Source organism: Heloderma suspectum, chromosome 1, assembly GCF_057233095.1.
Source record: "Heloderma suspectum isolate Gila_16-S chromosome 1, 16-S_ref, whole genome shotgun sequence".
Lineage (NCBI taxonomy): Eukaryota > Metazoa > Chordata > Lepidosauria > Squamata > Helodermatidae > Heloderma > Heloderma suspectum.
This window is the reverse complement of record NC_139458.1, coordinates 402,442,727-402,669,667: the sequence shown is the minus strand read 5'-3', so window position 1 is coordinate 402,669,667 and position 226,941 is coordinate 402,442,727. Positions and strand designations below refer to the sequence as shown.

General features: G+C 44.5%; 5 protein-coding genes across 17 annotated transcripts; 2 read left to right on the top strand and 3 right to left on the bottom strand.

Annotated features, from left to right (window-relative positions):
- Nucleotides 1–70,946: 70,946 nt before the first annotated feature.
- On the top strand, nt 70,947–91,276 carry ATF3 (activating transcription factor 3). 4 transcript variants are annotated; one of them, XM_084828844.1, is made up of 4 exons: nt 70,947–71,189; nt 81,698–81,941; nt 83,032–83,139; nt 85,105–91,276. In XM_084828844.1, the coding sequence occupies exons 2-4, from the start codon at nt 81,702–81,704 to the stop codon at nt 85,300–85,302; spliced, it is 546 nt and encodes a 181-aa protein (XP_084684970.1). In that variant the 5' UTR covers nt 70,947–71,189; nt 81,698–81,701; the 3' UTR covers nt 85,303–91,276. The 4 variants fall into 4 exon arrangements, with proteins under 4 accessions (XP_084684970.1, XP_084684969.1, XP_084684971.1 ...); XM_084828843.1 differs by having other exon boundaries at nt 70,947–71,287; XM_084828845.1 differs by having other exon boundaries at nt 70,947–71,292.
- Nucleotides 91,277–131,372: 40,096 nt separating this feature from the next.
- On the bottom strand, nt 131,373–150,685 carry BATF3 (basic leucine zipper ATF-like transcription factor 3). The gene is made up of 3 exons (XM_084828842.1): nt 150,396–150,685; nt 139,075–139,179; nt 131,373–133,430 (listed from the first exon to the last, which is right to left on the bottom strand). Exons 1-3 carry the CDS (start codon nt 150,465–150,467, stop codon nt 133,245–133,247), a joined length of 363 nt encoding a protein of 120 aa, XP_084684968.1. The 5' UTR covers nt 150,468–150,685; the 3' UTR covers nt 131,373–133,244.
- Nucleotides 150,686–155,429: 4,744 nt separating this feature from the next.
- On the bottom strand, nt 155,430–177,685 carry NSL1 (NSL1 component of MIS12 kinetochore complex). The gene is made up of 6 exons (XM_084828841.1): nt 177,442–177,685; nt 176,094–176,172; nt 170,313–170,443; nt 168,227–168,281; nt 161,449–161,516; nt 155,430–159,699 (listed from the first exon to the last, which is right to left on the bottom strand). Exons 1-6 carry the CDS (start codon nt 177,616–177,618, stop codon nt 159,424–159,426), a joined length of 786 nt encoding a protein of 261 aa, XP_084684967.1. The 5' UTR covers nt 177,619–177,685; the 3' UTR covers nt 155,430–159,423.
- Nucleotides 177,686–177,789: 104 nt separating this feature from the next.
- TATDN3 (TatD DNase domain containing 3) lies at nt 177,790–199,668 on the top strand. Of its 10 annotated transcripts, none has more exons than XM_084828835.1 (10): nt 177,790–177,850; nt 178,699–178,731; nt 179,680–179,753; nt 182,788–182,872; nt 182,980–183,042; nt 184,543–184,652; nt 189,284–189,339; nt 192,824–192,936; nt 195,817–195,897; nt 197,348–199,668. In XM_084828835.1, exons 1-10 carry the CDS (start codon nt 177,800–177,802, stop codon nt 197,489–197,491), a joined length of 810 nt encoding a protein of 269 aa, XP_084684961.1. In that variant the 5' UTR covers nt 177,790–177,799; the 3' UTR covers nt 197,492–199,668. The 10 variants fall into 10 exon arrangements, with proteins under 10 accessions (XP_084684961.1, XP_084684957.1, XP_084684958.1 ...); XM_084828831.1 differs by having other exon boundaries at nt 179,656–179,753; XM_084828832.1 differs by having other exon boundaries at nt 179,656–179,753; nt 195,820–195,897; nt 197,348–198,904.
- Nucleotides 199,669–215,402: 15,734 nt separating this feature from the next.
- Nucleotides 215,403–219,567, bottom strand: SPATA45 (spermatogenesis associated 45). The gene is made up of 2 exons (XM_084832704.1): nt 219,327–219,567; nt 215,403–215,422 (listed from the first exon to the last, which is right to left on the bottom strand). Exons 1-2 carry the CDS (start codon nt 219,565–219,567, stop codon nt 215,403–215,405), a joined length of 261 nt encoding a protein of 86 aa, XP_084688830.1.
- Nucleotides 219,568–226,941: the final 7,374 nt, after the last annotated feature.

The window sequence follows — 226,941 nt, the reverse complement described above, 5'->3', positions numbered from 1 at the left end:
AGACAACTATTCCCAAACAACAATAAAATAACAACTAAAACAATAAGTACAGCAAAGGGGATATCAAATGGTTAAAACATTTTACATCCTTAACAATATTAACGAGCCAGCTTAATCATCAGAGTACCAGATTCGAAATTACATGCCTGCTGGAAGAGGAAGGTCTTAACTGGCATCTAGACGTATACAGTGAAAACGCCAGGCAGATCTCCGTGGGAAGGTTATTGAGCCTTCTCTGTAGTGGCCCCTTGTCTGTGCATTCCATAGACAGGGGGCCACTATAGAGAAGACTCTCTTGTAGTCACCTGTCACACCATTGTGGGTGGCAGCACCCAGAGAAGAGCATCCGCAGATGATCTTAACATATGGGCAGGAACATATGGGAGAAGGTGCTCCTCCAATATGGTTCTCCATTCGTCTATAGAGCCAGTACAGTTTATCCCATTGGGAAGCCCAGGAACCTTAATTTGCAAAATGAGCATTCAGATCAAAAAGCAATGGTGGCTGAAGCCCTGCCAAAGTTACATAAGGCTATTCTTCTGCGTTCTTACACTGTAAACAAACTATGATTATGATTAGATTGTGTATTGCCATTATATCTGGGGAAAAATAACAAATGCATCACTAGGAACAGCATTGACCATGATGATAAATGACAAGCGAAAATTGGCTAAAAAGCCCATGTTGTTCCTTTCCTATTGTGTATTGGATGGATTTCAATTGCACCTGGCAATTGTATATCCAGCTCGTAACCCTCAGATTATTTTTTGTGTTTTTCTCGCCAAGATCTATTTTATACTTCCTGGTTATTCATCAAGATGTCATCAGCTCCCCTTCGGATTACAGCAGGGTGTACCTGGGCAGGGGGCCGTCCGCTCTGAGGAAACTCTCAGCTGATTCAGAATGCAGCCCAGGAAGGCTTCCTCTCAGTTTGGTTACATGTTAAAAGTTTGTGCGTGTTTTTTAATTAGACATACACACTGTACATGCTGCCCTCAGGATCATGCTACTGCTTATAGTGGAGGTGACGTTCAGTGGTTGAGCACATGCTTTCTTTGCTTGTACAAGGTCCCAGGTTTGATCCCCAGCATCTCTAGGTAGGGCTGGAAAAACCTTTGCCTCCTGAAACTCTGGAGAGTTGTTGCCATTTAGTGTCAGCAATTCTGGGCTAAATGGAGCAAATGGTCTGACTCAGTATAAGGCAGCTTCCGATGTTCCTACAAGATCATGTGTTTGCTAAGAGGTTAAAGAGCAGCAGGCAGGGACAATTGGTACATGAATCTGCCTGCCCCATGCATTCATCAATAAAGGCCTTGTTCTGTGCATTACCACCAGCTAGAGATATAATTGACTGAGATATGCAAGAGGGCCTTTTCAGTTGTGGCACCCAGGGCCTTTTTAGGATACTGAGAGGCTCAGGACAGAATGTTCATTTGAGGGGCCCTCAAATACAAGGCATGCTGATAGGTCTCTGTGAGTGCACTGGTGTCTGTATACACTGTGTTGAGGACCTCATAGTGTATGTCTGACTATGGTTGGGCTGGGTTGCTGCTATTAGCTCTGCCTGTGGCTGTATCCATCTTGCTCATGGTGTCAGGACAAAAGGACACCACCACCAGTAGAGTTTGTTTTGTGGTTTTTTTCACATTAGGTTTATGGAGATCAAGTTAGTGGGATTCTGGAAAATAGGGTTTGGCAACAATGCAGCAATGTCAGTGTTGATGTGGCCCCTTCCATGTGTAAGCCCCCCTCCTCATATGTGAGGCCTAGGGCAATTGCTCCCTGTGCCTCCTCCTCTTTAAAAAGGGCCTGGTGGCATCCTGAGTCTGGAACTCCTTCCCAGTTGGCTCCTTCATTCATTTTATTTAGGCAGGCTGTTATAAGTTCCTTATTCTGCCCAGCTCTTAACAGCTTTACATGGTTTCGATTTTTCACTCTGTTCTGTTTTTTAGTTCTTGCAACTGTATGATTTGAACAGTTTCTGCTGCCTTGGGAGTCCTTTAGATGGCTAAAAGGCGGGATATCATTAATGTTATAAAATTATTAGTATTACTGTTATCCAGATCTATTTATTTGTTGTATCAGGAAACATAAGATGTTTAAGACGAAAGGCCAATCTAGTCCAGCATACTGATATTTCCCACATCATTATTATTTAATAGCTTTATATACCACATATATATTTAAAAATATCTCTGAGTCTATGAAAAGTCTACAAGCAAGGCACAAGGGCATTAGCCCTCTCCCACTGATAAGGTGGCCACGTATTCATCATCAAAAATAGGAGGAAACACATCACAAAGAGGTCAAAACATGGCTCCGATTGGCATAAATTTGCATATGCTGATTTTTATGTATAGATGCAAAGTTAGAAATACTTACTATACTTTAAACAGAAATACAGTACATCTCACCATAGTGGGGAAGACTGACCAGGTGATTAGTATACCTGCTCGGTCTGTGGTTAAGATGCTAACTGTTGATGGGCAACTTCTAGGCCCCTCTGGTTCTCCCGTCTTATGTGTTTTTTTTTTCTTAAACTTTAAACTGGACTTGGACTGGACTGCCCTCCAAACAGAGGACACCTTCAAATAGAGGACTATCCTCAGACAGCCCTTCAAACAGAGGACTGTTCTCTGTAAAGTAGGACACAGGGCCAACCTACCCACTGACATTCTACAGCAACTGTATTTAGAGATATGATGCTTCCTGGAGGTAGCATATAGCCTTATGACTAACAGCCGTCAGTAGCTTTATCCTCTACAAATGTGTCTAATCTCCTTTAAAACCATCTAAATCGGTGGCCATCACCACATCTTGCGCAAGCAAATTCCATCGTGGAACTGTGTGCTGTGTGAAGAAGGACTTCTTTTGTCTGTCCTGAGTCTCCCACTGTTCAGCTCCACTGGTGACCCTGGTCTTAGGATGATGAAAGAGGGAGAAAAACTCAGTGCATTCACTTGCCTTTGTAACTGTAGGGTGTTTGCAGAAGTGCCATATGCCAGGGGTGGGCAAAAGGGTGATCTGAATCTTCTGGTAGATCTCTGGGTGATTTACAGTAGATTAACAAAAAATGCTGGCTCCCACAAAATGACTCCCTCCCCCCTCTAAATTCGATGGCCAAAATGAAGAAAGCTCGGTGTAACCAGGAGTGGAATTTTGTGTGGAAGGACTGTGAGCTCCATTGAGTTCCGGTACTCAGAACAAATTCCTGGACTCAGGATTCTTTAATTCAAAGTGTATGCCTTTTGCACCAGGCTCTGCTCAGTGGATCTTGGGCTTCTAGTAAAAAAGCAACAAAACCCTAAGTAGATCTTGCAAGCCTGAAGTCTGTCCACCTCTACCGTAGGCATCTGTTAGATTTAGGAACAGTGGAGGCTGGTGAGTCTGATGTCAGTGGGGTGGTGAATCCACTCCTGGTTTCAGTCACAGCCAGTCAGAACTTTAAAGGAGCTATCCAAGGTGCAAAGCACCTTGCACCTTGGATAACTCCTTTAGAGTTCTGACCGGGTCTGACTGAAACCTGAAGCGGATTCACCGCCCCACTGACATCAAACTCACCAGCCTCCACAGTTTAGGACCAAACTAGACATTTAGTGACCCCTTCATGGATCACTGCCTTGTTGTGGCGAAGGGGCTTGCGTAACTCAGTGAAGCCATAAGCTATGCCGTGCAGGGCCACCCAAGACGGACAGGTCATGGCAGAGAGTTCTGACAAAATGTGGTCCACTGGAGAAGGAAATGGCAACCCACTCCAGTATTCTTGCCAAGAAAACCCCATGGAACGTATCACAAGGCTAAAAGAGATGACGCCGGAAGATGAGCCCCTCAGGTCGGAAGGTGTCCAATATACTACTGGGGAAGAGCAGAGGGTATTTCCAAGTAGCGCCAGAAAGAGTGAAGCGGCTGGGCCAAACCCGAAAGGACACTCAGCTGTGGATGTGTCTGGTGGTGAAAAGAAAATCCGATGCTGTAAAGAACAATATTGTTTAGGAACCTGGAATGTCAGATCAATGAATCAAGGTAAGCTGGAGGTGGTCAAACATGAGATGGCAAGATTGAACATCGACATCTTGGGAATCAGCGAACTAAAATGGACAGGCATGGGCGAATTTAATTCAGGTGACCATCATATCTACTATTGTGGGCAAGAATCCCTTAGAAGAAATGGAGTAGCACTCATAGTCAACAAAAGGGTGGGAAAAGCAGTATTGGGGTACAATCTTAAAAATGATAGAATGATCTCAGTACGAATCCAAGGCAAACCATTCAACATCACAGTAATTCAAGTCTATGCCCCAACCACTGAGGCCGAAGAAGCTGAGGTTGATCGGTTCTATGAAGACTTACAACACCTTCTAGAACTAACACCAAAAAAAGATGTCCTCTTCATCATAGGGGATTGGAATGCTAAAGTAGGAAGTCAAGAAATCACCGGGATAACAGGCAGGCATGGCCTTGGTGTACAAAATGAAGCAGGACAAAAGCTAATAGAGTTTTGCCAAGAGAACATGCTGATCATAGCAAACACTCTTTTCCAACAGCACAGGAGGCGACTCTACACATGGACGTCACCAGATGGTCAATATCGAAATCAGATTGATTATGTCCTTTGCAGCCAAAGATGGAGAAGCTCCATACAGTCAGTAAAAACAAGAGCTGGAGCTGACTGTGGCTCAGATCATGAGCTGCTTCTTGCAAAATTTCGGCTTAAATTGAAGAACGTCGGGGAAAACCACTAAACCGTTCAGGTATGACCTAAATCATATCCCTGATGAATATACAGTGGAGGTGAGGAATAGATTTCAGGGATTAGACCTGATAGACAGAGTGCCTGAGGAACTATGGACGGAGGTCCGTAACATTGTTCAGGAGGCAGCAACGAAATCCATCCCAAAGAAAAAAAAAATGCAAGAAAGCAAAGTGGCTGTCTGATGAGGCTTTACAAGTAGCTCACGAAAGAAGGGAAGCGAAAAGCAAGGGAGAAAGGGGAAGATATACCCAACTGAATGCAGAGTTCCAGAGAATAGCAAGGAGAGACAAGAAGGCCTTCTTAAATGAACAATGCAAAGAAATCGAGGAAAACAACAGAATGGGAAAGACTAGAGATCTCTTCAAGAAAATCGGAGATCTCAAGGGAACGTTTTGTGCAAAGACGGGCATGATAAAGGACAAAGAAGGCAGGGACCTAACAGAAGCAGATGAGATTAAGAAGAGGTGGCAAGAATACACAGAAGAACTATACAGGAAAGATCTGAATGTCCCTGATAGCCATGATAGTGCGGTCACTGAACTTGAGCCGGACATCCTCGAGAGTGAAGTCAAGTGGGCCTTAGGAAGCATTAGTAACAACAAAGCTAGCGGAGATGACAGTATTCCAGCCGAGCTATTTAAAATTCTAAAAGATGATGCTGTTAAAGTGCTGCATTCAATATGCCAACAAATCTGGAACACTCAACAGTGGCCACAAGACTGGAAAAGGTCAGTTTACATTCCAATTCCAAAGAAGGGCAACGCCAAAGAGTGTTCAAACTACCGCACAATTGCGCTCATTTCACATGCCAGCAAGGTGATGCTCAAAATCCTACAAGCTAGGCTTCAGCAGTATGCGAACCAAGAACTACCGGAAGTACAAGCTGGGTTTAGAAGAGGCAGAGGAACTAGAGATCAAATCGCCAACATTCGCTGCATCATGGAGAAAGCAAGAGAATTCCAGAAAAACGTCTATTTCTGCTTCATTGACTACGCTAAAGCCTTTGATTGTGTGGATCACAACAAACTGTGGCAAATTCTTAAAGTGATGGGAGTACCAGACCACCTTACCTGTCTCCTGAGAAACCTGTACGAGGGTCAAGAAGCAACAGTCAGAACCAGACATGGAACAACCAATTGGTTCAAAATTGGGAAAGGAGTACAACAAGGCTGCATATTGTCACCCTGCTTATTTAACTTATATGCAGAGTACATCATGAGAAATGCCGGGTTGGATGAATCAGAGGTCGGAATTAAGATTGCTGGGAGAATCATCAACAACCTCTGATATGCAGACGATACCACCCTAATGGCAGAAAGCGAAGAGGATCTAAAGAGCCTCTTGTTGAGGGTGAAAGAGGAGAGTACAAAAGCTGGTTTGAAACTCAACATTAAAAAAACGAAGATCATGGCATCTGGCCCCATCACTTCCTGGCATATAGAAGGGGAAGAAATGGAAGCAGTGACAGATTTTACTTTCTTGGGCTCCAAGATCACCGCAGACGGTGACTGTAGCCATGAAATTAAAAGACGCTTGCTCCTTGGGAGGAAAGCTATGGCCAACCTAGACAGCATAGTAAGAAGCAGAGACATCACCTTGCTGACAAAGGTCCGTCTAATCAAAGCTATGTTTTTCCCAGTAGTAATGTATGGCTGTGAGAGCTGGACTATAAGGAAGGCTGAGCGCCGAAGAATTGATGCTTTCGAACTGTGGTGCTGGAGAAGACTCTTACGAGTCCCCTGGACTGCAAGGAGGTCAAATCAGTCCATCCTAAAGGAAATCAACCCTGAGTGCTCATTGGAAGGACAGATAATGAGGCTGAAGCTCCAATATTTTGGCTACCTAATGCGAAGAGAAAACTCCCTGGAAAAGACCCTGATGCTGGGAAAGACTGAAGGCAAAAGGAGAAGGGGACGGCAGAGGATGAGATGGCTAGATAGCATCACGGATGCAATGAATATGAACTTGAGCACGCTCCGGGAGAGAGTGCAGGACAGGAAGGCCTGGCGTGCTATGGTCCATGGGGTCACGAAGAGTCGGACACAACTGAACGACTGAACAACAACAACAGACATTTAGTGAAGATCTGGCTCAGGGACCCACAGGGGCCATTGGGCAGCTGCAAAGGATGGCACAATTGTAGCCTGCCTGTTGCTTTCCCTCTGCAGCCCCCTTCCTCCAGATCCTTTTCCCCACAACGTGGCAAACGTGTCCAGAATCCCAGCACACAGTAGGAAAGGACTGTCAAGGGGCCATGTGGCACATTATGCAAACCCAACTTAGCACCAAATGCCAAATCCATACCAGATTGCTGCAGCCAATCACTGCTCACTGATGAGAATACCTGCATGATGCACCTATTTGCAAACACATGCTTGTCATACTCACACTTTCAATTTTACATGCTCAAATAAAGCATCTCAAGGCCATATTACAAGTTATGCAGAACAGGAGTGGGCAGGAGGTAGATCTCCATATGTTTTGGACTTCAACTCTCAGCATTCCTGACCATTGGCCATGCTGGTAGGGGCTTCTGGGATCCCCAGGAAGTAAAGGGTGGACCTGACCCTTGGGGTGTCTTTGTCCTAGTCCACCCCACCATGAGTCAGCCTCCCCTCTTTTTCATAGAAAAATCCCCCCCCCCTTTTGCTTCTGTTAGGAGGTGGAAATCGGATGGCGCACACTTTTCTATTAAAAAAGAGGGGATGCCGACTTGGGGAAGTGTGGATTATGAGGAGAAACCCACCCGGCGTCAGGTCCACCCTTTAAATCCTGGCCATCCCCGTGTGAAGTTGGTAATGTGAAGTGCTTTTCCCTTAAAAAAAAAAAATCTTCATGGTGCTATAACGCTATTCTGATGGAGTGACTGACAGCTGCTAAGGACAGCATGTTCCTGTTCGATTCTCCCTACATTGTACTGCTCATACATGATGTTTTCACTGCGTTCCCCATTCTATCAATGTGTTGGTCAGTTTTCTTCCCTACTCTCATTGGCTGCTTCCCCCTGCCCTTTATGCTATAGCGCTCTTCTGCTATAGCGCTATTGCAAAAGACAGACCAATTTTTTTTTTTTTTTTAAGCCAGTGACTGAGAAGAGGTAGTGATCGGAGAGGGGAGTGGGTCGGGATGGGCAGACAAGATAGGTTCTGCTATGCAAGACCCTAGGATATTGGATGGAGGACCAAGGGGGAAGGAGGGAGGAAACAAGTCATGGCAAGCCCAATACTGTGTCAGGCACACAAATCACGCACTATGAGTTGTTTGTGGAACAGCCCACAGTACATAGCTGATCACTCATGATGGGCTAGCGTGTCATGCAAATGCACTCAGAGTCTACCTGGAGTGGCAGCAGCTCTGCAGGGTCTCAGGCAGAGTGGGGTCTTTCCATCACCTGCTACCCGATCCAGTGAATTGGAAATGCCGGGGATTAAACCTGGTACCTTCTGCATGCAAACTGTGTGCTCTGCCACTGAGCTACAGTCCCTCCCTGCCTTTTCTCCTCCCTCCATCAGGCCATGGCAGACATAGGATTTCATTTAAAGTTTTCTAATATTTCAGACCATTCGCTTTCTGTGGCCAACTTTATGTATTTGAGTCTCTGTTTCTCCAGATGTCAATGGTTTTGCAATCTAAACAGGTTCCTCTCTCCGGTTTAGATAGTGGTTATCTGAGAACGCACTTCAGTCTCAGTGCTGTCACACAAATACAGATAAGAACACTTTATTGCCCTTAAGCCTTACAAGAAATTGTAAGCGAAAACGAGACTGATGAGCCACAAGAGAGATGACGGAGTGCTGTGTCATTGTGCAAAGCAGGGAGGCCGGGGCCATTATGAGCTCCTGTTACCAGCACTAGAAATTCTGCTTTCGATCTCCAAGCAGAAGGAAAGTGGCTCCTCTTTCCCTTTGCCTGGCACTCTAACTCTACAGCGTGGAAATGTAAAATAGCATCAGCATTCGGTTTGCAGTTTGACAAGGCTATTCAAATATGAATTCATTTCCTTATGCAAACCCCAGGAGATGGGAAGCACAGAGTTTGCCCTCAACGGCATGCCCTTTCCAAAACTGCCAGTGTCGAAAGCCATCGGCTTTTTCCCAGACAAGAAATCTGTATGTCTGAGAGCCCAACTGGATGCGATTGCTTGCTTAAAAAACAAACACATACACTGCACGCCTATATACCAGCCTTCCCAAACTGGGTGCCTTCCAGATGCCTTGGACCATATCTCCCACCAACCACAGCCAACTGGTGGGGGATGATGGGAGTTGTAGTCTGACACATCTAGAGGAGGCCAGGCTAAGGAAGGCTGCTATACATGAGTATCTGGGAGTTATTCCCATTGAACTCCATGGGACTTACTTCCTAGTAGGCGTGCATAGGACTGCACTGTTACTTGCAGTAATGTAGGCCCACAAATCCAGTTAGGGGGAGGGGGTTAATCCTTTCCCTCAGGTTGTTTCCCCAGTAAACCCCCTCCAAGCTGCTACTTGCCTCGTGGAAGAAAAATTTTGCTCTGTGGGGCAAATAGTAGCTTTGAAGTGGGGGAGGGAGCTTAATGGGAAAAGAGCACAGGCTGATGGACTAGCCCTTCTCTCCCTTCTTATTATGGTTATTTAAACTAAACTTGGACCGGAGAGCTTTTCAAACAGAGGATGGCTTCAAACAGAGGGCTGTCCTCTGTAAAGTAGGACACCCGGCCTCCCCTAGTGTGTATCTGTGTGTGCTTGGTGCCTCCCTACAGGGAACTTGGGTTGCTTGGTAGAGTGTGCATCCTGTTTGCCTCTGACTGTGCTCCACTTGTATATTTATAAAGAAATCAAATATTTTAAAAATGGTATACATCTCCAGCACTCTCTCCTCCAAACGAGGCCAAACCCAGGAAGCGCTGTCCCTAGAACCTCCCACCAATGGAGGCATGTGACAATATGAAGCTGCCTCATACTAAGTCAGGCATTAGTCCATCTAGTCCAATACTGCCCACTTTGACTGGCAAGAGTTCTCCCGGCTTTCTGGTAGAAGCTTCTCCCCTTACCTGCTCCCTCCTCCTTTTAACTAGCAATGCCAGGGGTCAGACCTTGAGATTTTCTGCAGCCTGGGAGTGGGGCTGTTCACACAATACACTAACCCACACTCAGGGGTTGAGTGTGGGTTGTTGTTGAGCCATGGGTTGTTTGTGGAACCGTGGGTTAGTGTGTTGTCTGAACCCAGGACATTTTCCACAGGGTGGATTGTTAACCACCCTGATCAACCCAACAACAAAACATGGGTTCTTGAGGTGGCTTGTTCGAGAAAAATAAGCTACACTGCACGATTAACAAGCCACCCTTTGGAAAATGTCCTGGGTTCAAACGAATGCTAACCCATGGTTCAACAACTACCCACACTCAACCACTGAGTGCGAATCCAGTCAATGTATTTTCTACCAGAGAGCTATATAAGTTGATAAACTGAAAAACAGTTCCTCAACTTCCAACTCTACGATTCTATCACTGTGTTGTGTATAGCCCCATATCTCATCTGTCAGCTCACAGAATCTGGAAAATTGGGGGCGGTTCCAAAGCAAAATAAAATAAGATACATATTGGGGCCATTCTAATTTACTGAGCTTGCATATCCTCATAACGGTTACCAGAATGTGGTTTTACTAGGAATGTTGCAGGAGTCCAGCGGACTCCCCACTGCTCAGCCTCTCCAAACCTGTTCACTGAGCTGCCGCCACTTACTGGACCCATTTGCTGAGCACCTACATGGTCCACAAGTGCCCGGTGCCTGCCTGTCTCCTTAGTGAGCTGCCATTTTGTGTAAAAATGGCAGCTCAGGGTTTCCCAGATATGTAGTATTATGTAAATGCCGGCCATAAAGAGGCCCATTTATGCCTGTAACGTTGCGTAAATGACCGCTTTACAGCTGCCATTTACATTATATTACATACCTGGAACACCCTGAGCCGCCAGTTTTTCGTAAAATGGCAGCTCACTAAGCAGACAGGCGGCCCTGCAGCACTTGCCAGGTGTTTCAGCAGCTCGCACAGCAAGCAGGTTGTAGCTCATCAAGCACCCAGCACAAACAGACAGAGGTGAGTCTGTCCATCCACAGGTTTTACTGATGGGTAGTAAAATGATAATTGTTGACAATCAGATGCCACAGAAACTCCAAGCTTACTTTCAAAGTTGACCCATGAAGAGCGTTTGCAGGTTTAGATGGTAGAGCAGTCTTCCCTAGCATGAAGCCCTTCAAAGACTTTGGACTACACTTCCCATCATCCCTAGGCAGGGATAACAGGAGTTGTAGTCCAACACATCTGGAGGGCATCGGGTTGGTGAAGGCTGCTGTGGAGTATTTCACCTCTCATAGACATGCTCACCGTAGCTCAACCTCCCCCAACTTGGTGCCCTCCAGTTGTTTTGGACTATGACTCCAAGAATTCCTGACTATTAGCCACGCAGGCTAGGGCTGACAGGAGCTGAAGTCCAAACATCTGGAGGGCACCAGGTTGGGGAAGGTTGCTTTAGCTCCTTTCTGGAAGATGAATTGTTATTGATTGGTTCACATCACACTTGCAATTCCGCAGCAGTATTAGATGCTGGCCTATAAAACATCCTCTCATGAATCTTTCACTGGCCAGGCTGTGGCCAGCGTGATCCGAGAAGCCGCCAGCAATCACTCCACACTTGCTGCCTAGGATGATGCCACTGCAGAGAGCTCCCTCATTGGATCAGAGCTATTAATCTGCTTACAATACAGATCCTGAGAGCCTTATCAAATTCCCTCCCAGGTACAAGCAGGCTTACGAAAGAGTCATGTGCTGCATGTTTGGTGAGGACATCTCAGTATTATTCTCCAGTGTAGTATAGTAAACTGAAATCATTTCCAATTAAGCACATGACTTGCAATTCCAAGATAAGCCACTGTCATCCTCACTTACGGCATGCTAACCTTTTTACAGAAAAGCTAGGCACACATAAACAAGAGGGTTCTAAGAAGGATAATTTCCAGTAAAATCCCCAATAAATCTTAAGAAAGATTTATTGGTTAAGAAGGAGGTGGGGATATTAAAGTAAAAATCCAGATCAGTGGATTGCAAACCTAGATCCAGTGTGATGTAGTGGTTAGAGGGTTGGACTGGGACTTGGGAGACCTGGGTTCAAGTCCCACTCAGCCCATGAAACTCACTGGGAGACTTTGGGCCAGTCACTGACTCTCAGCCTAACCTACCTTATCGGGTTGTTGTGAGGATAAAATGAAGAGGGTCATGTATCCTGCCTAGGGCTCCTCGGGGGAAAGGTGGGATATAAATGTAAACATTAAATATATAAAATAAACAGTGTACCCATATATAAAATAAACAGTGCAACCATGCACAGCCTAATATTCTCTGCATGTGAGCAGACAGGGGCCTTTTGCTATTTATGTGGCTTTTCAAGCAGAGTTGTGCCATTTTTCTTGGTGGCCGTCATGGGGAGGTTCTTGTGGTGCCTACGGTTCTGTAAGGCCAGGGTTCCGAGTGCTGCTGATCTGCCCTGGCTCCATGGGGCTGTCAACGGACTAGAAGCGTATCTGCTAGCATGTGTGCCCTTTGGCAGCAGCTCGGTTTACAGCAAATCTTGTGCAAACCAGCGGCCCCCTTGGCCTTCTTTTTTGGTGATACATGTCCTTTTGTTTCGGCAATAAGCACGATTTATGCTGGATCAATTGCAGCAGTGGACGTGGACTTCCCTGCCTGCTCCTTCCCAAGGCAGCCCCTCCATCCCCCTGAAAATGCTACACAGAAGGCACGTTTGCACGATCAGGGAGGGAAAATAAGCCATGGGGGGCCATGGCTTCTTTTAGGGTTACAGGGTGGTTTGTGAACCACCCCAGCCACCCAACCTTGCTGGGTTCCGATGTCATTACAACCCACACCCACCAAGGGTAATTATGCTAATTAGGCGGCTTGTGACTGGCATGTGCAGAGAGGGGAAATAAACCACTGTGGCTTATTTTCCCTCCCTGATCATGCAAACCAGGTCAGAGAGTCAGGAGGAGACCGTGCTGAGTGCTGTGCTGTGGCACAGGTTTGGGAAAGCTGCCTTAGGTAGGTATATACAGGAGGGGAAGGCTGCCTTAGGCAGGCATATATAGGAGAAAACGCTCCTCCAAGTAGCCTGGCCCCAAGCCATTTAGGGCTTTAAATGAAATATTTGCAAATGTATTGCCTATGGGCAATGCCTTATAAGTTTCGGTGCCTATGAGTTAGCACCCCTATTCCTTTCTTGTAAAGAATTCCCAGCCTGTGAAGTGACAGTGCTTCTTTTGGGAGGTGGGGAGGAAGTCACTGCTTAGTGTCTATTTTCATGATTATGTGCTGATGGAAACCTGGTTACATAAATACAGCAAAGCACTGCCTTTGTGAGGTAGTGTAACAGAAAGGTGTTATAAAGGCTTTCGTTGAAACTGGTGACTTCCACCATTTATTAATAAACTATTAATTGGCATGTGGGTGGTGTGGGAAAGAGGAACTGGTTTTTGTTTAGGAAAAGAGAATAGCATGACAGTGCTACTTTCCAGTTTACATATCTCTCACTGTCTTCCCCCATCCGGGTCACAAAAGTTACAGGCAGGACTCACTTGCTGCAGCCCAGCAGGATGAAATATACTGTGCGAGGCCTAACAGGCCTTCTCATCTTTCCATAGCAAATAGTTGGAGGGTGTTAAATCCTGTTTATGGGCCAGCCAGTGTAAAGGAGTCCTGAAACCCGCAGGATCAAATTACCAATCTGCATTTCTGGATAATTTCCCTGCCTTGTTTGAAACACCAGACATTATATCCCCAAGCAGGGAAGAGCCCCACAAGACTGTTAGGTAACAGGCACACAGTAGAGGAGGGATTTAACAGATTAACATGCATACCTTGCACCTATTAATGAAATAGACTTAGGCTGAAATATGCACAGGCCTTTCACACCATGCCAGCCATGCGAGAAGCAAGGCGGGCCAGTTCCGCAAGCAGGCACCACGCCCTTGGACCTCAAGCAGGTGAATTATGTATGAATCCACCCTCTCCTAGAGAGTGCCCACACATTCGTGCTTCAACAGCCCCTCTCGTACAAGGCTTTCTTCCAACTGCAGTGCAAAAGAAAGTACAAATGTGTGGGGATAGCTTCAAGCGGGAAGGTCGAACCTCTTTCAGCCTGAGAGGGCAGAATTTAATTTTGGAGAAGCTCTCTGGGCCCACATTCCAGTGGTGGGCAGAGCCAAAGGCAAAAGGGTTGAGCCCAAATGCCAAAAATACCAGCATCTTGTACCTTAAAGCTTTTACTGCCAGGAACTAAGCCTTAGGAGAGGCATTTTAATCTTTTAGAGTGGGGAAAAACTGCATGTTTACTTATTCAAGGATGATCCAGATGCCCTACTGTAGATCAGGGGTGGGGAAACTGTGACCTTCCAGGTGTTGCTTTACTACAGGTCCCATCATCTCTGACCATTGGCCATGCTGCTGGAGCTGCTGGGCATTACAGCCTAACAACAAGTGGAGAGCCACAATCTTCTCCATCCCTGTCGTAGAGGTTTACCTGTTGCCATCAAGCATGCCCAAATATTTTCCTGACTTTTTTCCAGGAAGAAGCACCAGCAACAGCAACAGACAGTGTTATTGTGAAACAAAGCTGTTGATTCTAGGTTTAGGGAGAAATTCCGTGTCAGTGGGGTTGGACAAGAATTAAGGAAGGGAGACGGTGGTTTATAAATATGGCTGAAATAAAGCAGGGCTGGCAACACACAGCCCACTGGTCATATACAGCCCCCATGGCCATTTTTGCAGGGGAGGGGGCCCTGCCTACTGCTGCACTGGTGGTGGCAAAAGCAGTGGTTTTGCAAGAAAACAAGGCTTGTGGAGAGCACATGCCTTGTTTGGAAGTGGAATCGCACTCATGGAAGCCTCTTGGAAGTGCGATTCCCCATGTAAGCAAGGCACATCCTCTCCCTGAGCCTTGCTTGCTTGCAAAATCACTTGGGGGTTTTTGGGCCACTGTGGCATATTTGGCAGTGGTGGAGGTGGCAATTGCAGAGGACAATGTGGCCCTCCGGCCCCTGGAACATACCCACCCCTGGAATAAATTCCTTCCTGCATCAGAAGGAAACTTTGTAACAGGGGGCAGAAAGAACATGTTAAAAAGCCCTGGAATAGGATCCCCACCCCACCCCCACTGCCGCCTTCCAGGTGCTTTTAAATTGGATTAGTTTTTAATTGTGTCTTAAGCTGTAAAGGAGAATGGGGTGGGCAAGAGGTCATGTGCATTGCTCGGGGAGATGTTATTAGAATGCCTTAATACTTTGTGATAAGGTAGGTTACACATTTACATGAGTAGCATTTGTTTGCCGCCAACCGTTCGCCAAGTACCATGCAGAACACAAGGTGACACAAACCTTTTCCACTGGATCCGTGCCCCACTTCAACTGAAGCCAACTGAGAGAGCAGATTCCCAGTGGGGGTGCAGTTGCTGCCAGGAAGCAGCACTGTGTGGACACTAGCTGGCACTTAGCTGCTGCTTGCAGGAGGTGGGGAAAGGATGAACACAACGTGATGTCACAGTGATGTCACTATCTCCTTTCACTAAGTTACTGTGGGAATGCAGGTAGGTTGCAGCCAAGGTGGCCAGGTGTCAGAGGGCGGTCCTCTATTTTGGGCAGCTGGCAGAGGACAGCCTTCTATTTGAAAGTCTCTTCTTTTTGAGGGGCTGTTCCATCCACATCCAGTTTAAAGAACAAGAACCATAAGAAGGAGAGAGCAGAGGCCTTGAAGTTGCCCATCACACATAACACTTGGACAGTAGACTGAGCACCTGGTCACCTACTCAGTCTTCTTCACTATGGTGAGATGTCTTGCATTTCTATTAAAATAATAAGTTATTATTTCTAAATTTGCATATGCAAATGTTATGCAAATTGGTGTCCCTTTGTCCTCTTTTTTGGTGATGTATTTCCTCTTTTTTAGGAAATGTGTGAGTGGCCATCCTATTGCAGCCACATGCGTGGCCCATAACACTAGTTTGGGCCTAAAACAGATAGGAAAAGGGGGAAAGGGCAGAACTGGGTTGAAGCAGTAGCAGGTTTGATGGGAAGAGGTTTTACTGGCAGCAGAAAGTACAAAAGGGATCCATCTCTGGTACTGAGGAAAGACTTTGAGGAAGCAGGATTTCAACATTTGTAATGTGTCATTACAGAACACACAACATATGTTTCTATATATGGTTGAAAGGTATTCCTGGAACTTCTGACACAGCACATTTTCAGTTGTTTCATATTCGAGAGACCAGGAAAGCAAAAGATATCACCAAGTGTGTTGGACTTTGTATTTAGTTTCTCTTCAAATGAAATTAGTAAGGCTGCCTACATGCATTGTGTATGTTAAGCAATTAGCAGATCCATGTACTTTCTGACTGATTTTTTTTTAAGGGGATTAAATTTCTCAAGAGTGAGTACTGTAAAACCCCAGTATTTCCTTGCTTTCTAAAATTAACTTCCTAGAACACAAAGGCATAAATATTAAAGATGGAGTACTATGGTTATGTATTGCTTATACAGTATAGTACCATCATGTACAGTGTACTTAATGGAGTCATTTTTGCTAAAAAAGAAAAAGAAAAAAAAAGACCAGTCCTTTTTAAAATCTAAAAATTGACAATGGGGGAGGCAATGGGGGAGGCAATGGGGGAAGAAGGCAAAGGAAACGGGATGTGCAAAAGCAATCACATCTGCTTAGGCTTGGTTTCAGTTTTGTTTTGGATAAAGAGGGTAGCTCAGTGCTAAAACATATGCTTTGTATGCAAAAGGTCCTGGGTTCAATCTCTGGCATCTTCATTAAAAAAAAAAAAAAGATGGATCGGGGTGCGGATGATGGGAAGCTCCTCTGCCGGAGACCCTGAAGAGCTGCTGCAAGTCATAGTAGAATACACAGAGCCAGCTAGGCAGGTAGCCTGACCTGGTGTAAGGCAGCTTCCAGTGTTCAGCTGGAAGTGAAGGCTAAGGAGTCACAGCAGGGGCAGGCAACCTGGGGCCCTCCAGATGTTTTGGACTACAACTCCCATCAGTCACCATTGGCACGGGCATGATGGGGGCTGTAGTCCAAAACATCTGGAGGGCCCCAGTTTCCTAAACCTGAGCTAAGCTGAAGGGTTCATGGAAACAGTGGGTTGGGTTTGCAGGAGGGATTTGGGAAGGAGAGTAGGGTGGCCATGTGCCCTACTTTACAGAGGACAGTCCTTGATTTGAAGGCTTTCTCTATTTGAAGGGCTGTTCAGTCCCAGTCCAGTTCAAAAGACAGAGAACCCTCAAAAGGGAGAACCAGGGGCCTTGAAGTTGCCCATCAACAGTTTGCAGCTGGACAGCAGACTGAGCAGGCAGTTAGGTTCACCTGCACAGTCTTTTATTGTAGTTCTGTTTAAATTATAGTAAGTATTTCTACATTTGTACTTCTGCATATAAATTAACACATGCAAATCTATGTCCTCTTTTGCCCTCTTTATTGATGATACATAAGTGGGAGGGACAAAATAAGAGAGAAGAGTGGGGTCATTCAGGAGATTAGGAGACTTTTGGGCAGTGGAGGATGGTAGAGTTGGAGATCATGGACAGGGGAGAAGAACTAAAGGTGGAAATGGGTCCTGGTGACTATGGTGATGCTTGTGCTGGATGTGAAAGGAGAGGGGGAATGATGATAGGGATTTGGGAAGGGGCCATCACAAGGTATGAGTGATGGGATGAATCATTTTGGCAGAAGAATTTTGGAAAGAGATGAAAGTACTGAGAGGTGACAAGGGAAAGCCAGAGAGGAAAAGGTGGCAGGACTGGAAACTGAGGGTGACCAGATGAACTCTGTGCTCCCTCTGTGCTCTTCCATGACTGCTGGGCTATATTCAGCTTGGCAGAGCACAGCTCATGCAGTCAGTCCTGTAACAGTTTATGCCAGTGGTTCCCAATGCGGCACCCACAGGTGCCATGATGCCCACCCAGCCCTTCACTCCCTTCCAGAAAAAAGTTTTAATAAAAAAATGAAAAAGTTTCAATAAAAACTTTTTTAATTAAACTTTTTTTTAATTAAAAGTTTTAATAAAAAAAAATGAAAAAGCTTAGGGTGCCAGGCTCAATGTCCTGTTCCTGAACCTGCTGCTGAACAGCTATTCAGTGGGCAAGAAGAGAAGGCAAGGCCAAGGAGTAGAGGGGAGAGAGTGAGGCTAGAGGCTGGGAGATGGGAGAAACAGTGAGGTAAAGAGGTGTGTGTGGGGGGAGATAAATAGCGAGGCTGGGGGTGGCGAGAAATAGCAAGATAAAGGGGTGAGCGGAAGAGAAAGAGCAAGGCTAGGGACAGGGAGAGAAAGAAGGCTAGGGACAGGGAAGAGAGAGAGAGAGAGTGAAAGGGAAAGGTCTTGTGTGGACAGAAGAAGATTGGATGGGCCCGAAACCATTTTCCATTTCCCCCCTCACCCCCCCCACCTCTTGACTAGCCAGACCCCATGGCAGCCATTATGTGACTAGCTACATCCTCCATGGGAGCCATTTTGGGGTGGCGCCCACAGCAGTTTCTCAAATTCCCAAATGTGCCCATACAGGTCCAAAAGGTTTGAGGACCTCTGGTTTATGCATTGCTTATTAGGCTTGGTGTGTGTGTGTGTGTTTTAATTTGCAGTCGGATTGTATTGTTTACCAACTTTACCACTGTATTTAGGGTTGGATCCAGGTTCTACCTACTGTGGGTGGCACAACTCCACTCACAGAAGGTTCCTCTGCCTGATTTGTGGGGATTCTCCCTGCCCCACAGCTCACCTCATTCAGCAGGGTTCCTCCACCCTCTGTGTAGCATTTTCAGAGGGCTGGCGGGTTGTCATGGGAGGAGGGAGCAGGAAAGCCTGATTCTACCAGCCCAGTTGCACATGCCAAAATCTGGATCCGACCCACATTGTTGTAATCCAGTGGTATAGACCCCTTTGGGGGGCTACTTTGTTTGGCGGGAAAGCGGCATAAAAATTGTGCAATGAAAGAAAATAATTAAATAATTAACCAACACAGGATTGTTTTTATCAGTAGAATCAGCCATTTGCATCAGCGGGCAGGAAAACTGGTTTTTCATCCAATTATATATGCCTTTACCACGTCAGAGACTTTACTGGGATGATGGGCTGTATACTCCATGAAAATGACATATTTGAATAGAACTTGTGAAATCTCTGCTCAAGGAGCTTCAGACAATCTAGAGTGTCAAAAATACATTTTCTTCCCTTTGAAACCATAAAACATAAAGGGAGTTGTAAATGAAACAATACAAAATACTTCAGAACCAGTTTTTATTGACCTTGGTCAGAAAAAGGACATCCAATTGCCAGTCTGAGGTAAGTTTAAGTAAACCACCAGAGGCCATGGCAAATACTATCAAGATATGGTGAAATCCTTTACAGGTGGGAGGAAAAGGAAAATATATTCAAGTTGTAAGGAATAGATATGTGCTACGATTTAACATTACACCTCTCTATTGCATTTTGTATGCAAGATGTAAATAAAAGAATATAATGCAAATATTTCTGTGTGATGCTATGCCTGAGCATGGGTATGCTCTGTAACTGGAATCCTTATTCTACATTGAATTTAAAGCCTGCCCTTCTATCAAATTATCAGGGCAGCTTGATGGTGTCACTGTCATTATAGTGCCTGACAACTGAGTCATGAAGGGGTCCACTTGTGCGACAAACATTACTTCTGGTCCCTGGACTGTTGTGTAGAACATCCCCTGAACATGCAGACATTGGCCCTCCCTGGCTTACAGTGCAATCCTATGCACATCTCCTTGGAAATAAGTCCCACTGAGTTCAATTGGCCTTACTCCCAGGTAAGAGTGTATAGGATTGCACAGGTAGTGTCAGGGCTAGTGGTTAGAAGGCCAGCCAGCTGACAACTCAAGGGTTCGAACAGGGCTCTAGACTAGGATTTGGGTGGTGAGAGGAAAGAGCTGCTCAGAATGAGCAGCCAGGCCTGAGTCAGCAGTTACAGAAGAGGAGAGGGAAACTTACTGGCTCCTCAGATCACCTGAGCCATGCTGGACTGAAAAAAGCTGCAGCATCTGCCCCGCCCACTGCTTTGTGGGGCCACAGAGTTCAAGCCAGCAGTTTCCTCCTTTTGCAAGCTGCCCTGGTAGCACACAGAACAAGACCCCTGCTGCCCTTATTCCCAATTCAAGACCCCAACCCCATACACCCAAGTTTTTAATTGATTGTCAAATCAATTGTCAGATACTTTAAACAAACAAACAAACAAACAAACAGGAACCTTGCCTCCCTCCAATCTCCCCAAAGCTGAGGATGAGGTATATGCATGAGCCCGAACATGGATAACAGAATAGTGCACAGATGCATCCACAGCTCCTACAGCTGGGAATTAGGTTGAAGGGCTCCTACGGTTCTTCCAGGGCTTGGCTCTTGGAAAGTCATCATCAACAACAACAACTAAGGAATAAATGAGGTTGCTGAGCAAATTTGAAGCATAATTGTAGAAAATGTAGAGGGGATTAACTGCCTATTTATCTCAAAGATCTCCTGGAAAGTGATCAAAAGGCTATCACACAAACTTTAAAAGAAACAATCCTAGATATCTGGAGGCTTGCAGTGGTGATGCAGTTAGGAAGGTTTTTGGAGCAGTCCATGGCCCAGGTCGTACGTTGCTGGAGAAATAAGCCACGGTGGCTTCTTTCTCCTGCCGCATTTGTCAGAGGAGACAACTATAATTACCCTCAGCAGTACAGCTTGTCATGCTGTGCAAACCTGGTGAGGGTGGCTTGTTGTGGTGGTTAACATGCCACCCCAGAACACTACAAGCCCATGGGTTCTGGGTGGCTTGCTAACCACAGCAACAAACCACCTTAACCAGGTTCATGCAATATGACAAGCCATGCTGCTGAGGGTAATAATATTAATCCCCCGGCACACAACCAGCACACGCAGGATGGTTAACTACACTGAAATCATGCAAACTAGGTCTGTGACTTGTAAGCTGCTGATTTAAGGGATCAAATCCCTCCAGCCCTAGTCCAACACTCTAACCCAACTTTCCCCAACCCTGTTCCCTCCAGATATTTGGACTACAGTTCCCATCAGCCCAGCCAGCATGGCTGTTGGTGGGAGTTTGTGGGAGTTGTAGTCCAAAGCATCTGGACAGCACCAAGTTGGGAGAGCCTGCTCCGACCACTATGCCACCCTGGCTTCATGATAACATTCCCATTATGGAAGCTGCAAAGAAGACTACAGGAATCAAAGGAGTCTTGCCAAGAATGAATGCAAAGTGCAACTTGACAGAGGTACAGTGGAAGACTGTGGGAGTCCAACTGGGCTGTACCTGTTTTCAGTTTTTCAATTACTGGAAGATTGTTTCATTATTATATTGTGATGCATGGCATCAGCACTAGTCTGAGCAAAAGTCCAACACCTCTTGTAGCCCTTGAAATAGTGATTGTGGGCAGGAGGAGCTTACTTGCACTCACTGTATCTATGAGACTGGGGGAGGTTCGTTTGATGCTTCTTCTGTGCTTCAATTTGCCTTCAAATAAGATTCAGTATAGGATGCTTAATGTTTAAGCTGAGACCCTATTCCTATAGCATAATATAGATGTGTTTGGAGTTCTTTGAGATAAGTGGGCAATACATATATATCACCTTGATCTATGCTACTACAGTCAAGTATCATGCAAATTCACTTCCCTCAAAGGTTTGTCCTTTATGCCACACTTAAAGAAACAATAAACTCTCCCCATGACTACATGACAGCATGACTAAATGTTGTCAAAATCTGGTTAATAACAACAAGCAAGAAAATCAGGAGAAAGAAACCTAATAACCAACAATGCTAAAGGCAACATAAAAACAAATAATTAAAATTTACTATTTTGTTTGAGGTTTAGTCTTTTTGGAAGGCAACACAAAGAAGAATGCACTCCCCTGAAGGAGCAGGTTCATAGCTTGGGGGTTCTCCTGGAGTTGTCATTGTCATTTGAGGCTCAGGTGGCCTCAATGGCATGGAGTGCCTTCTACCAGCTTTGGCTAGTGGCCACCTACGCCCCTATTTGGGCAAGGATAATCTGTCTTTGGTAGTCTATGCTATGGTAACCTCCAAATTAGATTATTGCAAAGTGCTCTGTATGGTCTGCCTCTGAGGACAGTTTGGCAGCTACAGCTTGGGCAAAATGCAGTGGCCAGACTGATAGCAGGGACCAGAAGGTCTGAGCATATAACACCATTTCTGGCCTGTATGTTTCCGAGTCCACTTCAAGGTGCTGGTTTTGACTATAAAGCCTCACATGCCTCAGGACTGAAATACCTGGCATTCTGCCTCTCCTGGTACAGACCTACCCATACACTACCATCAACATCTGAGGCCCTCCTCTGAATGCCTTCTCTGAGGGAGGTTCAGAGGATGGCAACAAAGAAGAGGGCCTTTCCCAGTTGTGGAATGCCCTCCCCAGCGAGGCCTGCCTGGCACTAACATTGCCATCTTTTCAACACCAGGTTAAGACTTTCCTCTTCTCCAGCAGCACCTCAATTTGACCCATGCCACCTCTTGGGTTCCACAAGGGGCAGGGCTTAGGCTCCAAGCCCCACCCCCTGGAGGAATCCCCTCAGAGGGCATGCCCACTGCTATCTCCAGTCTGAAATCTTAGACAACAGTGGGGTTTCCCCTGCTGATGTGTGCCAGCAGCAGAACCCTCACTGTTATCTCTGATCTCGGGGACGGGTTGGGCCTCAGCCATGCGCAGAGACGAACAGCGGCTCTTTCTCCTGTGTGGGTGAGTCCCAAACCCTGCCGCCAACAAAGAAAAAGGGGGTGACATCGTGGTGGGCCACACCTCCCGATGTCATCCAACCCGTGCAGTGAGGGGCAATCTGGCCCCCATTCCCAAACAGTCCTGCACCCCTGCTCTATTCCCAGGCATTTGATGGCATATGATGGGGCTTTTTAATGTTAATTTTTTATCGGGTCCTGGTAGTTTTATTGCTAATTGTGTTTAACTGTTTCAAACTGCGTAAGAAAAAAATGTGTTTTAAGTTTTATATTATGTTGTAACATGTTGTGAACCGCCCAGAGAGATTTGGCTATTGGGCAGTATAGAAATGTAATAAGTGCATGAATATAGAAATAGTTGGACAGTAAAGTGAAGACCTATTTAGAACTTCAAGAACTTGTATTGCTATAACCCTGAAACCAGCACCATGAAACAACTTCAAACTAATGAATATTTTCAGTTCATCATACATATTACATCACAATGGCAACATTGTTGTTTTTACTACTTGCTCAATGAACCATCATTCACACGAGTGATAAACATACATGGAATGTAATGAAAGCATGTAAATCTTGGGTGCATAGCAGCATCTGTTCTTTGTGCCACTGGCAAACTAATTCGGCAGCCATCTCAATTATTTCATTTGCTCAAGGATTGTTTCACATCATGTTAAAATATAAAATGTATTGAAAAATGGGTGGGCCATGCTTTGTGGTTAATTTAAGAAACGGAAGTTCTATAACAGAGCTATTCACTAAATTCACTCTATCAGATTTTTGTTGTCAGTGCTAATATATGTAACTGAATAACAATATCTTCCGAGAAAGCTATGTCAGCCTTCTCCAACTTGCTGTGTTCGGCTACAGCTCCCATCAGTGGCCATGCTGGTAGGGGATTATGGGAGTTGTAATTCAATATGGTGGCACCAGGTTGGGGAATGCTGATCTATGTGTGTGGAAACACCTATAGTGTACCAGTTCAGGCTGTTGACTCATCTAGCTGAGTTCTGTCTATTCTGTTTTGCAGTGGTGCCAGGTGCTAAGACCTTTTTCATCAGAGATGGTGAGGCAAGCCAGTGTTCAGTTTAAAAATCAGCTTCCCATGAACAATAAATGAATGAGGACATGACACATGTAACTTCCATCTCTCCCTCCAGTGAACCTACACAGAAAACTGGCCTAGGGAGAATTTGGGGAGAAAACCTTCTGTGGCAACTTCCAGTAGCTCCCCAGGAAGCCACTTTATGTTTTGCAAAGCATTGATCTAGGGTTTTCCATATTTACTTGGCATATGAATTCAAAGGCCAAGCAGACAAAAATATTAAAGTCATATGATGTGTGTATTTTACAGAGAAAAGAAAGCATTTTCTATGGCTCACTTATTTTTAGGAAATTCTCAGAAAGGGTCCTATGTTAATGCTCATAAGCTCTGGTTGTTGATAACCAAGAGGAAGCAGAACAAAAATAATTGAATGCCACTTTCAGACAAACGCTGAGTCACCGTTCCTTTTCACTATGTCACACACTGCTCTTTGTGTTCCCCTACCTACCAGAAGCAGGAACCTTCAGTAGTCAACAAGTTAACAGTCATGCTCAAAAGACTGGCAATTAGATGACCTAAGCATCTCCCTTTTAACATGGGTCACATGGATTTGTGGTCATGATTGGAGGGAAAATTCTAAGTGTAGAAAACATTGTTTTAACCAGTCATCTTGAGATGGAAGCCTGTCTTTGTTCTTTACCGTAATATAGATGTGAATATTTCCACAGAAAAAAAATAATTAAGGAAAAAAGGTTTGTTGGAAGCTGAGTAATGGTGGTTAAAATGACTAATTATGCTCTTTTTGTATGTTTGGTGGCGGGGGGGGGGGGATAACCCGCCTGATGCAATGTAGAATAGTCACTTAACTTAAAACTGAAGTAAAAAAAGCTTGGATCCTAAGAAAAATTCATGGAAGGAAGTTCCCAGAAATACAGTTTCTATCTTTTCCTTGCCCACCCTGCAGCCACCTGTACACCCCCCCCCCCAAGCCTCTATAGAGGATCCCAAACAATGTGGTGTGGGCATGGAGGGCTACTGGGGTTGGAGGAAAACCAACCAAAACCAGAAAGCTTCTACCCAATTTTAGGTGATTTCCCCATCCCCAGCATGCACATACATGAACACACCCACCCACCCAGATGCTATGTAATGCTCAAAGGAAGCAACTTTGAGCACAGGGTGAATGGCGAGATGGCTGGATGCAGGAAGCAAGGAACAGGAATTCAGTATTAACAGCCTTCCCCAACCCTGTAGTATAAGATAGCAGCTTTCCAAAGGGCAGGTTAGAGCAGCCTTTCCCAACATGGTGCCCTCCAGATGTGTCGGACTACAACTCCCATCATGCCAACCATGACTGTGCTGGGTGGGGATGATGAGAGTTGTACTCCAATGCATGTAGAGGGTGCCATGTTGGGAAAGGCTTGGTTAGAGTAAGGTTCTGCAGGACTTGGGAGAACTCCCAAAGTTGGCCAATGTTCCTCTGACAAAGCCCAATGGAGCCCCCATATTCCTAGTGCCCCCTTAGATGAAGTTGTAATGAGTTAAAGAGGCAGTACTCAGGCTTTGGCTGAAATCACAGGTGCATTGTCAAGCACTTTAATGATTACTGGGCAATCTCTTCCTGCTTTAATTAATGCAGATTACCACCTTTTACAAGCTACGATTCCTCCTTCTCACCTTTGCCCATACTGTCCCTGCAAATGTACTCAGAATGATAGATGTGGCTGGACATAGTCTGACAATGTAACCTACCCTTTTGGCATTTGTTGCCTGCCCCTCCCACCATTTCCTTCACTCCACCCCCATGTGTCTCTGGAGAAACTGAGGAGGTTAGCGAGGATGTCTTGTCAATTTCACCAACATCAATTTCTTTTACCCTTCCTCTCTAGAGCCTAGTGAAACAGACAAGGTCAAAGGAAATCCTTATCAATTTCATCAGTACATTCATTGGTGGCTTTTTGAAATGTAGTATTACTAAGAGTGCTAGTGCAGATAGACATACATACCCTTCTGAAGGGAAAAAAACCCCGAACGAACACCTTCAAGCTGGTAACATTATCCAGAATTGGTGGGGCTTTTCCCCACCTTGTCAGTTTTACCACAGACCAGAGTGGTAGTGGTGAAGGAAATGGCTGTAATGCAGACACCCACATTCATGAAAAAGGAGAAGGAAAAGGGTAAGGATGCCACATTTCTTAACAGTGACCAAAGAAAACTTCTTTACAGGAAGATGTTCAAATGTGAAAAAGTAATTACCAAATGATAGAACACACCACTTCAGAGGTGACATAAAAATGCAACGAGACTGAAATGCAATTTTAAATCCACCTCCCGGCATGTTGTTGTTGTTCAGTCATTAAGTCGTGTCCGACTCGTGACCCCATGGACCATAGCACACCAGGCCTTCCTGTCCTCCGCTCTCTCCTGGAGTGACCTCTCTCCCGGCATGACCACCAAACAATTAAAAAACCTGAAATGGGCACATTTTAAATGTCTTTCATGCATGCACACCAACATCAGAGGAAAGGCTCAAAATTTAATGGGAATGTGAAATTTGTTAAGATTCATGTGCTACAGTACCACTGAATAGCTTCAAGTTGTGCCTTTTGCTTTTTTTCATTGGGGAATTCTGGGAAAACTGGCTTACTCAAAAGGCAGGAACTGCCAGTCTCACATTCCCAGTCTGCCAATGCATTATTCTTAATCAGGTCTGCAGGGAGTTCTTCTTTTGGGCTTTACTTCCACCAGGTTGTAGGACTTTGGGACCTCTCATACAAACTCTGGCTTGAGGTCAGTACTAGAGAGGATCTGGAAAGATATTTTGCAAGCTTCTTAGGTCATGTGTTTCACAGTTCTCCTGATTATAGTTGAGCTTCTTTCCCCACCCCTGCCCCATTTTAACATAAATCTAGTTTTCTATAATTTACCTACATGCCAGGAAATTCTAAACAGAAGTGGGGTGTTAATCCACAGGAACAACAAAGAGTTACCATTACCCACTACAGCTGTGCCCTCTGCTTATTGTTTTTACATGAAATATATTCAGCTGCAGGACCCCACACTTCATAGTTGGTGTGGAGCTGGTTTTGTGAAGGCACCACAACACATTCAGATTTTTTTAAGGAAACCTCTTATAATATTCCAAGGTATCTAAAGTGGTGGCAATTTGGTTTCAGCAATGGTTGTTGTGCTGTCCTTCACCTTATATCACATGAGCAAGTACTGGAATAAAAACATTCTAGGTAGATTTTGGCAGACTTACATTTTGTCTGAAGTGGAAAAGGACTGGTCTGCAAGATACAAGTTAATGTTCAACTTTAACTCCTGATAATTGGGTATGTGGGGCTTCAGCCTTCTGCTCTTGGAAATTAAGAAATGTGAGACTCGTGTGAAAGTCCCAGAGATCTCTTACCAGTTCTGCCTTTGGTTACATAATTGAGAAATCAGACTAAAATTAGAAGAATCATGGATGACCCAAATGTCTGCTCTATTTATATAACCAGGAACAGGAAAAAGGCAATTATATCAGCTCCTAGAACAAGGAACCCAAGAATACTATATGTGGGAAGATGGTTGTCCTTGTCCTCCTCCAGTCTCCAACCCACAGGCACATGAAGAAAATGAATGAAAGAAAGATCTTCTGTACTCTTGAAAGCAGAAGAGAAAGAATAGCTCAAAATGTTGAATAGAAAGGGATTCCTTAAGGATGGCTACATACTATTTAAGGGGTTTGATAGTACAGCAGCTTTTGACCTGAATGTACCACCTTTGCAGAGGCTGCATTTATGATTTCATAGATTCATAGATTCATAGAATAGTAGGGTTGGAAGGGGCCTACAAGGCCATCGAGTCCAACCCCCTGCTCAATGCAGGAATCCAAGTCAGAGCATCCCTGACAACTGGCTGTCCAGCCTCATCTTGAAGGCCTCCAGTGTGGGAGAGCCCACCACCTCCCCAGGTAATATGTTCCATTGTCATATTGCTCTTACAGTCAGGATGTTTTTCCTGATGTTCAGCCGGAATCTGGCTTCCTGTAACTTGAGCCCATTATTCCGTGTCCTGCACTCTGGGATGATCAAGAAGAGATCCTGGCCTTCTTCTCTGTGACAACCTTTCAAGTACTTGAAGAGTGCTATCATATCTCCCCTCAGTCTTCTCTTCTCAAGGCTAAACGTGCCCAGTTCTTTCAGTCTCTCTTCATAGGGCTTTGTTTCCAGTCCCCTGATCATCTTTGTTGCCCTCCTCTGAACCCTCTCCAGTTTGCATCCTTCTTAAAGTGTGGTGCCCAGAACTGGACACAGTACTCCAGATGAGGCCTAACCAGTGCTGAGTAGAGGGGAAATAGTACTTCCCGGGATTTGGAAGCTATGCTTCTATGAATGCAGCCCAAAAGAGCATTTGCCTTTTTTGCAGCCACATCACATTGTTGGCTCATATTCAGCTTGTGATCGACAACAATTCCAAGATCCTTCTCGCTCATAGTGTGGTTGAGCCACGTATCCCCCATCTTGTAACTGTGCATTTGGTTTCTTTTTCTTAGGTGCAGAACTTGGCATTTGTCCCTATTAAATGTCATTCTGTTGTTTTCTGCCCAGCGCTCCAGTCTATCCAGATCACTTTGAATTTTGTTTCTGTCTTCCAAAGTATTAGCTATCCCGCCCAATTTTGTGTCATCTGCAAATTTGATCAGCATTCCCTGCACCTCCTCCTCCAAGTCATTAATAAAAATGTTGAAGAGCACTGGGCCCAGGACCAAGCCCTGCGGTACCCCACTTGTTACCTCTCCCCAGTTTGAGAAGGTCCCATTGATAAGCACTCTTTGAGTCCGATTCTGTAGCCAACTGTGGATCCACCGGATCGTTGTTTCATCTAGCCCACTTTGAGCTAGTTTGCTCATCAGGATATCATGGGGTACTTTGTCGAAAGCTTTGCTGAAGTCGAGGTATATGATGTCTACAGCATTCCCACGGTCTACAAGGGAGGTTACTTGATCAAAAAATGAGATCAGATTTGTCTGGCAGGATTTGTTTTTGACAAATCCATGTTGGCTTCGAGTAATCACGGCATTGTTGTCAAGGTGCTTCCAGATGGATTGCTTTATGATCTGCTCCAGAATTTTCCCAGGGATTGATGTCAGACTGACTGGTCTGTAGTTCCCAGGTTCCTCCTTTTTACCCTTTTTGAAGATAGGGACAACGTTAGCCCTCCTCCAGTCATCTGGCACTTCCCCGTCCTCCATGATTTCTCAAAGAGAATAGACAGTGGTTCTGAGAGTTCTTCTGCCAGTTCCTTTATGACTCTAGGATGCAGTTCATCTGGCCCTGGAGATTTGAACTCATTCAAAGTAATGAGGTGTTCCTTGACCATATGCCTGTCGATCTCAAGCTGCAATCCTGCCCCTTCAGCCTGTACTTCGCCTTTGCCAGGGGGGTCATAGACCCTCTTTTGGGAGAAGACTGAGCCAAAGTAGGAATTGAGCACCTCTGCCTTTTCTTTGTCATCTGTTATTGTTTTGCCATCCTTATTTAATAGCTGAACCACCATTTCTTTCCTCTGCCTTTTACTATGCATGTAGCTGAAGAAAGCCTTTTTGTTGTTTTTAACATCCCTTGCTAACCTCAGCTCGTTCTCAGCTTTAGCCTTCCTGACACCATCCCTGCAATTCTGTGCAACCTGCCTGTACACTTCCTTTGTTACTTGGCCTTCTTTCCACTTCCTATATGTGTCCTTTTTTGTTTTCAGGTCATCCCTAAGCTTTTTGTGAAGCCACATTGGCTTCTTCTGTTGTCTTCCACCTTTTCTTCTTGTTGGAATTGCTTGTGATTGTTCCTTGAGAATTTCCTTTTTTAAAAGCTCCCACCCATCTTGGACTCCTTTTCTCGCTAGCATCGCTTGCCATGGGACCCTACTGATCATTGTTCTGAGTTTATGAAAATCAGCTTTCCTAAAATCCAGGGTACGCGTTTGACTACACTCAGCTTTTGCTTCCCTTAGAACCAAGAACTCAAATACAACATGGTCGCTTTCCCCCAGAGTTCCTGTAACTGCTACTTTATCCACTAAGTCATCTCTGTTGGTTAGGATCAAGTCAAGGATAGCCGATCCTCTAACTCCTTCCTCTACTTTCTGTAGGAGGAAGTTATCCTCCACACAAGTCAGGAATTTCCTGGAGGGGCCATGTTTTGCAGAATTTGTCTCCTAACAAATATCGGGGAAATTGAAGTCCCCCATTACTACTACATCATACTTCCTTAAAACATTGGCTATTTGCTTTTCAAAAGTTTCATCCTTGTCTTCTCCTTGATTGGGTGGCCGGTAGTAGACTCCGACCACCAGGTTCCTTTTATTCTTTGCTCCGTTTATTTCAACCCAGATGCTCTCGATGGGGCTACCAAGCTCCTCCTCCTGTATTTCTGTGCAGAGATATGTATTTTTCACATACAGTGCAACCCCACCTCCCTTTCTGTTCCTCCTGTTCTTTTTGAACAAGTGATATCCTTCAATTGCTGTATTCCAGTCATGAGAGTCATCCCACCAAGTCTCAGTTATACCTATCAGGTCATAATTTCCCTCTTGTATTAAGAGTTCAAGTTCGTTCTGTTTGTTTCCCATACTCTGGGCATTAGTATATAGACATCGAAGACCATGTGCTTCATAGTCTGGCTTTCTTCCTACATGTGTCTGAAGACTATGATTGGGCGCTATCAGAGCTGTTCTCTCCTTTGCAGTGCATGCACCTATGTCCATTGTTACCCCCAACATTACATCTCCCTTCCCCGTAGGATTCAGTTTAAAGCCCTCCTGATGAAGTTCTTCATGCTGTGGCCAAACACATTCTTCCCATCCTTTGTGAGGTGCAACCCATCCCTAGCCAACAGCCCATCTTCCAGGAAATATAGCCCGTGGTCCCAGAATCCAAATCTCTCTTGTCGGCACCACCTTCGTAGCCAGTCATTCACCCAGAGTATTTTTCTTTCCCTTTCTATCCCTCTTCTAACTACTGGAAGGATGGATGAGAAAACTATCTGGGCCCCAAAGTTCTTGAGTTTCCTTCCCAAACCTTCAAAGTCTGACGTGATCTCTTCGTAGCTCCGCTTGGCGGTATCATTTGTTCCCACATGGATGAGAAGAAAGGGATACCTGTCAGTGGGCTTTATGAGTGCAGGCAACCTTTCAGTCACGTCTCAAATCTGTCCTCCCGGGAGACAACATACCTGGTGAGTCCATGGGTCTTCGCGACATACTTGGGTCTCGATCCCATGCAGCAAGGAGTCTCCCACTACTACCACTCTTCTCTTCTTCTTCTTGTAGGCCTGGGTTTCATCGCCTCTGTTTGACTGACCTTTAGCCTCTTGCTCACTCTCATGCAGGTTCCCCTGTGATTCTTCCTCTGCAGGCTGTCCTCCAGTCTCATCCGCAAGTACCTGGAATCGGTTCCACAGCTCCACTGCTTCCACTGGTGCAGAGTGGCGTCTAGTTCTTCTTCTCCTAACTGTCACCCTTTTCCAAGGAGTATCCTCTATTCCATTTTTCTTCACCTCAGCAGTTCCCACTGCCTCATCTTGCTGTTGCTCTTCAAGCTTCTGGTCTGCCCTTTGCTGCTGTAGTTCCCCCATTCTGTCCAAGAACTCTTCGTGTTCTCTTATTCCCCTGAGGGTCGACAGTCGCCGCTCCAGTCCACTTACTTTTTCCTCCAGCAGCGTGATCAACTTGCACTTGTTGCAGGTGTAGGCCATGTTGTTCTCAGGCAAGAAAACAAACATTGCACACACCTTGCAGGTCACCACCACTGGAGAGTCTTGTCCTTCCATAGCCTCTTTTCCCTTTTTGTGTCTAGCTTTGTGATTGTTCTAGACTAGCCTGTGCCTGCTCCTCTACTCAGTAGAGGTTAAAAGCAGAGTCCCACTGGTGTGAAAGTGTGTGTTACAAGACAAATAAATGGAAAAAAGTTAGTTAAAATAAAAAATAAAAATAATTTAAAAAAAATGTTAGGGGCCTCCCCCTTGACCTCCCCTGCCGAACTCCCCTGGCCAACTCCTGTTTGCTCCCCCTGTTCACTCGCTCTGGTCACCCGCTCTCTGGGAGCTTGCCTGCTTCTGTAGTCCCTGGACCCGCTGGAGCAGCTTGCTCTGCTCTGCTCTGCTCATCTGGGAGGTGGGAAACAGACTGAAGCTTCCTGCCCAGTCAGCTGCTGGGAGTACTCAGGCCACACCCCTCCAATTCAGTTGGAGCTCTCAGAAGCACCTGGTGAGCTCACAGCCAATCAGAAGGATAAAGGGCAGCCCCCTGGGCTTTCTGCAGCCCACTTACCTCTTAGCCTCTGTCTCCTTTGTCTCCTTTGTCTCTTCAACCCCTGCAACTCCCCTGGCCAACTCCTGTTTGCTCCCCCTGTTCGCTCGCTCTGTTCGCTCGCTCTCTGGGAGCTTGCCTGCTTCTGTAGTCCCTGGACCAGCTGGAGCAGCTTGGTCTGCTCTGCTCTGCTCAGCTGGGAGGCGGGAAACAGACTGAATTTGGGAATACACAATATTTGGGAATATTGTGCTGCCAGTATTTGGGAATACTGGCAGCACAATCCTATATATGTTTACTCAGAAGTAAGTCTCACAATGTTCAATGGCACTTACTCCCTAGCACATGCATTTAGGATTGCAACCCTAATTCTGTGACTTATCTTGTCATTTTCAGGTATTCAATGCACTTATTCATCACAACCAAGACTCACGAGTCATAAGAAGCCAGCCAGAAGATATTCAGTATATGCTCTGTATCTCTTTGGTTTACTCTGTCCATCACCTACTCTTTTGTTATAGCATGGAGAAGAGGTGTAGCTCAGTGGTAGAGCTTTGTATGTAGAAGGTCCCAGGTTCAATCCCCAGCATCTCAAGGTAGGGCTGGGAAAGACTCTCTGAAGCACTAGAGAGCCACCACTAGCCAGCACAGATGATGCTGAGCTACATGGACAGATTGGAGTTCTCTATGTTCATAATATAAGGCATTTCTGCATTAGTATTGAGCTATTTTGTAGATTTGTCAACAACTTGTCAATGCTTTTGTAAAAAATAAAAAAGAACAAAATATATAAGGAACTAGGAACAACCTCCCTAATTATGTGCAGAGGAGTCACAGTCCAGAGATGTGCAGGAGAAACCCCAGGTCCCATGTTCTTTCCCCAGGCTACTTCCTGCCCTTTGGGATGTATACTGAACCATATGTACTTGAGATGATCAGCAAAAGAACAAGGCTTCTTAAGCACCTTAGGTGAAACATTCTGTGTGAAAAAACAAGTTCCATTAGAGTAGCCTTCCTTAACCTGGTGCCCTCCAGATGTACTGGACTACAGTTTCCATCATCCCAGCCAGCATGGTATTTGGGCATGCTGGCTGGGAATGACAGGAGTTGTAGTCCAGGACATCTGGAGGGCACAAGTTGGGGGAGGCTGCATTACAGAGTACACAAACATGAAACAAGGAAACTTAGGGTGCAATCCTATGCACCTCTAGGCTGGGGAATGCTGAGAGTTTTAGGACTTTCTTCTGTCTAAATGTGCATAGGATTGCGCCCTTATGTTCTTAAGGTTCCTGACCATGAATGAATGTCCTTCTTGAGAGGTGTTGTGACAGAATGCATAAGAAAAATGCCTTGTATCCATTGCCAAAATCAAAATAACTGATTTGTGAGGGGTTCATTTGCCTTTTAGCATTAGAGGTTTTTATTGTCAAATAAAGGCCTCACAAAGAGGAGCATGTAGTCATTTGATGTCAGAAGCAAAATAAACAGCCCTTAACTGAGAAGCCTTATTCTTCTTCTGATGTACAGTTTTAAATTCGACTCCTGTGCTCTTAATACTTCTGATTTAAAGAAATGGCCATAAACAAAGCGCTATTGGAGCTTAATATATCAACCAAAATTAGCAACCACATCAAGAAAAAACTACTGCAGAAACTGGAAAACTAGCTGTGCCAAGGCTTTTTTCTTTACTTTTAAAACCTTTGTATCAATCTTTTCAAAATAGTTGGGAATGCTCCTAGTTTACGTGGTACATTTATAACTCATCCTGGGAATTAACAGAAGAAATTGGAGTTGCAAGCTTTTACTTGGTTTACATAGTTGATTACTCAGTCTCTAAATGTTGAAGGATTCAATTGGCTCAACTGGAAAGACATCAACAGAGCCTGTTTGTAGGCTACCAGAACAGAAATGTCCCACTTCACAGGAATCAATATTAAGACTCCTTTCTTGTCTTCTACAAAAACAATGGCAAATGAACCTCCACTGTCACAAGTACTCATACATGAATTTGACATTACATGTTCTCCCCTTACTCTAAAGGCGTTGTGAGGCTATCCAGACTCAATCATCGATTTAACTGCCTTACCCTTTTAGAGTGTCACTAGAGGTGAACAATACTCCCTGTGAAATAAGCAACAGAATCCGAATGCCAAGGCTGCACGATAGATTCTACTGGCTCCCACAACACTGACAGTGCTTGAGGGCTGACCCTGAACAGAACAGTGGGGAAGCCTACAGGGGAAAAATAACACAGACAAATTAAGTTTCTGTTTATTTATATAGACCATGGCTTCCGCATCTACAGTCAGGCCAGAAATATTGGAAGAAGGATAACTGTTTTGGCAGTTGGCCTCTGTACACCACCACATCAAAGTTGAAAAGAAACACACCCAGATGGGAGCGAAGTCAGGACTTTCAGCTGTAATTCAAGGGGGCTGACAAAAGTGGGGCACTAACCATTCAGGAAGTACAGCCAGTGGCATATACACACACCCGTCGTTGGTGGCTCATAAGTAATGGAACAAACCAACATCATTTCAAACTTAAGGATCGCCTTTAATATCTGGATGAAAATCCTTTGCAGTCAATGACTGCCTGAAGTCTGGAAGTCATGGACATGCCCAAATGCTGAGTTTCCTCCCTCGAGATGCTTTGCCAGGCCTTTACTGCAGCTGCCTTCAGCTGCTGCTTGTTTGTGGGTCTTTCTGCCTTCTGTCTTGTCTTCAGTAAGTGAGAAGCATGCTCTATTGGGTTGAGATCAGGTGACTGACTTGGCCATTGAAGAACATCCCACTTCTTTGCCTTGAGAAACTCTGGGGTAGCTTTTGCTGTATGTTTTGGGTCATTATCCATCTGCAGTATGAAGCGGCGTCCTATCAGTTTGGCAGCATTTGGCTGAATCTGAGCAGAAAGTATAGCCCTATACACTTCAGAATTCATCCTGCTGCTTTTCTCAGCAGTCAGGTCATCAATAAACACCAGTGACCCGGTTCCATTGGCAGCCATACATGCCCATGCCATAACACTGCCTCCACCATGTTTGACAGATGATGTGGTATGCTTTGGATCATGAGCTGTTCTTTTCCTTCTCCATACTTTTCTCTTCCCATTATTCTGGTACAAGTTAATCTTGGTTTCATCAGTCCAAAGAATCTTATTCCAGAACTGGGTAGGCTTTTTTAGGTGTTTGCTGGCAAAGGCTAATCTGGCCTGTCTGTTCTTGAGCATTACCAGTGGTTTGCACCTTGTTGTGAAGCCTTTGTATTTACATTCATAAGGCCATTTCTTGACTGTAGATGTTGACAATGACATGCCTACCTCCTCAAGAGCGTTCTTGACCTGGCTAGATGTTGTGAAAGGGTTCCTCTTCACCATGAGCAGAATTCTGCGGTCATACACTTTAGTTGTTTTCCGTGGTCTTCCAGGCCTTTTGCTGTTGCTGAGCTTGCCACTCAATTCCTTCTTTTTCAGGATGTTCCAAACTGTTGTGTTGGCCACTCCCACTGTTTTTGCTATCTCTCTGATGGGTTTGTTTCCTCAGCCTAATGATGGCCTCCTTCACTCGCATGGACACGTCTTTGGACCTCACATTGGGAGTTCCAGTGAACAGCTACCAAATGCAAATGTAACACTCAGAACCACCTCCAGACCTTTTATCTGCTTGATTGGTCATGGGGTACCCAGGAAATAGGCCACACCTGGCCATGCAGCTGCTTGTCAGCCATTCATTCCATTACTTATGAGCCACCAATGATGGGGTGTGTGTGTGTATGCCACTGGCTGTACTTCCTGCATGGTTAGTGCCCCACTTTTGTCAAACCCCTTGAATTACAGCTGAAAGTCCTGACTTTGCTCCCATCTCGGTGTGTTTCCTTTCAACTTCAATGTGGTGGTGTATGGAGGCCAACTGCCAAAACAGTTATCCTTGTTCTAATATTTCTGGCCCTGACTGTATGTATAGCTCCCTTTCTCTCTTGAATTTCACACATTGGTGTGAGCCACAGACCTCTTTTATTTTACAGCACTTCTTCTGAATTACAGACATAGCTAAAGAACCAAGGTTCATTCCCCTCAGACTCCACCTTCTGGCCCTTTTCTGTGGCCTGTGTCTCTCCTCCAGTCCTCCTCTGACTGCTCCTTCCCTTGGCCTACTATCTCATCAGACATTTACATCCTTTCCTAGCCACTCTGCTTCCAGTGCCCCTTTCCCTAGTTCCTCAGCTTCTATGTCTAATGTCCCACCTTCCTACCAGTCTGTCTTTTTCTTTTAAAGCATGCACTGATTAAATAAGTTTTATTTTATTAATCATCTGCCTTCTAATAAATAGATAAAATCTCATATTGTACTGGGATTCCAGCTCAAACATTCACTACATGGTACAGCCAACCCTATGCTGAGTTCCATTGTGTGTTAAGAACATAAGAGCACAATCCTATGGCCACTAGACAGTGGCTGGATGGCCATACGATTATTTGGTTTTCGGGACCCGACCTCAGAGCTTGCGCTCCAAGGTCGGTTCCCAGAAAACTGTGCTCCTGCTGCCTCCCCCGCCTCATGGTTAGTGTGGATCATCCCCAGCTCCGTGCTCGTAAGAGCAGCGGGAGTGGGAGGAAAGGGGCGTTCCTGGGGCCAGTGACCTTGGAAGGGCCAGTACAACACTTCCTATACATCGTCCAACTGCTCCCCCCACTCTGAAGTGCTGCAGCTAGACAGCCAAAACTGGCCATCTACCCACAAATGCAGGGCAGCTGGAGCACAGAGGAGAAGATCTCCTCTGCACTCCACCTGCCCTGCATTGGATAGGCAGCTGCCTCCAAGTTTGGAGGCGGCTGCCTATCCCCATAGGATTGCTCCCTAAGAATTTATTTATTTATTTATTGCATTTATACCCCGCCTTTTTTCCTCTTGCAAGGAACCTAAGGCGGCTTACATTATCCTCCTCCTCTCCGTTTTATCCTCACAACAACAACCCTGTGAGGTGGGTTGGACTGAGAAGAGCCATGCTGGATCAGACCAAGGGTCCATCTAGTCTAGCATTCTGTTCACACAGCAGCCAACAAGCTGTTGCTCAGGAACTCACAAGCAGGGCATGAGTGCAACAGCACCCTCCCGCCTATGTTCCCCAGCAACTGGGGTACACAGGCATACTACCTCTGGTACTGGAGGTAGCACATAGCCATCAAGCCCAGTAGCCAAAGATAGCCTTTTCCTCCAAGAATTGTGTTGAAGCCCATATGAAGTAGGCCATTGTGTTGTCTTACCATAAGGCAAAGCTCAGTTCCAGGGGGAAAAAAAGTTGTATTCGTTTTTTAAATCATATCAAAATCCATTAATAACAGTGTTAGTATTTCTCAAAGATAACATAGTAAACATATTAAAAAGGCAAATCAGAAGCTACTGCATTTTAGACAAGAAAACAGTTAAAACATTGCCTCAAACCAACATAAAAAGTAACCACACTTCATGAAATACCTTCCAAGAAATTTAAATATTTCAGTACATCATCATCCCTACCCAACAATATGATCCTCTTTAATCATACTTCCTCAAAACAAATAACTAAAAATCCCAGGGCTCATTTATGGAATACACATTGTGATAAAGATGCTTTGGGGCATGCATAAAAAACCTTTCAGCATCTACCCACCCCTCCCTGATGGACTCATTGGATTAGCAGGCAAGCAGAGCTTTTAGTCAAACATGAGCCCTGACCCTAAAAATAAAATAAAGTTAACACTGGAGCAAAAAATCCCAACTTCAAATATAGCCTGATCGGATCAGAGCTAACGGTGACCAACAAAGAGATCTTGGGGTTGTGGTGGACAGCTCGATGAAAAAGTCAACCCAGTGTGCAGCTGCTGTAAAAAGTCAAACTCCATGTTAGGCATAATCAGGAAAGAATAAAACTGCCAAAATCATACTGCCCTTATACAAATCTATGGTGCGACCACATTTAGAATACTATGTACAGTTCTGGTCACTGCACCTAAAAAAGATATTGTAAAGCTGGAAAAAGTGCAGAAAAGGGCAAATAAAATGATCAAGGGGCTGGAGCCCTATGAGGGAAGGCTGAAACAGCTGGAATTGTTTAGCTAGGGAAAAAGGCAAGTAAGGGGAGACACGACAGAGGTGTACAAAATGATGCATGGTGTGGAGAATGTGGATTGTTGTTGTTCAGTCGTGTCCAACTCTTCGTGACCCCATGGACCATAGCATGCCAGGCCTTCCTGTCCTCCGCTCTCTCCCGGAGTGTGCTCAAGTCCATATTCAATGCATCAGTGATGCTATCTAGCCATCTCATCCTCTGCCGTCCCCTTCTCCTTTTGCCTTCAATCTTTCCCAGCATCACGGTCTTTTCCCTTCGCATTAGGTGGCCAAAATATTTGAGCTTCAGCTTCAGTATCTGTCCTTCCAATGAGCACTCAGGGTTGATTTCCTTTAGGATGGACTGATTTGACCTCCTTGCAATCCAGGGGACTCATAAGAGTCTTCTCCAGCACCACAGTTCGAAAGCATCAATTCTTCGGCGCTCAGCCTTCCTTATAGTCCAGCTCTCACAGCCATACGTTGCTACTGGGAAAACCATAGCTTTGATTATACGAACCTTTGTCGGCAAGGTGATATCTCTGCTTCTTACTATGCTGTCTAGGTTTGCCATAGCTTTCCTCCCAAGGAGCAAGCATCTTTTAATTTCATGGCTACAGTCACCATCTGTGATGAACTTGGAGCCCAAGAAAATAATATCTGTCACTGCTACCATTTCTTCCCCTTCTATATGCCAGGAAGTGATGGGGCCAGATGCCATGATTTTAGTTTTTTTAATGTTGAGTTTCAAACCAGCTTTTGCACTCTCCACTTTCACCCTCAACAAGAGGCTCTTTAGATCCTCTTCACTTTCTGCCATTAGGTTGGTATCGTCTGCGTATCTGAGGTTGTTGATAATTCTCCCGGCAATCTTAATTCCGACCTGTGATTCATCCAACCCGGCGTTTCTCATATGTACTCTGCATATAAATTAAATAAGCAGGGCAACAATATACAGCCTTGTCGTACCCCTTTCCCAATTTTGAACCAATCAGTTGTTCCATGTCCGGTTCTTACTGTTGCTTCTTGACCCTCGTACAGGTTTCTCAGGAGACAGGTAAGGTGGTCTGGTACTCCCATCTCTTTAAGAATTTGCCACAGTTTGTTGTGATCCACACAATCAAAGGCTTTAGCATAGTCAATGAAGCAGACATAGACGTTTTTCTGGAATTCTCTTGCTTTCTCCATGATGCAGCGAATGTTGGCGATTTGATCTCTAGTTCCTCTGCCTCTTCTAAACCCAGCTTGTACTTCCGGTAGTTCTCGGTTCACGTACTGCTGAAGCCTAGCTTGTAGGATTTTGAGCATCACCTTGCTGGCATGTGAAATGAGCGCAATTGTATGGTAGTTTGAACCCTCTTTGGCATTGCCCTTCTTTGGAATTGGAATGTAAACTGACCTTTTCCAGTCTTGTGGCCACTGCTGAGTGTTCCAAATTCGTTGGCATATTGAGTGCAGCACTTTAACAGCATCGTCTTTTAGGATTTTAAATAGCTCAGCTGGAATACTGTCATCTCCGCTAGCTTTGTTGTTACTAATGCTTCCTAAGGCCCACTTGACTTCACTCTCGACGATGTCCGGCTCTAGTTCAGTGACCACACTATCATGGCTATCAGGGACATTAAGATCTTTCCTGTATAGTTCTTCTGTGTATTCTTTCCACCTCTTCTTAATCTCACCTGCTTCTGTTAGGTCCCTGCCTTCTTTGTCCTTTATCATGCCTGTCTTTGCACAAAACGTTCCCTTGAGATCTCCGATTTTCTTGAAGAGATCTCTAGTCTTTCCCATTCTATTGTTTTCTTCGATTTCTTTGCATTGTTCATTTAAGAAGGCCTTCTTGTCTCTCCTTGCTATTCTCTAGAACTCTGCATTCAGTTGGATATAACTTCCCCTTTCTCCCTTGCTTTTCGCTTCCCTTCTTTCCTCAGCTACTTGTAAAGCCTCATCAGACAGCCACTTTGCTTTCTGGCATTTCTTTTTCTTTGGGATGGATTTCGTTGCTGCCTCCTGAACAATGTTACGGACCTCCGTCCATAGTTCCTCAGGCACTCTGTCTATCAGGTCTAAGCCCTTAAATCTATTCGTCACCTCCACTGTATATTCATAAGGGATATGATTTAGGTCATACCTGAATGGTTTAGTGGCTCCCCTACGTTCTTCAATTTAAGCCGAAATTCTGCAGTAAGAAGCTCATGATCTGAGCCACAGTCAGCTCCAGGTCTTGTTTTTACTGACTGTATAGAGCTTCTCCATCTTTGGCTGCAAAGGACAGCATCAATCTGATTTGACCATCTGGTGATGTCCATGTGTAGAGTCGCCTCTTGTGCTGTTGGAAACGAGTGTTTGCTATGATCAGCGTGTTCTCTTGGCAAAACTCTATTAGCCTTTGTCCTGCTTCATTTTGTACACCAAGGCCATGCTTGCCTGTTATCCCAGTGATTTCTTAACTTCCTACTTTAGCATTCCAATCCCCTATGATGAAGAGGACATCTTTTTTTGGTGTTAGTTCTAGAAGGTGTTGTAGGTCTTCATAGAACTGATCAACCTCAGCTTCTTCGGCATCAGTAGTTGGGGCATAGACTTGAATTACTGTGATGTTGAATGGTTTGCCTTGGATTCGTACTGAGATCATTCTGTCGTTTTTGAGATTGTACCCCAGTACTGCTTTTCCCACCCTTTTGTTGACTATGAGTTCTACTCCATTTCTTCTAAGGGATTCTTGCCCACAGTAGTAAATATAATGGTCACCTGAATTAAATTTGCCCACGCGTGTCCATTTTAGTTCGCTGATTCCCAAGATGTCGATGTTCAATCTTGCCATCTCATGTTTGACCACCTCCAGCTTACCTTGATTCATTTATCTTACGTTCCAGGTTCCTAAACAATATTGTTCTTTACAGCATCGGATTTTCTTTTCACCACCAGACACATCCAGAGCTGAGTGTCCTTTCGGCTTTGGCCCAGCCGCTTCACTCTTTCTGGCGCTACTTGGAAATACCCTCTGCTCTTCCCCAGTAGTATATTGGACACCTTCCGACCTGAGGGGCTCATCTTCCGGCGTCATCTCTTTTAGCCCTGTGATACGTTCCATGGGGTTTTCTTGGCCAGAATACCGGAGTGGGTTGCCAGAGACATTATTCTCCTTCTCTCATAATACTAGAACTTGGGGCCATCCCATGAAGCTGATTGGTGGGATATTCAAGACACATTAAAGGAAGTACTTCTTCACACAGTGCATAGTCAAACTATGGAATTCATTACCACAAGATGTGGTGATGGCCACCATTGTGGACGGCTTTAAAAGGGAGTTAGACAAATTCCTGGGGAAGGTGATCAATGGCTAGTAGTCCTGATGGCTATATGCTCCCTTTCGTATCAGAGACAGTATACTCATGTATGCCTGGGGAACATGGGCGGGAAGGTGCTGTTCCACTCGTCCTGGTTGTGGGTTTCCCACAGGGGCCGATCAGTCAGGGTGAACAGAATGCTGGACTAGATAGACCCTTGATCTGATTCAGCATGGCTCTTCTTACATTCTTATTAACCACGCTGCCAGCTGTGCATAGCTAGTGAGGTGGAATAATCCTGTGGCTATCCCAGATTGCAGCTCTCTGCCACTTCTCAATTTAGAGTAGAGAACAACCTGATGTTCTCGCTGTTTTGGACTACAACTCCCATCGACCTGATAGCATAGCCAATGGTCAGGAATTATGGGAGCTGTAGTCCAAATCCTCTGGAAGGCACCAGTTTGCCTATTTTTGACTTAGAGGGGTCCCCTGTTTTATCGTAATAGATGTATTTTATGTTGTTTTCAGTTTGTTTGTTCTTTAATTGTTGTAGCTTATTCTCTTTACAGTTCTGTTGTAAATTGCCTCACTCATTGAATAGAGGAGCGACTAAAAAAAACAACCACTTTATTCTTTCCCGCTTCCCTTCCCCTTTTCCTTGTGTGTTATGTCTTTCTAAACTGTAAGCCTGCGGGCAGGGGCTGTCATGTTTTACTGACTGCACGTTCAAACGAGTCCGAGAGCCTTTCTGGCTAAGCAGGGGGATAAAAACACCTTAAATAAATAAATAACCCTAAATAAAAGTAGTCCTTCCTTGATAAGGTGTATCCTCTCCTTCCAACCTCCTTGTCTGTCTCCCCTCTCTCAGTCAAGTCCGCTCTACGCGGCCTGGCTGCGTTGCTAGGTAACCTACAGGCCTCCCTCCGCTCAGTAAACAGCACCGGGGTGCTAGGCAACGCGCGGGGCGAGGCCGCGCGGGCAAAGCTCCAAATCTCGGCCGCTGCCCAACCGCCGCCCGCATGATATCATTCACCCTCGTTTGGAAGGCTATAAATAGACAGGGCTACTGCGCGTGCGTACAGGCTTCCGCGGTCACCGATGAGTCATAGCGGGAGAGAGAGAAACAGGAGTCTTCAGCCACGCCCCCTTATGAGTCATCACCCGACAGCGAACCTGCGCGCTCTGAGCCGAAGATGGATGGATAGATGGATGGAAGGAAGGGGAGGGGGTGACGCTGTTCGCTCTGCTAGCATGGAAAATACTCGGCCCGTCCGACGAAGCTTCGAGCACCCTCTTTTCGACGACAATGGTCTTATTTTATTTTTTTTCTTTGTTTCGAGTCGCCACCCACCCGCCGTCAAGGACGGATGACGCCACCCGCTTCCCAGAATGCCGATGACGCGTCTGCGTTAAGGAGGGACGGAGAAAGCCTGGAATGTTCATTGGAGTACCGAACCCTTAAAGGGGCAGCGACCCTTTGTCCTGCACTGTGGATTCTAAAAGTGCAGAAGAAAGTGGTAGTTAAGAGCCTGTGAGTTAAAGGGGACTACAAGTTCAAGGTTGTTGTTGTTTTTCATTTAAATGTTAATATTGATAATAAACAGAAAGCAGGTTAAAAGCCCCTTAGAATGTCCCTCTTAAAAATATTACAAAATATTTGTATTGAAACATATCACAAAAGAGAAAAAACAGAAACTATCATAACCATCTCCTTAAACCCCTCACTCACCCACTCTGGTCACTTTTCCACAGTCTGAACCCCAGTCCATAGCTGCCAGTCAACACACGTTTAAAAAAGAAAAGATGCAGTGAAGTAAACATGGCCCAGGAATATAATCCTTTATGTCTCCGGAGAGCTTCAAAACACCTGACCAAAAGTTAAGAAGCCTTGCAGCATTTAAAAAATGAATAACAGCCCGCTGCTGTGCATGTTTACTCATAAATAAATCCCACTGTGTTCAGCAGGGCTTACTGCCAGGAAAATGAACAGCATAAATTATGGCATAAGCAGCTGTGGATAAAAGCCCACTTCATCATATGTGAGAGCCAGTGTGGTGTAGTGGTTAGAGTGTTGGACTAGGACTCAGGAGATCCAGGTTCTAGTCCCCACTTGGCCATGAAGCTCACCAGGTGACTTTGGGCCAGTCACTGCCTCTCATCATAACCTACCTCACAGGGTTGTTGTGAGGATAACAATGGAGAGGAGGAGGCTCATGTAAACCACCTTGGGTCCCTTGGAGGAAACAAGGCCGGATATAAATACAACAGTAATAAGTGTGTTGTAGTGGTTATAGCAGCCTTACCCAACCTGGTGCTCTCAAGATGTGTTGGACTACAACACCCATCATTCCTAGCAAGCATCATGAAGGCACCAGGTTGGGGAAGGCTGCGTTAGAGTGTTGGACTAGGGCTGGAGAGTCCCAGGTTTTAACCCCCTTTCAGCCATGAAGTTCACTTTACAACCTTGGCCCAGTTGCATTCTCTCAGCCTAACCAACCTCACATGGTGGTTGTGAGTACAAAATCAGGAGCGTGGTCAAACTATGAATGTTAAGCACTGGGTGGAAGGGTGAGATATAAATGTAATGAATGCATGAAAGGTTATGCCACAGTAAATTTGTGAGCCTTTAAGGCAGCCCTGCAAATATTTTGGTTGACAGTGCCCAGCATTCCTGACCATTGGTCATGCTGGCTGGGGCTGATGGGAGCTGAAGTCCAAACCATCTGGAGGCCATCCTATTGGGGAAGGCTGCTTTAAGGTGCTACAGTACTGCTGTTTTGCTGCCACAGCCTAACAGCTACCACTCTGTACTCTGCATAAAACTTAGCACTACCATTCCATCTGTTAAATATTATTTTTTTAACAGCTAGAACCAATAATTCTTCTAACGAAGTTCCAATATGGGTACAACATTCTAATCCAAGCCAGCATCTGTGCAACCTAAAATGAATGTCATAATTTGAGCCCCTGGTACATTGAACATAAGAAGTGACTTGCTGGATCAGACCAAAGCCCTGTATAGTCTACTGTTCTGTTTCCAACTGTGGCCAGCCAGATTCTTCAGAGAAACTTAACAAGCAGGACATTGAGGCAAAAGAAACCTTCCCCACTACTTGTCTATAGAATTTGGTAGATATACTGTCTCTGTACATAGAGGTTCCATTTAGCTTTTATGGCTAAAAGATGTTGATAGACCTGTCCTCAATGAATTTGTCCAGCAGAGCAATCCAACAGGTGGGGGAGGGAGGATTTGTGGCAGATGAAGTGCTACTTCTTATGACCTGCCTGGCTCACACCAGTAGAGTGAGAGGAGTGGGGTGGGTTTTCTTCCTCCCCACTGGCCACTTCCCCCATCATTGGTCGTTGTTGATACTAACTGGCAGCAGACTGGCTCTCCAGGGTTCCAGATAGGGTTTTTTTCTGCCCTATGTGGAGATGCTGGGGATCGAACCTTGTGCTCTACCACTAAGCTACAGTGCCGTTGTCATTCATTCTGCGGGCATGTTTAGGGAATGGGAGGGCTTTGGATCCAGTGGATACAAAGTCTTCCTGATCTGCCCACAGCACACTCCCAGAATATCTCCTTTTTGGCCTTTCTGCCACTGGTCCATTGGTAGCAATGGCAGACGACCTTGCAACTGCCACTATGGGGAAGTGTCCAAGGGCAGACCTGTCTCTACCTGTGGAGAGAGAGATCAGCTGTATCCTATGGCCCTTGTTCCCTCCATTATACACTAACTTTTTTTTAAAGTCCTTGAAACTAATGGCAATCAACGTAGCATCAAATGCTTTCACCTTTCCTCATAGGGTTTCCCAATTGTGTACATTTTCCAGTGGTGTGATACAATTTTTGAGATGAGGCGACCCGAGCTTTACATAGTATGATGTGGCCACAGCATAGGTCTATATCAACTAAGGTACTGCGATACTTGCTATCTTATTTTCAATCTCTTTCCTAACAATTTCTGACAAAGAATTTGCCTTTTTTGCTGCTGCTGCTGCACACTCAGTTTATATTTTCAGTGACCTGCCCATCATAACCCCAAGGCTTCTCTTCTGAATTGACTCCATTAGTGAATATGTGAAGTTAAGGACTTTATGCCTTAAAATGTACATCATTTTATATTTATTTATATTGATTTGCCCACTCATGCTGTTTGTAAAGAATCCTAAACAGAATTTTCCAGTCTGCTTGAGATTTCACCATCCTGACTCATTCGCTGTCATCTGCTAACTTGGCTGCTGCACTGCTCACCCCTGACTCCAGGTCATCTATGACTGTTAAACAGCATTAGCCTAATAGCATGAGTTCAGAGCTTCCACTATTTATGTCCCTCCATTTGTGGGAACTCTGTATTTACACCCTCTGATCTCTGGTCTTTTGCTCTCCACATCCCTCGGAAGGGGGAACTGCTCCCCAGTTGAATGAGGACTGAGCATGCTCAGTGACCATGGAGCAGAAAAAAGGGGGAACAGAAACAGAATGGCTGAAAGCTTGAACAATATCACGCCACACTGCAACGTTTTGTTGCAGATCCACTTGTTGCAAGGCCTCCTTATCCTAATTCACAACTATAACCAAGTTTAACTACATGTACTTGCATTGGCTGACATTTATCCTTCGCCTGCATGCTATTTTCTGACATTTTGGTTGGCCTAAAAAAGTTATTGCCCTAATATGGAGCTTTTCTTATGGTCAACATGGCTACCTTTGCTTTTGTATGACTTGGAGAATATGGAATTTAGCCATTCAACAGTGGGATCCTGCAGTGGAGGAAGAAGATTTGATACCATCTGAAGATAGAGAGCCAGTGTGGTGTAGTGGCTAAAGTGTTGGACTGGGAGCCGGGAGATCCGGGTTCTAGTCCCCACTCAGTCTTGGAAGCTTACTGTGTGACTTTGGGCCAGTCACAAACTCTCAGCCCAACCCACCTCACAGGGTTGTTGTGAGGATAAAATGGAGGAGGAAGACTATGTATGTCACCTTGAGTTCCTTAAGGAGGAAAAAGGCAGGGATATTTATATAATTAAAAGAAATAAATAAAGATAGGACTTTATTTTCTGAGGATACATCCTGTTCAACTAGACAAAACTAACCAATTTGGCTTCTATTGACTTTATTTACCTAGGACACCAACTAATATTATCTCAAGCTTTGTTAAAATAAAATATAATAAAAATTATTGAGTTTCTCTCTACTTCTGTTTTCCACTTACCAGGGATGGAGACAGATTCAGCTAACAGCTGGATTTTACACTGTTACACATCTGCCCCCCACTTCTGAGCGGCAAGAAGTTCCAGGGGTTACAGCACTTACTCGGGGCTCAATTTTCTTAGAAGGAGGTCACTAGAAACTTACGGTGTTTCTGTGATATATGGTTTATTTACACATATATACATGTTGAGCATAAGTTGAAGGTCCACAGGATTAATAGTCCAACAGATTCCTGTTCCCCCATCAGTTGCCTAGAAGAACCCTAGTCCCACAGGATTTCCTGCAGAGAGCAAAGTCATCTCTCTGCCTCTTTTCCAGTTCCCTGTTCCAGGCACAGACTAACCGCTACACACACAGCTTGCTTCTATTGTTCTCTGAGACCTCTGAATTAACACATTCCTTAGAGAGGGGGGAGATAAAGGTAAGCCTCCTTCCAGAACAGTCTACCTATGGCCATCTTGGAGGATAGCCACCCATCAGCTGATCTCCATAGCAGCGGAGAATCTGCTAGGCTAAACTTGCCCAACCATTCTAACAATCTCTTTTCGCAATCAGGCCCACAGGGCACGTTTGTAAGACAAGCCAACCAACAATGGGTGATAAGCTACATGCTGTTGTTTAGTGAACAACCAATGGTGCGTGGTTGCTCGCCAGACGATTCAACCAACTCTGCATAGTTTTTTCACCCTTCCTTCCCCCTCCTTCCCCTCTAGTCCTCCTGCCTACTTGGAACATATCCCAGCTGCCTTCGCAGTAGAGTCTGCGAAGTCCTTCATGCTTTCATAATGTCAGCTTCTTCTGAATTCGCCCAGTCCCTGCCCCCAATCCTGCTTTCTGCCCAAGTTGGTGGGATCCTTGAGAGGTCACTCAGACTAACCTCAACACAATAACAATATTTTTTTTTCCAAAAAGGGATAAACCATAGTTTGTTTCTTAGTCCCAGCACTTCTGTGGAGAGTGCTGGGTGTAACCTCCTCCCACATTTCATCTTAAGACTGTAACTAAACACAGACTCCATGGCTTCAACCTCAGCCAGTTCCCAGTTCTCCCAGCTTTGCTTACCATCTAACCTGATGTAGAATCCTAGAGAACTCAAAAGCTTGCACACTCTTCTTTGACAATGTGGTTGGCCTAAGAAAGGCATTACCCTAATACGGATTTTGGATCATTTATTTATATATTTTAAAGATGTATACCATGGCCTTTCTATCTTTTGAGGGCCATTTCAATTAAAGTGTTATTTGTGCACATACCCGCATTGAAAAATAGAGGTGCATGAGGACAAAATACAGCCCAGCGTTGATGAAGCTGATAACAGTCAGCCCATAGTACTCTACGTATAGTTGGAACAATGGCGTCAACATATTTGTCATGTTGGGTTATGTGTGTAAAACCACTCCAAGCTTGTTCATGTGCTATGGTTTGAAGTCCAATGTGCCACAGTTCTCTGTAATAGAGAATCTATGGGGCACCCGAGTCCATGCTACTCTTGTGTAATGGTTAGTGTGTCAGACTACAACTGGGAAGACACAGGATCAAATCTTCATTCAGCCATGAAACTCACTGGGTGACTTTGAACCAATCACTCCCTATCTCTCAGCCTAATTTCCCTCAGATGGTTGTTATAAAGATAAAACGGGGAGGGGAGAAGTACCATGTATGCCCTGAGTTCCTTGGAGGAAGGGCAACATGTGAATATAATAAACATGTTGTGGCTTTGTTCTATATGAGTAGGAATCCCACATGCCTCTATGGCCATACTCAGAGGAGTCTTTATTGTGTTTATCTGCCTCTGTAAGAGAAAAAAATCCTGCAGTGCATAATTTATGGTATTTGCTACCACACCATGTGGTTCTGGACATTGGCTTGGAGCGCTTTAAAAGAAAGGCTAGATAAATATATTGAGAGGTCTATCAATGGCATGTAGTCATGATAGCTACATGCGACGTCCTGGTTCAGAGGCAGTATGCCGCACTGAATACCAGATCCCCTGATTTTGGGCTTCTTGGGGGCATCTGGTTGATCACTGTGAGAAACAGGATGCTAGTCTAGGGTACTAGAACCTGGGGTCATCCCATGAAGCTGACTGGTGGGAGTTTCAGGACAGATAAAAGGAAGTACTTCTTCACACAGTACATAGTTAAACTATGGAATTCGTTACCACAACATGTAGTGATGGCCACCAACTTGGATGGCTTTAAAAGGGGGCTAGACAAATGAATGGAGAAAGCTATCAATGGCTACCAGTCATGATGGGTATATATTACCTCCAATATTGGAGGCAGTATACCTCTGTATACCAGTTGCTCAGGAACACAGGTGTGTGTGTGTGTGCGTGCGCTGTTGCACTCATGTCCTGCTTATGGGCTTCCCACAGGCAGCTGGTTGGCCACCGTGTGGACACAATGCCAGACTAGATAAACCTCTGGTCTGATCTAGCATGGCTCTTCTTATATCCTTATGGGATTGAGTTCCTCTTACACCAAGATGCCTTTTCCTCATCCCACCTGTGTTGGCAACAAACCGTAAGCCAGGCCTAGCTGCTCAACAACAGTGGTTGGTGAGTTATAAAAAGGTAAAGATGTCCCCAGCCAGTTGTGTCCGACTCTAGGGTGCGGTGCCCATCCCCGTTTCTAAGCCGAAGGGCCAGCGCTGTCCGAAGACGCTTCCGTGGTCATGTGGCCGGCATGACTGAACACCGAGGTGCACGGAACGCTGTTATCTTTCCCGCCAAGGCGGTACCTATTTATCTACTTGCAATTTCTTGCTTTTTAAATTGTTGGCTAGCATTGTAAAATTCCCATTTATATGCTGGATTAAGACCTGCCCCATTCCTGAATATACATCATCAACATCATCATCATCCATCGTTAAATTTATTACATTTCTATACTGCCCAATAGCCAAAGCTCTTTGAGCAGTTCACAACAATTACTAGTAATAATAACATTCCCTGCCTTACAGAGCTTTCAGTGTATATATTTAAGATCAGAATTTTATTTATTAACTTATGACATTTTTATTCTATTCTTCCTTCAAGACGTTCAGAGAGGCATGCCTGGTTCTCCCACATTCTTATCACAACAACCCTGCAAGGTAGGTTAGGCTGAGTGATAGTGACTTGTCCAAGGTTATGTGGAGTGCTTCATGGCTGTGAGGATTTGAACCCATGTCTCTCAGTTCCTAGTCCCAACACTGTAACCATTACATCACATTGATTCTCATAACTCACTGTTACAAATAACTCTCTTATAATTAATTTATAATTAAATATTCCATTGTTTTTCTTTTTTAAACGTAGGTGTGTGGGTTTTTTAAAACTCTTTTGAAATGTCTTTGGATTGTATAGAAGGAACTACTTGCAGTACAGTTCCATATACTAAAAAGCAGAAAATGACTTAGGTAGAGGAGTAATGGATCATGGAAAAATATTTATAACTCTGTTGCTCTAGCTGGTTTCAAACTACAGATGTTGTCCTCAGTAGGTTATCTTTGGAACAAGGGGTATTACTCTGAAATACAGCCCCTCACTCACTTTAAGGTCGAGATGATGCTGTTACTTCATATTTAGATCATGGCTAGTGAAGAATTATAGGGCGCGTATTAGTCACCTCTGATATGACTTCGTATTCCCACCTAATTTAGTAACAGCAGTTGGTTTCTTGGGGGCTGTGAGGGGCAAAGGAGATTGAGGTTATTAACAGAGGTTCTGGGATAAGTGAGCAGATGGGGAGGTTTGAAAGAGAGACGAGAAGTCAGGATAAGAAAGAAGTATGGAGCTTTCAAAGAGATGGGAGGCTGCTTCAAATCCTGAATGGCTCATCTCTCAACTTCCTCAGGTAGTATCATATTCATTGATGTGAACTGTGTTCTGTTTGTTAAAGTGAATGTCAAATGCTGCTCATCCCGGATGAATTTTGTGAATGCCTGAAAAGAAGAGAGACATTCCTCCACTTTTCAGAAATACGCAAAATACGCAAGCGAACATTGACAGTTACATTTAGCTGACAAGCAATATTCACTAGTGTATCCCTTGAGTTTGGGGGACACTCACTAAAATTCATCTGGGCTTGTCACCAATAAGTTGTGAATATCAATATTCGCCACATTTCAGGAACTCACTTTAACATATCTGTTTGAAGTTCCTTAATAATTTATGTTTTTAATATTGGTTGGTGTCACACTGTAAAATGTTTTTGCTGAGGGATTTTGAGAGAGACTTCCCAAATTGGTGAGGGTTTTGGACTGGCAAGTTGCTATATATTTATTGCTGAACATATTATTGCTATTATTTATTATTATTTATTTCCTTTCTGTACTTGCCCTATAGCCAAAGCTCTTTGAGCGGTTTACAACAATTCAATATATATGCAGTTCTTTCACAAAAAAAATACCAAAGAATCAATATTTGAAGGTGGGGAGGGAAGGAGTCACAGTTTAGAGCTGGGATTTCCAGTATGTCATTAAGGGCGCAATCCTATGCATATTTAGACAGAAAAAAGTCCTACATGCGGGCAGGGGAATTCTGGGAGTTGTACTTTTTTCTGTCTAAACATGCATAGGATTGTGCCCTAAGGAAATCTGTGAAAAGTTAAAACACTTAAAAAAAAAATCCCACTGATTTCAGTCGTAAAGAGATACGCACATACTTAAAATTTGTTCCATTGTAACAAATGAGACTTTAAAATGCTTGTGCTCACACATAGATCAAAAACTTTGGGACTGAGTGAGATTTAAAAGTACAAGACATAAAAGAAACAATATGTTATATACATTGCATCCTTGATTAAAAGTGTAGACTATATTGTAGGCTATTATATAATAATGGCCTGCTAGGATACCTGAATCTCTGTGTGTGTGGTTGGTGGAGGGAGGGGGACATGATTGTGATTGGTCTAAGAAACTATTTGCCTTGAAGGAACTGATACTGTATAAAGTGAATAAGTGAACGGCTCAGAACAAGCTTGGTATGTTGGATCAACTTATTTAAATAATATGACTTCATGCTCACCACTTCCCAAACAGAGCAGCTATACACAATCATTTTCCTTGTGCAAGGAGAGAGTCATGGGGAGGCGATGTCTTTGGTCTTCTCCACACGGGGCTTTTATCCTGCAATCAAGATTGGTTACTCATGGAAGTTTGCAGGGCCTTTACATGACCTCATCAAGCTCCAGGCCTCCCCTGTGCTTTCTGACCTTTATCCCATTTTTTTTAAAGATGGCAGATAATGAGCTATTTAAATATAGCAAGTTGCATTTCTCCATGAAAAGAGGAAGTGGTATTATAGCACAGCACCATCTAGTGGCTGTATAATGAAACGTATAGAGCTTGCAGATTAAAGGAACTCCCTGGGGAAAAAAGTGGAAGTGTGTGAAAAGGGCGGATCTTAATCCCGCAAAGAATATGGAAGGTAGAAGCCCCAGTAAAGTTGTGGGATAAAAATCCTCTGTGTAGTGAAGCCCTTTGTAATATCTGCAGTTTGGGGGGAAATTCACAGGTTGAGCAAATAGGAAGCAAATAGGTACTCAAGCAGATATACACATAGTATCAGACTAACCCAGCCTTCCCCAATATGGTGCCCATTGGATGATTTGGACTAGTGTCCCCATCAGCCCCAGCCAGCATGACCAATAGTTATGGATGATGGTAATTATAGTCCAAAACATGGGGAAGGCACCACATTGGGAAAGGCTGGTCTAGCACCCAAAGATCTTCAAAAGCTTCTTTCCCAGCCATCTTCAAAACTCAGACTGCTTTCTCTCTTTGGGGCAAAATTCAAGATGGCCTTACCATGAAAGTTAGTATGGCTGCAGATACCTTCCTGATAGTCCAGTCATGTCCATAAAACAAACACCTATCCTTTGCAATTAATTTTGCAAGCTAGATAAAACCTCTCCTAGAAAGAGAAGAGAGACATCTTTGCCACAAAATGTTTCATGTTTAAATGAATACGTTAATTAAACGTGAAAATCAGTGTCAATAGCTGATTATGAAGAACAGCCTATAGCAGGGGTAGGCAACCTTTTGGGCTGTGGGTGCATTTGGCAATTTGATAAACCATCCTGGGCACCCCCACAAAATGGTTGCCATTGGAGGCATGGCAAAGGACAAGAAGCCTGCCCCAAAGATTTGAGTACAAAGCAGAGGTGGGGCCTGATCCCCAAAGCACTAAAGTCCTTTGAACCCAATTTTCAGCAGCAACAGAAACCTCCTTCACAGCTGCCAGTAAGAAAACATGTTTATTAAAGAGAAAAACAAAGTGGGACAGGTAGGGGGGTGCCAAGAAAGATGTCCAGGGGTGCATTGGAGCCCGCAGTTGCCTATACCAGGTCTATAGCCACAATCCATTCCAGAGTTAGACATGTGTACACTCACTGAAACCAACAGGTTTAAGCATACTTAACCCTGTGCTGGCTGTAGACTCCCCATCTGCCAAGATTGCATGGAGGAGTGGGGAGAAGAGACAAGACTAAACTTTCCATACTGTTTAATTGTACTTTCTCTACTGCAAATAGTCACATGGATTACTTTCCAAACAATAATTCTAGTGAACTTCAATTAAAAACAACCTCCCTTCTGAGCCATGGTTTGTAATTTAATGTCACTCCAGCTTCCCAGCAATTTAGTTGCTTACCTCCTACCCCCTCCTCTTGTGTATAGGAGTTCACTGTATTCAAAAACTAACACAGAGCCCAAGTCTGATCTACAAAGCTTTCTGTTTCTCTGTGACTCATTTGACATTAACATAATTATGTTATAGGAGTCAAAGTGATTTTCAAACTATGAGTAATGCACAAATGAGAGAGAGACAGTGTTTGTGTACGTACAAGAGACTAGGCATATCAGCTGGCTGAAGTAATCACCACCTGCTGATAGCAGCTGAAGAATGGAAGTCTTAATGTAAAACTATCTGTGTTCGAAACTTGCATAAAGAACTGAAGCCTAGAGTGCAATCAGAAAGGGAACTAGGAAGCAGAGGATCTTGGGACCTCCAAAGTTATCCCATTTCCTTCTCAGGATAGTAGAACTGGTGTACCCATCGGCTCCCTTATTTATGAATTTTCCGGTTCTCTCAATCTACAAGGTATAAAATTTCTCCTTCTGTTCTCTCTCTCACTGTGCTTCCAGAAGTGACTTTTATCGTGCAACCACACTGCCTCATTCACAGAATTTTACTCGGGGTCCAAATGTTGTCATCTTCAATTTGTAGCCCACCTAGAGATGTGAAGGCCTGGGAAAACCCCCCAGAAAAATGTGGGGCGGGGGGAACCAGAACAACTAGAGAGAAAATTTTTTTTTAAATTTTCCCCAGGATTTCTTGGGAAAAGGTTTTTTGGGGGGTACCCAGTTCCCTCCCCCAAATGTTTCTGTTTCAAGGTTTTCCCCTGAGCCTTCCCATCACTAAACCTACCACTTCTGTCTTTTTTTCTTATCAGAAAAAAAATCTGTTTAAGAAGAAAAGATGGAATACCTGCTCAATGCCTTTTTGATTGCTAACACTTGGAGCCATCCGTCTGGAAGCACCGCCCCCTCCCCCACTCCCTCTCCCCTCTCATATATATACACATGGATTTACAGTATACAAGAGAACACGTCCCTGCCCCAGGGAGTTTATAATCTAAAACTCAACATGGGAAACAATGGAGGAAGAAGGGGAAGAGGAGGCAGGGGTAAACAGGGAAAGAATATGCAACTATTTCAGTTACACATACTGGTTTGGTTAGAGGCTTACTTGCAGTAGGTCCTATCATGGGAACTAAGAAGTAAGTAAGAGAGGTGGCATCACGCAGATGTTCTGGGAAGCAGCTCCAAGCATAAAAAGTAGCAAGGGAACAGGAGACCTTTTGACAATGGAGAGTGGGGGAGTGAAGATCAACAGGCTGGTATGAATCCAGATAAAAGAGTGGAGAGTTAAGGAGGAGAAAGGCTATGGGGTAATGGAGGGCTTTGAAAGTATGGTCAGCCTATGCTGGACTCAGGGGCAGACTGGAAAACGGGGTGTTAGGGTGCTTCCTGATGAAGCTTTTGTCATGCCGTCACTCTCATTCATAGAATTTTATGAGGGGTCTAGATGATGTTGCCTTCTGCTTATAACCCCCCCCCCCCATTTTTCTCACTGTTTCTCCCATCTTTTTCCTTACTGGAGAAAATCTGTTAAGAAAGGACAGAATACATGCCAAGTGCCTTCTGATTAGTAGCACTAGGAGCCCTCTATCTGGAAGCACCCTTTATGATGATGATGATGATGATGATGATGATGTGGAAGAGTTATAGTTGATGGGCTCATTGTATTGATAGAGGCATCATGGAGGGAAGGAGAGAGAAAAATGAACATTGTTGGGAACAGATGAATATGATTTGCGTGGGGCGGGGGGATTGACACCACAGAAATGGGGCCAAGCTACACATTACACTAAGTGAGCATTTATAGAAGAGAGCTTATAACCACACAACACTTCCTCCCCCCCACCCTTTTTTTAGTAAACCATTTTATGGCACCCCAGTCTAGTTGGGACTGCAGCATATAGGGAAGGTATTTTTTTGTGCTATTGTTATTGTTCCAAGTGGAATAGCCTGGGATTTTGGAGTATTTTTGACCATGGGATTCAGAAATCACGGCCAAATCAGTTTTGAGAGCTTCAAGCAGCACAGGAAAAAAACGCTGAAACTAGCTTTGCTAGCCACTGAAACAGTTGTGTGTATAGCTCTTATTTGGAGCTATTTGATAGTGCCTATGACATCTCTGGTGATAAGTAACTCATTTCTCCCCGCTCCCAATGAGAATAGCCCCCCCCCCAGATTTGATTGTGTTATATATCATTTTTTTCTTTTTAAAATGTTTTTATTATTATTATCAACAGTTCAAACAATATAGAATATAATCAAATTAATCAACAAAACCAGGAAATACCACAAAGTTCCCAATAACACAAAAGGCTGTACATTCTCTTGATTCTTATTACATCAATACATTACAAATAATGACCACTTTTCTATAAATTTATTATTTTGCTGTCTTCTTTCTCTGACCCTTACTATATTAGTTAACTTAACCATATATATTATTTCCCATACTTTGATAATCCAGTCATCAACTGTAGGGGCTTTCGGTTTTTTCCAGTTTGCCGATACCAGCATTCTGGCGGCTGTTAATAAATGCACTATCATCTCTATGTCATCAGATAAAACAACTTCCTTAACATAACCAAAAAGAATAATTATTGGATCCAAAGGTAGTCTATATCCTGATATAATTTCAATTTCATCTCTTATCTTTAACCAATAGGCCTTAATCATTGGGCAAAACCAAAAAACATGGGCCATATCTGCGTTAGACATTTTACATCTCCAGCACCTGTTATAACCCTTATGATAAATGCAATTAAGCCTTACAGGTGTTAAATACCAGCGGAATATAAATTAAAAAAAAATTCTTTCAGGTTTGTGCTAATGGTCTGCTGTGATATATTGTTCCATATCCAAGTCCAAGTACCTACTGGAATCAGACAAATTAGTTCTCTTTCCCAGCTTTTCTGATAGTTATTAATTGTAAGATCTATAGTTATTAATTGTAAGATCTAAACCTAATAGAACTTTATAAAGCTTACTTAATAGAGTTTCCTGACTATATATCATCAAATTTTCAAAGGTGGTTTTTCCCTGAAGAGCTCCGGATTTCCTTAATAACCTTAAGGCTATACTTCTAAGCTGTAAATACTGAAAAAATAAAGGTTGGGAATATTGCATTTCGTTCCATAGTTGTTCATATGATTTAAATGTTCCCTTATCTATAAGTGTGGTTATTTCTATTAGCCCATGATTATACCATAAAGATAGATTACCTAGCTGTGTTCCATCTATCATCTCATCATTATACGTAATAGCTGATGAGATAAACCTGGACTTAATACTCTTTTAAGTTTCAACCAGTTGTTAAACAGGGTTTTGGTACATGGGTTCATTCTTAATATATTTCTGTCAAATTTGTTACAGAACCACAAATTATTTTTCAACTTTTTTGAAACATTATACTGTTCTAATTCAGTTGCTCTATCTGGATTAAACCATGTCTTCAAATGCATAAGCATAGCCACATAGTAATTTTTTATGGATGGGAAGGCTAATTCACCATTCCTTGTTGGTTTTATTAAAGTTTTTTTTCCTACTCTTGGTTTTTTCCCATTCCAAACAAAATTTAAGAACATCATTTGCCAGTCTCCAAGTTTCTTTTGTGGGACCTTTAATGGTATGTTTAAGAACAAAAATAATTTTTTTGGAAGTACCACCATCCTACCCATTCACGAAATATGAAGCTAGTTCCAGTGAGCTAAGTCATCTTTTACTTCAAACATGACCTTACGATGATTATATTCTGTTAAAATATCAAGATTTTGTGTAATCCATACCCCTAAATACCTAACTGGAATATCTTTCCAAGGGATTTTATATTCTTTGGTAATCTTAGTTTTTGTAGAATTATCCATATTGAATCCAATCCACTCTGATTTTGTAATATTAATTTTATATCCTGATACTTGACCATATTCCTGGAACAAAAATAAAAGTTTATTATAAGTGTTCATAGGATCATATAAATAAATAACTATATCGTCAACATAGAGACTAATTTTGAACTCTTCCCTACCAATCTTTACCCCCTTTAATATATTTTCCATTCTAATAGCTTGAGCAAGAGGCTCAATTGATAATGCAAATAACAAAGGAGATAAAGGGCAACCTTGTCTAGTGCCCCTCCTCAGATAGAATTTGTCTGAATCGATACCATTCACAGAAACACAAGCGCTGGGGTTTGTATAGATCATTTTAACCCATTCAGCAAATGGGCCGCCTAAACCAAGTTTATCCAAAATCTGTAACAAGAACCATTTCTTTAAAGACAAAACTTTCCCACAGTTTTTTTTGCTACCACATTCTCATATTAGCCCTAAAGTTGGTGTTTTTACTTTTAACAAGACCTGTTGTATTATTTAGGAAAACTATTTTAGCAGAATAAAACTTTTTCCCCCCATTCAAAACTTCCAAAATTACTTTTTCTACTGCAGTCCAAAAATAGTTGTTTTATCTGCACTGCCACAAAATATGTATAAAGTCTGCAGAGTTTGCAGGTTGTTTAAACCACAATTTCTCATAATCTTAGGTGCAAAATAACAACACTACAACATTATTACTATTGTAAAAAAAAATCTTAATAGCTATATTCAGTAATATTGTAGATTCTGATAAGCCAAACACACAAAAGCCTACCTTTTATATTTAAAAAATGGCAGAAGATTATGATTTCTTTGTCATAATAGCCCTGGGTCCAACCTAAAATCTTTTAAAGGTGCAATCCTATGCATGTTTAGACAGAAAAAAGTCCTACAACCCCCAAGCAGTGCTGGCTGGAGAATTCTGGTAGTTGTAGGACTTTTTTCTGTCTAAACATACATAAGATTGCGCCCTAAGTCTGCATAACACCTCTTGTGCTCTATCTTAACTTTGTTACTAACCACAGCTGTTGGGGCTTTTCCCTCATGCATCTTCCCACCCCCATTGTTGTTGCTTAACACAGAGGCTGAAGAAGAGTTCTGTAGAATTCAAAAGCTTGCTCACTATTTTGTAGGTCTTAATACTACCATTTTGTGGCTTTGGGATTCCCTCCCCCCTTTCTAATGGATCATCACGGCTACCTAGAAAAACAACAAAGAGTGTTATGGAACCTTAAAGGCCACCAGATTTGTTGCAGTGTAATAAGCTTTTGCAAACTACAGTCTACTTCATCAAACGCATGAAGCATTATGCTCAGTTGGGAGGCAGGGGGGCAGGCATGTGTACACACACACACACACACACATAGAAACAACATGCACACATGTATTAAGAGGAAGGGCAACAGTGAGACCCAGTAGCTATGAAATGGTATACTTTGTGACAAGTCAGCATAAGGCTTACATGTATAATTCACACTTGCTTGATCTACTTTATTTTTTTATTTTTACCAACACCCTAAAATCCACTGAACGGAGCCAGGTGCAAAATAGTGACTCATGCCAAGGATTAAGGAACAGGGTGCTCAGCCCAGGAATTTGTGATCAGTACCAGAACCAAGCTCACAACTCCTGTCACATGAAAATCCATTTCTGGTTTTTCAGCAACCTAATGTTGGGGCCGGGGGAGATAAAGTTTTTAAATGGTTGCTGTTGTTAGAAAACTGAGCATCAGAAACCCTTGCCTATCTACTGCAGATAATCCAGAGATCTACTGGTAGATTCAGAACTACCTTCTGCCCATCTGTAGTATACAAGTTAAGCAGAGTAACTATTCACAACATCAGCAGTTGGTGATAACACATTCATCCTAGCTTTGCTATGTTAGACTTCATGGAGTCTCCCTTTGACGTTCCTTCATTGAAGAATGCAACTTTCAGATTAGCGGTGGAATCTGGGCTTGCTGGAGGCTCTAGCCCCTGTGTTTTTGTCTCTGCTGTATGGCGAACTAAATTCTTCCTGCATTTGTGGCACATAACAAGAGTCCCAAACCCAGGGACCAGAGTGGCAACAAACCCATTTGCCAACTCTGTCTCCACCAGGGACTCACTAACCTGCTCATCCCTGAAGGTGATACATGCTTAATTAGAACTTGTCAGGAAGTTTGATTCTATTCATTTAGGCCTGACACAAGACAATGGTTACCATGACAAACTTACATCCCATTCATTTCAATGGGGCTTCTCTAAGTAAGACTAACATTAGATGCAACCCACTGTTACCTACATACATGTAATGCCTGCTAACAGCAAATAAGGCTTTGTACATCCAATTAAGTGGAGTCTAGTCTATGAAAGTGTACATCGCAATTTATCTGTTAGTGTTTAGGGTGCCACAAGCCTATTTTTTGTTTTTGCAACGGGACAAATAAAGCCACCCCTCTGGAAATGGCTAGCTATAATTTATGCATAAATAATATGATCATGTAGCAGGAAAACTTGCCTACTGATCTGATTCTCTCAAATGCTTCTGGGTATGCATAAAATACAACACACAGCACCGGTGTTCACATTTCACTAAAAACTCTTAACATTACCAAATGTTTGCTATTAAACATTCCAAGGATTATATAGTTATAAAAAAAATTATGGACTGAATACAATGCAGATGTATTGCATTGGGGAATGCTGGGAGTTGTAGGACCTTTTTCTGTCTAAACATGCATAGGATTCCACCCTTAATCCTCTTTTCAGCCAGTTTCATCTTCATGTTTAAGCTAAAGAAGAAAAGACATGGCATCAGATTTCAAATATGTTAACTGTACTTGGCGACCATTCCACTTATTATTTTGTAATGAATTTGAACATGTCTATTGCGCTTTTAGTTTGTAAAGAGTTTGCATAACATTTCCTAACCTTGTTCTTCTAGATTTAATTGCTTGCACATTGAACAAAAATGTAATATAAAACGTGTATGCTTGTAATTAAACCAAGCTGAAGATAAGGAAGGTTGAAAAGCTCCCTGTAAATTACAAGTGCCAGACAAATGACTGATAATAATCATAATTAATAATAATAGCTGGCAAATATACAACAGACTGTGGTAAGTAGGATGGTCACCAGCTTGCTTTTTAAATATAGGGGACAACATGATGGGGATTAATGCTGCAATCCTAAACACACTTAGGAGGGAGCCAGTCCCATTAGACACAGCAGGATTTACTTCCAAGTAAACATGCACAGCTAGGCAAGCCAAAAGGGTTATTTATGCCAATTGGGATATTTATACTATTTTTCCTGTAACAAAAGACAGAAATGCCATTATTTCAATACAAACAGGTTTTGAAACTCCATTCAGTTTTAAAAGCAGTTTGCCCCAAACTCCCTTGGGGGCACAGAGCTGTGTGAATGCATCTTTGGATCCCAGTGGAAAACATAAACGTATGGCTTGAAGCATATGGCTTGAAGCATGGCATATGGCTTCAAACATATGGCTTGAAGCAGGGAATGGGGAACCTGTGGCCCTCCAGATGTTGTTGGAATTTACCTCCCATCAGCCCCAGCCATCATGGCCAATGGGTGGGGATAATGGGAGTTGTAGTCCAACAAGTTCTGGAGGATCACACGTTCAGAACCATATTTCTTTTTAAACATTTGCATGGAAAAAAAGGGAACACCTTGTATGATTTCCCCCATATTCTTGACGTGAGTAGTGTTCTGTCCTAAAGGGGCCAGATCATGATGCAAAGGCGGAGGGAGCTTCCCTACCCACATATAAAAGGCATAGCTTGCCACACAAGGGGAAGAAAAGAGACAGCTGCTGAAACACTTTTTTTTCACAACTCTTAGACTGCCGCCAGATGTGTTGTGGGAAATTCATGGCCAAGATCTCTTTTAAAAAAGTAATAGCTGGGGTGGGGGTGGGTGGAGTAGACCAGGACCATGGCACTAGAGGAGAGGGGTTTAGCCCAGGGGTAGGCAACCTTCTGGGGCTGTGGGCACCTTTGGCAATTTGAGAAATTGTCTTGGGTGCCATCACAAAATGGCCACCATGGTTGGTGGGGCAAAGATCAAGTAACCGGCCTAAAAGACTAAGTACAAGGCTGTTGTTTAGTGTGTTGGGGGCTGAGTTCCAACACACTAAACAACTCCTTTGAACCCAGAGTTTTCAGCAGTGACAGAAATCTATTTCACAGCAATCCCTGCTGCTGGTATGAAAATGTGTTAATTTTTCTTTGAAAGTGGGAGGGGTAGAGCACTTTGGCAGATGATAAGAAAAGTGTCCGGGGGGTGCATGTTGCCTACCCCTGGTTTAGCCTGTCCCTTTCCCCCACATCATTTCCCCAATTAAAATCCCCCCACCTGCTCTGTGGAGCAGGATGTACAGGTGGCTTCACCCTCTGTTGTTGCTTCAGGGCTGTCGAAGAGCCAAGAGGTTTACCTCTAGGCTATGATCTGGCAACCCTGTTGAATCCCAACTTTAAGGAGAAGGTTGTACCTGACACAGAAGTGCTGTACAAGGGCACTTTTGGGGGTGGGGTAGGGAAAAAGGCTGGCAATATACCACACACCCCAAGGATGATCACTGAATGCCTGACCTATTCCTCTTGAGGCAATGCATGGTTGGCTAGGAGAAAATCTTCCGCTCTCTGCTTCATCAGTTCTTTCTGTTCAGATTGAACATGCATTTGCCCTGGAAGAAGATATAGTCTCACCTTTAAAAAAAAAGCAAAACCCTTGCCATTCAACCTTTGATCTTTAACAGTGGGTTCCAACTCTCTTTGTTTCATTTTCCAAACACTGTTCTTTCATTAACATGTCTGGACATGTCAAAGGCAAAGCCAGCAAACCTAGGAAACTGAAATTTAAAGGCTCAGCCCTTTCCCCCTTCCAGACTTGCAGTTGGGAGGAAAAGGCCCCAGTCTGATCTAAATGAAATTGCAAGACAGGCTCAATCTTAAATTTCCAGCGGTGTTTTAAAAGTTCTGCACCAGATCTTCAATGAACCACTAATGACATCTCCCCTGCCCCCACCACCAAGTCCCCTTGTATCGATAACATTACTACAGTTATTTATGAAGAATAAAAAAGAAAATTGTCATAACAAATGCTCTTGAAAGATACCCTCCTTTAACATTTAACACTGACTTATCCAGGAGCTAGCTGGACTGTGCTGAATCTTATGCCACTTTGAAATTGGTTACATCCATTTATAGAAATCGGAAATGGTGCACTCTCCTCTAACTAAGACTAGAATACCCTATACCAGCCTTTCCCAACTGGGCACCCTGCAGATGTGTTGGACTATTGTTCCCATCATCCTTATCTAGTATGGGGGTTGTAGTCCAACACATCTGGACAGAATCAGGTTGGGGAAGGCTGCCCTATACCAAGACCATCCATGTAAGTATATTTTGGTTTATACATATGGAACATACCTATGTATACTTATTTGGACTGTTAACTACCCTAATCAGTCATCTGCTTTTGAACTAATTACTAATCTAACAAATTTAAATAACTAAATATTTAGATTTAAATATTTAAATATTAGTAAATTTAAATGTTACCAAAATATAGCAGAGTTTTTGAGATACTGAATTAAGTATACTCACTTATCTGGACTTCCTTGTGAGTAGGCACGCATATGACTACACTGTAAGGCTGCAGTTCTGTACACTCTTATCTGGGAATAAGCCCCATTAAACCCAATTGTGCTGCAAGATTCACTCCTATGCAAACTTAACTGAAGTAAACTCCATTGAGGAACATCCATAGACTGATCAGCACAGACTGATAAAAACTTGCAGCTCTAGTATTTTTGATTCCCAATGCAGGTAAAATGCTATTTATTCTTCATATGTCTTTAATAGGTATAATTAATATCAATAAAATCTGTATTATTCATATACATGACCTAACCTACATGATGCTGCTTGTTCATGGGCTCATTAGCCTTTCTTTATGGATAATGTTTTCAGTATTTACCAGATAGGTTAAAAAGAAAAAAGAAAACAACAACATGAAGCAATATGCCAAATACTTGACCCACTCATTGCACATGGGGCGTTAAGAAGGAAAGGTTTGCTTCCCTTATAGCACAACTCTACACATGTCTACTCAGAAGTAAATCCCATCGCGTTCAGTGGGACTTGCTCCCAGGAAAATGCATATTGAACTGCAGCCTATATATATTATCACCCAGCCTTCCTCAAACTTGGTGTCTCCAGATGTTGTGGACCACAACTCCTATAATTCCCAGCTATCTGGAGGGTAACAGGTTGGGGAAGGGCAGTATAGACTCTTCTTACATATCACACCCTGAAACTCCCGGAGGTTTGCATTATAACATTTTTGGTATCGTTGACAGGATGAAGGAATAGTTCACAACAGCTTCAAAGTTGTAATCGCAGTCTATTATACTAATCCTATTGCTATGTAGGTGTACAAAGTCCATGTGATAAAAAAAAGTCTCTGGAAAGTTTCAGGAAAAGAGTGAGCTGGCTCAATTTGCTGCCTTCTCTTGAAACCTAGAAAAGCTCTTTCACAAACCCAGAGCATGCACATAAGATAACAGGCCAACATTAACCTGTCTTTCTTATTTATTTTTCTGCAATCGCATCTTGATTAATGATGATCCTGCGCACGTACATTCAGAAATAAGTCATGCTGTGTATGGGTGTATTTTTCTTTGTACCATATAAATAAATAGACATGCATTTGTTTCCCATTAGTTACACATAGCCCACATCTCTTTCTACAAGAATAGTACCTTTTATTATGGGGTTGTTATTGCATTTTCTTCTGAGCACTGAAAGTGAATGACCTTGTACATGGGAAAATGTGATGCTTCTCGCAGATAGAGCATTAATTACTATTATGATGGTGCAGGTGACATTTTGTACAAATGGGATAAGAGCCTATGGGATAAGAGCCTGTACACGGCCCCACACAGGGCAAATCCTTCTTTCCACTAGCAGCAACGAAAGAGAGATCTGTATCAGGATCGCTGGAATGTCTGCACATATGTATGTGCATGAGTGCACATGCATATGTGTGTGCGTGTGTGTGCACATGTGTGCATGCATGTCTTTGCCCCCCTAGCCAGCATCATGTGCGGCCCTTGGGACTAAAAAGCTTGTGCACCCCTGATCTAGGCCAGTACTGTTTACCTTGATTTGAATCCCCTTTTTAGGGTCTTGGGCAGATAAACTTTCCAGTCCCTTGATCATTTAATCGGAGATGCCAGTGACCGAACCTAGGACCTCATACATGCCAATTATGCTCCACTGCTGAGCTACGAACATGAACTTAAGAAGCTGCCTTGTACTGTGTCAAATAATTGGTCCATCTAGCCCAGCATGGCTTGCTCTGGATGGCAGCAGCTCTCCAGGGGCACAGGCAAGGGTATTTCTCAATGCCTGGTACCTGTTTCTTTTAATGCAAGATACCAGGAATTGGACATTGGACAGTCTTCATGCGTAGCATATGCTCTGCCACTGAGCTATTTTATTTATATTTATTCTTCGATACATTTATATTCCGCTTTTCAGAGATATACCCCCACAAAAAAGTGGCTGACAAATAATGTTGGTGTTGGACACACTACCACATATATACATACACAAGTAGCACTATCAGAATTGAGGAACTTAAACCAAGCTTGAGGCTGCTGAGCGCAGAATACGTGTTTTTTAATGACCTACTCAGGAAAGGTCAGTTTGAGCAAACATGTTTTTAAAGTTTTCTTAAAAACTTGCACCAAAGATGTAAGGGACAAAACAGGAGGAAGGCAGTTCCATAACTGAGGGGCCACCACCGAGAAGGCCCTGCCCCTTGTACTCAGGGGTCTGCCGTTTCTGCCATTGGTTGCCTGCCAGGGCAAGGGCACATTTTAAACTCCTTGTCTTGACTTTTAAGGCCCTGCATCTTTCCCTTCCCATTTCTTTGGCAGAGCTGGTTGTGTTGCATGCTCCTCTTAGGAGAAGTCGGTCCGCAGTTTCCAGATTCTTGGTGGTTCCTTGGACTAAGGTGGCAAACTCTAGGCTCTGGGCATTTCTCATCTTGCCCCATGATTCTGGGATTATCTCCCTTTATACCTCCGTATGGAACCAGAGTTGGACAAATTTAAATGAGGCTTGAAAACTTATTTGTTTGAATGAGGAACAGTTTGTAATTAGGTTTCAAATTTGGTTGTTTTAGTTGATGGGTTGTAAGTAGTTAAAATTTTGATTAGTAGTTTATTTAATGTGTAATTATTGATTTCATTGATATTATTGTGTTGTATTTTGGGGGTTAATTGGAATGGGCTCTGGTATAGAGTGCAATATAAATTTGTATTATTATTATTATTTTATTATAAAATACAACTCCTATCATCCCTCACCATTGGCTGTGCTGGCTAGGACTGATGGGAACTGTAGGCCAAAACATATGGAGTGCCACAACTTGCCCACGCCTGCTGTAGTCAGTGTTTTTTTCTCCCTGGTAAGCATATTTTGGAGTGTAGCCTTAGGAGTTCTTCTGGGATCATTTTTGGAATTTTTTAGAAAAACAACCCTGCGGCATTTTAATTACTAATTATCCTGAAAAATAGGTTAAAGATTTTAATTTTCAGTGTTGCTCATGGTGTATTTCTGTTGCATCCCCATCACATTTATTTCATTATACATTCCCAGTATTTAAGAAACTGTGGATCATCTCCCTATAGGTGCCTCTTGTACTCTGTGTTACCCCCATGAGACCACGTTGGTATTTAGAGCAGGGGGAGGCAACCTGGTACCCTCTGGATGCTTTGGTCTGCAACTCCCAAAAGCCTCAGCCAGCGTGGCTAATGCTCAAGCGTGGCTAATGCTCAAAACATCGGAGGGCACCAGGTTGTCTATCCCTGATTTAGAGCAACTACAAACAAATGTTTCCACCATCACCAGGTTTTTATATGCATCTTTGGAGCTGGATATTTCCATATTTGGCATTTTACCTCTAGGAAGGTATGTGTTGGTTGTGTCTTATTTTTATTTATTTTATTACATTTCTATTCCACCCAATAGCTGAAGCTCCCTGGGCAGATCACAGTAATTAAAACCATAAAATACAAGATGATAAAATACAATATAAACATTTAAAATTACAGTATAAAAATTAAAATAATAACCAAATAAAACCTAGCTGCGGTGCAAAAATGTAAAAGACAATACCAGATTTAAAGCAGAAACTGAAAAACTAAAATGCCAGAGAAAATAAAAAAGTCTTCACTTGGTGCTGAAAAGAGCGTGGTGTAGATGCCAGGTGAGCCTAAACTATTTAAAACAGGGATGGCCAATTTTCTGGATTCTCTGGGGCCAAATGTCTATTCCTTGGGAGCTGAAGAACAATACTCAGGGATGACGGTCAGGCTCTACCATAAGTTTGGCATCACCCAGCTGTAAGAGCTTCACCAGTATGGAGGACACGAGGCTGTCATTTCCAGTGGGAGGCCATGGACTGAACATACTTCTTGAAAAATCCCTTTAGGAGGCAGATTGGCCGTGGTCTTTTGCCATTTCAGATTCTACAGTGCTGTTGCAGTAGCAGTCCAATGGAAAAAAGACCACAGACAAAAGCAACCTTTTTTATTGTTTTTGGAACCACCTCTTGGGCGGGGGGATTCCACCATAGCTCAGTGATACGGCTCACATTTTGCAAGCAGAAAGTACCAGGTTCAATTCCCAGCATTTCCAGGTAGAGCAGAGAAAGACCCCGTCTGAAACATTGAAGAGCCACTGTCAGTCCAGGTAGACAGTCTTGAGCTAGATGGACCAACATACATTAACCAACAGAAGTTGATGAAATAAAAAGCATCCTATGAAGCCACCAGAGCATCTAGATCAGCCTTCCCAATGTGATGCCCTCCAGGTGTGCTGGACTGCAACTCCCATCATTCTGAGCCAGCATGGTCATGCTGGCTGTGGACAATGGAAGTTGTAATCCAATACACTTCGGGGGGGGCACCAGGTTGGGAAAGGCTGATCCAGTCCACTACTTTCAACTGGTGCCCTTCAGATGATTTGGGCTACAACTCCCAGCAGGGCCAATGGTCAGGGGTGATGGGAATTCAATTCCCAGATGTTCAAAACATCTGGAGGGCACTGGGTTTGCCTACCCCGTGACAGCAATCCAAGATCACAAAGAGATCTTTCCTGGTGCTTCTGTCCGTTAACCTACTCTCTACCTATTATATGGCTTGAGACAAATTTCTCCAGCTGCTTGGGTTTGTGGTCTGAGAAATAGATCTCAACTTCATTCTCACATATTTTATTTAATTTATTTTGTCTAAGCAGAGATTGGTATCTATAATAAATTAGTTAAGGGCTTTTAAATGGACTGTGTGGTGGTTCGGAGAAAGAACAGATGCTTTGCATGACTGAGCTTTTAGTAACATATTTTTGCAGGTTGATCCTATATGTCTTTACTCAAGCATAAGTCTCATTCAGTTTAGTGGGAATTGTTTCTTAGAAAGAATGCTTAGGATTGCAGCCTCGGGCAGTACATTTATTTGCATGTAAGTTCTGTGAAAATCAATCGGCATCACTTGCAAATAAATCAAGGTTGGGATCATGAGTGTTTTTCAGTGGGATAAATAGAATGATTCAAGTGTAGGATTACAGTATCAGTCTAGATACAGTATATAAGAAGTAATATCTTCTATTGGTTAACTTTCTCTTAATACACAAGTGTGCAGACTGTCTAATTATGCAGAACACATCAAACACACAAAATGGAAGCTAACCTATTCTTAGCTACATATGAAGCAAAACTGGATACAAATTAAATTATTTTAAATTACTTTAGATAGATTATAGCCCAAAACCTGCTGGCTAAAGTACTAAAGGTGTTAGAAGTGCTATCTAGCTTTCCATTCTGCCTGATGAAGAAAGTTCTCATAGTCTCATACCAACACAACATTTGATGAGTAAGATACCATCTTTCCTGTTTTATATTATCTTCATGTTTTATATTGTTTTCTAGGACCAACTTGACAACAAAAAGACGAAATTACTTTTAAGCTACAGTATTATTGAAGAAAGGAACTTCCAGTGTTTCAAAACTAAAGGTGCAGTGATGCAAGATATAAAATAAAAATGCCCAAACCCTGTTATTAGATTATGGGAGCTGTAATCAGCCATCAGACAAAGAACAGGCAGATCACACAGAGACAATTCTGTTGTGACTGTCTCTCTCCACCCCATGTCCTCTTCAGTTCTAGCTAATCTCTCATTATGAATATATCACCACCATATCCATGGTGCCTATTTTTTAATGGAAAATGCAGAACCATTTTAAGAGTCTTTTGTAAAAATGGCCTAAGATTTGAAGATTGGTTTGTATGTGGCTCATCCATGCAATGCTGCTCTAGAGCCAGTTGTTAAAGCAACTCTCTGAGTCACTTTAGGACACCCCCCCCCCCCGCACCATGATACTTAAAGCTCTTTTTGAACCTCATTCTGCATATGCACATGTGACTGTTGTTAGGGGAGGGTACAAAGCAACCATTTTAAAAATTAATTTTTTAAATTCTAAATGATGGAGAGTTCCCATTCTCATTACACAAAGGCATGACAAGCCAAAAAGTGTACTCCTGTATGCCGAAAGCTCAGGGGTTCTCATAGGATTTACTTGCACATAATACATTGGTTGGATACAGATTTAAATAAGGGTGCAGTCGTATGCATGTTTAGACAGAAAAAAGTCCTACAACTCCCAGCATTCCCACCACTGCTGGCTGGGTAATGCTGGAAATTGTAGGACTTTTTTCTGTCTAAACATGCATAGGATTGTGGCTTACCTGAGTTTTAAGTAAGTCATGGCTAACTTGTCTCACACATTTCTGTGCGTCTCCTCCACGCATTACTAAGTCTGTATCCAACCCAATGTGTTTAAGGGACATTCGCCTGTGCTCCTAAACACATTCACATGGCAATATGTATGGAAATAGATGTATTTAAATCGAATGTGTGGTATCCAGCCACTCTTAAACATACACTGCAGTGTAGGGAAATGACTATAATCCTTTTGGTGTGAAGGCTAAGCTCCTAGGCAGGCTTACTCGGAGCTAAATTGCATTGCAGTCAACGGATCTTACTTGCAAGCAAATGAGTAGAGGGGGAAAGAGACTAGAGCATTTCTCCATCGCTCTCTTCAATCTTGGCGCGCCAGCAGATACGGACAGGTTGTTGTTGCTTTTTACTGGGCGGTGGTGTGTTTGCAACAGGGGTGCGTTATACGTCTGCACGTGCGCAGACGAGACAGTCACTTCCACATGTATTCATACGGATCAGTCCCTTTTCAAGCATCCTCCCAAATCAAAAGATTCCCCGCTTCCCAAACGTCTGAAAAGAATCGCTTATCATTTGAAATGGCCGTAGAGGAAGGGAGCGAAATTTGACGAGAATTATTATTATTATTATTATTATTATTACTCTACAACAAAATCGTGAAAATAGCTTTTCCTTTTGAAAATGGTGCGCCTAGACTTGGGCTGCAGTCCTCGGCACACTTGCTTGGGAGTAAGCTCCGTTAAAGTATGTGCGATTTCTGAGTAAATACAGAGGGGATCAAGCGGCCCCCACGCCCCTAAAAGCAGGTTTATTTGGCTTTGGACGTTAAGCCTAGTTGATTTCAAATAGAACAACTTTCAGGGCTTTCTTTGCCAGCCGCAGATGAGAGCAAATTATATTTAAATAAATAAGCAAATATATCAAAAGGTTTATGGCGGGCGGCAGCGGAATAATCCTTGTAATGTGGTAAGATAAAGAAACAATCGACGCAAGTAGAAAGCGCCTCGGGAAGAACTGAGGAAGGCGACAGGACTGACTGGCTGCCTTTTCTCTGGGAGATGTTCTAAGGTTTGCTGCCTTCTCAGCACTTGGGCAACACATTGCGGGCGGGAGGATGTGCGCGCGCGGCGACCTGTTCGACTGAAAGAAAGAAAAAGAATGGTCTCCTTCGCGCTCGGTTGTCCCCCTGGCGGGTTCTCCGGCCTTTCGTGCGGTTTTGCTACAAAAAGCCCTTTTGCAGCGGGAGCTGCTGTCATGGGAAAGCGTGGCTGGATTGAAAGGATCCCGGGGCCGCGTCCTGCACTGAAGGACAACACCCCCACACACACACACGCACACACACGAGTGCCGGGGACTCTCTCTCTCTCTCTCTCTCTCTCTCTCTCAGTAAAGGGAATCACGGATGTGACAGAAGTAAAAAGAACTTTCTCTCCCCTGTGATCGTACACAAGCGCGCGGGGGAGGGGAGCCGCATCGGCGGGTCTCCGGGAGTCAGATAGGGGTCCCCCGCTCCGCCAACCCCACAGCCGCACCCTTCAGTCACAGAGGGAGAGCGGGAGCGAGCGAGCCGCGGCCTGGACACAGATCCAAAAGGAGGGAGGGACGCCCCGTCTCCGCCCCCCAGTTCTTCAAATAGCGCCACAGAAGCGCAGCGCCTCGTCTCCGGGGGCCCCGTCCCGTCGCCCAGTTTTTTTAGGAGGCAGCCGCTCCCCCTCTCCCCGCTCGTCCTTCCGTGCCCCGTCCCCGGCCGCGTCTCCTGCGCCCGCCCGCCGGCGCTCTGCAGTCATGCGCTGGCTCGGGCACCATTGGCCCTTGGAGCGGTCGCGCCGCTGCCGTCCAAAGGGTGCTCGCAGCTGGCCGCCGGCCCAGCCAGCCAGCCAGCCAGCCAGCCAGCCGAGCGCTCCACTGGCCGGCAGCGCGGCCGGCCTCTGATGGAACGTGAGCCGCGCGCGACGCGTCTCCGGCGGCCGCCCTCGCCCAGAGGAGGGGGGCGCGGGCCTTGCATCACCCGGACGCCCCGCCCCCAGGAGCCGTGGCCACGCCCCCGCCCCCGCCCCCCCTTTCTCCGTGAAGGGTCTATTAATAGCATGACATCAACCCGGGACTCGCGGCCAGAGCAAATACCAGCGCTGCCTGCTGGGCTATATAAGGGGGGTGATGCAACCGCGAGGGGAGCCAGAGGCGCGGAGAGGCGCCCAGAGCGAGGGCGACGCGGAGGCCGCCGCCGGCCAGCACCGGGGAGCCGCGACAGCCGTCCTGCTGCGACGCGCGCCCAGGGAAGAGCTCCGTCTCCCCCCGCAGTTTTCGCAAACTCCCGTCCCGAGGACACTTTTGCGCGTTGGTTCTTTCGCCTTGTAACTCTCCGAGCGCTGGGAGGGGAAAAGAAGAGCGGAAGAGGAGGAGGAGACGATCAGGTAAGGCAGCGAGACCCAGCCCAGCAGGACGAGCAGGGGAGGAGGAGAGAGGCGCGAAAGGGGCCTCGGCCCGTGTCCCAGCTCTTGTCTTCGATGGGGTGAGGTGTGTGATGGGGGAGTCGCGTGTAGGGAGCCGCGCGTGCCCTCCTAGGTCCGCGCGTGCCGGTCCTTCCGTCTTGTCGGGCCGAATAACTTTTAAAAGCAGTGTCGGGCGCTTTTTTTCTTCTTTGGGCGGGGGGTAGAGGGGGAGCGAACTTCTGTTTAAATAGACGAGATTTCGGCTTCGGTGGAGTTGATGAGCTGGGCAAGTGGTAAATCAAATTGTCTTTAAAATCAAAACAAAACACACACAGCCGACTAACTGAAAGTAAAAGTTCATTCATCCGAATAGAGTTTTGAGCGATCGCTAAGAGACACACCTAAGCAATAGAAACTACCGTTTCGTTTCCTCCTTTTAGGAGTTTCCCTGGCGCTTTGATCGTGGCCTCCTTACAGTTTTGGCGATCGCAGGTTTTTTATGAGGTGTGTGTGTGTGTGTGAGATTTTCCTTCACCTCAAAAGAGAGAAGCGGAGAAGCAAGGGGTAAAATCCAACATAAGCCCTACTTAAAATAGACCCACTGAAATGACTGGGATTTGAGTTAGTCTTGACTAACTTAAGTCCCATTCATTTCAATGGGTCTACTCTAAGTAGGACTTATGTTGGATTTTACCCAAGAGAAGTAGTTAAGTTTTAAATCCCAAGATCGTATCATTAGAAGTAGGTCAAAAGCGAGGTGTAGAAGTTCTTGCGATTGTTTCCCCCATCAGGTCATCGCCAAGATGTCGTTTCCCACGGCTTTTTCGAGAATATCTAATTAGTGATAATAATCAATGGTTATATCACTTACGGTAAGTTTGACGGAAAGACTCACGGCTTAACTTTTTTTAGGAGGTGGTCATGCCTCCGGCCGCCGGTGGGTGGCGCGCTACGTGATCGCGAGGACGCCGCCGCTTCGTCGGATGCTTCCAACTCGACCTGTCACTTTTTGTTTTGCAACGCAGCGTAAAAGCGAGGCAGCAATACAACCCATTTAAGACAGAGCAGGCCTACAGGCGATCGATAGGATTATTTTAGGACTTCGGTATGTGGAGAGATATTTGGGACTTCGGAGTCTTAGACTTCGGGACTGTTAGGGGGGAGGTGAATCAAAAGTTTACATGAAGAATAATGGTTAAAGTATGAAAAGGTTGTTTTAAATGAGGGAATCTTCACCTGGAGAGAAGGAGAACAAAGAGATCTTTAGCTTTTATTTCCATGAAGGTGACTCGTGATGAGCCAGGGTAAATCCTGTGCATGTTGACATGGAACTAGATCTCACTAAGTTAAATGGGATTCACTCCCAAAGTAAGTTTGTGTAGCATTGCTGCTGTTTGTTGTTGTTGTTGTTGTTACATGTCTAGACTGCCCTGTAGCCCAAGTGCTCTGGGTGGTTTGCAACAATTAAAGCCATACAATACAGCATGATAAAAATATAAAACTTTTTAAAGTTTAAAATTACCATATAAAACCAAAGTAAAAAAACAGCAGGAGTGTAAAGATTTTTTAAAAAGCAATAACAGATTTAAAGACAACAGAAAATGAACCACTAAAATGCCTGGGAAAATAAGGTCTTCACCTGATGCTGAAAAGATCACAATGTAGGTGCCAGGCATCCTCTCTGGGGAGGGCAACCAGGGTACCACAACTGAAAAGGCCCTCTCCTTAGTAGTCACCCACCTCACTTCATTTGGTGGTGGCACCTGCAGAACCGTTCCTGAATACCTTAGGGTCTGGGCAGGTATATATGGGAGGAGACAATCCTTCAGGTACTTGGAAAGTTTCACTTAACTTACTCCCAGGAAAGTGTTCATAGGATTGCAGCATTACAGCACAATTGCTATGCATGTTTATTCTAAAGTAGGTACCATTGTGTTCAATGTAAATGCAATTAGGTTTGCCGCCTTGCTTTATTTCCCACAGCATAGATGTACAGCATGATCCCTGCGAAGCACTTTTACTCAGAAGTAAGACCCACTGAGTTCAATAGGACTTTCTCTCTGGTGTGTGTGTGTGTATGTGTGGATTGTGGCTCAAATCACTTAAGAGGTTATTGGTGGTAAGGGTTGGATCCAGGGTTAGTCATGCTTAGAGCAGACCCATTGAAATTAATGGGACTTTTGCTGGTCATGACTACCGGATGTCCCATTGAGTTCAATGGGTCTTCTGTATCTAAATCTGGATCCAGCCCAAATTGATTGTGTATATATAAAAAGGTAAAGGTGTCCCCAACCAGTCGTGTCCGACTCTAGGGTGCGCTGCTCATCCCCGTTTCTAAGCCGAAGAGCCAGCGCTGTCCGAAGACGCTTCCGTGGTCATGTGGCCAGCATGACTGAACACCGAGGTGCACGGAACGCTGTTACCTTTCCCGCCGAGGCGGTACCTATTTATCTACTTGCAATTTCTTGCTTTCGAACTGCTAGGTTGGCAGAAGCTGGGAATGAAGACGGGAGCTCACTCCGTCACGCAGCACTCGGGTCTCGAACTGCTGACCTGCCGACCTTCCAGTCTGCAGTTCAGCGTCTTAACCACTAAGCCACCGCAGCCCTCCATGTGTATATATATTTGTTGTTGTTCAGTCGTGTCTGACTCTTCGTGACCCCATGGACCATAGCACGCCAGGCCTTCCTGTCCTGAGCTCTCTCCCGGAGCGTGCTCAAGTTCATATTCATTGCATCCGTGATGCTATCTAGCCATCTCATCCTCTGCCGTCCCCTTCTCCTTTTGCCTTCAGTCTTTCCCAGCATCAGGGTCTTTTCCAGGGAGTTTTCTCTTCGCATTAGGTGGCCAAAATATTGGAGCTTCAGCTTCAGTATCTGTCCTTCCAATGAGCACTCAGGGTTGATTTCCTTTAGGATGGACTGATTTGACCTCCTTGCAGTCCAGGGGACTCGTAAGAGTCTTCTCCAGCACCACAGTTCGAAAGCATCAATTCTTCGGCGCTCAGCCTTCCTTATAGTCCAGCTCTCACAGCCATACATTACTACTGGGAAAACCATAGCTTTGATTAGACGGACCTTTGTCGGCAAGGTGATGTCTCTGCTTCTTACCATGCTGTCTAGGTTGTCCATAGCTTTCCTCCCAAGGAGCAAGCGTCTTTTAATTTCATGGCTACAGTCACCGTCTGCGGTGATCTTGGAGCCCAAGAAAGTAAAATCTGTCACTGCTTCCATTTCTTCCCCTTCTATATGCCAGGAAGTGATGGGGCCAGATGCCATGATCTTAGTTTTTTTAATGTTGAGTTTCAAACCAGCTTTTGCACTCTCCTCTTTCACCCTCAACAAGAGGCTCTTTAGATCCTCTTCGCTTTCTGCCATTAGGGTGGTATCATATAATTTATTGCAGTCAACAGAGCAGGATAAATGAATTAAATATTGGTGATCAGTGTCGCTGTGAATTACCTTAGCTATTTGACACATTATAAGATCAATTTGAAGCAGCAGCAGTAGATCAGTCTTTCACAGCCTGGCGCCCTCCAGATGTGTTGGACCGTAACTCGCATTGCGAGTTACGGTCCAACACATCTGGAGGGCACCAGGTTCAGGAGGCTGAGGCAGATAAGCACACTTCCCCAACTTGCCAATGAAGCAAGGTTTAGTGAGGACACTAGAAAATGAATGACAGGCAGCAATTTCCAGTGCCATATTGATTTGCTTCATCATATCAACAGCTGGCAATTTCGAAAGCAGCAACTAAATTTGGCCAAATCACAAGGTCAAAATCCTGAAAGGTCAAGTTCAGTTCAGGGTGGTGGTGAACTTGAATTGCTTTTAAAGTTGTAGGAGATTAACTTCTGTGGTTTAACAGGTCTTATTGCATCAGCAGGGAGTTGTGGGGGGTGGGGGAGATAAATATTCAGGAAAACACAAAAGCAAACTGGTAAGACACAAACGACTTTTCATTTTGGACAAAACAACAACAGTCTGAACCAAAAGGCATGTGAAGTGTCAGGTCAGGGTGCCTTGTTCTATTTTTAATGAGGCGAAACTCTTGTTGCCAACTGAGTTAGCTGAATGTGATCCAGCTTTTCAAAAAATGTAGCCTTTGACACATCACCAAGTCTACTCAAAGCCTCTGAGAGTGTTCCAGAAAAAGTGGTTTGGGGGATTATAATCCAAAATGTTCCAGGAGAAAGTGCAGGACAGGAAGGCCTGGCGTGCTATGGTCCATGAGGTCACGAAGAGTCGGACACGACTGAACGACTGAACAACAATCCAAAATGTGAGCTATGAATGGTAAAATATAACACATATGGGACCTGCAGCAGAATGTCACTCCTCTTCAGGGTTCCAGCAAGCCAGCCATAACCACTTCCTGGATATTCTGTTCCATCTCCCTGCCCTCCCCAACAGGCAGCCAGTATTCTGTAGCCATGGAGCATACCTAGTTCTCATTGCACTGTTTGGATCCCCCCTACTTAGGTGTTGTTGTTGTTTTTAATTATTTGGATATACCTCTCCATATCTGAAACAGATTCCAGAGCAGTGAACATAAGAGGTAAAATAGTAAAAAGATAAAAAGAATTAAAACACCATATTAAAAGTATTCTTTTAAAAAAACAGAATGCCAATAAAAACTGTGGCAGGTCAGTTAAGGAACGCTTCCTGGAATGGAGCTGTTTTCCGGACAGAAGGTGCCAGAAGCAACACAGCGTTGGTGCCTGCCTGACCTCCAGGGGCAGGGAGTTCCAAAGAAAGGGGGCCACCACACTGAAGGCTCTTCTCCTGGTGGACTCCAATCAGGCCATAGGTCCATGTGGAACCACCAGGAACATGCCCTCAGATGACCTCAGTGATCAGGCAGGTTGGTAAGGGAGAAGGCACTCTCTCAGGTATCCTGGTCCCAAGTTGTTCAAGGCTTTGTACACTAGTATCAAAACTGTAAACCTGGCTTGGTAGCAAATAGGCAGCCAGTGCAGTTTCCTCAGCAAAGGAGTTGCATGCTGAAAAGGGGCAGCTCCTGACAACAGCTGAGCTCCTGCATCCTGCACTAGCTTCAGCTTCTGGAGCAGCTTTAAGGGTAGCCACATAGTGAATGCCACTACAACACATAGAACACATTGCAGTAATCCAGCCTTAAGGTTACTAGTACCTGTAATTCTACAAATATTGGGGGTTTCCTTGAACCTGCTGTTAACCCCCCTCTTGTGTGTGGATGGTGCTGTTCTGGCTACATAAGGATCCATACCCAGACAATGTGTTTGCTCTTAATATGTGCACTGGAGTATTGGACAGTAATTCTAAAACACAGATCAAAAATATAAGGAATGTGCAAAACAGAGTGTTTATTTTGTCTATGAATGCCTGCATGTGTGTCTCAGTCCATAGTGAAGTGGGCGGGCCTCTGAAGAAACTCAGTAAAACACCCTTCTTTTGCATTGTGTGGGCAAACTGGCACAGGTTGAAAGAACTGAGAACATTTTGGATTCTCTACTGTGGCTTGGACTCAAGCTATAAACAGCCAACAATCCCACAGTAAAGATCAATGTATAAAAATACATGAAGCATAGGGTGTGGGTGGTCGTAGTGCAGGGATATGGTGGAGCAAATCTCTTGTATGTTTAAGGTCCGAGGGATCAATCTCTTGGTATTTCTGATTAAAAGAAGTCAGGGAGTAGGGCTGGAAAAACCCCTCCCACTTGGCATCTTGAATAGCTACATAGAACAGCCTTCCCCAGCTTGGTGCCCACAAGCTGTGTCTGTCTACAGCTCCCATCAACCCCAGCTAGCACCCAATTCTGACTGGGAATGATAGGAGTTGTAGTCCAACACATCTGGAGGTCACCAGGTTGGGGAAGACTGGAACAGACAATACTGGACTAGATGGAGCAATGATTTGTGTTTTAAATTTTTTTGTAAATATGTGTCTCATTTAAGCACTCACAATAATGAAAAGGATATTAATACTGATGTTGAACTTATTTGGTATAATGCAGCTATATATGTATAAGCGTGGCTCGTGTTAGTATTGGCTTATTGGATTGTGACATGTGTTCTTGATTATGGAGACAGCTTGAGGAAAGGTCCCCCCCCCTTTTTTTTTTTTGCTGTTATCCTGTTTAAAAAGGAGATAATTAAGAAAGAGATGGGGAACTTTTGGTATTAGAAAGCAACATAGGGAGGGTATGTTAGATCTTGTATTTTCAGTCATTTGGATACTCAGTATTTGATAATGGCTGTGGAATCTTTCCCTTTGGCTCCATGTAATATTGTGGATATAGGAGTGTCACTAAATGATTACAGGATGAGTATGTGTGGTTGCAACTATCCTGCATCAGGAGAGGTCCAGCTTCCTAGATGTTATAAGGCAGGGAAACATGAAGCCCTCCAGATATTGTTCAACTCTAACTCCCATCAGCCCCAGCCAGCTAATTTAATGGTTTGTGGTAATGGGAATTGTAGTCCAGCAACATCTGGAGGGCCACAGGTTTCCCACCTATGTTACGTGGTGTTCAGCATCTTTCTGCATAAGTGACTTTGACAGACGGTTATGGAGCTCCGCATTCTACATAGTTACATGGACCATATGCGATGGTTCGTTTAAATAGAGACAGTACCAGTGAAGAGTATCTAGTCCAGTGGATAGATTGTGGGAGATGCTGTGGAAAGAATGTTGGGCTTAGATGCAAGAAACATAGATTCCCGCTCCTGTTCAGTCAGTTATGATGCTCAGTGGGTATCATCAGACAAAACACTCCTCTCAGCTCCTCACAGGAGGAAGGATGGGATAATAGTGTGACATACAATCAAGTGGTTATGTTAGGGTAACTAAACTACTGACATTCATGGTGCACGTCAACATGCAGGGCTCAAGTCTTGTTGAAATCCCATCCTTGGACTTGGAACACACTCTGCCTAATTTGAGATTTGTGACAGGCTGGTTGTAGTTACTTGGTGGTGAGAGAATGCCGCTTGACTCAGTCCTTTGTCTGAAACACAGCTGAGATTGTTCATCAGTAGCGATGTGGTTGTTAGGATAGGATTACTACAGCTTGAAGCTGTAGTAATTCTCTCCAAAATCCCATTTTGCTGCCAGCATTCTCAGCAGTTTCTTTGCCAGAGGATTGGTGTGATGAGACTTTGGCCATTTCCCAAACCCTCCGAATTTTGTGTTTACAGCACAACGGCAGCGCCAATGCAAGGAATGGGACTCCAAGAATGGGACTCCAAGAATTGGCATGAGGTGCCTATGGGCCATGGTTATAAATGGGCCCTGTGTGTGTGTGCCTCCTCTGCATATAATTACATATTGAATCCGCATCATAACAATCCCAGTTTTCTGTGTCTTTTTTTAAAAAGCAAGTTCCTAGCCCTTCTGGCTCTGAAGATAAGCCTGGAAAATGCAGGGTGTGTGGGGGGGAAGCTTGGTACCCCATGTAGAATTAAGTGATTTCCATCAGCAATTTAAAGAAGTCAGTTAATGCAGTGAAGAGTCTGTTAATGGTTGTGAATTTAATACTTGGATTGACTGTGTATTAATATTTTTGGCCATACCACTGAGCTGAAAAATGATAAACCTGACAATAGTAGGCCTTTTGTTGACTTGGTTTGAGTGGGCTATCTTCTACCTTTTGAAAGACTGAAGGATATCAGCATTTTGAGCTGTGACTCATGACTTGGGGGATTTCTGAGCAAAATTGCATAAGTTTTCCAAGGTCTATGGAAATAACAAACAATTCCAGGAAAGCTTCTCACTGATAAATCAAGAGGTCAAGAACTCTTTGGTTTTCTGCTTTTATTGTCTGAGGTTAGCTCATAAAATACTTACATGAAAAATAATTAATACAATTCTTACATGGAAAATACTTCTCTGCAGGAATTAATATAAAATGCCTTGTCTAGATTGCCAAATGCTTACATTTTGCTGTCACAATTGGCCATGGGGTTTCCTGTGTATGTACACTGTGGGTTGTATTGAATGTTAGTCCTACATAGAGTAGAGCCATTGAAATGACTGGGACTAAAGTTAAAATAATATTGGACGCAACCTTGCGTATGTGATCAAGAAAAATGACTATCTATATCCAGGTTTTGTATTTATTCCTGTTAGAAGTACTTTCTGTGTAAGATATTTGTCATGAGAGCCAGCATGGTGTAGTGGCTAGAGTGCTGGACTGGGAGTTGGGAGATCCGGGTTCTAGTCCCCACTCGGCCATGGAAGCTCACTGGGTGACTTTGGGCCAGTCACATACTCTCAGCCCAACCTACCTCACAGGGTTGTTGTTGTGAGGATAAAATGGAGAGGAGGAGGATTATGTACGCCACCTTGAGTTCCTTGGAGGAAAAAAGGTGGGATATAAATGTAATAAATAAATAAATAAATGTATATTTTGAAGAGATAAGGCAGAAAGAAGTCATTTTTGAACAAGGGTGTTCTAGACTGGGAACACAGTGTCTTCAAATCTTTATTTTCTTTCATAAGTAAATTTGGACTTGCCTTTTCTCTCCACTGTATCAGGGTAAATGTTTTCCAGAGGGGTAGCTGTGTTAGTCTGTTGCAGCAAAGAAAACAGTTTTGTGGCACCTGAAAGATAAAGAAATGTATTCTGGCATAAACTTCTGTGGACTACAGCCCGAGATGCTTAAGTGTTATCTTGAGTTACACATGGTTGGGGGTGGGTGGGGATGTCAACAATGAGGTCAGATGGAACTGAAATGTTAATAAGGTAATTATCACTGTTTGCACTTTCTGTGTTTCAGTTCCCTGCAGCTTCACCTCACTTAGCCATGTACATATACTTGTAAGTCGATATGATACTTCCTGCATCTGATGAAGTGAGCTGTAGCCCACAAAAACTTCTGCCATAATAAATTCGCTAGTCTTTCAGGTGACACATGACTTGTTCTTTTCAGTGTTAAAGGGTGCAACTCATGCTGGTGTGGCCAACCATAATTAGGCTTGTGTAGCTAAGCATTACCCAAAGCTGTCATTACAAAAGATCCAGCATCAATAAAATTTTGCATGACAGCATGATGGCTTCATTTATGTATGTGAATGCCCTAGGGCAGCAATTGCTTTATCTATTGCAATGCTAATTGGAAGAGAGTTTGCTATAATAAGATTCTGCAGACTTTTATTGCTTCTTCTAATAAAATGGAGCATCTCAAGATCTACTCTAAGAACCAAATTCCGTGTTCATTTGAACACAGAGTCAATTATCTCCGAAAGAAAGAAAGAAAGAAAGAAAGAAAGAGGAAGCTGATTGATTTCAGTGTGACAGTATGAAGAAGACACATTTAATTACACATATTGCATGGATCTGATTCACACAACACAGCTTTGAGAAAAGGGATGGCTCTTGCAAAATATGTTTATGGTTGTGGGGTATATGTGCAGCAGTGGGTGTGAATGAGTCTCATTGTTTCTAGATTGGAGGTGGGGGGTAGGAAACCTCTTTCAGCCTGAGGACCAAATTTAGTTTTGGTGATGCTCTTCAAATTCCAGTTATGGGTGGGGGCCCGAAGGCAAAAGGGGCAGGGCCAAAAATACAAATACCAGCATGTTGTAGCTTCAAGCTCTTCCTGCCATTAACTAAGCCTTAGGCGAGGCATTTCAACATTTTTGAATGTGTGTGTGGGGGAAACCTGGGGAAAAGCCAGGAAACCACAAACAATTGGTGGTCAGGGGACAGAGGTAGTGCCAGGGAAAGGGGATGTGGCCATCTGTGGAACCCTAGAGGGCTGGACTGGGGCCTCTGGAGGTCTGGGTTTGGCCCCCAATCCTGAGGTCCCCACCCAAATTATAGATGATTCACTTCTTGAGGGTCAGGTGCATGGATTTAACATGTGTGACATTTGCAAGCTACACAAGTACTGGCCCTTTCCACTGAAGCTCCTTAGGAGCCTAAGGGCACAATCCTCTGCATGTTTAGACAGCAAAATGTCCTACAATTCCATGCTGGTTGGGGAATGCTGGGAGTTGTAGGACTTTTTGCTGTTTAGGGCACAATCCTATGCATATTTAAACATAAAATTGGGAGATGAATGAATCAGTACAGGTGGCCCAGTTCAAATTCTGATGGGATTATTTCACAAAATCCCATGCAATCTTGTATTACCTCTTTTGATGTACTACTGTTCACACTTCCTGTTTGGTAGTAAGTCACACAACCAGCAGTGTTGCCATATGTACACAATATGATAAGCTAGGTTTGCTTCCTGGTGACCTTGTGAACTAAATCTTCAGTTTCTAGTTGCATTAAGCTGAACATCTAGGGTATTGTGTGTGTGTGTGTGTGTGTGCAACCATTCTATCAATATGTTACCATGTGTATTCAGTCATGGACCAGAGTTGCTGGAATGATTTCATGTCCAAAGGTCGTATTTTCTGTATTGGGTCTTAGTTGAGAATAATTAACTGTCTTCCGGCAAATATTGTTGTCTCGTTAAACTTCAGCAAGACTATTTCTTGTTCTCCTCTTCCCCTTTCAGCAAAATGATGCTCCAACACCCAGGCCAGATGTCTGCCTCAGAGGTCAGTGCCTCTGCAATTGTCCCATGCTTGTCTCCACCGGTATCACTGGGTTTTGAAGACTTCACAAATCTAACTCCATTGGTGAAAGAAGAATTAAGATTTGCCATCCAGAATAAGCGCCTGTCCCACAGGATGCCCTCTACTTTGGACACTGTCATGGTTTCTGATAGACCTGGTGAAATGTCTATTTTAAAAGCAGAGGTACTCCATTTTTATGTTTTTGTTTTTTTAAAAAAATCTTGTTCAATAAGAACATTCTGTGTGTTTTTTAAAATAACAAGTGCCAACCCCAGACTCTAAAAAACACACCATTTCTGGGTCTGTGATGAGCTCTGGATTTCTCCAGAGTTATGAATTGGCCCTGGTGATGCTCTGTTCATCAGGCAACCTACACATGGCAAAATCAAGGATTATAGGAAGCCACCATATACCAAGTCAGGCCATTCGTCGCTCTAACCCAGCATTGCCCACTAAAGCAATTTCTGTGTTCTAAAGCAGGGCTGAGAAACGCATGTACAGTGGGCCACATGTGCCCCTGGAGGTTTTTGCGCCCCCGTCTCTTCCCCTGCCACTGCTGAATTTGTTGCTGAAATTGTGGTGGAGGCAGCAGCCAAAATTGTGGCAATTTTCTGTTGAAACAAGGCATGCAGCATATGCATCCCTTTGTGCGCAAGCACAATCATGCTTCCGGGAGGCTTCCAGAATTATCCAGGAAGTGTGGTTGTGCTTGTACGCAAGGCTCACATACCCTGCACGCCTTGTTTCAATGGAAACCACAGTGGTGGCACAGTTTTGGCTACCACTGTGGCAAATTTGGTAGCAGCCTGGTGCAGCCCACAGCATCAGACTGCTTCTGGTGTGCACCACCCCAGAAGTTTCCCACCCCTGCTCCAGCCTGATCCTGTTCATTTTTGCTCAGAAGTAAATCCCACTGATTTCAACACTACCTACTCCCCAAAAAGTGTGCACAGGATTGCAGCCTTAGAGCACAATCCTATACGTGTCTACTCAGAAGTAAATCCCATTGAGTTGAATGGGACTTAGATTGTAATCCTATACCTACTTATCTGAGGCTAACTGCAAGAGGCTTAATGTGCCAGATGACCTCCATGCTAATCATACCAGATGTAATGGTTATTAATCCAGAACTAACCAGCTAGTCAGTTTTGTTGGCAGTGGACAAATCTAGACCAGCACAACTGTATTATTAGCAGTTTCATTTGTAGGGGATATATAGAGAAAAGTCTCTGTCTTTTACTGACAATCTGCATCTGTCTTTGGATTCTGCTAGTGTGCACCTGAAGAAGATGAAAGGAAAAAACGACGGAGGGAAAGAAACAAGATTGCAGCAGCAAAGTGTCGAAACAAAAAGAAGGAAAAAACGGAATGTCTGCAGAAAGTAAGCTAACTTGATAGCTTTCCTTTGGTATTTGGGCAAGAAAGACAAGATAATGGAGGGTGAAATGGTCCTTTAGTCAAAACTGCCTCCATAAATGGCTCTGACATTTTCTGAGTTGTACTATTTATTAAGTATAATCTTGGTTGAGTTACTGAACGCAGATTCTTTTGTGTTGTAACCGTTGTTTAAGATAGCCATGTTTTTTCACTTTCAGTGTGTGAGTTAGGTGTGCTTGAATGCTTATTATCAACCCCATCACTTGTTTGGAGAGAAAATGTTGAATGAAAAAGTCAAATCTTACAGGAAAAGCTTTTGAAATTGTACTGCTTAAGTCAGGGGTGTTGAATTGCAGACATGGAGTTCCCATCCAGCTCTCTGGCATTCTCCAGAGGGTCACACCCCTCTTCCCGACGGCTATTGCTTTGGTGGTTTCCGGGCATTTGCAGTTTTTCGCCTGCCCCATTCTAAAAGGTTGAAATGCCTCTCCTAAGGCTCAGTTACTGGCAGTAGGTGCTTTAAGCTACAATATTCTGGTATTTTTCGCCTGCCCCTTTTGCCTTTTGTCACTTTTGCTGGTATGTCTGGTATTTTGGTCCAGCCCGTTTTGCCTTCAGCCACAGCCACCGCTGGAATGTGGCTCCCCAGAGCTTCTCTAAAATTAAATTTAGCCCTTGGGCGAAAAGAGGTTCAGCCCCCCCCAGCTTAACTGATTAAAGCTTGGAGGTCAAATAATATATTTTAGTCTTTTCTCTTAAAATATGAATAACTTTCTCAAAATGATCAGTCACTTATTATTATGGCATAAATAGAAATCAGTCACTTATTATTAATGGCATAAATAGAAAAGGCAGGTCCCTGCCCCAAGGAGTCGACACTTTAAAATCTGCTAGTGGGGGGGAGAACAGAGGGAGGAGTGGGTTGAGCGAGGCAGTGATAACGGTGGATGTGTACACGTCAACAAATGTGGTGTTGCGATTCCCTTGCAATTGTGGATGAAGATGAGGGGTGGGGTGGGCTTGAGCAGTATTTTTCAAGAAATGGAGGGGCTTTGATGTGGATTTGAAGAAAGAGGTGGTATCACATCCACATTCTCAAAGGGAGGAGCAGCAGTACGTTAGGAGGAGGCCTGGGAGTTGTGGAGCTGGAGCGGCAGGGCCGGCCTTCCTATGAGATGGGGTGAATCCCCCACCTCAGGCAGCGGATCTAGAAGGGTGTAAGATGCCACCTACCCCACTGCTGGGACGTCCGTGGGCCCTGCTGCTCTATGCCTCTGAAAGTAAAGCACAGGGTGGGTGGCTGCTTGGGAGAGCCCCGCCAGCCACTCTTCTACTCTGGCATATGCTGCTGCATGAAGCAGCCATTGCAGTTCCCCGGAGCAGCTGTCACTCATTCTGAGTAAGGCGTAGGTGGGCTGCTGTCCTGCTGTGGCAAGTGCCACCAGAAGAGAGCACCCAGCATGGCACTCCAGAGTGGTGGGCTGACCCCTTGCTCTGAGAGATCCTCTGGCAGCAGGCCAGTTTAGGGGGTGCAGGAACGGCTGTACGGCATACGCTGATCTGCCCTCCAAGAGAGGGGAGTGCCAATGCTACCTCTCATCATCGGCTACCTGAGGCAGTGGGATATACTGGCGGGGCTGGCATCAAGAGCAGGCACGGTCAGGCGCTTGCTGAGCACCCACAGCCCGGCAGGCACCCACTGACAAGAGCCTTGCAGTATTGCTCCTCCTCTTCACCATTGCAGCCTGCTTGTTCACCTGCCTCTCATTCATAGATGATAACTTGGATTCCCACAACCCATTTCCTGGCACACTCAGACAAGTTGTGTGAATCATCCCCAAGCAACAGATTAAGTTCTTTCTCTTTCTCTTTCTCTCTCTCTCTCTCTTTCTCTTTCTCTTTCTTTCTCTCTTTCTCTTTACTGTTTCAAAACTTATTCTTTTGTGTTGCACTCTCCTCCTGTGACTAGGAATCAGAAAAACTGGAAACCATCAATGCAGAGCTGAAGGCTCAGATTGAGGAGCTGAAGAATGAGAAGCAGCACTTGATCTACATGCTCAATCTCCACAGGCCCACATGCATCGTCCGGGCCCAGAACGGTCGGACGCCGGAGGATGAGCGGAACCTCTTCATTCAGCAGATCAAAGAAGGAACCTTGCAAGGCTAAGTGATAATGTGAAGGTGCCCTAAACTAGGGCCTGCCTTTCAACACCCAAACAAAAACCTACCCAAAGCCAGAAGCGCTAGAGAAGCTGTCTTGGTATTTGTGGTCTCCTGTTAGTCGAGAAAAGGCAGACGAGGTGACGTGGCTCAGAAGAGAAGGCTGCTGTTAGCTTAGCTGCGGTTCTCCATGCTGAAAAAAGACTCAGCTGGGCTGAAGTCCCTGCCCTTGCTTCAGGTCTAAGTATCTGCCATACTTGCTATTCCTAGAAGCCGTACTCACGACAGCTACAGACTTGTTAAGCCCCAGCTGACATGCGGTACTTGCACTTTGAGTTATTTCTAGTAGAACACTATGACTCTCAATGATGCACATCTTAGGGCCAACCAGGCTGAATGGAGCTCAGCCATCCTTGGGACGGGTAGGCAACATGGATGGAGTGGCTTGTTTTCGTTTGCTTGTTCGTTTGTTTTGCCCTGTCCTTTCAAAAGAAAGAGGATTGCAGCTTCCAGAAATAGTGCTTTCAATTCCAAAAGGCATTGCAATATAACGGGAATTACTGTGTTTTGACAATGTTTTAAAGCGAGCATTGTACTCCCTTTTTAAAATTGTTGTTGTTTTCACAGAAGCCCTTCCATGGGTTTTTTGATGACTCATGTTAGAGGGAAATTGTGGGATGATATGGCAGGCAACAGCTTCTTGCAGAACTGCTCATTCAACTAAGTCTGAATTTACCAAGCTGGAGCATTAGCCTTCCTCCACACCTGCCTTGGCTTTTTTTTTTTAAAAGAAAAGAAAGGGAAATTCCCCTCTGAGAACCCAGTACGTGAGTCATACACGCAGTATTCAAAGAACATTACAATATACAAAACAGTGATACACTAATACCAGACTTGAAATGAATGACCCCCTCAGATTTGCAGTTCACCATATCTCAGCTTGAAAATCTTTCTTTGGCTCCCGCTTTTTCTGAGCAAAAACTGTTATTTCAGCTGTCAGTTTGCAGACATTAATGAATGGGTATGTGTTCACTGCAGGTAAATGCAAAATGTGCCCATGACTAACTTTATGGCTGTGCTAGGAAAAGAGATTGAAAACCTGACCAGGTAGGACTATCAGCTCCTTGGGGCATGATCCTATGCATGTTTAGATAGAAAAAAGTCCTACAACTCCCAGCATTTGCCAGCCAGCCAGAAAAAAACACGCTGGCTGAGGAATGCTGGGAGTCCGACCTTTTTTTGCTGCCTAAATATGCAAAGGATTGCTCCCTTTAAAACTTCATGACAGGCCTGGGAAGTATTCGAGCTAGATGTATAATGGCTTCTTTACGCTACTTATGGGACTGGGATTTTGGGCAAACTGCAAAACTAGATCTAAAGATTGGGAGCCATAACAAGGTAGGTCAGCAACTCCTACAAAAAGCCTTTAAATCTTCACACATGTGAGTTCTCTTTCATTCTCACAAGCAGTCAATGGGCTTAACTTGATGAGTATCTGCAGGATCCCTTACTGTCATTCCACCAGGTTTAGTTCCTGGTAAATGATGTACATAAGGGAAAGGTTTCCACTTGCTTTTGTCTCTATTCAGAGCTGGCCCTACCGTTAGGCAGAGTGAGGCAACTTCCTCAGGTGGCAGATGCTGTGGGGGCGGGGACAGTAGTGGCAGTATCTTGGCTGTCCCTCATGAATTATCTGCCTGTCCCCCTATTTTGGAGGACAGAACTGTTTACACCACACAACCTGTCCTGGGCCCTCTAAAGTAGCCTGCTGCCTCAGGTGTAGTGGAGGCTATCCCATTTCCAGAGCTGAGATAAGAGTCAACTGCCAATCTGCTCAGCTTCTGTATGTTGACTGGGGAGGGGATGCCATCTTGTTTTTTGTCTCGGGTAGCAAAGTGGCTTGGGCTGGCCCTGTCTTTACACACTAATGGTAGCGGCAGTTGGGTCTAAATTTTATGGCAGATGTTTAAAACATCTAGCAACTTGCTTCTGTGATGAACTACACATGAACCTAGCAGATTTTAACACTGCCACATTTTGAAAGTTGAAATTCTAGAGTTCAAATATTGGCAGCTAAAGAAAAAAAAATGGTTTGTTTTCAAAACCCAATTTCTTTGATTCAAACTCTAGCTGTGTGCTAACAACAAATGCCTCCCCCGAGAAGCTCAATTTGCCCTCTGCAGCAAGCTCTACCCTGAATTCAAACATCAGATTTTGAAACCTGGATGGTAACACTCAGGATTTTAATTTTGCGAATGAGATTTCTGCAGGCAAATTCACATTTTAATAAGAATTCCCCTGCTGTTTCTCAATGCTTTTCAGTTCTGTTATGATGTATTTTTATTTTTCATCTGTGAGGTCTGTCTCCTTAAATGTAATGACACAATCAGTGCAGTAGACAAAGGAGCTTACAGTACAAAATACTTTATCCAACCATATTTACAGTGGTAAACACACACACACACACACACACACACACGATACCTCAGAACAGTAGTGTCTAAAATTTAGACCCTCAATCTCTGACTAGTACACTTGAATCTGCTGCCTGTTCAATTTTGCTTTGATTTTTTATATTCTGCAACAGAACTACTTAATGAGCTTTTTGCAATCTGGATATATTGTAATGTCCAATGCTGTGTTTCAAATGTATTTTTCATGTAACAAAAATGGAAGGAAACGGGCCAAATTCTGTCTCATTAGAGAATGATTTTTTTCTTCCTGCAAAGTAAATCCACTTTGCCATCTTTTGAGCTGTCCCTCATGTCACGTTGGATGATGGATCCCAGTAATGGCCTCTGCATCAACTGTGCAATTACAAGGGGTGTGAGAGAGATAATTTGCTATATAGTTATGTGCAATTTGCTAACAAGAACCTTGTTGAAAAGTTTTTAATTGGGTTTCTGTAATGATGAATATATTATGCTGCCATTTATTGTGAATACTATGGGTTGGATCCAAAGAAATCTGAGTCGAAGGACAGTAGCTCTTAGCGCTGTTCTGCAAACACCAGCAGAAGGGTTTTCACAGTACTGTCGTAGGTTCCATGCCTAGGGTGGCCATGTGTCCTACTTTACAGAGGACAGTCCTCTGTTTGAAGGGCTGTCTAGTCCAAGTCCAGTTTAAAGATGAATAACCACAAGAAAGGAGAGCAGGGGCCTTGAAGGTGCCCATCACTAATTAGCACCAGGGCCAGCATGTCACGGACATCCGCACTATGGGGAGATGTATCATATTTCTATTTAAATTACGGTCATTATTATTTCCAAGTTTGCATTGTTACGTATAAAGTAGTGCGTGCAATTCTGTGCCATCTTCTCTCCTCTTTTTTTGTGGGTGTTGGTGATATATCCCTTCCCTGTTTCTTGGAGATGCACAACTGGCCACCCAGTCAGTCGCTGTTGTCCTGCTGGTGTCAGCAAGTGGCAGACTGCCGCTGGACGTAGCTTCACTTTGCTCCTGGAATGCACTGGTGAGCTGTGGACCAGGCCTCCCACGAGCCAAAGGCACCTTCCTCATGTGAAAGGGCTGCTCTGGGTCCAACCCCACGTCTGTTGGCATAAGGGGCTGTCAACACTAGCCGGATACAGCACCTACAAAGCCCCTCTGCTGTATCCAAGCCCCCTGCTTTGTCCGTGTATTTCAAATGTTTCCAAAAGCAACCCAAACAAATAAAAATTAAACACTGGGCTGTGATGCTGTTATATGTATCATACAGACAGTCTTTGTTAAGTCTCACCACAGAACTGATGTTTCTCCTTGAGAGATTCTTTTATATTGCTGTTCTCTATAGCCTATTAAAAATGACGCGGGCGTCATGCTGCTGCTGCTGCTTCACGTTAAACTGACTTGTTAACTAGCATGCCAAATGTTTACTACAGCACCGCTAATTTTGTCAAAGATAATCTTTGTTTGGCTGCGGCTGCTTCCTGAGCGTGTGTTTGGGTGTGACTGTGTGTGAGTGTGCGTGTATCTCCAGGTGGTAAGACAATATATATTTGCACTGCTTGAGAGTAGCAATGGACGGAGAGGCTGGATGCAGGACTTCTGGTTCTTGCTCTGGTCTCGATGACCCCTGTGCTCTGACAGCTCTGTGGAAGGGAGAATTTCCATGGCTGAAACCTCACCTGTCTGCAGTGACAGGAGGTAGCAGCAGAATTTCCACCTGCTATACAGGGCACAGGGAAACCCCTTTAAGACTGGCTGTTTGGCCTTGAAACTGGTTGGGAGACCTGCTGAATGGGAGACCTGCATGGATTTATTATGTAACTGGGTTTTTTTCCCCTGAACATTTAATAATGCAGTAGAGGCAATTTGTTTTCTATTCTTGAGTTTTACGTTTTGATACTTTAATAATAAAAAAGACTAATATATGTTTTCTCCTGTGTGACTTAATTCACCTTGTCTGGAAGTCTGATGCTCACTCAAAACCCCTAGGTCAGGGGTAGGCAACTTGTAGTCCTCCAGATGTAGTTGGACAGCAACTTCCATCAGCCTGAGCCGGCATGGCCAATAATGAAGGATGATGGGGTTTGCATGCCAACAACAGCTGGAGGGCCACAAGTTGCCCATCCCTGCCCATGGTAGTGTTTCTAAATATGTCCTAACAGTCTGTTATCCAGATTCACTGCATGGACCCTCATCCTCTTGCCAGTGTTAATGCCAGCATCATGTCATCACTTCTCACACTGTGCTCCAATCATCATCCCTCAGCTGATCTGTTGCCTTTACCCATGATGTTGCTACAAGGTGTGCCCTGCACCTGGGACAAATAACCCATCTGTCCAACTACCCCATGCTTTTTTAAAATAATTTTTGTATATATAACATCCTTAGCTGATAGGTCGGGAACCATGTCTATTACTATGTTACGATCTGTTGGAATTTTCATGACAAATACTCTCAGCTGAGTCCTCTAGACATCATACTAGTGAGGGACAAATCTCAGTTTTGGTTTCTCATTTTTCCAGTTTTAAGTTCGATATGTCTCAAACTGTGTGAATTTCTCCAGTCTTAAGTTCAGTTCATCCTGAACTTTGGGAACTGGTTTTTTTCCAAGTCAGCACAAAAATTCATAAGCGTTTTTGTGCACAGTTCTCCCAATGCATACATTTTTCTATGCATTTTTGCCTAATATATACATCTTTCCTAATATAATGGATTTCAATGGTATTTTCCCTATTATACATATTTTTGCACACATTTTTTTGATTTGGGAACTCCATTGCAAAATTCAGAGAAGTGAAAGTTTTGAAGGACAATTGAGTTTTGGTTCACCTGGTGGTTCAATCATGTGATATTAGACAAATTCACATAAAAATGTGAACTGAACAAATTTCTCCCCAACCCAACATCATACAATTACACTTGCTTGTACTAGAGCAGATATAAATCACTGGCTCACAAAGAGTGAGGCAGGCTTCCATAGCACACATAATAGTGGAGGCATAACCATCTCTTTTCTGATATAAACCGAGCCATGGTTTTGAACAACGAATCCACCTCCTTGCTACATCCTCTAAGGATAACTGTGAAATTCTTGAGTTTATCCTCGGGATGGATGAATCTGTCAAGTTTGATTTTGCACACTTTCTCATTTTAAGAACATAAGAACAACCATGGATCAGGGGTCCATCTAGGCCAGCATTCTGTTCACATAGATTCATAGAATAGTAGGGTTGGAAGGGGCCTACAAGGCCATCGAGTCCAACCCCCTGCTCAATGAGAGCCAGTGTAGTGTAGTGGTGAGAGTGACGGACTGGGAGCCGGGAGATCCGAGTTCTAGTCCCCACTTGGCCATGGAAGCTCACTGGGTGACTTTGGGCCAGTCACAGACTCTCAGCCCAACCTACCTCACAGGGTTGTTGTTGTGAGGATACAACGGTGAGGAGGAGGATAATGTAAGCCGCCTTGAGTTCCTTGCGAGAGGGAGAAAGGTGGGGTATAAATGCAATAAAATAAATAAATAAATAAATAAATAAATAAATGCAGGAATCCAAGTCAGAGCATCCCTGACAAATGGCTGTCCAGCCTCATCTTGAAGGCTTCCAGTGTGGGAGAGCCCACCACCTCCCCAGGTAATTGGTTCCATTGTCGTATTGCTCTTACAGTCAGGAAGTTTTTCCTGATGTTCAGCCGGAATCTGGCTTCAGGAAAAACGTCCTGACTGTAAGAGCAATACGACAATGGAACCAATTACCTGGGGTGGCCAGGTGGCCAGCTACCTGCCCACAGGAAACCCTCAAGCAGGACATGAGTGCAACAGCACCCTCCCAGCCATGTTTCCCAGCAACTGGTGTAGATAGGCATACTGCCTCTGGAGGCAGTATTATACTGGAGGTAGCATATAGCTGTCAGGACTAGTAGCCATTGATAGCCTTCTCCAAGAATTTATATACCCCCCTTTTAAAGCCATCCAAATTGGAGGTCACCACCACAGCTTGTGGTAGTGAATTCCATAGTTTAACTATGCGCTGTGTGAACAAGTACTTCTTTTTATCTGTCCTGAAAGGCCCACCAATCAGCTTCATGGGATGACCCCCGGGTTCTAGTATTATGAGAAAGGGAGAAAAATGTCTCCCTATCCACTTTCTCCACACCATGAATAATTTTGTACACCTCTATCATGTCTCCCCTTACTCGCCTCTTTTCTAAGCTAAACAATCCCAGCTGTTGTAACCTTCTCTCACAGGGGAGATGCTCCAGCCCCTTGATAATTTTGGTTGCCCTTTTCTGCACTTTTTCCAGCTCTACAATATCTTTAAGGTGCAGTGACCAGAACTGTCCACAGTATTCTAAGTGTGGTCGCACCATAGATTTGTGTAAGGGCAGTATGAAATTGGCAGTTTTATTTTCAATTCCTTTTCTAATTATACCTAACATGGAAATTGAGTTTTTCGTAGCTGCCACATACCGGGTCAACATTTTCATTGAGCTGTCCACTACAACCCCAAGATCTCTTTCTTGGTCAGTCACCACTAGCTCAGATCCCATCAGCATATATGTGAAGTTGGGATCTTTTTGCCACAACGCACTACACTTGCTTACATTGAACTGCATTTGCCATTTTTGTGCCCATTCTTCCAATTTGGAGAAATCCTTTTGGAGCTCTTCGCAGTCCCTTTTTGTTTTAACCACCCTAAATAATTTGGTGTCATCAACAAATCTAGGCACCTCACTGCTCACTCCTAATTCCACATCATTTATGAAGAAGTTGAAAAGCATTGGTCCCAATACAGATCCCTGTGGGACCCCACAGCTTAAATTCCTCCATTGGAGGAATTTACCATTTATTCCTACTCTCTGCTTTCTGTTCTTTAGCTAGTTACTGATCCATAAGAGGACCTCACCTCTTAATCCATGACTGCTAAGTTTCTCAGGAGTCTTTGGTGAAGAGCTTTATCAAAACCCTTTTGGAAATCCAAGTAAATAATGTCTACCGAATCATCCCTGTCCACTCTCAAAGAACTCTGAAAGGTTAGTGAGACAGGACTTACCTTTGTGGAAGCCATATTGACTCTTTATCGGTAGGGCCTGTCCTTCTATATGCCTACTAATTTTATCTTTAATAATGCTCTCAACCAATTTATCCAGAACAGACATTAAACTAACTGGCTTGTAATTTCCTGGATCCTCTGTGGATCCCTTTTTAAAAATTGGCATTACATTGGCCATTCTCCAGACCTCTGGTACAGAGACTGATGTCAGGGACACGTTACATATATTTGCTAGAAGTTCTGCAATTTCACATTTGAGTTCTTTAAGAACTCTAGGATGGATACCATCTGGGCCTGGTGATTTATTAACTTTCAGTTTGTCAGTAAGGTTGAGAACTTCATTTTTGTCACCACTATTTGCCTCAGTTCCTCAGACTCCCTTCCTGAAAACATCAGTTCAGGCACAGGTATCTGTCCTACATCTTCTGCAGTGAAGACAGATGAAAAGAATTCATTCAGCTTCTCTGCAATCTCCTTATCCTCCTTTAGTTCTCCTTTAACTTTAGAGTCATCCAGCAGTCCAACTGCCTCCCTAGCTGGTTTCCTGCTTCTGATATATTTAAAGAATTCTTTACTGTTGGCGTAATATGCTCCTCAAAATGCTTTTTTGCATGTCTTATTGTCTGCTTGCATCTCCTTTGTGCAAGTTTGTTCTCTCTTTTGTTTTCATTTGGGCAAGATTTCCATTTTCTGAAGGAAGACTAATAACTTTCTAATAGCTTCCTTGACACTGCTCTTTAACCACACTGTAAATGTACATATTGCATACAAATCCAGAAGACCATTGCAGTGTGGAAAACCTCTTTCTCTTAAAACTTGGAAACATTTTTCTTTTCTACTGGTGAAAGCTACAGGCAAACTCGTTACAATGCTTTGATTAAAATTTGATAGGGTTGTTGGGAGCCATGTACAATTTCCCGAAGGGCAGGCTCTAGCCCCGAAGGTTGTCAATTAGCCTTCCCTGTCTCAGATGATAAGCAAGGCCATTTCCAAGATGAAAATGGCATCATTTTTGTTAACCTTGTTTCAATGGGGCATATTATATATGGTTTTTAAATTGACCTACCCCAGGTTTTAGCATGGGAAATATAAATAAGAGTGGAACTGCCATATTATGAGAAATAGGGGGATGAAACTGAAAACAGTATCTCTGTGTTGAGTTCTACCCTCTTTGTAGCATATGGAGCCCCATCTCCCATCATCACATTTTTAAACAAGAAAATTTAAGGTGGCTAACAACAAATGACTAAAAATATCCATAGTACATATGTACACACAGGGCAACAACAGAAACCACAGCAGCACTAACAAATTCATAAGTAGTTATTAGTTTGCACCAAGGGTAAGCAACCTTGTGCCCCCCAGAAGTTTTGGACTAAACCCCCCATAATCCCTGACCATTATCCATGCTGGCTGGGGCTGATGGGTGCTATAGTCCAAGATATCTGGAGGGGCACTGTTGGCTAACTCCTGGTTTACACCATCACCAAAAGCCTGTCAAATAAGCTGTAGGTTGGATCTAGCCCTCATCATGCTTAGAGGACCCATCAAAATCAATGGGACAAGTTAGTAATAACTAATTTAAATCCCATTGATTTCAGTGGCTCTAAGCATTACTAAGTCTGGATTCAACCCCTTGTGTTCACCAATTGACAAAAAGTAAATAGTAATGGTGGGGCCAGGCAGGCTTCCCTGTGAAGGGTATTCCACAACAAAGGTCCCATGACTAAAAAGGCCCCGTCTCTTGTCCCTCCTCATCTGCCAAAGCTCAGATGGGGCAGTGGGGGAGATGGAACAGGACCTCTGATGTGCATTTTCACACCCATCCTCCACATGATTGGTGCTGCTGGCAGGGAAATGCACAACATGACAACATCAAATCATGGGGTAAGATATTTTTGCCACACATTACAGGGGAAGAAGTTGACATGGGGACATTGTTTTTGGCAGCAACATCTTGTGATGTTTAGTTGTGTCCTAACTGAAGAACTAAATGGAGAAGCAGATGCAGCTTTGCATTTCTGCTGACACCACGAGTGACATTTATTGCTCCAGACAAATATTGTCAGCTTCAAAAAGCAAAGAAAAAGAACCAATCCTTTTAGGATTCACACAAGGCAGTTCTGTGGGTATTACTTTGAGGGATGGCAGCTTCTTTGACACTGTGCTCTGTCTGGCATCTGGAACTGATATCTGAGGAGAAGGGGAGGGAAGAGTGGGATAAGTGAATGCTTTTACTTCCGGGATTGTAGGAACAGGTCCCTAGAGCAATCATCTTTTAAGTTATAAATGACATTCGATACTTGTAACGAGCAACATACTCGGCTCACACTGTCCCATTATGACTGTAGCACAAATGCATGGAATGCACCTTGATTGGCTTGTGAAAAATCCTTTGTACCTTTGAGCAGTGTTGTTGCTGAAGCGGTTCCTTTTTTTGGCATGATTAGAGAATATAAGAACTGCCTAGCTGGAGTAGACCAAAGGGCCACTGTTGTTCCTGCAGATGCTTTGAAGAAGCTTTAAAAAGAAAAGGGTGAGGGGAGTCCAATGGAAATCACCAGCCCCAGTTTTATTTTTCTCCCTAACATCTGGTAGCCGGAAGAAAATGGTGCTTAAGTAAATGTCTGCCTTAAGAAGCACACAACATGAAGAAACGTAGATGTGGTTTTACAAGTGGAACCTGTAACAAAATGTTGCCACGTGGAGTGCTCTTGGTCAACTGTGCCCTCTTCGAGCATACATATCATGTTGGAGAAGCCTGAAATAGGGAGATCGAAACCCTGGGTGATCTACTGTAAATCATCCAGTGATCTACCAGTAGATCCTGATCCACCTTCTGCCCACCCTTTACTACACAGGCCTATTCAGACGTAAGTCCCATGGAATTCATATTATTACATTCCCACTAGCACAGTTTTTCTCAAGTAGCACTGTGCTGCTATAAGACCTGGAAAGTAGTTGACAGACCACTTATACTAGCTTTCCTGAACCTGGCACCTTCCAGAGGTGATGGACTACAACTCCCATCAACCTCAAGTAGCAATCATCATACTGGCTGGGATGATGGGATTAGAAGTGCAAGGTTGGTGAAGGCTGTACTAAAGTAACAGTGCAATCATATACATGTCTGCTCAGACATATGCTCCGCTTAATGCAATGGAATTATCCCTAGGTAAGTGGGTATATTACAACCTAAATTCATTTATCTGCACAACTTCACATCAATGTACCTAGACTATAAATCACTCCTGAGTGCAAAAACACATAGTATTTTGGCTATTGTTAAGAGAAGAGTAGGTAACTGTAAAAATCAAAGGTCCTAGAGAAGACATTTCTCTCCTCAAAGGACTCAATTAATGTTATTAGGTCATCCTAGTGATACTGCTAAGGTTACCATGGTGATAACCTATATAGGAAGATAGATTGCCCTCAGTTTATGGGGTGGGGGAAAAGGCAGTTCAGTTTCTCTGACTCATGGCAATAAAAATCCACATTTGTGGAATAAAATGGGATGCTCACCATCCTGTCAGCTAAATGATGTCAAGTTAATCGAAAGTTCAATATCTGCCAATTGTAAAAAAGAAACGCCATGTTTTGATTCATAATTCTCAAGGGACAAAATGTTCTTTGCAATTAATGCAGAATTATTGCCAGAGGTATAAAATACCAAATCATGAAACTTTTAAAGAGGTACCGCTGCTCAACCTGCATAAACTATCCATTCAAGATGTTAAATAATTAAAAATATAATACTGCCAGCACTGTAAGTTGGTGGTTTTCAAAGGAAAATAGTGAAAGAAAGAAAAGTGGCTTCTAGCCCTGCAGTGTAGGCTAAACCAGTATGCTGGATTTCATATTTTTTATATGTAAACATAGGCTTCTGTTTGAGAACAGAATGCTGGATTAGATAGGCTTTTGGTCTGATCCAGCACAGTTCTTTTGATGCCTTCATATGTGGCACTTCACAAAAATTCACTTGCCCAAAAAGACAGGTCCATGCCCTCAAGGAGAGTATAAGGGCATTTCTACACCAGCCTAAAATTCTGCATTTAAAATGCGTCTTTCTGCTTCCATTTTAAATGCAGATCACCACTTACTCCCCTTACATGCATTCACCCCCTTCTCCCCGTATTGGAGTCTTCCATGATCTTTCATTGATTTCGCTCCTCTTCTTGCCCCTCTTTAAGTCTTTTCATGGAGGAAACTGAAGCGGAACACAACCGGGTAATTTGATAGCTTATTTTCTATGATCTATTTAAAAATGGAACAAAGGGCATTTACTGCAGGAGACGCCTTGAACAATCATGGCGTCATGTAAAGAACCCACAAACTTCCATGAAGGAGCAATCTCAATTGCAGGATAGAAGTTCTGTGTGATGAAGCCCTAAAAATTTTGACACTGGGGAAGATAACTGAGAAAGAGAGACGAGGATAACCAAAAGTGTGTGGGGGAGGTGCTCTGTGGGCGATGGAGCTGAAAACAAGGCATTCCAGAGGTGTTGTTGTTGAGGGTGTGTCAGGGGAGCCCCAAATCCCTATGTTCCTTTGATATGCGACCAGGAAGGCAGGAAAAGTATGTCTTGTCTCTTTGTCAAGAGAAACTAGAAAAGACAATAGAAAAGACATCTTTAAAAATCTTGAAAGTACAAGTTCACATCTCCTGAAAAGAACCATGGCGCAACTTGTTGTTGTTGTTCAGTCGTTCAGTCGTGTCCGACTCTTCGTGACCCCATGGACCATAGCACGTCAGGCCTTCCTGTCCTGCGCTCTCTCCCGGAGTGCGCTCAAGTTCATATTCATTGCATCGGTGATGCTATCTAGCCATCTCATCCTCTGTCGTCCCCTTCTCCTTTTGCCCTCAGTCTTTCCCAGCATCAGGGTCTTTTCCAGAGAGTTTTCTCTTCGCATTAGGTGGCCAAAATATTTGAGCTTCAGCTTCAGTATCTGTCCTTCCAATGAGCACTCAGGGTTGATTTCCTTTAGGATGGACTGATTTGACCTCCTTGCAGTCCAGGGGACTCATAAGAGTCTTCTCCAGCACCACAGTTCGAAAGCATCAATTCTTCGGCGCTCAGCCTTCCCTATAGTCCAGCTCTCACAGCCATACATTGCTACTGGGAAAACCATAGCTTTGATTAGACGGACCTTTGTTGGCAAGGTGATGTTCCTGCTTCTTACCATGCTATCTAGGTTTGCCATAGCTTTCCTCCCAAGGAGCAAGCATCTTTTAATTTCATGGCTACAGTCACCATCTGCGGTGATCTTGGAGCCCAAGAAAGTAAAATCTGTCACTGCTTCCATTTCTTCCCCTGTCACTGCTTCCATTTCTATATGGAAGATATATATATCCCCTTCTATATGCCAGGAAGTGATGGGGCCAGATGCCATGATCTTAGTTTTTTTAATGTTGAGTTTCAAACCAGCTTTTGCACTCTCCTCTTTCACCCTCAACAAGAGGCTCTTGAGATCCTCTTCACTTTCTGCCATTAGGGTGGTATCGTCTGCATATCGGAGGTTGTTGATAATTCTCCCGGCAATCTTAATTCCGACCTGTGATTCATCCAACCCGGCATTTCTCATGATGTACTCTGCATATAAGTTAAATAAGCAGGGTGACAATATGCAGCCTTGTCGTACTCCTTTCCCAATTTTGAACCACTCGGTTGTTCCATGTCTGGTTCTTACTGTTGCTTCTTGACCCTCGTACAGGTTTCTCAGGAGACAGGTAAGGTGGTCTGGTACTCCCATCACTTTAAGAATTTGCCACAGTTTGTTGTGATCCACACAATCAAAGGCTTTAGTGTAGTTAATGAAGCAGAAAGAGATGTTTTTCTGGAATTCTCTTGCTTTCTCCATGATCAAGCGAACGTTGGCGATTTGATCTCTAGTTCCCCTGCCTCTTCGAAACCCGGCTTGTACTTCCGGTAGTTCTCGGTTCGCATACTGCTGAAGCCTAGCTTGTATGATTTTGAGCATCACCTTGCTGGCATGTGAAATGAGCGCAATTGTACGGTAGTTTGAACACTCTTTGGCGTTGCCCTTCTTTGGAATTGGAATGTAAACTGACCTTTTCCAGTCTTGTGGCCACTGTTGAATGTTCCAGATTTGTTGGCATATTGAGTGCAGCACTTTAGCATTTAATATTGAGTGCAGCACTTTAATATTACTTAACATTTAATATTGAGTGTAGCACTTTAACGCAACTACACAACAACAATTTCTATACACCATAATAAACTGTATCAAACTATTTTTATTTCTATTTCCCTGTTAGATAAGGTGACTCACAAAAAATAAAAAAGGTTCCACCATTATAAGCCTCAACATTCTACTGCTTATAAAAATGACACCTGTTGAATTAATAACTTGAATCTTGGCGTCCATGATCTATCTGTTGAGGTCTACAATTGTGCTAAGTTTCAAACTGATCTGATACAAATTGCCACAGTTACAGCAAGTTAAAAAGTGCTGAAAATTGACACATTTTCCCACTTACTCCAAACTGCAGCTCGACAAATCATATATTTCTTTCAAATTTTGCTGAAATCTACTAATGTATGTTATTTCGGTTTGTCAAGGCAGTGTGCCTTTTATTGTTTGGAAATTTTGATTGGACGTTTTGAGCAGCAGTTCAAAAGTTATTAAGGTTTTTTAGAGTGCAATCCTATGCATGTTTAGACAGAAAAAAGCCCTACAACTCCCAGCATTCACCAGCCAGCCATGCTGGCAGGGAAATGGGCATCTCTTTGTTGCTTATTTGGTCAGTCGCTTCCGACTCTTCGTGACTTCATGGACCAACTCACGCCAGAGCTTCCTGTTGGCTGTCACCACCCCCAGTTCCTCCAAGGTCGAGTCCGTCACCTCCAGAATATCATCCATCCATCTTGCCCTTGGTCGGCCCCTCTTCCTTTTGCCTTCCACTTTTCCTAGCATCAGCATCTTCTCCAGGGTATCCTGTCTTCTCATTATGTGGCCAAAGTACTTCAGTTTTGCCTTTAATATCATTCCCTCAAGTGAGCAGTCTGGCTTCATTTCCTGGAGTATGGACTGGTTTATCTTCTTGCAGTCCAAGGCACTCTCAGAATTTTCCTCCAGCACCACAGTTCAAAAGCATCTATCTTCCTTCGCTCAGACTTCCTTATGGTCCAGCTCTCGCAGCCATAGGTTACTATGGGGAATACCATTGCTTTCACTATGCGGACCTTTGTTGTCAGTGTGATGTCTGTGCTCTTCACTATTTTATCAAGATTTGTCATTGCTGTCCTCCCAAGAAGTAAACGTCTTCTGATTTCCTGGCTGCAGTCAGCATCTGCAGTAATCTTTGCACCTAGAAAGACAAAGTCTGTCACTGCCTCCACGTTTTCTCCCTCTGTTTGCCAGTTATCAATCAAGCTGGTTGCCATAATCTTGGTTTTTTTGAGGTTTAACTGCAACCCAGCTTTTGCACTTTCTTCTTTCACCTTCATCATGAGGTTCCTCAGCTCCTCCTCGCTTTCAGCCATCAAAGTGGTATCATCTGCATATCTGAGATTGTTAATGTTTCTTCCAGAGATTTTAACTCCAGCCTTGGATTCATCAAGCCCAGCACGTCGCATGATGTGTTCTGCGTACAGGTTGAATAGGTAGGGTGAGAGTATACAGCCCTGCCGTACTCCTTTCCCAATCTTAAACCAGTCCGTTGTTCCGTTGTCTGTTCTTACCATTGCTACTTGGTCATTATACAGATTGCTCAGGAGGCAGACAAGATGACCTAGTATCCCCATACCACCAAGAACTTGCCACGATTTGTTATGATCCACACCAGCCTAAAATCCTGCATTTAAAAGGGGGCTTTCTGCTTCCATTTTAAATGCAGGATCACAATGACTCCCTTTTTCACGTGCTTCCTTTTCCCCCACCACTTTCCCCCTCCTTCTCCCCATATCAGACCTTTCCATTATCTTTCATTGATCTTGCTCCTCTTCCTTCAAAGGGCATTTAGTGCAGGAGATGCTTTGAATGATCACAGCATCATGTAAAGAGCCTGCAAACTTCCATAAAGGAGCAATCTCAATCACAGGATAAAAGGAACCCAGTGTTGGGAGTTGTAGGACTTTTTTCTGTCTAAACTTAGGATTGCGCTGTTTGTTTCTGATGTATAGAGATGATTCTGTAGGGTTCTTTTTGTATTGTATTGTCTAGTTTCCCTTTATAAAGAGACACATCTTGAGACATGTTGGAAACAATATATTGAGGCAACTGTTTTTTTGTTTTGTTTTTTGCCTTGGTTTGTGACACAGTTTGAATCGACTGGATTGTCTGAAGACAACCCCAGGTAAAACACTTTACCCTACTGCTACAATGCCTGAAGTAGGAGAAACAGGAAGCCAACAAAACGGTTTCAGTTAAACAGGAACAGTGTGGTACTTAGCAAGCCCTACGGTCCTCACTGAGGTGACTCTCAATTTGTGCCACCAATACTCCCACTGCTATCTACAGCACAGACCAATGTGGGAAGGTGAACATCATGGCGTGGTCCAGTTTGGGGCCATCAGAAATGCGAGAGGATACAGTGAGCCTCAGGTAACCACATGATGAAGTGGACGAAAGTCTAAGAAAGCTTACACCCTCATCAATTTGTTCATCTTTCAGGTGCCACAAGACTCTTTGTTGTTTTTGCTGCTATGGACAAACACAGCTACCCCTCTGGAAAACGGATGGAAAGTCTGGACCCTTTTCTTGAGTGGCAATCCACATTTGATCAGATTCCACAATTTGGATACCTTCTGGGGAAACCAACCATTATGTGGAAATGGTCTGTGGATATAAGTATGTGTGTGCACATGCACCAGCCAACACATATGTTTTCTTTTGCTGCTTCACTGGTTATTAAATTGGAAGTTAAAATGTGGTTCTTTTGCTCCAGACATTGGCACTTTATCTAGTCTAGGCTATTCCGTCTGTTCACAATTTAGCATGTAGCTTAGCAGATACCACTAGAGGACGGTGTGAGTCAAAATATGTTCTTCCCTGCCACCAGGCAACCTGAAATCTTGCCATTTCATCATATACACCATCAAAAGGTGCCAGACACATGCATTTTAAGGCCAGAAAAGAGGTCTTTTTCATGATTTGGATTCTATGCCTCTTTATCTGGCCTCCTGGTTGTCCTTTATTTTTATGCAGTGCCACCTGTTAACATAGTACTTTAATGTATGAGCAAGAAAGCCCCTAGGAGCGTACATTTTTTAAAAGCTGCAGAGAGACAATAGAGCAGCATTCCCCAACCTCCAGATGTGTTGGACCACAACTCCCACAATCCCCAGACAGCGATGATCTGCCTGGGTGATGGGAGTTGTAGTCCCACACATCTGGAAGGTGCCAGGCTAGGAAAGGCTGTACAGGGGAAGAGGCGTGCCTGCTGCTGCTGGGCCTGCTGCTGCCGCCGCCACCGCTGCTGCCGCCACCACCACCACCACCACCAGGCCTTCCCTGGAGACTTCTGCCTGGCAGACCGCCAGTCCCTGCAGGACCAGGGCCCCAGGTACTGAGCCAGCTGTGCTGCTCCACCTGCCCCTCCCTGGAGGGGCTACATAAGCTGGCTGGCTGAGGTGGCCTGGGAGAGCCAGGGCCTGCAGGAGAAGCCACCACCCCCGGGGAAGAGGCCTGCCTGCCTGCCTGCCTGCCTGCCTGCCTGCCTGCCTGCCGCCAGGCCTTCCCTGTGGACTCCTGCCTGGCATTATTTTTAAAGGGATTTTTAATTTTTGTTTTTCTGGGGGATTTTGTTGTGTTTTTAGGGGTGGGTAACCTGCCTGATAGGCGGAAGCGAGGGGGCATGTGTCCACCTGATGGAGGCAATGGGGGGAGTGTTGGGGGCCAGAACATACCGAGGCTGGGCGGCAGGTGCTGGCGGAGCGCTGGGGGCAGGCCATGCCAGGTAAGGGGAACAAGGGAGAGATGTGTACTATCTGTCCCCTGCTCCGGGCCTGTCCAGAGCCAAAGGATGGCTGGGGGAGGCGTGACCCCATCTTCTGGCCTTTGTTTGCTGCTCTGCAATGCCAGGTCTGTTACCCAGAAAACCTCCCTCATCCATGACATGATCCTGGATGAGGGTGCAGACCTGGCATGTATTAGGGAGACCTGGCTGGCCGAGGCTGCTGCTCCAACCCTTGCAGCCAAGTGTCCATCCGGATTTTCGTATGCACAGTAGGGATGTCAGAGAATTTTGCCACGAATCTCGGTGAATCTCAGATGTCAGAATCCCCCCGATATTGGTGGTGAAACTGTCTGCCCCCCCCCCCGGACGGGACTTACCTTGGGCGAATCCTCCTGGCGGCGGCGGCGGCTGCAGCGGCCGGTCTTCCGACCGGCTGCCACCTCCGCCTTTTCCAGTAAAAAACAACAAACAAACAAAACGTGATAGGCTACATAAATATTTACGTAGCCTATCACGACTGATTTAAAGGGGGAAAAAAACACACGCGTACGCAAATGGTGGCGCCCATGGGCGCCGCCATTTGCGTTCCTTATTTTGACACATCTTAGTCTACATAAACATTTACGTAGACTAAGATGGCGAAAATAAGGGGAACGCAAATAGCGTAGACGCTACGCTATTTGCATTCCCCTTATTTTCACCGTAGTCTACGTAAATGTTTACGTAGACTAAGACATGTCAAAAATAAGGAACACAAATGGCGGCGCCCATGGGCGCCGCCATTTGTGTACCCGCGTTGTTGTTTTTTCTTTTAAATCAGCCGTGATAGGCTACGTAAACATTTACGTAGCCTATCATGGCTGACTGCAGGGACGCAAACGGCGGCGGCTACAGCGGCCACCGCCATTTGCGTACCTGGCCGGCCAGGATTCGGGGGGGAGGGACGGAGCGCCTCCCACCCCGGCCAGAATTTCGGGAGGGAGGGATGGAGTGCCTCCCCCCACCAGAATTTTGGGGTGAGGGATGGAGCGCCTCCCCCCCGCCAGAATTTCAGGGGAGGGACGGAGCGCCTCCCCCCACCTCAAATTAAATTTCGTTAAAGGTAAGTCACTTTCGTACATCCCTAAATTGCACAGCAGCCGAGGGCTGGGGATCGGTGAGGGGGAGTGGCTGTTATCTTCCGAGAGTCCTTGGTCTTCACCAGACCCACTCTCTGGGAGACCAAGGTTGCTGAGTGCATGTACTGGAGGTTGGGCCCGAAGGGCAGTCTGGGGATTCTGCTCGTGTACCGTCCACCCCACTGCATGACTGACTCCCTGGCCGAGGTGCTTGAGGTGGTCTCTGATGTGCGTGTACAGTCCCCTAACTTATTGGTGTTGGGGGACTTCAACGTACATTCGGAGGCCATCCTCACAGGAGCACCTCAGGACTTCATGGAGACCATGGCCTCCTGGGAGCTGCACCATATTCTAACTGGGCCCACCCATGTAGCCGGTCATGCACTAGACCTTGTGTTTGTTTTTGGAGAAGCGGGGAGTGATCTGGAAGTCGGGGGTATATCCACCACCCCCTTGTAATGGTCAGATCACTATCTGGTGACGTTGGACTTCTCGGTTCCACAACCCCTCTGCAGGGGTGGAGGACCCATTAAAATGGTCCGCCCCAGGCGTCTTATGGATCCAAATGGATTACTGAACATGCTTGGGGATTCTCTGAGGCACATCAACGGCAACTCGGTCGAGACCCTGGTGGGTGGCTGGAATGCCGCAATCACTGGGGCATTGGATCAGGTGGCTCTGAAACGCCCTCTCCCCCTGAACAGGTCTCGGACTGCAGCATGGTTCAATCCACGGTTACGAGCTCTGAAACAGGAGGTGAGACGGCTAGAGCACCGGTGGCAGAAGTCTCGCTCCAAAGATGATCAGACACGGAACTAGAGCTGTATCTTCAGCCTATCACGTGGCGGTGAAGGCAGCAAAAAAGAAATATTATGCTGCCTCCATTGCGTCTGCAGAGTGCTGTCCCAGGAGGCTGTTCCAAGTGGTCTGGAGCCTGGTTGGTCCTGTGGCTCCTGAACCACTGGAGCATTCTAAGTCCTCCTGTGAGGCCTTGGCAAGGCACTTTGCAGATAAAATTGATCAGATTAGGTGTGTTACTCTGCACGCTGTGGATACAGTTAGTGAGCAAGAGGCGGCCTGTGGCAAACCGGTTTTGTGGGATCGGTTCCAGCTTCTTCCTCCTGATGAAGTGGACAAGGTGCTTTCATCTGTAAGGCCGACCACCTGCTTACTTGATCCTTGCCCATCTTGGCTCATTATGGGCTGCAGAGAGAGACTGGGTGAGGGGATCAGGGCGGTGGTGAACGCCTCCCTTGAGGAGGGAGTGATGCCATCAGCCCTCAAGGAGGCAGTGATAAGACCGCTCTTAAAGAAGCCCTCCTTGGATCCCCAAGTTCTGAACAACTTTCGCCCAGTCTCAAATCAGCCATTTTTGGGCAAGGTGATTGAGCGGGTGGTGGCGATGCAGATGAAGGCACACTTGGAAGAAACCGATTATCTAGACCCATTTCAGTCGGGCTTCAGGCTTGGGCATGGGACAGAAACGGCCTTGGTCGCCTTGGTAGATGATATGAGGAGGGCTCTGGATAGGGGTGAATGCTCCTTCCTTGTTCTCCTCGACCTCTCAGCGGCTTTTGATACCGTTGACCACGGTATCCTCCTGGACCGCCTGGAGGGGTTGGGCATTGGAGACACTGTATTGCGGTGGTTCTGGTCCTTCCTCTCCAGCAGGTACCAGAGGGTAGCACTGGGAGAGGAGGTTTCGGACCTGTGGCCACTCACATGTGGGGTGCCACAGGGTTCCATCCTCTCCCCAGTGCTATTTAATATCTATGTGAAGCCGCTGGGAGCTATCATCAGGAGGTTTGGGGTGCGGTGTCATCAATATGCGGATGACACGCAGCTCTACCTCTCATTCAAATCTTCACCAAGGTTGGCTGTAGAATCCCTATCCGAATGTCTGGAGACGGTGAGTGGCTGGATGGGGAGGAATAAGCTGAAGCTGAACCCTGACAAGACCGAGGTACTTTTGGTGGGAGACAAGAGGAGGCTGGGGGATGTTGACCTGGTGTTGAATGGGGTATGGCTACCCTTGAAAGACCAGGTCCTCAGCCTGGGGGTCATTTTGGACTCCCAGCTGTCCATGGAGGCTCAGGTGTCAGCTCTGAGCCGGACAGCGCTGTATCAACTCCATCTGATATGGTGGCTGCGCCCCTTCCTTCCCGACCATCTGCTCCCATCGGTAGTACATGCCCTGGTCTCTTCTTGTTTAGACTACTGTAATGCACTCTACGTGGGGTTACCCTTGAAGATGGTTCGGAAGCTGCAGCTGGTACAGAACGCGGCGGCTCGCCTGATTAAAGGCAGCCGCTGGCGAGATCACATCACTCCAGTGCTGAAGGAGTTGCACTGGTTACCAGTTGTTTCCGGGCCAAATTCAAGGTGTTGGTTTTGACCTTTAAAACCCTATATGGTTCGGGCCCAGCCTATCTTAAGGAGTGCCTCCAGCAGCACCAGACAGGCTGCTTAACAAGATCAGCCTCGGATGGCCTTCTCTCTGTCCCATCAGCCAGGACAGCTAGACTGGTGGGGACGAGGGAGAGGGCCTTTTCTGTGGTGGCCCCCACTCTGTGGAGCTCCCTCCCTAGGGAACTCCGTCATGCCCCCTCTTTAATGAGCTTCCGCCGTGCATTAAAAACGTGGTTGTTCAGGCAGGCATTTGGGGTGGGTTAGGGTATTTTAGAAAATGTTTTTATTGTAGAATTTTATTGTTTTAAACTGTTTTATTGTATGCTGTACATCGCCCAGAGTGGCTGGGTGACCAGCCAGATGTGCGATTAATAAATTTAATAATAATAATAAATAAATAAATAAAAGAGGGTGGGAGGAAAGGATCAGGCAAGGGAAAAAGTAGTGTGCCACATCCATCCATCCATACGAGATGCATAAACTGCTCAGCGCAAGGGCTGTTGGAGTGATTTGTAGAATATTCCCATATTTAAAGCATTGCTAAAACAGTTGAAAACATCCTGCTACTCCGAATTTCCTTAAGCAACCTTGGAAAATCCAGACTAGGTGTGGTCATGATGTTCTCCATGTTCATCTCTAGGGGAAGTCTACATGCATCCAGTAATGCCACCTCATGGTTGTGAAAACTTACAGCGGCAAGGGTTGTGTTACCTGGGGTGGGGTGGGGTTGGAACTACATTTCCTCAGCCGCTAAATGTTATACTTTGTGTGTGTGATTGAGGAAATGTGGTTTTCCTGCAACAGAAATACAGCCTGGGTGAAAATCACTTGGCTTAGAACTGAACATTTGCTGTACAATTAAATATTTATCTAGAAAGGCCATAGACTCCTGGGAGGAATCCTATAGCTTATCTGAAGATAATGTTTCCCAAAGCTCTCTGTTCATAGAATCATAGAATAGTAGGGTTGGAAGGGGCCTACAAGGCCATCTAGTCCAACCCCCTGCTCAGTGCAGGAATCCAAGTCAGAGCATCCCTAACAGGTGGCTGGCCAGCTTCATCTTGAATGCCTCCAGTGTGGGAGAGCCCACCACCTCTCTAGGTAATGGGTTCCAATTGGGTGCATCGTCTCTAGTGTCCCTGCAATCAAGTCTAAAAGAACAGGGTATCCACTAAAGCTCCATCCTATGCATGTTTAGACAGAAAAAAGTCCTTCAACACCCAGCATTCCCCAGGTACCTGTGGCTGGCTGAGAAATGCTGGCCATTGTGGGGCTTCTTTCTGTCTCACTATGCTCAGGATTGCGCCCTAAGGTGAAATCGAACAGGATGGGAAGACAGTTCACAGGATCCTGTTCCATGCATACAGTCAACACAGAGAAGAAGAGGCAGGACTGCAACCAACAGCTCAGCAGCAGTCTCTGTCACCACTACAGGGAGATGTATTGCAATTCTATTTAAATTCTAGTAATTATGCCTTCTTGTTGTTGTTCATTTGGTCAGTCGCTTCCGACTCTTCGTGACTTCATGGACCAGCCCACGCCAGAGCTTCCTGTTGGCCGTCGCCATCCCCAGCTCCCCCAAGGTCAAGTCTGTCACCTCCAGAATATCATCCATCCACCTTGCCCTTGGTCGGCCCCTCTTCCTTTTGCCTTCCACTTTCCCTAGCATCAGCATCTTCTCCAGGGTATCCTGTCTTCTCATGATGTGGCCAAAGTACTTCAGTTTTGCCTTTAATATCCTTCCCTCAAGTGAGCAGTCTGGCTTTATTTCCTGGAGTATGGACTGGTTTGATCTTCTTGCAGTCCAAGGCACTCTCAGAATTTTCCTCCAGCACTGTCTATATATCAATACATATACCTCAGCATATGCAAATGTTACGCATAACTGTGCCTATTTTTTGGTAGTGAATTTCCTTTTTTTAGGTGATGCATAGGGCATGGGATACCCTAGGGACAGGAGTAGCTTTATGGAGCATGGTCCAGGCTGAAAAGAGATCCTAGAAAGTAAGGAAATTGAGGGACAGCAAGTCCAGACGCAATTTTGCTGACAGAAGGATGCAGCGTAGGCAACGTATAGAGGAAGAGGCACGGAGGAAAGGGCAGGTGGAAGATAAGGTTAGAGGAAGGGGGGGCAGGAAACTGAGTGAATGAGAGAGAGGTCTTTGAAGAAATCTCACTGACTCAAGGTCAGGGAAAGGGCTTGTGCTATGTGTAAAATAGATGTTGGGGAAAGAGATAGGAATGCTAGGTACGCTGATCAGCCCCCCCCCCCCCGCCCGCAAAACGTGAGCTGGCTAAATGAAGATAGGCCGTGGAGACCTGGCTAGCCACTTGTGAGTTTACTCAGAGGAGGAGGGAAGCTCATGTAAGCACCTGCCTGGATCAGACCCTGACTGAGAGCCAGGAAGGGTTGGGGCCTCCAGCTCCTATATAAGCTCTCCATCTGGACTGAATCATAACTGAAGCAACAGCTTCTTTGAAGCTCCAAGCTCCAGCGCATAGCCTTTCCTGAACTGGGGGAATGAACAACTCACTGCAATGACAAGGGGAGATATGACAGCGCTCTTCAAGTACTTGAAAGGCTGTCGCAGAGAGGAAGGCCAGGATCTCTTCTCGATCATCGCAGAGTGCAGGACACAGAATAATGGGCTCACGTTACAGGAAGCCAGATTCCAGCTGAACATCAGGAGAAACTTCCTGACTGTTAGAGCAATATGACAGTGGAACCAATTACCTGGGGAGGTGGTGGGCTCTCCCACACTGGAGGCATTCAAGGTGAAGCTGGACAACCATCTGTCGGGGATGCTTTGACTTGGATTCCTGCACTGAGCAGGGGGGTGGACCCTTCCATCCTGACTGTTCTATGATTCTGTCATGTGAACAAGGCTGCTGCGCAGAAGAGCTGATGGACACATGGAAGTTGGGGGCAGAGCCCAGTCATGTAGTGGTACATTTGGAAGGGCAGGTGCTCCTAATGGCAATCCCCATAACCACGCCCCCAAGAAGTCCAAAGATTCAGGCAGCTGTGTTGATCCATATCAACAGACCAGTTCTAGCAGTTTTCACCTCCACTAGGAGCAGGTCTTTTGCCAAGCTGAGGATCTTAATTGCCCATTCCAGACCCCGCCACCCCCAAATACTTTGCATTGCAACAGGGTCACTGTATTATTGCTGGGAAAATTCACCCCCCCACACTACTGTGAGCATTGCAGCTAAGCTCAGAGGGTGCAGGGAATTTTGAGGGGGGTGGCGGATGATGTCAGCATCCCTGGCAATAAAAACAAGTGCTGGCGCGGTGTTCCTGCCAGCCCTGACTTCGCCACACCGCTGGGAGAGCCTGCTGCTGCACAGGTACAACATGTGGCGGGAGGGAGTGGGATGGCACCTGCCTGCCCTGCCCCTGGCATCCATGTGCCTCCCAGTCTGCACATTGCATGGAACCTTGGCAAGGGCCCCCTGTGCATGCCTGTGCATGCGCATCAGCCTCTCTTGCCGCATTCCAGTCAATGCACGGATGTCAGTGGCAGGGCCAGGCGGCATGGAGAGGTAGAGAGGTCGGGACTGGGAGGCTTGCAGCCCCTGAAGCGGAGCTACTGGTTGCAGTCCTGCCTCATCTTCTCTGTGTTGACTATATGCATGGAACAGGATCCTGTGAACTGTCTTCCCATCCTGTTCGATTTCACCGTAGGGTGCAATCCTGAGTGTAGTGAGACAGAAAGAAGCCCCACAATGGCCAGCATTCCTCAGCCAGCCACAGGTGCCTGGGGAATGCTGGGCGTTGAAGGACTTTTTTCTGTCTAAACATGCATAGGATGGAGCTTTAGTGCTCTTTCTTGTAGACTTGATTGCAGGGACGCTAGAGACGATGCGCCCACCAGCATTCAGGATGACCACCTAGAGCCTTTGAGGAAGGAGCTGAAACCTGAGGCTTGGTGACTTTTATGACTGATGCTCATGACACTTTAAAATGACATCCCCCAAAGGCAAAATAGGGGCAATGATTTACCAGGGACTGGTACCAGTAGCATGGGACTGTCCCTGGTAAATAGGGACTGTTGGATTTAGGAGTATAGCATAAGAATGGCTTATACCAAAGGCCGATCTCATCCAGCATTCTGTTCCCACAGTGGCCAGACAGATGCCCATGGGACGCCCTCAAGTAGGACATGAGGGTGACAGCCCTGCCCCCTGCCCCCGCTCGTGTTTCCCAGTAACTGGTACACAAAGGCCTCTGACAGGGGAAGAAATATATAACCACATGACTAGTAGCCATTGATACCCTTATTCTGCATGAATTTCTCTAATCCCCCTTTAAAGCTGTCCAAATTGGTGGCCATCATTAGATCTTGTGGTAGCGAATTCCATAATTTAACTAGGTGCTCTGTGAAGAATACTTCCTTTTATTTCTCCAGAATCTCCCACCATTCAGCTTCATGGGTTGATCCAGGGTTCTAATATTACAGGCCTCTATCCTGTCTCCCCTTCCTTGCCTTTTTTCTAAGCTAGGGATGGGGAACGTGCGGCTCTCCCATGATCGCTCACATTGGCTATGCTGGGAAGGGCTGATAGGAATTGCAGTCCTACAACATCTGGAGGACCACACATTCCCCAACACTGCTCTAAGCTAAACAGCCCCAAATGCTGGATGTAAGAACGTGGATTCTGTGGCAGTACTATAGAGCAGGGGTGGGCAGGTTCATGGGATCTGCTTTGGGCCTTTTACTAGAACCTTGAGGCCCACTAACCAGAGCCCAGTGCAAAAGAGAGGCTCAGGCAGGTAGCTGTATGCTAAAGACAGCCTTTCCCAACCTGGTGCCCTCAAGATCTGTTGGACTACAACCCCCACAATCCCCATTCTGACTGGAGATGATAGGAGTTGTAGTCTGATACATCTGGAGGGCACCAGGGTTGGGAAAGCTGTGCTAAGAATTAAGGAACAGGGTGCCCCTGGAATTTGGGATCAATATCAGAACCACGCTTACAAATCCTTCACATAAAAATCCACTCCTATCTATGACCTGTTATTACCTTCATATCCTGCCTTTTTTTCTCTTGCAAGGAACCCAAGGCAGCTTACATGATTGCCTCCTCCTTCATTTCATCCTCACAACAACCCTGTGAGGTAGGTTAGGCTGAGAGTCAGTGACTGGCCCAAAGTCACCCAGTGAGCTTCTTGACCGAGGGGGGACTAGAACCTGCATCTCCTGAGTCCCAGTCCAACACCCTAACCGCCACACCTCACTGGCTCCTGGTTTTCTCCCATGTGCTCTTCTTCAGCAACCTATTTTTGGGCAGGGGGAAGGGGAGAGAAAGCTTTTTAACTGTAGCTCTCTTAGAAAATTGGGAGTCAGACGCCATCGTCGATCTCCTGCTAATCACCTAGAGAGCCAGCAGTTGATCCTGATCTGCCTTCTGCCCAACCACAGCCAAAATAGATAATTCACCTAGAATCTGGGTGGTTTGTTTCAAAGATGTTTCTCCTTCAGGTTCTCAAGGTCAGACGGGGGGATGGGGGAGATATTCTTACCTGGAAATGAACTTCCTTCAAAGAGAAATGGACAGCAACTGAAATATGATTCTAAGAAAATGATTGTCTCTTTCATCTCCATTGTGGCAAACTAAGGAAATTTGTGGTTGGTTGCACATTTACCACTACTATCAGAAATGTTTGTGACCAAGAGTTTAGCTATTACTAAATGACAATAGCAGGTAAAGTTAGCTCTCTTTCCCCCCCCCCCACTTTTTTTTTGCAGAAATCTTAAGATTAGCACAGCATAGTGCATACAGGTATTCATTGGAAGCTCTAAACGAAGCATTTCATGTTGAAATTCCAGGAAGGAGTCTGTCATGGCCTGACTCATTCATGGTGTGGTGGCTTGATTTAGGAGCACAAACCCATGGGGGTGCCCCCCCCAAGACTCTGTTTTGCGATTCTGTTTCCTGATCTTAAGCAGCAGCTTTCTGCATAAAGTCAACGACCAATCTTAATGTTCAAGCATTCTGGTTGCAAGTTAATGATTCAATGTTATCCATTGGTAGCTTTGAGAAAAGTTCCCCCATATCTGCTTTCACTGGCAGTAGCATCGCGCACTGTCAGCACCTAGTAGTTTTAAGTGTGGTGGTAGTAGTAGTAATAATGATACTAGAAATATTAATACTACTAATACTAGGCTTTCATTTTTAAAGTTTCATAAACAGTGTTTATGCACGACTGTTTTGCTTAACAAGAATGAAGACAGTTTCGCTTAATGGTTATCATAGAGACTGATCCAGCTGTCGAGCCCTATTCAGGCATTTGTTTGAATGTCTGAGGGCTCAAAGTCTGCACAGGGATGGGGCCATGCTTGCTGGACCAGCCTCCTACAGCTCCCTGCATGCCAGCCTGCCCTGCTCAGTCCATACCTTTCTGTGTTGGTCCAGCCAGGTCTGAATGGGGGTTAGAACTCTCCATGGGATTGGGAACCCTGAACCAAGGGGGCCAGGGCCAGCATGCATCCATGGCCCTGTCTCAGTAAACATTCTGAGCCCTTGGGCATTCAAGCAAACCCCTGAATAGGACTTCTCTCTTTCTCTCTCTCTCTCTCCCCCTCTCTCTGACAGTTGCATGCATTGGGTTGTAACATTCTTTCCTTTCTCAAACAAGATTTTACTCTGCGTTAACCCTATTAAAGCAAAGCATCCACCCCCCCCTCCCTCAGGCATTTTGCTGCCTTAGGCAAAGGACAAGATGGCACCGCTATGGGACAGCATCCCCCACCCTACCAGAGGGCAGGAGGCTAGCTTAGGGGGTGCAGGACAGGCTGCCTGGAACACACAGCTCTGTTCTCCAATGGAGGCAAATGGCCAGGAGGCTGGCACTGCTGCCCCCTCCACACCACCACACATCTGCCGCCTGAGGCAACTGCCTCACTCTGCCTAATGGTAGGGTTGGCGCTGCTGGGACATCTCTTTTCAGGACCTTTCTGCTTGTGCATGGACAACTTTTCAGATACCTGCCTATTTTAGGAACTTGCTTGTCATGAACTTTTGGAGGGCTTTTTACTTTGGCTAGATCCAATGTGTTACCTTGTCAAGTGCTTTAGGGAAGATATACCAGTGTTCCTCTGTCCCTAAGGGTCTGTCCTTGTAAAAACCAGGAAGTAGAAACTGTGGAACATGTTCTTCTGTTCTGTACCTTTTTTGCTGGAGCTCTTTGGATTCCCTGTTTCCTGGTCACACTACCACAGAGATGGGGAACCTCACACCCAGAGGTCAAATCTGGTCCTCCTGAGTTCCTAGTCTGGCCCCCTGAGGTTCTCCTGATGACCACGCCCCTTCCCTTGGCCCCACCCCCTTTTCACCAACCACTGATCATTTGGTAGTTTCCCAGGTTTTGTGCAGTTGTTTTCTCATTCTAAAAGGTCGGAATGCCCCCCCTAAGACTTAGTTCCTGGCAGTAAGAGCTTTAAGCTACAATATGCTGATATTCTTTGTATTTTTTGCCCCACCCCTTTTGTCTTTGGCCCCACCCACCATTGGGAAGCGGTCCCCAAGAATTTCTCTGACACTGAATTCAGCCCACGGGCTGAATTAGGTTCCCCACCCCTGCACTATCAGAATAGTCAGCTCAATTCTATGTTAAATACTTGCTGACACACACAATCTGTAGTGGTGAATTATTATTATTTAATCAATGGCAGTGATAACAAGGAAAAAAATTAACTATCTGACTTCATGAGGATGCTTCTGAGGGATTATCTCAGGTTGTTTGCTGTTTTGTATTTATGAATATCTGAGCGGTAGGTGCCTTTGTTGCTGTTCTTTGTTTCTATTGTTTTGTTCAGTTTTATTTCTGGTCTGTTGACTGCAATAAATAAATCAATGGAATGGATGGACATTTGCATGCCGCCCCATAACATAAAGTTCACTGGGCAGCTTGCAATAAGCAAGCATCAGGCACTGGGGTCCAGTAGGGCTGCAAGGTGGAGCCCCACTTGTTTCTCTTGCCTGCAAACTCTCAGCTGCCCAGCCCAGCCCAGCCCCAGATACAGCAATGAAACCTTTTTTAAAAATCTCTGTGCTACAGGGGGAGGAAGTTTGCTGCTGCTGGTGGCATGCATGCATGCTTCACACTCCTTGCTGCTGACTTGCACATGAGCAAGTTTAGCAAGTTCATTATATATGTGTAAAGGAATGGATCCACTGCATGAGCTCGCTCCTTCCGCCTCAGTTGTTTATTCGGGCATCAGGCAGGGCGTTGGGGGTCCCGACCTGCCTGGCTGCCAAATCTGGGCATGCGCGAGCCCTTCGGCTAGCAAGGGGATTGCAAGAAATCACTGGAGAAGGGGGTATTGGGTCCAGTGCCCCCAGGCAGTCAGCAGGGCTGTTGTCAAGGGAGGAGGCAACAATCCAGAGCAGAGAGCCACGTGAGTGCAGTACATTATAGCTGCACAATCAGGATGGAGAAACGAGCGTCCTGCTATTTAGCGAGTGTAAACTTTGTTTTCTTATTTAATTGGCAGAGAGTTAAACTGTACAGTAGCATGCAGCTGATCCTCACCATTTTCATTACATTAGTGTAAGCGTGCAGGTGCCCAGTCTGGTTCGGGACCCTTGCACATGGGTAGGGGAGAAGTTCCCAACCAACCCACAAGCCGCTTCCCCAAGGGCTAATTAAAGGGGGAGGGACCCCGTTGGCTGGGGGAGAAGATTTAAAGCCAGAATGTGCAGGTGGGGTGGGGGAAGTGATCGAGTTCTCTTGCCCCCAGGTAATTTCCGTTCTTCTCTGCCCACACCTGTCCCATTCACTTTATGGCAGGTTCTTTCACCGTACTCTCTGCCGCTGTGTCACTTAAGGAAGCACAAAAGGGGAGGGTGGACTGGGGATGACAGAGAGGAGGGGTAGGATGGAGATTCCAATTGGCTGAATTGCTATATTTGTGTCTCATCTGCCCACACCTCTCTGCGAAAGGGTGGAGGAGGGAGTGGAGACGAAAGAGATGATGGAGAGGGCAGCACTCCCATTGCTTGCTCCTGAATAAGCATGCAAAAAAGGTGCGGAGTTCCCTGGGCTTGCTTGCTTCTGAGTAAACATGCATAGAAATGGTGGATGAGCTGTATTTAGCCCAGACTTTGTGACCTGCCTCTCTCTGTGTGTATATATATATGTATGTATGTATGTATATATGTAAGATGAACTAATAATAATGCAATCCTATACATGTCTACTCAGACATGAGTCCTATTTTTTTTTTAATTGATCTTACTCCCAGGTAAGTGTGTATAGAACTGCAGCACAAATCTCTGTATATGAAGTGTGGGTATTGAATACAGACCCTGCTCACCATCGGCCAGTAGGTAAGGCTGGGGTTTTTTTTAAAAAGAAGCTGGCTATTATGGGCTAGGTGGGATAATTTTAATTGCTTTTTTATTTGTTCAAAATCTGTTTTTTAAAACCTGTCTTCTTTCGGAGCTGGGCTCTTAAAAAAAAAAGAAGAAGCTTTGTTGCGGCTGTGTATGTGTTGCAAACCCTTCAGGGTTTTTCCCTTATGCTTTGGAACATGAGTATTGTAGTCTTAAATACAAAATGAAGTATCATACCATAAAATCAACAGATTATATCAACAACTAAACAAAACTCACAGCTTATAGCAAATAGATATATTTGTTCATGTAATCATGGTTCATAAGTAGATTTCTTGAAAGCACTGTATATTTTAGAATGGCCAACAGAAGTTCTACATCTGGTTTTGGAGTTGATAGAATAATATTTGATCCAAATTCAATTCCATTCCCTCCCCCCCAAATGTCCACAGCATGTTTACTTCCACTGTCCCACCAAAGCTCTCAATCTCAAGTGTGGGGTCAACTGATTAATGTGGAGTGTTTCAAAGTGGGTTATTTCAATTATACTGGATTCAACCACTCTTTCCCCTTTCCCTTGCAAGTCTACTTCCAAATGAATATGATTTCATTGGGCTCTCTGATCAGCTTTGCCCCTCAAGTTGGCAATGTGTTGGAGCTTGAAGTTCCTTCAGAAGGCCGACATATCAGTGCAATGCACCATCTGAGATACATTCCGTTGAAGATGCAGTTTGCCTGAGATCCTGGAGAGAAACTGCTGGTCAGAGTAAACCAGCCTTTCCTCACAGGGTGCCCTCAGGTGTGTAGACCAACTCCCATCACCTGCTGGCTCTGCTGGCTGAGGGTAATGTCCTCTGTGAGCAGAAGCATGTGAAGTGGGAAATCCCCAGTTCAGAGCTCTCCTCAGCTACAAATTGAACTGGGTGGCCTCTGGCAAGCCACTATTCTGCAGTCCTGAGCTATCACACAAGGTGGTTGGTGGATTACTGAGATAAAAATGTGTGAAATGCTTTAATCGCTTTCATGTAAATCCTGAATACCACCAGCAGCAGTGTTTTACCTTAATGGCTCCTAGTGGGAATATGTGATAAGGGGTAATTTTAATTAAACTATCTATCTATCTATCTATCTATCTATCTATCTATCTATGCGCATACAGAATAGGTGCTCAGAGAGTAAGGGCCTTTGAGCATGATTATGTTTTTAGCTCAATAAATGCATGCTTGTTACTCATTTTGCCATTTCATGCTTCTACAAGCCAATGACATGAGCAGACTTGGATACAGACGTGGGGCCAGGAGAAGGTGGTGGGACCTTCTGAGAAACTCCAGAGGGTTGGATTGGGACCCTAGGAGGGCTGGATTTAGTCCCCGTGCCTGAGGTTCCCTACCCCTGGTGTACATGGAAGAGATATTTAATTGGCAGGGCAGCCCTATTGCTGGGTTGGAGCACTCCATAATGCAACATCTAGTTATAGGTCTCAATTGCTTCCTCCTAAACAGCTAAGAAATACACATGCAGGCCTGGCTGCTGGCTCACAGGAGGACTTGTAGGCACACTGCCTGCTTGCTGGCATGATTACTCATCCGAAGAGGGATATGTCCTTCTTTAATGTGTGTGAATCTGAGGTGTGGTGGGTGGTTGGCTTCTTGGGATGGGGGAGGGTCTTCTCAGGAGTGGCTCCCTGGCTGTGGAATGCTCTTCTTGGTGCCAGGGAAATACCTTTTTATTTGTCCAAGTTTTGTAATCTGATTCTTTGTTCATCACTGCTGATAGTCTGTATGCTGTTTTGTATTGTTTCATTCCTTGCTGGTTGTTTCTATAAAGCTCTTTTAAATTGTGTTGACAATCATATTTTTCTTTTCTTTTGTTTTTTTGTCATTTTTATTCTTTGCAAGTCTTCCTGGGAACTAGTTGAAATGCAGAATATAAACCCCTAGAATAAATAAACTTTTATTCTTTCTAAAAACGCATAGGATTGTGCCCTAAATAAATGTTCCTTTGCCCATTGTAATCAATGGTACCAATCCAACTTGGCAGGTGTATATATGCAAAGCCAGGCTTCTCTGTGCATGGATGTGGAACCGTACATGCGAATAGGTACTGAATGTGGAAACAGATGCTCAAGATGTGATTTGTCTTCCAGTCAAGCTACCACAATCCTTTCTGGTCAGAATATCAGAGACAGGACTGGATCAATAGTTTGGGAGGGGGAAACAGATTAATGTAGCCCCCTCCCACTCCTTCCTCTTCACTGAACAGCTGATTGGTGTGACAAGTGGTTTTCGGATAGGGCAACATGTGCATCATCTTTCAGTTCTTGCATATACACACCATTGACTAGGGGCAGAATGTCCTCCACTCCACATGACTTATTTTAAGTCCATTAAAAAAAAACCCAAAGCCCTAACCAGCCTTCTCCAACCTGGTGCCCTTCAGATGTTTTGTCCCAGGAGTAGGGAATGGAATGGACTTTCTGGACTGCTGAATAGAAACACTCTATGCTGCAACATTTTGATGTGTTCCCATTAGCAAGAAGACGGCCTTTTCTGCTGTGGCACCCCAGTTGTGGAATGAGCTTCCCAGAGAGGCTTATCTGGTGCCTACATTGTGTTCTTTCCAGTGCCAGGTGAAGACCTTTTATTTTCCCAGGCATTTTAGTCTTTTACCTCTGTTGTTTTAAATCAGTTATTGTATTTTGAATCTCTGCATTACTGCTAGGTTTTATTATGGTTTGTACTTTTATATTGTAGTTTTAAGCTTTTACATTGCATATTGTGTTTTTTGATGCATTTTGTGGTTTTAATTGTTGTGAACCACCCAGAGAACTTCAGCTATTGGGAGGTATAGAAATGTAATTAATAAATTTGTTGGATCCCATTCTGCTGATAGAACATTCCAGCTTTTGAGTTACACAGTAGTCATTGGGCAGGGTGGGTCCCTCAGCTAAGGAGAGCAACTACAACAATTTGTCATTTTCACAGACTGGAAGGCATAATAACCAAAATTAAGATGTGAATAATAGGTATCAGTACCATGGACATTTCTAGTAAACAGAAAGCAAAAGAATGTTAATCTCTAGAGTCACGTTGGCCTCACAAACATGGTATTAGATTTGGAAATTACTAGACCCCCCTTTTAAAAACTTGATAATCCAGTTTGAAACTTGCAAAGCTAAAGTGGAACCAGCCTGCATAAGAATTTTTGGATTCCCCCCCTCCCTTCTCCTATGAGCTTTAGGAAATTCAGAAAGGAAGTAGTTCACACAACATATAAATGATGGAATTCAGTATTACAAGACATGGTGAAGGCTTGTAATCCAATGAAGCTGAATGGCGGGAGATTCAGGATGGACAAATGGAAGTACTTCTTCATGTAGCACATAGGTCAAGTATGTAATTCATTTCCTGAAGATGTGATGATGGCCACCAGCTCAGACAGTTTTAAAAGGCAACTAGACAAATTCATGATGTACCGATTTTGTAAAATCCATCTGTGTTTCACGGATTGTCAGGTGCCTTTCATTCTGTCATTCACTCAATGATGGAATCGGATTTTTTTCCAATTTCCTGAATTTGCACAAATTTGCAGTTGTGAAAATGTGCAAATCCCCCCAAACATGCACCCCCCCCAAATGTGCATTTTCTTGCTTTACCCTATGGGGGAAATGTACATTTTTAGCCAGTGCTTTTTATTTTACGTATCTTTCAATGATTAGATTTGAGTAAAATTCCGGGAAGTAAAAAAAAACGGGTTCACAAGTCCACAGAATCAGTGCAATTTGGAAAAAGCCAGTCTAGTACAGAATCCATGGGGTGGATTCACAGAAATCTGAATTCATTTCATTCCATCATGGATTTCTCCAACATCCCTAGGGTAAGGCTATCAGTTGCTCCTAGTCAAGATGGTTCCATGCTACCTCCAGGATCAGAGGTACTCAGGAGCCTGTGTGTGGGCTTCCCAGGGGCATCTGGAAAGCCACTGTGGGAAACAGAATGATGGCATTGACAGTGCAATCCTATACGTGTCTACTCAGAAGAGTTCAATGGTGCTTACTCCTTAGGGCTGCAGAAGTGCAGAAGGCTGCACTTAACCTGGGAGTAAACCCCACTGAGCTCAGTGGGACTTTCATCTGAATAGATATGCATACAGGATTGCACTGTAGATGGATCATAGTCTGTTCAAGCAAGGTGATTCTTGTGGGACACTCATTGTTCCAGCACCATTTGGGGAGTGTTGATACACTCTCTTTTTTCTCCATGTGTGTATGTTTCCTGAGGTGGTATGTAGGGATGTACGGACTGTGTAAAATCGGCTCCATCTATCAATTTGGTTGGACTGTTGGGTGCCTTTTGTTCCGTCATCCGCCCACAGACGGATGCAATTTTTTTTCATCATGCAGAAAAATACGCAAATATTTACGTAAGTATTTATGTAAGTATTTACATAATTTACCTTAGTATGTAACATTTAGCATATTGTCTCCCATTCCATTCAACAGTTCCTCAGCGGAAACGTACATATTTTCCTATGAATTTATATGCGTAAATTTTGGGAAAGTAAAAACTCATCCAAAAGTCCATGGACTCCGCGTGGCCCAAGGAGGTCACTCCAAAGTGGATTCCACAGGTCTGCTTCTTAGAAATCTGAGCTCATTTTAGTCTGTCTCGAATTTCTCCAGCATCCCTAGTGGTGTGCTCCCCCCCTCTCCCCCCAGCACTGAAATGTACAGTCTCTAACAATGGTTTGTTTGTTTTTGAAAAAGGGAATAGGCTATCCCAATGCCATTTTCCCTGATAGCAGGGCTATGTCTTTCCAGCCATTCCTGCTTCCACCACATAGGAATAGAGAGCCACATGCTGTGTTAGAGTTTTTCAACATGAGGCTGTTAATTGGCTGTTAATCTGCTGTATCTACTTTCTGTTTGTTACAGAATTGACATCCAACTTTTACATGAGAGTTTCTTTTCCCGATTTTTCTGCTACATAACCTCTAAGTGGCACTGTAGTATAGTGGAACAGCACAAACACACAAGTTTAAAAGTTATTTCTTTTGTTTTCACAATTAAATGTCACATTTTCCCTGCTCTAAAAAAAACTTGCTGAAAGTGCTGGTTAGACCCAGAATCAAAACTGGAGGGTCACGACATTATCCAAGGAACAGTGAGTAGGGAATGACAAGCACACGATAACTGCCTTGGTAGGAAAGCCTTTTTAGTGAATATTTTTAACAGTGCACTAAGGATTGTAAGCACAGTTTATTTCCTCCCCAGAATGCCACTTTAAATCTGCACAGTGAAATGCTACCACAAGAATAATAACTGCTGCCTTTTGGGCATGGTCACCAAGGGCATATCAGCCACATGCATTGTGCTACAGTTTTCATGATGGTGGATGCCACACTCCCAGCTTGCTTCAACTCTTGGCTCGCTCTCCTGATTCAACACAAATGAGAATTTTGAGCACTTCGGGGAAGGCTGAAACAAGTGACAAATTCCATGTAGACTCACTCCATCTCTTTTCATCATAAAAATAATTAAACGAAATTCTCACACTCATTTACTTATTTAGATGTGTAGACTAGTCCATGCCAAAGGATCAGAGCAGGTAGAAAAAATAACAAATTATATTTTAAAAATACCGCACAGACGTCTAGCTCTAGTTCAGGAGTGGGATACTTGTGGCCCTGCAGATATTGTTGGACTACAACTCCCATAATTCCTGACTGTTGGCCATGCTGACTGGGGCAGATATGATTTGGAGTAAATTCCACCAAAGTAAACCTTGTAAAACTATAATGTGCGTGTACGTGTGTCTTTTCCAGTGTTGTGTAGTGTTTCTCCTAAATCCTAGGCATTAGAGGAAAAAGTGACACATGCTCTTAATTTCCCTGAAGAACCTAACAGCTCAGCATAAGAGTACAACTTCTTTCCCACTCCTTCCTGTGAGAAATATGGTGGTACTGCACTGACGGAAAGAAAAGTGTCCATTTAGTTTAGATACTTCAGCATTCTGTAGGCTGATTCACCAGTGGAAACCCCAGTTACTATAACCAAAGTCGTTGTCTGAGGACAGAAGTCTGGTCTTTTTTGTTTTTTAAGGCTCGGCAATGCCTATGCCACATTGAATTAATTCCTCACTAGATGGTGCTAGAACATTCACAGGTGCCTGTCAACACCCAAAATAGGCTAGGACAAGGGACCATAACTTTATTTAAAGCATAACCACTTAGGCTCAAGCTAGTATGTGCTTTTAAGTTTTTGAATGACATACTGTTTACAAAAAGCCGGGCCAGGCAGGATTCAGATTGGGACAACTGAGCAGTCTGCATTGAGCATTGGACTAAATGTTGCAGCACAGGTGGTCTCCAGGGCCACCTCCCCACTGATGCCTCACTGTAAGGAAGGACCCCTCACAGCAATGCATTGAGAAGGAGGATGTTGGCAGCAGAGAAGGGAAAGGAGGGAGGAGCAGGGCGGCTGTGGCAGTGGGAGGGAGGAATAGGAGAATGATGGTGGCAGCTGCAGGGGGGGATAATAGGTTGGCGGCAGTGGCCACAGGAGCAGGGAATAGGAGGATGGCCGGGGTGAAAGGAGGGGGGGTGGGATAGGGTGGGAACAGAACCTCCCGCTTCAAGTGGCAAGAGGCCTTGTACCAGCCCCAAGTGTTTGACATGAAATGTGGACACTAACTTAAGAGCAGAATTTTATAACGGAAAAATCAAATACATTTACTTGCTTATTTGCTGTATTTTTATCCCACTTTACAGAAAATAGTTGTCTCCCAATGTGACCCACATCAATAAAAAGAGAGACAGGCCCTGCAATCAGGTTTACAAACTAAAACTACATGAGGGAAGGGGAGTGGAGGAAAAAGGCTGAAGAGGCAGGGCCAGCCCTGCCATTAAGAGACGGTCACCTCAGGAAGCAGATGCTGGGAGGTGGCATCAAGGTGCTGGAGGAGAGAGCTGTATGCCACACACACAGCCTGCCCTGGGCCCCTCTAAGCTGGCCTGCTGTCCCATTGTCAGTGCTGAAGAAAGATTCAGTTGGCTTCTGTACATGGAACAGGAGGGGACAGCATCTTGTTCTTTGCCTCAGCCAGCAAAATGTCTTGGGCCAGCCCAGAGAGGAGGGAGATCAGCTCTTCAAGGCAGAGCAAAGCAGTCATCCCTAAAGGAGCATTTACATCCAGTTTGGGCCAGGCTGCTCTTCTCTCCCTGTTGTTCCCACTCAAATAACAAGTGGTGGCTCTCAGTGGCAGCTGGAGCTGGTGGGGCCAACCTCTTTTGCGATCTGTCAGAGTTAGTTTGTCACATCTGAAGCCCCCTGAGAAGGTGCGATGGTGTGTTCATGTAGAAAAAAGGGGCCATGTATCTGGGTCAGAGTTTCTTCCAGAAAGTGCTACAGCAGGGATGGGGAATGTGTGGCCCTCCAGATGTTTTTGGATTGCAACTCCCATCAGCCCTAGCCAGCATAGCCAGTGGTGGGGATAATGGGAGTTGCAGTCCAACGCTATCTGGAGGACCACACATCCTCCAACCCTGTGCCATGTGGCCATGGCTTCACTCAGACAGGGGGGGGCACAATGTGTCCAACTCTGACAGCTGATAAGACTGCTTGAAGGCTTCGCTGTATCCACCAAAGGTCTATTCCAACCCATGTGAAGCCAGGTCCATTGGCTAGTATTTAATAGGGCAGCAAACCCATAAGATTTGCACTTTAGCTTGTATTCACACATGAATGAAGGCAAGACACATGTAGAGGGCATCTGGCTAGGGAAGGCTGGCCTAGACCATGCCAGGCTCTGCTGCTTTTACTGGTGTTGGAGGAAAGGAGAAGACAACTCTGAGGGCGGGAGTGCCATGTTTTCTTCTTCGGACCAGTTCCAGGGAGAACATAAATGCAATGCATCCATATTATCCGCCCTCTTCTCCAAGCCCAAAGCTCTCATGAGTGCTCAGAGTCAATGTGTGGTAGGGGTCAGAGTGTTGGATTTGGACAGGGGAGGCCTTGCTAGCGCTGATCCAGCACCACCAATGTAATAGTTGTGTGATGGAACGAACTGAGCCTTGTAGTAAGTATGAATGGGGAAGGAGGGAAATAGCTGTGTTGGTTGCCACTCTCTCTCTCCAGTATTGCAAAAGGGGAGAATCCACCCTTTAAAACAGCCTCCCCAGTCTGGTGCCCTCCAGATGCTTTAGACCAGCTCTCAGCATTCCTCACTAGTGGCTGTGCTAACTGGGACTGATGGGAGTTGAAGTTCAAAACTTCTGGAAGGCAGTAGGTTGGCCCACTTGCATTGTATGTTTTCGAGCCCAATCCAAGGTGCTGGTTTTAACCTTTAAAGCTTTACACGGCGTGGGACCGCAATACCTGATGGAGCACCTCTCCTGACATGAACGTCCCCGAACACTACCCTCAACATCTAAGGCCCTCCTCTGGCTGCCTACTTGGAGGGAAGCTCAGAAGACAGAAACAAGGGAGAGGGCCTTCTCAGTGTGGGCCACCAATTATGGAATAATCTCCCCGAGGTCCTTTCCTTTACATTTTCCCTTCCTTTTCCCTACAGTTTGGACTAAGCTTTAACTAGTTTAGACTGGTGGGAGCCTAAGTGGAGCTAAGTAACAATTCAAACTACCGCTAGTTTAGCTACTATAGCTGTTGTATGCCACTGTTGTTTCATGCGATACTTTAATACAGTTTTTGTAATATTGTTTTCTAATAGGCCTCAGCAAGAATTAAACTGTATTTTACTTCGCAGGATGTAATCTTTGCTTGTAACAGTCACACAGCTTTGTGGTTCATGGATACAAATGTATTTTTTCTATAATCTTTAAATATTTCACGTTACTTCTGCATGTGATGTTCTTTTGCATTTATGTTTTTCTGTAAATCATTCATATCAATATTGCCTGTGTGGCGTGTCTTCATTTGTTTAACAAGTTGAAGGGCATTCACTGTTTTTCCTGCTTGAGTTTTAAAATACATTTTTTAATATATTGAACTTTAAAATAGCCATAAGTCAATTCTGGTTACATTCTCTTTCCCATTTGGGGCAAAGTCAGAACCTAATTTTCACCCTACAACTTTCATCAGCCCTAGCAAGCATAGCCAATGGTGATGGATCATGGGAGTTCTGGGCCAAAACATCTGGATGGCCAGATGTTGCCCACCCCCCTGAAGTAGTGGTTCATCAACTTCTGGAGAGCCACAGGATCCAGCTCCCAAGTACACTCTCAAGCACATCCAAAAACAAGGATCTGAAACATATGGAAACTCTGGTTCCACTATCAAGTCCTTGAGCCAGGGAAATACGTGTTTATCACAAAACCACATTTATAACGCCTACCACTATAATGAGGATATGGGATTCTCCAAAAAGGGAAGTTCATGACTTTTTTTAAAAAAAAGGGACCTTCTGGTTTCTCATCCCTTATGCAAGAGGATACTTTTATCCTTGCCTCTAAAGTACACTTTTGGTTTTGAAATTTGAACACTTAAATATCCATTCGATGGTCTTATAGGTCCCTTCCAACTGTACTGTTCTATGATTCTTCTATGATTCATTCCATACTTCTGTGAATGGCAGATTCAGACTGGAGAATCAAAGAAAGCGCATTTAAGGATGCCAGGAAAGCTTTGACTTCTATGTTGTTGTTGTTTTTGCTTGCTCGAAATCAATGTTCCCCGACCTGGTGCCTTTCAGATGTGTTGGATCACAACTCCTATCTTCAGCTGGCTGGAGTAATGGGCACTGTGGTCTAACACATTTAGAGGGCATCAGGTTGAGGGCTGCCAGAAGTGATGCCATCTCCATCTCCACCACCATCACATTTCTATAAAGCTCTCTGGGCTGTTCAAAAAACAAAACCTAAAATGATAAAATACAAAAACTTAATAGTAAAACATAATATAGACCCTAAAAGTGTAAAATAACAGAATAAAACCAAAGTGAAAGCCAGCAGCAGTGCACAGATCTAAAAAGGCACTAGTGCATTTTTTAAAACGGAAGGATTCAAAAGCCTGGGAGAATAAAAAGGTCTTCACTTGGTGCCCAATACAGCACAACATAGGTGTCAGGGGAGCCTGTCTGGGACTCTGGGGACAACGTAATTGTCCCAAGTAGGGATGGGTGGAGGCCGGTGGCTCGGATGTCCATGGGGTGGTGAATGCGCTCCGGGTTTCAGTCAGAACCAGTCAGAACTCTAAAGGAGCTATCCAAGGTGTGGAAGCACACATTTTTCAAACTATATCCACATTTGTATGCATTTTTTGAAATGTACATTTTTTTTCAAGCAATTTCTCCATTACATAAAGTGTTTTCATGCATTTCCCCCCCCCCCCAAAGTACACATTTTTGGTACTCACTGTTTCAAATGTATGCATTTTTGTGTGCACTTTTTAAAATGTATGCAGCTTTCATACACTTTTTTTTTCCAAATTGCATCGCAAACCTCAGAAAGTACAGATTTCAAACTTGTGTTCCAGTTTGGGAAGTGAGGATTTGGTAAGTTTGCAATGAAATGCAAACCAAATGTACTTCCCACTCCTCCTTAGTCCCAAGAGCATTCATGTAGAGCTCAGGAATTTATGGGAGTATGAAAATAGCCAAATCCCCCAGATCCACTTCCATAGATTTTTGCTTTTTGCTGTGACTGATTCCCAAGTGAGCAGTGGAGGGGTCGGGGGAAGAGTATTACAGTACAATCCTATGCATGCCTTACTCCCAAGTAAATGGTATACCAATGCAGCCTTAGTTAGCTTTTGCTGGTTTGAGATCCTGAAGGTTCTTCTACATATTATGATAGGGCTGTCAAACCTCTTTCAGCCGAAGGGGTGAATTTAATTTTGGAGAAGGTCGCCAGCGGCCGGGGAGGGGGCACATTCCAGTAGTGTATGGAGCCAAAGGCAAAAGGGGCAGGATCAAATGCCAAAATATACCAAAAATACCAGCATATTTTAGTGTATTTTAGTTACTAGGAACACTGGAAGCTGCCTTATACTGAGTCAGACCCTGGGCCCATCTAGCCCAGTATTGTCAACACTGACTGGCAGCCATGGCTCTCCAGGGTTTCAGGCAGGAGTTTTTCCTGCTCTACCCGGAGATGCCAGGGATCAAACCTGGGACTGTCTGCATGCATGGGGCACGGCTGTTTGGGAAACTCCAGAGGTCTGGATTGGGACCCCAGGTGGGCCAGATTTGGCCCATGGGCCTGAGGTGCAATACCCCCGCATGATGACAACTAGCACACAGAAAGCATGACCAGAAGTCCCTCATTAAAAACAGCAACAACACGATACTGCAGGGGTTTTGATCTATTGCTGCTGCTGCTTTGGCATAATGCTTGCTCTGTGTATTAAGTTGATCCTGCTAGTCGTCCCTTTAAACCAGCAGAGATGAGAATGGAAAGGGAACAACTGACCATGCAGCTTGCATTCTGATTCAGCCACTCAGTCACAAGCCAACCCACTTGGATAGACATGCTTTGAGAGGGCTTTAAGCATGGGGTGGAAAGAAGGGAGATCTGGATCTATGGGTAGATTTCTGGGTGATTTGCAGTAGATTGACAAGGATTGACGTCCAGAACTCTTTGCTGTTTTGGCTGCAACATACTAACATGACTGTCCCCTTGGAAATTGTACATGCAGGTTATCCTGGTGTTTGGTTCATTGGTATTGTAGATCTGGGGTGTACAGAAAGCTAGATCTGGCTTTACACTGGTATATCTCTGAATGATTTGCCATAGACCAGCAAGGATTTCTGGATCCCAATGGTTTAACAATAGCAGCAACAGAATGGGGCCATTCACACGACATGCTAAGCCACAGTCAGTGGTTGAGTGTGGGTCATTGTTGAACCATGGGTTGTTTGTTGAATAGTGGTTTAGCGTGTTGTCTGAACCCAGGACATTTACCATAGGGTAGCTTGTTAACCATGCAGTGTGGCTTATTTGAACAAGCCACCTTGAGAACCCATGGTTTGTTGCTGCGTTGTTCAGAGTGGTTAACAAGCCACACTACATGGTTACCAAGCCACCTTGTGGAAAATATCCTGAGTTCAGACAACACATGGTTCAACAAAAAACCCCATGGATCAACAACAACCCACACTCATCCACTGAGTGTGGGTTAGTGCATTGTGTGAACAGTCCCAATGACTTCCCTCCTGATGCTAATGCATACTGCTGAAATAAAGCTTGGGGTAATCAGGAGTGGATTATTGTGTAGAAGGATCGTGAGCACTATTGAGTTCTGGTACTCAGAACCAATTCCTGGACTCTTAAATTCTAAGTGTATGTCTTTTGTGCCAGGCTCTGTTTGGTGGATCTCAGGGTTCTGCTTAAAAAGTGGATCCTGTAAGCCAGACATCTGCTCTAAAGTGTCACATCGAAGATAAGATTCCATCAAGTGTGGTTCCCTACAGCACTGTGAAGTGAAAAGCAATGTTTCCTGTTTATGCAGGCCCTTCCGTCTCAAGGTCAACCCTAGCTTATCTGTACAAAGTTTAATCACAGGTAGTTTCTCTTTCGAGGCACGCATAAGGCACACCTGAGCACTCCATATTGAAAACCTCTGGGTCACTGAAAGCTACCAGTCTGCAGAGGGCACGTTTCCCCACTTGAGGCTGCTTTCCTCAAGCACACGTACTAGGAAGAAAGCCCGCTGAACAACATGGGACTTTCTGAGTAAGACATGCATAGAGTTGCACTCTCAGTTTACCCCGATATAAAAACAGAGAAATCCTGTGAAATGGGCACAAAAGGGTGAAGTCGTGTTCTGGAGATGAAATCGGTCAAGGACTGGCGGTTGTCAAAGGGCTCCTTCACACTGAGCTTTTATCCTGCGATTCAGATTGCTCCTTCACGGAAATTTGCAGGCTCTTCACATGATGCTGTGACCCTGGCGTGACCCTCCTGCACTAAATGCCCTTTGTTCCATTTTTAAATAGATGGCAGATCATGAGCTATCAAATTGCCCTGTTGTGTTGCGCTTCAGTTTCCTCCAGGAAAAGAGTAAAAGCGGCAAGAAGAGGAGCGAGATCAATGAAAGATAGTGGAAGACTCAGATATGGGGAGGAGGGGGGAAGGGAAGGGGGGAAAGGAAGCACCTATAAAGGGAGTCATTGTGATCCTGCATTTGAAACGGAAGCAGAAAGCCCTGTTTTAAATGCAGGATTTTAGGCTGGTGTAGAGATGCCCAAAGACTGCCAGCTAAGCAACAATGTGCATTCAAGAGCAAACCATTCCTCACAGAAGAAAACAAAACAGACCTTACACGCTGATCCTGGAGCAATTCAGCAAAATTGCTGAAAACATTATTAGCTTTAGACTTTGGAGCTGTTCCACAATAAAATGGAAACTTGCCATCCAGGAAATGGATAATAAAAAAAAAAGTAGAGGCAGAGAAGAGGCTCATAAAGATAAACAAAGAACAGTGCAAACAAAAAGGGAGAATCTGTATATACTGGAGGAAGGTGTGCTGCATGATGGCTTCAGAAAAGCAAAGGGTATCAGGAGGAAAGAGCTCGTCCAGAAAACATTTCCAAGCCAAAGGCTGATTAATTGGGGGGCATTTAATGTACCATGAGCACAACATAAGAACATTCATTCATTCATTCAATTTCTGTACCTCTCAACAGCCAAAGCGCTGGATCAGACCGAGGGTCCATCTAGTCCAGCATTCTGTTCACACTGACTAACCAGTTGCCCATGGGAAACCCACAAGCAGGACATGCGTGCAACAGCACCCTCCTGACCATGTTCCCCAGCAGCTGGTGTACATAGGCGTACTACCTCTGTACAAGGACCATCAAATGAGGGCAATTCCCCACCCTTAGAGATGAAAAGGCTTTGGAAAAATCTAGGGAAAACCCAGAAAAAATCAGGGAGGAGGTCCCCCCGCCTTTTCCCAAAAATCCCTGGAAAAATTAGTGGAAAATGAACTTCTAATATTTTTCTGTCCCTTACTGCCCATTTTCCCACCAGGCCTTCACATCTCTACCCACCTCTCCTCCTCAATCCAGCCCCCTGTACATGTCCTGAAATCCTCTCCTAGGGGTTGGGGACCCCCCAGGAAAGGCCTGGGACATAGGGCTGGGAGCCACAGGGGGAGGGAGAAATCAACAATGATCAGCCGAGGGCAGCTTGCGTGAAGGGGAGCTGCACTTCTGGAGGCTGCCTCTGCCCAGCTTTCCACAACTCTCCTCCCCCACCGCAGCCACCCACCCCACATCCTGGGTTGCTACCAAGCGTCCATTCCCTTGCCCCACCCCGACTGTCAGGAGAGGATTTTTAGGACTGGGCATGCAGGGAGGCTGCATCGTGGAGGCAGTAGTGGGGAATTGCCCTTGTGTGAGAGTGCTTGCATAGCGTCGGATGCCACCGGTTATTCCCCCACTGAGCTTTCTAAATGGCAGGACGGTATACCATTTGCCTTGGGAAATGCAGCATGCACAGCTGGATGTACAGATCTGAACACGCTTCCCTTGCCCCACTGTGTTCTGGTTTTAAAGGGCTGCCACTGCCTCTTATGCCGGACATTGACCTTGTCAGCCGCGGAGGTGCTAGGACAGAAGGCAGCTGTAGTGCCTCCCAGGAGCGGCTTCCTTGTTCCCCGCCCTCTCATCTGCTTTGTGGCACACCTGGCTGCCATCCAGGCGGCACAGCAGCTGACAAGGGGCAGGAGCTGGGGCTGCCTTTCTCCAGGTGCATTGGGAGACCCAGGCTGCACCCAGATGTATATCGACACATTTAGTGGAGGCTGGTGGCTCCAACGCCAGTGTGATGCACCTCGGACAGCTCTTTAGAGTTCTGGCTGAAACCCAGGGTAGATTCACTGGCCTACTGACATCAGAGCCACCAGCCTCCACTGGAAACATTGGGAAGGACATCCTGACAGCACAAGCTGCAGAAAACACTGCTTTGAGAATTCCGGGACTCTCCTTCTAAACGGAGGCTGGATGGTCACTTGTTAGGGGCGCTGTAGTAGCAGATTGACTGCACTGGCAGGGGGTCAGACTAGATGACCTTGGAAGTCCTGTCCAACTTGATGATTCTAGGAGAAGAGTTGGGTTGCAACAGAGCAAGCTCTGCTTCCCCACCCTTTACTGCTGTACTGACACGCCCACCTGATTCTGGGGTGAATGGTAGTTGCATCTCTCCAGGTGCTTTTTGTCTTTTTGTGCTTTCTTCCCCAAGGACCTGGCATGACTACCTAACCCCAAGTTTGTATGGGTCTTAAAAAAAAAAAATTGTGATTGCGTGGGATGTAGATTCCTGGGTCACACCAGGGCCAGTCTTCTCTCTCGAGGTGGGAATTTGCTTCATGATTGACACATGGGTGGCTCATTTTCCACAAATGGCGGGGTGGTGGGAAGGGAGGACCCCAAGCCCAACCCTCCTCCTGGGGACAAGGCTGGATGTGAGTTGCTGAATATAGATAGCTCTATAAGCAGCCTTAAAGCTACATGCCCAATTGTAATGTCCCCAACTTTTTTGGACCTGCGGATGCATTTGGGAATTTGAGATAATGCTCTGGGCACCACCACAAAATGCCTAATCAGTGGATCGCCACTTTGGCATCCACTTGTCGCATCTATGGATCTCAGGCTGCGTCTTATTCAGCAAAAATGTTTGCTTCGTGTCTATTGGACACCGCAATGTCTCTTTAATAAGACTTTGTCTAAATCAGCTAATTGCTGGCAGTGCAATGCAGCTAATGCTTCTTTTAAACTTATGTTTTGGCAATAGTTGCTTCTTTTTGTGTGGAGGTTACTACACAGAAAGATTTTGTACTGGAACAGTCTTTAATATTCACTGATGTACACACTCTTTTAAATTATTTAGCTGCTTCATGGAAATTAACAAAGGGTCAGCATAAATGGATTCTCTGCTCCCTTTTGACAGCTAAAAGGCTGATATTAGCACATTGGAAAGATAAACACTCACCTCCTATAATGTAATGGATCTGAGGACCTTACAATGTGAATGGGTGGCATATAGACCACTTTCAAATGGATACATATTTGGATATTTGGTCTGCTTTTGTTGCAGCCCATGTATAATTTCTAGAAAGTTGTATGCAAATCCATGCATGTACATTTAAGAAAATGGAAAAAAATATAATATTTTTGGGTGCCCACAGGCACCACATTGAGGAGCCATTCATGGGCACTACTGGAGGTACGCATGGGCACCACGGTACCTCTGCATGCCACATTGGAGACCCAGGTTTAGGCTTTCACAAAAACAACCAAGAGTCTTGGGGAGCCTTACAGCAGGGGTGCAGAACCTCTTTCAGCCTGAAGGCTGGATTCCATTTTGGGGATGCTTTCAGGGACTGCATTCGAATGGTCAGCTGGGCAAGAGGCAAAAGTGGTGTGGCCAAAGGCAAGTGGGGCAGGGCCAAAAATACCAGCACATTTTGTTTAAAGCTCTTCAGGCCAGTAACGAAGCCTTAGGAGAAAGATTCCAACCTTTTAGAATGAGGAAAGAACTGCACAAAATCCAGGACACCACCAAGCCATTGGTAGTTGGAGGGGATGGGATGTGACCATCTGGGGAACCCCAGAGACTCCAGGAGGGCTGGATTTGTGCATAGTTAAACTATGGAACTCACTACCACAGGATGTAGTGATGGCTTTAAAAGGGGGTTGGACAAATTCTTGGAGGAAAAGGCTATCACTGGCTACTAGTCCTGATGGCTACGTGCTACCTCCAGTACCAGAGGCAGTGAGCCTATGTACACCAGTTGCTGGGGAACATGGGTGGGAGGGTGCTGTTGCGCTTGTGACCTGCTTGTGGGTTTCCTGTGGGCAGCTGGTTGGCCACTGTGTGAACAGAATGCTGGACTACATGGGCCCTTGGTCTGATCCAGCATGGTTCTTCTTGTGTTCTCAGGTTCTGCACCCCTGCCTTAAAGATGAACAAATTAATTATGGCATAAACTTGCCACTTCATCGAAGTGTTACTTGCCAATTGAGGATAATACTCCATGCACCTGATGAAGTGGGTTGTAGTCCATGAAAGCATAGGCCATAATAAATGTGGCTGTCCTTAAGGTGCCACAAGACTCTTGCTTGTTTTTGCCACAAGAGACTAATGTGGCCACACTTCAAGTTTTTCACAGGATTTGCTATGTTTGGCAGCGAGTGGAGTGGAAGGGGAGAAGCCCAGGATGGAGAGGGAACAAGACATCAGGCAGGGTGGTGGGAAGGGCACAGCAATCCCAGACCTTGACTACAGGTTGCCACGTCCACTATTCCTTTTGGTTTCCAACTCTGTGGCAGTCTCTTCCCCTTTCCCAATTTCTTAGTAACTCATTTTCCGAAAACAATGAAGACTAGACAGTTGCACTGTTAAAAATAAACTAAAGATCCTTCGTATTCTAGTTTTTGCACTATGCCAGGTTTCAGATTCCTTGCAGGGCGCAGAGCACACAGTGGGAGGAAACCCAAGGAACAACACACCCAGCTCTGTCCAAAGATTATCTCATAAGGTTGGAGCCCGTCCACTCTGTCACCATCGAGATGACTTCTGGATGTGTGGCAGACTCCAAGATGGGGAGGCAAGTGTAAGGTGAAATCCACACTGCTGTCAGCGGATTGCGTTCATGCAGCCATGGTGAAAAAGAAAGAAGATCCTGAAAGACTGGCAAGAAGAGGCCTCATCTTGGCAAAGGACCACTGAGGGCATCGTGTCTGGGAATCAAGCCCAAGTTTAAGGAGCAGTGCAACAGTGGACAGATTTTCTCATGGTTCCTCAACACTTCGCTCAAGTGTTTCATTTCATCTGTCAGCTTTCCGATTTCTCTTTTCAGTGAGGTATTCTCTTGCTCAAGACACTCGTATTCCTGGAAAGAAAGAACAAAATAAATAAGTGATCCGCAAACAAAGCTGCTGTAACCTTCCCTCACAGGGGAGATGCTCCAGCCCCTTGATCATTGTAGTTGCCCTTTTCTGCACTTTTTTCAGCTCTACAATATCCTTTTTTAGGTGTGGTGACCAGAACTGTACACAGTATTCCAAGTGTGGTCGCACCATAGACTTTATAAGGGCAGCATGATATGGGAAGTTTTATTCTCAATTCCGTTTCTAATTATGCCTAACATGGAGTTCGCTTTTTTTACAGCCGCCACACTCTGGGTTGACATTTTCATCGAGCTATCACAACAACAACAACAAATCACACACAACCCCAACAGCTCTTTCTTGGTCGGTCACTGCTAGCTCAGATCCCAACAGGTTATACTTGAAGTTGGGATTTTTAGCCCCAGCATGCATCACTTTACACTTGCTTACACTGAACTGCATTTGCCATTTGGATGCCCATTTCCCCAGCTGGGAGAGATCCTTGTGGAGCTCCTCACAATCCCTTTTTGTTTTAACCACCCTAAATAATTTGGTGTCATTGACAAACTTGGCCACTTCACTGCTCACTCCTAATTCCAGATCATTTATGATCTGCCAGCAGTGGGCAAGATGAAATCCAGAGAGGGTAGGGCCACCCCTTCTCCCTCTCCCCCTCTTTCTTCTTCTACCACCCACTATTCTCTCTCTCTTTATTCGAATGCTATTTGGGCATTCTTAAACCTGCTTATCTCTACACCTGGGCCTGTCAAATCCTGCTTGGAACAGACAAAAAACCCTCTCCCAGCACTGTGTTTGTTTGAGTGCTGGAGAAGGGGAGATCACATCATTCCAAGCTTTGTTTTGTTTTAAGTACTCGTATTTAATACATGCAAAGGATCACAGTAGGGTAATACCTTTATTAGGAGCAAGTGACATGTCATAAAATAGTGAGCAACTATTAGGCCAGCCTCCCTCAACTTGGGGCTCTCCAGGTGTGTTGGACTACAACTCCCATCATCCCTAGCCAGCATGGTAGTCCAATACACCAGGTAGGGGAAGACCTTGTAAGGCAGACTTAATTGGAGGAGTCCCCAGTGCTAGATGTAAAAAAAAGAAAAAGAAAAGAAAGACAACAGGTTCAGGACACAGAAGCTGCTAGGAAAAGAAACAGCAATAGCTTTCCCCCAAATTTTGAAAAGAGGCATTCTGGGCTGTATCCGAAGCTGGCAGTCCACAAGTGCTTGTTAGGTTGCACTAGTGGGAATGAGCACTAGTGCAATGGGAAGCCAGCACTCCCTAGACCAACCCCGGAACCTAGGTGGAATTAGCGTTTCCAGAATGCTGACTCGTTCCGTTCCAGAAATGCTAGTTTCTGGCTAGCTTCCAGCTGCTCTAGGGAGTGCTACTGGTCATTCCTGCTAGCGCAAGGGCAGCTTTGGATACTGCCCTCTATCTCCAGCCCCGATTGGTATACATGCAGGTCTCTTAAGGGGCTGAGAGGAGAAAACAATGTGCACTAGACCAGGCTTCCCCAAACTGGCACCCTCCAGATGTGTTGGACTACAACTCCCATCAGCAGCAGCCAGCATGCTGTGGATGATGTAGTCCAACACATCTGGAGGGTGTCAGGTTAGGGAATGCTGCACTAGGCACTGTACAGAAATAAAGAAACAGAGGTCTCTGCCCCAGGGTCTTACAATCAAGCCAAATGCAGCCTACGAGCTATCTGTGGCGGCCTGCCTGGCAGTGCCCCCTTTGTTTTTGCAGTCCCAGAGAGGCAGTCCAGTTTATGAACCCAGCCCCTGGATAACTATGAACATACCACTTTCTTTTGCTGAGCTCCCATGTTCCTTTCCTTTTCCTCCTCTGAATACCTCCCCCAAAGTCACACCTTTGGCAAATCTTTTCCTGGATCACCACACTTTCCCTGTTATCTGCGCCTTTGCGGGGTGGGGCGAGCAGCCTCTCTCTGCTCCTTTCTCAGACTTGATCCACTCTTTTTACCAGGGGTGGGCCGAAGGTAGATCTGGATCTATTAGGAGATGGCTGGATGATCTGAAGTTTTATTTTATACTGTAGTTTTAAAATTTTAAACATTGGTATTGTATTTTATGGTTGTAATTGTCGTGAACTGCCAGAGGGTTTCAGCTATTGGGCAGTACAAAAACGTAATAAATAAATTAAATAGGCTGGCAAGGACTTTTAGCTCTTAGTCTAACAAGAGAAACAACAAGAGCTTTTCTCTGTGCACCTCTAAATTAGGCTGTTAGAATCTCTGATCTATAGTAACTCAGATATACATTTGAACAGATTCAAACCTCAAGTAATGGAATTAAACCTCTTGATGTATTGTAATTCAGTGTTTTCACCTTTCAGTCTCCCTTTCAAGTTCCTTTGTTCAAGAATGGCCACTTTAAAGTCAGTTGCAGTTTTCTGGAGGCTGAAATATTCTCCCACAGGTTTTTGAATATTGCAGTTTCTGATATCAAACAGAGACTGGCCTGCATACAACTGCAAAGTGAAACCACCGCATTACAACACATCAAGAGGTTCACTTCTATCTCATCTGTTTTGGACGGGGATAAAAGTTTTCTTTTAATCACACTACTTGTGTTAATTTGGTTACCAGTGCCAGGATATCTTGTGTTATCACCAGCAACTGTTTTGTGAATGGCTACTGTTAATAAAGTAATTATCACTGTCTGTACTTTCTGCATTTCATTTCCCTCTAACTTCACTGTTTACAATCCCCACCCCACTCTCATCCACAACCATGTGTATACACCTGAGTTATACATCTGTAACTCAGAATAACTCTTCATGCATCTGATGACGTGGACTGCAGTCCATGTCCTAATAAATTTGTTAGTTTTTAACACAAAGGTGGAGAACCTTAGGCCGAGAGGTCACATCCGTCCCTCCTGGGGGCCATGCACCCTTTCCTTGGCCTCCCCTTTCTCCCAGACACTGATTGTTTGGTGGTTTCCCAGCTTTTGTGTAGTTTTCCTCCCATTCCTAAAGGACAAAATGCCTCTCCTAAGGCCAAGTTACTGGCAGGAAGAACTTTAAGCTAAAATATGTTGGTATGTTTAGTATTTTTGGCCCCATCCCCATTTGCCTTCAGCCCCGCCCACCACTGGAATGCAGCACCCCCCAAGAACTTCTCCCAAACAGAATTGGGCCCTCGGGCTGAAAGAAGTGGCAACTTAAAGCACAGGTATGGAACAAGACTGTTTTTGCTGCAAGGTATGAACACAACATTCTGCCAACCTAGCAGTTTGAAAGCAAGAAATTGCAAGTAGATAAATAGGTACCGCCTCAGCGGGAAAGGTAACAGCGTTCCGTGCACCTCGGTGTTCAGTCATGCCGGCCACATGACCACGGAAGCGTCTTCGGACGGCGCTGGCTCTTCGGCTTAGAAACGGGGATGAGCACCGCACCCTAGAGTCGGACACGACTGGTTGGGGACACCTTTACCTTTTTATGAACACAACAACCCCTCTGAAAATTGTTTATGCTCATAAACAATGTTTGGCTCATGGATACGGTTCTCTGAAGTGGGCAGAAGGTAGATCTGGGTCAACTGGTAGATCTCTGGGTGATTTGCAATAGACCACCAGCAAAGATTTCTGATTCACAATGGTTTAACAATAGCAACAACAGAATGACTCTCCTTCCTACTCTAAATTATATTGCTGAAATGAAGAAAGCTTTGGGCAACCAGGGTTTGTGTCCAATGTTAATCCTACTTAGAGTAGACCCATTGAAATGAATGGGGCTTTAGACTAACATTGAATACAGCCCCAGGAGTGGATTTTTGTGTGGAAGGACTGCGAGCTTCATTCAGTTCTGGTACTCAAAACAAATCCCTGGATTCAGAATTCTTTAATTCCAAGTGTATGTCTTTGGCACCAAGCTCTTGGGGTTCTAGTAAAAAAAACCAAGCAGACCCTACAAGACAGAAATCAGCCCTCCCGTGCTCTTCTTCGTGTTTTACTCTCAAATGACATATGAATGGGAGGCTGTTTTTCAACCACAGAAGGAGGGGAAAAAGAGGGGGACTGAAGCACCATCACTTTACAATGCAAATGCACAGCAAGTGGCTAGTTTCCCCTTTGATTTGAATGTGGGTAAAACAGAACTTCCACCAATACACTTTCAGCACATGCACACACACACCACCGTGACTAGCACGCTCACTACCTGCCTGATAATTACCAGCCCTACTCATTAAGTTTCTAGATTGGAAGAATGATCTGTTTTTTCTTCTTCTTCTATGGAAAAGTGGTATTAGTCTTTGGCCCTCCACCCATATTCAGACTTTTTCTACATTGCATTCATGACCGCTCATAAGAAACCTTTGAAGCATTGGTGATAAAAACTGGCAGCAGATACTCCAACCTCAGCCCCAGCCAACACCCTTTTGTTTTCTAGATTTGAGCTCTACTTCTTGAGAAATAATCAATTAGCTAGTTTAGCTGTGTGGGAGAAGGGAGGAGGGGGGACTTCAGAGGAATTCAGCAACTTCCTCCAGAGGTTAAGAGAAAGGAAAAGAAAGGCTAGAGCAGGCTTCCTCAACTTGGTGTCCTTCAGATGCACTGGACTACAAATCCCACCACCCCAGACAGCATGATGGGGGCTGTAGTCCAACACATCTGGAGGGTACCAGGGTTGGAGTAGACTGAACTAGAGACTATAGGTTGGATCCAGACTTAGTCATGCTTAGAACAGACCCATTTAAAATCCAAGCCCATGATCCCCAAACTTGCCCCGAGGAGTGCATTTCCAGGAGAGTGCAGAGAGCATGGGTCACAATCTCCATTCACAGAGGTCAAAGTGGTGAAGCCCAACAGGCCTGCATCTGCACCCAAGAACATTCCCCACAATCCTTTGCAACATCCCAGAGTTATTTCTGCTTCCTAGTTGCTGCACTGGTCACCTCAATAAAGCCTTCGGCAGTCGAAGGTTCATATAACTTTGAAAACCAGATGGCTGAGAGGACATATGATGTGGGTTCAGGAAATCATGAACAATGCAGATGAAATGAATTGAGAAAAAGAGCTCAACCATGACTCAAAACACCACGAATTCCAGGGGGTAATATGGGCCAGTCAAAACTGTACTTCTTCATGAGGTGTGTAAGTCTTCCATGGAATTCACTGCCAGAGGCTGTTGTGATAGCTACTAGCTTAAGCATCTTTAAAAGGTGTTTGCAAAGGAAAGATCTGTCCCATAGCCACAATAGCGCAATATAAATCCTCTCTGGTCAGAGGCAGTATACCCCTGGATGTTCACTGGATGTTGTGTACAAACAACAGGAGCTGGCTTCTTCTGCTGGACGCTACTTCTAAGCATCCTTGGAGCATTTGGCTGTCAGAAACAGAGTATGTGACTAACTTAAGTCCCAGTCATTTCAACCAGTCTACTCTAAGTAGGGCTACCATTGGATACAACCTATAATAAGCTTTCCTAGATCAGAGCCCACTGTTTTAATGCAGGAGGACATTCCACGCATCTGATGAAATAGGCTCCGGTCCACGAAAGCTTATGATGCTATAATAAATGTATTTGTCTTTACAATGTCACAAAACTCCTGGTCATTTATACCTGAGAGTTGTATTCAAACTGACCCCCAGATAAACTGACCTCATGGAGTTTATCTGCTTTCTGCGTTTGTTTTTTTCTGCTCCTCTGGGCAGCGACTCTGTTCTTCTCTCTCCGTCTTACTTTCCTTTCATCATCTTCGTGACCCTGGCCAACAAAATCAGAAGACTTTTTGTTAGCTAGTTAGTTCATTTCATTATTTTTTTAAAGATGCTTTGGCATTCAGAAAGTCAAGAAATCAGAAGATGCGCGGTCTGGACTGGGAGAGCCCTAATCACACTTTCCAAGTCAGATGGTTATGTTCCCATTATACAGACCAGGAAAATCAAGTAAGGAGCAACCTGCTGCATATCTACACTAAACATGTATCACGTTTTACACCAGTTTAACTGTTATAGCACACCCGCACAAGAATTCTTGGAAATGCAGTTTGGTGAAGGTTTGGGGCATTTTGAGTTAAAGCGATCTAGTTTTTAACTCCCCATCCCCACCCCATGCAACTACAGTTCCCACAGTTTTTTGGGAAAAGGGAGCATTTTATACCAGTTAAGCTGGTATAAAACAAACATGGCTGGCTGGGGAATGCTGGCAGTTGCAGGACTTTTTTCTATCTAGACATGCATAGGATTGTGCCCGAAGTCATAGTGTTATTTGTATGCTGCATTTTTCCACAATACAATGTGCTCAAAATGGTTCACAATACAAACACAATCTCCATAATTATAATCCATACAGTACAACATCAATTAAATTACAGTTCATTTAAAACATATCAAAATTTAAATAAGCACAAGACATACCAGTAGGTCAGTTGACACTATCCAGTACTGATAGTAACGTATGCCTGCATTAAACAGTTCACTAAACAGTTCCTGTTAAGAGACCTGACAAGATACCTCATCCACATCAGACTGACAGCAAAAAAGGGAAAGAAAAGAAACACCCACCCACAAGGCACTTCAAGCAGCCCTCCAGTTCTGCCACAAGCTCTCTCGCTGTCTGAGGTGGGAGAGAACATGCACCACTGCATCATTCCCCCCTCCCCCACTGGTGCTGCTCCATTGTACCCTTTCCCACCACCACTGCATCACATGTGCCCCTTCCCGTTGCATACCCCCCCCCCTTTGTGGCTGTCATGAGAGCTCCACAGCTGCTTCTTCTGGCTGCGTGGCTCTCCACAGAGCTGATGCACTGGCAGCAAAGGTAAAGGGGGGGTGAGTGACGAGGGAAACAGAGGGTGGGCGGCTGCTCCAGAGAGCCCTGCTAGCCACTGTTTTCCTGTGGCAAATGCCACAGTCAGAGAGCGGCTAGTAGGGTTGTCCAGAACAGGCGGCAGGGCAGTGGCTCCTACTCCTACTTTGCTGCTCCTCCCACTCTGCTGCCTGATGCAGACACCTCACCTTGCTTCATGGGAAGGCTGGTCCTGAAGCCCACCTTGCAGCAGAGACCTTCCTCTCACCAGAGTCCCATGCCCTAAACAAAGGAAGGGCACCCTCTTCCTTATGGCAGCTCCCCTCTGGCTGTCTCTTGGCAGCAAAGCACCAGAAGCAGAAAGTTGGAAAAAGCCTCCCCCGCTCCCCAGGCAGATGTCCCCAAGCTGTCCTGGAGACAGCACAAGCCCTTCAAACACCCCAAAAGTAGCAGCAACAGCTTCCTTATGAAGGCTCTTAGGGTTGATGGATGTGACAAGGCAGGTGGAAACAGTCACACCCTGATGACAAACACAGCACCCCTCTTCCTTTCCATAGATTCCATAGAAGTCGTCAATATTATCTAGTAACAAAGTTACGCATGTTCACTGGAACCAGAAAGAGTTTCACATGCTTTAATCCCAGTGAAATCACTGAACTGATCACAAGACCTATCTCTTGCTCCCGTCCCCAAATGGCATGGTCCAAACACTCATGTGCCCTGGGGCTTCCAATGCTCTTTTTGATGGTAAATGCTTTGCATGTGCACGGGGATTCCCCGCTGAGTATGTGGCGCGTTCCCAACTTCACTCACTGCTTCTGTCCACTCACTCGGTCACTCCTTCTCCTTCCCTCCTCCTCCTCCTCCTCTCTCTCTCTCTTGCCTTCTTTTTTCTTAGAGAGAGAGAGAAAAAGAGAGAGACAGAGAGAGAAGGCTCTCTTAAAATGAAAATTTATTTTATTTATTAAATTTGTATTTATTAAATTTATTAATCGCACATCTGGCTGGTCACCCAGCCACTCTGGGCGATGTACAACAATAAAAACAGTTCAAAACAATAGAATTCACATTAAAAACATCACATTTCTAAAATTACCCTAACCCACCCCAAATGCCTGCCTGAACAACCACGTTTTTAATGTGTGGCGGAAGTTCATTAAAGAGGGGGCATCGCGGAGTTCCCTAGGGAGGGCGTTCCACAGAGTGGGGCCCACCACAGAGAAGGCACTCTCCCTCGTCCTCACCAGCCTAGCTGTCCTGGCTGATGGGACAGAGAGAAGGACATCCAAGGCTGATCTTGTTGAGTGACCTATCTGGTGTTGCTGGAGGCGCTCCTTGAGATAGGCTGGGCCGGAACCGTATAGGGTTCTGGCCCAGAAATGATGACAGTGAATCATGCTATCCACCACCTTTCGATAAGATGTGCCTGTTTATGGGACTTGACCACTAGTTGATTTAGATAACATGAGGGACCATTTCATAAGTGGTGCTATAAAGCAGGGGTGGGGAGGCCACATCATCCCCTGGACCCTGATGAGGCCCACCTATCTTGTCTTAAAGAAAAATTGCTGCCTTTTTTGGTGCTGCCAGACAGCAGAGCAAATATGCCAGTGGAGGAGACCTGCATATTTCCCACTCCTGCTGTAAAGTGCATTTGTACCTGTCGTATTTTGCATCACAAAGAAATACAGGAGAATTTTCGGAAGAGAAAGAGGGTACAGGAGAAAGAAATACAGGAGAAAATTTGGAAGATAAATGCTTTAACGATCCAGAACCAGAAGCAGAAGGAGGAGGAACGGCAGGGACCTTGACGTTGCCCCCCGTGAGTTAGCACCTGGAGACCAGAGTGATCAGGCACAGAGGTCACCTGGTTGCAGCAACGTCCCCGCTCTGGTGAGGTATACTTCTATTTAAATTCTAGTAATTATTTCTAACCTTGCATCTATACATAGATATCAGCATATGCAAATTTTGTACAAATCCATAACCTCTCATCTCCGCTTCTCTGGCAAGGTGTAAGCGTCTGCCCTACTTGTCTTAAGTCAGTGGATGTATTGAAGTTTACGACACACCAGCCGCAAGGCCATATTGCGCCACGCACAAATCCAGTTGTGAATGCCGGAATTTCTGTTAGGGGCCAGTTTAGACAATAGCCGACCGAAACCCCACATGTGAAAAGTTCTCGAGCTATCGAGCTGTCACCACTTGCACCGCAACATCATTCTTCTTTGATTTTTCTTCTTTTTTGGACACCGGAGCCCAAAGACGAAGTCTATGTAACTCAAAAGCTCACACTTCTTAGAGCTAGACTGTTTGTGAGATCCCATTTGCGACAGGAGCGGATTTGAAAAGCAACCTGGACATACCTGGGGCTTATTCCTTCGTGTGTTTGGGAGTGCAGCCTTGATACATGGGGGCGGTAAGTTAAACACGTGAGACAACTTGTAATTGGGGGTTTCCCTCCCCAAACAATTTTACTGGCAACAGGCCTGAGCTTAGGGCAGCTAAGGATTAGATCGGTCTTCTCTAACCTGGCGCCCTCCACATGTGATGGAATTCAACTCTCATCAGCCCCAGCCAGCATGACTGTTGGTCAGGAATGCCAGGAGTCATAGTCCAAACCATCTAGAGGCCACTGAGTTGGGGAAGGGTGGGTGAGATCATCAGCCCTTCCCTGCCAACTGCCTTCTCTCACAATGTGGGCTCCTGCAGAGGCCAAGGGGACGGCAAGGTCTGCACCTAGAAGGATGGACCAGCGGGGTGCAAGGGGACGAGCGCGCCTTGACAGTCATTCCTCCCCATCCAAATGACAGTGTGCTCAAGGGGCTTCAGTGGAGCGGCGTCCCTGGAGTTAAGATCCCTACTCAACAGCACACCAGGGTGGCCCTGAACATTTTTGCCTGCCGAAGATGCAGAAGGTGCTAGAAAAATGGTCTGTCAGTCCTAACAGTGATGTGGCTGCAGAAAGTCTCCAGACCACGGGTGTGGAACCTCTTTCAGCCCAAGGGCCAAATTCCACTTTGCAGGAGCTCTTGGGGGCTGAAGGCAAAAAGAGGCGGGGCCAAAAATACCAGCACAGTGTAGCGTAAGGGTGCAATCCTATGTATGTTTAGACAGAAAAAAAGACCAACAACTTCCAGCATTCCCCAGCTAACATGGCTGGTTGGAGAATGCTGGCAGTTGTCGGACTTCTGTCTGTCTAAACATGCATAGGATTGCACCCGAACGCCCTTACTGCCACTGCAAGGCCTTAGGAAAGCCATGTCAACCCTTTAGAATGGAAAAACTGCAAAAGCCGAGAAAACCAACAAATGCTCGGCAGTGGGGGGAAGGTGGGTAGGGCCAATGGAAGGGGTGCAGCCATTTAGGGAATCCTGGAGGGTCAAACTGGGCTTCAGACTAGATTTGGCCTGTGGGCCTGAGTTTTGATACTCCTGCTTTAGGGTTGTTTTTTTTAACAAGGATTACCAAGATGCTATATGCTTTGAACACTCTAAAGTGCTATACTTGCTAAGTATATTGTGTTTTTATTTTATTTTAAACATGGAATTGTAATCTGAAATAAAAGTTTAAAATACAGGCAACAAAAAGGAGGAGCATATACAACAAACCCACAAGATTGGTAATTAATTGAGAGGGGGAGGAGGAAGGGTTTATTTTAGGAACAGGAGTAAGTAATGTCGTGTCTTGCCCCAGTGCCAGCCCAAGCCACGGTCCTTCCCCCACTCCCCCTTCCTAGGGCCAAACTTGGAAAAGTCTTGCTGCACTATTCAGGCGCCATTTCCTGCCTTCACTTTTTCATTCTCCCAGGCTCATGAGTTTGTGCTTTTTATATCCTTGCATTGCTGTCGTCCTTTACTGTTGGTTTTACTTTTTGGGCACAATCCTTTGTTGATGCTCACAAGCCTCCGAACTCGGAGTCTTATGGGCATCCAATGCTGCTGGCATGCCTGTTACCCCCTCTCTGAGGTTCTCTCCATGCTGGCTGCGAGGGGACAGGGAGTGCATATTCCTGGCTCTGAGGTCGGAGTGCTTTCTCTGACCTTGGATCCAGGAATGTGAAAAATCCTATGGCCCCCCAAGATGCTTTCTAGGGGCCACAGGATTGCTCCCTATTTAATATTTATTTAAAATATTTCTCGGCTGCCTTTCAGGGCAAGAGCCCTCCCAAGGCGGCTTACACAATCAAGTTACATACAGTAAAACCCCATACAACGATAAAACAGCAAAAAAAAAAAGTTGTTGTTTTTTAAAAAAGAAAATCAACAAATAACAGAAATAAAACATCTATTCCAGTGAGGACTAAAATCTAAAATACAACTGCAGCTGAAAACCCAGAACATTCCAATAAAACATAATCTGGGAAAGGCCAGAGGAAAAAAAAGTAAGTTTTCAGGGCCTTCTTAAATGCTTTCAAGGATTGGGTCTAACAGACCACCACTGATGACCCATTCCAGAAATGTGAAATAAAATACAAAAGTATAACAACAAAAGATGTTATCATGTTAACCGCCATTCTGTGAACTGTCCAGAGACAGTTCAGCTATCAGGCAATATAGAAATATAGTAAATCAATAAATCTACCCTTCCGCACAAAGGGACCACCCGAAGTCAGTCGCTTCACCCTGTTACATGGCAGGGCCGGCCCCAGTCTGCCTGCCCCCATCCCCAGCCAAGGGAGTTACTACTCTGTAATGAAGAGTCTGTACTTCTGCTGCTGTCTCACTATTACATCATATCCAAGGCCTGATTCCCACGTGCAAACAGTGGCACCGTGGCTGCTCCAAGCACCGCACAAGCCAGAGCAAGTCACGTTTTGGGGGGAGGCCTCTATTAGCATGGTGAAAACATCCACATCCACATGGATTGCTTCAGACACATGGATTTCCACGGGGAGCTGCCTCCTTGCCACTGCGTTTCAAGCAGTAGTGATGGGTGTGCCCAGAACCAGAACACACGATGAAAGTTGCCATGGAGAGGTCACAAAACTGAGTCACTTCAACTGTCACAGCTGCAAGTATTTGCCATGTGGTACATCATCACAGCATACTTTTCATGTGGCCAACGAGATGGCACTATCATTTGTGGCAGCATCACTTGTGACAGCATTGCCTTGTAGTGGCGCAGTGCTAATTTTTGAAGAACAGGAACTCATCATGACCATGTGTGCGCACGCACATGCATGTATGTACACAAACACGCACGCACAGCAAAGAGCAGCAGTACATAGCACAATACCCAATTTATGAGGATCAGCATGACTGCAATCCCATGCATAATTACTTGGGAGTAAGCTCCTGGGAACTCAGTGGTGCTTACTTCTGAAGGCACGGGCTCGACTTGTAAAACACATGGAGCTTTAATAGATTTCTCACGAGCTGAAATGCAACCTTTAGCTTTTTATTGGAAATGTAAACAATCTTGCAAAGAAGCATTGCCATTTAAACTCAGTGGAGGCTGGTGGCTCCGATGTCAGCAGGGCAGTGATTCAGTCCGAACCAGTCAGAACCTTGGACAGCTCCTTTAGAGTTTGACTGGTTTGGGCTGAAACCCGGAGCGGGTTCACCGCCCCACTGACATTGGAGCTACCAACCCCCACTGTTTAAACTGCTTACGTGAAGTAGGAGCCCCACCAAAGAAAAGGAAAAAAGCATCCAGCCTCTGCATGATGCTATTCCTCATTCTCTACCACAGACAATATTAAAACTTGAAAGCCTTGTTATCGCCTCATTTCCATCTTGCCAGAGTCTGTCAGCTACCCTGGTGCTCTGGCAAATCAAGCAATCCCGAAGCTGTGCTCCCCAACATCCCCCCCTCCACTATACCAGTTTGCCTTTGCTGACCAAGATATGTGTCCTGGGTTGCAGTGTGTTCCGTTCAGGACTTAAAGGATGTAAAACTCAGTTGATGTTTGAGAACAAGTAACTTATGGGGAAAGCTGTAGGTCAGGGTGAGAGACTCTGTTTTGCATGTAGAAGGTCCCAGGTAGAAATGGGAAAGAGCTCTGTCTGAAACCCTGGACAACTGCTGCCAGTCAGTGCAGTCAATCAGGATTGGACTACAACTCCCATATCCAATGGGCCTGTTGGCTGGGGATGAGGGGACTTGTAGTCCAACACACCTGGAGGGCGTCAGATTGGGGAAGGCTGGTGTAGCCCAGGGGTGGGGGACCTCTTTCGGCCCAAGGGCCTGGTTCAATTTTGGAGAAGCTCTCAGGGGTTGCATTCCAGTGGTGGGAGGAGCCGAAGGCAAAGGAGCACAGCCAAAGGCAAAGGGGAGGGGGATGAGAAACACCCACCCCAATATATTACAGCTTCAGGCCCATAGCCAGCCTAAATGTTTCTTGGGGGAGGGCAGGTTATCTGGTCAGCAGGCTTTTAAAGACAACATTGGAAACTGCTTTTATTTAACCCTTATTTTTGCAGCCATACTGCAATTACAAAAATATTCACTAAGCAACTTCAACCATTGCTACCATTCTTGTCAGCAATTAACAAAAAATGTAAAAAAAAAAAAAAGACCAAATCAAGAAGAAGCTACAACAGGAGTATTGTTATCACAGAATCAAAGAGTTGGAAGGGGCCATTTCAGCCATTGAGTCCAACCCCTGTTCCATGCAGGGATCCAGTTTAAAGTATCCCTGACGGATGGCTGCCCAGTCTTTGCTTGAGTACCTCAAGTGACAGAGACCACAACCTAATACTTATACTTTGCTAAATAGCTAATACTTTGGAAGACAGAAACAAAATTCAAAGTGATCTTGATAGACTGGAGCGCCGGGCAAAAAACAACAGAATGACATTTAATAGGGATAAATGCAAAGTTCTGCACCTAGGAAAAACAAACCAAATGCACAGTTACAAGATGGGGGTTACGTGGCTCAACAGTACAAGCGAGAAGGATCTTGGAATTGTTGTCGATCACAAGCTGAATATGAGCCAACAATGTGATGTGGCTGCAAAAAAGGCAAATGCTCTTTTGGGCTGCATTCATAGAAGCATAGCTTCCAAATCCCGGGAAGTCCTAGTTCCCCTCCACTCAGCACTGGTTAGGCCTCATCTGGAGTACTGTGTCCAGTTCTGGGCACCACATTTTAAGAAGGATGCAGACAAACTGGAGAGGGTTCAGAGGAGGGCAACGAAGATGATCAGGGGAGTGGAAACAATGCCCCATGAAGAGAGTCTGAAAGAACTGGGCATGTTTAGCCTTGAGAAGAGAAGACTGAGGGGAGATATGATAGCGCTCTTCAAGTACTTGAAAGGTTGTCACAGAGAGGAAGGCCAGGATTTCTTCTCAATCATCGCAGAGTGCAGGACACGGAAGAATGGGCTCAAGTTCCAGGAAGCCAGATCCCAGCTGAACATCAGGAAAAACTTCCTGACTGTTAGAGCAATAAGACAGTGGAACCAATTCCCTAGGGAGGTGGTGGGCTCTCCCACGCTGGAGGCATTCAAGACGAGGCTGGACAGCCATCTGTCAGGGATGCTCTGACTTGGATTCCTGCATTGAGCAGGGGGTTGGACTCGATGGCCTTGTAGACCCCTTCGAACCTTACTATTCTATGATTCTATGAACCTCCCTAGGTGGCTGGTTCTATCGCCTAACAGTTAGGAAGACTTTCCTGGTGTTCACCTGAAACCTGCTTTCCTGTAACTTAAGTCCGTTATTTCATGTCCTACAGTCTTGGATGACAGAGAACAGATTGCAGCTCTCTTCTGTGTGAAAGACGTTTAGGTACTTGGAAAGTGCTATCATATCCCCACTCAGTCTTCTCAAGGCTTAACATACCCAGCTCCTTCGATTTTTACTTGTAGGACTTAATTTCTATTTATTTATTTATTTATTTATTGCATTTATACCCCGCCTTTCTCCCTCTCGCAAGGAACCCAAGGCGGCTTACATTATCCTCCTCCTTTCCATTTTATCCTCACAACAACAACCCTGTGAGGTAGGTTGGGCTGAGAGTCTGTGACTGGCCCAAAGTCACCCAGTGAGCTTCCATGGCCAAGTGGGGACTAGAACCCAGATCTCCCGGCTCCCAGTCCGTCACTCTCACCACTACACTACACTGGCTCTCCAGTGTAGACCTTTCTAGACCTTTGATCATCTTTGTTGCCATTCTCTGAATGCGTTCCAATTTATCTGAATCCCTCTTAAAGTGCGGTGTCTAGAACTGGACACAGTATTTGAGGTGAGGTCTGCTCAGTGCAGAGTAGAGTGGAATTATCACTTCCCATGATTTTGAAACTATATTTCTGTTGATGCAACCTAAAATTCCATTTGCCTTTTTTTGCAGCCACATCACTCTGCTGACTCATATTCAGCTTGTGACTAACTACAACTCCAAGACCCTTTTTACATGTACTATTGCCAAGCCAGGTATCCTCTATCTTATACCTGTGCATTTTATTTCTTTTTTCTAAATGAAGAACTTTGCCCTTGTCTCTGTTAAATTTCATTCTGTTATTTTCTGCCCAGTCTTCTAACCTAGCAAGTCCATTTCGAATTTTGTTTCTGTCTTCTAAAGGTGAGCTTTCCTGCCATAGAATCCTAGTTAGCAGTGCTCTGAGTTTATGAAAATCAGCTCTCCTGAAATCCAAGGGAGTTTATTAAGATGTTTTGATGCTACTTCATGGTCAGCAGATTCACATGCTTTCTTGGCTCCTTCAAAAGTGTTGTTGAAAACAGTATCATTTTGCATTTCTTGCACCTGCCTCCCAACATAATCAACGTTTCACTGCTGCCTCCAGCTTCTTCTGCTGCAGCAGTGATGTTACAGGTTTAAGATATCCCAGTACTTTTAACACAATTTCAGTAAAAAGGGAAAGTCTACAGATCTGACTAGGCAATCCAATAGCTCAGTTTTTAGATGAGAACAATTTTCACACGAGGGAGATGTACTGATTAATTTGAGTGTGGAAAGAATGAATTCTTTGTCTGAATATATAACCGTAACTGAATCCAAATGTCCAGAGTATTGTTGAACAAAAGGCATTTTAAAGGACTGCCTTTATAAATCTGAGCAAGACGCTCCTTCTTAAAAAAATACCTCAAACTATTCCTTCATCTGAGGTATACCATCAATTGCATGTACTATTAGGAATACGTAGGCAGATTTCGCCATGGCGCTGCCCCAAAATAATAGCATCTGCACCTTTAAGAAGAAAAATGTAGGTTTTCCTGTTGGTTTTCTAAAATTTCTGTAATAAAGTTAATTTTTTGATTGTAAAACATTTAGGCGAGGCCGCAGAAAATTTGGAGGGATCGCCCCCACCTCCCAGCTACAGGCTCGCATAGTTTAAAGCTCTTACTTTCAGTAACTAAGCCTTAGGAGTGGAATTTCAGCCTTTTTTGGGGGGGGGACTGCGCAAAAGCTGGGAAACCACCAAACTATCAGTGGTTGGGTGAAAGGGGGCGGGTGCAGGGGAAGGGAGTGGGGCCTTCTGGGAAATTCCAGAGGGCCAGATGGAGACCCCCAGGTGGGCCAGACTTGGCTCGGCATGGGGGCAAGTTCCCCACCCCTGGTGTAGCCAATACTGCACTAGGTTGGTACAAGGTAGCATCCCTCCCTAGCTGTGTGAACAAGGCCAAGAAGTCCTCCCTTCCGCCTGACCTGAATCTCTTGCAAGTCGCTCCCAAGAGGCGACCCCAAGCTCTAGCGTTAATAAGAGAGGGAGAGAAACGGCAGGCGTGCAACACCACGCCTGATTTTATACCCCCCCATCGTCATGACCCCGCTTCGCAGCCGCCCCCTCCTCAACCTAACCCCCCCCCCCAATAGAAAGCCTTTCCTCGGAGGAAACGCGCTCCTGTGCCCCGATCGTTTTGCGTGTCCTTTCCAGACTGCCTCTTTCCCCGGGTTGATCCATTCCCCGCCGCGACGGGGCGGTCAGCGCTGTACCAAGCAGCATTACCAGCGCGGCAGCCTTGCCCAAGCGGGTGGCCTGCAGCTGCGTTGGACATCGACTCCAATCAGCCTCAGCAGCATGGCCTATGGCCAGGGCCGTGGCTGGGAGGTGCAGTCCGAACACCTCTGGAGGGCACCGGGCTCGGGGAAGGCTGCGGTAGCCGCTGCTCCTTGGCTCGCCGGGCGCGCCGTTGCACCACCTCCTTCGCCCGCCTCCCTCGCAAACTTGCCCGCTGTCCCCCTCCCCGAACGCTCCCCGGCTCACCTGCAGCGTCCCCTCGGAAGAGGAGCTCCTTCGCAAAACGCTCCCCGCGGCCGGAACACCCCCGCGGGACATCCCGGCCGAGGAGCTGGGCTGCTGTTGCTCGCACGACGGGCTGGCCGGAGGCCCCAGCACGCCAAGGCTCCCCGAGGCGGCGGGCGTGCCAGAGCGCGCGCGAGCGAGCGAGCGAGCGACGGCGCGCCGTCCGCTGCCGCCTCCTAAGCGGAGAGGCCGGCCAGGGACATCCCGGCAGCCGCAGCCGCCGCTCTCGCCGGCAGCCGCGCGCCTGACTGCGCCTCGCGTGTTTCCCCGGCCGGTCCCCTCCTGGCCGGGGGCAGCAGAGCCGGGCTCGAGCGCCGGGCAAGTGCATGCAAATCACGTGGCGCGCGCTGCAACCCGGGGACGGAACTGCCGCTCGCCAGACCGCAGGCCGGACGGGGCGGGGGCGCGGGGACCCTCTGCCCGGGGGCGGGGGCGGAGCCACCCGAGGGGAACCGAGAAGCGCGGGGCTTCGCCCTTCTCTCCCTGCCCAGCGCCGCCCGGGAAGTTACGGCTGGCGGCTGGCAGAATTCCCGCCGCCGCCCTGGGGCCGCGTGGTCCTGGCCCGGGGCGCAGCTGGCCCCCAGGGCAGCGGCTCTCCCTGCCCGCTCCGAAATGGATTGTCGCGATGCTAGAGCCCAGTGGGCTCATCGCATGAAGCCGCGTGGTGGCCGATTCGGGGCAGATCCAAGGAAGGACTTCTTCGCGCGGCGCAGAGCGGGACGGAACTCGTGCCACAGGGTGGAGGGAGGGCCATCGCTTTGGATGGCTTTAGAAGGGGATCGGACAACCCCGTGGAGGATAAGGCTAGCGCAGGCTGCTAGTCCTCATGGCTGCATGCCACCTCCAGTATCAGGGGCAGGATGCCTGTGTACACCGGCTGCTGGGGAACATGGGCGGGAGGGTACCGTTGCGCTCATGTCCTGCTTGTGGGCTCCCAGCTGACAGCTGGTTGGCCACTGTGTGAACAGAAATCCTGGACTAGATGGACCCTTGGTCTGATCCACCGCGGCTCGTCTTGTGTTTTAATGTTATCGGAGCTGATATTTAGAGAGAAAAGATCTGCACCAGGGCTACAGAAGCAGCTGGTCACGGACTGCGGCGCTTCTTCTGAGTGGTGGGGAATCCCATTTTTAATGCTTCCACCGTTAAACAAAAAAAAGCCCCAGCCCAAAGCCACAGCCATATTAGTTATCATTATTATTAGCACAAGGTGGATTGGCTGACCAATGCCAGGGTGTCTGCGCCACTACCACCATTCTGTAAAGGCACATTGCTGTACTTTCTGCATTTCATTTCCCTCAGCCCTGAGAAGAGCCCTGCTGGGTCTGACCAGTCTCTCGGGTCCACCGTTCTGTTCCCACAGTGGCCAACCAGCCGCTTATGGGAAGCCCACAAACAGGACAAGAGGGCAACAGCACCCTCCTGCTCATGTTCCCGAGCTACTAGCATTTAGAGGCACAATGCCTCTGAAGAGGCTCCTTCAAATTCGATCTGGAATGGGTGAATGACTTGAATGGTGGCTTTGGGGAGACTTACAAGACGACCCCCTAAAAGACCCCAGTTCAGTCATTCAGTCGTGTCCAGCTCTTCGTGACCCCATGGACCATAGCACGCCAGGCCTTCCTGTCTTTCCTGGAGTGTGCTCAAGTCCATATTCATTGCATCAGTGATGCTATCTAGCCATCTCATCCTCTGCCGTCCCCTTCTCCTTTTGCCTTCAGTCTTTTCCAGCATCAGGGTCTTTTCCAGAGTCTTCTTTTCCCATTAGGTGGCCAGCTTCAGTATCTGTCCTTCCAATGAGCACTCAGGGTTGATTTCCTTTAGGATGGACTGATTTGACCTCCTTGCAGTCCAGGGGACTCGTAAGAGTCTTCTCCAGCACCACAGTTCGAAAGCATCAATTCTTTGGCAGTCAGCCTTCCTTATAGTCCAGCTCTCACAGCCATACATTACTACTGGGAAAACCAGAGCTTTGATTAGACGGACCTTTGTCGGCAAGGTGATGTCTCTGCTTCTTACTATGCTATCTAGGTTTGCCATAGCTTTCCTCCCAAGCAGCAAGCGTCTTTTAATTTCATGGCTACAGTCACCGTTTGCGGTGATCTTGGAGCCCAAGAAAGTAAAATCTGTCACTGCTTCCATTTCTTCCCCTTCTATATGGCAGGAAGTGATGGGGCCAGATGCCATGATCTTCGTTTTTTTAATGTTGAGTTTCAAACCAGCTTTTGCACTCTCCACTTTCACCCTCAACAAGAGGCTCTTGAGATCCTCTTCGCTTTCTGCCATTAGGGTGGTATCGTCTGCATATCGGAGGTTGTTGATAATTCTCCCAGCAATCTTAATTCCGACCTCTGATTCATCCAACCTGGCGTTTCTCATGATGTACTCTGCATATAAGTTAAATAAGCAGGGTGACAATATGCAACCTTGTCGTACTCCTTTCCCAATTTTGAACCACTCGGTTGTTCCATGTCTGGTTCTTACTGTTGCTTCTTGACCCTCGTACAGGTTTCTCAGGAGACAGGTAAGGTGGTCTGGTACTCCCATCACTTTTAAGAATTTGCCACAGTTTGTTGTGATCCACACAATCAAAGGCTTTAGCATAGTCAATGAAGCAGAAATAGACGTTTTTCTGGAATCCTCTTGCTTTCTCCATGATCCAGCGAAAGTTGGCGATTTGATCTCTAGTTCCCCTGCCTCTTCGAAACCCGGCTTGTACTTCCAGTAGTTCTCGGTTCGCATACTGCTGAAGCCTAGCTTGTATGATTTTGAGCATCACCTTGCTGGCATGTGAAATGAGCGCAATTGTGAGGTAGTTTGAACACTCTTTGGCGTTGCCCTTCTTTGGAATTGGAATGTAAACTGACCTTTTCCAGTCTTGCGGCCACTGTTGAGTGTTCCAAATTTGGTGGCATATTGAGTGCAGCACTTTAACAGCATCATCTTCTAGGATTTTAAATAGCTCAGCTGGAATACTGTCATCTCCGCTAGCTTTGTTGTTAGTAATGCTTCCTAAGGCCCACTTGACTTAGGTCACTTGACTTAGGTCAAGTTCCTAAGGTCCACTGGAGAAGGAAATGGCAACCCACTCCAGTATTCTTGCCAAGAAAACCCCATGGAACGTATCACAAGGCTAAAAAAGACCCCAGACTCATATTTAAACCATTCCAGATCAAACTAGCCATCCTTTGTTACTCTTTAAGATGCGGCAAGACTCTTTGTTTTAAAAACGTAAGCACTGTACAGATATTAAAAGACAGGATAGCCCCTCCCAGCAATCAACAGACATGATACAAAAGGAAATATGTCTAGTATTCACCGTTGATCTGTAAATGCTCTGGGGCTTTTTTTGGCTGAAGAACTGGGTTAAATAAACCTTTAATCAATTAATTAATTATATAGGGAGTACCTGCCCACTTAATCAAGCCAAAAAACCCAAATACTTAAAGGCTGGAAAGAAAATAACGCACCTCAGTACACCCCCATCCACCCTAACAAAATCCTGGCTATGGCACTGGTACATTATTATAACCACCAAAGAAAAACAGCCAACCCTGTTGGCCATCACTATTATAATTCAACCCTTTGAGAGAGTTTGGGAGGGGGGGAAGAGAGAGCAAGAAAGAAACAGAACAGGGAGGGCGGAATGACATAATGAAGTGATAGAAGAGGGGAGAAACTTAAATTGTCTACATTTTAAAAAAATGAGCCATCTTCAGCATTTCCTTAGAGAGAAGGAAAAGTCAGGATATAAATCCTCCTGATAATCAAATAAATCAACAGCTGGTGATAACCGGCACACAGAATGAACATTTGTGGTCTGCAGTTCAAATTAATGATACCTTGTCCTACAGATTTTTAAATACTTCTAACGTATCATTGACTTATTGGACAACCTCCCAAGGTTGCAAAATTAGTCCTTTGGTCACAAGAGCCATTCTGTGAATCCACAGTATATGTTTAGAGAGCAGGTAAGTATCCTCGAATCAGATAAATGAAAACTGCACCATAGGAAGCTACCTTATGTTGAGTCTGGCCATTGGCCCACCTAGCTCCGTACTGTCTACTCTATGCAGACTGGTAACAGCTTCCCTGGGTTTCAAGCAGAAGTCTTTCTCAGCTCTATCTGGAGATGCCAGGGATTGAACCTGGGACCATCTGCGTGCAAAGCATGTGCTTGCCAGCCCTTCCCCAAATGCATTGAAGACAGAGTGCCATTTATTCTGGTTTACATATCTAGCCACAATGGTGTAATTTCAGAATGCCATAGCATGTGAGAGAAAGATTGCACGAGGCTTTCTACACCACCAGTAACTATGCTGCACACTTAAACCAAGATTGAGCTGGACACTGCTACACTCTGATTCAAGCTTTCTGTTAGACTATGTTGCAACAAATTAGAGAAGCTATTTTGATTGCGAGAAGAGCTACTTCGCACTGTCTTTTACGTAGGAGAGCACCAGCTTCTGGAGTTCCATTTGCCACAGGTAGTCTAGATATGTTTTTGATTCTTAAGAAAGAGATGACAATCATATTTCTGGAGAAAGCATACATATTTGAAGCTTCAACAGCCTGTGCTGCTAAATCAGGGATTGGGAACTTGGGGCCCGCTAGATGTTGTTGGACTGTAATTCCATCATCCCTCACCACTGGCTAGGTTGGCTAGGGCTGATAGGACCTGCAGTCCAACAACTTCTAGAGGAGCATATGTTCCCCACACTAAAACAAATCTTGAACTTTATAAATTATCACGCGGCTATTAGAGGCAGATTAACTCAGACAGTAGGGCCTGAAAATGCATCATTGGTTCAATCAATAAATGTTAGTAAACTTTGTGATCATTTTCTCCAGATAATAATTCTCCTGTCGCTCTTGAGCTCAGCAGTGTACTATCATACTATCATGCCCATATGCACATATGGATCAAGCAGCCATCCTTTTATTAGGTGTCCTTCAGAGGAATTCAGCTATATTAAGAAAGCAGCCAGACGCCTTGTGATGAAATACCAGTTTATGCCCAAGTTAAAAATAAAAAAAGTTCAATGTTGTGACATTTCAAGTGAAGGGAGGTTTTAGACTCTTTTTACAACTATGAGTTCAGAGTCATAGGAAACTTATAGGAACTCATCCAAAAACAAAATAATTACACACAGCTATGAAGAAATAGAATTTTCTTGATAGAATTCACTTTAAAAATACAGCATTAAGACACTGTATGTATTTTGATCCAGCCACCATGAAAGTTTCCAGGAAATCACTCTATCATTACATTCCTCTGCAAGGCCTACCATTGTTTTTATATATCCTGGATTTAATAGGGTTCCCCTCTTCAGAGGCAATGCTATTCCTATCAAAATTGGGACCCCCCCTTTTAAAAAAAGTTACCTAATTCCTTGCCCAAAGCAGTAACTGCATAATTCATCATTTGACTTTCTTCTCCCACCTCCAGCTGTTTTGCTCTCCAAAAAATAATTGTAGGCTCTCATTCACTACATTCCAGCATGCCAATTGCCTTATCAAAAAGTTATAGAAGAGCACCTCTTCAGCACCTTATGGTTGTCAAACCGCAGCACTTTCATAGAATCATAGAACAGTAGGGTTGGAAGGGGCCTACAAGGCCATCGAGTCCAACCCCCTGTTCAATGCAGGAATCCAAGTCAGGATTCTTTATAGCAGAGATACTTAAAACCAACCACATTAAACAAGTAATATTGTCTCTAAGGGAAACAGCAAGGACTCCATGGAATTAAGCTGCATCTTAAAGCATGCTCACTATGAAATATGTCTGACTGAATTCAGTAGGAATTACTTCCAAGCGAGTATGCTTAAGTCTGCAGAATTGAGATTGGAAGAGAATCCAATTTTAGAATTCAAACCAAAACTAAAATACCATTTTATTAAAATGATGGCATCAGAATTTAGGAGAAGGGATGATTCCTGGATTTGGTAAGCCACATTTAGTGTAATCCATTCTCATTCACTATGTCCATACTGAAAAGAAAGTCAGTATATTAGCTACGATATCAATGGAACTGATACATTTGGCAACATATAACAAGTCTTTTGAGCAGGTCCTGGATGGTCTCTGTTTTAAATATATGCTGTTGTTGTGTGTGTTATCTGTTTTATGTCCTTACATGAATGGTTTTATACTTTATATGATGTATTTTAATGGTTTTTAATTTTTGTGAAGTGCCCAGAGAGCTTCAGCTATGGGGTGATATACAAACATAATGAATGGACAGCTTCTAGACTCCTAGACTAATGCTCTGAACACATGCATATGCATATATGGCAGGGGGGACCCCTGCTTAAGAAATACTGGCAAAATGTCATGCTGTTCATTTTCAAAATGACTGCGTATAGGATAACTATTGAATCCAAATATAGTTTTGTTGGAGTAAAACTCCATCTATAGCTAAACATGGCTGGGATCTGAAGAACTATTTTAGCCATGTCCAGTGAGCTTTCATACTTTTTCTCTGATCAGCAGATCCCTACACTATATAACAAACTGCTTGCGACTGTTCCCTTTCAGAATGTGATTTTTCCATGCGATATTAGGAGAAGTGAGCTAGAGAAACCCAAGCTCCTACATATGCAAAACTAGTTGTTCCATTGTTTGGATTCTGGCTACTGTATTTTGTATGTTATAAAGACAATTCCTGGGGGCAAAATACAGTATATTATCAAGCCCAATGCCTTCACTGTAGTACTTTAGTCATACTTGAATTCTCAACTCTGCACTCTTTCGAAAATGACAAATCAGAACTACCATGGAACAACGGATAATTTAAGCCAAAATTTGAATGTAACTCCAGAGGTCTGGTCTTGATGAGTTTGATATATACAAAAACATAGTTTATATAGAATATACATTTTACACAGGAGACAAAAGAAATGTACATATTCAGTTTGGAAACCCTACTCCATTAATCCATGTTTTAAAGTAAAACTTCAAGAGCAGAATGAAATGTTTATAGTCTTTTGTCCATTTTCCTCTCATTAAGGTTGTTAACTCGAGAAACAATTTAAAGAAACAATAATTAAAGTTGTTCTGAGGCGAGAAACAGTTTGCATTTTCAGAAACAATGTATTTCAGTAAGTTCTAATTAGTAAAAAAGGAAAACAGTATCTGCTAAGAGCATTAATTTTGGAAATTCATAAATAAGGCTCACCACTGTAGTCATAGTATATAAATACATATACTGTTCCCAAAGTGGTAGGTTTGGAGTACTCTTTACACGGGAAGAACGGAGAATGATTTTAAAAATTTTTATAGGCGAAAGCACTGGGGACTGTACAGTGCCTCTGTAGTTATTTACAAGTATAGCTTGAGCAAGTACTATATAGTAAAACAAGCAAGCATAGAGGCAGGCGGTGCCAGTTCCAAAGCAAGACAAGTCCTGAATCCCCAAATCTAGAATTCCCTTTTTACAGCTTCCCTTGAATATATGCTGCTTGAGGAAATTTCTTTCAGGCCCAGCACTCGACTCTGCAGGTAGATACAACTCAAAGTACATTCCAGTCTGGCTTTAGAGAAACAATATACTGCCCATCAAGCAAGCAACATCAACTACTAGTATGTATTTTAAAAAGAGACCTAAAGGGGACCATCTCTTCCTTTTTCATAGGAAAACAGAGATAGGGTGTCCAATGTTAGTTCTACTTAGAGCAGACCTATTGAAATGAATGAGATTTAAGTGAGACTAACATTGGACACAACCCATATAGATCCATATGCAAGTTCAACTGAAAAAGCTCATAGCTTGACATTACTTTACTAGTACCCTAGATTTATAATGTGGGCTTTAAAAAATTAAATCTAATATACAGATTAGTCATCCTAAACTGGCATTCCTGAGGCATACACTGAAGGGTCAATATAATTAAAGAGGGAAGTATTCAAGAGAACATACAAATGTTAATGCCAGACTGTAATATGCATCATGGGCACTGTTTTAAGTTGAAAATGGCACACCATGCAAGCAAAGAACTCCACCACAATTTCAAATGTAGTTACATATATTCCAGGTTGCTTGTCAGGACAAACCTAGATGTTTGGGGGCAGACCTGGTTTGGATACCTGGGTCTCCACTAAAACATCTAAACCCAAGATGTTTGGAAGGAAGAACTCCTGTGGGCAGGAGAAGGATTCTTAATCTTTGCCCAGCTGACACTTTTCTCCTGCACAACCCTTCCCCCAGGTATGTCACGGCTGGGAGAAAAGCAATTGGAGAAGGGAATGCAGGTGAGAAGCAGCCGATAGGGGGAGCATTACCCACCCGTCACCCCCCAAGTTGCACCCTTCCCCCACTACTTTCTAGCTATTTAGTGACAACTCAGTCTGCAACCAAACATGTAGTTCAGATCTCAACTACCCCTGATGTTCACAATGAACCTCTATAACTAAGCAAAACTTTGAAGTTACACGAAGCCACCAATGCAAACTCTTGCTGTGATCCAGACAGCCCTTGTATGTGCACCAAAGGGACTGCATTTGTAACAGGACTTTTGGCTTTCTTCTTGGAAGCCACAGATGCTGCATGTGAAACTGCTTTTGAAGCTGCCCATGGCACAGAGTCTTCTGCCTGTGTGGCAACTGAGCAACTGCTATGCTAGTGCACAGCTCTCTCTCTCTCTGCACTGTGCATCTGCTCTGGAGACTTGATCATTCAGAGGTGTTTATCTTCATAAGCAATTCACAACCTCATTGTTGCTGTAATATACCAAACTTACAGCAGCCTCAAGTTTCAGTGTCAAAGAACAATGCTCAAATTTAATAAAAATGTGCATAAGCATTAGGTACAATATTCAGAGCTATATGATAGGATCTAGCAACAAACTCCATTACTACCAGATAAGATCTATTTGGTTATATGAATTCCAGAGCACTACTGATGCAAACAGTCTATGCTCATGTGCTGTGGACAAGTTCAAATAGAAAAAGAGGAAGGCTACACAACAGTCCCCCACAAAAAAAAAGCTTTCATGTATCAAGACCAATTTTTCTTTGTTGAAGTGGGTAAAGTTTCTGTGGGGAAGACGACAGTCTCTTTCTTTTTAGTAGAACAGAATTACTAGTAGCAGTTTGTGGGGGTGTGACTTCCATTTGTGATGTAAGGTTTTTGACATTGATTTTATTGTCCTTTTTCACTTCTGAGCCAGAAACAATTTCTTGGTGGAGTTTGCACAGTTCCAAAGTTGGTTGCAGAGTCAATGCTTTTGAGAAACCTTCTGCTTTTTCTACCAGGGTTGACAGAGACTGGGAGGAGGGTGGTGGTGAGAAGAGAAGAACAGAAAAGATTACATTATTAAAAATGAGCTATAATATACTGGGAATATTGCAATTCATAAACTGTCTTCAGGTATCTCAACAAAAGTCACATTCCAACATTAACTCACATGCTATGAATGTCAAAATGTTTCGTTGGTACTGCTTTGCAATTCCAATATACATTTAAAAAGGCTCAACAGAATGACATTTTTTTCCTAGAGATATACATATGTAATACATAGAATGACCACTTATGCCCATGTTTTCCACAGTGACCTTAATAATGTATCTTAATGCCAACACTGCATCACACTGTGTTCAACAAGAGCATAGAGGCACTCTCTATGGAAGAAGTTGAGCTAGGCAATTCTTCTCTTGAAGCAACAAACCCTAAGCATTTTCTTGGAGGTTGTATACGTTCTGTTCCAACTTAGTGGAAAACAGTGAAGCCAAAAAAGGAATTATTTAGCTTCTATATTTTATGAAATGTGTTATCAGTACTGAATCTCCAATGCACAAGAGCATAAATCTTTTTTAAAAAAATAAGTGATATTTTTGGAAGAATGATGATGAAAGCACATATGAGGTTTTAGTGTTTCAATTGTAAAGATATAAAACTAGTGATTCCCTTTTGATAGAGAGGGCCCCACAATAGGACACGATTACCTTGGGGGTGAGCCTCCACTCACTCACAAGTCTATTAGGCCAGCACTGAAGACTGGTGAGAATAAAACCAAAGTAGTTATGATATCCTCAACTTCTAGGTCAAAAACTAAAAGCAGCAGGTAGGTCCTGAACAGGCCCATGCAGAAGAACAATTAAAAACCAGTCTAGTAAATTTAACAAAATATAGGTTGTCTCCCTGAAACTCAGGGAATATTAAAAAGTCTTAGGGCGGCATCCAATGAGGCTGTTGTGCAAGCGTCCCCTAGCACCAATTCCACTGTGCAAGCAGGACAAACTGCTTGTGCAACAGAAATGTAACTCTTCCTATAGGGAGCAGTGAAACAAGCTGAAACACTCATTTCTGGATCGGGACAGGTCAGCGGAGCTCCCTTATGCAAGCTCCACTGACCAGCCCTGTCCCAGAAACCAGCGTTCCACTTGTTTCTAAATCTTCATTGTGCAAATGGTCCATCTCACTTGTGGAACGGAATTAGCAGGGGCATAGCATCCCACTGGATACTGCCCTTAGGGTGGAATACAATGTCGCATGAGCAGACTTCCCCTCTTGCAACAGGACTTTCTCCTCCTCTCATCCAACCCCCTGAAAATCTGCTCTGGAAGGTTTCCCAAATCTCTGGAGCAGATTTTGAGGGGATGTGGGGGCTTAGAGGAGAGAATTGCTGCCTCCTGCTTCCACTGACAGAAGTAGTTCTCTCAATACAACATTCTTACTTGGATTTCACCTTTATGCCTCAGCTCACGTATGTTGAAAATAAATATATGCCTTTCCAAATACAACTGCAGATTGTTAAAATAAAAATTAAATGGATCAAGTTACTTATTTCTTAGGATGTCAGCATCAGCGGGTCTCTATCTCTGGAAATAAGTTTAACTGTTTCTGGCTGATGAGAGCCACTGAGTTGAATCCAGGCTTAGTTATACTTAGAGAAGACCAACTGAAATCAATGGGACGTAAGTTAGTCATGATTAAGTCCCATTGATTCCAGTTAGTCTACTCTTAAGTATGACTAAGTCCAGATCCAACCCATTGCTTCCTCTTATAGATCTCACCTTAAATAACTCTCCAATGTGTCTGGATGCAGTTTTTGTTGAAAGCCTCAAGTCTGCCATACAAGAATCTGAAAAGAAAAGATTTTCATATCCTCTCCAAAAGGATAAGGTCAGAAAAATATCAATTTCCTCACTATAAAGTTAAAAAGGCGGGGGGAATCACAAGAGCACTATCACAGGCAATCTCTACTATGTCAAATAGTTAAGCAGTTTTAAAGTATTTTATTTCACTGGGAAAGCATCCTATGTTTCCGCATTAAGGAATGCAGTGATCTTCCTAAATTGTTGGATAATCTGGTCAATTTAAGAAAATCTTGCAAGATAAAAGAGCATACAATCCCTCTATAGCCCACTATATTTTATTTTACAACCCAATCACTGTTTAGCCTTTGGAAGATAAGTTATATGCAATGACATTCAACATTCAAGTCAGAAACAACTGTAATGACATCTGAAGTACAAAATATGTCTGAAATGTGTAAACATTTGCATCTGCTGAAATTGTACAAACTCCTCCTCTCCCACCCCACATAAGCAAAGAGCCAAATAAGTTGTAGTGATGGATAAAATCAGGGAGATCCAGGTTCAAATCCCTGCTCAGCCATGAAATTCACTGCGTGACCTTGAACTAGCTCCAATATCACAGACTAACCTGCTGTCAGGACACAACAGACAGAGGAAGAACTGGGTACACAAACCTGAGCTCTTTGGGGACGAAGGACTAGATTAAAATGTAAGACATAAATAACTATAAAAATAAGAGCAGGTTTGCAAATAGACACTCACCTAGTTGCCTAACATGAGTAATCATCACTTCCAGCTGATCAGGCAGGGAAGCTTTACAGACTCACACCTCTCATCAAGACTATAAATGTTTAACATAATTATGTGTGGGCAGGTGGGTTAATAAAAGCTTTTATGGGTTAGCAACTTTTATGAAAGCAAGAAGAAAGCGTTGGGTTGCTTTTTTGCTATTACTCCACCCCTTTATTTTTGTTCACTTTTTAAATTAAAAAAACTCACGTTTTCTAACTGAAGTCTATAAACTGTCATTAGGTAGATACTTTATATATTATGAAACTAGGATGTTTGCTTCCTGAAATCAGATTGATAGATTCTTCACCATAAACACAAAGGGTTACATACAACATTGCATTAGTGGGCTTCCTCTCGCGCAACAGAACTTTCCCCTGCAGCCCCCAAATTCTTTCTTGAAAGTTTCCCCAATCCTACGAAGCCAATTTGGATGGGGCATGCAGTGGGAGGGGGAATCCATTTTACTGACAGATGCCGTTCAGTTGGCAGATGCACAGCACTGGGTATAACCCAGACCTGTTTAATTCAGCTCTACTGCAATGCCTGTATTCATCTATTTGAAGTACAGGGCTTAGTTTTGAAAGATCTTCACTGAGTTATACCAAATTTCCATCTACAAGATCATAGAAATGTTTTGCAATTGATTGCTATTACTACTAGAGATCATTTAAAGTGTATATTGACCATATCTACTATGCATAATGGGCACTGTGGACCTTAAGTCGAAGCTTGCACACAGTATAAGCTTGAACAGAATGCAAGAGAATCCACGCTGTGCCACAGAGAGCATACAACCTAAGCCCCATTTCAGATGTTTAAAAATTCCGCATTTAAAAAAGCAGCCTGATGCTGCTACTGTTTGGGTGAAGTTAATATATGAGCCAGGGTGTCCGTGCCCAGACCAGTCTTCTGAAAGCCCCATTCACACAGCTTCTCTCAGGAAAGGGAGGAGGAGTCACACAAGCAAAACTCCTGGGGGTGATGTGTTGGCCTGGATACATTGCTTCCTCCATGTGGCTGCAGCAATGCGCTTGCGTTGTTAAGACAGGAAGGAAAGGAAAGAGTTGCCTTCCTGAGTGTGCAGTTCCACTTGGAATGCATGTCAGATCAGCCCATTTGGGCCGTATTTGTATCCTAAGGCCAATTCATATATTATTTGCAAAGTGTGTTTTAGAGCAGGACTCACTGTAAAATAAGAACTCACTGACATGTGGTGTACATGTGACAGGGAACTTTGAACTTCCTCTGACGGTTCACAAACCTGCATCTCTCCTTCGCACTATGTGTTGTTACTGCTATAAACACATTTGCCGAGCAAAATATGAATCAGCACTCACTCACAAGTATACTGTCTTTCCCAGTTCACAGAATACCTTGGGAGAGCCCTTCTCTAAGCAAATATAATGAGTAAGATAGCCCTGAATGAGGCACATTCAAGCAGCAGACATCAAGCAAGGGGGGGGGGAGCATAAAAAACTCTGAAATATAGTCAATGGATTGGATCCAGATTTAGTCATGCTTCAAGTAGGCAGATTAGTTAGGACTACGTTTGGACCCAACTCATTGAGCAAATTCCATTTGCATTGTCAGTTAGGGAAACTATAAAAGTTGGACTGATTCCACATAAACCTCATGGAGTGGGAAACTGCAGTTCCCTTTGCAGACAATACAAAGGCTATGTGCTTGCTGCTTCTGGACAACAGCCACTTTGTTCAGCAAAAATAAAAATTGTAGCCATGCAACTGAAACTGCTCTTTGTCACAAGCTCTGTCCTGGATTTTCCTGGCGTTTGATTTTTGTGTTGAAACTTGTCCCTTCAACAAGATAGATTCTTTCTTCTAATCAGGAGACAAGATTGTTTTGCATAATTATTTTGTCCCCTCTGGCCGACCGCTTAGGCTTTTTTGAGCAACACTGGAGACTGCACAGCTCCCTCAGCTGTGATAAGTAAAACCAAAACGGTACAAGTAGTTTCAGGTCAGCACTAGTTTTCACTCTTTGCAATTACAATTAAATTATTTACTGTCAACAGAAACAGCAAGAGAAAAAAGTTAAACCCAGAAACAAAAAGTGGAAAGCCCACCCATTGCAAAATGAGAACTCTCTGCTGGGTCAAACTCAGAAATAGGAAATTATAGGAAGTGAGGTGCTTAAGTTGAAAACATATTTTAAAATATTAATATTATGGTAGTAAAAAGAAAATGAAATTAACTAGAAATGACTCTTTATGTACTTTCCCTTATATAGAAAACAGCAAATACACAAATATGCCTGAATTGACAGGAAGACAACATTTCACTCATAAAAGCACAGTAGGAGCAAAAACAGACTTACAGAAGCAGAGAAGTCAAAACTCCCAGCAACTTTCTAGGTGATTCACCAGAGAATCATACAAAACATTTGGTATGTGAGGATAGAAGCCACCTCAAGGCGCTTAGGGTTCTGTACCCCCACTCAAACGTATAATGTATTTCCAATAACAAGCCTTGAAGGGAGGGCCCAAAGCAGTGCAGTGAGGAAATGGGTCACAATTCCCCACAAGGACTGAGTAACCAAAACAGCAGCAGTTACAGGAGATACTTGACAGAGTGGCTCAATGACTCTGGGAGGTTGCCACAGAGCTAAAGGGACCTAGGCCAGTTCACATCATCTGACAATTCACTGCAAACCAATGTTTGGGAGCCAGTATGGCACACTCTTACATATGATGTGGGAGAATAATGCCTTCCAGAACACCTACATGCTCTTATCTCCTTCAAATCCCTCCCCCAAATCCACTGTTTTCATGAAACACAATCCCTTAGTTTCCATTATCCTACTGTTTGGGGCTAACATGGGCAAGTTATTTCATCTTAGCCTTAGTTTTCCATCTGTAAAGTGGCACCAGTAGTGACAAGAGCTGCAGGAAGCTATGAATTGCAAAACCCTTTTATTATCAACGATTGCTTGCAAGCTTTCCACAAGCACTAGGCTGGCCTAATTTGAAGACAGAGAACTGGGCTTTCTGAACTGAGCTGGCCCAGCAATTCTTTCAAGATGGAATTAGCCAGGGAAACTGTTACATGATAGTATGTTAAAGGTACTTGATATTTAGTAACTGACTTATTTACACAGCTTCCAAAACACAGGGAAATGAAAAAAAGGAAATGAAATGTAGTGAGTAATCTAAATATCTTTGGTTTCTGGCCACCATAGTTACTAAACAGGGATATGTGAACATCTCAGACACTGTGCAAATACATACATTCAACATAGTGCACAAATCTGTGTAATATTTTGGTCCTCAATTTATTTTTTGCTCAGTTTAGAAATATAGTTAAGAAGCACTCATTGTTGGACAATGACTGCGAGATGCTGAAAGGACTCAAATTTGTTATATAGTTGTAGCTTTTTCTATTTCCAATCTATTTCCAATTCTTATAATATTCTTCTTTGCAACACCTGGTGAGCTAAGTAATTACTATTCACTTTTACTGCTGGGTATGAGTTGCCTCAAGTCACCCCATGAGTCCATGGGTGGGATTTGCAGACAGCTGTTCGAAGCACTGGACCTCACTGGCTCAAATGTGACGACAGCCACATACAAGGGAGAACTGTTTGCTCCAGAGGAAGCAGCAACTCTTCTAAGTTAAGAGGAAATGTTGCTTGAACTCAAGTCAAACCTGATAGCAAGACTTTATAATCTGTCCAGCTAAGGCTGTATTTACCAACTGCTAGTGATAATTACACACAGAGGTAGAACAATTCACATTGTATCCCAAGATCTGTTAACCATAGGGAGGAACTATAGGTCAGTTGTAGCACACATGCTTTTATTTATTTTTCAAATGTATATATTGCTTTCCACAACAATATCAAAGTGGTGAGCATAAAATACAATAGCATAAAAAACAAAAAAGGTAAAAGGTAAAGGTGTCCCCAACCAGTCGTGTCCGACTCTAGGGTGTGGTGCTCATCTCCATTTCTAAGCCGAAGAGCCAGTGCTGTCCGACGACGCTTCCGTGGTCATGTGGCCGGCATGACTGAACACCGAGGTGCATGGAACGCTGTTACCTTTCCCACCGAAGCGGTACCTATTTATCTACTTGCAATTTCTTGCTTTCGAACTGCTAGGCTGGCAGGAGCTGGGACTGAAGACAGGAGCTCACTCTGTCACGCGGCACTCGGGTCTCGAACTGCTGTCCTGCCGACCTTCCGGTCTGCAGTTCAGCGTCTTAACCACTAAGCCACCGCAGCCAACAATATAATAAAAACAACACAATACAAATTGATCAGCAATAAAACCCACACTCTACTGTGTGCTACAAACCATAGCTGGCTGGGTCGCACTTCAGGGAAAGCCTGTGTAAAGAGGTGAGTTTTAAGAAGACGTCTGAAGGTCAGAACTGTAGGGGCATGTCCAGTGTCGTTTGGTAAGGTGTTCCAGAGGGTGGGTGCTGCTACACTAAATGTTGTACTGCAAGTGCTCTTGAAGCAAACCTCAGGAGCATGTGGCACCACCAGAAGTGCTCTCTCTGATGACCGCAGAGATTGGGCAGCGACATAAGGGGTGAGGCGGTCCCTAAGGTAGCCTGGTCCCAAGTTGTTTAGGGCTTTATATGTTAACAATACCTTGAACTTCTCCAGGTAGCTTTCTGGCAGCCAGTGTAGTTCTTTTAGCAAGGGTGTAGCTTTCTGTCAAAAGGAGGCCCCAGTTAGCAGCCTTGCCGCTGCATTCTGCACCAACTACAGGTTCCAGACCAAGCCCAAAGGCAGCCCCACATAGAGTGCATTACAGTAATCCAGTCTTAAGGTCACCAGTGCCTGTACCTCGATGCCTGTGGCTAAGCTATCCTAGTTAGGGATGGCTGTCACTGGTGAACCAGCCAAAGCTAATAATAAGCACTCCTAGCCACCGAAGCTACGTGAGCCTCAAGTGACAAAGATGAATCCAGGAGTAGCCCCAAATTACGCATCTGTTCCTTCAGGGAGAGTATAACCTCATCCAAAACAAGCAATGGACCTATTTTCCCAGACCTGTGGCCCACTGTGCTTTTGTTTTGGTGCTTGGCATACCGAAGGTCCTGAGTTCAATCCCTAGCTTCTCCAGTTAAAGAGGGACAGGTAGGAGGTGATGGGGAAAGACCTCTGCCTGAGACCCTGGGGAGTTGCTGCCCATGAGAGCAGATAATACTGATCTAGAACAGGGGTGCTGAACCTCTTTCACCCCAAGGGCCAAAATTCAATTTTGGAGAAGTTCTCAGGAGCCACATTCCAGTGGTGAGCAGAGTGAAAGGCAAAAGGGGAGGAGCAAAAATACCGGCATATTTTAGCTTAAAGTTCTTACTGCCAGTAACTAAGCTTAGGAGAGGCACCTGAACTGTTCAGAATGGGAAAAAAACATGCAAAAGCCCAGGAACCACCAGATGATTGGTGACTGGGGGGGAAGTGGGTGGGGCCAGGGAAATGAGTACGGCCATCTGGAGAACACTGGAGAGCCAGATTGGGACTCCAGGTGGGCCAGATTTGGCCTGTGAGCCCAAGGTTCAACTCCTGTGCTTTAAAGACTTTTAAACATTTATTATGGCATAAGCTTTTGTGAGCTAGAATGTACATTACCAGATGCATGATGCAGTTTATCCTAAACTGTGTAAAGGGGGAAAAAAAATCTCTATACCCATATGTACATATGCCTGCCAATCTAAGAAAACACTTCATGCATCTGATGATGTACATTCTAGCTCATAAAAGCTTATGCCATAATAAATGGGCTAAAGTCTTTAAGGTGACACAAGACTCTGTTTTTGCAGCAACAGATTAACACAGCTATTCCTCTGAAACGGAATAAACAGATTATGGAGTGTTTTAACATACGACTGTCATATGCTATGAAAATAATAATGCAATGAAACATGTTTACAATGGCTGCACTTTCTAGTTAGCATTAAACTATATAATTTCATTGCTTAAGGTAAGTAGTTACCTTGAGAAGGTTCTGCTTTTATCTCTTCAGGATTCACAATAGGTTGATGGCAGCCCTACATAAATAAAAACACATTTAAAGTCTGTTTGACTAAGTATTTGGCTTGCTTTCAGTTTTTATGATGTTTACAATGGGGCAGCATTCATAACTCAGAACACCTTGTTCTTGAGTGTACAATGACTGGGAAATTGGGTTCAGTGAGAAAGACATGCAGTAAGATTATTATTTATTAGTATTTATTCGCAATATTTCCATACTGCTTCTCATTTGCACAAATCCTGAAGCAGTTTATAAAAGAATATATAATATATATTATAATACAATAAATAGTATCATATTAGAGACTGTTTAAAGGCTGCTCATGGCTGGAAGAAAGACAAAGTAAAACTATACATTCTCAATAAATGCTAGAACATGCCAGCACTGAGGCCTAGCATACTACCAAGGGGCAGGTGCCACCACAGAGAAGGCAGGTGCCACCGCAAAAAAGGCCCATCTTCATATCACTGCCAAATGGCACAGACAACAGGGCCTCCTCTAAAGATTGTAGAGGCCTGGGAGATTGATATCCAGTTGTATCTAGTAGTTCTGATACCTGGAATATCTAAAGATCTATCCTTCTCTCTTATCCCATTTTATCTGATTATCTAAATACTGCTATTACAAAAAAAATCCCTTCAAACTCTAATCTGAATTTATCAAATTATCATTATCAAATTATTGCATTATCAATTTAGAAGAAAATCTAAACACTGCCCTCTGTTGCATGGCTAAAGAAGTGGTGCTATTTTAAAAGTATCTTAGAAGTCCACATCAGACCTAAGGATCTACTAACTAGACATTACAAGAGACACAGAGCTGCCACCACTCCATGTCTCGAATAGTCTCTTCCTGGTAATCTTTTATGTAATGCATAACATGATTGATGTTGTGTTGCATGCCTCAGATCACAGGCTGGCAGTGGCAGGGGATTTCACATCATAATGATGTGTAAAACTAGACATTACTGGGAAGACAGTGAGAGGGACACAGAGCGGCAGCAGTTCCATGGTTCTTGTAGTGTCTATTCTGGCCTTTAGAGAGCCAGCATGATGGAGAGGATAGAGTGATGGAAATGAAACTGGGTGGGAATGGAACTTCTAACCCTGTTTAGCCATGAAGCTTGTTGGGTGGCTTTGGACAAGTCACTACTGCTCAGCTTCACCTACTACGCAAGATTATTGTGAGCATAAAAAACAACAACATAACCCCACATGTCACCCTGAGCTTGGATGGGATACAAATGTGGTAAATAATAAAATCAATACCTTTCCAAGTAATTGTTCATTTAAACAACATCTTAAATCAACATACAAGATGGAGTAGAAATAGTCTATGGCTGGAGGTTTTGATATTAACAGGTAACATTTAGAAATGGGAATTTTCACTCTGAGAATATATGAATTCCCTCCTAGGAATCTATCTACCCAAGGAAAGGATGCTAGCAGAGACAATGGCTACACAGCAAAAAAATTGGAAAGTAACACAGTTACCTGTTCCTCTTTCCCCCTCCACTCACTTCTTCTCTACTCCAGTTCTACTGCCTTCACAAAGTAAATGACTTCTGAAAATACACCCCCTTCTCAGATCCACAGATACAAATTCAACTCTTTCCATTGGATCGGTGCCAATGTAAGGCCCCTGTAGGCAATCAGCTAGGCATGCACTGTGGCACACCTGCCCTGCATCATGTTCAGTAATGACAAGTCTTAGCGTTCAAAAACACTTCATATTCATCTTAATAACACTTGTAAGAGGTCTGAAAGGTAGGCTAGTGTTATTATCCCCACACTGTAGATGGGGAAGACAGAGGGTGACAGAGTGTGGCCTTTACAAGGGTACTTAGCAAGGTCATGGCCAAGGTAAGATTTGAATGGGGGATTCATAGCTGCTACACCATAACAATTTAGCAGTGTTATAGTAAAACCCAAATTCTGACACTCACAAACATCTGCTGACTTAGTCATAAGCAAAATTATTGATAATCTAGTTTTCCCTTGAAGTACACATATCTTTTCCCAGTGAACTAAGTATTAGGGTTACTCACCAACAATTCTTGCTGTGTTTTAATGGCTCTAACTGCATGCATTTGCATTTTTCTGGGATAGTGATTACGCTTGGAAGCCACCTCCACTATTAACTCATCAAGCTGATCTTCAAGGAGTTTGATGTCCGTATCTAATTTCCAAGAAAAATATGAACATGAAGTATATGAAAACAGACTGTGTGCAATATCTCTGCAAGAAGTGTGAGCTTGCCCCCAGAAAACCCATGAGCCAGGTGGTCTAGGAGCTCTAAGAAATGCATGGATGAAATGTGCATTTCCACTTCACTCCCAGAGAAAGACACACATTCAACTTTAGTAATTAAGTAAGAAATAAAAATAGGAAGATGCATATACTTCGCTCCCCCTTGATCAGGGATGTGTGGAACCAGGACGATGGACCAGAGATTATGTATGCATCAAGTACGCTGAACTGGGCAATTTGTGAACTATAACTAAAATTGCACCTCAACTGCTACAATCCTATTAACTGTTAATCATGGAGTGGGGAATGGAACACTTAGACCATTATGAAAGAAAGATTGTCTCTCTTACATGACCACAAAACAGTTTGAAAGGGGGGCCATCAACTTAGCTGCATAAAACACTCCCAAAACTACTGTCAGCAGAGTTTTTATTCATTGTTACCAATCATTACCAAGTGAGAAAATAAGGTGAGCTTACAGGTGAGCATCCTCGGTGACTACATTTAAGACAGCAAAGTCTTTCATTATAAAAAGCATCTGATTGATGATTTACTGTAAAATTAAAACTGTATACAAGATTATTGCCTAAAGAAATAGATTTCAGCCAAGCTTCTAAGTAAGAATCCATTTAACTCAAATATGGAAACACAAAGAGCCTTGTGGCACCTAAAAGACCAATAATTTTAAGCTACAATCCACTTGCTCTAGTTTACAAATGTTGTGCCATAATATGTTTGTTAGCCTTTCAGCTTCCACAAAACTGTTGTTGATTTTGCTGCAACAAACGCTAAGGAATTCCTCTCAAAGTAGCGGTATTAGTACTGGCAATGATGTATTTCGAGCAGCCTCTGCTGGACAAGCATGGTAACTTCTAAAACAAAAAACAAACAAAAACAAACCTGGGGAAAGGAGTTGTGTTTTTTGAAGCTTTACAAAGAGCCCAAACCCAGTAGCAACAAAATCTGAGAACATCTAGGAGCAGAAACCAACATCATTCAATAAAGATTTTACTCTACATTTGGAGTCAGAATGCATCTTTTGATATTCAAGAACTACACTAAAATTTACATACTTTCCCCACAGATGTTCATATTGCTTCAAGTAAATTAAAAATAAAATAAAAAGATACTTCTGAAATATGTTAAGTTATAATACCTTTTCACCTCAACATAAAAACATGGGTCCCAACATCCATTTGTTTAAGTCATTCACTATATTAAATTTGTACTACAAAAAACCTTAAAAATTCATAGTGTACATACGTTGTACGTTTGATACAGAGATTGATGAAGACGACACACCCATCTCTCGCTAATCTTTTAAACATATATTTATATAAACATACATTTACATAAAGTATATGGATGTACGCACGCTCACGATTTGTATTTTGTTAAGTATTAATACCACGGCAGGTAAAAGTCCAAGTCCCCAGTTATTCCGGCTTATAAAAGAATAATGCTGGAATCCATAGCTCCAAATACTTTGGAATCCAAAGTATTTTCAGCCTGTTCTCATTCAAAGCCATGGGAAAACCTTATTTGCATTCATTGGTCTAGTTGAGATGCAGTGTTAAGGTAAACTATGTGTGCACAAACATCAGCAACCTTCAGGCTTGCATGTTCCCCCCTCTCCTCTCTTGTACGTCCTCAAGGATGGGGGTGACAGGAAGCTTTCGCTTCCACTTTTAAACTAACCAGAATTCCTCATAATGTCCAGATTTGAGGGAACTCTTGTTAGCCAGGAGTGGGCAACTTGTGGCCCTCTTGTTTTGGCCTATAACTCCTATGATCCTTCAACGTTGGCTATGGTGGCTAGGGCTGATGGAAGATGTAGGCCAAAACATCTGGAGGGCCACACATTGCCCAACCCTGGTTTAAACTATGGTTTGAGAACAAGCCATGGCCTGGTCTTGGTTTGTTGAACTAATCATGGTTTAAACTAATCAGTATTTTCATGAATATGGACATAACCACAAACTCTGGTTAGTTTAAAAGTCAAAGCAAAACTTCCTATCCCCACCCAGCAGCTACTCCAGAGGAGGGCAGAATGTGAGCCTGAGGGTTGGTGCTGCTCATGCATGCAACACTAAACCATAGTTTAGTCTTCTGTCCAAAAAGGACCACTCACTGTTTCCATGCCCAATAACTACGAAGACCATTTCAAGCCCATATTACCTACATTTTTAATACTGTTTAGCTTAAGAGCAATGCAAACTGAAATAAATGAGTATTTTCACAAAGTATATTACTATTCAGAGTAGGAAGACCATATGAACAATACAGACACACTATTTTCCACGAGGTTCATCTTATTTTATGGGGAGTTCAACCAAATCTTGATTCTTTATTCAAATTTCAAGGTGTTCATTTTGCAATATGTAGTTTTGTGAGAGGCATTAAGTCTTAAAGAAATGAAAAATTACCCCAACTAGGAGTTGAAATGTCAACTTCTCTCAGTCAAAACAAAAAATCCAAAATAAGAGAAAATGTAAAATAAGCCATGTCACTACCGTATGGTTTTTTGAACATCATTTTTCAAAAGAGAATAGAAACATTAAACCAAGAGGGGAAAAAATGGCAAAAAACTATTTACAAGGTATAGGAAAATAAACCAAACCATATAGGATGTAATACAAGCTTATCTGGTGATACAATATACTCCAGGGGTGCCCAACCTTTTTGGACCTGTGGGTACATTTGGGACCATGCTGTGGGCACCACCACATATTGCCTAATCAGTGGATTACCACTTTGACGTCTGTGGTGTTTGGCTGTCATGTCTATGGATCTTAGGCTGCATCTTATTCAGAAAAAACGTTTGTTTCATGTCTATTGGACACCACAATGTCTCTTTAATAAGGAATTGTCTAATTTGACTAACTGCTGGTGGTGCAATACAGCTTCTTTTGAACATATGTTTTGGCGATGCCCAGTAGTTGCTTCTTTTGGGGAGGAGGTTATTACACAGATAAATTTTGTACTGGAACAGTCTTTAATATTCACTGATGTACCACTCTTTTAAATTTACCTGCTTCATGGAAATTAACAAATGGTCAGTGTGAATGGATTCTCTGCACCCTTTTGACAGCTAAAAGACTGTTTATCCTTCCGGTATTGTAATAGCAATCACCTCCTATAATGCAATGGATTGAGGACCTTACAATGATTTCAGTATTTAAATGGGTGGCATATAGACACCACCCTCAAATGGATACTTATTTGGATATTTGATCCACTTTTGTTGAAACCCATTTATAACTGCTAGAAGGAAACGAGGGGGCGATCTCCATCGGGTGCCCGCAGGCACCACATTGGAGACCCATTTGCAGGTGCCACTGGAGATGCCTGTGAATGCTATGGCGCCTGTGGGCACTGCATCGGGGACCCCTGATATACACAATGGAATAAGCAAAGAAAAATTTAAAAATGTATGAGTCAGTAATATTTCTTTTATACCCTCCTCAGTATCTGTTCTCTAGGTTCAGTATTTGCCAGGCACCAACTGACTCATCCTCCAAGGTGCAAAGGAATCTTAATTCATTATTAATCTGCAGGTATTAAGTTGGAAGTGTCAAAACTTTCAGACTAAGGACACAGTCCTATGCACATTTAGACAGAAAAAAGTCCTACAACTTGCAGCTTGGGGAATGCTGGGAGTTGTAGGACTTTTTTTGGTCTAAACACACATAGGACTGTATGCTAACTGAATTTATAACAAATGTATTTCACCTTCTGATGTTTTGCTAAGGTATATTTCTGGAGTAGGGTGTCACAATATCAATATCTCTACATTATGTTTCAAAATAACATCTCTTTAAAAAAAATTTGGAAAGCCTCATTTTGCTTACCTCCTTTAAAATATTCATTTCACTAAAATGGAACCAATAATTGCATCGTTTTCACCTCAAATAAAAACTTAATACTGCATGTTGTCTAATCTTACAGTCCAAGAACTTACCTAAAATAAAACTGCAGTATTGAAGCTTTTATGTATTAAGTCTTACAGGGTCATTGCAATCAATAGAAGCTATCTGGAGTTCCCAAATTACACCTTTCTTTCTGCAAATGTTCAAACATTATTCATTCATACCATTTTTCACTTGAGATAAAGTCTTACACATAATTATAAATTGTCCTCTGTGTTTACTTTAGCGAACCAGCAGATGGCAGTGAAGCTAAGCATGCATATAATTGCTTCAACTGTTTAAAAATGTTTTTCCTACTCTGTCAGTGGTTCCCTTCCAGATTGTTAAGATTTGGGAATCTAGGGTTTTTAACCTACTGAAGTTTCTGTTAATGGCACCTAGTTCTTTGTATAGGATTGCCTTGTATATAACGAGAGTCACAAATCAGTCAAGACTCAGTACTTGAAGTCAGTTTAGTCCCTATTAACATCACTGGAACTAAGCATGTAATCTTAGACGGACTTCCTTAACAGTTAAGTTTCGGGGGTGGGGGTGGAATCAACAAGACATTGTTCCAAATAACTGCATTTAAGATTGAAGCATACACCAAAGAATCCCAGCTGGAAGGGATACTATCTGATTTGATTTGTACCCCACGTTTCTACAAAACAAGTGGCATTCAACTCAGCTAGTTTAACACCCTGCCCCAAGACATCCTACATTCTTTAAAGCATCCCTGACACATATTTACAAATATACAATTGTGAATCCATACTGACAACCTTACAAACTAATGCAGAAACTTCATTCTTCACAGGATGCTAGGAAGCTGCCTTATATCAGGTCAGACTATTTGTCTATGTAGCCTGGTATTGTCTGCCTGGCAATGGCTTTTCAGAGGTCTTTCCCATCACCCCCTACCTGGTCCTTTAACTGGAAATGCCAGGGATAGAACCCATGACTTTTCACATGCAAAGCATGCCCTCTACTAAGTTATGGTCCTCTCCACTTACAATGAAGTTTTCCCCAGAACACTTCTATACCAGGAGATCAGACCAGCTGTTTCTATGCCAGACTAATACTGCAGGGGTGGCCCTACAGTAGGGACCAAGTAATTTTGTTCAGATGTACAGAAATTCACAAAGACCTATTTAAATATCGCCACAAACTTGGAAATTAAACAAGCAGCCCACCATGGGCTAAGCAATCACTTCTTATGGAGGATAAGGCTATCAATACCTACTAGTCATGATTATTATATATCTCCAGGATCAGAGGCAGTATCTCTCTGAACAGCAGTTGCTAGAGAACATGAGTAGGAGGTGCTTTTGTGCTCAAGTCCGGCTGCATGCTTTCCATAGGCATCTGGTTGGTCACTGTGAGAACAGAATGCTGGACTAGGTAGCCTTTGGTCTGATTCAGCATGCTCTTATGTTCTTAGTGTTTCTTGTGGATAGGAGGGAAAACAGGACTAAGCACTTGCCACAATTACCCATGAGAACATCACTGGAATGAAAATGTGTGAAAATTTGATCTAGAATACATTCAGTACTAGACCGCTTCTTTAAAAGACATGTAGATGCACACTGATAATACTTGTGTTGGACAAAATAATAAAAGTTTGAATAATGAAGCACAAAACTAAGAAATTACATTCGAAAGTTCACATACCATTTTGAATATCATCTGATGACTCCTGCCATAGCTGTCCATTAACAGTGACATTCTCTTGTACAGCGGTTTCAAAGTTCTGCAGTAAATGTATTGAACAAGACACTTTAAAAATACCTGTCTCTACCAGTATAACAGAACACAACAATCCTCATTCTATCACCCCTCTTTTCACATCTCTATGTAGGAAAAGTAGCAAACTATGGAGAAGAACTGGTTCAGAAAACCTTGGAGGCAAGCTAAAATGAGTATTAGTAATGAGTGTGGTGTCCAATGCATGCCAATATTTTAAACAGACATTGGCAAAAGACCTCCAATAGTATGCCAACATAGTAGAATGCCAACACACACACATACAACCATTCAGCAGAAATGGCCCTAGGTATTTTGGAGCCAAGGTAAAAAAGCCAAATGTGCTCCTATGCTGGTAAAAAAAAGTGGTGTGTTGTTTTTTTTTACATAAAAGCCAGTCCCTAACATTCCATCACATGTTAATGTGATCAAGAAGCAGAACATATGATGGGGCTCTACAAATAGGGAAGGTTTGATGTTCCACTGTAATATAATATGAATAAACTTTAAACATTTAGAATAAGCACTTCACAAATAGAATTATACAGTGAATATCAAGGATGCCACTTTTTGTGGGCTATACACCTGAGCCATAAAAAATTCACAGGGGCACCTTTCCCTAGCACAGAAACAATGATAACAACAACTTCACTGGTTAGCTACTCAGTTCCAGGGCTTAATTTAAAATGCTGGTAATAACTTTTAAATCCCTTAGTGACCAGGGTACCTACAATTTCCCCCATAAGAACCTACCGGTGCTTTAAAACCAGCATCAAAGGTCCCAATTTCTGACCCACCTGCACTGGAAATCTGACAGGTACCAGGGACAGCACCTCCTCAGTTGTGGCACCACAACTGCAAAATCCCCCCTGGGGAGCTCTGACGGGCTTTCTCGCTTAAAAAAAAAAGTTATTTACTGCACATATGCTTTCTGTTGTACTAATTGTTTTTATACTGTGTTAATCTTGTCGATTGTGGTTAAGATGGATTTTTTGGTTGCCTTGGCAGGAAAGCATCTAAAAATGAACCATGGCATAAAATAAAAACACAATTCCTGCCTGCCATGCTTTACTAAAGGCAAGAGCCTCCGTGAGAAGATTTCGCAACGAACATCCCAGCTTTACGGAACAAGTCCCCACAAGCAGCGAAACGAGCCTAGGTTTTGATCATTCGATCTGGCGGAGCTATTCTTAACGAGGGGGGCCTTAAGCTAAAAGAGGCGCTTGACAATAGAGCTCGAATCCCAAAGGGCCGTGGGAGAGGCGGAGCGGCTTACCCAGAGCGCTTCGCCGAGAGCCTGTTCCAAGCTCTCGGCCTCCACCGGCTGCCCAGCCCCGAGCTGGCGCACGAACGGCCCGTAGCTGCCCAGCAGCTCGCCCGTCCAGCGGCGCGAGCGGCACTGCACCCAGGGGTCCCGAGGCGGCGGGGAAGAAGACGCGGCCGGCGCCTCCATCTCGGCGGCCGTTTCCCGCTCTCTCAAAACCGTCCCCTGGCCTAACCCGCCCGCTCCCTCGTAACCCGGAAGCGGAAATAAGCCGAGCCGCGTTTCACGTCTTACCGAGGCAAGTTGCAACGCTCGAAACTCGGTCGGGCTGGAAACTGAGGCCTTCCTAGCGGGAGTTCCGGATTTAAGTATGGGGGCGGTGGATTGTCACTGCCACCTCGCGGCGGCCGAGTTCCAAGGGGTGAGTGGATGAGCGAGGGGCCTTGGCAGGGAAGGAGGGTTCGTTTCCACGGCGGTTGGTGCCCCCCGCTTAAGCTTACATGTCTTTTTCCTCTCATCTCATGGGAAAAGCCTTGCTGGACAAGACCAAAAGTCCATCTAATCCAGCATCCTGTTTTCAGCGTGGTGTAGTGGTTAGGGTGTTACACTGCGACTCGGGAGGTCCGGGCTCTAGTCGCCACTCGACCATGAAGCTGGCTGGGTGACTCTGGCACAGTCATTGAACCTCAGCCTAACCTACCTCACAGGGTTGATATGAGGATACAATGGAGAGGGGGAGGACCATGTATGCTGCCTTGGGCTCCTTGGAGGAAAGGGGGCACAGAAATGTAACGGATACATAAATACATTTCCTCAGTGGCCAACCAGATGCCACTTGGCAAGGCCACAAGGAGGGCAGGGAAGCAACAGCTGAATACTAGCAACAGGTATTCAGTGGCCTATGACTTTTGTTTTTTAATTCCCATTTAGAGAATTGAAAGATAAGCTAGTTGCCATCACTTCTCACGGGAGCAAATCCCACAGAACGTGTGGCTCTCTAGATGTTGGACTGCAACTCCCATCATTCCTCACCTTTGGCTGTGCTGGCCAGGGCTGATGGGAGTTGCAGTCCAACAAAATATGGTGGGAGCAGTTTGTTTTGAGTCTTGCTTAGCATGACATGCAAACCTGGACCTCTGGTGCTGAAGAGTCATTGAAAAAAGACAAATCATATTCACCATGTAGTCTGTACTATTTTCTCTTCCTTTCCATATGTTCCATTTATTTGAAGGGTGGAACCGGCATAATTACATTTTTAATATCTTCCAGGATATTGAAAGTGTATTGGAAGATGCAAAGAAGGTTTGTAACTGGATCTATCATTTTTCTAAATTTGTAAAGTTTTTCTTGTTGTCATATTTAAGCTCTAGAAATACTTATGTCTCCAATTAGTTTTTTGGAAGTTTACATAAAGCTGAATGTTCATATCCAGTAAGTCTTTACTATAATTCAAGATGTTGGCTTGGTTAATTTAAAGCGCAATCCTATGAGCACACTTCGGGAGAGAGCGCAGGAAAGGAAGGCCTGGCGTGTTATGGTCCATGGGGTCACAAAGAGTCAGACATGACTGAACGACTGAACAACAACAACAACAATGCATGTTTAGACAGAAAAAAAGTCCTACAATTCCCAGCATGCCCCAGTTAACATGGCTGACTGGAGGGATGCTGGGAATCATGGGACTTTTTTTCTGTCTAACGTGCATAAGATTGTGCTCTTAAGGAAGTTCACAGAAGGAAAGTTTTCCATCCCACACTCCCCTTGCCGTCACTCGTGCCCCCAAAGCCTCTCTAGAGGGGCAGAGTCCCCATCCTGAAAAAGTATGGGATGGAGCGAGGGGGGTTGCTGGGGGAGGGGGAAAGCAACCAAAATCAGGCTTTGACCCCAAGATATGTTAATTTCAAGAAGTTCAGGCAAAAGGTTTTCAGTCCCCTCCGTCTTCCAGCGGCCCCTACACTGCATCCCACATTGTTCAGGAAGACCCCCTACAATTCTCCAGAAAGTCTTTTTGGGGGCCATACTAGTCCATAAGGGTTAGACGGGGGGGGGGGGGGAGAATCTCATTCCATGAGCATCCTTTGGTTAACCAATGTTAGAACCCAAGCAATATAATAGGGTAAATGAAGGAATGAGAATCACATTAATTAAGAAGTAACACTGAAGTTGGTATTGCCAAACAGACTAGGATCAGGCTGTAAGACTTTTCATTTTTGTTTTCTGTTCTAGCTAACTTATTTCCTGTTGTTTCAGTCTAAAGTTTTGGCCCTGGTGGTAGTTGCTGAATACTCAGCAGATTTTGAAAAAATTATTCAGCTTTCTGAAAGGTACAAGTTTCCACTTCTTCAGCCTGTCTTGTGAGGGATGAAAATAGTTAAAAATTAGAATCCAAAGAATGGTACAGTTAGTTCTCCAGCTGGGTTTTAAATCCTGCTTCTTGAACAGGAATTCCCTCAAGCTGCATGGCAACTGTTTGTTTTTGTTTTAAATTTCAGAAGCACACAGCAATATGTTATGGTGTTCAGTGAACATCAAAGAAAAGGAGTCAAACATCCAACTGGGGTTTTGGAATGCCCAGGACATTGTAGAAGTAACACTTTCAAATTCTACCTTTAGTTTTTTACAATGAAATTTCAGCAGTCTGATGTAGTTGATTCCATGATATTCAGTGTTTGTGTGGACCGAAGATGAAACCTCCCAAAGCATTGTTAGCAATTTGGAGGGACGCAGAGACTCAGACTGTCTGCAAAAGTTGGCACATTTATGCCTAAGCTTTCCATAGAAGGAAAATTCCAGGGTGGGAAGAGAGGGGAGGAAGAGGAGGGAATGTAGTTTTGTGATTGACAACTCTAGTGTCTGATAAGAGTGAGTGGTTTTACTATGGCTCTCCAATCCCAGTGTTTTTGTGGGAGGGATGTTGAAGTAATAGATCACAGAACTGATGGAGTATTCATTGCTTTTTGCTAGTTCTCTCTCCCAGGAACAGGAATGTTAAAAGAGGTTTGGTGGCACCTGTGGGACATGGGAGGGTATAGTATTGACCTGGTTCTCACATTACGCTGGCAACTCTGATCAGAGGTTATTTTGTGACATGCAAACCCAGACACTATGGGTTAATTGTGGGTTAAACAACCCACAGTTAACCTAAAATTAGTTCTTAATTCTAATCCATAGTGTCCTGGTTTGCACATCACAGAATAACCTCTGATAGAGATGTTGCATTTTTAAAATGGCGGTAGCACACACAGGGCATGCACTGCGGAAAATCATGAGTTAATTAATTAACCCAGGATTTGCTGCTCTTATGTGCAAATGGGGTGGTTATGTGCTTGCTTGGAAAATCCTAGATCAGAGGTCCAGAACTCCTTTTGGGTGGGGTCTGAATTGCCCCCCACCTGGCTGGATAATGTCAATGGGCATGGCCACGGCTAATGATGTCATCCTCCCCCCACCATTTTGCCTTTCTCAGTGCTGAGAGAGACAGTGCACAAAAGGACTCAGCTGGCACTAGGAGGAACAGCCACTCTTTGCAGTGCTGGCCAAGTCCCCAGCTTCGGAAGATGCATGAAAGGACTCAGCCAGCACTGGGAAGAGCGACTGCTCTTCCCAGTGTCAGCTGATTCCCCCACCACCTGCATCCCCACTGTTATCTCCGGTCAGATATAACAGCAGGGATTCCTCCGTGGTGTAGGGTTTGGAGGCCAAGCCCTGCCCCCTGGAGGAGCCCAGCGGGGCTTTGTGGGCTGGATGCAGAACCTCTGCAGGACAGACTAGGCCCGGAAACAGGTGGATCTTCATTCTTGTACTAAATGTTCAAGTCCTTCTGCCTCTGCCACTGAATGCTCTGCATCCATCATCTAGACCTGTCCTATTGCACTTTGTGACTTTGGTGCCAATTGGGCAGAAAACAAAAAAGCCCTTAAACTTTTTTTCACTCATCATAACTCATTAGCCCCAGCTCTTATTCTGCAGGTTTCCTGCCTAGGCATGCCTCTGAAGTATGCCATTTTCATACAAATTGCCAAAGGAAACCAAGGGAGGTGGGAAGGGGAAAAGGGAACAAATCATTCCCCCATCCCCACTTCAAAATTTGAAGACTTCCCTCCTGCACAAACTGCTGCGCCTATCCTTCCAAAACTTCGCAGTTTTCTTAACTAGGACTTCCTCTATGACGTATGCCATATTGGTAACAATTGCCCACAAAGAACATTGGGAGAAAATTGCATCGGTATTTGGAAATCCCCAAACTATAAAGATTGCTCTTTCACCAAAACAAGACACCTGTACCTATTCATCGTAAACGTGGTAAGCTTGATCCTCTTAGAAGTGACAACTATGCCTGCAAGTTCCATCTAATTCTGCCAAGCAATACAAAAGTTATCAACAAAATAAGTTATATTTTTAAACATAAAGGCACCCAGCACTAAAACCCCTGCACCGATTTCTCTGAAACTTGGCAGGCTTCATTCCCTCATAAAGAACAACTATTTCTGCAGATTTCATCCAGTGCTGTCAAACACACAAAAAAGCTATAGCAGTTTTGTTGATTTCCAATGGTAGTCAGTGGGAGGCATGAAGCTTTGGATTTCCAAATTGAGATAAGGGTGACTTACAAATTGGTCTGAGTCAAATAGAGCTGTCATCCAATTGGGGTTTAAAGCAGGGATGGGCAACACAGAGGCTGCCTGCTGAATTTAGCAGTGATGGATTTGTGTGTGTGTGTGGAATTGCAGAAGTAGCAATATAGAACACCCAAAGGGTCAAATTGAACTTGTTTGCACACTAAATTTGACCCTTTTAGTGCTCCATAGCAACTGCAGAGCACTAAAAGGGTCAAATTTACCTTTCAAGTAAGCTGAATTTGACCTTTTTGGTGCTTCATAGCAGCTACGGATGCCATTCCCCCCCTAACATTTTCCCCCACAGGGTGTGTGTGTGTGTGTGGGGGGGGTGTCCAGTGGCAAAAATAGCCCGCAGATCTCCCACCCCTGTTCTGAACCAAGTATTGCAATAGGGGGGTTGGTGCACACCCCTAGTCACTATTTCATAGTAAATAAATAAATAACGATCGACAGGTATTGTTTTGCCTAAATCATGTTATAATGGAGTTGATTCTAAGCAATACCCCAAACTCACTGGATAAAGCTTAAAAATACTGTTGTTAATAATCGAGCAATCAGAATAGGGTAAATAAAACCCAGTTACATTTTCTGACATTATTTTGGTCTTGACTTTAAAAAAAAAAATTGTGGTGTTGATTGGAATATCAAAGGCTGTTACCTTTTCAATCTTTTTAATTTAACTTTAGCAGTAATCTGCACCTGACCTTTCTCACCCCTCTTAACATGTGTTTGTGTCCAGGTACCCAGGGTTGGTCTTTCCATGTCTGGGCGTGCATCCAGTTCAAAGTACTCCAACAGGGCATCAGAGAAGCGTTACTTTAAAGGTGACATGGAAACAAGTTGAATTGTTGCACTGTATCATTTCTCTGGTATTTCTCAGCTGTTTGAGGCACCCGTGTTCATTTCACATTTACACAAGATCTTCCTACAGGATGTGGATGAAGCATTACCACTCATAGATCTCTATAAGGACCGCTTGTTGGCCATCGGAGAGGTAAGTAGCATCTCCACAACCTTCTTTCTATGTTAGATTATGCTTTGGGGCTGCTTCATATGTAACATTTTTCCTATTCAGAAAGCACTGTGCAGTGCAGTTGCAAAGCATGGTTATTCAGAAGTAAGCCCCAAAGAACTGAATGGGACTCACTCTTAGTGCTCTTAGGGGTGCAGCTGTACAGCACAATCCCATACAAGGTTACTCAGAAGTAAGGCCCGTTGTGTTTAGTGGGGCTTAGTCCTAGGTGACTTTGCATAGGACTGCAACCTTAGAGTGCAATTCTATGCATGTTTAGACAGAGAAAAGTCCTACAGCTCCCAGCATTCCCCAGCCAGAATGCTGGGAGCTGTAGGATGTTTTTCTGTCTAAACATTTACCTGGAGGTAAGTCCTGTTTAACTCAATGGGCTTATTTCTGAGTAGGATTGCACTGTTGGTATAGAAAATAATATGCAGTGCAGAAAATAATATACAATGCTTGTAGTGCCAGCTCCAGGTTTTTGAGGGCAAAACACCCTCAGTGGGTCCTCTCCCTCCGTGAGTCTCCCTTCTCACTGCCATTGTCACCAGCTTTTATTGCTCCTTATCCTCTTTCTCATCATTGCTATTGCTTGCTTGCTGGACAGGCAGAGAGCCAGTGAGCAAGTAGGCAGCGGCATCCGCTGCTCCCTCTTCTCACCACCACAGTTATCTGGGCCAGAGAGACAGGCAGGTGAACAATCAGGTTGCAATGGGGAAGAGCAGGAGCAACTTCAGGGAGCTCTTCTCAATGGACCCCTACTGGGATGTGGGTCCTCAGCAAGCTTCCAGCCATGTTTATTGTTGATGGCAACCCTGAACGCTTGTTGTGTAGATGTTTGTGTGACAAAAACACTCGCATGGAATTTGCTTTATGTATACATGGGCTGGGAAGTGGTGTTTGGCTGGCATGTTCCAGGAAGCATGCACACCCTGAAATATGGCCATTGTCATGCATAATCATGTTTGTAGCATGGACCGTGCAAGAAAAGGCAGGGCATAAATATTTTAACTAAATGAATAAGTGTTCTACATACCGGATGTACATTATTTCCTACATGATACATATGTGCAGTTGTCATACATGATGATCTACCTATGGATTGCCTAGTATTTCTTACATAGGAGGCATTTTCCCTCTAGGAACTTAGTCATTTTTGAAGTGGCTCTTAACTGTCAGCATATTGTTGACCGCTCTGAAAAAGCCAACATCTGTTTTAAAATGCATTAAAAACAACTCATTGATTGGATTGCTGAGTAATTGATTAAGGATCTCAGGTGTTTCATAATTATAGCAAGGCTTTCATAATATTTTTTTTTTGTTAAATGTAAACTGCTATTAGAGTTTGTGCAATTGAGCTTAGTTTAATTATTGCTCCTAGCTGAGTACATTTTGGGCTGATAGACAAGGAAAGAGAACAATTTCTAGTGGCATTCCAGGGAAAAAAGAGACTCTTTTTTTTCTCCATTTTTCTTACAGGTTGGGCTGGATTTCACTCCCAGAATTGCCAGCACTGATGAGCAGAAGGAAGGGCAAAGACAAGTCTTGATCAAACAGATTCAACTGGCAAAACAACTAGATTTGCCTTTGTAGGTTTTATGCATGTTTTAAGAAAGATCAGGATTTTTATCATTAGGAAAGACAGATTCCAACTTTCAATCTCTTTGTAGTGATTAGATTCCAGTTGCTAATTAATCCAGATGGTTGTCTTAAGTAATGGACATTTACCCTTAGTCCCATGGGTTAATTCCAGCCTGCCTGTGGTGCCAAGCCAGGCTTTGGGGTTCCCCAGATAGCCATGCCCCCTTCTCCTTTCCCTGACTGCCTATCATGTGGTGGCTTCTTTGCTATTGCACAGTTCACCCCCCTTCTAAAAGGTGGAAATATCTCCCCTAAGGCTTAGTTACCGGCAGTAAGAGTCTTATGCTAATTTGGGGAGGTATTTGGCCCCTCCCCTTCATGGATCAGTGCCTTGTTGTGGCGAAGGGGCTTGCGTAACTCAGTGAAGCCATAAGCTATGCCATGCAGGGCCACCCAAGACGGACAGGTCATGGCGGAGAGTTCTGGCAAACTGTGGTCCACTGGAGAAGGAAATGGCAACCACTCCAGTATACTTTTCAAGAAAATTCCATGGAACATATCACAAGGCTCAAAGATATGACACCAGAAGATGAGCCCCTCAGGTCGGAAGGTGTCCAATATACTACTGGGGAAGAGAAGAGCAGAGGGAATTTCCAAGTAGCGCCAGAAAGAGTGAAGCAGCTGGGCCAAAGCCGAAAGGACACTCAGCTGTGGATGTGTCTGGTGGTGAAAAGAAAGTCCGATGCTGTAAAGAACAATACTGTTTAGGAACCTGGAATGTCAGATCAATGAATCAAGGTAAGCAGGAGGTGGTCAAACAGGAGATGGCAAGATTGAACATTGACATCCTGGGAATCAGCGAACTAAAATGGACAAGCATGGGCAAATTTAATTCAGGTGACCATCATATCTACCACTGTGGGCAAGAATCCCTTAGAAGAAATGGAGTAACACTCATAGTCAACAAACGGGTGGGAAAAGCAGTACTGGGATACAATCTCAAAAATGACAGAATGATCTCAGTACGAATCCAAGGCAAACCATTCAACATCACAGTAATTCAAGTCTATGCCCCAACCACTGAGGCCAAAGAAGCTGAGGTTGATCGGTTCTGTGAAGACCTAAAACACCTTCTAGAACTAACACCAAAAAAAGATGTCATCATAGGATTGGAATGCTAAAGTAGGAAGTCAAGAAATCACTGGGATAACAGGCAAGCATGGCCTTGGTGTACAAAATGAAGTAGGACAAAGGCTAATAAGAGTTTTGCCAAGAGAACATGCTGATCGTAGCAAACACTTTTTTCCAACAGCACAAGAGGCGACTCTACACATGGACATCACCAGTTGGTCAATATCGAAACCAGATTGATTATGTCCTTTGCAGCCAAAGGTGGAGAAGCTCCATACAGTCAGTAAAAACAAGACCTGGAGCTGACTGTGACTCAGATCATGAGCTTCCTATCGCAAAATTTTGGCTGAAATTAAAGAACATAGGGAAAACCACTAAACCATTGAGGTATGACCTAAATAATATCCCTTATGAATATACAGTGGAGGTGAGGAATAGATTTAAGGGATTAGACGTGATAGACGGAATGCCTGAGAAACTATGGACGGAGGTCCGTAACATTGTTCAGGAGGCAGCAACTCAATCCATCCCAAACAAAAAGAAATGCAAGAAAGCAAAGTGGCTGTCTGATGAGGCTTTACAAGTAGCTGAGGAAAGAAGGGAAACGAAAAGCAAGGGAGAAAGGGGAAGATATATCCAACTGAATGCAGAGTTCCAGAGAATAGCAAGGAGAGACAAGAAGGCCTTCTTAAATGAACAATGCAAAGAAATCGAGGAAAACAGTAGAATGGGAAAGACTAGAGATCTTTTCAAGAAAATCGGAGATCTCAAGGGAACGTTTTGTGCAAAGACAGGCATGATAAAGGACAAAGAAGGCAGAGACCTAACAGAAGCAGATGAGATTAAGAAGAGGTGGCAAGAATACACAGAAGAACTATACAGGAAAGATCTTAATGTCCCTAATAGCCATGATAGTGCGGTCACTGAACTTGAGCCGGACATCCTCGAGAGTGAAGTCAAGTGGGTCTTAGGAAGCATTAGTAACAACCAAGCTAGCGGAGATGACAGTATTCCAGCTAAGCTATTTAAAATCCTAAAAGATGATGCTGTTAAAGTGCTGCACTCAATATGCCAACACTCCACAGTGGCTACAAGACTGGAAAAGGTCAGTTTACATTCCAATTCCAAAGAAGGGCAATGCCAAAGTGTCAAGGGCTCCTTGGAGGCCTCTCTTAGTCTAATCTAGTAGCCAAGTCCAGACACAGACAAAGGGATTCTTTTCAAAGCTTTATTCCTCTTTTACAACTTAACAACTCTACTGTTAGCAACTAGATATGAGCAGCAGAGTACCTATGCCCTAAGTTGGAACAGTTGGTCCCCGTTTGAAAGGGAATCACTGGCAGACCCTGAACGTAAGGGCTAGGGAGAGTCCCTCCCCTTTTCCCTTGGATCCTCTGGGCGCAACCGTTGTTTCCACGCCAACCGAGCACTACGTCTCCTTTCCGCCCCCTCCATTTGGCGTTGCTCCCTGCGTCGGCGTCGCGCATCCAGCAAGTCTGCTTCCCACGCTCTGTCACTCCCAGGACTGCTATCTAAGCTAGGAATGTCGGTGGGAGGAATCTCTGTCAGCTGTTGGCCCTGGGAAAGATGAGCGCACTCCTCTCCCAGGAGCGATTCCTCTTCCTCAGAATCAGAACTACTCTGGGATTCTGTGGGCTCAGTGTCCACCCTGGCACAAAGAGTGTTCAAACTACCGTACAGTTGCGCTCATTTCACATGCCAGCAAGGTTATGCTCAAAATCCTACAAGCTAGGCGTCAGCAGCATGTGAACCGAGAACTACCAGAAGTACAAGCGGGGTTTCGAAGAGGCAGAGGAACTAGAGATCAAATCGCCAACATTCGCTGGATCATGGAGAAAGCAAGAGAATTCCAGAAAAACATCTATTTCTGCTTCATTGACTACGCTAAAGCCTTTGATTGTGTGGATCACAACAAACTGTGGCAAATTCTGAAAGAGATGGGAGTACCAGACCACCTTACCTGTCTCCTGAGAAACCTGTACGAGGGTCAAGAAGCAACAGTAAGAACCGGACATGGAACAACCGATTGGTTCAAAATTGGGAAAGGAGTACGACAAGGCTGCATATTGTCACCCTGCTTATTTAATTTATATGCAGAGTACATCATGAGAAACGCCAGGTTGGATGAATCACAGGTCGGAATTAAGATTGCCGGGAGAATTATCAACAACCTCCGTTATGCAGATGATACCACCCTAATGGCAGAAAGCGAAGAGGATCTCAAGAACCTCTTGTTGAGGGTGAGAGTGCAAAAGCTGGTTTGAAACTCAACATTAAAAAAACTAAGATCATGGCATCTGGCCCCATCACTTCCTGGCATATAGAAGGGGAAGAAATGGAAGCAGTGACAGATTTTATTTTCTTAGGCTCCAAGATCACCGCAGACGGTGACTGTAGCCATGAAATTAGAAGACGCTTGCTCCTTGGGAGGAAAGCTATGGCAAACCTAGACAGCATAGGAAGGAGCAGAGACATCACCTTGCCGACAAAGGTCCATCTAATCAAAGCTATGGTTTTCCCAGTAGTAACATATGGCTGTGAGAGCTGGACTATAAGGAAGGCTGAGCACCGAAGAATTGATGCTTTCGAACTGTGGTGCTGGAGAAGACCCTTATGAGTCCCCTGGACTGCAAGGAGGTCAAATCAGTCCATCCTAAAGGAAATCAACCCTGAGTGCTCATTGGAAGGACAGATACTGAAACTGAAGCTCAAATATTTTGGCCACCTAATGCGAAGAGAAAACTCCCTGGAAAAGACCCTGATGCTGGGAAAGATTGAAGGCAAAAGGAGAAGGGGACGGCAGAGGATGAGATGGCTAGATAGCATCACTGATGCAATGAATATTAACTTGAGCACACTCCAGGAGAGAGCGCGGGACAGGAAGGCCTGGCGTGCTATGCTCCATGGGGTCACGAAGAGTCGGGCACGATTTAACGACTGAACAACAAATTTTGGCCCCTCCCCTTTTGCCTTTGGCCCCGCCCACCACTGGAATGAGGCCCCTGAGAGCTTCTCCGAAATAGAATTTGGCCCTCGTGGTGAAAGAGGTTCAACACCCCTGCTTTAAATCTGGTCTTATTAAAATTACAGTTTACAGAAATCCTGAACAACAACAATATATTACTGGTATGGAGAAAATGCTGCTGCATTTTCAGGGTTATAAGCTGTAACGAATAATATTTGTCTAGTGCTTTGAGATCTTTCCAGACATTATAGTAATAATGGTTTCCTTTCCCCCCCATTTTGCTATAATCAGTGAACCATCAAAAATGCAGTTGTTTACTTGTTTATATACATTTTTAAATGGCCCTGTGCTGAAGGCTTGGGGTGGATAACAATAAGTTAAAATATCCAGCTTGAATTGAGCTTAAAAGCATAAGAAACACTCAAATTCCACCCTTAGAACTGGCTTATCCGGCCATGAAAAGCCAGCTCAGTTTTGCTAAAATCTCCTGCTGATGTCTTTTGTTCTTCTTATTTATCCTAGAAATGTCCACTCCCGCTCAGCTGGAAGGCCAACCATTAACCTCTTAAAGGAACAAGGTATCATTTGTTCTATTTGATGATTTAAGTTTGTTTAGTGGGGGTTCTTTTGCCAAAATGCATGGGCTCCTGATATGGGGCCCATTCACTATGGAAGGAGCAGACTTTTCCCTTCGGATATGACACTAGAAACATGAGAACCGGATCCACAAGTAGCAGATCATACATCTGCTTCCCCTGATTCCGCCTAAGATCCAAAGCTGTGCTCAATTACTGGCACATGTTTAGGCGCCTGAAGGCCCCGGGCAGTTGCACTTTAGGGAGGCCCTGCTTTGAGGTAGGGCAGTGGTGTCATCATCAGGCCAGAAGTTGGGGGCAGACATCCAGGGGCCCACTGATCAGAATGAGCAGGAGAGCCCCCAAACTCAGCAGGGCTGGCTTACCGTATTTTGTATACTGAAGTAAGTCAAGGAATACACATTGCCATCTAAAGAACAGGGCAGGTGCATTGTGGCTAGGGCTTTATGGATTGTATAACATCTGTTCTGTCTGCATTTCGCTGATTGTCAGGTGCTTTTCGTTCCGTTGTCTGTGTGTTGACGGAATTGGATTTTTTTTAAGTTCCTGAATTCACACTTGCAAAAATGCACAATTCCCCCCAAATGCACACTCCAAAATGCTCGTTTTCATGGTTTAGCCTAAGGGGGAAATGTGCATTTTCGGCCAGTGGTTTTGTATTTTTGTATTACTAAATTTGCACAAAATTCCGGCAAGTTAAAAAAAAGTCTGCAAGTCCACGTAATCTACACAGCTCAGGAAAAGTCAGTCCGCTGCAGAATCCGCAGATCAGATTCATAGAAATCCAAACCCATTTGATTCTCTTGTGGATTTCTCCCACATCCCTAGTAGTGACAGTTGGTTTTCTCCCACATCCCTAGTAGTGAGTATTGGTTTTAATATTTTTATCACTTTTATATACATGTATTAGCAATTGTTATGTATTTTAACTGTGTTTTAATGTATATCACAGTATATTTTAATCTTGTAAACCCCTTAGAAATATTTTGTCAATATTGTTTTTTTAATCCTCACACCAATTCTGTGAGGTGGGTTAGGCTGAGAAGTAGAAACTGGCCCAAGGTCACCCAAGTGAACGTGAAGGCTGGATGGGGATCTGAACCCGGGTCTCCCTAGTTCTAATCCAACAATCTAACCTGTCTCATCACCTACACAGGTTTTCTAGTAGCATCCATCCCTGAGATTCACATATTGTATTTATTTATTTACAATATTAGTATAACGCTCCATATCTGAAACAGATTTCGGAGTGGTGAACGCAAAAGATAAAACAGTAAAAGAATAAAAAGATTAAAACACCAACTTAAAATCATGTTCTTTAAAAAACAGAATGCCAATAGAAACCATGACTAGTCAGTTAAGGAATGCCTCCTGGATCAGTGCTGTTTTCAGGAGGCACCGGAAACAACACAGTGTTGGTGTCTGCCTGACCTCCAGGGACACGGAGTTCCAAAGAAAGGAGCCTGCCGAAGAAATATTTGTTAGCACCAGCACTGAATGAGATTGAGGTCCTACCCAACAGCAACCCAACAGCTCCAGCACTTATACAGAACTCCATGTTTGTAGATGAGGCTTATCTGTATTGCCCAAGTCTGGAACTGCTCCATGTCCATAGTGGGGCACGTTGGAAGGTGGCAAATTCTCATGGTCCAGGATCCTTCAGACTGCCTGTCTCACAGCCATAGGATATGATCTGCTTTCCAGAGGCACACACACAGAGACAAACGTAGAGAAGGAGACTCCTGCTGGTTCAAATAAAGTTTAGACAACTTTATTCAAGGCATTACCTTTAAGGCGCACCGAATCCCAGGCCCAGGTGCCAAATCTGGCCGACTTGAGGGTTCCAATCCAGCCCTCTGGGGTTCCCCAGATGGCCACGTCCCCTTCCTCTTTCCCCTGTTCACCAATTGTTTCCTGCTTTCGTGCAGTTTCTCCCCAATTCTAAAAGGTTGAAATGCCTCTCCTAAGACTCAGTTAATGGCAATAGGAGCTTTAAGCTAAAATATATTTAAAATATGCTGGCATTTTGGCCCTGCGCCATATGCCTTCAGCCCCACCTACCACTGGAATAGGGCCCCCAGAGCTTCTCCACAATGGAATTTGGCCCTCGGGCTGAAAGAAATTCAACATCCCTACATGACAGAGTTAGGGTGCAATCCTGTCAATTACGCCCTCGATGACTGGAAACCCCCGAACTTGGAGGCTTCTGATCATCCAGTGCATGGCAGGAGGAGCAGTGGAGGCGACCTTTGCTTCCCTGTCCTCCCGCCCGCCTGATTTGGCTAGATAGGCTTTTTAGCCTGTCTAGCAACAGTGCTTCAGAAAGGGAGGAAGGAGCCTGGAAGAGGCTCAGAATAACTGTTATCCTGGCCTCTCCAGTCTCCTCCCCTCCCACCGGAATGCTCCCTTTTCCCCCTCTCCAAGATCACTTTTCCAACCTTGGAGGCCAGCCAGTGCAGTTCTTTCTGCACCGACTGCAAGGGGGCAGGGGGTGGGGGCAGATCTCCCATTCCCCTCTCCAAGGTTGGAGCACTGTCTCCGACCTCAGAGGGGGAAATACCCAGTATCCTGTGGCCTCTCAGACAATGTCTAGAGGCCATAGCATTGTGGCCTAAGACAGTTTTCCATTTTTCTTGCATGAAATTGTATCTTGATTACGGGTATAGACTTTCAGGTTATATATTAAAATTACATACCTAAGCTTGCAGGAAATAAATCACTTCGAAGAAAAATAATTCATAGCTTACATTTAAGTAGCTTGTTTTGTAAGAAGTAGGGTGTGTGTGTGTGTGTGTATATAGAGAGAGTAGTTTATTGTTAGCCCACTTAAGCCCTATTTGTAGTTGAAAGGATGGTTATAAATTTAATAAATAATGCTTTCTGCTGACCAGCATATTTTACATATTAATTTCAGTATGTAGTAGAAAAGATCTCAACACTTTAGCTGAAAGACTAGTTTTAGGGGAATAGTCTAGTTTGATCTTGTCTGTCCCCAAATACACCTTTGATTATTACTCATAATTGGAGAAAAGCTTTTAATTTTTTTCACCACAGCTTCTGCAAGAAGTGGCTTGAAGAACAGCTGCTATAATAATTGCTCTTCAGCAAACAGTATTCTCTCAGATTACACAGATAATAAGATAGGATCTTGTGTGCTCGACTGAAGTTCTAGCATCAGCATTATATGTAAGTCTTTTCTTAGTGGCGCAACTAGAATACTTCGGGCTTTGGGTCAGGCTCATGCCAGCCAACACAGATGAATATGAAATATAATATGAATAAAAGGCAAAGAGATATAAGTCCGGATCCTCACTCCATAAGTGCACATCAAACTCCTTTCTATTCATTAGAGCCCTGTGGAGCTTTGGATCATGCTCACTGTGTAATTTTGCTGCCCTGTCTGGCCTCTGATATCTGTTCTCCTGGAAGCACAAGTTCTTTTCCTGACTCCTGTGGGTCTTTGTAGATGCTGAAAGGGTGCTGCTCCACGCATTTGATGGCAAGCCCTCAGTGGCAATGGCAGGCGTGAAGGCTGGATACTTTTTCTCCATTCCTCCTTCCATTGTAAGGAGTGAACAGGTAAGAATCAAGGGGTACTAGTTTCCACAAGATTCCATATCCCAAATCTTCCAACTCTGGCTTGTCAGGACCCAGAGGGCTCAGACGTGCAAATGACATGGTCCAAACAGATTGGTGGTCAGGTTCCAGGGCCAGTCTATTTAGCACCTGCTCACCCTAAGGAGGCAAACTGAGGAGGGCTCTTACGTAAGGCCAGCAGGGCCTCTGTTGTCAGGCCCGGCACATCCCATTGCTGCAATAAGAGGGTGTGCCACTGCCCTTCTCTCCCACACCTTGGTCACGATGGCACTAGCCACTCGCCCACCTCCACCTCCTTCTTCCCCCCTGCTGCTGCCCTCTCTTCTCCCCCAGCCACACCGACAGCAACAGCCCGATTCACCCCTCCTACAGTCCTCCTGTTTTCCTGAGCAGCAGTCCCTGCGCTCCTCCTCCTTCCAATGGCAGCAGTGGCAGCAGGCCTCTCTCCTTCCTTGATGCCTCGGTTCAAGATTCCTTCCTTAGAGCGAAGCATTGACGGGGAGGTGGCCCTGGAGACAGTCGGTGACACAGCAGCACAAGCGATCTCCAGGGCCCCCTCCCCACCAATGCTCTGAGGAAGGACCCCTCACAGCAAGACGTTTGGGCTGGGCATTCTGAAGAGCTGTGCTGGTCTCTCTCCCCGCTGAGCATCCAGCGGGACTTCCCAGAAAGTCTGCTCACGTGTTGCCATGCTCTGAGGGGATCCTCAAATCGAGGCATCGGGGTGGCACTCCAAAGAGCTGTGCCAGCTGCTCTTGCCACAGCAGGTGAGCAGCCAGCATGGTTTTCTGGAGCGCTGGGCAGCTGCACAGTTCTCCTGGCAGGAGAATCTGCTGCCTGAGGCGGGGGATTCACCCTGCTTCATAGAAGGGCCCGCCGTGTCTACTGGTTCCCCAGGTCACCTGCTTCCCTCTGGGCTGAGTGGCTGCAGTTTTCCCTCCTGTCACTGAAAAGGAGTGGGTGGGTGTGCTGTGGAGCAGTAAGGCTCAGGCTAGCCAGTCCCCTCACCTGTAAGCTGTCCTGATGGTGCAGAGAGTATGGTCCATGGTCCCAATGGCTAGATTCCTTGGTTCAAGCCTTAGTAGAGTACAATGTGTTGTGTGCAATGTTAGTCCTACTTAGAGCAGACCCGTTGAAATGAGTGAGGCTTAAATTAGTCATGGCTAACTTAAGTCCTATTCATTTCAGTGGGTCTACTCTAAGTAGGACTAACATTGGATACAACAATAGCCCGAAATCATCTCTCCAACAATGGACAGGTCCTGACATTACAGGAAGCTTCTTTAATTTTTTGGAGGCAGCGAATTCTCCTGCTGTAAAGCCCTATCTTTCTGTTTCTTCTTCTTTGGGGCGCACTTTGCATGTAACGACAACCAGTGGGTTAAACAAAGCAGTGGCTGTTGGGGACGAGTGGGAGAGAGCAGGTACATACAACAACCTATGGCCTGCTTGTTTGTAGTTTGTAGAGCGTGACACACGAACCTGGACCAATGGGTTGCTTAGGGCCTAAACAACCCAGCGGTTACGCCAACAACAAACTGATAGCATATTTCGCACGCGCTCTCTCTCACTCACTCACTCTCTCTTTCTTGCTCATGCAAGTTATGTGAGAGCCAGGCCTTTGTGTAGTGGTGCAGTCCAACAAGGCTACCTGCTCCCTTTTGCCTGCAAAGATGCAGTGTCATTTTTGTGGACCTCTTGTTTAGGGTTTGGGGATATTGCTTTAATCTTCAGAGGGTGTTCCCGTCTCCCCTGCAGTACAGCTGAAAATCTAGCCAAATTTGTTTTTCTGAACTGTACAAATAAATCCCCTGCAACAAGGGTAACTACCCCTCCCATTTGTTGCCTGGGGATGGATATCCTGCTATTGTCATTGAAATAGGCCTGTGGATGAAAAAGCCACCATTAGGGGATACACTGACAGATGAAGCGGAAAGGCCTTTTCTCTTTATGAATTAATGATCGTCCCCATTTAGGATAATAAATAATAGCAACAATATTTCAACAGGAGCAGGAAGCTGTCTTCCACGTAACCATAATTCAAAGGAGTTCCTATAATTCTTGATCTTTACTACAGATTTGTAATGTGATAATTATGATAATGAGATAAAATTGTTACAAAGCTTCTGATGTATTGCACACAAAGGAGAGCAAGTAGCCTGCAATTTTATTTATGTTTACCTGGCAGTAAGCCATGCTGAATGCAGGGGAAATTTCTTCTAAGTAAACATGCATAGGATTGCACTGTTAAGTTGCAATCCTATACACTTACTTGAGAGTAAGTCCCATTAAACTCAATAGGACTTATTTCTAAGTAACATGTATAGGTGTACGCTGTTGATTCAATAGCTTTAGTTGATTCAATAGTTGGGGCAAATTTTTATCAATGGCTGAGAGTTAAAGGCACTGTCTTGTTTATTTTCGGAAGCTGTTTTGGCTTTCATATTAATGAAACAGTGAACGGCAAAAAAGATATTAACTATGGACTTCCCTTCTTCCAACAACTGGTAACTTACCATTTCAGTAAACAGCGGTTATTTTGGTACCTTGAAAAAGGCATTTTTCAAGGTTGGGGAATTTGAGTGTTTAAAGGTGCAATTCTATGCATGTTTAGACAGCTAAAAGTCCTATAACTCCCAACATTCCCCAGCCAGCCATGTTGGCTGGGGAATGCTGGGAGTTGGAGGATTGTTTTCTTTATAAACATGTATAGAATTGCATCTCTAGTTGCATTTCTTTGGATAAAAGAGGTGATTCATCAACTGACATTCTTTATTCAGTGGACAACTCCACTTTGTTGTAATGTTTGCTTTGTCTGCTCAGAAACTGTAGATGTTAATTGCTTTTTTTATCTCCTTCAAGAAGCAGAAACTTGTGAAACAGCTGCCCCTAGAAAGCATTTGCTTAGAAACTGACTCTCCTGCTCTAGGACCTGAGAAACAGGTAAGGGATTGGCTGTGATACTATGTTATCAAGATCAGCAATAACAGCTAAAAAGTAACAGGCAGTGGCAAGACAGCCGACATCAGCTGAAGTTCAGGAAGATGGCATAACACTGAGGAGTAAAGAAGGGAGAAATTCTTAATGGGAGGGACTACAGACTCTGCCAAAAATTGGCAGGACAGATGAGTGCTGGATTCTGCACCAGCCTTCCCCAACCTGGTGCCCTCCAAATGTTTTGGATTTCAACTCCCATCAGCCCCAGCCAGTGATCAGGAATGTTCAGAGTTGTAGTCCAAGACATCTGGAGAGCACAAGGTTGGGGAAGGGTGTCCTGCACCAAGGCATGTCTGCGCTAGGCATGACATAACCCCAGGTATAATATCATGCCAGTGGTTTCTGCAGGGTGTCGCAAATAGTGCATGTTTCACTCATGCCACACTGTTGCAGTTTTTCTCAGATGCAACGCAGTTCATGAGAAAAACTAATTGAGAGGCAGTCATTTGAGAGGCTGGCACAGCCCACCGTCTCAGAAGTCAGGTTTTCCAAAGTCAAGCCCCTTGGTAGAAACAGGGAAGGGAGCAGCGCGAGAAACCTGGTGAGTTGCAGGAGTCTGCTGCTTGGCTTTCAGCCTCCCTGCTGCAAGGCCGGAATGGCGCGTGGGCAATCACCTGGAGGGAGGAAGACCATAGGAAGTTGCCGTATACTGAGTCAGACCGTGGGTCCATCTAGCCCAGTATTGTCAGCACTGACTGGCAGCAGCTCTCCAGGTTTCAGGGAAGAGTTTTTCCAGCCCTGCCTGGGAATGCCGGGGATTGGACCTGGGACCTTCTGCCTGCCAAGCATTTGCTCTGCCACTGAGCTACGGCCCTTTCTCATAAGGAGCATTGATAGGCCCAGTCTAAGACATTCTGCTGGCTGAGGCGATGCAGATGGCACCCCACTCCCTCATGTCAAAGTGCATAGTACCCCAGGCTGACCAAATTATTTTGGCATCTGAGGCAGAAAACCCCACAAGCACCTCTCCTGGGAGTAAAAATACAACAATAATAAATTAAATGGCGAACAATTTGCTGCCTTTTCATGACAGCCAAAAACAGCTTCCTGAGTCAGTAATTTTGCTCTGCCTAATGGTAGGACTGGCCCTGAGAGCTGAAGAATTCTTGGCTTTGTAGACAGGGAGCAGAGTAGAGCAGGCAATGGCTTCAGTGCATAAAAAGGGGGTAATCGTACCGGGCCTTAATCTCTGAAATGGAAGGGATTAGCAGTAAAGGTTGGGGAGCCTTGCTTTCAAGTTGGACAAAGGAGAATGGTGCAGTTATTAAAGACCAGAGGATGACCCATTTGGAATCGATCCCTCCAGCACTAGTTCCAAAGGGAAATTGAATCAGCAACAGGTGTCACTGGAAACCACATATGTATATATATATATATGTATATATATGTATTTCAGGTGAGAAACGAACCAAAGAATATCTTCATTGCTGCAGAATATGTTGCTAAAATAAAAGGAATTTCAGTGGAAGAAGTTTTAGATGTGACAACGCAGAATGCACAGAAGGTCTTCCCCAAACTGAAAAACTTTTTCAGGAAATAGCTTATGTTCTACTAAGAGGCAACCCTCACCTCTCCTGGACCCCAGTAGCACCTGCAGCTATTGGGGCCAAAAAAGTTGCTCCCTCCTGTTCTACTGGGACTTAATCTAAAAGCAGCTGGTATCTCTGTGATGTGGGTCTGATATACATGTGAATGTAACTTCACAGGTTGCATAATTTTAAGTTTATGACGGTTCTGCCTTTGTTTCTTCCATCATGTCTGTCAGTTGAATGGCGTTGCAAACGATGCACTTCCATTCTGCTTAATTGAGCATCATTCAGGTTTTTCCTAAATAAGAGACTTATAACAATTACGCTATTTGAATTTAATATCTGTGAATTATCTTTGGGCCTAATAAGCAATAAGAAACAAAGAAGGATATTATGGCTAAAGCAGAGTCATTTATATTTCATATTTGTATACATGTCCTTCCTCCATGGAGTTCAGATTGGCATACACAGAGTTTTCCCCCTCACTTTTACACCTTTATACGTGAGGGTCTTGCATGTTTCTATATTGCCACGTATAGACACATTGGGAAGCCATGATTGGCAGCAAGTTCTCAAAATATGTATTCATGGTAAAATTGGTATGTGCAATCTTTGGACATGGCAAAGGTACTTGGATGTACACTATCTTTTCCTTTGCCTGTACATGTGTATGAAAAATGAATCTGAAGCTGCCATCAGTGACTAAGGGCTCGATCCTATATACGTTGTAGGATTTTTTTCCTGTCTAAACGTGCATAGGATTGTGCCCTAAATCACTGTCTCAGCTTTAGTTCTGTTTTTGTAAAATAGGAATACTAAGGGCCTATCTCACAGGTCTATTTTAAGAATAAATGGGTGGAAGACCTGGTAGAACTTCCTGCAGTAGCTGCAACAATCAACTAGCTCTGAAATGCTAGTGCAAAAGAAAACTGCAGAGCCAACAGTTCCTTGTGTGGCTGTCCCATGATCCCTCAGTTCTCTCTTCAGTCACACAGTCAGCCTATTGCCATATAGATGTATTTATTTTGAAACATTTATACCACACTCCCGCTTTCACATGGGAACTCAACAACAACAAAACGTAATTTAACAATGAGAAGCATCCTTAACAAGTAAAAAATAACAAACCATTGAATGTTAAAACATAAAACCAGCAGTCAAAATATTTCAAAGATTCAAAAGACAGATTCAAGCAGCCAGTTAAAAATTACATATTAAATGTCTTCCTAAAAAAGGAATGTCTCTACCAGCTTCCAGAAGGTTAATAAGAAGGAAGTGAGTTCCATGGGGTGGGGTGGGGGCCCAAAACCGCCAAAGTAACATGTTCTCACTTCTAGCTGCCATTTATACATGTACCTCTGGTGGTTTCTTTCATTTATGCATGTGTAATAACTTGTTTGTGGTTTCAGGTTGTTGGTAATGTTGACTCCAAATCTGAATTTTTGAAATACAAATAGGCTTACACAGACGCATTGTGTATAGGTACACCCACCACACACTTATATACACCCTGGCGTATGCACCACATCTGCCTGCTTATACACATCCCAATACAGCCCAGCCCATAATTTTTGCTGTTCCAAATCCACCATCCAAAGGTCTCCTCCTCCCTCAGAAGACTCCCTTGTTTCTCCGCTTCTGCTCCAAATACTTGGAGTTGTCTCTCTTGCTTCCTTCATTTCCTTCATTAGAGCCCAGTTTTCCTGTAAAGCCTTTGGCACAACCCCCAAGTTTCCAAGCACTATTCCAGCCTTCTCTAATGTGGTGATCTCCTGATGTATTGGACTATAATTCCCATCATCTCCAGCCAGCATGCCTAATGGTCCAGTGTGATGGGAGTTGTAGTCCAAAACATCCGGAAGCCACCAGTTTGGGGAAAGCTGCCCTCCTCTAAAAGCCTGTAACAGTCTATGCACATGCAAACTGGAACAATTACATATTACTTCCCTGTTTACCCCTGCCTCCACTCCCTTATCCCTCCCTTTCCTCTGATGTTTCCCCTGTGGTGAATTTTCGATTGTAACCTCCTTGGGGCAGGGACCTGGCTTCTTCTGCTTTGAAAAGTGCCATCCACACTGATGGTGCTATATTAATTCATATATGTATATTTAAACACACACACATCTACTGTCAGGCTCTTTGAACAAGACACATCCTAGTGAAAAATAAATGCAGCTTATTTCTCCTCTCCTTGCCAGGGAAGCATTTACAGGACTAGTTTAAAAAACAAAACAAAATTCCTCAAAACTAAAAGTAATGGTTTTCTGCATATTGTCAAGGATCTCTAGCGGTCGCTGTGTGCTCTCAGCCATCACAACAGAAAAGTCTTCACCTTGGAAACTGGTGCTGAGAGCAGGCTTTGTTTATTCCATATACTAAGAGCAAACTCATTCTCTGCATTCTTTTGTAGCCAAAATGGCACCACCCACACACAAGAGGGAGTATTAGCAGACTCAGGAGAATGCCAAAGTTTGAAGGAGTACAAAGCAACTTTAGGAAAAAGTCCCTAAGCGGGCAAGGGGATAGAACGAAAAACAACCCAGCGAGGACTGAACCTGCTCAGTAGCTATGGAATGCCGACTGACTGGGGGGCAAGGGGCAGGGACAGAATGGAATGTACTGGAAGAGGGCATAGGCAGTTGGCTGGCTGAAACCCCAAACAGGAGCACTCCACACTGCAGGTCCCATTTGCAGTACATAATAAAGCCTATTGCTTTGGGCTTACTGTGAGGAACAGCAAACTGCTAAAACACATTCTCTGTGCATGAGGACCTAGTTGTGAAATGGTATGGAGTTCGGGTAGTGGGTGGGTGATGCTGTCAAAACAACAGTGCACAGGTGTTTGTAAGGTGTGTGTGTGTGTTTACCATGTCTCTTGTTTATGAGCTTCCACAGTCCCCCCCCCCCCTCCCCAACCAATGCGGGTGATTGTTGGATACATGGTTGGAACCCAGAGGTTAGGCTGTATCACCATTGGAACATAGGAAGCTGCCTTAGTACCAGATCAGGTGGTCTGTCTAACCCAGGATTGTCTACTCTGATTGGCAGCAACTGTTTCGCAAATGCTATTTCCTGTTCTATTATCCTTTTGCAAAACAAAACAAAATGAGATGCCAGAGATTGAACCCGAGACCTTCTGCAAGGGGCCATCTACACAGAGACACTTTCTGAGGCGATTCCATTTAAATCCAGATTCTCATGAAATCGGGTTTGCTCCTCCTGGGGCAAACATAGCCTGAAAAGCAGTGCGGGTGTGGGTGTGTATTTTAAAAATCCACTTTCACAGGGCAAACGGCACCTGAAACCGCATTAGTTGGGGCTTAGGTGGGCAGAGTCCTACCAGTAGAACTGAACGTCATCAGCTGCATAGATGCAGGGCAGCAAATGAGCAGAGGCTCCCCGCCCTTTTCCTTGCTCCCATGCCAAATGAAATTCAGTGAATTACTTCTAAGTATTATTTATTTATTACATTTATATCCTGCCTTTTTTTCCTCCTTAAGGAACCCAAGATGGCCTACATAATCCTCCTCTCCATTTTAGCCTCACAACAACAACTCTGCGTGGTAGGTTGGGCTGAGAGTCTGTGACTGGCTCAAAGTCATCTAGTGAGCTTCCACGGCTGAACGGGGACTAGAATCTTGATCTCCCGACTCCCTGTTCATCACTCTAGCCAGTGCGCCACACTGGAGTAGACATGTTTAGCCAAATCTCTGCTTGTGTCTGCCCATTCTTGGCAGGCATAAGGGTCATTTGGGGGCAATCAGCTGTTATAGTCTTGCGTACTTCACACTTCTGTAAGAGCAGAGGTTTGAAACAACAGGCTTGCTCCCCGCCCTGCTACCTGCTCACATGCTTAATGAAGTGCAATGGAGGAGAAGGAGTTAGTTCCAAGTAGACATGTTCAGCCAACATCTTCCCTTGTGTCCGCCCTTTCTTGGTAGGAAGAAGGCTTTTTGGGGGGCAATCACCCCTTAAACACATTAAACTTACATGCACATTCGCTGGTCCAGACATTTCAAAAAGAGCAGGCCAAGGGATTCTCCCAACCCCTCCACTTGAGGGAATGAGTAACTTTTGAGTAGGTATGTTTTGCCCACTTGTCTTCATGATGCCCCCTTCCCTTCTGCCAATCAGCACTGTTCCCCCGCAGCCCCACTGAACGCCAGTCAGGTCACACAGGCTCCCAAACCACGCTGAAGCCGCTGTGATGGGAAAATCCATCAGAAAATCAGTTTGCAAAAAAAGAGAGGGGATTTTACAGCATGAAAAACCCCACTTGCTGTGGAGAGGGGCATGCATCGTGTGCCATGATCATCTTGGAGGCACAGTAGGACCAGAGAAAGTGCCCCATGTAGATGGGGCCCAAGTAAAGCATGTGCTCTCCCACTGAGCTACAGTCCCTTACTCTGACTGCTCCGTTACCCAGTCTTTGGTCAGTGGTGCAGCTGCATAATTTTGACCCTGTACCTAGATATCCTTGTCCATTACTCCAGGTGTGAAGGACTCAACTAACATTGCTGTCCTTCTCTCTCACCCTGCCATTCCATGCTTTACTATTGCTTCTACATTCCCGATAAGTTAGAGCAAAACAAAGACAAAAACTCTGTTTGCCAACTCTGATTTAAACAAACTCTGAGCACGTGCAGCTTCGCATTTTAAGGGCGCAAGCCTATGCATGTTAAGACAGAAAAAACTCCTACAACACCCAGCATTCCCCAGCCAGCCATGGCTGGCTGGGGAATGCTGGGAGTGCTGGGACTTTTTTCTGCTTAAACATGCATAGGATTGCGCCTTAAGCTCCCTTAAATCATAGCACCCTCATGACTAGAGGAACAACATGGAGTTCACTTCTGCTGCCAAACACATTTACTTTGGAATAAGCACCACTTTGTTGTAGAAGAGGATATCTTTTAAAAGTAAAAAATAATAAACTGTGCATCCAGAAACATGTACATGCTTGGCCAGCTGACCCTGACTATAAAATGTTTTAAAAATAAGGAGAAAGGAAGGATGCTGTGACAGCCACTGTCAACCCGTGGGCCTGGCATGCCTATGATGGCCCAGGTGCTGACACCAGGCCTATTAGCCACTGCCCGCCCCCATCATCTGCTGCTCTCTGGGGGGGGGGACCTGGGGGGCTCTGGACTTCAGTCCACAGGTGCAGCCCTAGCTGCACCGCTGCTTTGGTGTAACTATTGTGGAATAGCTGTGAGAGCCAAATTCCTGTGATAATTGCCCTCTTGCTTATGGCCCTGAAATTAAAGCATTTGGGAAAGCAGGACCAGAAAAGGGAACATTCTTCTTGTGCTTTTCCAGCAACCTGGGGCTAAGCAGGAGTTGTTGCTGGCCTGACCAGGAGTGAGAGAGGGAGAGCAGCTCAAGTTTCGTGTTCCTCCCAGCAAACACATTTCTCTGTCCTCCTTTTACCCCAGCAGCCGCTGTGGGATCAGAGGGGAAGGGCAGCTGGCTCCTGTCTGCTTCCCTTCTCTCCTGTGGGGAGGAAGAAAAGTAAGAAAAAGCATCATGTATAACTGTGTGTGTGTAGCGGGGGAAAGTGTCAGTTGTTTCCTTCAGCTTCAAGCCAGGCCGTTCTCCTCTGCTTTCTCCATTTATTTGACAAGTCAAAGGCCTTTGGAAAGGATTTAAAAGACAGATTGCTATTAGGCAGTCAGGGACATCTGCCGCAAAACGTGGAAGCAGATGGTACGAAGCAATTGAAAGTCAACATTAATGTGCACCTGAAACAACAAAACTCTCCAAAATGGTACGGTAGGCTTTTGAAGGGACCTTTATCACATTCGTCTTGAGAGCAGGGCTGTGCTTTTCATTAAGTAGCTGAACCCTGAATAGGAAGCGGCTGTTCTTGCTAGGGCCTTGATACTGGCAGTAAAAGCTTTAAGCTAAAATATCCTGGCATTTTTGGCCCTGCCAGCAACTGGCATGCAGGCCTGAGAGATGCCCTAAGATGGAATTCAGCCCTCAGGCTGAAAGAGGTCCTGAACCCCTGCAAGGACCTTAAGCATTGCCTTTCTGGGCAGGGCCAGCCCTATCTTTAGGCAGAGTGAGGCAGCTGCCTCATATGGCAGATGCTCTGGAGCACAAACTGGCAGCAAGGTTTGGAGGACCTCTGAGCTGTGTGTGCCACACAGCCCACCCCATGCTCCTCTCAGCTAGCCTGCTGCCTTCAGATGTGGAGGGTGCTGTTGAAGTAAGAGTCACCTGCCAGTCCACGCAGCTTCTTGCCCTTTCCCTCTGACACCAAAATGTCTTGGACCAGCCCAGTTTCTGGGTCCCTTTACACCAGTGTTCGTGTTCCAATAACAGCCAGCCAGGTGCTTCTGGAAGTTCAGAAGGCTTGTTTGTTCCCAGCCTCTGAATATGGGGGTTCCATTTAGCTTCCATGGTTAATAGCATTTGATAGGCCTTCTCTGTCATATGTTTGCCTAGTGCTTCTGTTGGCCAGGCTGGGACCAGCCCCCATTTGGATCCTCTGCCTCTCCCAGAACCTTTCCATCAGCAGCTATCTGGCTGCATTTGAAGGACTGGTGAGACACTAAGGCCCCCTCCATTGGCCCAGCTGGGACCAAATGCCATCTGGCTCCTCGTCTCCCTTCAGAACTGTGTCCTCGGTAGCCCTTCCAGCCAGAGACTAGAAGAACAATGATGTCACTTTTGGTAACTTTAAAAAACGGCACCTGAATTTGCTTATTTTTCTCTTTCCTTCCCATTCAGTTTTCCTTTTGTATCATGTCAATTAGATTGTGAGCCTGTAGGCAGGGACTGTCTTGTCCTTCAGTCTATATACAGTGCCTAGAAAGTTTTAAGCACCTTATAAATGAACATTGAACGGACCCAGCATTGCATGGGCTGGAATAGTACTGCGTTTGATACACCCAAGGCTTCAAGCAAACTTGTACAGCTATCAGAGCTGGACATGTTGTGCCCAGCCCGTCTGAGTGAAGTCATGCCTGCTGGCCCCCCTAGGCATGGCCCCTGCCACGGTGCATCATTCTAGCCCTCTGAGGGAGGGGCCTGTCCACTCTATTCTCCGGGAGGGGGGGAAGGAAGCAAGCATATAACCCTGGTTTACTAATCTTGCCTGGCTTCAAACCGCATGAACTGCAAAGCTGCGGGCTGGTTAGGGATGTCTGTCCTGAGTAGCTGAAGATGTTACTGCAGGCTTAAACCATCAATTAATGTGTTCTAAAAACAAAATAAATGCAAGGCACACACCCCTACGGTCCCCTTAGAATGCATGCCAAGTTTCAGATGCCTAGGCTTCATCGACTCGGCACTATGGCGCTGACGGATAGGCAGACAAACCTCCTCTTTTATTCTTATAGATTAATAATATGCTTGCATCCCACTCTATGGAATGTGTGAAATGCAAGATATACATTCTGTCAGAGGTGCGCAGGGGAATCGCATATCTAGCTTGTCTCCTCTCTAAGACGGAATCAGCTGCCCTGTACCTTCATCCCTAGCAGCAGTGCTTCTGAATACAAAGAACCTGGAGGTTATTTTTCAGGTCACTCACAGTTCCAGAGATGTAGCATCGGAGAAACTAGAAGACGTTTTTGCTACACTAAAAGAGCCTGCATGTCAGAGCAGAGACAAGCAGGGTTGGGTTGGGATGCCACAAGCAGCCAAAGCAGAAGCAAAAACAGTCCTTTTTATTGTCCTGCACAACCTGCTTTCCCAGCTCACCCCTGGGAATTTTTTTTTCCAAATTGCTAGAATAAATTAGGCATTTGAATATGTCTATTTTATAGCATGTACCTATGTAATAATGGAGGCAGGAACTATTTACTTTAAGCTCCCCTAGGTATGTATATATGTATTTAAAAGATTTTTCACCCCTCACAAGGCGGCTTACAAGATTTGTGTCTTCAGGTGTTTTTTAAACAGCCAACACTGATGAGCCCATATGTACTCCCTGGAGAGGAAGTTCTAAAGGTGTGTGGCCACCACTGAGAAAGCCCTGTTTTTAGTACCCGCCAACCTAATGGCTCTCGCTGGTGGTCCCGAGAGTTGGCCTCTGACATTGATCTTAATGCTTGGGCAGGTTCATATTATGTATGTATGTATATATGTATGTATGTATGTATTTATTGCATTTATATCCTGCTTTTTTTCCTCTTGCAAGGAACCCAAGGCGGCTTACATTATTCTCCTCCTCTCCATTTTATCCTCACTACAACAACCCTGTGAGGTAGGTTGGGCTGAGAGTCTGTGACTGGCCCAAAGTCACCCAGTGAGCTTCCATGGCTGAGTGGGGACTAGAACCCAGATCTCCCAGCTCCCAGTCCAACACTCTAGCCACTACACCACACTGGTTCATAGCGATGGTCCTTCAGATAATGTGTATTTCTGATAGTCTATTGACGTCTTTTCACTACTCAAGGATTAGTGCTGCAGCGGCCATGCGAGCAATGTCTGGTTCACACATTACTTTTTTCTTATGTGTGAGCAGACCCAACGGCCCTTGAGCACATGGAAAAACATGTGTGAACTCACTAGTCAGGCAGCAGTTCTCATGGTCCAAGCAGCTGGAGAATGGGCTGCCCTTTTCAAAGAAATGATTGTTGGTCCTGGCTGTGATTGGCCAATTCATACAATACACTTCTCCAAGTGAGTGCATGCCCAAGGATGGATTGGGACTGTTCACACATATGAACAAAGTATTCTTTGTGAAGCTTCATATAACACTGAACTACTGAATTCTACCGGTTGGTATGTCAATGGTAATACCATGGGGCTGATGTTGGTTCCTTGAGCTAGTTTTTTTTTTTATTGCAGTTCCTAGTTCCTTATTCCTAAAGAAACCAGGAACACATTTTACCCTCATGGTAATACCTATGTTCAAGCATGTTTGTAATTTTTGATTGTGACCACATCTGTTTGCCACGTTGAAGAAGAGACGCCCAGGCTGGGGAGCTCAACCCGTTAGCTCCTGAAGGGACCCTCAGTGAGAGAACTATTGGGGCAGCCCCTCCCCTACCTTCCCCAAAGCCACTTCAGATCTGCTGTGTGCCCTGGAAGGGAAGCAGTGGTTCAGCTAGGTAATGCCAGACTTTGGACTTAATGGTCCTTTAGACTGCCACGTGTATTACTCCAGTTGTCAAGCATACAGCTAAAATGGTTAATGCACATACGGAGTTGGGGTGCTGGTTTTGGTTTCACTTTTGCCTACTTGCTTTGCCTGTGTGAGTTGTAACAAGATGCCTGTTGATATTAAGTAAAGATAGTGTTTAAAGCTTGCAGCTGTCTTCTGTCCTGTTTCTGCACTTAAATCATTGCAGTTTCAAAGGTCTTTTAAGGTTCTGAGGTCTAGCAAGGTTTTGTTTATCTTGACCTGAACATGACAGTAATCTGGTGTTTCTCAAGTGTGCAAGAGAAGAATGTTTTGATTTCTTTAATACCAAGATTTTCTTGGCTTAACTGCCCTGCTATTAATCAAGGCATGTGGGATCTTTTTATACCTAAATGTTTTTATATATTCCACAAAATAACATTTGTTGAAATGAAATATTATGAAATTGATCCCCTGAAATGATATTTTAACTTTGGAGCTGTCCCAGTCCCAGGGAAACATGTTTTCCTTTGCCTGACCTGGACTCTGCACCTCTGTCACCGGGACCTCAACAGTGGGAATGTATCTTCACAAAGACCTAAAGTGGCATAATAATAATTCTCCATTCCCAGGGACTTGTAGTCCTGTGAGGGGGCCAAGAAGAATCTCTAACAGATGATTTTCAGCACCAAACAACAGTTCCCAGAATTCTAACTGTGTTTCTAGACCTGAGATGCTGCAGCTACCAATTCTATCCCTCCTTTTCATAGCCAGCCCTACCATTAGGCAGAGTGAGGCAGCTGCCTCAAGCAACAGATGTTAGGAGGAGAAAGTGATGATGACTGTCCTGTGCTCCCTGCTGAGACAACATCCTCCTATTGCTCTAATATGATAGAATTCCAATCAGCAGAACACTTGGAGCTATCCAGGATACTTCCTTTCTGCCTTGATCTGGCTACCAGTTTTCCCAGCAAGCCTCAAGGAACCACAGAACGGGATGGTCTGGGCCCCCCATAAACTTCCATGGCAGGGGGACGGCACCAGAAAATCCTCCCGGAAAGGTGTGAAAGAGCTGCTGGGGTGGTACTAACACAGGGCAAAAGTATCACATGTACTTCCATCGATTGCTTCAAAATAAGAATCAAACCCCACATCATCACATTATGACCCACCTATTAAATTGAAATGGTCTAGATGTTGAGACTACCACCGATTTTGTGTAAACTATCTGGGGGTGAGGGGACCTTTCCCCATCTTAATATCTGACCAGCCTGTAAAAGAAACAAAAGGAACTGGTAACTTGGGGCCTTCACTTCTTTTCCAACTTTGTTGTGCTGTGTCCCCAAGCGCATTTTCTCTCTCGCATGTTTCCATGTCCCAAAAGGACCTGGTCTTTCATCGTTGTACCCTGGTGGGCTGCGCTGTTTCCACAGAGCCCTAATCACGTTATTCTCTTGATGGCTAGGTGGAACCTTTTTGGAGTGGGTTGGGTCTGCTTAGCCCATCTGTTTTCCCGCCTTCTCCTGTTTCCAATTCCCGCCCCCCCCCCCCCGGTGCCCTGCTGAAGTTTCCTGCTCTGGCCAGTTTCCTCCTTGCCTTCCCAGCCTTTTTGTTTTGCTTTAGAGAAGGAGTGAAAAATCAAAGTACTGTGTCTGGAGCATCCCTCCCCCCTTTAAACCTTCCTTGTTGCCCCTAAAATGGAGATTGAAACCACAATTGTGCGTTAACAAAGGGGCAAAAAATCAAAGTGCTGTGTCTGGAGCATCCCACCCCCTAAACCTTCCTTGTTGCCCCTGAAATGGGGATTTAAAGCGCAATTGTGCATTAATTAAGTGGCGAAAAATCAAAGCGCTGTGTCTGGAGCATCCCACACCCCTTCAAACTTTCTTTCTTGCCCCTAAAATGGGTGCTTATGTGTACATCTTTTCATCTCTGCCTGACTGCTTCCTCCAGGATCATCTCCCCCTCTCCTTCACACAACTTCAGTGTTCCTGCCTCCTTGGGCATGTTTCCAGGACAACAGAAGAAGAAGCTAATGGAGGAGGCTTTCCCCTTCTCCCCCGACTTCTTTCCCCTGACAGTCCAGATGCACCTGCATTTCAAGAGCAAGCCTCATTGAGCACAATGGGAGTTACTTCCAAATAGACACACATATGCTTGTGCTGGGGAAGGGGGGGGGGAGAACACAAAGAGGGAAACTAGCCCCCATTTTAACCCAGAGGACCTCATTGACCAGAATGGGAGTTACTTCTGACAAGTCAGTAATGGGTTTGTTGTGGGAAAGAGAGTGAAACCAGCCCCCATTTTAATGCACAAGATCCCTGTTTGGAAGCTGTGAAGGAGTTACATCCTAAAGCAATGGACCAGAGCCTCGAGATCTCGCTTAATTGCATTTAAGGAATTGGGCTTCAAAGTGTGCCATTTCAACTGAGGGGGAATCTCAGCCTCATCCACAGCAATGGGAGTTACTTCTGAGGAGACACTAATGGGCTAGTTGTGGGAAAGAGACCAAAACCAACCCCCATTTTAATGCACAGGATCTCTATTTGGAAGCTGTGAAGGAGTTACGTCCTAAGGCAATGGACTGAAGCCTCGAGATCACGCTTAATCACATTTTAAGAACTGAGGGATGTGATATGTGCCGTGTCACTTGAGGGGCTTCTCTGTCATTTCTCTGGTCATTGAGAGAGCAAGCCTCATTCAGCACAATGGGAGAAAACACTCCTTGGCTGGGTTCATGGGCTGTGTTCTAGTGCTTATTTTCAATGATGTTTTAAAAGTTGGTCCCTCGGCATCCTACTACAAAATGGCAATGAAACATCCGGAAAAAAGGGAGGGAAAGGGTTGGGTCACTGAGGTCAGAGTGACACACCCACAAAGGCCGGGCTATATGCCCCATGGGCAGGGCTAAGACAGCGAACCCAGTGTGATTGTGGAAACAGGTCAGTAATGAAGCCGCCATAACTGGGAAAAGTTGGACTGTAAGCAGTCTCAGAAGAAGTGGTTTTTCAGCGATAAAATATGACACTGGGGCTGAATGGCCATGATGTCATAGAACCACAGAGCCCCCATGGTGCAGGCAGGTTGGAGTAAATCGCTGATGGAAATGCAGCCGTGATCTTCAGATTGCTTTTCTGGCTTGAAATGAGTGGGGCTTCTGTCAAGAAAAGCAATGAGGACACAGCAATTGGAGTTACTGAACTAACTGTTTCAGTGAAGCTCAAATTTTTCTTGTGGGTTGGTTCCACATACGCTGCTCATCTCAGATCAAATGTGTGTTAGTTTCTTTGAGCTGGAATGAATGTTTTACACTGAAATCTGTATCAGACAAATGTAAATTAATGTTAATATGCTGAATAGCAAGGACACTGAGGGCCAGTTCCCGCTGCCAAATTCCTCCATGGGATTGTGTACATGGCCATGTGAGAAAGGTTAATGTGAATTAGGCTGTACATACCTTGGCTGTTGTTTTTAGTGATTTAAGGTTTTGTTTTAAATTTGTGTACACTGCCTTGATGGCTTCTTAGCAAATAAGGTGGTATATAAATGTTAATAATGCAAGCATAAATATTTATGTCTCAGAATAAGTGCTGTGCAACATGTCCACCAACTGAGGTTTGGCATCTACCATATGAGAAGAGTCTGCTTCATATAGTATAAGTATCTAAAGTATGTACACAAGATAACTCCATAACATCCTCAAACATGGTATATGTCATCATGTGTCAGAAATGCCCTTCTGCTATGTACAGAGGCCAAACTGGACAGTCCTTATGCAGGAGAATAAATGGACACAAATTTGACATTAAAAAAGGTAAAACCGACAAACCTGTGGGAGAGCATTTCAACCTTCCAGATTATTCGGTAACAGACCTTAAAGTGGCTGTCTTACAACAGACAAACTTTAGAGACAAAATTCAGCGTGAGACATTGGAGCTGACATTCATTGTTGAGTTTAACACCTTGGAACTTGGCTTGAACAGGTCATCTGAATGGCTTAGTCATTACAGTGTGTAGAATCCGAGTCCCCTCTTGCAGTTCATTTTGTTTTATATTGTAGATGTCTCCTTAAATTGAAATGGTTTGCTTTCTACCTGCCTGTAACTGACTTTCCATCTTGTTTCTATCCCTTCCTGCATCTGACGAAGTGGGTTTTGCCCATGAAAACTCATTCCTTAATAATAAAAGACTTGTTAGTCTTTAAGGTGCCACAGACTCTTTATTGTTTTCATACCACAGACTAACACGGCTGCCTGTTTTGAATATAATCTGAGGTTGTTCCTGAATTTAAACTAGTTCTCAGGTTTCTGTGGAAGGTTTTCAGCTAAGCTTCTGTTTGCAACACGCTGGTACCAAGAAGTATCACAAGTCTGAATCCGCTTGGCCAAGAGATTTTTTGTACTGAATTTCTCAGCTGCCTTCAGGATCTTGGGGCACACTGGGGGTAGGAGGAAGAGTCTTCACCAGTATACCAGGACTGAGACCCTGCATCTCCTCCACGGTCTAGCCACTGGTGCACCAGTAATGGGGACTGGCCAGGCTCTGATAGCTCGCTGTCCGCTGACTGACTTTCAGGCCTGGTAGGCAGGTGAGGGTCAAATGGGCCAGAGGCAGAATATGTGGTCATGGACAGGCTGGATGGAGGTCAAGTGCTGGATCAGGCAAACAAGGACCAATGGCTAGATGCAGAGATGTTGTCAAAAGATGGGTTGATGGTTAGGTACCAGGTTGGACAGACTGGAAACAAAGGGCCAGAGGCAGAAATGTAGTCACAGCTAGACCCAAGGCAAGGCTGTTACTCCATCTGACATGTGACTCAGATTGAGGAACAAGCTTGGAAAGAGAGTCATATAGAACCAGCCAGGCCCCTTATTCTAACAGGATGGACCTGAACTACATATGCCGCTCCATATGCCTTGAAAACCACACAAATATTTAGAGTTGAGGTGGCAGTGAAAACTGCTTAGAACATCTTTCCCCATTAATCTTCACTATAAATCTGCACATTTCACATTTTGCAAATGGAGAATACAGACAAACTGAGACTTATCAGTTATGAAATACACCAGCTTTCTTCAGCCTGGTGCCTTCCAGATGTGTTGGTCTACAACTCCTATCACCCCCAGCCGGAATGGCCCTGCGTTCTGGCTGGGACATGCTGGGAGTTGCAAGACTTTTTTCTGTCTAAACTTGCATGCGATTGCACACTTGTAGTTTTTACCTTGAGTTATGAAAAGTCCACTTCCCTCCCCTTATTTTTTTTTTTAAGAACCAACATGATTTAATTCACATTCCTTCTATTACATTTGAACTAGATATCACAGTGCTGCCAGTGCCTTCTTGGAGGAGAGATAAGAGAGCCATCTAGCCTGGTTAGAAGACCCCACCTCCAAGATCCCAAACTATTTGAGGGGGCTGGTTAAAAAGGAAGTTGAAAGGAAAAATCAACAGGGTCAAATCTCTCCAGTACACTTGTGGGTTACTCAAAATTACAATAATAGAAGCCACAGTTCAGAAAAGGTGCCACCAAGTCCAAGATGTCACCAGCATGCTTAACCAGCAGCATCAAGGAAGCTATTAAAGAAGATTCCCTGTAGAAAATTGAACTGATGACCAGATGAAAACAAAAAGGAACACAAAGGTGCATAAAATACAATTAAGGGAGGCAAAAAAAGAAAGGGATTTTCAGGAGAGTATTGCTAATAACATTAAGACCAACAGGTTTTTTTTTAAATTAAATATATCAGAAGCATGAAACAGCTAGGGAGGCAGTTGGTCTGATGGATGACAAGGGAGTTAAAGGAGTACTAAAGGAGGAAAAGGAGATTGCAGAGAAGCTGAATGAATTATTTGCTTCTGTCTTCAGATGCTGAAGGCATCAGTTCAGGGCAGATAGTCTTGCCTGAATAGATATTTTCAGGAAAGAAAAAGTTGAAACTCAGACAAATAGTGGTGACAAGAGGTGAAGTTCTAGTTCTTATTGACAAATTGAAAACAAACAACTCACCCAGCCAACGGAGATGGTATCCATCTGAGTTTTTAAAGAACACAGATGTGAAACTGCTGATCTTCTAACAAAAATACCCTTGTATGTAACATCTCTTGGATCAGCCGCTGTACCAGAGGACTAGAAAATGGCCATTGTAGTGCCAGTCCTTAAGGAATCCAGGAAATTACAGGTCTGTTAGCTTAATGTCTGTTCTGAGTAAATTGGTGGAGATTAAAGATAAAACTCGGCCAAATGAGCTGAAGCTTGGTATGCACTAGTGAGCAGTATATGGGTGGGCAGGGACACACACACACACTTTTGGGGGGGAGGCAGGCAAATGGCAGAACACCTCCCAGCACAGAACAATCATTGAGAGGCCGGTGACATAGTGATGGCGTGAGAGATTGCGAGATGCATATTGTGCCGCGTGGGCTGCTTGGATATGTGGCTGAGTGGGCGGGAGGACTAGGAAGGGAGAGGGGAAAACGGTATACCCTGAGAGTTGTTCACCTGATTGTCTGGCTGGTGCACCAACCATGCACTGGGGATTGTTAGTAAAACAATCCCAGCTGCATGGCCAGTCACCCAACGTGGGTTAGGGTGTCATGCAAACAGGCCCACTATTTACTTGGACCTTCAAAAGTCTTTGACAAAGTCTCTCACAAAGATTCCTGAGCAAATTTAGCCATCACAGAATAAGAGCAGAGGCCCTGTTATGGACTGGTAACTAGTTAAAGAACTGGAAGCACAAAATAAGAATACACAATCAGTTGTTTGTTTGTTTGTTTGTTTGTTTGACAGCCAGTGTGGAGTAGTGGCTAGAGTGTTGGACTGGGAGCCGGGAGATCCAGGTTCTAGTCCCCACTCAGCCATGGAAGCTCACTGGGTGACTTTGGGCCAGTCACAGACTCTCAGCCCAACCTACCTCACAGGGTTGTTGTGAGGATAAAATGGAGAGGATAAAATGGAGAGGAGTAATCCGCCTTGGGTTCCTTGCAAGAGGCAAAAAGGCGGGATATAAATGAAATAAATAAATAATAAAATATTCCTGATGATTTTGATCTTGAATTTTCATGTGTTATGTATCAATGAAGTGTGATTACATTCATGTAGTACTGAATTTGCTGCTGACTGTCCTATTTGATTTTTTAAAATATGGATTGCAATGAATTGTTTTTAGATACAATGCCATATTTTGATATTTATTTGATGTTTACTGTGAGCTGCTTTGGGCACAGGCTACAGCGGAAAAGGGACACATAACTAAACTATTATGCTTGGTTGGGTCTAAAGGAAGTGTAAGATTAATGGAATAATCTCGGTTTGCTTGTTTAAAAATGCTTTAGAAAGGTCTTTAGAAGAAATGTAAGACTTTGTATGTGCTTCTACAGCAAAGCTGTTTTTCATGGAAAAGCAATTACAGGAAAAATGGCTTCTTCTTACACAACCGATATGCCCCTTCTGTTTATTTAGACTGGCATCTGTTGACTTTGGGGACCACACAGCGTTTTTATTGCTTGTTTGTTTCTGTTTTACCTCCATTAAGGCAGAATAAAATGTATTCTGTTTCCTCTTGCACAGGGATGGCTAGTGGTGGCCCATGGGCTGGGTTTACTCCCCCAAGACAATATCACCTGGACCTTAGCAGTCTAATAACATTTTAGTTAAGGTGTGGGGGGAAAATTTTTGCTTACCATTGCAATTTTAAGAGAAAGAAAAGTTGTAAGAGCTACACCCATTCTGTGTTTTAATATTATGTATTTTTATTCATTTTGTATGTAATAGGTATATGTAATTTATTTACAGTTTATATATGTGTTTTTTGCATAACACTATGCCCATGCCCTCCAGTTGTGTGGGAACTACAAAACCCATCAGCTGCAGCAAGTATGGCCATTGGGGACTTTGGCAGTTGCAGTCCAACACATCTGGAGGGCGCCAGACTGGATGCTGCCCAAGAGCATTTGCTCCATGAGCCTGTGAAAGTAGGGTTGTCACCTGTTTTAAGAAATCTCCATTAATCAAGGGTGTAATCCTATGCATGTTTAGACAGGAAAAAGTCCTACAACTCCCAGCATGCCCTAAACATGCATAGGATTGTGTCCTAAATTATAGAATCATAGTATCATAGAACAGTAGAGTTGGAAGGGGCCTATAAGACCATCGAGTCCAACCCCCTGCTCAATGCAGGAACCCAAGTCAAAGCATCCCCGACAAGTGGCTGTCCAGCTTCATCTTGAATGCCTCCAGTGTGGGAGAGCCCACCACCTCCCTAGGGAATTGGTTCCATTGTCATATTGCTCTTGTTGTTGATTAATTAGTAAAATCTGCATACAATTGCATATGACTAAAACAATTGTTTTGAAGAAAGTTACCGCTTGAACAACCTTTGACAGTGCCGCAGCTTGGCTGAGAGACTGAGCTGATAACCAGAGTCTGTCCATGGTTAGAATCTCTCCTCTGCCATGGCAAGCGGTTTTAGGCAAGTCATCATCTCTCAGACACAGTGCTGCTGCCCCTATCAGCAACATGGGATAATTCTGACCTACCTTACAAGTTTGTTGTAAGGAGGATTACTGAGCTTATGAATGTGAAATATTCTCTTTAGTAATGTATTTATTATCTTAGATTTCATTCCAATCTATTAGCTTTATTTCATACTCACTTTACTCTGTCTGAGTAAATAGATACATTTTAAAATACCATTTTCAGTAGCAAATTTTTCGTAAGTAAAAGCTTATATATTGAAACTATGTAAGATGTGAAACCGATTTATTAAAAAAAGAAGCAATATAATGATGGCTTCTTCACTCAAGCAAAATGCTCAGTAGTCTAGCAGACACAGCTTTTGAGGGACAGGTCATCCAAAGATTGCATTGTCTGTAAGATATAAATAAAAGTGGAAAACATAATCACTTTAAAAAAAAATAAGAAACAACTTTCTTATAATAATTTGGTTAGAAACATAATTTTACATTTATTGCAGATGAAATGGAAGCAACATATAAACAAAGGTTAACAAATAGGGCTTTTGAAAACATGCATAAAGGATGTCACACATCAAAGAGACAGTGATGAACTAAGTCCTTTCCAGGAGGGATTTGGTGTTGTGTAAAATAGGACATAGATAGGGGCATTGGCAGGAGCTTGGCTGCAATCACAAATAGCGATCGCGTCCATGATTGCTGGGGAAGAGCAGCAGGGGTTCACACGACACACTAACCCACCATGGGTTGTTCAGGCAAACAACACCTTGTGGATTAGTGTGTCATGCAAATGCAGTCAGTGACTCAGTCTGCCCATAACAACCCATGGGTTGTTTAAACCATGGGTTGTCAGGGCTGAGCGTCAGCAACTGAGCACGCTGCCTTCTACATTCTTGTCACTTCGGCTTTCAATTAAGCCAACAACAAACCAATGAAGCCAACAACAAACTCTGGGTTTGGGAAAGGATTCTGAAAATTCTCTTGGGAATCTTCAGCTTTTTGAAAAACAAATTTATTCAAGAACAAGAAATATGCAATGGGTGCACCTTGTATTTAGCTTCAATACCATCCCTTGAAGTCCAAAACACGGTTGTGGAATCATATTTGGAAATATTCAAGTAACAGCTGGGTGACTGCTGGCAAAGGTTAGTCAAAATAAGGAGGGGCCCTATTGCTCCAGAAGAAAGACATTTTTGGAGCAAAATTCTTTTAGCACCACTTCAGTGGCATTTCTCCTGGCCATAAAATTTAATCACGCACATAACTGTGGGCTATGCAAGATAAGGCTATAACTAAATAAATACGCTTGGCCTTTCTCCACATTTTTCTGAAAAGGAGTGGCTGAAATACATTTGAGGATGATGTTGTAACGTTCCGTTCTGCAGTTATTGGCCCACACTCAACATGAGCATTTTGTTTTACAAGGAATGTAGTCAGTGGTTAAGTGGATCAGGGATCCCTAGCCCCCAATTCCTGTTTGCAGTATCAAATCTCAGCCATGAAATATGTCAAGCAGTGGAGGCTGGTGGTTCCGATGTCAGTGGGGCACTCCCGGTTTCAGTCAGAACCAGTTAGAACTCTAAAGGAGCTGTCTGAGGTGTGAAGCATCAGCCTCCACTGATGTCAAGACATACTAAAGAAGAGAGTGTCTCTGAGCTTGATTGCCATTTCCTCAGCAATGAGTAATAACAATCAAACTCTGATTGTTATCTAGGATTAAGGGCAGTGTTGGATCCAGGAATCTGGGGGTCCTTGGGCAAGATCTCCCAAGGGGGCTTCTCTCCCAGAGTAGCCCCACTTCCTCCTCATTGCTATTGCTACTGCCCATTCACTTGCCCTGTCCCTCTGGGCCCAATCCACACAAGGCGAGTGGAGGCTGCTGCTCCTTCTGCTTGCTCCTGTCACTCCTCATTCACTTGAAGAGAGCTGATGAAAAGGCAACAACAGCAAGGAGCAGGGTCAGGAAATATGGGGTTTGGCAATGGGACCCCTGCTGGAGTGTGAGCCTTGGCAAATGCCCTACAATGCCAAACGCTTTTGCCAGCCTGGGGGAAAGCATCTAATCTTCCATTCTTATCCAAGCAGACTTAAGTCCCAGCAATTCTGATTTCAGAAATTAAATACTGAGTATAGCTCCAGTTGTGAGTTGGGGGGGGGGGTGTTAATGGGACCAGAATGACTGCAGTGTTCCTTAATGGTCCGCAGCAAAGTGTCTAGGCACATCTTCTGTTAGGGAAATTACAGGTTAATGGCCCAAGAAGGCTTGGAAATGGTTGCTGAAGATGAGTCATCTATATTCCCTGCCTCCAGCCAGAGGGAGAGAGGCAAGCTAGATGTAAATGGCAAAACAGAAGCATTTTGGAGATGGACTGCAGTTTTTAAGGGAGATACTCATCGCATTCAGATGATCACTGGGGTGAAAGAAACCATCGTGACCCACAATGCAACAGTGATTTGCACAATTACCTGCAATGCAGTATGGGTTGCTGTGCTGTCTGAACCAGGCACGCAGTGCTATGGGGGTGGCTTCTAATCCACCCCACAATCCCTACTGCAAGCCATGGGTTGTAAGGTGGGTAAGAAGCTACCCCCACTGCACCACATGCTGGGTTCGGATCACACAGCAACCTGTGCTGCATCACAGGTAATTATGTAAATCGCAGTAGGGCAACTGGCACGCACAGGGGTGGGGAAAGAAAGAACCCACGATGGGTTCTTTCATCCCCACGATCATCTGAACCCAGTCACTGAGCTAGTTTGCATGATCAAGCAGGCCACTGTGGCTTATTTAAGCCATGGTGGGCCACAGTGTGGGTAGGTGGCCATTTTGAATATTCAAGCTGCAACCGCAGCTTGTTCTGTCATCTGAACTTGGCAAGGGTGGGTTGTTGGCATGGTTAACAAACCACCAACAACCCTAAAACAGCCCATGGGTTCTGGATAGTTTGTTAACCATGCCAACAACCACCCTCACCAGGTTCAGACAACATGACATGCCACAGCTGGCTTGAATAGAATAGGCTCTTCAAGTACTTAAAAGGTTGTCACAGTGAGGAAGGCCAGGATCACTTCTCAATCATCCCAGAGTACAGGACATGGAATAATGGGCTCAAGTTACAGGAAGCCAGATTCTGGCTGAAGAAAAAACTTCCTCACTGTTAGAGCAATACAACAATGGAACCAATTACCTAGGGAGGTGGTGGGCTCTCCCACACTGGAGGCATTCAAGATGAAATTGGACAGCCATCAGTCAGGGATGCTCTGACTTGGATTCCTGCACTGAGCAGGGGGCTGGACTCGATGGTCTTATAGGCCCCTTCCAGCCCTACTATTCTATGATTCGATGATTCGATGAATATTCATAATCCACCTGGCACACACCATAACTCACTGTGGCTTAAAAAACCATGTTGGGCAGTTTTTATCATGCAAACCAGGTCACAGAGAGGCGCAGGGAAACCGCACACATGAAAAGGCCTTTTAGTTGGCTGCCTCTCTCTTGAGATCTGTTGTGGGGCAGTGGATTTGGATGTTGGTTGAAGTGCTAAGGTGTTCATCTATTCAACCTATATATTTGGAAGTAAAGTAAAATATTACAACAAATCGTAAGTCTCCAGTGATCAAGGAAACCAAATGGAAGGTAAGTGGTGTGCCCCTGGAACTTCTGACTACTCAGAGAAATGGGACAAATATAACATTATATGCCATGCAGCAGAATCCCTGCCCATGAGTCTGGTGGTGAAAAAGAAAGACAATGCCAGACTTTCCAACTGTCTTACCTCCAAAGGCAGAAAAAAATGGCATGTCAAGGAAAGGAGAAAAGGACAGAGGCGATGAGCGCTAGACGTGAGCAGAGCAGAAGCCCAGGCGAGGAGAGGGGAGTGTGTACAGGCAGTGGGCAGCAGGCTCATTGCAACCTAGTTACTCCTCTGAATTTAACCTGAAGTTTTAAGAAAAAAATTACAAACTTCTGTAGTTCAATAGTTAATTATTCTGGCTATCGGAGAGGAAGCAGCACTCAGACACTCTCCATCGTCCCTGGATACAGCTCCAGATGAGAGTCCCTGCTACCAACTGCCACCACTGAGGACGTCAAAGGAAGAGGAAACAGCCACTTTCCACTGTGTTTACAACGTTATGACCTGCTGAACATTGCAACCACGAGCTGAGTGCCTGAATTTGCTTTTTTCCTCCTCCATCCCATTCCGCTTTCCTTTTGTGCTGTGCCTTTTAGATTGTAAGCCTGCAGACAGGGACTGTTTTATTTCTTATTTGCATACACATACACACACACTTACTTTTTTCTGGAAAATGCCTCTTTTCCTTATGGTGAGGGGGGAGTAATGTCATCCAGGAGGTCCTGCCACTGTCATCTTCATGCTTCTCTTCTTTATAATTCTCTACTGAAGTGCGATTAGATTGAGGATAATGTCTCCTCTGAGGCCTGAGCCAGGTGGTTTCGCTCTTTCCTTCCAGCAAGCACATTGATTCCCTCATCTTATTATATTCAATCAAGCGCCTTTTCTCATCTTCAGCCATGGTTGTCGAACAGATTCCTCCTTATAGTGAGGTAAATTTCTGCTTTCAAAAACAAGAAAAACAAGCAGGCCTTGTGTGCTTAAATAATTTTCATCATGCTGAAAACAGACAATATAGCCCCACTTGGTTGCTATGGCAATGAAACCCAAGATAGACAATGCTATGGCAATGAAACCCAAGACAGACTCACAACAGATGATGGTACAGCTGATCCAGAAGCAGCCACTGTTTCCCTGGTGGAGATACCTGTTTTTGGAATCAATGCATAACAATGGTTAAAAATGTACCATTAGATTTCTTTGTGTAAAAGGTTCACCCCAATTTCCTCCACCAACCCCCACACTGAGGGAATTATCAGACCTAGGGCCTTAATACCGATCACCTTCATAGGTTTCCCTTAAGGTTTCTGGGTAGCATAATGTAAGGGCAGAACTACACTTTGCAAGAGCCTCGGGTTGCTGGTGAAAACAACATCCCTGTATCAAACCCTCTCCTTCCATAATGTGCACTACAACATATGTTGTATCCTGGTGTTACCACCCGTGCTTTTTGCTTTTTGACTTTTTATCTCTGAGTTGCACTGGCAGACGTGAGATAATGCTGGACCAGGGATAGTGTCACAGTATGTATGCATGTATTTAAAATATGTCTATCCCTAGTACCCATGGATAGCCTTATCCTCCATGAATTTGCTTAATCCCCATTTAAAATAATCTAAATTGGTGGCTCACTGGCTGTCAGGCAAGCAAGTGGTCGCAGTCATGAGAGAGGATGAGGAGCAATAGCAGCAGGTGACAATGGCAGTGAGAAGGTAGAGGACCCTCTGAGGGTGTCTTGCCCAAGGGTCCTCCAAAACTTGGAGCCTGCACGAGAAGCTTGGATTTTTTGCCCCAATGTGCATCACTTTACACTTGCTTACACTGAAGCACATTGCCATTTTAACACCCATTCCCTCAGTTTGGAGAGATGCTTTTGGAGCTCTTCGCTGTCCCTTTTTGTTTTAACCACCTAAAATAACTTCGTGTGGTCAGAAAACCAAGCCATCTCACTGCTGACCCCTAACTCCAGATCATTTGTGAACAAGTTTAAGTACAGATCCTTGGGGGACCACACTGCTTACATCCCTCTGTTGCAAGAACTGACCATTTATTGCTAGTCTCTGCTTTCTGTTCTTTACCCAGTTACGTATCCATAAGAGGGCCTTTCCTCTAATCCCACGACTACTAAATTTGCTCAGGAATCTTTGGTGAGGGGCTTTGTCAAAAGCCTTTTGAAAGTCCAAGTAAACAATGCCTGCTGGACTACCCCTGTTCACATGCTTGTTGACCCATACCTGTGCCTTGCAGTGCTGTGACTTCCGGAGAAGAGGTGCTGTGAACAGGGCTCACCTCCCAAGTTAGATTTCAACAGCCAGTGGAAAACAAGCACTGTTAGCTAAGGACCTTGGGAGGTTCTAAAAGAGCTTAGCAACTGATGATTCAAACCATCATGGCTAAAACAGTATGAAGGCTTCTGTTTGCCTGCGCAACCTAGTTTTGTTTTTAATAAATTACCAACTGTGAGAAACCTTTTTTCTTTCTTTCTCAAATCCAAAGCAGGGTCTCAAATCCAGGAGATAAGACTGTGAGTTTTCTCTGAACATAGTGGTGAACAATAAAACAAGGACAAAACATTTGAAGGCTTTATTTATTTATTTATTTGTAACATTTTTATACCACCTTATTTGCTAAAAAGCCATCAAGGCAGTGAACAACAATTTAATACAATAAAACCTTAACACCATAAAATAATAACATAGTTATACTCTTATGAACAAAACATTAATTAACGAGTCATTAACAAATATTTATAGACAAATGAAATACCAAAATCATGAGGCTAAAATAGTGGTAATATCTAATGCTGATAAAAATCTTGCTAGAAACTCCTCCTGCAGACCAATATCTCTACTAGAAATAAAGCCCAATAAGCTATTTTCCAATTAAAAGCTTCCAGATGTGGCTTTTATGGTGCAATTGTCCTGCCTCAAACATGGAATGTTATGTGTTTGTACAGATGCTGCTGCGTTCAACTTGTAACTCTTCCATCCATGTTCAAATAATCAACCACATTAACTGCAACAGACAGTACAAGGAGATTGGACAAATACATTCATCAAAGACTATACCAGAAATAAATCTGTTAAGGAAGGAAAGATGGAATTGCTGCAGAATGCCTTTTCACTAGTAGCGCTAAGAGCTGTCCATCTGGAAGCATCCATGGAGAGAGATTGAGCATGTTTTCTAACCAACAAGGCAATTCTATAGTATCAAGAAAATGATGAACATCATCAATTTGCTCAGCATCAAGACAAGAACTATCAATGATGTTCTTGGATGCTGAAAAAGTGTTCAGCAATGTGGAACTTGAAATCTTAAATATCACTTCAATTTTGGGAAAATTTCAAACACTGGATATATAATGTTCCAAAAGCAAAACATAAGTTAATAAAAAAAAGGTAAATGTGCACCTCTCATATAATTTTTGTTTGGTCAAAGGTACTTTCAGATCTTTCAATTAAGAACAGATTTTGAAATGGTGGGCTGCAATCAAAGATACAAGACGTATCATATCTAAAACCTGGAAGGTATTACTGAAGCTAGACTATCAAATGGAACAAGTTAAGAAACAAACACCACACAATAATTTGTGCACAAGATGTAGAAAGGCTAATCTTTTCACCACTGGGACCATACAAATGGAAATGTAGAAATAACTTTGTATTACTTACGTTCTACCCTCAGAGAACACTGAATTAAAAGGACCAGATACATTAAAATAATGCATTAAACTCATGGCCAGTATTATTCCAGTCATCCTTCACAGGATAAATATTAATTGCAATCCCAACTGCTGGAAGTACAAGAAAGAGCCAGGTACCTTTTATCAGTGGTCAACATACTCAGCGATAACCGCTTATTGAGCAGTAGCAAAGGCCTGGTTTGGATGGCTATGTCCGTTACCTTCACTCTGTTTGTGATGTGCGTGTGTGTGTGTGTGGTAAGATAATTCCTTCCTGCCTAACGTCTGATACCCGGGATGTCTATGTGTGAGTATAATGTTGGAGGAGGGTGTATACACATAAATTCCAACACTAATAGGCCCAAATCATACAATTTATCCCAACATAAGCCCACTTAAATATAATTCACAGTGGCAGTGGTTTGGGTAAGTTGCACATTATGCAGAGGCAAACCCAGACTTGCCAGAGACTGTACATTAATTAGGGAGACTTAGTCAATTACTGCTCCTTTACAAGCATATCTATATCAGGGCTATAGCAGATATAGTATATCTATATCTTTCAGCCTGAGGGCTGAAGTCCATTACAGAGAAGCTCCTGGAGGCTGCATTCCAGTACTGGGTAGAGCTGAAGGCGAAAGAGGCAGCCCCCCCCCCCACTCCCCAGTATATTTTAGCTTAAAGCTTTTACTGCCAGTTACTAAGCCAGGGGTAGGGAAGGGGTAGGTGTGTGACTTGCAGGGTTGAAGGGGAGTGACCCAAACATGAGGATGGGTGGCGAGGGAGCTGATATGGTGGAGGGAAATAGAGAATAGCTGCACAGTGTCTTTGATCAGTAGTGTGGTAAAAGTCCACTTGGAGGTCCATGCCCAGCTGCCCTCCAATTAAGCTCTGGACATGCGGGTAAGATCCAACTTGAGTTTATTCGTGTACAACGAAGGCAGCTCTGTCAACCCAGAGGCAGCCCAGATCAACACTCACCAGTTACATTTATAATAATAATGTGGCTAAATAAGTGACATCAGCCAAATGTAGCGCACATGTCTGCTCATTATCAACTAAACTTTTACTGGACCACCACCCCCAGCTTCTTCTCTCAGAGCCTTATAACTTTTTGCAAGGACAACGATTCATAGGTCTGGGGTAAGTTGCTGTGGAAACAAGATAACTTATTTCTACTGTCCTAACAGTTTCTTCTTTTGTATGAAAGAAACAAAGACAACAGTTATAGACTTTTGAGGAATCTGCCACATAGGCACGAAGAAGCCAAGACGACATGGCCTTGCCTTAGTTATTTTCTACAGTAGTGCTAGGAGCCATCCATCTGGAAACACCTACTACATTTGTTGTTTATTTGTTCAGTCGCTTCCGACTCGTGACTTCATGGACCAGCCCACGCCAAAGCTTCCTGTCAGCTGTCATCACCTCCAGCTCCCCCAGGGTCGAGTCCATCACCTCTACAATATCAATCATCCATCCTGCCCTTGGTTGGCCCCTCTTCCTTTTGCCTTCCACTTTCCCTAGCATCAGCATCTTCTCCAGGGTATCCTGTCTTCTCATTATGTGGCCAAAGTACTTCAGTTTTGCCTTTAATATCATTCCCTCAAGTGAGCAGTCTGGCTTCATTTCCTGGAGTATGGACTGGTTTGATCTTCTTGCAGTCCAAGGCACTCTCAGAACTTTCCTCCAGCACCACAGTTCAAAAGCATCTATCTTCCTTCGTTCAGCCTTCCTTATGGTCCAGCTCTCACAGTCATAGGTTACTACGGGGAATACCATTGCTTTAACTATGCGGACCTTTGTTGTCAGTGTGATGTCTGTGCTCTTCATTATTTTATCAAGATTTGTCATTGCTGTCCTCCCAAGAAGTAAACGTCTTCTGATTTCCTGGCTGCAGTCAGCGTCTGCAGTAATCTTTGCGCCTAGAAAGACAAAGTCTGTCACTGCCTCCACGTTTTCTCCCTGTATTTGCCAGTTATCAGTCAAGCTCTTTGCCATAATCTTGGTTTTTTTGAGGTTTAACTGCAACCCAGCTTTTGCACTTTCTTCTTGCACCTTCGTCATAAGTTCCTCAGCTCCTCCTCACTTTCAGCCATCAAAGTGGTATCATCTGCATATCTGAGATTGTTAATGTACCTACTACATAGCCTACGTTTAATGTAACCTAAGCGTTTACTCCTATTTCTTGCATCTACTTGAAGGCTGAAAAGAGCATGCTGACAATTAAAGAATCTGAGCACAACTCCATGCCTTGGCACAGAAAGGTATTTCATGGATGGCTGATCATCAACATGGTTGCCAAAAGTGACACAACAAGCAAGAGGGAATTTTTGACACTTCTGGACAGGATCTGGAGGGTTCACATGGACTGTTCTGTCTGGCCTGCACTGAGCCTGCTGTCCAGATCACTGAACTTCCCAGTTCAATGGGATTTATTTCTAGGTCAGTGAGCATACGATCACAGTTTTAATTGTGGAGGACTAATTGTGAGGACTAAGGATGAGTCCAGATGGAGGGGTCCTAGTGCTAACTATCAGAAGGCATTGTGCAGCTATTCCATCTTTTCTTCCTTAATGGAAAAAAAAAAGATGAAAAAAGCAGTAGGAAAACATGGGAGGGTTATGAGTGGATGCCAGTATCATGTGGAACCTCCCCCCACCCCATACATTATGTGAAGGAAGCAGGGCAATTGAACATTACAAACCTCATCTATAAGCATTCTAGAACCAAGAGTTGCACGGGAAAGACGGGTTTGGAAAGGAGCGAGAGAGAAATAGCACCACAAAGAGGTTCTAGGAGGCAGTTAGTCTATTTCTATGTCATTTTTTAATTATGTTTTAATCCTGCCCTTCCTCCAAGATTCCTGGCTCTCTCCTTGCCCATCTAATCTCATAACAACTCTCTGAGGCACGGTATGCCAAGAGGTAGCGACTGGCCCAGGGTCACCCAAGTAAGCTTCATGCTGATGACAAACTAAATGTTACCTGTGAGAGCTACCTGAATGCATCATCTCACGCCTTTTTCTTTTGGTATAGGTAGTGCAATTAGGTAATTTTAGGCTCTGGGATTTAACTGTTTTAGCCACCCTGCCCGCAGATGTGGTAACCCTGCCCTGCTGCATTTGGGGTGCCCCTCTGAGCTTAATGGTTTTACTAGGAGGAGGCACTTTGAATGATAATGTCTGTTACTTCACTCACTTCAGAATGTGGCAAGCCAACCCTGCTGCATTTGAGGACCCTCCTGCTCATTTTACTGAGTGGGGCCCTGGACCTTTGCCCCAAAGTCCTACCTTGATGGCACCACTGTTTGCTAAAAGCAGTCCAGAGACGCTCCTTCCTTCCTCCTTCTGCACTGTCCAAAATCGGATCCAGCGGATTCAAATTGCCCCCCTATAGAAGGGTAAGCATACAGGGACTCTCATTTTGTGTTTTCCCCTCTGCTACAAATAGCTGCGTCAGGGTGTGTGTGTGTGATGTGAATCAGGACCCTTGGTCCGAGGGTGACACCATAACCACCACCACACTGTTTTCTTTCTTTTCCCACCCCCCTTTCTCTTCTCCCCGTTTATTGATCACACTCTGTATTTTTTGCCTTCTATGGTGAATAGCAACTTTAGGGAAATGATTTAGATTTAGGGGCTCTGACACAGAATGGCAAGGGTTAGACCTTTCCTCCTCCCCTGCCCATGCTGGCTGGGAATGATAGGAGTTGTAGTCCAACACATACATTGGGCACCAGGCTGGGGAAGGAAATTGCTGTGCTTCAGCGCACAATAATAAGTATGTTTAGAAATACTGTGATGAATAGGGAGATGCAAGGTTGATTGCATATAATTGCAATTAACTTTGCGGTGTCAAAAAAAAAAGTCCCCGAGGAAGCTCTTTAATAAAAATAATAAATCCGCATCACCCCCACTGTTTCCCAAGAAGCAGCTCAGGTGGCTTTTATAACAAGGTGTTACATCAGCCTCGTAAGGATGCAAGACACGCATGGATGGATGGATGGATGCCTACAAGCCGCGAGGTGCACACCGGTATCATGCAGAAATCTCTCTGCGGTGACAGGCCTTTTGTTGTTGTTCAGTCGTTCAGTCATGTCTGACTCTTCGTGACCCCATGGACCATAGCACGCCAGGCCCTCCTGTCCTGTGCTCTCTCCCGGAGTGTGCTCAGGTTCATATTCATTGCATCCGTGATGCTATCTAGCCATCTCATCCTCTGCCGTCCCCTTCTCCTTTTGCTTTCAGTCCTTCCCAGCATCAGGGTCTTTTCCAGAGTTTTCTCTTCGCATTAGGTGGCCAAAGTATTTGAGCTTCAGCTTCAGTATCTGTCCTTCCAATGAGCATTCAGGGTTGATTTCCTTTAGGATGGACTGATTTGACCTCCTTGCAGTCCAGGGCCTGCTGTGGGTCAAATCAGGCCCCGGGCTGGGAGACAGCAGCAGCAGCAGCCGCAGCAGCCGCCGCCGCCGCGTTCCCGTTCGACATCGACGTGGCTTCCAGGAAGATGCAAGAGGCTGAGAAGAGCATCACCAGCCCGGTACGCGATTAGGAAGGGGGACGGCAGCGATTGGAGGAGAGCCCCGCCCCGCCTC

Bases quoted from the DNA above. Each gene is read 5' to 3' on its own strand.
- ATF3 (XM_084828843.1), top strand. The intron at 81,942-83,031 runs GTACTCCATTTT...GGATTCTGCTAG, and splicing joins TGTCTATTTTAAAAGCAGAG to TGTGCACCTGAAGAAGATGA. The intron at 83,140-85,104 runs GTAAGCTAACTT...TCCTGTGACTAG, and splicing joins AAACGGAATGTCTGCAGAAA to GAATCAGAAAAACTGGAAAC.
- BATF3 (XM_084828842.1), bottom strand. From the start codon at position 150,467: ATGTCCCGCGGGGGTGTTCCGGCCGCGGGGAGCGTTTTGCGAAGGAGC. The intron at 139,180-150,395 runs GTGAGCCGGGGA...TTTGTTGGCCAG, and splicing joins CTTCCGAGGGGACGCTGCAG to GGTCACGAAGATGATGAAAG. The intron at 133,431-139,074 runs GTCAGTTTATCT...CTTTCTTTCCAG, and splicing joins AAGCAGATAAACTCCATGAG to GAATACGAGTGTCTTGAGCA.
- NSL1 (XM_084828841.1), bottom strand. From the start codon at position 177,618: ATGGAGGCGCCGGCCGCGTCTTCTTCCCCGCCGCCTCGGGACCCCTGG. The intron at 176,173-177,441 runs GTAAGCCGCTCC...CATTTACTGCAG, and splicing joins CTCTCGGCGAAGCGCTCTGG to AACTTTGAAACCGCTGTACA. The intron at 168,282-170,312 runs GTGAGTAACCCT...TTATTTATGTAG, and splicing joins AAACACAGCAAGAATTGTTG to GGCTGCCATCAACCTATTGT.
- TATDN3 (XM_084828830.1), top strand. From the start codon at position 178,642: ATGTTCCATTTATTTGAAGGGTGGAACCGGCATAATTACATTTTTAAT. The intron at 183,043-184,542 runs GTAAGTAGCATC...TTTTTCTTACAG, and splicing joins GCTTGTTGGCCATCGGAGAG to GTTGGGCTGGATTTCACTCC. The intron at 195,898-197,347 runs GTAAGGGATTGG...TATGTATTTCAG, and splicing joins CTCTAGGACCTGAGAAACAG to GTGAGAAACGAACCAAAGAA.
- SPATA45 (XM_084832704.1), bottom strand. From the start codon at position 219,567: ATGGCTGAAGATGAGAAAAGGCGCTTGATTGAATATAATAAGATGAGG. The intron at 215,423-219,326 runs GTAAGTGTGTGT...TATATCTTACAG, and splicing joins GAGGCATTTTCCAGAAAAAA to ACAATGCAATCTTTGGATGA.